The 237468-nt window shown below is 38.5% G+C and overlaps 1 protein-coding gene across 2 annotated transcripts; it reads right to left on the minus strand.

Annotated features, from left to right (window-relative positions):
• Positions 1–22938: 22938 nt before the first annotated feature.
• TAFA2 (TAFA chemokine like family member 2) lies at positions 22939–219475 on the minus strand. Of its 2 annotated transcripts, XR_010372416.1 has the most exons (6): positions 218502–219469; positions 80591–80697; positions 47822–47974; positions 46650–46774; positions 32398–32645; positions 22940–25122 (listed from the first exon to the last, which is right to left on the minus strand). XR_010372416.1 is itself a non-coding variant. In XM_064448518.1 (5 exons), exons 2-5 carry the CDS (start codon positions 80694–80696, stop codon positions 25111–25113), a joined length of 396 nt encoding a protein of 131 aa, XP_064304588.1. In that variant the 5' UTR covers position 80697; positions 218502–219475; the 3' UTR covers positions 22939–25110. The 2 variants fall into 2 exon arrangements, 1 of the variants encoding a protein (XP_064304588.1); XM_064448518.1 differs by lacking the exon at positions 32398–32645 and having other exon boundaries at positions 22939–25122; positions 218502–219475.
• Positions 219476–237468: the final 17993 nt, after the last annotated feature.

The following is a 237468-nucleotide window of genomic DNA, read 5'->3' on the forward strand; positions in this document are numbered from 1 at the left end:
GTTGAGTTCAGCAGGCAGCAGGATACCTTCCTCTGTGCTCTGGTTTAATCGAGGATTGTCAGTGATTTTAGTTTCAAAGGTAGTCTGGGGTATAACTGGTTGCTTTTGAGGAGTGAATGTACCACCTGTGGCCCTCTGCTTTAGGCTTCACAGCATTATGGATTAAGATGGTGGTAACATTGAGGTTTGCTAGATGCTTTTTAATCAGCCTTGTGCATGCAGATACCATGGAGCTTGCTAAGATAGTACATCCCCACGTGCATGTTGATCTGAAAGAATTATATCAGTTTAGCTTCTCTGACAATAACTTCTCTGCTTCTTTCAACTTCCTTGGGCAGTTGGTAACAGAAATCTTGAAATCACACAATAAATTGTTAGAACATAAACCAAAACTGGCACAGTCTCCGGTTGGGCTAATAGCCCTAAAGAATTGATCCATCACCCATACAGTGAAGAAACATCAGGAACCAATCTCCAAGAGAGACTTTGGTTAGCCAGATGCCCTTCTCAAGATTTATGGACTCTTATCTTGTCCCTTTCCAGCTGTGTAATGTTTTCCTGTTTTAGAATGTTCCTCCCAGTTTGTTGCCACTCACTATTACTGTGAGTCAGTGTTACTTATTAACTCTATGTTGATTGATATGAGCTTTGTATAACCCATCACAGGATACAATATATTTGTATAAAAATTATTGCAGAAATATATGAAGTAGTAAACAGAAGAGTAGCCATCTTATTCTTGAATGATTTTCATGGCCAAAGGCAAGATGAGAAGTGATAACAAACTCCTCAGTATATGAGGATTCACGGTTTTTCATCTTCTCTTTAGTGAATATTTTAGAAATGCATTTTGCTGCTGCCAAAAACTGCAGCATGTGCTAAAATTTCTAGCTCTATTGCTGTAGAAGGTAGAGAATAAAATAGAAAATATCCTTAAAAATTGCCCATGACATGACACAGTATTTCCATATCACCCTGAATCAGCATGTATAGGTCTGCTGCAAGCAGTCAGACTTTTTTTTGGGGGGGGGGTTCCATATCCACACATGGCTGCTAATAACATTCAAACCTCTGATTTCCTAATTATTACATTATTCACCAACTCACTGTTAAGACCCTGTTAACATATTACAAGATATTAATAGAACTTTTATTACCAATTATATTTCAGGATTGCTTTTCATATAAATGCCCTATTGCTAAGTGTATGTCATCTCATTGATTCTACTCCAATGTACAGAACCCAGTAGTTAAAAATCGCTAATAACTCACGTAACGTTACAGCTACATTTGGTACCTTTCTCTCCTCTGATTATAGACATATCAGCTCATTAAACACTAGTGTAAGAACACTAGCTGAGCCCTTCCTTTTAACAAACTACCAGTGTGAAACCAGAGGCTAAGCCCTTCTCTTTTAATGAATCAGCAGTACTGCCTTCATAATCGGAGGAGGCTGGGAAGAGATGGAAGGAGAGCACCCAGTGTTTCAAACAGCATTTATAGTTACAGAGGTGGTGTTCTTCCATGTCTGATTTCAAGCATTTTTTTTTTAATGTCCTCCTGTGCTCTTTTCTGGCTGCTTCTTTTATTAAAATATGTTGATGTTCATTATCAGAAAGGTTACTGTACTTGTGTAGATGCCACACTGAACAGGATCACTTCATAAAATCATTTAGAAATTGTATAGTACTACAGATATAATGGCAAACTAGTATAACTGGTAAACATGCATATACTAAATAATATAACATGTAAGTATGTACAGTGATATATCTTATAAGTCAGGCTCTAATTTGGAACCATTAGAGGTCAGGGAGACATTTGTTTCTACAGAGAATATGACAGCATTTCTTGTGGTTGCCTTAATGAATAAAATCAGTCATTTTTTGCTCCCTGTCCAACTGCATACTAACTGTAAATTGTTTCACAGCTCTAATGGGTTTCCTTTCCTGAAGCTTTTAAGGGATAAAAAGGCTTTATCTTCACCCAGAATTGAGCCTGCAGCATCTGGAAGGCCCTCTACACTTACGGTAGGAAACTTAGTCCTCCAGCTATTGACATGGAAGTCCTTCCTTTCAGGGTTTATCAGTGATCAGAAGGAAAAACAGAAGCAGAACTATATACAGAATGAAACACTTGTCCCTTAGATATTCCCTGGCGGAACTCCATGCCCAAAACACAGATCAGGTCACAGGGCCCTCCTCCCACTGCAAAAGCACACATAACCGTCACCGCAGAGACAGGTGTTTTACACACTCTTCCCTGGGCACAGAGGATTCTAAATGAGCCCGTGCCCTCGCCTGTTCCACTTGCTCATGGTTTCTCTTCTCCTTTTCCTTCCCTTAATTCTGATTTTCTTACTGGTATGTTGGGGTAGAACTGCTTGACCTCACCATACAGCTCATTAACCCTCTGTTTACCAGTAGCGTGTCTGCATAACTGTTCACATAGCACCATTGAAAGGTATAAGAAACAATTCAGCAGAAATAAATGTCATAGAAATATAATAGTGCCCATCTGACTCTTGGCTGATTTTCATGGCCAAAGGCAAGATGAGAAGTAATAACTAATTCTACAGTAGATGAGGATTTAAGGTTTCTCATCTTTTCTTTGCTGAATATTTAGATAAAATGCATTTTATAGCTGCCAAAAAAATTATAGCACATACCACAGTTTGCAGTACCATTACCCAAGATAAATTAATACAGTATGACAAAGCAATTCAAGAGACTTGCTCTGTTATTATTACCTGTTTCAGAACTCCCAAATAAAATCAGTGAGCTGCAATGTATGCTGTGTCTCCCAGAGTTCCATTCATTCTCTTGGTACCTTAAAAACAAATAACTGCTGGAAAGGGAAAGGTTATATTAATGTCTTTAAATATCATACGGAATAATTAAGTTGTCTAAAATGGAGGTAACACACTTATTTTAGGACCTTCCCTATACTAGCAATTTGGTTGTATTAGTCGCTAATAAGACACATATCCTCAAGGGCTATTAAATTACTTTAAAATGACAGTCCAGGAAATAGCATTATTTGCATTTTAAACTGAGGAAATTGAGGAATAGAAATGCTATTAGATCAAACATAAGTGGTGAATCACATATAAGACATAAAAGAACAGCAATGGTGGCACAGATTCATTTAACAGCACTTGACTGGGTCAAGGCAGGACTATAGGCACACCACACTCCCTTTGTCGAGACAGAGAGTAGCCCTGTAAATACATTTTTGCTGTTACTGACAAAAGGCCACAGGCTTTTTATTGCCCTTACAGTGCTGGGTCTGAGGACTTGCCAGGGCTTGTTTTGTCATGGCTTAGCCATATCAGTTGTCTAGGAGTGAGGAAACTATACAAGCAGTCACTATACCCATGCAGCCTCACGAGTAATGTGACACCAGTTGTAAAGAAAAAGGCAAACAGGAAAACTGAATAATCTGGAAACCATTAAAATAAGCAACTTATAAAAAAAAAAGTCTGTGTGAAGAAAACATGTAAAAGTAAATCCAAGCAGAGGCAAGACTGAGAAAGAAACCCATATCATGAACATTTCATCCATCTGACAAAGATCTCTTGAGTCTGATGACTTGTTATAGACCTCCCTTCTCCATTCTTCTTCAGAAGTACTGAAGGGTCAACCTTGGACCCAGGGGGACATTGAAAGGTGGAGCACAACACCAATGAACAATGGGGAGATACTTGGAAGGTTTAGTATAAAAATGTTAAGAATACTGTTGATGAAGATTCTCCGTGTCAGTTTGGACTATTCGACTGTTAAAACATTAACTGGGCTAGCAATAAATTCTTAGCTCTCTCTATATATGATGTTAATGCCTTTTGCTCATAAATGAATTTTGAGCATAGTGAGACAGAGAACCTGGTCAGATCCTAAGGCATGTGGACCGCCATAAGCTGCACGGTCCTTTCTTAACCCTTCAATTCCATTCCCATAGTAAGTTCTCCAGGAGCTCACACATTCCCTGCCAGCAATAATACCCCTATTTACAGACTCATTTATGAATTCTTACTCTACATTTAGGGGAAATTACACTGCTTTCAACATATAGTAATTATGGTACATTTGAATGCAAACCTCATTTTCTAATATGGATTATCAATAAATAATATCCATTATAAGAAGAAGGAGCTGAACTCATGGTCAGTTTCAAAGATAATCTGTGAATTGCAAATACCACTTTTCCACAAAAGGGATTTCATCCTTCCTCATAATGGCTGTACTGCTTTCAGTCTTAAAATATATGGTATTATTGCATTCTTCCAACTCTGGAACGGTTGCATTTCAATAAAAGTGAAATAACATCTTCCTAATACCTATGCCAAAAAAACTACCATGTAAATAGAATGTAATTTTTATTATTAGTCACTTTCCAGACCAGTCCCTTTCTCCATAATGCAGAGTTAGCACTTGTCAGCTGAGTATCACATTGTGGAATATCCTTTTTCTCTCTTATGCTTGGTATTGCAAAATAGCATGGCAGATTAATCCTGTTCGGTAGCATGATGCCTCTGCAGGAACACTGAAAAAAAACACCCCAGATTTTTCAAAACCATAGTTCCTGCAACAGTAGTTTTCATTTCCTTAGAATTCATGATTTCTCGGTAAGCAAGGGTAAGAGTAGGAAATTATTAACAATAAGCCTAAAACAAAAGTAGACCTAAATAAACTCAGTATTTGGTAAATAAAGTCCTGGGCAAGGGAATAATGGTGACAATTATTTTTGGGACTGCAACTCTTGCAAAATCAAATCATATTGAATTTAAACAATTCCAAAAAGGAAATGTGGTAAGATGAACTTAGGCTCACAGGAGTGAGCCTAACTTAGGCTCTGAGTATTATGGAATCAAAAAAGGATTGTCCAAAAAAGTATAAACAGGAAAAAATTGTTTAGGATGATCAAGAAAGTAATACACAAGCACAAACAGACAAAACCAGGAGTGGATAAGTGCAAACGTGTAAAATCCAGCAAAGGACAGTTTTTTAAAAAAGGACACTATATAAAAATATTAAAGGGCATGGCAAAGCAAAGTAAAATGTCTTGAGCTTTATGGAGCAGGTGAGCTATTAACAGATGACATAGTAAAGGCAGAAATGCTTCACAAGATAAACAACAAAGGAATGTGAACATAGGCAAGACTAGAATAAGAATATATCAGAGAATATTTAGGTATGTCACAAAGCTTAGGAAAATTTATCATAGAGCAAAGCAATCTTTGAATTGCTAGTGATTATATTCTAGACTTCATGGAGAATAGATGAAACCTGGAAGGGATGGGGAAGGATAAATATTGATCTTACCTTTAAGAAAAGGAAAAATAAACACCTGAGGAATTAAAGATTTTTTGTTATGCAGGATGATACTGAAGCAAACTAATAAATAATCAATATATAAACTCCTAAAAACCATGAAGTAGCATTAACCATCCACCATCCGTTTCTTGAGACAAAACCTTTTCAATGACAAACCTGTTTGCTTTTTCTGGCTGATTCTCCTTCAGTAAACAAAGAAGCAGCAAAGCCCAGCCATGTATGGAACTAGGGAATGTTTTTGGCACTGTCACTCTCAGAAGGAAAAGCAAGAGGAAATGGTCTGCCATGACAACACCCCAGCCACTAAAAGAGTTAATGAGAATGATCAGTGTCTAGCATTTCAGTTCTGCCTGAACACAGATGCACAACAAGTAAAAGAGCCATTTTTAAGGCAACAATCACTAGGTTGCATCACACTGGAATATCATATTAGGTGGGGATGACGTTAGGCTGCACTATGTATAATTCTAGTCAGTTTTTCATGAACAATATGAACAGTGGAAAAGCTCCTTATAAGATTTGTGGATAACTGAGCTGGGAGGAGCTGCAAGCACTTTGGAGATTAGGTTTAGAATTCAAAATAATCTTGATAAATTGGTGAAATGGGCTGAGATCAATATTGCAAAATTCAATAACAACACCTGTGAAGTACTACAGGAAACTCAAGTGCACATATATAACATGGGAAACAAGTGACCAGGTAGCTACACTGCAAAAAGACCTATAAGGACTGAAAAATGGACACAAGTCAACCATGTGCTGCTGTTGCAAAGAAGGTAAATATTTTTGGATGTATTAGTAGGAGTATGGCATATAAGAAACAGAAGGTACCCATCCTGCTGTACAAGGCGCTAGAGTAGCAACCACTGGAGTAATTTTCAGCAGCACACTTTCATAAAGATGCAAATAAGCCAAAGAAAATTTAGAAGGCAGCAATAACAATGAAATGGTTTAAGAAACACAAACTGTAAAAAGAGGTTGAAAGAACAGAGTATTTTTAGGCTGGAAAAGTCAAAAGGGAAGGCAAGGTCCAATTCATTGTCGCCATTCCATGGTCTGTCACAATCTTCTTGGTTCAGCTGACTCCTCCTGTGTATGTTTCTTTTCCTTGTTGGTTGAAAAAAAAATCTAAATTCTTCCATATTACCATCCAACCAATAGCTGGGTGAATTAAAAATGAAACAGCCAATTTATTTTGACAAGCCAATTGTCCCATCTTTAGACTTTACCACCTAAATCCTGATTTCTTTCAGCTTTTCTTAATAATCCCATGCCTGTAGTATGTAAATTAATCTGCCTTTGAAAAAACACAACTAGACATGACTGGCTAGATTTAGTTCAGTGCATACTTTATTAATTAGGACATTTACAAGCAAAAATTGATCTGTCATTTTTATGACCAAACACTTGATAATATGTATAATCCTTAAAATATGCAAGATAAAGATAAAAATACAGCCTGTTATCAGGAAACCATTCTAAGCAAGCTCCAAAATCATATCAATTGAAATTACACTTCTTAGCTGATTTCCACTTCTTTGATGCTACCTTGCTCCCATAGTACCATAAACAAATTATGCATTTTTGCAGAAGACATTTAGCTCATTTGTGGCACTTGAGCACAACAAATTTCCTTACAAGACTTGAGGTACATGATAATAACCCTTACTTCTTATCAACTGGCTAGGTAAGTAAAGAATTTCAGCCAGAAGATCATACTCCTTTGTTTACTCTGGAAGATGAAGCTGGAGTAATGGTACCACATTACATCATCCTTTATGCCATGGCCTAGATGTAGCATGAACCTTTATTTGAGTAGAGAAAATATCAAAAGGAACCGTCACTTTCTTGTTCAGGTAAAAATCAAACAAATGTTGGAAAATTTGCAGACCAAGTCCCACTAGACATGGATAACCTACAAAATAGACTGTTTAGTCAGTTAATGGTGTTTCTCTTCAGATACTTTAGGGTAAGCTTGTATTTCCTCTTCAATTTTGGTTTTCTATTGCTGGAGAGAGTGTCTCCAGATTTCATAGTATAATTTCCTTGCAGACAAGTCATCTTTCTACCTTCCTGACATCTGACTGGGACAAAGTGGTGACCCCTTAAAACACATTAATAAAAACTGTAAAGTTACTTGGGATTTTTATCAGTGAATTTTGTTTTTCTCATATTTTTTGTTTCCTCTTTGGGCTGCAATCTGACATGACAGCACAAGGTCTTAACTATTTGCTAAGCAATCACAGATAGATGGATAAACAGAAACAGAAAAGCAGTAAGATAGTTGCTGCTAAGGCAGGATGGGAGGCAGGAGTGGTGGTAAAGAAGGCAGACATTATAAATCTAAATACTATATCAGACTGTTTCTTATATTAGAGATTGTCCTATTTATAATTACCAATGCATCAAACTCCACGTTTTATGAGAATTTGAAACATATCATCACAATGAAGGACAGAGAAAGCTCTTGAAACAATGCAGTGTTATCAGCTCCCATGTTTAAAGCCCAGAGTACAAGGCAGAATGTTAGAAGAAATCAGGCCAGACCTGGCAGCCTGAGGGAGGTGAGGCTGCTGCAGCTCCACAGCCTGGGTGCAGCCAGTAGCAAGGCTGAGCATGGACTCCCAGTAGGCACACAGAGAGCACGTGTATGCACTGCATATATACAAATACATGCAGCAGGCTGCGCAGAAAACAGCACAGCAGTCACATGAACACAGGCAGTACCAGCAGCCTCATCCTGCTGCCCGCTCTGGCTGAGCTGAATGGAAGACCACTAGTGAGAAAGTAAATATTTCTCTATATGTATGTATATGTGAGGAGGGAGAGAGCAAGCGAGAGGCACGCATGTGCAATGCGGACCCCTCAGACATTTTGTCTCAGACACCCATTCTGACCAGTAACTCACCCCTGGATCCCTCAGTCTCCCCAGCTGCTGGCACCCGAGTACAGATGAGTCCCTGAGGCCACAGTCCCACTCCATCTGCTGGAACACACCCACTCACACAGACACACACATGTATGCACATGCACACACAGTCTGCCAACACTGCTGTGGTCTCACCCTCTTTGATCCATTTTGGGTATGCAGAGCAGCTTTTACACATAACCTCACAGAGAGAAGGCAGTCAGTGACCAAGAATCACATTCAGAGATGGGAAGGAGGTAGTCAGTTAAGCAGGAGAGAAGCCCATTCAGCACCATAAAAGAAGGAAGGAAAATCTATGGAAAATCGAAGCAAATTCTGAACTCATGGTTAAAGGGTTCTTCAGTAAAAGCAGAAGAGAACAGATGAGGAATTATGGACTTGATTTGGTTTTGAAAAAAGAAAAAATGTGTATCCCACTGAGAACAGTTATGGATTGAGTACATGCTTGTTCGCTACTGCTGTATCACAAAGCTGTCAAAACTGTAAATGCAACAATGTGCAATACCATGGACACTATCTTTTTAATAAAAGGTTACCAAAACACACAGTGGGGAGAAGCTCAAACTAGTGTTTGGGAATTTCACTTACTTATCCCAGTTACTAACCCAAATATTTGACTGGGACTGGCAAAACAACATAAGGAAAAATAAAATTCTCAGCTGTGACTTGAAAAGAAACTGTGGGACTGTGATATTTATACAACACAGGAGGTGCCCTACAACAAAGAAAGGCTGCCAGAGGTTTGCCGATTTATGCATGCCTCATGCCATGGCCCTTTGCAGCATTTTGTATGTGATGGGAGAGAAGCCTGCATGAGAGGAAGGCACACAAAAGGAAAGAGTAATAGAAATGCATGTTTTGAGCAATAGAACAGGGAAAAGATGTCAAGTCCATTTTGTCAGAAACTTTCTCTATACTAATCTTTCTTGCATAAAGATACAATAACAAACCTTTTTTCTAATTAGACTTCTTTTGAAAATACCTGTGAAAGGTTTATTTTAAAAGTTGTGCAGTCTCCATCCTTGAAGATTTTTAAGACTAGTCTGAATGAAGCCCTGAGTTACCTGGTCTGATATCAGAGATGACCCTCCTTTGTGTTGGAGGTTACACTAGAGACCTCCTGAGGCTCCTTCAGCCTGAAGTGTCCGGTAACTCTGTGATCCTAAAAAACTTTGTACCTCAGAAAGTTGATTTGCATACCTGAAAGCAGCCAAGGCAGCAGGTAGGTTCTGAAAAGTTTGTAAATATGTCATATCTATGGCTGTCTCTTCCACAGGCTATCAGTTACAACTGTGGATACATGCAGGGTGTAGAAGTTTGGGGTGGTTTGACCTCAAGAACTTTTGAGTTCAAACCAAACCATTGAGCCTGAACCCAAATTATCTCAATATGTCATTTTTGTGACATCTGTCAGTATAAATGTCATCAAACTATGACACAAGAAGAGGGTGAGTTTCAGGGAGGAGCCATCCACTCAGAGGAGCTGACAGCCACTTTAGCCTGCAGGGATGAGGCAATGGATCTTGGACCTGTACCAATAGCTCCTCTCTTGACAGTTATCTATGAGCAGACTCTTGAAGCCCTTGCTTTTCTAGGCTGCCATAACAGTGTTGCTGGAGGTTCATGTTTGCATTATTTTTTTCAATTCATTGTGACCTACTGGGACAGACTCTTCTGTCAGCTAAACCTACTTTCCGCTGTTCAAACAGTATGAAGGTTATCACTGATAACTGGCAAGAATTATGCCTATGCCAAGAAGCTTTCCCTTGGCAGAAGAATGGTGAAGGTGGAATTGCGACCTCCCATGGCATACTCTGTCATGTAATGGATAGGAAGGAAAAGTTCACAGGAACAGTGCTGAAACAGTGCATAAAGTAAGCTGAAAAATGTAAACTGGGGATGCTGCTCGGGAACTGTTTAACCAGCAATAGAAAGCAAAAATGAAATACTGTAAACCTCTTCTCATTGCACCCGAGTAAAGCTCAGATGTAGCTAAAGCTCTGCTCCTGCTGTGCGTGTTTAATTTGGTTAGCTCATACTGCTTGTGAATGGTTCATATTTTTATTTCAAGTTCCTTCAGTCCTACCTTAAAATTTTCTGCAAATGTGGAAGGGAATGTAAATGGTAGACAATAATGTAAGAATTGGGAGCAATCAGAACAATTACTGATAAAATGATGTCCCTTCCATAAATATAGCATTATGAGTATTGACAACAACAACAAGACTTAGTATGTACAAGATTCTGATTTCCATTCAGGCGAGAAATTGATGCCCTTTAAAAGCAGTCATTCACAACACTGGGGAAAATTCTCACTGTGCTGAACACACAGCAGCTGGTGGAATGCTCAAGTGTTATGCTTTCTCTCTGAGGACATGAAACTATTGAAGAGTAAATATGTTAAAAGTAAAATAGAGTTAAGAAGGGTTTGGTGGTGTGGGAGATTTACACTTCCTAAAGTGTTCCTGAGAACAAGGTTGTTCTTTCCATTTAAGTTATGTCCGTGACAATTAAGGGCTATGAAGCAGTTGACAAAGCATTTGTTACTGGTGGACATATATGAACCTTTCTTAGTAAATAAAAACTACCTTACTAGGAAAATCATATAAAAGTTAATATAGACTTTTTCTTGTCTTATCTGTTGCCATCTCAATAAGATGGTTATAACGATACAGAACTTTCTTATAAAGGTATGGAATGTCATTATGTTTGCCTGTCAATATGTGATTCTTAATTCCTTTCTTCCAAGTATATTATATCTTACTACATATAGAAGACTTCTGCAAAGTCAAATACAAAATACGGAGTTAAAAATATTAGAAGATGCACATAAGGAACATTAAATACAGCTGGATGTTGATCAAGAATATTTTCTGCACTGGTTTCTGGACTATGTAGATTAACTTCCAATCAGAATCTGCTGCATGTGTTTCAAATCCTGTCAAATTAAACAAATTCATACCTTTCTGGAGGCTAATCTTTAGCTTATCTAAAATTCATATTTAATACAAATGGATCAAATAATGGCACCTTTTTTTTTTGTTGCTCAGCTGTGACAATTGTTAATAACTTTAGCTGGTATTTCCCATTAACTTATAATAGATTGCATCAGTTCACTTCATCTTGTGGACTGAGGAGATTAAACATTGTTGGGGAAAATGAACCCTCTTTAAGCCTCATTTCTTATGCTTTCATGAAGGGTAAACTATAGTGGTGACGTAACCATAAAAAAAATCCCCATTTGTTTGCTGTTTGTTTTTAAGCAGAATCTGCCTTAATGCTTTTGGTTATACAGCTGGTTATTAATGGTCCTGGAATCTAAAAAGTTCCGCCAATCCACTAAAGAGCTAAATAACATTTAGTGCCAGAAAAATAGCATCCACAGATCATCCTGCATGCTTCTGTCCTACAATAAAGGGTCATCTTGCAAGTGAAGACTGAACACTTCATGATCATTCTACCCTTACCCTTTGTAACAAAGTTGCCAGCAAAAGATGTTAATGATGATGACTTTGAAATACGAACACTCACCTGATAGAAATGAGGGAAACAGTGAACAGATTTGCAAGACCCACTGGGAAAAAAATCCCCATGAAATGGAAACCACTTTCTTATTCAGAGGCAGACTTCAAGGAATTAGTCTAATTTTTAATGGTTATTAGCTTTATAATAGGTTTTTCTCTGGCCCAGGAAAGGCTTACTGGAACTACATCCAGCACACAGGCAGTGAGCAAAATACTTCTACCCCATCCTCATAAATTTGTCAAAAAAGCACTTAGCCTTGAGTACCCACATTCAAATATCCGTACAGATTCTCACCTCTACACAAGAATGCTTTGAGGGCCATCCAGGTTTACTACTAATGTATGGAACTGTACAAAGAATAGCTACATGAGGCACTGTGGGGAAGGACTCATCTTCATGTGACGGGGATTTTTGTTGGCTAAGCACTCAACAGTTCTGTGTCTCTGCTGTGACATTAAAAGCAGGATCCATTGGAAGAGCTTTCTGTAAGCACACTCCAATGCTAATCATACAGAACCACCTTTCTGAGGGGCTGCATCGGATCTCAGACGCCAAAGAGGCACCTGCATCACCAAGGACAGCAATTTTCCTTGTGAAGTGGGCTCCACATACTGCAGTGCACTCCGTGGCTCTATCACAGCACCTAGAAAGCATCCTAGAAGCAGTGCTATCCCTGGGTGAATGCAGGCAAAAAAACTCTGGCACCCACATGAATGCTTACATCTATGGTGCACATAGTGATTTAGATCAGTCTTTGATTGTAAATGCAAAATACCTTAAAACCAGCTGTACTGATATAAGGTTTTTAAAGGACTGTGTGTTTAATTTATTTTCATTTCTATGGTGAAGGTACTAATCTGCACTTAGTATATTGCATCTGATACAATATATGGGTTTGACTGTATAAGGGTTGATTTCTTTGTCAAATAAAGTATCAATTTAAGTGCAAGCCTCTATGCTTTCTACTTCAGGGACATAGAGTGTTATTTAATTGGCTTGTGTAGATTGCTTGCTGATTTTTGATACTTTAATAAAACCCTTTGGCATTGCTGTGGTTTCCCATTTCCTTACAATTAAGCAGAAAACAAGTCCTTAATACAAATGCAGAACTTTATTAAACTTAACAAATATATGCAATAAAAAAATTCCAGAGCCGTGCAGTCCAACCTGCTGATTGCTAACAAGGTACAAAAGTGCTTTTTTAAATTATCAAATAATGCTTAGTCTTAAAAAAAAAAAAAGTGTTAATTAAAACTAAAGCACAGTTGTAAATAACATTTTAAAACTTCCTACAGGTGAACTGAATGGCAGCAATCTCTGTTTTCTTCCCTGCACCTACCTTTTCTTTTATGCATGGTATGGAGCCATGCCAGAGCTGAAGAAGTGGGGAGCATTTGTCCTGTATCTCCTGCAGTTACTTGAGCTGTGTGTTTCCTAAAATATGTGAATGTAGCTAGTAAATCCCATGTTTGGGTACTTGCTTTTTCCTTACCTGATGGATTACCAATACTGAACGGCACCTTCCCTGATTCTCCCTGCTCATATTTTGAAACTTTGTGAGGAACCCAGAGCTGGGGAAAATCCAATACATCTGCAATAGCTGACATTTCATGATGTAGCACAGATAGAAAGACCATAGCAAAATAGCCTGGAGTGGAAATTAACTGCATTTTGTTGCACCTTTCAGACGCAGCAAGCTTTATAGGTGCATTTGGGCCATTTGGATCAGGCCATTTTTTTAAGCGAGATGGATTAAGCTGAGAGGCCGGATTTTGCACTGCCATGGTGAAGGACTCCCACTCCACTGCAAAGTCAGATGGGACAGTCACATGCTGTTTGATACCTTGTGAAGACTCAATGGACCTGCAGATGTGGGAACACCTGGGAACTGGGAGACTGGGGGTTTGAACAGGCCCCACTACCAAATTTAAACCCTGATCAGCCAGAGAGGATGAAGGAGTTGGGCGGTCTGTGTTGTATGTGGCTATGTGTATGTTTTGTGTGGTTTAAGTAGGTGCTGATAAAGGCACCAGTCTCTTGCCTGTGCTGATCTGTGTTGTATTGTGCATATATTTGTATCTTCGAAGTTCATGCCCAGCCTTGCTACAGCATGGGTCTGGAATTGGGACCAACAGTGGCCATGTCTGGTAGACTGGGATAAGAAACCCTCTGTGTCTTAAATTCCTCAGGATCTAGCTTCCCCTAACATTACTCGAAGTTCAGTTTCAAAATACATGCTCTTCTGGAGGCCACTTTTTCATGCATACACCAATGGGACATTGTGTTAAGGAGAAACCTGGCACTGTTGGGAATACTTAAGCATGAATGTGAGTCACCATAAGATGACTTCCTAGTCCATAGGTAAGTTATCTTGTACCAGCTAGTCTGTGTGTGGCCAGAAATGTTCTCCACTGATGGCGAGGCTGATCATCTGTCCCTGTAGTTGTTGATTCATAGTAAGGAACACATATGTGACCAGAAGTCCCTCCAGTTCTGCTGATAATATGAGGACTCCTTCCCTTCCTCACAGAAGAAAAAGAACAGTCTAGTTTTGTTACAACTGCAAAGCATACATAGTCAATGAAAGGTTTATTGCAAAGAAAATACGATTCCTCTATTCAAAAAAACCCAGAAAAACACCCAAACAAAACCAGAGGAGAGCACAGCACAGAGGCAGATCCCAGAGTAGATTTCAAAAAAGCAGAGTTACATATTACCATATTACTGATGGGAGTACATGATCACGTGGCGCTGTAACTCCCCCCTCACATGGTCTGGACCACAGATCCCACGATACCTATTTCTGCTCAGATCTCTGAAAAGTAAATCAGCTCATGCTGCTGGACAGATTACTGCTCCTGCTCAAACTAGCTCATTGCAAGCTGGCTCAGGCATCTCTGCAGTCTGCTGTGTGAATGCTCCAAAGTGCACACAGATCAGCAGACTCTGCAATACCGAACTCCTCAGCTCACACTCTTAGGCATTTACACAGCATTTTTTGTTAAAACTGTGAATGAAGCATGTTGAAATTCTAAGCCTACAAGTACCAATATTTCAACCAAACTCATTTGTGCACTTAGTGGTTGATCCACAGCCCACTAGAGACAATGGGAAGACTGCCATTAACTTCACATCAGGCTCATAAAAAATGAGGCAGATAACTCCCATTAATGTTAATGAGAGTCATGTATATAAATCACCTAACCGCTGATGGAAAAAGAAACCTTTTTCTGTTCTGCTTTTTACACAGCTTCCACAGTCTGTGATGTTCATCCTCCTCCAATAGCATTATGAAGACAAAAGGTTTTTCAACAACCATGCTCTTTCTAGTGATTTCGCTTTCTGTCAACACGAGTCAAGCTTCATATAGACAGAATATATTTAATCATACGCTCATGAAACAATAACATTTTAACATGGTAATGAACAGACTTAAAATTATAGCAGAATTATTTCCTAGAAGGCAAATTATTATTATTTCTGTTACTGATGAGAAAATACAGTATCAAATCTTGTTTTTCTTTTCAATTCTCTTTAAAAAGAATTATTTTCCTAAATTTGTATTATAAATAACAAAGATAACTATTTCCCTTTTTTACCCCTTCTGCCCTCACAAAAATGGGTTTTTCACTTCCTTCCATGATTGTTTCATGTTTCTTTTACATCATACAAAATCCCTTGTCCTACAATAAAGACATGCAAAGACACACATTTGAAGAATTATAGAGTAGTGTAGAACAGGTCCTATGTGTTTTAGCTTACCTTTCCTCTTTACAGAGCCGGTATATCCTGGGTAGGCAAGATAATATTAAACCACATGATGTATCACTAATTCTGGTCTAGTATATTAGTCCCTAGTAAGCTTTTGTGTAGTTTCTAGCTCATTATTTCTACACACACACACACACAAAAAAAAAAAAAAGCCAACTTTCAAATATTTAGTATTTTCTAACTCTTTTTATTTGTATAAATGCATTTGTAAAAATTTTGAAGTAAATAAAAATTAATTCTCTCTTTTTTAACTAGAGGTAAAAATGCAATATGGCAGTAGCCTTACTAATATTTAAATTTGAGAGGAATTTTAATAGCATTCCAGAGGCTGTATTTTCCTCTACATTTAAATAATGATGGATGGTCAAGACACAGTGCAGGAAAAATGAGCTACTGTTAATGACCTGTCACCAGCAGGAGATATTAGGATTCTAGAAAGCATTGCAAATGGATTTTTAGTTTTCAAGACTAGACTGTAGCTGCTTTGCTCCACCAGGTTTAGTCTTTCTTTGGCTGCTTATCCTTAACTCCTTAATGTGGCACATTAATTATAGCCCCTCATATGCTCCATTCTTTCAGGTCCCTGTGTCTAGAAATGTTGCCACTCAAATAGCAAAGTGCAAGCTTTCCATCATTCTAATAGTTAAATAATGGCAAGGCTATGCAATTGAAACAGCATGAAAGGTCACCTTGACAATACTCTGACTGGTAAAAAGTAGCTTAAGGCATCACAGTTCTCTATTGTGAATGAGTCAACTGCCTTTCTGACTATTCAGGACAATTTAATAATTTTCAAGTTTGACACAAAGTAAGAAATGACATTTTGGAATCGCTGCAGATGATCAAATATGTCAAATGTAAAGACAATATCTACAAAGCATGTTTTTGACTATATTAACCAACAACAAAGTGGGGACAGGTAGGAGTTTGAAGCAATGATATAGTTTTTGGAACAGCTGGCACAGGCAATCAGTATGAAATTAAAACCTGAGCAGAAGTCCATAAGAAGGTTAAGTCACCAGCAAGGTTCTCAGAAAGCTCTATTTTCAGGATTTAAGGAGCACAGGCATGGAGTAGAGACCTCGAACCAAGGCTTTGAATGGAAAATTTTTATGCTCAATGCCTTTCATAAATTGCCTTTGTTATGTGTTTTATAGTATGATTAAGAGCAGGACTGAATTTCACATATTTCTCTGTTGGAGGTGGGAGCAAGACCATATAATCCCCACAGTTATACAGCAATATGATACCTGGTGAAACTGTAAAGGTTATCCAAATTCTTTGTCATCTGCATTTTGTTCTGACCCAAGCCCTTGATGTTTCATGTGCCTTTTCATCTAGGTGTTTAAATTAACTGCAGCTTAATTTTCTAAATTATTTAGTTAGAATGCTTAAGACCAGATTTACATGGAGAAAAACCTCATTAAAGACAGTGGAGCTAATCAAGGCACAAACTGCTTTGGACCTCATTTTGTGCTTCCTTTCAGAACTGCTAACTGCAGAAATTGATTAGTTTAAGGTCCTTATGTTACACGCTTTAACAAAATGTGAGGTAAGATCCAAGCTATATGGACTTGGGCAATAAATACATCATTAACTGAAGTCCAGTCAGCATTTTAGCTCCCAGTCTTCTGGTATATCTGTATTTCCTTCCAAAGACATAAAAATGGGGAAAATACCCACTACTTTCCTTATCCATTAGGAACACTACATAAAGCCCTGAATTTGAGTTGTCCTGGATACTTCATTGCATATGTCAATACTTAAGGATCCATCTTTCAAGTAGCTATTAATCTTTTATATTAATATTACTACTGCACAAATTTCTGTATAATCAAATTTGAATCAAACAGAGGGCTGGATATTCTGAATAATGGAACACAATCTTACACATAGGAGCTATAACTTTCTTCACTGAGCAAGGTCTAGATGTTTGCCTGAGAATAATTAAATCAGTACATCTTCAAGGCTCTCTTGCTACTTTGTCATGTAGTTTCTAATGCTGGTACTTACAGAATGGAAAAATCACAACATGCTAATGAAAATCTTACAACCCAAAGCGCATTTTCCTGCAGTGACTAAAAAGTCACTAACCGATGACACTATTTTAAAAGGTGCCACCAGTAGCTGACAGAGATGCTAATACATATATAGCACACATGAATAAATTATAATAGGATGAACAGATAAAAAGCTGAAAAATACATCTTTTAAGTGCATTGTTCAGACTGGTGTGAAATACTAAATTTTAAACTTTCACCTAATAATAAACATTTATCCTGTAGCTGTCAGAAAAAAACTTATAGAAGAATGGGGGTTGTCAGTATAAGACAAAAGCATGTAAGGTAATGCTGAGGCTTGTCAGAGCAACTATTCTGCTCTGAAAGGTGCAGGGCAAGTGGTGCAGCTTGCCAGCAGCACTCTGTGCAACTCTGACTTAGAATAACTGTATAGTAACACAGTCAAATTTCAGTAGTAATGGAGGATGGTTGGATCTGAATTTCTGGAGGCCCTGTCCCAAGACATGTCACCACCAGATCTTGGCTTTAGACAGGGATATTTTCCAGGAAATAAAGAGTGCTCTACTGCAAATGCTACCTAAAGAGCCATTTTGTGTGTCCTTTTAGAAAGGCAGTGACCTAGGTGGAAACATCCTGTGGACATATTTGACATTTTTAAGCCCTGTAGAGCCACACTGTAAGAGACGTCTGTCCACACTGTTTCTCTGCATCCTTCCAATATTAATTTAGGTATGACATTTGATTCAGCTCAATGCAGTAAGAGATATCCTGTCATAATTGTTTCTTTAGGAGCTGGGCAACTATAATGTCTGGAGAAGTGTTCCTCTAGGTGACAGGCCATGTTTCACCAGCCACTGCAGTAAAGTCACACACGAGTCTATCCATCTCCTGCCTGTCCAGTGGGTAACTTCTGCTAGTGCCCACCTCCACCACTGGGACTCCTTATAGTACTCCAAACGTTCCCTGTTGAAAACAGCTTCATGGTCAGGATTGAGTTAAAAAAAAAAAAAAGAGAAAAAATTTACTGTAAAACAGGGAAGAGTCATAAGTGTAATTAAAATAGCATCACAAACATCAGCATATATTTAAAATTCATGTATGATTAGTTTATTTTTGCTTTTTTTAACTACAAGAAAGGATAAAGAATTAATTATTAATATTCAGTAGTCATTAAAAGAGCTCTGCGCTGGATATGATCCCCACCCATCAGTCAGCTGAGCTGGATGAAAGAAACTTTATCACTTTTTTTGTGAAACACAAACAAGGTATTCCTGAAAGTCATCATGTGGACACTGAAATCACAAACTCACAGCCAAAGGCCTGATCCTGCCAACAGATTTGTATGGGTAGAACTTTGACTACTGGTCATTCCTATTAACAAAAAGATCTTATGCAGCTATACTTTAACTAAATATTTTGAAAAATAATGCAGGAAATACAGACCTGAATTCAAATTAGCAGCAAAATTCCCACTAGCATCTCTAAAGCCAGAGTTTAACCCATCATCTCTAAGTGTCTTTGAATGCACTGAGATAACAGCTCCATAAATGTTGATTTCCTTATGAAGTGGGAAGAAAGAGTTTGAACTTTCTCCACTAAGTTTGCCTGTGCACAGAGGTCTTTTATAATATAAATTTAAATACACAATCTGCTTTACAATGTTTTCCATCATCTCTCCTCTCCATATGTTCTCCCACTAGGAATCTAATGAGTTCTACATATGAGGGATGACAAGGGAATATGCCTGAGAAATAATTCCAGCAATTACGGCATATGGAGGCTTTGTTTTTGAGTCGCTTTTGCCATGAACATTAGGCAGCGCATCTGCGACCAAATTCTGTCTACCTGCCCACGGACATTAGCAAAATCATCATCTTCCATTTGTAAATTCTGCTAAGGTAATCTGCCATACAGAGAGGACCATTTCATCAGCTTTATGATCAGAGAGCATATTGAAACACAGACCATTTATAGTTAGGAAGAAATGCTTCTATTCAGACAGAATAGTTCAAGCTGGAAACCACTTTAAGAGAAAATGATAGACACGTCATCTCTTCCTTTTCTCTCCAAGAGCTAGCAAAAGCCTGGTTTCAGTTCCAGGCCACTATTTATTAAAAAAAAATAATTTTTGTCACTACTGAAGTTTCGTAAGAACTGACTGGATCCCAGACAAAGAGAAAATGACCAAAGAAGAGTAAAAAGAAAAACAGCAAAAAAGAGACCCAAACTCTAAACCAGTAATAGGAAGGATTATATTCTTTACACCCAAATATTTGCGAGGCATCCAGAATTAATCATAAATAGAGAAACAGACTAGAAAACCACCTTTAAATGGAGATTTAGCAACTAAAACAACTAGCGTACATTTTGCGAGTTCTGGATATCAGATCTAAATATTAAGACATAAGGCTGGAGAGTTCAAGTTCAGTTTTTGCCATGTTTGTTATGACAATAAGGTGAAAACAGATCATGAGATTTAACCAATTTGCTCATATGGGGTAAACTTGCAACTCCACCTATTCATCATATTCAAGAAAAATGTCTCAGCAATGTGAATAACATCAGGATTTTTACATGTTCTTTTCCCAGCTGTGCAGCTGAAGCACTGAAAACAAAGCCATAAATACCAAACTTCACCATCTTTAGGTTACTTCTGTGTTATAGGGAAAAAAAGAATGGCCCTGCTGTTATAGAGGATCTAAACAAAATTTTACAGTTATGAATATAAACATAATTTTAAAAGCTAATATAGAACCTGGACATTTAGGGTTATGTATAGGCAATATTTCTATTACGCAAACTATTTCTTGAGCTTAATTGGGCAACAGACTGTTTTTCAGAATTGAAAACCAGATACATTTCAAGTCCTTCAATCATGGCTAATATTGATGTGATTAGTGAGAATTAATCTAGAAAATCTATTGTCAAGGAATAACTGGATTTCACTTACCATTGCCTTGCTACCTGTGCAGCAGCAAGGAGGGACTGAAAATAGAGGGAACATTCTTTAACCATTAACCTGAAAAGGGAGGCAGCATGCAAACTTTAATGAACTTGCTCATTCAGACCTTTCTGAGCAAAACGCTGAACCTCTCAACTGCAGCTGAAGGCCTTATCCAAACCCCACTGAAATCACCATGGCACCTTGCCATTTCTGCGGTCTGGCTTCGGAGCAAATCCCAGAAACACGAGGTAGACCTTTCCACCTTTCCGGAGAACAGGCCCAAGGACCTGCTGCCACCACCACAGCCCCAACTTTGGAATGCTGACTCTACCCCGCTGCTCCCATGCAGGATCCACATCATCAGAACCTACATCTCTGGTGATGAAACCATACTACAATGGTTTTGCCTAGCCTGGCATCCCACTAACAGCAGTCTGAGAAAGAAGAACAGTCATTCCCTTACACAACAGTTTCCAGCTGTCACCATCAGTGGTCCTCCTGCCAGATGGTCTTAAGTTAGTTTTGGATTAAAAGATGTTGGCAATGCTTGTCATCACCTATCAAAACAAAGTTGCGGGAAATTTAGTCTTTTCATATACTACCTCTTGTAATCGCTGCACTAGCAGTGCAGAAGAATAGAGTAGATGCAAAACAAACAGCCATTGAAGACATTTTTGCTGAAATATTTGCAAAGACTGACTGTAAAGTGGTATCAGAGAGTTACATAATCTCTTACAGAAACAAGATCAAAGATGTAATTTGGAAATGTTTCCTCATTCTATAAAATAATAAAAAGAAAAGTTTCTCAGGATACAAACTGCATTATAAAGACTAACAAAGTGATCAGGTAATTCTTATTATTAATACCACTGAAATAAAGATAAATCATTTAATACCATCAGATTGTTCAGGTGTGCCACATTTGATACAGAGCTATCTATTGGCAAAAAGAAACTAGAGATTAAGGCAACACTTCTATTACAAACCAAAACTGTTCTGCTTTTCCTTGCCAATATATTGGTTAACAACAGATGTGTAAAATTCAAGGCATGAAGGAGAAGGCAGTAAATCAACAGAAAAGGATGCCAATCACATCTTTCTGTTTCCTTGTTACAGACGTCCATGCATTACCTGGAAACTATAAAAGCCAGCTGTACAATCATAATGAGCAAAAAAACCCTGCATATATTTTTATGAAACCTAACAAAATAACATGCTTTATAGTAGATTTGTAGTTTCAAAACAAATCTATCTGACGCACTCTGTCTCCAGTTTTAAAGCATATAGATTCTACATGGAACAGAGCTGCATTGGCTTGGTGAAGTACTGAAACCCTACACCAATAATGTTCTTGAGTGGAGCTGGAGTAGCCAAGATTTAAAAGATATAGTATAGATAGGAAGATTTAAAGTATAGAGGATAATAGGTGGATTTAAAGGTAGTAACAGTGCTATCTGCAGCAGAGCTGTTTCAAAGGTTAGCACCTACTTATGACCAATAAGCCAGATACAACTGAGATATACTCTTGAATGATTTTTAAGCTCTATTTTAGATTTATTAGATCTGATTTGGAAATTTTTTTCATTAAGACTGATATCAGGATTTCCTTTTTATTTTGTTGAACTGATCCAATACATTTCATTTTGAAAGGTTTGAACAAAGCCCTGAGTTTTCTTACCCTGGCAGTGCACTGCCATATGGAACTGCACAATAGGAACCCATATGCTCCTGCAATTCAGAGTTCTTGATGATTACTGAATTCAAAGGGTAACACGGATTTCCCTTTTATCATAATGCCTGATCATCTTTGTAATTTAATGAAGCTGGGTATATAAAGTAATCTGGAAAGTAGCGTGTAAGGAATAAAGGAGTAATTGAAGCAGGATTTATCTTCACATGCCTACAACGTACATGCCCATAGCTGATCTAGTCACCTGTACTCCATTTTCAAAAGTAACACTAAAACAGGCACTATGGACAGCTGAACTATGGTCCCCAGCTTGCTTTGAGATGCACAAGCAGAGTTCACTGGCTTTTTTTTTTTTTTTCTTTTAAACACTTCAACAAATTAAACTGAAACGTTACCTTTTCAGGAGTGTCTCCCATGTTCTGTTGCTACTGAAAAGGTCGAAATGAGAATTTTTCAGGATTCCCATTTTGGGAAGAAAAAACCTTTTTTTTTCAGACCAGCCAGAAAACAAGAGTACCACCACCAGTATTTCCCATGACAGTGCTAGAACATTTGTGCTAGATATCAGTTTCCTTTGGAAAAGGATCTTTCAAAGTGGTAGGAGGTAGTCCCAGGTCTACTGAAGAAATACAAGATTAATATAACCCTTAAGATTCTTATTCACGGAAAAAAATTATTTTGTTCCATGAGTAAACGGATCTCCAAAGTGCACATCCATACAGGGAACTCTATTTTATATTACAATTTTATTCACTTGTTATGAATATTCACAACATTAATCTACTGCAGATAATCTATTCAGTATATTTGAAAATCCATTTATTTTCACTTATTGATATGCATGTGTTACACTTGTATATAATACAGTATTTTCAGTGTTGGTTTAAGAACAAAGAAACCGAGAAAACAAATATTGAGAAGCATGATGTAGATTTTTGACCAAAGAGAGGCCATATTCAGATTTTACAAAACAGCACATTTACACTTTGCACTGTCAGACAATCTCTTTAAGATGCTACCTTCTGTCCTGCACCTGTTAGCACAAGTCCATACAATATTAATCCATCCTAAAATACTGAGATACCTAGTTGCTCCTACAAACAGTTTATCCTAATTAAATTTTAATCAGAAAAGAATATCTTTCCCTGCCAACATTTTTATTATTTTTCAGCAGAATGATAGAATATACTTCTCAATTTTATTCCCAACAGTCATTTATTTTATTTAAGCTCTCCTGTGCAATAATACAGCAGAGGTAATGAAATGGTTTTGGAACAGCAGGGGCTACTGTGACAGGCAGAGCACTCCAGGGTGTTCATCCATCATGGAACTTAATATATAACTACCTAGCCATGTCAATGGCTTGTAATGATAAAATCATTTCCCTCTTTTTCTGGGAGTCTGGTAACCACGCAGGATTTTTAAATAGGCTTGTCCCTATATATTTTTGACTACCATTAAGCGTGTGTGTTTTTCATTTCAATGCACCAAAGCATACAGTCAGAACTCCCTCACGCTCTCCAGTCAGCATGCTTATGCAGTGTCACTAAAAGGATTTGCCAAATTTCTGTTGTATCAATATTACAGATGGTACACTATACATTAAATGGAGTATAAAATTATACATTCTGTAATAACTTAGAAAAAAAGCTCATAGATGCTTAAGGCCTTTAAATATTGAGGATTTTTTTCATGTAACAGCACATCACAAAGCTCAAAAATTGCTACTGAAACAGAAAATAAAAAGTAAATGTGATTTTGACAAGAATCAGATCTGAATTGGATGACTGTAAGCAAGCAAAATACCCATGAACTGTGAATCTGGGAGGGCACTAGGACTTTGTCTTTTATAGCAAACAGACTGAGCAGACATCTACATAAGCATCCAACAGTACTTAGGTTCAAGCAAGAGATTTTATTTTTTTTAATAAAAAGACAAAAATTCTGAATGATTACCATCCAATTTCATAATTGCAAAACTCATTTACATCCCTGCCTACCTTTATAAAAAGGGATGAAATACTGTCATTGACTGCTTACCACGAATTTCAATGAATTAAAGGTTGAGAAAGTAAAGTACATGTCAGGAACACCCATCTCCGTCAAGCTAAATGGAAATGTGTATCTTAAAGGTATAAAATGCCTTATAACAGAAGTGGCAATTGAGTTTTGACCACTACTTTTTAACTGCCAAAGAGCTGCAGTAGTTGGTTAGCCTTAGGGAAACATGTCAACCTGACTATACATTCTAATATGACTGATGTATTCAGATAACTATTACTTGTCAACAATAATTATTAACAATGGATATATATTTCCATTCCTTTAACAAAAGCAACTTCGAGATGTTGAAATATGTACCTTTGAGAGCTCCAAGATTAGAATACAAATAAAAATGTCTAAAACTGTGCCATGCCAGAGGACAATTTCTGCAACAGAAATTTAATTAAAGCAATGTGCAGTCCCACCAGCAATCTGAGTGGTGGACCAGGGATCATTTTAGAGAGAAGGAACCAATACATTTTGGAGGTTGACTTCATCAAGATGAAAAGCCGCTGGTCTGGAATGGAGAATCCAAAAGATTGCTGCTTTTCTGCACCTTTTGAATATCAGCTCTTGTGATTACAGCTGCAAATTCCTCAGCAAGTGCAATTTTACAAGTGTACACAATTCAATCAGTTGAAATCTTTGTGACACAGAAGTTCAAAATAGCTTTCCAGTAGTTTTGATCTCAAGGCTGTTGCTGATTACAAGCCAGGTTCTCATTGAAACAATTGATTCTGAAGGATACACCCCAGCAATATAAGATTTCACTTCAAGGATTGCCTGGAGGAATGAAATTCCTATATGTTGTATTTAATATTATGAGCCTTGAGACAGACTTGATTTGTCTTTAGCTATCGGGTTACCTGTAAAGAAAAAGAAAATCAGAAAATCAAAACTGTTCACAGTGAATCTACTTCCGAAGTACTGGAAACTGAAATGTAAGATCTCTGTCCAGCAAAGCTCTTTCAATTGTTTTTAAATAAGTGAATAATTCCCAATGGTAATAGATGGGGTTGCTCCCCACCTTAAATTGTGTGTTTAAGTGCTTTGTTGGAATTAGACCTGACACCGAGAAATTGAAAGGTGACCACGCTTAAAAAGAAAATAAAAAAATCTGAAGGTCACACATTACCAACCTAAAAATGTCAAAAGCAGTGGTTTCAAGGAAAATTTCTGTATTTTGTTCATCCTTTTCAATGTTAGAACTTCTGCATGGCAACAACTATGCTTTTAAAATGTTAGCCATTGAATATGACAGACTGATACTGGAGGTGTATTCTTCTGTTCTTTGCATGCTCCTTTATAATGCAATGTCCTGTTAAGGGCTAAATGCATCTTATCAAGCAATAATCACTTCATGGAGAAACAGGACAAAAAATCATGCATACGTAAACAAGAGAGATGTATCCTGTTATTCACAAGGTATAAAATAACTACTAAGGAGTTCACTTAGAGTGGTTTCACCCAGCCTAACATGAAACAAGAGCGGAACAGAAGGACCAGAGAGAAAGAGTGGGAGACAAAGTATTTCACAGTAATTGGACTTTCCCTGTGTCTGATTTGGATGTTAAACATTAAAAGAAAAAAATGCATCATACTAAAGAAACATAACTTTGAGGAATATTTCTGCTGTGTCAGTGGATACAATTAATGATCATGTAACATTTTAATATCAAATAGTGTCAGGGGACAGCATCCCAACTCTTGAGGAACAACCCATTGGAACGGTTACAATAACACTTTACAACATCAGGGGGCATATGATTTTCACTTTGATCACAGAGAGAAGGGTCATGCTTCTTAATGATGAACCATTATTTTGCCCTCAGCAAAACTGTTTGTATACAGCTCTCATGGCTCCACAGACCACAAACGTAGAGAAGAATATTAAAAGGACTATTCAAGGAGTTTATTACTTTGGTTTGCCTTCTCCACCAAGTTGTTTCTAGGAACTGCACTCAGGAAGACAATAATAAAATCGTGCTTTGTGATTTTTATGATACGTGGGTTTATTTATTACACTGCTTTTATTTGGTTTTGTTCTTGCTGTTGGAAACAGCCTCATGTGGCCCCTTCTATAGTGGAAGATTGTCTGAAAAAATAATGAAGAATTAATTTAAAAGTCAGGCAACATATTTCTATGCCATGCACCAAAGCTCAAAAGGATGACACAACATCTTATCGTTATGTATTTTTTGTTTTATTGTAACAAGCTGGAATTCTACTCATGGACCCAGGTGCCACTAAGCTACATAATGTAGAATACATATCTTCTGATCCTGTCTGCAGGTGGATTTTTATTAGCTTTACTTGATAGATATATATATAAACCTGTGGTAAACCAACTGATACAAAGCACACTGAAGACAGATCAAAGGATGTGAGACTCCCAGAGAGGCCATGTAGGTGCAGGGTCAAAGCCTCCTACTTTTCCAAACAGAGTAGAACAAAACCAAAGCAGAATCAGAGGATAGTTTCCTCAGAGGCACAACTGGACAGGCACAGTCACTGGAACTCAGCTGAATTCTGTATTCTCTATTCTGCCTATATACCCACAGAGTAGACATTTGCTATTAAAAAGAGAATATGTCAGCTGACTTTTGAGAGACCAAGTTGACCATGACCCAGCAAGTGCCCTTGCCACAAAGGCGGCTAATGGTATTCTGGTATATAATGGTATTCTGGGCTGCACTAGACAAAGTATTGTCAGCAGGTGGAGGGAGGTGATCCTCCACCTCTGCTTGGTACTGGTGAGGCCACACCTGCAGAAGTGTGCCCAGTTTGGGGCTCACCAGTACAAGACAGACACAGAGCTACTGGAGAGAGTCCAGTAAAGGGCCACCAAGGCAAATAAGGGACTGGAGCATCTTCATGTGAGGAAAGGCTGAGAGAGCTGGGACTGTTCAGCCTGCAGAAGAGCAGGCTTACGGGGATCTCATCAATGTGTACAAATACCTGAAGGGAGGGTGCAAAGAAGATGGAACCAGGCTCTTTTCAATTGGTGCCTAGGTACAGGACAAGAAGCAATGGGCACAAACTGAAATGCAGGAGGTTCCCTCCCAGGAAACACTTTTTTACTGTGAGGGTGACTGAGCACTGGTACAGGTTGCCCAGGGATGTTGTGGAGTCTCCACCCCTGAAGATATTCAAAAGCTATCTGGTTCTGGGCAACTGGGTCTAGGTGGCTCTGCTTGAGCAGGGGGGTTGGACTTGTAAAGGTCCCTTCCAACCTCAACCATTCTGTGATTTATTATTTCTATTATGTCCAGCTCTGCCAATGCATGGGCTAAGGTGATATAGTGCAGCTACCAAAAAGTATTTTCACATATACATGACTGCTCAGTTACATGGCTGTTTGGAAGTGCAAATGTGTTCACTTCAGTCAGAAAGAAACTCAGTAAAATCATAATCTGCAGACCTATACGCTCCCCTCATCTAGCTTTATGACTGTGTGGTAAAAATACTCCTATAAAAGCAACATATACTGCTACATAGAATAAATAGGTGACATAAAGAAGAAAAAGATCAGACAGCCATTCAAATCTCTGCTCTATAACAGGTGCCTTATTATATACAAAGGTCATTTTGTTTATACAGACTGCATAGGAAGTCAAGCTGCATATTCCTAGTTTTCACAATTACATGACTGGAGTTTTTAACTGTTTTCCTTTACCAGAAGTTTTTTTACTCTGCCTGCCCTCTTTTTTTTTTTTTTTTTCTTTTCTTTGTTTCTGTTAACTTCCAGGTCACATAATGCTAACATGTATAGTAACATGTATAGTGGTCCACATTTGCCTCTATGTAAGAGGGTAATACTTGTTATATGCAAGCACAGACCAGACATTAACGTTAATGGAAGTTATATATCCATACACATTAAGGAGAGAATAGACTTCTTGAATGTTAAAGGCAGTCTGATAAAGAAACAATGAAATTTTAGCTAATATCTGGTGATGTTATTCCCAGAAATGTTTAATTTTGGATATAGTAGAAGCTATTTGGTTTGAGTGGCTGAGAAGCAAGGTATTGCACCAAAGGTCTTTATAGGAAAAGCAGGACTGACAGCAGCATGTTTCTGGCCTTCAAAATCCTAAGAGAACAGTAACACAATGAATGGGTCCAAATCTAGTCTAATCACTTTTTCAGTTAATAATTAATATGTATGGAAAATTAACTTTGCTGCTGTTCAACAATACAAAGTTTTAAAAGGACATAAAACCTTCAGCATCCTAGGTGTTGATTTGAATTAATTTGTTCATTCTTGGAACATAAATACTCCCTTTATGCTAATATATTTTTTCACATGGTTGTTATATCATAAATACGATGCATTAGACTCTCTTCTCTTTCTTGTACCAAATGTGCAATTAAAGTATAATTACTCTGCAGTTGCAGACTTTTTAATTTATATTAGAGAGTGGCTGCTGTAAATTGGCTGTAATTGTTTGTGAACTCACTTGTTTTATTTAAAAAACCCAATATATAATGAAACGCAACTGAGGTTTTCCAATTCTGTTTACTAAATGTTCAAAACAGATTCAGTCATTGGGTAGAACATTTTTGCCAGGGTAACCCAGAATGGACCATAGGTGAAAAGACTTCAAAGGCCGTGCATTAGAAAAGCTACCAGCTCAAGAGATCTTCTGGACAGCCTCCATTCCAGTGCTGCTGACAACTGGTGAAAAATGTCCTCCTTTGTGAAATCCCCACAGCTGATAAATACAGCAGATAATACTGTCTATTCCATAAGAATAGATTACCAATAAAAACCCAGCCTGATACTTTTACCCAAGACTTCCTTCTGCCTTAAAAGAGGAAGGGAGAAATATCAAGACTATAGGATGCAAAGGATGGCTGAGTGAATATTCTCTGAATAGTCAAGCACTTTTTCTTACTTTCATGCACCTAAGCATCAAAGTTACAGGGTCAAAATTAGGTATAGTATAAATCTTCTGTTTTTCCAAGAAACAAATGTATCACTAATTATTTGCTAACTACAGAATAGTTTATACATGTAAATGAGGTACCTAATTAATTATTATTTAATAAGTTTAGAAGAAAATAGATAACAATATATGTTATATTGAAATAAGTGTGTGCTCAAACATTTCATAACACAATTTTGTACATTACTTTTTTTTGACCAGCAGCTCTTTCAATTTTTTTCTAGGTTTATTGCAAATCATACACAAAATCCATTTTAAAAACAGACTCTTGAGTTTGCAAAGTCAAGCACGTGAAAGTTAGCAGCTTGCCTTTCTATGGGTGCCCTTGCAACTCCATTTCTATCTTTTTTCCATCGTGCACAGTAAACAACAGAATTTAGTGGGGGAGGAGTGTTGGAGGGATGACTATTATAATGTCATCAGGGCTATGTATCAGTACAAATGCAGAAAGGGTCAAATTTTTAAGTCAGTGTTTGTTCCCTCCACAGATGATTCAGCAGTATGATGGACCTTTTATTCCAGGTTTTCACCAATGAATATAAATAAACACAGGAAACAGAAAGAACATAATACTGGGGGTTTCCTTTTTAATTAGAACTGTTCCATCAACTGTGTAGCACTGTGTGTGTGGTCATAGTCTGGGAGTCATCTGAGCATACTCAAGAATCATCAAGATATGGGGTTTTTTCCCCCTCAAGATACATAAGACAGAGAAAGGAAATTATTATTTTAAAAGCAATTAATAGTTCACCCTGAGCTAAGTGGAATTTCATGAGACAAAGAAAAGACATCTCAGCACCACTAGCATTCCTCTGTAAAATATTAAAATCCTGTAGGAAACAAAAAATGGTGTGGGGATTTCTTTAAAAAGTAAAAAGGGTCTCACAAATATATCTAATGAAAAACATGAGATAAGCTAAATACAGGGAAAGCCACAAGAATCCCTTAAATAAATGCTTGAAGAAAGAGGCCTAAGAAAAGGCTTGACAAAAGGCCTAGCTATGGATTGTCCTCCAAGACATGGAGATAAGACTAAAATCTCATACCAAGACAGGCCTTATTTGTATGCAGTACATTTCCATCTATTTTGTATCCTTGTTTTTATATTTTCTTATACTGTAAATAAACATACCATTAAAAAAATTAATGAAACATTGTCAACAAAGTGATTCTTTACAAACCTTTCCTAATAAGGAATAGACTTGAAGAGGGCTATATCAGTCACATTCTTCCATGACAAAAAGAACTTTGTTTTGGTAGTGAAAACCTAATACGAATATTACAATGCAGAAACAGAAGGACCCATACAACCAGAAACAAACATCTGTCAATGCATTTTTTCCACTTATGCACTCTGAGAACGAGGTTGTGGTTGGAAATGAATCTTTTGAACAGATGGACATGCACTATTTCCTGGAACTTCAGGATCCATACAGTGTGTTTGCCATGCGCTATCATTCATACGTGGCTTATGAAAGCAAATGACAGTTTGCATTGCCACTTGTGCATGTTTACTCACTGAAACAGTTCAACTTGTAAGCTTGGAAGGTGCTTTTGATCTAATGCTACTGCCTTGTACCAGTGATACTCAAAAGTACTTTGAAAATGTTAACAAAGGACAGGCTCACAATTTTGTCACAGCTTGAGAATCCTCTATTTTCTAAAGAAGTGGGGAAGCTGGACAAAAAGAGCTGTTAAGGGCATTTTTGCAATATGGCACCTATATGTGTATGCACTTAACGGTAAATAGGTGTGGATTTGGGTGTTTTTGCTAGATAACTAAGTTTCTGGGTAGACAAGGAACCATTACAAAAGTCTGAGAAATGTTAAGGTGATGTAACCATATTTCAAGGGTATGCTTGGTAAAGTAACTGCAGCAGAGAACTGTGAGCTAGGAAACAGGCTCTTGTTTCAATCTCACAGACTGCTATTCGACTTGGGCTAATGTCAAAAGGCAAAATCTGAGTGATTTGTGAGCAGTTTGAAAAAGAGATATTTAGTGATAACTATATGGATTCATTTACCTTCAGTGAAGATTACATATTGATACTTTTTTTCAAGTCCTCAAAAGTTTCACTCCTGCTCATAAAACTTTGGCCCTACCTAACTCTTGATATCAAGGCTCAAGAGCTTTAAATTTTTCCCTCAACTTTATTTTAGGCTCTGCAGTATGAAAAGTGCTAGCCTAAACATGTTCCCAAGCCTGTAATAGAGCAACTCAGAATTCTAGATCCTCAGGTCCATCCTTTGGCAAATATCTCTAACTCATTTTATTAATTAAACAGAACACTTCCCAGTACACTTAAATGGCTCAAAAGTTTCCAATGTCTTTGATAGCTACCAGACTCCAAAGCTTTTCATTCTTTCATACTTTTATTGCACTGTGTCTAATCAGAATTGAATTTGTGATATTTCTGGGGCTTAGGACCTTAGAAAGGAACAAACATGCTGAAAACTCTTTTCACACAATGCCATTTGAAGTATAATTCTGTATTTCATGTTTTCCCACTGGTCTTAATGATTTCAGCAGGAGATTTTTGGTGTTAAAATGAAGACCTAGACAATCAGTATTAAAAATTGTAATTAAAGGGTTTTGATATCTTTCACATGTACATTTAGCTTTCCACAAACAATCTTAAAGTTAGGACTAGAAAAATAGGTAAAGGAAAAATACTTTAGAGCACGACATCCGTTCCTGAAAATGGCAGAGGAGTTCATCATAAACATGGTTTTAAGACAAAACAGACAACATCTACCATGTCTTAGGAATATAGTGGAAGTACCCCTTTCCCAGCTTTTTCTGAATTTTAAATAATCTGGTATGGGATGCTGAGCTTTCAACTACACAGAAACACCTAACCGAATGTACCAAGATGTACTTCCCTTTTAAGCACTGTTCTCTTCTCCGGAGCACCTGTTGCTTACCCATGAGGGTGAGTAACTTAAGTTTATCAATTGAGTCTACCTTTGAAAGGAGAGTGAGTGAAGAAAGGTGTTTAAAATCTCCCAGAAGCATCTGACTGACACACTGAGGCTGCTTAGGAGTACAATGCAGTCTTTCCAACCACCCTCCTGACGCTCTGCCCAAATAAACCATGATTCCTGGGCATCTGCAGCAGACTAAGCCACTACAATGAGGAGTAAGCTACAACAGTTCCTGTTAATACTGTGTAAACCTGTATTTGTACACACCTGCTGCTCTGTGAGTAATAAACCAGGGCTGGAACACATTTTCTGGAGTGGTTTGACTCTTTATTCCTCAGCGAACGTTCTGGCCCTTCCTTAGAATCCGACCAAGACTAGGATTCATCACAACTAGTGCTCCTACGTGGAGCCAGAATATTTTGTGTGTGTGGAAAAATCAAAAATTGTCATCAGGCACAGCAGAAACCTCCTTTTTCTACTTCTCCATTCGGACTTGAGGAGTTTTACACGTTTGCCTAAGAAACAAACACATGTCAAGTACTACACTGTTATGGAATTAGTTACAGAAAACAAAACTGGGATAAATGGAATTTTCTTTAACTTACAAGGAAAAGTACAAAATGACAGGAAAAAACATATATCAGAATCAGAGCAACTCTTAGCGAAAGAGCATGGTCTCAAAAATATCCCCAAGCAATAACAGTAACCCCAAGGAAAAGGTTTAAACATACTCAAATTCAAACTCATAGATTTGTCACCAAAAACAATAGAAACTGATAGATAACACTCATTTTTGCAAGTATATCAGCAATCTTTAACTATGACAAAACAGTAACTGAGAAGTTCTTTGAGAATAAGTCCATGGATAGACCTGTGATACAGAAAAGAGCCATGAAGTCAGAATACAATTCCTTCTAAATGAAAGATTTGAGTGTGTTCTTCCTATATATGTTTAAAGTAAACAAACAAAAAACACCAAAAAGCTCTGAAAGTTTAAAGTTTGAAAAATGTGAGCATTCCAAGGAGAACTCTACTTACAGTCATTTCTATGGTTAGTAGGTTACAGGAAACACCGTAAAATAATAGATAGCACATTTCAAAAGACAGTATTCAGTTCAGACAGCCAGTTACTTATCTAGATATCTGAGGTAGTTTTTGGACCTGTTGATAATGATTGCTTCCAAAAAGGCTTGCACAGCACCTCAAATCACCTAAATTTCTTTAAACAATGCTTACAAAAAGATTAATTTTTATCTTTAAGCTTTTTAACTTAAATGTCACTTTGCAGATCGTTAGAAACATACAAGATTAAACTCATAACTTTGATAACTTGTTGCTTTAATAAAACCTCTACACACTTAAATACTATGAAACAAATTATTATGGCTCTGTATTCATATTTCCTTGAACTTGATAGTTTACAAAATAAACTTAATTGATACAACTCACTGGGACAATTATCGTAGCGTATATCTGATGAAGACATGAGTTATGTCAAGGCTAAATCTAATTCATTAGTCTTTCAAATGTACTTCATTATTATTCTTCATTATTATTCTCTCCCACTACAATGCACATACCTAAAATTTCTCACTATTTCTATGACTCAGCAAAGTTTATGGTAGATTTGCTTTAGCTTCACAAAATTCTTCATTTACAGACAACAGTTTTATATTACAAGAAGACTTAAACATAAACTTTATTTTACTTTCTGCAACAGATAATAACTGTAGAAATTCAGTCAAGGATATATCCTCTTGAGGTTTTTGTGGTGATCACAATTCCATAGTGGGACTGCAGCATGGCGACATAAAATGACTGCAAGACAATTAATTAAATAAATGTAATTTTCTTCTCTTTTACACCACTTAGTCCATCTAGTCTTCTCAAGTGGGAGATAAAACCAGTCTCCTTCCTTTTTACAGATGAGGAAACTGAAGCATAATAAACAGTCATGCTACCCTTCCAACTGAGAAAGTAAATGGAGAAGGAGGGATGGGAACAGAATCTCTCGGCCTTTGGTTTCATCTGACCTCACTTACCTAAAGAAAAGCCTACTGTTGTTCTTGATCAAAAAGGAAAACCTATAACAAGCAGACTCCTGTGTTTAATATTCTAAAAATATAGCAAAACAAAACAAACCCCAGCCTTGTTTTAAAACTAGGTTGAGGTTTTAAATTGCCTAATAGGTATAACACATTTTCATCTTTCAATATATTTTTCCAGAAATTGGGTAAGATTGAACTTCAAATTATCCCCATGAAAAAATGAGGTAGTCTAAATTCATCACATTTGATAACTTTTTCTTCTTCAGATGTTTATGGTGTGTTACTTTTTCTGGGATTTTGAATGGAGAGTAAAAAGCCATTTGGACAAGATCAAAATAGAAACATAAATTATTTCCTTACCTGTAATTTTATCTTCTCTATGAGAGTACCTGCTTCTCTGCTATTGCAGTACTGATGTGTTTTCTGCCTTTGTCCCAAGCTTCAGAGATTCCTCTGGTGATTTTTCCCCACTTGCTTACCAGCTTCCCCTGCTGGCACTTTGAGGTAGTGCACTCACATTTGGCTCCAGGAATACTGCCACAGCTGAGGGAATATAAGACAACTAAAAAACAAGTTAGAAAACAGCAGAGCAATATCCAGGCAGGAAAAAAAAATGTTTAAAAACAATGAATCAGTCATCAACTTGAAACACTTTGATCATTTTCCTCTCCATTTAGTATCTCCACATGAAGAAAAGTCTTTCCCATGCTTGGAGAAATTTTAGCCAAGGAGTGGGTGCTGACAGAGTAGTGGGTACCCATTCAGAGAACATAAAATTATTTTAAGGGAATCTAATTTTAACTTTCTCTAGTATGAGTACCCATCACGCCATCACTCTAACACAGATAAGAGAAGAAAGGTGGCAGATTTGGAGGATTTCAGAAAAATCCCCATCACCCTGTCTCAAGTCTGAATAAAACTGGGGAAAAGGAAGGCGCAAGGGCTTTTCACCTAAAAGCTGTCGTAGATGAACAATTAGAAGGATTTCCCATTGCCCAGGGAAAAATGCATAAATCCTCGTTCACCAAGAAGAAGTCAAGATTATGGTTGCTGATTCCCAGCTAATAGTTGTAGTCATCTTGGTCATCAGAGAAGAAGAAAGGAAAAGAGAAACTAGTACTGTCAATTTAATAAGTAAATAAATTAAACACCAGAGAGCAAGCATATCCACCATCCATGCTTGAGTTGCACATAGATGACAAAATTTCACTGTGATTCTCTTGGGTTTTTTACATGTAATGGTCACAAGTTCCTGTGGCATTCTTGGAAGAAGGTAGCATAACACACTGGTGTTAATTCCAGAAAATAATGGTTTTGATGTGTTTCCCTGGAATTTGCCCTGAACTCATGTCAAACTGATGCACGTTGCTAGCATCATTCCTGAACAGATTAGAAAAGTCTTGCTTGAATATTATGGAGATTTCCAGGTGACATTTACAACTTTCTAAAACTCCTTTGTACCGGGGATCACCTTGATGCTGTTTCTGAACTTCACAGTACACAGAAAAGATGTATCCCGTCAAAGGAAAAAAATGAACTCTAGAAACGTAACTAAGAACCTGCTTTGGTATTCAATTTAATTTGTCCTTTTAAAGAACCTGGCCAGTTGTCTTCATATCTGCATCTTCTCATCATCTTCTGATTAGTATGTGACGCAAGGCAAGGTAAGTATGAATGAATCGAAGTAGTTAATCACAGTTAGACACTGGTATTCTAAAATCTCAATTAATGAAGGAAAGACCCAAGTGCTCTGAAGAGGTTTTTGCCTTCAAATTTCAGGAATATAAGTACCAATGATGTACTTTTAGGTCACGAGAGAGAGAAAGGACCCTAGTAATTTCTTGAATGACCCTCCAAAAAGAAATTGGCTTTGCAAGTAATCAGCTTCAAATTTGCCAAGCTGCATTCTAGGAGAAAGTCTCCTGTTCCTTTTTCGTACTTTGAAAATGTTGAACAACAATTATTAACAACTGGAATTAGAATGATGCCTTTAAGACAATAAAGGTCACTCTGGAAAGATGATAAGGAGGCAGGACAGAGGGATCTCAGAATTCTAGAAGAACAACTTCCCTGAGTTTTCAGTTCATTTGCCTGAGTTGGTAACAGCACAAGCACAGGTAAAGTCCTTCGGTCTTCTTTTGGCAGGAACATGTTCCTGAGCTACAAAGCTTGATTTCAAGATGAAGGAACAAGCTGTTGTTCTTCTGGCTGGCATCAGCAAGATATTTTCTGGCATTCTTGAACCTGAACAGGCAAAGCTGTTTTGGACCTCCTATAATATGCAGCTCCACTAAAATTCTCAAATCTTCTATTACTACTGAGTTTGCAGATACATGTTGGTTAGATGCAATCCATTGTTTCCTTGAGATCATATCCATCTTCATAAAGTGGAGACACACTTGTGTTTGCTTCTGGTTTTAGAGGTCTTGCCAATATCATGCTACTGGTTACATCATGCAAATAAGTCATCGTGAACTGGACATTTTGTAGCTTCACCCAGAATCTCCTCTTCAAAGCTCTATCACATTTCTCACTGCAGATATGGAAGGGGATGAAGGATGGTCAGGACTGTAAAAGCTGAAAAGGAATCTTATGTGTATGCTAGTAATGCAGCAGAAGAAAGGTCAAAATCCATTTTTATAGAATGCATAGAGTCCTTTGGAGTCTCTTCTCCATACACAGCAGTAGTGTTTTTCCTAAGATGAACCTGCTGTTCACCAAGGTGGAAGAAGGAGTAAATGACAAGCTATTAAAAAAATTAACAACTTTGAAATTCTTATGGAAATTAATTTTACGTTGGCCCTCTTCTTTTTAATTTAGTCCTATACATTAATCTTCCATTTATTCTTGCCTGAAATACAGTTTTTCTTCATTTTGAACAGTTCTCGGATAGGACAGGACTATCTTCATTATTCTTATGGAGAAATAAGATTTACAACCATGCCCACTTCACTCTGCAAGGGAATAATATCTGAGTAACCTGATTTCAACTGGTTTGAGTGTTGTTCACTCCTCCAATGGTGACTGCACATATGCAGTCAGTATGACTGATTTTCTCTGCTTGACATTGATTATTATCCATTTCCTTCCTTCCTTCCTTATTAGAAGGTAGAAAAGCAGAGCTGTGACAGGGCAGTCTTCTGAGGTTTTCTGTGAGCAGTCCTAATTAATAAGGAAAACCATGGGATTTTGGAGAATTGAAAGTAATACCCTTTGGACAGTTGGGGGCCACTTTCCCATTCCCTCATACCAGTTCTGAAACTAAGCAGTGATGCACAGTTTTTGAATCCTGTACCAAACACCTATGGAAAGAGGCAAGAGCTCTGCCTACAGCTATTTACGTAGTAGGTGATGTGAGGTTTTAGAACACTCCAGTCCCTCTGAGCTGAAATGTATCATTTCTGACTTGCAGAAATGATCCAAAGAACCCCTTCCAGGCTATAAGGAAGGGTGAAACAAGGAAGAAGCACTAGTTTTAGAGCACGCCAGCATGAACTCGCATAATACTGGCACTTGAATATCATCTTCCTATATAGTAACTTGTGAGGTAGTAGAAATTGACAGTAGAAAACTAAAAAGGACTGCTAGATATTCAAAGAGCCCTCTTGCACAGCTGTGAAAGGGCAAAGAGACTGGCAGAAAATGGAGCTGCAAATGAGACTGAAAACATCTTTGATTTCGGTGTCAGGACATTTCCACTTTGTGGAGAAGTGGAGAAAACCAGTAATTTACATACAGCATTCAGAATTCATTCTTATTTTCCATCACAGAGGCAGAAAATTATTCTTCAGACATGAGGTCAATATCTCAAACATGCCAGCAAAGGACAAATTAGGGGAAAAAAAAGAAAAGAAAGAAAAATAAATCACAAGTTGAATCTTTTGGGACAAAGGCAGAAAACCTCTTGGCTGGACTGATGGAGTGGAGGATTCCCAGGTGGAAGAAAGTAATGCTTGCAAAAATCACTTATTAGTTAATTAGTGGCATGCAACTGAAATCCATTTGCATTTTTCTTTAAATATAACAGAAATATTTTCCTTTGATGTCAGAATAATTCTGTCAATTTTCAGTTTCTGCAGAAGCTAAAATGACAGTTTACAATGGATCACATTGAAAACAGTCTTACCTTAGGAAAAACTATTCCTTCATAAAAATGTATAAAACACATCGTATATTACTAACACTCTGTGAGTGTGCTAAGGGATTGCAAAAGATTTTATTTCTCATGATATGTACAGTTTTTACTCACAAAAAAAAGCTAGAGTAACAGTTCTGAATAGCTAGAGACAAGACCCAGTGTATTCACAAGCAGATAAAGCAGGGGATTGAATACAAATAAGGAAAAATTGCAAACCTTCTAGGCAAATGCTGCTAATTAAAAAAATAAAAATGCTATTCTGTTTTCAGAAATTATTTTCTTTCAAGTAATGCATTAACAGGCTCCTTCTTTCCACAAGAGCTGTACCTATGAATATTGCCTTTAACCCATTCTCCCTTTTGATGCTCCTCACTTTCAGTTCTTAATACCAGTATCCATAGGACTCAGAATCAGAACAAAAGTAAACAAAATCTGAGACTGAGAATGTCTTGGGAGACAAATGTTTGGATTATCTTCACCTGCCCAACAAGTTTTATTGACCTTTCAGTCTATGACTTTGCTTACACACCATAACACTTCTTGCTTTAATCCTTTCCATCATAACTCGTGTTTTGTGGGTATTTTTAAGGACATTTGCCTTTGGGGAAAGGACTATGACTTGTCTAGATTATTGTGACCTACAAATGAACATCATCGAGCTGTAGGCCTAAACTCATGTCAAATGTAGACTTGCAACAGGAACCTTTTCATAGGGTAGAACTAGGCATGCCAACTTCACATTAAAGAAGTAAATTTGGTATATAGCAGCTATTTTTAAGAAAATCAGTGAATTGCATAGCCCTGAATACTGAAGATTCCTTGTAACGTGTTCGCTGGAATGCTAACTATTTTCATCAAACTGTCCATGTGTCCTAAAATATGAAAGACGTGTTGCTAGATCAAAACAATAATTACTTACTAATACAAAAAACTAGCTTGACCCCAGAAAATGTCATCCTACTTCCATTACCAGCTCATTTGCCTCCTGAAACTTGTATGTATCTTTAGGTAAAGGTGTACATACCACTCATTGCTATTTTAATGACAGATTAGATGCAGTGGGTCTCTGAGTTAGCAATGAGAAACATGCTGAGGCAGCTGCAAACTTCTCGTAGTGACAGATTAGCCAAAGGCATGGAAAGAGATGCCATAGCAACAAAAAGACTGTCACAAGTGCAATCACTCTTTTCCATGGGTAATATTTTGATACAGTCTGTGCACTTACTTATATTGTAATCATATCCTTTTTATGAACCACAAGGTATTGCTAGTCACTGTATATATGTGTATTATTCTTATAAATCTTCATCTGAAATTAAGGTAGAAGGTTAGGAGCCTGCAGACAGAGGCTCTGAAGTGAGGCAGGGGGATAGAGAAGTTTTGCAGTTAGGTTGTTTCTTAATTTATTCATACAGCCCCTTAAGTAATATTAGGAAAAGCACTTGCTGTCATTATTTACTACTGACACATGGCAGATCATTGATTTATCCTGCAAGTATTCGCATTTTGGAGTGGTCAAAGCAAAAGGCAAATTGTTTCATGTGATGGAAGTTAGTAGCAGCTTTACACTGAAAAAATGTCATGTGAGAAATACATTGAATTATTAGCACTGACTGACCACAACTACCATACATCCGGCCTATCAGAAACATCCTAGAATGACCTATATACAATGTTTATATGAAGAATTCCTGTTTTTTCTAATTTTGTGTCATTGTTACTGCTGTTTTTGAGAAGCCTGGAGGAGAAAGAGGAATAAAGACGTGAGGGAAGAGGATACCACAATAGCAATATTTCTTTTCAGCTCTGGCAGAAAAAACAGTAATGCTTGTTCCATTTTCTCCTGCTCTGCTGCTGCTTAAAGAGCCTATGCATCTGTTGCTCATGCAGAGAAGCACAGATCAACAGCTAACGTAGCTGCATTGCTAACACTGATGTCAGGCTCAGTTACAAGAAAAATGCCATTTTCTCCTCATATCCAGGGACACATTTTAGCTCTCTTGTATTATGTTGTCTTACTCAAGCAGTGGTTATGACAGCACCGGTAGTAGTTGAGTCACCGCTAATGTTGACTCCTGATACTGGAAATCTCAGCAGCCCACTGCACAGCATTACTACGTAAAGGTACCTAACTGAGGTCCTTTCATCCCTTGTGCTGAAAGGGTTATGAACAGCATATTTTACACATTGAAACATAAATAAAATTACTGCCTCTCCTTTCAGCAGCTGTAATGAATTTAGAAACAATCCAGCATCTGCAAGTGAGAAAGAGGAGACAGGGTAAAAATGTAAGCAGTATTTATAGATAGCAACAGAACTGCATTGATTCAGAGTAGTGGAATGCACATACTGAACACCATTTGGCTTCATGTGCAGCCAGTTGGTGTGTTTGGATGGTACACTTTCTCCTCTTCCAAGAATGTTATTCAATTTTTAGTTTCTTTTAAACTCTGGATGCCATAATGTAAAATTAGATTAAATAGAATATTACAAATATCTGACTTCAGGCTCTTGCCAATATTGTTTTGGAACGTAGATAAACACTCTCAGTATGGATTTCTTTCCATTCCGGCAATATTTCTGTTCTTTTCACACTAGTCGTCTATCTCTGGTATTGATTTGGAAAGGAGATTTGGATTTGGAATGTAGATAAATATGCTCAATATAGATTTATTTTTGGCCCTGTAATATTTCTCTTTTATTTCTCTCTGTCCTTGTAATATTTATTTTATTTTTTTTACAGTACTCTACTTCTAATATTGGTTTGGCATATAGTTACATAGTAATATATTAGATATTGATTTCTTTCTGTTCTGCAGTGTGCTTTTCCCCACATATTAAAAATAATAGCCAGTTTTCAGAGTGACAATTGCAGTTCCTTCTGCCCCTCCTAAAAGGTTGGGTGCTAAGCTATTCCAGAAGTTGGATGCTTATTTCCAAAAGATGGCCCTTTATGACCTATCTGAAAATACTATTTTCACTTCTTTATAGGAAAACATTAACTTCCTCCTTCTAGAGATTTTCAGAGGTTAATAATCAATACCTGCTATGCATTACATCTGATATTTTTAGTTCATTTATATTATTAATATTAGTATTATTGGTAGTATTATACCAACAAGTCAATTCTAAAAGGATATGCACTTGTTGCCAGTTTTTGCTTAAGAGTAGATACTGGACATGTTGCTTATCATAGTATGATTCACCAATTTAGCTCATAGCTGTGTATCCTCAGAATATGAACATTTTCGAAACATCTCTTATATTATAATGCATTTGGTAGTGTCAAAGTCCAAAGTTTCCCAAACTGACAAAGAATGAAGTGGCTTTTTTGATCATCTTCCTACTGAAGACCACATCAAAGAGAGTAAAGTCTCAGAGCCAGCATCTTGCTATTCAACATTAAGTATCTAAATGTTAGGCACTAAGCCAGTCATCACAGCTTTCCTTTAGAGTTATTAGGGAGACATAAGCACCTCCAGAAGATAATTCATCTGACTTATTTTAGGACAAAATGAATTGTCCTCTGGAATTGAGCAATCCTCTCCAACACTAAAATGACAACCTAGAGCTTAGGCTAGTCATCTCACTCTAGAAAGTCCTAACCCAAGCAAAGTCCAGTAAATTCCACTCCACATATTTCAGCCAGAACTTAGTACTTAGCATTAAACAATGCCTTATTCCACAAGCAGATCTACCAAATCAAACTATTTTGAGGACCTGATGCACTTTCAAGTTCAAACTTCGGCTTTTGAAACTTACAGACAAGGTACTATTTCATTACTGTGCAATAGTTTGAAGCTGCACCAGGGGAGGCTTAGACTGGACATTAGGAAACATTTATTTACTGAGAGGGTGATCAAACATTTACTGAAACAGACTTCCTAGAGAGGTGGACTGTCAGCTTTTGAGAGGCATTTGGACAATGCCATTAACAACACGCTTTAACTTTTGGTCAGCCCTGAACTGGTCAGGTAGTTGGACTAGATGATCATTGTAGGTCCCTTCCAACTGAGGTAGTCTAGTCTAGTCTATTTTATTTCACATGAAAAATATCAATGATATTTCTCTACATCATCATAAAATATCAGCCCAGGGCTGATATTTTCCCTACACCCGGGCACAAGTGCATACTTTCAGTCATGTTGCAGGTCCAGGATCTCAGGATGAGACCCAGGATGCACCACTTTACCTGTGTTCCTGTGCTCTAGTTTCTGCAGAAAAGACACATGGGTTTATGGCCTCCCCAGCAGCCACGACATGCTCCATGCAAGTCCCAGGGTGGATGCCTGGGGAACCAGGACCCGAGGAGGCACTGCAGATGCACTTTCATGCAGGTTACATGCAGCTTCTGGTGCTCTTATTTAAAGTCAGTCTCTATTTTAAAGATAATGGACAATGTACTGTTCTTAAAAATACAAGGGAAGCCTGGCATCTGGAATGCGCTTGAAAAACCCCTATCGAGAGACCTCTGGTATGGAATACACCCCATAATGGAGAGAAACATGAAATTGTGTCTCCTTAGCTCTTACCTGACTGCAAACTGTTGTTTTCCAATAAAGTAAAAGTAAAGGGTTCCTTTGTTCAATAAAAACTTACAGCATTTTTTTAACGTCATTGTCAATTTTATACATCAGATTGCTATACTTTTGAGTTTTCAACTGATGGGAAAATTTCCCTGCTTTAAACAGATGTTTTTCTTATTTTGCAAAAACAGAAGAAAATGCAACCGAGAGAGCTTTTTGAATGAAAATAATTATATTAGAAAAAGCCTGTACAAACAAAAAATATTTCAAAGGTAAAAAAAAAATTATTTGGATTTTCCCTTTATCTTAATGCTACTGTCATCATTTAAAAGAGGGTAGCATGATAAAATTTTTGTGTTTATTTATCAAAACATCGAGGCTAGCCATATAGAAAAAAATTCAATGGCTCTATCTCACAACAATTTCTCAGTCTGGAGGAGAATGCCACAATGTGCCTAGTAAAACTCAGCTATGCACATAATCATTTCATAATTCTCCTAATGTATTCCTGAACATCCTTTTTTGTTGTGGTATAATGCTCAGGAATGCAAGCACTCATTTCTTTACATGAAGCAAAAAATATTACTGTTTTAGCTAAATTGTCGTTGCCTTTTCTCCCCTTCCCCTCCTGCAGGCTATGTAGACCCAAAATAGTCAATTCTAAACCCACACAAGTTAACTCAGTACTCAGCTTATTCATACACTCTTTACCACCCCGTATTCATTCTTTTTCCATGGTTAACTCCTAATGTCAGCCCTCTCCCACCAATATGCAGACAAATTAGGAAAAACAGTTTAATCTGTCCATAATATCTGGTTTTGCATTCTGAAGGTAAACAATTTCCACCTGACTTTCCTTAACATTTGAATTCTGACACCGTAACATTTCATGCTATTTCTAATTCATTAATGATGTATTACCTTATTAGATCCCCATATCTGAACAAAATGTGAAACCTCAAGTAGACCACATTTTTAAAAATCAATTAGTTTTCTCCCATTATTCACTTGGCCTTTTTGCTTAGTGATTGATACAATAAGTATTAAGAAGTTGGTATCATCAATTTTTACAAGAGTGTGAGTAAATATGCTAACGGAGGTGGACTAGCAAAATCCTTCCTTCACTAGTGTTATCTCTAACATAATGCTGACTATTAGAGGCTTGACATGTGGAAACGTAGGTGCTGCTTTTGAACTTGGTATCCTGTGAAGAGAATGTAGTAGCACTTCAGCGGTTAATTAGGTTACTTTTTTTTGCACATGAAGGAGGCAAACTTACAGAAAATGTTTGGAGGTGAATATAGACTTTCTTAGACCTTTCAGGAAAGCCTTCACAAGGCTTTTCTGCAATACACTTAAATTACCCAAGCTGTTCAGTTCTCTTTGTTTCTTTATGCTTTTACATTATACATGAAAATCACATATGGGTTATTTCATTCGACAATCAGATGCTTATTATTAATGACTTCTTAATACTGACTCTCTGTACAGTTCCTTTTATTTTTCTCAAAAAAAGGGGGTTTTGAAACGACAGAGCACTTTAGAATTTTTCCTTTTATTTATATAGACTTTGGGAAGCAGAAAGAGGAGTTACAAAAATATTGTAGTCACTACATATTAAGAAAAAGTCCTTGCTTTTTGATAATAACCTACTCTCTTAACACAAAGAATCTCTCACATTTCCAATAGCAATGTATATTTTTCTGGGCACCAGAATGACGTCTGTTAAAATCTCAGACTCCTGCCTCTGGAAAGACAGAGACCTTCATTCACCTGCCACCTGTTTTCAACAACTGAGACCAGATCTTTGTCAGAAATTTCAATTCAAGTTCGCTCATGTCTCAAGACTGCTTTGCAGCTGTGTGGGGAAATGAAGGAAGAAGGGGGCAAACACATAGTATCTGGACAAATTAGAGGCCAAAACAAATGTGGGGGGGGGGGGGGGGGTGTGTGTTTAAGGGGATTACCGTTTTCCTTTTAGTGGTGGTAGGTCTGCAAGCAGGTTATGATAGCCATTGTACTGAGTCAGTGCGTATGATGGCAAATAAAATAAATAAAAATGGCTTTTTCACAGCTTCACTTCTGAAGAGGTATGAAATGAGTCCTGCGGATTGTTACCTCCAGGAAGGACAAGGAAAGACCAATTCCTGCAAAAAGCCAGACCTATGAGTCTGCAACAGAGGCATAAACCCTTGAGCACAAGAGCCTTGGGCTTCTGTGGACTCCTAACAGTGGGCAGAACTTCATAACCTTGACCAATGTAGAAAAACCTATCTTCTGACAAAAACTTAGGAAGAAATCTCCTCAGGGCAACTCTAATTGATATCTACCCCTTCTGTGATCTCTTTTTTCCTACAGAAATGTAATCCAGATCCACATTTTTACTTACTGCTTGTTAAACTCTCACATTAAGTATAAAACAGCATGTGTTCTTTAACACTAATAGTGCCATGTAGTAGTAGCAAGGACAAATATCAAAACACACACACACACACGTAATTTTTTTTTTATTTCTATTACTATTATTAAATTATATCTAGTTCCTTTTGGTTATAATAAAAACACACACACATTTTACATGCATATAATCAGATTTGCATTGGCATGTACAAATTTAAGTGTGGGCAGCATTCAAGCAAGGTTAGCTTCAGAAGAAACACATTAGAAAGAGGTCTCAGGAGTATAATTGTATATCAAACATTTAGAAAGTATCTTTCCTTCAAAGAATGTCAAAATGTTTTAAAGACTTATACATACAGAAACTGAGACATGTAGAGTGCTCTGTGGAACAGAAGGAATATAATTCACTCAGTGCACATTTCACTACAACCAAGGTGTACTAGCAATTTAGTGCCTATGCAAGGAGGGTTTCAATCAAATGACGTAGACACTCAGACACCTGCATAGAGTAAACACCACAGTAGCAAATTATGGCCTGACACTGCAAACAGTAACTAAATCCTTACAAGGAAAACCAGTCATCAGTATGTGTGGTGGGATGTAGGGATGAAAGTGTTTATGCTTGTGTGTCTTTGGAGTGTGTTTTAATCTGTTCTATGTTGATGAAGAACTGTGATAACTCTGTAAAGGTACAACATTGTCTTTTTAGGAAGTTTGAGTGCCTGATGCTTAGCTGAAGAATTTGTTATTCTTCTGTTTCTAGTAGCCACTAAAATCTGAGATGACAGCAGGCTTACCTTCTTTTCAGGCATTGTATATGATGAATGCTAAACGTATTTCTGTTAATGTAAATTTTGAACTAATAATATAAAAAGTGTCAAATGGAGAAAAGGAACTCACTGAAAGTCTGTCAAATCTTTTTAGTAAGTCCCAGTCATACAAGACAGAAACAACCAGGAGACCATACTGTCATGACACATCAAATGCTTACCATACTCAGTAGTTTCTATGTAGAAACAAGGTAATTCCATGTTATTGATAAAATTGCACTTGTTTGCTATCCTGTGAATGAAGAGCTTTGCAGGGTGTATAGACTTTGTGCAACTGGTTTCAGAGAGAAATACATATCAGATTATAATATCATTACTGGTAGGTGAAAAAGGGGTCAACTCTACTATCTCCACTGCTTACCTGAGAAGGTCTGGCACACTGCTTACCATATTCAAGCAATTGCTAAGTGTGCAAACGTGCAGGAAAACGTGGAGGACCAGGACATCCAATCCCAGTATGACTATCTTCCCACACTTCTTTAGTCTTCTCAGCTGTCTTCTATGTACAACCAATTTCATGTGCACTTTTGGGTTTTTTTCACCTGTTGGTTACATGTAAGTTTGGTATCATACCTACCCTAGTTGTTTTCACTTTATTCCCAGAGGAACAGCTCCATCCCTTTCGATCTGGAAGAACTTTACATTCCTCCCCTTCGAGACATGGTTGCATGTGGCACCACCATTTCTGCTCCACTATTGAAGCTAAAAGAGAGGCACACAAACACATTCGCATGTTATTGAAACAGACACTATAATATGTCATTATCTTTCAACATTTCTTTTATTTTCCAGGAAAATGTTAGAAATATATTGACTGACAGCTAGTCTGTGATTTTCAGCCAGCTCAGAATCTTCATAAGAATTAGGTCTCAGTTTGCACAAGGCGCTCTGTGCTTCACAATCTCTTTACTGTGCGTTGTTTTTTTTTTTAATTTACTGCAGTTACAAACTAATTTCAAAGCATTTCTTTCCAACCCTCATTTTTTCTTGCTCAGCCAAATTTCAAAGTTTTAAGTAGAATATCTTCTTTTGAGTTACTGTGTTTTGCCTGATCTACTATATAGTCTAGCATAGCTTGATTAAATTTATTCCCCAATAATGACATATTTACAGCTTCTCTGACAGCCAACAACATATCAACAGTAAAGAGATCATGTAAAGGGTGAATCCATCCTGCTGCTCTTTCAGAGAAAGAGATGTGAAAAATCAACTAGTATTTTCCCCAAATAAAACATATGAGCCTATGCCAGATTTGTTAAGCAAAACATTAATATTGCACTGTGAATAGGAAAAATAGTGTTGGTCTAAAAAGACTAAAAACCAGCCAGAACTGTGTTCTGTTTGTTTGCTTGTTTGTTCCTGTATAATAATAAAAAAAAATACAAATAAAAGGTAAGACTGCAGCACATGAAAAGAATATACTTATGTAGATTTTGCATAAACATTTTTAATTAAGTGAATTTCATACAATTCCGAGGGCACTCTCTTAGTTAGATCAAATTTAGCTTCTCAAGAGGTCTCTTTCACTGGCCTCTAATAATTTTGCTTAGCATTCCCATATAGTAGTAGCAAAAAATTCATTTTTGCCATCTTCCTCCCATTCACCTTGGGCATGCCCTTCAAAATGCAAAAGGCTTCCTACTCTTATTTTAAATATCTAACTGTAATGGTGTGGTTCTCACTGATGACATTAAGCCAGCAAAACCCCCTAGGCACATGCAACAACAGGAAGCAGTAGAGTAGTCGCACCATCAACACAAGAAGGAGCTGCCCGGGTGGTACCTGCTACCTGCCCAGGGAAGCAGGAGCACTTCACTGTCTGTGATCTTTCTTCTATCTTGTTCTTATTGCAACATCGGTGGAGTGCCACCACTTCACAGGTCCCAGTTTTAACATGGTGAGCTGTGAAAATAAGAAGATGAGCAATTTGATAACATTGCGAGGTAACATCATACTGTTGGGGGGGGGGGGGTGTTAATTAGAAATGCATTAAACTTGGCTCTGTAAGGCACTCTGCCGTGCATGAAGCTAGAATTACAATGGTGCTAACACTAGAATGTAAAGTTGATTTCTTTTCCAAATGTAGTATAACTATCTTAGGCAGAAAACACTGGGTAAAGAAGAACAAGCAGAGAAGGCTGCATATGCGACTGTTCCAGGGAAGCAGGAAGTAGAAACATTATAAAACTAACCTAGAAACTATATTAATTTTTGGACTCACATAGACAGCTGTGTATCTCTACCAAGATATTTTTTTTTCTTTTCCCTGAGGGATAAACCTTGAAATGAAAGTGTATCAATGTTAAAATACCCATACATGCATAAGTTTTCAAAATCTATGTCTCCAGACTTTATGTTCCGGGCAAATGCAGTTCTTGATATGATATCCCAAAACCTCCATACAGACGGACAGGGAAGAGCTGGCAGGATACAGGGACAGCCCTCAAACAAAACCCAGAAATAAATTCTACCAAGGAACCCCATTTTTAATCTTTCTGCCTGGCACTCTAATGAAAGTCTGGGAATATGGGGAATGAAATTCTTCAACGTGGGCACAATTTTCATTATATCATGTCCAGTAGCCGTCACCCCCGCCCATGCTGCTCTAACTGTTCACCGGAACCATGCTACAGGAGTCCTATGATAGGACCAATTTGGTAAGAGAACTACCAAACCACACTTTCTGGTTCAGCATCCAGTTAGCAAAGGATGTGAAATTCAGAAAAAGTAATTTTAACTGAACTTTCAGTGGTGACCGATACAAGACCAGGTATTTCTGGGGATAGTTCATTTCCATCGGAAGCAAGAGAGAAAATAATCCAAACTTTTAGCTGGTATTGACCTACAACCTTGTACAGAGAGCAATATTAATTACGCAAAGCAATATGTATTTTAACAGTACCCCTACGTCCGGAGTTTTTTCTGTTGTGTAACTTTTTGTATGCTTTATGCAAAGCCTGTATACTGAACACTTCAGCTACCTTTTATATCCCTAATGGCAAAAAATAAATGAGAGCTTCCATGAGGACAAGACCCTACTAACAGGCTTTCAGGAGCCCAACATTGATTCCTGGATCCACTCAGTTGTTATTGCACAGTATCAGCTCCCAAAAAGGGCTGAGGAAGGAAAACAAACTTGATGTAGGTTATGGACCCTAAGAATGTTCCTAGAGGCAAAGCCAAAGGCAACAATTACAGTCTGGGTCTTCATCAACAAAATATAAACCACTAAACATTTCATGCAGACAATTACACATTTTTCAGTAGAACAAAGTCCACTGAACAGTCCGTGATCTTCCTTGTCACTGCATCGTGCTATGTCAGGTTAGATTACATCATGCTGTACTACTGCTGAAATGATGTAACACAATGCAAAGAGGTAACCCATGATCCATCATATTGTGATACACTGAAATGTTCCATATAAATCAGAAATCTAGGAGAAAAGGGTCTTTTTTGCATAAGAAAGCTTTTCTTTGTTTTTTAACTATTTATCACTTTTAAATCAATAGAGGATGAGGAAAGCAATAAATACGACCTGTGTAAACTTTGCAATCTCTGATATTTTACACCTTTGATGATGAGGAAATATTTTTACAGCTACCAGCACTGTCTGCTGTGAAATTTACTTTTAATAATTTTCCAAACAATTTCACTGGTATATATGCCAATAAAACAATTTAAATAAATACATTCATTTTTCTCAGTATAACAGTTATAAGATTTTTTGTTTGTTATATGCTAAAAAAATATTCTAGGATATATTTCTAATGTATAATATATAGTAGACAAACACATGCTGCTTTTGTAAGTTCACATTCATTTTTATTTTGATAGGTAATTACACATCTTATACCCACACATGTTAACACAAATTCATTTATTTGTATTTTATGAAAGACACATAAAAAACCCAGACACTGAATCTAAAAAAGAAAGTCAATCTAGTGGTAGGATGTGAACTTTGTCCCACTTAATTTTTCAGTATATTAGTATATATATTTGTATTCTAATGTGTATCATTGATCCTGAAATTTTGTCTCCTCACTCTCTTATTAAATAGCTTTACACAGCTCTACCAGGTGTAGAGAAATGCCATAATATACCAGCTAAGAGAAAATAAAGTACAATGTTCACCAATAGCCATCTGGAATGGAAGCCAGTCAAAAGAGCTGTTGTAAAATGCCATGAGGGAAATGTTCATACTGAAACAAAACTTTTGAAAGACTTGGTTTATAGCAATTAGGGAGAGAAAATCAGGCATTTTAAGACTTTTATAGCAAAAGAGTGTAATTAAATGAAATGCTCACTTACATTCATGTATGATACAGAAAAGCATTTCAAAGGGTGAAAAGATATGTGAAAATGTGAGAGAAAAAATAATCACATACTATTGATAGTATTTTGGGGAATCTTTAATAAAGCTGCTTTGAAATTTTCTAGGTATAAAACCAAAACAACCTATAAAACTACACAAAGATATTTCAAACATTGAAAATCTAGGCCAACCATCCTCTAGTTTCTATTTACCATCTACAGGATGCAATGAATATTCCTTGAGAGGAAATGTAGGGGTTTCAGCTCCTTATGCTATCAAATAATTAAGTTCCAGTGCAGTAAGTACAGTATCTGTCACATTCATGTGAAACAAAAGCCTCTATATTGTAGATAAAGGATTTCCCACAACGTAATACAAATTAACCTCATTAAGCCACTGAACCATTCCATGAAAGGAGGATAGCACTTTAGGAGATTCGCATTTTGGTTTCGTTTCTTCTTCTCCTAGCACAGACTTCAAAGTATGCTGCTTGCTTTACAGAAAACGTTTGAAGAACTGAATGTCATTTCTGGAATCCTACAGAAATTCATTATTCAAAACCGCTGCACACATTCAGTCCTGCATTCTCTGCTAATGCAAGTAATCCTTTCTGGAATCAATGTGAAGGACTGAAGAAAGAGACTCACAGATACCTATGTGTACAGACTGTGAAGTTTTTCTGATGATTATGCATAGCATAATATATGTATATATTATGTTCCAGAAGATGTAACACTGTATTACGAGAGCTTAACTTGGGAAACAGACATAACCATATCTCACCCATTAACAGTATATGCTGTAATTAACCTGCCACTTTTATAGCATTTTTTATGTAGTGAAATCATCAATAACTATCTCATAAATCAGTATGATATTGATACACCAAAAACTTAAGCATTCATAATCATGCCCCTGGAAAAAATACAGCGCAGTAATTATTATTTCTTATTTTACATAAAATTGAATGCACTTAAAGACTACATCTAAACATACACAGCAAAGACCTATAAATATATATAAATTCTACCTCTTCTTGTTCCTTCATGGCAACTTTAATTTTTTTTTCCTTCAGGTGAATGAAATTTCAGGCATATTTGCACAGTTCATCTGGCACTAAGTTATGGCCCTTACTCCTTTACTTCTATGGGAAGTTTGTTCCGGGCAAGAAGGCAAGTTACTGGTCAAGATTATTATTTCACAACTCACAAACAGGAATATAATGTATTTAGCATACATGCAGACTTATACACAAATTTAGCATTAAATCAAGGAAAGCCTTCTGAGTTCCATTGTTTGTTATGATTGCCAGTTCCTAACCTTGCAACTTAAATGTTCATGTTCAATTCTGACACCCATCTGCTTGGCTGTTTGAACCTTTCTTTCCTGGAAGTTGGACAGGTCATGCATTAACACATACACTGGCCATTAACAAAGAGGAAAAAATCATGTTTCCATGGCCTAGATGAAATAAAATCACAGGGTGTTTCTGTTCTCAGGTTCCCCATCATTGCAGTAGCCACTATAAACAGTGAAAAAAAAGCAAACCCGAAACATCAAAAAGGCTCTATTATATGCTCTCTGCAAAGAGACTGGCACAAATGGGTGATATAGCTAAACCAATCTAATGACTAACAGCTACTGAAAGAAAAAGATTCCCTGTCCCTTTTCCCCCACTCTTTCATCCCTTGCTTGCATGAACACCATCATTTGATGGTGACAGTGGTAAGGCAGGGATTTAAACTGGAAGAAGAATCTCCCCTTCTTTTGTAGGGTTGGTTCTCTACAGGTTTATCTCTACAACTGGGTGCAGAAACTAGTGAGAAGCCGTTTCAGCCACAGGGAAGCAGCAGGAGGAGGCAGCCATGGATATATGATTACCTCCTTCTGTGAAAACCAGTTCCTATATTGGCTTACAAGCACTGTAGCTCTGCATTCTTACATGGAATAAATGTGTCATCTTGGGTATAATCAGGAAGATGTCCCATATGAAATACTATAGTGACCTAGTCTTTCAAAGTAGGCACATAAGTAGTCTTTATTCATGTAAACCATATGCACATGAGTAATTGCATTAAGGACTATAATGGGACTACTTTTTAAAATAATCATCTGCAAGGAAAACCAAACAATATTTCAGCAGATTATCAACCTGCTTCATCTGTTTCCCTGAGTGATTAGTCACTATTCTATACCACAATATCCACACAAGTGTGTGAGGAGGGGTTACTGATGTCAGAAAAATTAATAAAATTAGTGGTTACAATGTACTATTTTCCAGATTAGGCTCTAAATCACTGCCCTACTCTTAAGTGACCAGGAAAAAAAGTGGGCTTTCTTGTTCACATAGTCTATTTGCTTTGTTCATACTGACTGACATGGAAAACAAATGTAGGTTATCTTTCTGCTACACTTCAGCAATTTCAATATGTCATATCAGCCTCAGTGTGTTGCTGCAGATAGGAAGAATACAAATAAGCTTGCAAAATCTCTCACAAACACAAACACACACACTCACAGACAGTGTTGTTGCATTTTTTCAATAGTTTAATAAGTGTTAGTAGCTGCCACGTCTAAGCAATCAAAATCTTATGCAGCTACAGCTAAGCCAGGATTTCCATCTAAGCTTTCTCAGTTTAAACATCAGACAAAGATATACGAACAGAAATACACTGTCCAGTTCCTTCATTCAATTAATTTCAATATTTTCTGTTATAGTCATCTAGCAGCTGGTAGGGAAAAACCTGAATTTGGTTTATTCATACTCTATCAGCAATGGTGGTGATATTGCTGCAGTTGTGTGATCTGAGAATATAAGCAATGTGAGGCTTTTTGTTAAAGTCTTTCATTTGACCACTCATTAGTGTAAATGGGAAAAAAGCACACAAGATTTTGGGAACAGAAGCTTCAGTTTGCTTGTGTGAACATGAAACAAAGCATACCTTCATTTCTGGTCCACAGGCTAGAGGGGTAACTGGCAGCACAGACATCAGCAAAAGCGGAGGCATCTCCCATACCAGTCATAATCTTATTACCTCTGGCATGCAGCAAGCCACTGACTCCCAAAGAAGCACTGGTAGATATGCATTGACAGGAACCTTACTGACCATGACCTTTAAAGATCAGAATCAAAAGCTTTTGAAATCAATAGGTTTGGTTTCGTCAGTGGTTTTGGATCAGAATTTCAATGATAGATTTAAAATTTTTTCTTTTCAAAAAAGGTGACATCTGGATTTACAACAGAGATATTTACTCTGATGATTGCATACATAGCACCTATTACAGTGATTGAGCAAATGATGACATATAGTCAAGATATGTGACTGAAAAGTATGATAAATTAAGATTATTAAATCATGTTTTAAACCACCATTAGCGTTGTCATTGAACAGTTCATTTACTAAAAGTACAATATCCAAGCAGTGCAATTATTTTTGAAATCTAGACAAATTTGGTTACCCATTGAACTTAAAAGCAGGCATCCTCAGCTGGGGGGGGGGGCAAAAAAACCCCATTTCCACAAGTTTTTGTTGTTTTTTTTTTCAATATTTTTAATTGCTATGACAAACTCAAGGGATTTTTTAAACTGTTAAAATTCTTAAAGCAAAATATTTTATTTTAGTCGGGTTTGTTTGGTTTTTTTTTTCCTGTTTGGCCAGTGAGCTGAAAAAATCAATTACAGACACAGCAGTAATTCCTGTGTCCTCAGTGGTGACAATGAGGCATGCCACAGTTGTGGTGCATCTCAGGAAAGGCGTTCATGCTGCTTTATTTTCCAGATGACACATGGTGTTGCGCTATAGAATCAGCAGGAAAAAATTATAATTTTGTGCTGTCTTATTCTACACTATTATTACATTTCACATGGTACTTAAAAACTTAGTTGATTATCTATACCATTGATGCCACGAGCATTTAAAACATTCACGTAATTCAAAAGCAGTGTACAACTGAAAACAAATACCAAATTTTAATTTAAAAGAGAAAATTTTCTGTAAGGAGAAGCTGCTTTTGAAGTCTCTTGAGGATTCCTTTTCCAAATACCTAGAGCTGAGGATATGTCAATTAGCCTTCACCCTGGCACATCAATTGGCTAAACACAGAGACCCTGGATGACCAGAGGAGCCCCAGGATGCTAATGAGCACTAACTGAGCACCCTGACCTGCTGCTCGCAGCACCACCCAGTGGGACCAATCAGCTCCTGGGCCTTGTAGGAAACTCGCCGAGACGAGACAACCCAAGAAAATGCCTCCCCAGAAAGCCTTTCAGACTGAAGGGAGTTGCTGCCTATAAGGGTATAGGACCTGTTACAGATGAAGGGGGAACAGAATTTTGGGATTGTGTAAAATTTGCCATCTGTCACTTTGTGGAAACATCTGAGACTCATCATGGGATGCTTAGTGGAAGGACCAGGGGCAGGGAATAGTAGGGGGTCAGAGTAGAATGGGCAGGGACAAGAGTGAGTCAATAAAGGGGAAAGGATAAGAGGGGCCAGTGAAGTAAAAACAGCAACTGATCAGTGCACTTGCCTGGATGAGCCTTGTGCTCAAACACTGCAAGCTATCCTATATACTCATTAAATCCCATTTCTATATTTTTTGTGAGTGAACTCTCTTCTCTGAGTGGGTATGTGTGAATGCTAGGGAAATTTAAGCCAGACTGGTTGGTGATAGATTAAAAAATCTGATTACCTGCATCTGGCATGAGATCACAAACCTCATGGGCTTGTGAATCCAAGTGAAAGCAACTGGCAATATGGGGGCACCTCAGAGCAGCTACCAGTCAGGCTGAGTATCTAAGACCAGCTACTGGAATGATCCATTTTGTGTATTTGTATATATATGTATCTCTCTCCATTAGCAGACTTCAGTCATCATCAGCCAGGGAAGAGGAAGAGGATTGGGCCCTCTGTTGCGTGATTGCTGTGTGCATTAACATGGGTGCCAGGAAAAGCATTTTGTTTTGTCTGCATTGATGTGCGTGGCTGGCTCTGTGTGTACTGTACATGTGTGAGTCTGTGTGGCTATATGTTCGTCCATACATGTCTAAGGAGCATACATGCTCAGCCTAGCCATTGGCAGAAACTGGGGATAAGGAGCCACAGCAGCTTCACATCTACTCAACTACTGTATTCACCAAGCTCTAACATATGTGAGCATTAGAAAACTTTTGGAAAGAAAAAATAATCAAGGAAGACAGAGGCAGCATTTCGCAAAATCACATTTAACCCTCAACCTTTGCTTCTAAGAAATGTACAGAGACTGTCAGAATAATTCTCTCATATTAGGCAGGTAACCTGCTAGATCAGCAGATCAATAGCTGTCAAGAGGCACACGCCAAAACACTGTGGTGAGTCAAGCAGAAGAGTTGCCCTGTTTGATCAGAACAGTCCATCCCACTCCAGAGGCCATGCAGACCTCTTTTTTGCTTGATTTGGGTAACGTGGACAACTACTTCCCACGCAAATATCTCCTAAACCCCTACATACACACTTTATTGACAGGGCTTTGAGGTCTTATTTACTGCATTCACATTTCCATGCCTTCCCCCTCAGTTATACATGTTAAAAGTCACTTGGTCACCTTGGGCACTGAAAAAGTCCAGCTAGACAGAGAACACATTATGCTCTGCTTACACCGGTAAAGAATCAGTTTAACTTGAAAGTTCAGCACAGCTTTCTATTTCTCTTTTGTTCTGATCTCTCTTGCGTCCTGTGACACGTTCTCAGGTGAATTGTTAAAAAACTGAGCTGATTGCTTGGACTGATTTTTTTTTGCATTGCCACCTGTAGGGAACAAATACAAAAATGATCCTGCTAACTGCAGCCCCTCCCAGGCTTCTTGGGCCGAATGTGTTTTCTTTCCTGAGAGAACCATTTTAAAATAACAAGACTAATTCTTGGTAAGTGTTTATTCCACAGATGTTAGCCCAGCTCCTCTCATCAGACTGCCTCTACTGTGCAATTAACCCTGTTAGTCCACTTGGGTGAAGGATGGTAAGCAGAGTTCATATGACAACACTATGTAGACAGCATCCCCAGTAGCCTTTAAAAACCAAGCTAATGAAAGGTTTGCCACAGTCACATTGCCAAGCATACTTTTCTGCACAGTGCCAAAGAAAAAATCTCATCCATCAGCCTGTCTGCCAGCCACCAGTTATAGCCATCTGTGTGGGAAGACTCTTTCACTTTTGGAAGCAAAATCAAGGAAAACTACCATGTAAGCATTCCCCTGAGAAGAGCCCACTAGTGACCCTGCGAGATCAAGCTTCAGATATTCCCATAGCAAAACCTATGCACTGAAGTAGACTGAAGGATTGAGTTATCTCCACTAAGTGAGAAAAAGACTTACTAGAATAACACAGCAAGCTGACACGGTCCCAGCTGGTCACACAACCTTTACAAGCATAAAACCACAGATGGAGCACTTCATGTAGGATCTCTTGGACCTGGAGAGCTCACAGCCATCTGACTTTATCCTCCTGGCCTTACTGAGGCTAATTTTATTCAATCAGTTCTTTGGCAGGAGTGAGCCAGTGTACTCAAATAAGCTCATCTTCTCTCTCACAGAAGTCAGAGTCTTTTTATGGCAATGTCTACAAATGACACCTTCACGCCAAACTTTTAGCCAAAGACACAGGAACTCAAAACACAACTAATTTTTAGGTAGCCTGAAGCATAATTTTTGCTTCTTCAAATGACAGCCTCTCAGCCTAGAGTGTCGCCCTCCCTAAGTCCTGCTTTCAATTTTGAAAACAGGCGATTTGGAGACAAGATCGCAAACTGTGATCATTTGGGATCTTGCAGCTCTTTGTATGTCCACCTACTGGAAGAGGAGGAGAAGAAGAGGCCTCTGCACATTCTCCCCATCCTCACAACAAGCTCAGCTCCCCTGCTGCAGCCAGCCCACTAGGTCTCTCGCTGCTTCCCACTGCAGGTGCCCAGGGTAGAACTGCTGCACCATAGCCACGCTGTTTGCTAAGCAGTGGAGCAGACAGGATGCTGACAGCAGCAAAGGCTGCGTGTTTCCCTATGGGCCAGAAATGGAGCCGCTTTGCTTTTTGCAGGCAAGACGCTTCCCGCGTTCCTTCTCTAGCGGCTGCGGGCTGACACCATCCACGAGATGAGCCTGTGTAGAGCTGGCAGAGAAACACCCAGGGCAAGGCACAGTTTATAAATACTACAAGAAGTCAAAAGCCCCAGTATCTCTGAGGTTGTTATCAAACATGTTAAGCAAACGATATATTAAAGTGTGCAGACATTTTGTAAATTAACAGGCTGAGGCTTGAGATTACTAATTATATGATTTCACAGAGAAAAAAGACCAATCCAGCTCTCAGGCACTCAAAAGAACATTTGGCACAAAGACTTTTTATTCTCTCCTACTCTGTCTGTGGGCCTTCTGCCAAATATCTCGACTCAGCAAGAAGCAGTAGCACATGTCTCAGAGCAGCCTTCAGCATCTGACAGAATACAAAAACCCCCACATTTTTTTCCTCAGTCTCAAGGCTTCAGAAGCCTGTAGTTTACACAGTTTATGGGGAATATGTTTCCCCTGTTTCCTTAGATGACTCTCGTTATTAAATGTCTTTTCCTTCCAGCTGACCCAAATGGTCTCAGGGCACATTGTACTAGGTGACAAATTAACATGTTCTCAGGGACGCATCAGAAAAAAAAGAAATGAAAGGTTTTTTCTAACCCCATGTATTTGAATGACCCTCTGGCACACAACCCTCACCTGAACGCGTCTTAAGAAAAGTGCTGTGTACGGGAGTCTCTGTAAAATGGGATTAGTGTAACAACAATTCAATAGTCCTTTTGAACAGCCTGCTTTTAGGCTTCTCACGCTTATTAGAAAATAGCTCAAGCACCTGAGTGGACTTTAGGTGCTTCTGTAGAGACAGCAGCTGAAGCCAAGGGAAGGACAACCATGGTTTCCCCAAAGAAAGATGCAGCTTCCACAGTTAAGGTATTTATTCATTTATTAAGGCGCAGAAACTTATTTAGGTAATAGAAGTCGGTTATAAGGAGGTCAATTCATATTTAAGGACCTGAAGTCACCATAAATTCCATTATCACGGTCTTTATGTTTTATTCTGCTTTTCTTTTTAAAAAATTATCCATACTGCCCCTTATTCAACCCATGCTAACATCCTTCATGGTTAGAAAAGCAACAGCCCCCAAATTTATTTGGAAAATCTATAATAAATTCCACAAAAAAAAAGGAGAGGAAAGAGAAAGCAATGACTTTCAAAGTAAAGAGCACAAAGTTTTTTTTCTAAGGATGAATATGAACATCAATTGTTTAATATTTGTACTGAAGAACTATTAATCCAGTCAAACCTAGAATACATGCTATAACAGAAGCACTCTGGGACTTTAGTGATGACCTGATAGAAACTACTCAGTCAGGTCAAGGTGGACTTCTAAAATTTCTGCCAACTTCAAGATTCCCATTGTACAGAATTTTTCCAAACATAATATTCATAATACTGAGTCACTCTATATCCCTTTTCTATACAGAAATGCAGTTACGTACAACTGTGCACCCATTCATCTAGAAAGGATATACAAATGAAAATATACCATAAGATTCTAAAAATACTCTTTTACATTCATATGCATATGTATATTCATCACATAAATATGTGATGGCATTTAACATAACTTATTTATAAAAATCATTTAATTTTTGAAAGTCCACATTTTAAAAACTCTCCAAGATTTTTGCTTGATTGGTTGGTTGTCTAGTCGTTTTTCTACAGATAGAGTTTTAGTTGGTCTGTCAATTTTTTTCTCGTAGGGATTGTTTTGGCTTTGTTTTGCTTTGCCTTATCTATTTTCATGACTGGATAGAATGGTATCTCTGTACTAATTTAAAGCGGGTTTAATTCTGTAACATATTTTTATAATACATAACATTCCATTTTGCAGCTCTGTAATGTGTTTTTACTTAATCTGTCAATTAAACCAAATTATCAAATATACCTTGAAATATTCCTCCCACAAACTGCAAGCACATGTATGCATACTTGCTTTTCTGAAAAAAAAAGTAACTGTTTTTTCCTTTCTCCTTTTCCACCCCTGCCTTCTAGGACTTCCCCACAGTGCTTCAGACTCCCCCACATGTGTTAAGAGAAACTCCGTAGGATGTCCCAGCACACAGTTCACCATCTGAAAGAAAGATCTTAATTTTATGTTTCAGCTTGCTTCTGTAGAGCCCCAGGCAAGCTCTTTGAAGTGCAGAGTCAGGGGAGGAACTTAACTCGGGCCTTTAGAAAAAAACTGCTAACAAGGCACATGTCTAGTCCTGTGAAATCCCCTCTTTTAGACTGATCTCCCCTGCTACAACCTTCCCACTACATTATTGATTCCATATAAATAGCAAGTCTCCAAGCCATGGGCATGATGAATCAATAAGTATCTAGACAGAGTCTATGAATTGAAACTGGATGGCCTGGGAAGAGGTTGGCTGTTCTTCAAAACAGAGGAAAAGAAAGCGCATTGCAACAAGCAAAATAAAAGCAGAGAAACTGCCAGGAGAACATTCAGAGCTGTGCAATCAAGAATATTTTTGCTCAAGGATTCCCAAAAGATGCTACTTTCAGATATCTCTTCTTGCTGAAAAGGTATCTTTTAAGAAGCTCCTAGCAGAATCCCTGGCATTTGTTTCTGAAGGAACTCTGGATAATAGAAGTTGTTGATAGAAAACGTATATGCCACTCTCATTACTATCCAAAGTCAGAAGCTGCAAAGATATCACAGTTCCTAGAATTCCAGAAGTCTGCTTTGTAAAAACTGACAGGTAATGAAAACATCTGAAGTAATTCACACCTTCAAAAGGAACCTATCAAAAACCAAGATATAGGAAAAATAAACTCATAACTATTTGTGGACTTTTTCAGAGAACGAGGACATGGCTTCATGGTTGGCATTTTACCCTGTATATATATGGAAGCCCATACAGTCCATCCAGGGCTGCGAGAGGCCACGCCAGGCCAAGCTCATGATCCCTTTTCATTACTGTTCATCCATGAAATAAGCCAGGTACCTTGTGTATCTAGACCACTGCTGAGATGCAAGTGCCGAGCACAGCAGAGCTTGCTGGGCAACTCTTGGCCATAAGCTTCCCAGGACCATAAAAAGAACACCTGGAGCAGAATGTAAGTAAATTATTAGTAAACTAATTTTACATTACCCCAGACTGGTCAAACCTCCTGCACTGAATATGAGACTCACAGACCAGCCAAGCAACCCTGCCTCCTACCATGGAAGGCTACAGTGCTGTGATGCTGCTGCTGACAGGAGTGGTGAAGGGGACACTGCTCAAGGCAAGCTTCCCACCCCTCACCAGGTCCAGCTCCCACAGCTCCTCCTCTACCCTGTGACCCAACACCCAGATCCATCCTTCCCCCACAAGAGCCAGAGCAATGCTCCCTCAGCCCCCAGGATGAGGCACCCTCCAAGGTGTCATGTCAGTGCCGGAGACTGCTCATGCCAAAGGGAGAGTCTGAAGTGGCATTCATAGTTTTCACATCTTCCTCACCACCGTGAAAGGGTGAGGGGAGAAAAGGAGAGGGGTACGTCCTCAGGGAGCAATGAAAATTTAAAAACCCCAAAAAACTTAATGGACAAATTTTAATTCAGATGTTGCTACTAGGAACTTGCAAGGAAGCACTTTATGTATAGGCAAATGACCATCTGCACATAAAAGTATAGCATCCATATACCGGCTGTATACATTTTTATGGCTGCGTGTTCTTGATCTTTTTGCTACTTTAACACCGTATTTTCCTTACCGAGGTCAACATTAGAACCTCAAAACTTCAACCCTCAGATTGCTTTGAAGCATGAATTTTAGTAACTGAAAGATCAGTAGATTGAGCAGCAGTTGTTGTCTGTGGGTTAGTTTGCATATACTTTTTCAAGAGTCCCAAGTGCAAAGCTGAACATCATGTACAATACTGAGTAGTACAGTGTATTTGCCTTCCAGTGCCTAACAACCTGTCAAAAATGACAACAGACGAGTGGCCATTTATAAATATCCATAGGGCCATGCCTTTTTTCAAGGTTAGATGAAATTGTTATGGGGAAATAACCAACTACCCACAGTTCCTTAGGAGTATCTACACTGACCCATGACAAATGTTTTTACTGCTTTAGTTCTAAAATGCACACCAGAAAAAACAGATGAGCTTTAAATAACTGTCCAGGTCTGCAGCACTGATCTGTTGTGAAGGGAGTCAAGTGCATGGGAGACTCTCACAAACCAAGAATTGCCTTCCCCTTTGATTCACCACCTTAAAAGCTGAACAGCAAGGGGATACACTGTAGGATCTGACAAAACACCGTTCATGAGATACCTTGTCTGATCACACTCACAAATCTAGGGGGAGTTTTATCTTCACAGGGCTCACAAGTCAGGGAAATCTTGAGAATAATCCTAGTGCACATCCCCCAGGTGCAGATGTAGTTAGCAGAACATTGTAAAAAAAAAATAAAAAGGTGGGGAAATCAGAAACTGAAGATGTGGCAGAGTGAGCCAGCCCTTCCTTACTTCAGTGGTTCAGCCTTGCTTTAACAGCTAATTCATAACATGAAAGTACTGCATTGCCTAGGAGTTATATTACAGCTGGGCACCTATAATTTCTAAAGAACAAGACCCACAATATAAAAGTAAACACAGACACTGTGAATTTCCTTTATTTCACACACAGCTACTCTGACATTTGTGGTTAGTGACTTCTCCTTGCTTGGATTTTTACTTTAGCAAATATGCTGCATAATACGGACGCTATCTGACTATTTCTGATCCTCTGTCTCACCTCTTCAAAGGAGTGACACGTTCATCCACATTTCCTTTCCCATGCAGTCACTTCTAGAACCTAGCAACACACATATTACATGAATGTGTTGTCAGCTGGATGAATAGAAACCTAATTTCAGCAGTGCATGCATGCTTCAGAGCCTCAAAAGCAATGCACAGCAGTGTCTGAACCTGCAAACCAGAGAGACTTGCTGGAGTTTTGTCCCTGCTTATTTTTTTCAAGTATTTTACATACACATACATACATACATGCATATACAGTCAAGGCAATAAGAAATTGTCTCTAGGTAGAAGGATCCAAAAGTTTAACATGCAATGCATCTTTACATTCTGAATCTTTATACCACCGTTTATTATAACAGTAAAGAAAGTGGGGTTTCCACTGTTCTCTACAAAAACAAAGACACATGTCACCATATGTTGGATATCTACAGCTTTGGTATCTAAGCTGAGCTGGACATCCCTGTATAATCAATGCAGAGCTAGAAGAAGAATAACCCCCAAGAGGTAATATCTGAATTTTAAGCGTGCAAGATTAGATCCCTCCCTAAGGGAAAGAGCTACATCAGCAGAGACATGTTTTGGTCCCTGGCTAGTAATTTCTTTGGGGAGATTACCCTCCTGAGAATCTGACATTACCACAATACTGAAACAGGCCTAACAGAAGGTCACTGCTCTACAACCATGTCTGCTCTGGGACTGATAATGTATGTGTATAACTGAAGCAAGCTAAAATATATCCACTGATTTATCCTCCACTGTACAGTTGACCTCTAAGCTCTCAGACATTTGCCAGGACGCAGCAGAGGAAATACTTTCAGGTCCAAATATAACACTAAACTCAGAGGAAGAAGCAAAAGGACGTTTGAGGAACATACTCCCTTAGCTATTATTTCAGGAGCTTTTAAAATGTTACTAGCTACAGTAGCAGCATATCTAGACTGATTTTCAAAGTTCTCTTTAAACAGTGAACATTCTCCTTCAAAGAAATAAAATGTGAAACTTAGAGGACTCAGACAGACTTCCGGGATTTAAAATACATCACTGATTTGTTTCCTCATTGTAGACAATTTACTTCAATAACGGGACACAGAAATAGTCTGAAGCTTATAAATCCCCCTCTATAGCTGTAAAATACCATTTCCACATTTTTCTGGAGGTTGTCTATAAGAAAGCAATCTCATGTGGCCCATCTTTTTCCTCCTTAATTATTCATTTTTGCTATGCATGAACTTAGGAGATTTTTCCATAAAATAAGTACAAAATAAATGCCAAGCAGGGAAACTGCATTAAAAACTATTGAAATTGTTACCACCCAGTGATCATTGTTATGAAAAATGGAGTGATATTTTATAGTTTAAGACTCCTTTCCTACAATGACTCTATTAGGATAAGCCATAATTTGGCATTTTCTCATATATTTAGTGTGGGTCATAATGCTGCTTAAGCGTAGACTGTTGAATTCCTAGCATCCAGCAGAAAAGCAAATTAGTTTATAATCCCTCCTACAGATCTGTTTGGACAATAGAACAGATTTTTAGGAGAGCTTTTCTGGTATCCAAGGTCAGTTTGATAAGTGGGGGGTTTTATATTATTTTCCTTACACCACTGTTTGGTATGATATTTCTAAATGTAAGCTCTTCACGGGATTTAATGTATATGTGTCCTGGTTTCAGCTGGGATAGATTTAATTTTCTTCATAGTAGCTAGTACAGGGCAGTGTTTTGGATTTGTGCTGGAAACAGTTGATAATGCAGAGGTGTTTTGGTTGTTGCTAAGTAGCACTTACACTAGTCAAGGACCTTTTTAGCTACCTGTGCTCTGCCGGGTGCACAAGAAGTTGGGAGGGGACACAGCTGGGACAGCTGACCCCAACTGACCAATGGGATATTCCATACCGTATGATGCCATGCTCAGTATATAAAGCTGGGGGAAGAAGGAGGAGGGGAGGATGTTCAGAGTGATGGCGTTTGTCTTCCCAAGTAACTGTTATGCGCGATGGAGCCCTGCTTTCCTGGAGATGGCTGAACACCTGCCTGCCCATGGGAAGGAGTGAATGAATTCCTTGCTTTGCTTTGCTTCCGCACGCAGCTTTTGCTTTCCCTATTAATCTGTCTTTATCTCAACCCATGAGTTTCCTCACTTTTACTCTTCTGATTCTCTCCCCCGTGCAACCAGGGGGGAGTGAGTGAGCAGCTGTGTGGTGCTTGGTCACCGACTGGGGCTAAACCACGACAATATGTTAAAAATTATCATTAGACTAAGTTATATTTGAAAATAGAAGCAAGAACTACACTTGAGAAAGGTATGTGCTTCAACAAGTTGATAATTTTAGAAGTACTTTCAGCACTTGCTGTCATAAGTACCCAACAGACTAGCAATGTTTATTTCAAAAAAATGAAAAAAGAATGAGGATAAAATATTGCCTGCGATGAAATAAATCACTAACTGCAAAAAATATGAGTAGGATTTCCATGTGCCATTCAGACTACTCTAACTCAGTTTTGCTCTGACTTTCAGCAAAAAACTCAAGTTTTAAATGATTATAACATAAACATAAAATATTGATAGTCTGTTAATGGAGGTCTTAGTCCAAAACAATTAAAAGACTTCTGTGTTTTGCTATTTCCAAAAATAGCTGGTTGCTTCTGAACATTTTTTGGGTACTTCAATAACTAAAGAACAGCTGTTGTAGAATACAGCATTTTTACAGGAAATAATATGCCGTGGTACTTCTGGTATTTTTTTTAAAGAAAATCTAAAATGACACCAGTTTAAAAAATGTTTCTTTTTCTCTAACATTTAGGTTTTACTTCAGATTTGTGAAGTACAATATAGCTAACCCCTCTTTGGTAGCTAAGCTCTTTTCTTCAGTCATTTTCCTCTATACAAGTTATTTTTCAGAGTAAACCAAGGAAAATTAATGCCAATAATGTTGTGACAGAGGGAAGGTGGAAATATGTACTGTCCTTAAACTGTTAGCAGAAAGCACATCTAATGACACAGGGCAAAAACTAAAAAGTCAAGAAAGGCATGAAATAAGACTGGTGAGCACTGTGCTTGCACTGGTGTAATGGGGATCCTCCTAATTCCCCACCTTTTAGCTGTTTTCATCCCATCCCATCTTCTTCTCTAAGATTAGGCAGGGGGCTGACAGTGCTTCATTCCATCAGTCCCCAGAGAGAAGCTTCCAGGGCTGGTGTGACAGCAGAGTAGGGAAGCTTTTGTGCTCATCTAAACAATACTATGAACCGGAGTGGCATACATAGGATGAAAGGTTAATTCTTTTCTCAGATGTTTCCAGGGCATAACCCCTGCAGGATGCCCTTTGTTTTCTATGAGTGACACTGTTGTGGGTGTTTACTACAGGCCACCTGATCAGGAAGTGGTAGTTGATGAAGCCTTCTACAGGCAGCTGGAAGTAGCCTCACAATTGCAAGCCCTGGCTTTCATGAGGGACTTCAACCAGCCTGATATTTGCTGGAAAAGCAATGTGGTGGGGCATGCATGATCCAGGAGGTTCCTCCAGAGCATCAAGGATAACTTTTTGATGCAGGTGGTGGAGAGGCCAACAAGGCAAGATCTGCTGCTCGACCTTGTACTAACAAACAAGAAAGGGCTGGTTGAAGACGTGAGAGTAGGGGGTAGCCTTGGCTGCAGTGACCACAAGATGGTGGAGTTCAGGATCCTGGGTGGTAGAAGCAGGGTGATAAGTAGGATTACAACCTTGGACTTCAAGAGGGCCAACTTTGGCCTCTTCAAAGACCTGCTTCGAGGCATCCCATGGGCCAGGGCTCTGGAAGGCAGGCGGCTCCAAGAAAGCTGGATAGTATTCAAGAACCACTTCTTCGGAGCTCAAGATTAGTGCATCCCTAGGAGGAAGAAGTCAAACAAAGAAGCCAGGAGACCTGCATGGATGACCAAAGAGCTTCCGGAGAAACTCAAATGGAAGAGGGAGGTTCACAGTATGTGGAAAAAGGGACTGGCCACTTGGGAGGAATATAGGAATGTTGTCAGGGTATGCAGAGATGCAACGAGGAAGGCCAAGGCCCAGTTGGAATTAAATCTGGCAAAGGACATCAAGGATAACAACAAGGGCTTCTTTAAATATATCAGTAGTAAAAAAAGACTGGGGAAACTGTGAGCCTACGGCTGAAGGAGGTAGGGTCCCTGGTGATGCAGGATGCAGAGAAGGCTGAGTTACTGAATGCCTCTTTGCTTCAGTCTTTACTGCTAAGGCTGGCCCTCAGGCATGTCAGCCCCCAGAGGAGAGAGAGAAAACCTGGAGAAAGGAAGAATTCCCCTTGGTTGAGGATGATTGGGTTAGAGATCACCTAGGCATACTGGATCCTTGCAAATCCAGGGGCCCCAATGGGATGCACCCGTGTGCGCTGAGGGAGCTGGCAGATGTTCTTGCCAAGCCACTCTCCATCATCTTTGAAAGGTCACAGAGGACAGGAGAGGTCCCCGAGGACTGGAGGGTAGGCAATGTCACTCCAGTCTTCAAAAAGGGCAAGAAGGAGGACCCGGGAAACTACAGGCCAGTCAGCCCCACCTCCACCCCTGGAAAGGTGATAGAGCAGTTCATCCTGGAGGTCATCTCCAGGCATGCAGAGGAAAATAAGGTTATCTGATGTAGTCAGCATGGATTCACCAAGGGGAGATCATGCTTGACCAACCTGATAGCCTTCTACGATGGCGTGACTGGCTGGGCCAATGAAGGAAGAGCAGATGTTGTTTATCTCGACTTCAGTAAGGCATTTGACACTGTCTCCCATAACATCCTCACAGACAAGCTAAGGAAGTGTGGGTTGGATGAGTGGACACTGTGGACAGTGAGGTGGACAGAGAACTGGCTTAACAACAGAACTCAGAGCATTGTGATCAATGGAGCAGTCTGGATGGAGGCCTGTCACTAGTGGTGTTCCCCAGGGGTCTGTGCTGGGTCCAGTCCTGTTCAACATACTCATCAATGACCTGGATGATGGGATAGAGTGTAACCTCAGCAAGTTTGCTGATGATACCAAGCTGGGATGGGTGGCTGATACACCAGAAGGCTGTGCTGCCATCCAGCCAGACCTGGACAGGCTGGAGAGCTGGGCCAAGGGGAACCTCATGAAAAAAACACAAGCAAGTGCAAGGTCCTGCACCTGGGGAGGAACAACCCCATGCACCAGTACAGGTTGAGGGCTGACCTGCTGGAAAGCAGCTCTATTGAGAAGGACCTTGGAGTGCTGGTGGACAACAAGGTGACCCTGAGCCAGCAATGTGCCCTTGTGGCCAAGAAGGCCAATGGTATCCTGGGATGAATAAAAGCAGTGTGGCCAGCAGATCGAGAGAGGTTATCCTCCCCCTCTACTCTGCGCTAGTGAGGCCACATCTGGAGTACTGCCTCCAGTTCTGGGCTCCCCAGTTTAAGAAGGATGGAACTGCTTGAGCAAGTCCAGCAGAGAGCTACCAAGATGATCAGGGGACTGGAGCATCTCCCATATGAGGAAAGGCTGAGAGACTTGGGCTTGTTTAGCCTGGAGAAGAGAAGACTGAGGTGGGGTCTTATCAATACTTATAAATATCTGAAGTGTGGGTCTCAAGAGGATGGGACTGGACTCTTTTCAGTAGTGCCCAGTGACAGGACAAGGGGCAATGGGCACAAGTTGGAACACAGGAAATTCCACTTAAACATGAGAAAAAACTTCCTCACTGTGGGGGTGCCAGAGCAGTGGAACAGGCTGGCCGGGGAGGTTGTGGAGTCTCCTTCCCTTGAGACATTCAAAACCCACCTGGACGCGTTCCTGTGCCCCCTGCTCTGAGTGTCTCTGCTCAAGCAGAGGGGTTGGACAAGATGATCTCCAGAGGTCCCTTCTAACCCCTACCATTCTGTGATCCTGCGATTCTGCAACACAGCTCCCTAGTATACCATGTATTATTATGGTGAGGGACAAAATATGCAAAAATATGAATTATTTACTTATCATCAATGATATTTTCTGGATTTTCCCATGTTCTGAAAAGGTAAATAAAGGCATAGAAACTGTATATTTATTCTCCAAGGTGTTTTTGAACCAAAACTGGAAGGAGAAAAGAGATTTACACAGCCTTCATATGCACAGTGTGCAGCAGAACAAGATGGCACAATATTATTCTTCTTTCCTTATTTAAACTTATATGTTCTCTCAGATACAGTTATATTTGCTCTTAATATCTCTGGCAGATGTTCTGGGGTGAATGATGCAATTAAGAATCCAAAATTCCCATTTCTTCCAGATGCTTATTTTCTCAATATTCACTCACTGGAAATATATTTACTTTCTACTCTGCGGTGTCTAGCAGTTAGCACACCTTCTGGGCTCCATTTCACAAAATTTCCACAGTTAATCTGACACATGCCAATGCATCTTAGATGAAAGTTTAGCACCAGTAATCTTTTTTTTTCTATTGGTAGTAAATTTACATAACGTAACAAAACTGAACAAAGTTTTAAATAAGTATTTTACTTTAAAAAATATTTTAATTTTGTTGTTCATAGGTACAATACTTTCTGCTCTCTGTCATCTTTTTAAGACAACTTTGGTTTCCTTAGTCTTGGAGCTTACAGATGATTTCAGTCTTTTGTATGATTCATTCTTTTCACTGAGATTGAATAACAGGTTTAACTGCTTCAGCCTTGCTCTCCTCCCATCAGACACATACATGGTCTTGGGTTCAAATTCTGGATCCAGGACAATTCTGACCTTCCCAGGAACTCAGCCAGCCTCCTATGAGCTCCAGCTCTCCTCCGTCCCGGAGCCCAGACTCAGCAGAAGCAATTCCAGTAACTTGCGCCCAAAACTACAATGGCACAATGCACCTAATGTTTGTGTTGGTCTTAACAGAACATTTTTCTAGGGCATATCCTTTCTGCAGCTCTGCATTCACCCAGAATAACCCACACATTCGGCTTTATACTTCAGTCATTCAAGGACACTTGATATTGAAGCCAGAAGTATTTTGCAAAAAGAATTCTAAGTCTACTGCCTTTACTTGAGAACAATTTGAGTACAAGAGTTATACAAATCTATGGGGAAAAAAAGAACAAGACAGACTTGGCAGCTCCTGCCTCAGCCTCCTCATCACTACAGACAGAATTCTTGCTCAGCCTGGTAAAAGAGAACTTCACAAAGCAGACTGCTCTCTTATGATTTTCCTGCTTTCTGTCACATAAACCCCCAAGCCAGCCTCCATTCTCCAGCAAGTATGCCACGGCTTTGTCCCCATCTATGTGGAGAAGTGGGTTTTTCTTCATCACAGCAACATCTTTATCAAATGGTATTTCCACACTTTAATGGGAAGGTCAAAATTTCAGTACTGTCCCTCTCAAATTTCAAGAATTCTTCCTGACTTTCTGTGCATTTTAGGCCAACAAGGAGAAATGGAGCAAATGCCAAATTGAGGTTTTACAACCAAACCTTTTTTAACATAACAGAATGACATTTGCAGAATGATATGCAGATATAAATGAATCTGTCACAGAACAAATTTCACTGGCTTCTGAACTGCAGCATGAGACTCCTTCGAACAGTAGAAATAAAATAAGACCTTTATAGTTTTATTCGGACATTATGACCCTGATACCGGAGAAGAATTATTAGGCAGATGAAAGAACAATACCCAAACTGAGTCCTCCTGCTCAAGAGACTTTCCAAAAGTTCCAGAAGGTTTCTAATAGGTTGCAAAGTCTGATATATGAATTCAAGGAAGTATTCACACCTACACTGAAAGCTTGAGTTCCCATTTTTCTGAAAGAAGTGAGCTCTGAAGTGTGTTTCAGAGTGCCTAGAGCTGGATGTTGTAGAAAATTCCCTGAGTTTTCAGTTATGTTTGAAAAGCACCTAGTATTTTGTGAGGCTCCCATAAATAAATAATAAGCATTTAAAAAAAACACTAAAATGGTCCACATAAGCTATTTCATCAGTGATGACCTTGCTGTTTTTGCTTTCACCCAAGTCTGTCATATCTCTGCATGCATATGCATGCACATATGCATGCATACAGGCAGAGGCTTTGCTGCTTTGGAGCTGTTGGTTTGGGTAGCTTGGGCTCAGACCAATTCCCTGATCTTCCAAAAAGATAAGACTCTTTTATAAATCTCTATTACAGTGGAAGACTGCCCCAGTGAGCCTTAAAATGGTAAATCCCTCTCAGCCTCCCAAAGAACAGAACTAAAAATTTTGGTTCCGGAAGAAACTTTATAAATTGCTACCCAAAACCACATAAAGTATTTTTCTCCAGCTATTCCCCAGAATAGCTGACTGTTTCTGATCATTTCCTTGGCCCTTGTGTGACTAAAGAACAGCTGTTCTAAAATATGACATTGTACAAGCAATTACTTAACACTGCTATGGAGTAAATTCAGTGAAGAGTGTCAAGAGAGAAGGGCATAGTCTTTAGACATCATCAGCAGAAAATTAATGCAGATGAAAATTAGATTAACATATCCCTTGATTGCTATAGAAATAATCTCCACATGGGATGCGATCTTCCAGGCACAAACCTCCCAACCTGAGTATGTGAAAACCCCCGAGTAGGATAACAAGGGTGTGCAGTAAATACCAGCAGACGCATGGAGCAGTCATCACTGCATGTTTGGAAAGTGTGTTGGATGTATGGAATGTTTATTGGAAAGCCTGAGGGGCACTGCAGAAAACCCTAAGATCAGCACTAGGATATATGGCCTCCGTACCTGAAAGCAGATCTAGACTTTGAAGATAGAATTGGCCCTAATCCTGCCATTACAGTAATTTTACATATCTGGATACTGTTAAGGTTTAGACTCTAATTATAGCTTGACATTGACCCATTATATTTGACCTTTAAAAATGACATGACCGTAAAATGTTGAATTTGGAGAAAACATAATGTGAGGAAAACTGTAAACTATTCAGATTTTCTTTTCAATTATATTCTTATTTGATAGTCCCTGGCATTAATAAAATTTGATGACTGATTTTCTGAGGAAAAAGACAGGAAAACACAAAGCTGTCATTCCAGTGGAGAAAAATCTACTTGGTTTCTCCACCAAAGAAAGTAGGTTCCAGGGTCTAGGACATAAACCTTGTACTAGTCATGACCTTCCAATATACCTCAAGGTCATCCTACCATCTGAGCTCCAAACCTGTCAAAAGATTCAGACACAGCTTTTCTATGAGGTATGGCAAATTCCAAGGCTGGAAACCTGCATATAAGGATTCACTCTTTTGGAGTAATTTAGTAGCCTCTTGTTATCAGCATTAAGTATTTATATAAGAATAGGGAATGACATTTCCTCAAAAGGTTTTATTTGTGTAAACTCACTCTGATATTTATGATTAAAACTTTGCAGTCTTTTACTTGTTTACAGCTCCTATACTATCTCTGTGTACTGGAAGGATCCTCTTTAAAGACAGTGTAGCCAATATAATCAATGAGTAAAAATGTTTCCAGAAAGGGAGAGGGTGCTGGGGAGTGGGTACAGGCAGCTGCAGCAACCCCATCAGCTGACTGTGGCATAGCACCCTGCTTCATGGTGTATGATGGGAGTCTCCAGGCCATGAAACAGTTTTCCTCCCTGATCACAACTGCATCTAACATCCATTGCTTTCCTTTTCTATTCTAAAGAAAAGTTTAATTAAGACATTTTCTATGAAATTATGTACATTTAAGCAAATGAAAAATCCAGAATAAAACTGTTAGCCCAGGAAATAATATTTTAAATTTGGAAATGATAACAATAATATATTACTGTATGCTACATTAATTGAGCACTTAACAAGTTAATGAAACAACATGGAAAATTCTGACCAACAGATCCAAGAGAGTGGTACTATTAAACCAAGACTAATTGAATAAAGATTACTATCTAGGGGGCTAACAATTTCTTTCATACTATTTTTATAAGTTTAATCAAAACTGTGGCAAGCAAATGTAAGCACTCCATTTTCCTAGGTATAAGGATAAAGGAATCTAACAGAATGCGTTACTTAGTATACATAGCAAATCAACAGGACTAATTTGAAAGAATATGAAACTGGAAAAGTAGATAAAATTCCAGTATTAGGGAAACGTCAACATTTACTCATTGTAGGAAAAAGTAACAGCAGGGTAAGCACACCATCAATGTGTTTTCAGTCCTAACTTCTTACAATTTTTTCCTAACAAAAAAGCAAGGGAAAGCTTAAACTTCCTAAACAGAAATGGGCTAAAAAACCAGCTGATTGGTGGGCCAGCTCTCCAAGGGAAGATAACATTACTAATTAATAAAAGGGCTGAAAATGTTAAAAAGTTTCTCATTTCTAACTGTAAAGTCAGTTAAGTATGCAACTTTTACAAGAATATAATATTTTGCACAATCATCTCCTTTCCACCACAACACAAAATCTGAATATATTTAAAGAAATATTCCTGGGTACTTACTCATGGAAAGTTAACAAAAACCTTGACATTGGGATTACAAGATCAGGCCCAAAATAAAGAACTGCTATGCACTTCCCTTTTACTTGTCTTAGAAAAACATCAAGAAACCATAACACTTGCCAAATATAAACAGAAATATTTTTAAGTGATCAATATAAAGGAAAATGCATGATATTTCATTGCAACTCTCCAGCTTCTCTCTCCGCAGCTGCTTCAAGGACAGCCAAGTTTCATTGTCAAGGTGGTGGTGGGAATGGGGGCAAAAATGAAGGTGGCCATTTGCTGTGATGGAGCTGGCAGCACAGAGAAGAAATAGGTGTAACTCTGATATTGCCATGATTTCTGTACCCATGTCCCAGTGAACCATCAGAACTATCGGCATCTTGTCAATCAGAGAAAATTATTTCCCTTTATACCCTGGCAGAAGGCCAAGGAATGTTATCTACTCAATTCCAACAAATATTGTATTAACATTTTAGATTGCAGTGACAGATACTGATATGAAAGCGTTTGACTGACTCTTCTATTTTATCTTTAAGCAATTTGGGGATCAGGTTCTGATCCTGATATAACGAAAACTTTCTATTAATGCCCAAGCTAGATAAGAACATCTAATATCTTTCTTCCCCGTGACTGTTAAAATGACTATCGTCTTCCTTTGTTTCTATATTTAAACATTAATTACACTCAGAATTAAGTTAGTGAAAGCTGCACACAAAGCATTCTCATTTAAGAGAATCTATCTCTGAGACAAACTTCCACAAGAGATAAGATTATCCATGTTTGAGACATTTAGCAAATACAAAACAAAAGCATTTGATGATGCAGGACTGACAGATTGACGATAGATCAGTGGATGCCTCCACCTAATATTTTGACACACTACACTGACATTTTGCAGCCTCACCTGGTAGATCCCAAGGCATCCATACACATCTCTCTGCATGCTTGCAACTTCCCTCATCTAAATATTAGGCCGTTTTCTCCTACCTAATTCCAGTAAAGAACCTAGAACATGCAGAACAACTCTTACATCCTTTGGCAGGCTCACACACCCAGAAGGTGCATGTTGAACACATGCAATTTATCCACAGGGTCAGACCCCTCACCATATGTTATGGTACAGGCACTTCAAAAATTGCAAACTGAGGAAAAGATGGTAGTGCTGCTGCTTACCCTTTATATTACAGCCTACATCATGGAACTGGGGGGGTCTGCGTTCCATGCCCTCTTCCGCTCACAGAGGTTCAAACCATATATTTTATGCCCCCAAAGAATGCCATTACCTCCAGTAGGACTCCTTCAGGAAGGAAGAGGAACAAGAGGGAGCATTTGGCTATCAAGTGTTTACTTAGCTGGAAGGAGGGGTGTCTTTGATCTAGCTTCTGTTCTCTGCACCAAGGGTACCTATTCCTTTTAAAATTTATCACAAACACCCTCTATTTCTGCATTATAATGCTGTCTTCTACACAGTATAAAATCCTCAACAGAAAGGACAAAGATACATTCATATTAAAATAGTATAACTTCATGATGAAAGCACTTCTACAAAAAGGCAGATGTCTCCCTTGTATCAGTTAGGGTTATTCTTATCTAGACACTGAGACTCTAAACACAAGGAATGTATACCTCAAACACCAAAATGAGAGGCAACCTCTTAATCTGCCTGAATAAAGTAAACTAGACAGCATTATTTGGCTGCAATGTGTTGTAGATATTTACCCAAGTTTCTGAGCATTGTTGTCAGTAACCTACACAGTCTTAATGCAATAACAAGACACCAGACTAAAGGACTGATACAGTCCTTCACCAGCCCTTCTGAATGATTGCAACCTCCAGTGTGATTCCCAGTAGTAGAACCGGTTACATATATTCTGCAATGTTCCAGTTGTTATAACATTCAAGAACTTTTAGTGTGATTTTTTCATACAAAATGCAATGAGATCAAAGTCAGTCAGAGGTCTGTGGGGACCTTTTCTTACAGGGTACCCTAAAACTTCAGCACGACTAATATTTCAAAGTCATTATAAATTAGACACAAACATATTTTAAAACAGAGAAAACTCAGTGGTGCTGAGTAAAACTGAACAGAAATAAAAGAGCCTATAACAAATCTGCCCTTGGTGGGATGGATTCTTCTTTCCAAGTCTGCCTTCAGACCAAACCCCTCCACACCGTCACATCTTGCTCCTTAAGTTTCCTTCTTTCCATCACCTCAGAAGGCTGGCTGTTTGCCTCTTCATCAACCTTCTCAGCTGCCCCCTAGTCTTTGCTCCTGCTATAGGCTTCCTGAAAACTAGTCTCACTCCTTTTTTACCTGACCACACATGTCCTCTGGAGGCTTTCTCCCAGCCCATTCAAGATGGTTTCATTTGGTCTGTAGCAAGCAGTCAGCACAAGAGAAACAATGTCTTCTGCTCTGCTGTGTCAAATTTAGACACACAGCAAATCAGCAAGACAAGTAGAACTAATCATCAGTGTTCAGAAGTGTTTCTACTTAGGCATCGTCTTCAGTAAACTTCAAGGTATATTTACCCATGTCCATAGTATATGATACTACTGATGACAAAGTTTTGTCCTGGGAGTCCACAGTGTGTAACCCAGTGCTCGAATTTAAATATTGACATCTGAACATGGAGTCATATATGTACAATAATAGAATTACACATAGGCAACTAGATGAAAATCAGTCAGTGGATAACTGTAAGGAGAAAGTCTGGCTAGCAGAAAATCTATTGCAAGAATCAGAGGATCAACGGTATCTTTAAGGCACAATTCACAACACTAAGTGTTTGTAAAGCATTGCACAAGGTTCACCAGCATGCCTCAAGTCCCTTGCACTGCCCGAGTGATTCAAAACCATAAATATAACATACATCACCCATTAAGCCATCTAAACAGCTGTCCTAACCCACCAGTGAATTTCATCCCTTGTGCATGAAACAGACATGAGGGCATTGAGGCAATGCACACAGGCCGTTACCATAGCTTTTAACAAAGTGCTATATTATCTCTCCTCAGAACAAATCAATTCCACAGCCCTGGGGTCAGGCAGAAACAGGAGCCTCTCACATGCTGATTCCGTGCAGCATTAGTATTACTGCACTTGCTAACAGAGCCCTGCTGAACGCTAGAAGCCAAAAGAACAAACTTGCACCACCCCATCTATCTGCAAGGGCTACGAGTCCTTCCACTCCCTCTCCAGAACCAGGCATAGCGCTGCCCATATTGGCCTACAGTATCACATTTGATTGAATTTGTTCATTACTATGAGATTTCATCCCCTAAAAAAAAGTTTACATTCTCAAAGGCATACATGTGTGGGACTTGTGTTAGACTATATAGAGGCCTGTTGATGGCTTGCCGCCTTTTGGTTCATTTTCCTAATAGAAAACATGACAAATCCAGACATAAGACTTAAAAGCTCTTGCAAAGCAAACAGAAATCATGAGTTACCAAAAGAAAATTATAACAATTAAGCTGCATTTCTAACTCAGTTTCGCAAAGACTTAAAATTTTCAGGCAGTTCCTTAGGCTTTCCACGACTGTCCTGCATATTTTATTTGTACTCTTTTCACAAAACAAAAGGAAAGAAACCTGGTGACCAAGGAAGAGGGTCAACACCAATGAAAGTCCATCCATGTCAAAAAAACACATCACCATCAGTTGAAAGCGTGCTACCACTACCACCAGATTTCTTGCTACACATAGTGATACCCATTCCCAAACTCCAGGCACATGTGTGGCACAGGCTATACCCTACATCACAACACTGGTGCCACCAGTGCTTCTGCTTCTGCCCTGGCAGCTCAGCTGAGAAAGGCAGACCCATCCAGGAAGGGTGATCTAACTAGCAGCTTTAGAGGCTCAGTGGCGCCTTCATTCAGCTGGGCTTCAGAACAGCTACTCCTCTGCAAGGACAAATCAAGATTCATTTTCTTCTTGTGAACAGCAAGACATTCCCACAGACTTCTAATTTAGTGCAAATTCACAGACAAGTAGGAGCAGCAATTCCACATCACAAACAATAAAGAGTTTAGTTTAACTGTATGATAGGCATCAGATTAATAAGTTCAGCCTCTGAGTGAAATTTTTCAAATGAAAATATATTATCATGCCTTGTCATCTAGTAAGTCCAAAAATACTCAATTACTCTATTTATCTACCTGGAGTGTTTTCTGGTTCCATAAAATATTCCTTCTGGCAAACAAGCATTCTTAATTAGATGACTTTTTAAATAGCTTTTTATTTTGACCAGGAATTTTAAAATCTATTATAAAGTTTATGGTTTTGTATTTTGAGGACTATAAAACTATGCTCCAATTCAAAAGCACCCTTAATTTATTTAGATGACCTTATTGCATTATCTATGTAAAAAAAAAACTTAGTAATCACAAAAAGCTCAGAGAAATCTGAATTTTGAAAGTGTTTTTAATTTTAGGGTAGAAACTGTGTCTCACGGTAGCCTTTTGTCTACAGAGGAGTGCTTGTAAGGGGCTACCAGTATATTTCTTTCTCAAAAGGACCAGTCCAACACCTGAAACCTTAAACACAGGCTGTAATACAATGGTCATCAAATCAATTCATGTTCCCTATGACAGAAAGAGCAAACAGGCAGTGATGTTGAACTGATGCCTGCCTCCCATATCTGTCAGTGAACACTATATGTTTGCACATGTTTATTTGTTTTCCAAGGGCTAGCAATGAGTAGGAGGATCAGGATCAATCTTATAATAAAATACCCTTATGGATTTCTTTCAGCCTCCCTCAAGGTATGTCAGTTTTTAGACTCATAACCTTGACAACATCCTTTTGGAGGCTGATATGCCACTCTTGTCTTCTCATACACAGCTACTGCAGCACAGATGGATCTGGTACTGCGGGCTGAGTCACAGGTGCATGTACTCAGGTAAGGCACACATCACTATCGTATCAGGGTCCCCAGCAAAATGAAAAAGAAAAAGCAGAGTTCCTGTGCCTTTCCAGAAGAGAGGATAAATAGAATATAAGTATGTGCACACCCAGGAAATACACAGAACCCATAACCCTGTGTACAGAAAAAAAGTGAGCTTTGTGTTTTGTTTTAAACACTGTGAGTGCTTGTCTCTTTTAGCTCTCACACTTCCTGTCCAGACTGATGAAATTTTAACAATCACCCAAGATAAAGGAAGCAGACATGTCTTCAGACCAGTCTTTCCAAGAGAAAGGAGGATGGGCTTGGCACCCACTCACCTGACACTGACAAGCTGAAACCTGAAATCCCAGTTTGTAACCGTAGCTGTTGCTCAGATGGACCTCAGAGCCTGGTTCCCCATGCCCTGCCTCAGCCTCTGTTTTTCTTGCTGCTGACTTGAGATTTCTTATTTGTGCCATATCCCTGAAATAAGTGCAACAAGCCTAAAGAGGGCCTGTCAGAGTCAGCTGTTTATATCCCTGCTGAAGTCTGTCTGGAGAGCAGAATGATCTTTAAACAAATTTTCACACATTGATGATCTTTCCTGCTTTTTCTTTTTTTCCTTTTACAATAGCCTTCAGAAAAAGAGATAGGTTTAAGAGTTGGTGCAACTGATGCATAATACAACTAAGTCAATAGGAAAGTAAAGATTTTTTAAAATGTAAATTATTGATCTTTGAAATTGAAAGCGCTTCTTCAAAGTCATTAGGGTTTGTCACGTCAATATGTTAGTAAGGACTTCTGTAATTAAAGATTAATGATTTTAGGGATAATTATCACTGAAGAAACTCACATATTACCCAGTATTTGTAAACTCCACACAAAGGTGAACAGTGTCAGGTTTTCCTTGACTGCACCTTAGCTCCATTTCTGCTATTAGAGTAGGGGGAAGATTTTCTTTGACACGATGGGAAGCTAAACTCCCAGATTCTTTGGAAATCAATGGTAGCTGAGCTGCATAACTCTGATTTGTGCTTTTTAAAATAATCCTCCATATACAGTGAGTGCAGCTGATTTGCAGATCTACTAAATCCACCAGCCAAAACCCTTCTGAATATTTTTTCTTTTCAAAAGAATCTGAACATGTACAATAGTTGCTTTTCTAAATTAAACACTCAAGTCATGCTTCTCCTCATTATTGTTCCCTGCAAGACTTCATATATTTTGCTAAAGGGATGAAAAGTTATAACTTAAAGAAAAAGAAGCAAAGCTTTTTGTTAACTTGCAGGAATGCAAAGAAGTCCCTACAGCTAATAACTTGATTTTGCAGGGGGCTCATGTGCCTTTTTTTTTAATCTAAAAACATAAAATTCAATATTCCTCAAGTTATTTCTGCTCTAAGGTTGGGACTCAAATGCCAAGTACTGTCCAGGTAATTAATGGTATAGCTCTGCTGGGGTTTCCCTTGCATGAATATACCTGGAAAGCTAAAATTGGTAGGGGATTATTTGATTCTCAATTATGAAACCCTAATTCCCCAAATAGTCCTTAGGATTATAACTTGTTCCCAAGCAATACTTGGTGACAGGTTTTACTCATCTTTTTTTCAAAAACAGTAGCAAGCATGCTTTGGCAACGTTTGAACTGTATCAAGGCAGACACAGCTTGACCAGCTTTTGTGGATGGAATCAAAATGATCTGGAGATGGGCCTTTTGATTTTAAAGGAAAGATAATCAAAGACAAAAGAATTCTGAATCCAGGCTGGGGTATCTTGGCTTTTTCCCAATAGATGGCTAAACTGGCAAGCCACAGCACAAATCCATATTCTGGTTTGGAGAGGGAACAAAGGCTGAGCAAAGGATGTCAGTACAGTTCCTGTCTGACATGATGGCCATCTTAGGAGGCCTGCAGGACCACATCAGAATCTGTTTTGTCTGCAGCCAAACTGCAAGTCGCAAAAGACTTTGCAGAAAGTGCCTCTGCATCCTGAAGTCCTTAATCAGTGAGGTATTTTGAAGAAATATCTTCACACAGCAGAAAAATATCTAGTGGTTAGATGTATAAAATACCTGCTCACGAAATGCTATCATCAGAGGGAACATTATAAAATGAACATGAACATAGAGAAATGAACTGACTGGTGTTATTGGGATCCTTCACCAGTATTTAGCTCCTTAGCTTTCTGTAACGTTCATGTCCCACCCCTACTTTACCCAAGTTGTTAGAGTTTATTCAGATCTTGAATAAGCAGATAAACAGCCAGCAGACATTATATGAAGATGAGAAGTGGACTTCAAAATCATATTATACTGCAGAACACATTTCAAATTATATTAGCCTATAAGAAGATATTAGTACCTGAATCTGGAGAGCTTGTTCCGTGCATTAAGGGTTTACAGAAACACACACACAAAAAAAGAGACCTTTTTACAAGCTTCAATAAACCATGAGAGCTTCTGCTGTTATGTACACATTTTAAGGGCTGGAATGACGAAGAGGAAACAAGCTACTAAAGTTTCTGGTCAGGTGTTATGTATGCAGCATAGAAGACAGACAACACTCAAAGCAACAGTCTGTTTTTTGGTGATGAAACAATCATATTCAGCACACATAACCATTAAATTACCCTTGACAGATAACTGCACATAGTAGCAGCATACATGTTACTAAAAACTGTTTCTTTCTAAGGTTCATTCCAGGAATTAATTTGTAGCACATATATGTGGTATGTGATATATCTACTTTTATGAGACAAGCAGTATTATTTGATTTTTTTACTTTACCATCTTTTTTTCACCGTCCTTTCAACTTTATCATCATTACAAAATGACCTAACATCAGATAATGCTGAAAATGGGACTGAAATACTTAAATTCTCAAGAAATTAATAAAAGTCTATCAATTGAACACACTCCTCCTTGGGTACTGATTGGTCAATGCCAGAAGACACACATAAATATAAGGGCAAAAAGGTCACATAGACTGGACACTTCTGAATTTGACAGAGGCCGCAGATATGACAGTATAATAGAACAGAACAGAAATTCTTACCTTTATGATGATTTGCCCCAGATGCTAATTTCCCCCACAGCGTTACAACAAATATTATTATTAGCAGTTTTCCTTTTGTTGCTTTCTGTAAGTATCTTTTATTCATCCTGAAAACAAAAATACACAAAAGTAAGTATTAAGACTTCTTTTAAAAAAAAATTTGTCTTAATTTAAGGAGAATTAAAGAAGTTTTTATAAGTGTCTGGCTGACAACCATTAAGTCTTAAATTGTGCTTAGGTTTAAATGAGGTACACCATATAGACCATCACTATAATCTCCCTCCCTGGCCTGCCTGCCAGCATTCTTCCACCCTGGTCAATACCAGAAGAATTCAACATCTCCACTCATCATGTTTCTCTCAAAGCACAAGCAGTGTTCATAACCACAGCTGACTCCAAAGCTGGCAAGAAGGATGAATCAATGCAGCTCTGCAGCAGGTTTTAATGCACAGAGCAGTTCTGCTAGTGTGTTTGGGGCCAGTCATGGTCAATGTGGTTCTCTCTGACTGTGCAGTGTTTTTAGCTTTTGGGACTGCAACTCTTTTTGGATTGTGCCCACGAGTCATAAGGTGATAACAGATTTGAATAGACATCCAGCACACATCCCAACCCTCCCACAGAGAAATCCTGTTAGAAAGACTTGAGTGGTTTGGAAACATGGACTCGAGCAGGGCGGATTCACTAGTCTCTCTCCTGTCTATCTTTGGGTAATGAAAAGATTTGATTTACTGCACCAAGGGAAATTGCACAGAGCTACCCTCATCTTGCTCAGTGATGTTTTCACTGTGACAGCAAGCCACGGTGGTGATTCAAGCACAAGGTAACACATGACTGATTTCTCAGTAACCTCCTCCAAAGGCAAAATACCCCTCCACCTGCCAAAAAGACAAGCTCAGGAACATAAGGGCTAGTGCTTAAGGATTACAGTTGAGCAGAGAGTGGCAGGGGGTAAAATAATGAAACCTTCTCTCACTTTTCATTCTCTATAGAGCCCTAGGGAGCTGGCTAAGAAACAGCTCTGCATGATGGTCATGTTTCTGCTGATAGGTCAATAGGACGATGATGCCTATTTCAAATCACTTGTACTAGAAAAGCTGCAAATTTGATCACTTGGACAAAATTATTTTTGTTTTGTAATGCCTGGAACTAAGGTGCCTTTCTGAGCAGAAATAAAATGCATTGCTTCAGTATGGTTGCACGTTTGCTTCCTATTATGTTCATAAGAATTTTGAGAGTATCTTGTTTGCTCTTTTCATGTACAATGCTATCTTGGGCAACCACAGCTCTGAAAGGCAGACTGCTCTAATAGATAATTAACCAACAGCCTGTTCTAAGTCCCAAATCTCTTTCCATTTCTGTCAAATCAATTCATTTCCTCTGAGCAAATCGCTTTCTAACAGAACACCACACCCTCACAAGGCAACACCCCCACACCCTGTAACTCCACTCATGATTTCCAGACTTGTAACCACACCACTTCCCCCAAAACTGCCAATCATGCTCTCCAGGAGATTGATGAAAACTTGTCAAGCACTGCTAAGTTTCCACACCAGGCTGTGTGTAACAAAACACCATGACTCAAATTAAGAACCCACTGAGGAGTGTACCAAACCCTTTTAAACTTGAATTCAGAGCAAACAGGACTCAGCATCCTTTGACAGAAATCACACATCTACAGTCTGTTTCCCAAAGGTTCAGAGATCACATTTATCAGGGAAAAAGAGAAAGGAGCAAGCAAGTGCTATATCTAGGATGGTGGATATGCCCCTGAAAGCCTGATTGATTAATAATCACAGCAGAGGTCACAGTGTGCTGTGAACCACACCAAGCTCTGCCTTCTTGCACTGATTCCAGTGCCTTTGGAGTGTAAACTGCATATTCATCATCAGCTCCAGGTTTATGAAACACTCAAAGCTAAAGGGAAATATATTATTTGTCACTGTAAACAAGAATAAAAAAAAGAAACTGGAATGCACATTCAGCATATGCTCTTTCACAGCTCTCTCCGTGAACAGAATAGGAATTAACTCTTTATCTCCTGGATTCTCATACTGCACCTGTTATGATGCTGGTGCAAAGCCGTCTCTCATTAAAATCAAATCTTTCTTCCTCACCTAAATAACACTGCTCAAAACCCAGTGGGACTTGCACCATTAAGCAAAGTTGACTCTAATACAGTTCCTTCCTGTACTCTGCTGATGCCAATTTACTTGCTGTGCTGCGAGGCTGGCAGCAAATGCACAGCAGAAAATGCAAATACAAAAGGAAAAACAGTAGCAGCAGGGATGAAGAGAGAAAATCAACCTATCTGCCTGTGAACAGCAGCCCCTCAGGGTAGGGGGCAGAGTGAAGTTACAAACCTCTGCCCACAGCCCAGCACACCAGAGAGTAAGCCATCACTGAATGTAAAAGATAGTGTTCTGCAAAGTAAAGGAGAGGTTTCAGCTTTGACGCAGAAAATCTGGGCTCAATGCCATTGCCAGGTTTTCCAGTCATGAGAAAAACAATACACCATTTCTGTACCACAAGCCTATTACACTGTTCTGCATTGCTTATTTGTGGTATTCACCTTTAGAAGGACAAAAGTAATAACTTTGTCTCATAGCAGTCCCATAATAGGTACAATGAACAGAAAAGCCAGTGCAAGTCACAGTTCTAGCTTGGGACTAATATTTCAGAGGCCATCAGCAGAAGTACAAAAAAAATCTCATCAGTTAGAGTATTCATAACTTATATGAGCTCAAACAATAAAAAGTTGGAGGATGATGTTAAGTTTCAAACTAATTATGCAGTATAACACTAGACCTGTGGTTGTATGTGTTGGCCACTCACAAGGGTCAGTCCAAGGACAGACAAATGGCTGCATAAGCACAAACAAGGTAGGAAGCACTCTGCTTCCAGCAGTCCTGCTACACACAGAAGCCACGCTGTAGTAATACAGCCCTAGAAATAAAAAAAGAAGGGTTTGTAGTCCAAGAAACTCAGGGAGTTAGGATGGATGCACCTCAACAACAAAGCAGGGAAACAGCTAGATAACAAGGAGAGGCCAAGAGATATGCTCAGTATGTGAGTGCATGCATTATCACTCAGGCTTAGAAACTCTGATGCTGGTTATTTTTTGTGGATTTGCAAAACAGGCCATGATATAGCACTGAGAAGACACTGGGACTAGATAGTATTTGACCTCAGCTCTGAAACATAACTATTAGCCTCTTGCAACCCTGATCCATGTCAAGTAATTGCATCCAGGAAATAAAATTCAGTCCATTACCGTACTGTTATTACACTAACATAACAGACGGTGTTAAATAGAACAAATGAGCTCTGAAATGAGGTCTACTTTTACTAGAGGTGATGCAGAGCTCCACAGACAAACTATAGCTATTAGCCTGAATGGTTTTCTCTGTGAGATGTTTTCCTCTTCTCTTTACCTTCCTTTCTGCAGAACCTCTCTCTTGCTGTGATCCTTACAGCCTTCAATAATGTCACATAAGCCAAAGGTGATCAAAACTGAGAATAGCCACACTACAGGAGATGCCTACATTTGAAAATGAATTTTACATAAAAATACAAACTTTACATGCAACAAAAATTCCCTTCAGTTTCTAACCCCAACTTACTGGAAATAAACCCAAGGAATTCTCAGCACTTTCACACAAAAGGGTATGTGAAAGCTGCCACGTTTGAGTTCATTTTTCAGTGTACTTAGAGGCAAGGAAAAAGAAAGATAATTCCTTTTGTGGTTCCAGGGACACATTCAAATTAATCCAAAAAGATGTCACCCACATAACTCAAGCAGGCAGTGCCTGAGTGTGAGATGACTGCCATGACCAGCTCTTCACTAACACTGTAACACAATGAATAAATTCATAGGATTTGTTACTTTTGCTCCATAAGATTCCTTTTCCCTGAAGCGCACTCCATGAGACCATCTGGTCTCATGGGCCGTCTGTCATCATGGACTGAGGAATAGATAGTTTTGGTGATTAGTGACAAAAATAGGCTAAAAATTGCTGGAGTTTTTTTTTTCTCAGGGTGAAACCACATCTGATGCTGCTTCACAGACTGCTCTGTCAGCAGAAATCCTTCTCCCTGGCGCCTGTGGCTCATCAGAAGCAAACCGTGAATACAGTAACAGGTTGCACAGGCTCTCCTCATTGATGCTCCACCTCAGTGTCAGCCCCCTCCCAACAGCAGATACGGCCCAACTATTAGGTTGTACTGAAACTGCCATGTGCAGATGTGTATTTTCAATTTCAATGCAGCAATGTAGCATCCATAAGCTTCTGAGGTTCTACTTTCTTCCTTCTTTGCTTCTGGGCTGGAGATGAACCACCTTTCAAAGAGTTCAGAAATAGAGGAAAGTCAGACGGAAATTACCTTACATTGTATGGCCAGTGCTAAATTGCCTTGCTTTCCTATTTTAAGTGTAACCTCATGTAATCTTCATTGTTGAGGAGAAAAAAATGTAAGGAAATAATAGCTTTCATTCTTCCCTTAAGAGCTTATACACAAATAAAATTCTCATCTGTTTCCTAGGGGTAACAGCATTTTTCTCTGTTGCTCCTTTTCTTTCTTTTCTTTACCAACAGCAGCTTCTGTGATGCTGTTCAAAATCCATTCGTTCCTGCTTTACATATGTAGAAACTTTCAGTGTTGGTAAGACCCATTTGTCTTTTGCAAACACATACACCCTGTGAATGCAAGTGTTCATAAAGCGAAGCATAAGCCTATTTCTCTACTGAATCCTGATGAAATGTTGAAGAGATGAAAACCTGACAGAAAATTAGTCCTACAGTCTCTTACTTTTCTTTTTACAACAAATATTTTATTTGCTACTCCAGAAAAACCCCAAATGTGTAGCAGAAATCACTTCTGACCCCAAGTCTCTTTTACAGAAATAATGTAGCCATTTAAATTATGTTCTGTACTGTGTTGAATCTTACATTATTTATTAGTTGTGTTAGTTTTTACATCCCACACAATGCAGGTATTTGCAGTTGTATTTAGCCTTTCCTGTGTAAGCTAATGCAGATTTAAAAATGCCCCTCTGGTGGATAAGGTCACTTTGTAAAAGTAACACCGATGTGACCCCCGTGTGTTTGCATATATATAAATTCCCTCTATGACATTCCTGTCATGTTTGCTCAATGAACAAGTAATTTGCCACTCTCGTTACTCCAGGTACAAGGTAGCTTGTGAAAATCAATCTTCTTTCTGCTTCATACATCGTAGCCTGTAACAGACACAAAGTGCATTCTGATTCTGAAATGAAGCTGGGGGAAAACCAGACCTCTTCTCAGAAGCTACTTTCTTTGATCTAGGTGGGCAAGGAAAGAAAGAGTATAGGCATTTAGCCTAGCAAAGCATGCAGGTCTTCCATAGGAGTCACATGGGAAATCTCTGTGCGCAAAGCAAAAGGGGTGGATTTTGTCCTTTTTTTAAAAAAAAAAAAAATTGTCATTTACTGGTGTGGATCTTTTAATAGCAGAATAAGTATCCCTAGAGAGCTTATCCCACTATTGAGAGATATTTGGAAAGTTAAAGAATTGTTGGCAGACCAGTACAGTAAGGTTGTCACTGTTACTTTCAGCTGAAGGGTACCAGTGGAATCAGATTGAAGAATTTAAGGCTTAATGCCATAAGGAGGGCTTTTGAAAGGCTAGTGTGCTAAGACTTAAGACAGTGAGGCAAATGAATTCTTCTTTCAACAGTACTTAAGCATATGATTGACATGCATGCCCATATTTGTCTTTTATTTATATCAGTGTGACTTAAGCACATACTTAAATTTAAGGACATACTTTCCCAAACAGAGATATATGTACACAACATGAGTTCTTGAAAAAATGATTAATGAGTGAGCTTTTATAAGAGACAGTTTCAAGAAAAGGAAATATCTCAAATATCTGAAAAATAAAAAGTTATGGAATATATGTAAGTATGCAATAAACCAAAAAACATTTTTCTTTACATACTGCAATTAGTTTCACAGTTTAGTGAAAAACTGGAGGCAGATGCACACACAGGTAATTACATCTGCTGACAGTATCTTATAGCACTTGGATGTGAAATTTACATATATATTATTGTTTTCAAAATCTGATGAGCACAGATGCTTAAATTGCCAGAAGTATAAAATCCTTTAGCCACCTAGCTGCATGACACCTCACAGCTAGAAACCCTGAGAGATTATGGGGAAAACGTTTTTCTTCCAAAAGTGTATGTATGGTTGTGATGATATTGCCTTGAAAACTCAGAAGATACTGATGAATGGCCTTCCCTCTAAACTGCTATCAATGTTAATCTCCCCAGCTTCCAGATTAACACCAGTTCTTTGTAGACACAATTGATTGTAATTTTCACCTTCATTAATTTTCAGGTGCAACACCTAACTGAAAGCAATAAAGAAAGCAAAGAAAGAGTAAACAAGAAATGCACTGTCCTCCTAGCCAGCTTTAACTAAAAAAAAAAAAAAAAAAAAAAAAAAGAAGTATTTAAGTGTGTTACATTAAATTTCTTTCTTGGTCATTTCATCACAACCAGCAAAGGAGTGTTCACCTGATGAACACTGATGTGACTCATTACTAAGTACACAGAAAGAAAATGCCATGATTTTTTGTGGGGTTAGATTCTGTACTTCCATGTGGTTTTGAAACTGTAAAACTACTAGTAATAATCTAGCATTAGACCTGTTCATGCCATTTATTGTGTTTTTAGGTGTTAACATAAAACAGTACAGAATATTTAAACGTCCAAGATATTCTAACATCTTTAATCTGCCCAATGATGTCCTACACCCTTGTGAAATAAGCTCTCACAGTTAAGTGTTCAGTTTTAGAAGGTACTTAGGCTCCAATTCACATCATTTTCTCTGATATTATTATGCCACTTTAAACTATTTCTCTCCTAGTTTCTGTGCTTAAGGGAGCTTTAAGTTGTAGGGGTACTATCTATTCACTTAATCATCATGGCAGTAGTATTTGCTTATATCTTACATGTGATCCTCTTGCAGATGGTTATTTAAATTTTCTTTATTCATATCTGACTAACCAATCAAAAGTTTAACAGAAAAAAAAAAGATAGCAGTTCAATGGGCTTTGAACAATATGTCTCGCTGAGACCTGAATCACTAGGTATACTGTGATTCCATAAAGGCCATTGCAGTGGCAGAGATAAGCCTCCAAATCTATCAAGGCAGAGAAAGCATCAAACATTACTGGAGAATGGCAACTGAAGTGCCCATATTTAAAAGCAAGGACGAAAATGATCTGGGCAAGTGTAAGCCTATTAGCCTGACCTCTTCAGTTTGCAAGAGCTTAGAACAGGCTTTAAAGAAAAAGATAAATTTAAGACAGAGAAGTAAATAGAACATAGAATAAAATGTAGCAGTGTTACCAAGGGTAGATTGTGCCAGACTAACTTGACAGCTTTTTTGATAAGATAACTGATTTTCCAGACAAAGAAATGAAGTAGGTATCATTTGTCTGGATTTAGATAAGGTATTTTCTACAGTGCCACTCTGGAACGTACACATTAAGCCAAAGACTCTGTAGATTACTACAAGAATTGAAGGGTGGATCCAGGTGTGATAACAGCAAGTAGTACTGAAAGGGAGTAGCAGGGATTAATAGCATTTCTGCTACAAGTTGGGAATTCATCATCTGAAGCAGCACAAGTGAAAAATAACTAGTTTATTTTAGTTGATCACCAAGAGCACATCAGTATCAATATGACATGAGATGGCTGTGAGGAAGGCAAATCCTATAATTACTAAATGATATATTTCTAATAATGACACAGAAGGACAAGTATGAATTTTCTTAAACTATCATTCAGAATAATCTATACAATTCTGGCCACGAAAATAAAAATGAACCCACAAAAAATACAGGGACAGTCTTCTCTGATGGTCACAGGCATGAAGATTCTACCACAGGAGGAGTTTGAAAGAACTTGGCTTGCAGAGCAAAGCAAAGGCTGAACGGAAACAGAGAAATCAAGGAAAGGAAATAAACACAGTGAGGGCAAGAAACTTATCCGTACGAAATTAATTAGATGATATCTTGCCAGCAGGCAGGATCAGGATGCTCAGCTCAGTGATTCAGGAAGTCTCTTCCAGTCTTGTCTCTACATCAATATCATGATTCCGGTTTTTGTACATTAGTACAGGAAATCAAGTGCCAGTTTTTTCACTAAGAAAACTAAAAGCAAGTTCTCTCCAAGTACATTAGTGTAGTGGGTTTTTTCCAAGTCATTTCATTCTCCTCAAAAAACCAAAAGGCACAGTATTTCTTTCTGTGAAATCCTATCTGAAAAAAACTGTGATGCTCCCCACTAATGTCCTGAACCCACACTGGGTTCCATCCAAAAATTGGCCATGCTGACAAACATCTGATTATGATTAATATTCCTCCTTATTTTTCAAAATCTTCAAGCCTTAACTGGCATCTCTGTGTGACCCAAACAGTCACAGTACTGTCTTGGTGGACAATTCAGTACTAAAATTGCTTTTTGACTAACTTCAGGGAATGAAAGTCATACCGTTGAGCATGGCTGACTATTCCATGATTAAGACTCCCTCACTTTTCTTAGAACTAACTCTGTTTTTTATCACTCTTGCTTTAAATTGAAAGTCTTCCTATTGTCAACCTGGTTTTAACATTGACATCATGGAAACATAAAACTGGCAAGCATCACAATTGTCAAGATATGAAGGAGTCTTGTTTTCCACAATAGTCCAAATATAGAAAACAAAAACTATGTACTTTCAAAAATTAATTAAGCATTTTAAGATAAAAACAGAAGAAACAATACCATTACAAGTATTTTAAGAGTGTGAATACATGAATTTAAAGATTTTGGTTATTATTAAATCCATTTAAAGTGACTATAATCTTAAACATAATGTCTTTCAAGAAATACTGGAGGACTAATTCTGGGTTCTTACATTGATGTGAAAATATGGATGAAGTGCTATGGTTATATTAGATAATCTTGCCAGACCTGGTATTTTGTATGTTTACAGGAACCATTCAGATTCAACAGCATGACTTCCTTACTGAAGGTTAAATTTTGTTTTTCCAAAGAATTCTTCTGGCAAATAACACTGTGACAGACCTCTGTAGATGAACTGGGAAGCAAGATTCAGACTAAGTTCCCCCTGCTATTTTCATGACAATTATATCTGTCAATAGGCATAGTAGCACTTCTGACAAATAATAGGTAGCTCTGAGCCCAATCTATGTTTTATACCTGCCTCCTACACATTTTGGGCCACACTTGAAGGCAAGGGTTCAAGTGTAAATAAAAAATGACAGGTTGCTCAAATTACAGAAAAATATGAAGCTTGCTTGTGCAATGACCAAAATAGCTCTAAGAGCTGACATAACACACTAGGAAGACAGGAAAGTTGTCGACTGGGAGTAAACCTAGTTGAAACACAGTTGGAACACATTCCTCTGCACTCTGCAGAGGTATGCCCACATAGGCACACAAGGAAAATCTGAATTTTTAACTTACTTGTAGAACAGCACAGTGACATTTCTGTCTATGAACAGGGTTTTCTCAAATATTGGTGGTTTTTTGCCCTGGCAAGCTCTCTAATATCTCACATAGACTATAATAACTAATGCTATCTTGAGAATCATGGTATATGCCACACAATTTTGAAGTCTCCTCTCAGTCTCTAATTCCTCATCAGTGTTCTGAAACAGTAAGAAATTATTAATAACCAGCTCATATTGAAAAATAAAAGTCTGATTATTCCTGTGATGACTTGCTAAGAATGGATTCAAGTTAGGTCAGGATTTGCTTAATGGTGGCTGAAGTATCTAAATGGCACCCAGTCTTCCTTGAAAAATCAAATCCATTTCCCAGCCCTATTTCATACACCCTCTTTTGAAGGGTACCAGCAGCTATATGAGAGCCATATTGACCATAAAATCCTGAGTTTTACCCAAGTGAGTGTACTCCAGAAACAATGCACTCACTGTGGCATGTACTATGCCAGTCTTGCAATGGCATTTTAGTATGGCCAGGAGCTCATTAAATAGCCAGTCACAACCTCCACTTCCTAAAAGTCTATATGCAGCTTCCTGATGAATTAAATGTAGCTTGGGATTTGCAGGCAGAGCACAAAAGGAGGGTGAATGACAAAACAAACCAATAAATACTGTTCTGTTCCTCTAGTGCCCTGGATCAGATACTCTTACAAGGTGCATTTATGTTAGCATTTCAGTTTGGAGCTGGAATTCACTTTCAAACAAACTTTCTAGTTGCCTCCATTTACGATGATCTAGATCACATCATGTAATGATTCTAGAGGACATGAAATTAATCCATGCAGAAAAGGAGCTTGAGAGTGTACCTGATACACTCCAACAGTTTAGGGTTGTTCAGTTCAGGGGACTAGAGCTAGTTGAAAGCAACCTCCTTCTCCACTAAATGAATATAATGTGGACATCGTCCCCTCAGCAACAACAGTTGGTCTACAAAATCACTTCTGTAGGGATAAACTATTTGTTAATGTAGACACAGCACTATAATCTCATGAGGAAAGAGATAATTATGATCATTATTTTATACTTGGATAAGATGCTTTTTTGGTTGTAATTAATCAGAAAAGAATTTTCAGATCCTCAGCAAACCTCAACAGCATGTTGAAAAGGACCTGTCACTCAGAAGGCCCTCAAACAAGCTCTGATATGCATTTTAGGGCCATTATTCCTACCGTGACACCACAGCAAAGGGAAAGACAGCTTGTGTGCCAAAATCAGGGAACAGCTACCTGCCGTACATCCCCTAATTTAGAGCACAGAATACAGAAAAAATTACTTCAAATTATTCAGTGACTTGTTCCTTTTTGTGAAACAGCAAAACTCTTGTCTTTCAATGCAGAAAATTAAAGACAAGAGCTTTGCTGTCTTTTTTTCATGCTGAGTCCTACCTAGTCTACAAGGAATTCTATGGTCAAAGGAGAGTACAACTCATTGTAAAACTGTCAAACTGGATACTTTTCTGGCTCCATACCTGCCATTCTCAGCCACTGGATTATTGACAGCTTTTCCCTGAGTGGTAGCTGAGCTACCAATAACCACACTTTTAAGACGCATCAGTTGACCCTTTTAGGTGAAAAACAGAAAACGATGGGCCAAAAGAGAAAGCTTAAGGGATTACTCACTGGAGGTGGGACAGGCCCTGGTCAGCAAGGACCTGTCCTGCCCACTCCGCTACATTCTCTGGCCCAGAGGAAAGGCACTGGCTTTGTGTTCCCCTGGCAAACAAGACCCGAGTTAAGGACCAAGGCCAACATTTCAGTTGACTTTATCAAAAAAAGTAAAGGTCATATTCACAATTAGATTAAAATTCTTTTATTCCAGCTTAGCAATGTAAAGTGTCCTTAAATTAGAAGTTTATTAGGGTAAATTAAATCTGCCTCAAGAGGTTTTTTTGTTCCCTAATACAGATTTGGCCGAGAAAAACCTCGGATGTTACTATATTTACAACAGGATTAACTGTTTCTAACAAACTCTGCATTTACATTCTTATGATTGCTCAGTGGAACAAAAAAAATATTTTAATTTGTATTTCATTATTAAAGAAGGTTATGTCATTATACTTTTATAACAATTGCATTAACAGCACCAGTATTAGACTACAAGGATATTCAGGGTTCCATGCGTCTTGTTTCAAAAGAAGGGGTTACAGCCAGTGTTTGTAGTATTTACGATTAAAGAGAGCTTGGGGTTTTTTTTTCTTTTCATTCATTTTATAATAATTAACTAGAACTGTCTAAGAACTAAGCCAAGTAACGCCTATTCTGCTGTCAGTAACAATCTAAATTTGGTAACACAAAAGACCAGTATAGTCCACTACGATTCTTTTAGTGCTGTCCTATAAAGGCTTTCCATGTGTCTCCTATACTAAAAGCATTATCCTCTAAATGTGAAAGATTTTAAAAGGCTGTTTAGATAAGAACAAGAATTAGCTAGTACAACATAGGAAGAGCCATAAATGAAAGCCAGCAGAAAATTACCCAAACTTTTAATGATAAATGGTGAGATAAAAAGGTTTAGAATGTTATTTCTGTGAAATCATGATTTATTTTTAATCAGGGAGAATTATAATTTACTAAAGCACACATAAAATACTGTACATACATTACTTAGTAAGAAAAAATTGATATAATAATGTTTCCATACCATTTCAATCACAATTATAGATATTGCACTGCCATCACCATCAAAGGAAATTATTATGTGTTCACCAGACTTGTCGGAAACTGTATGTATGATACTGAGATCAGCAGTTTATTATATGTTGTTTTAATTCTGGAAAATCACGGCAGCTTTCATAACTTGAAGAGAAACAAAGCGCAGTCGAAGCCAGAATGTGTATTTCCTTAGGCATCAGTTAATTCTATTTTATTTTAACAGCTATCTGCCTTGTATTTTCCACAATAATTGCCAGTAAAAGGTGAAAACTTCTCTTATGACACTGATGCAAGAAAGCATGCTTGCTGTTTTTATATTCCTCCTTGTATAATTTGCAGTTGTAATTGCTAACAATGGGCCTCCATTTCAGTACTCTATTGCACAGTGGAGCAAGCACAGCTCCCCCAGTGTTTTCTTGAGACCTTTGATATTTGGTGTTTTTCTGAAAGCTCCCAGAGTCAAATAATTAGATAAGAACTACAATTTTAATTATCCTTTGTAGTTGCACAGAAAATGTGATTTCTAAAGGCAACAAAACAAAATGATCCATTTTCATGTATTAAAGCATTGAGAACTTGAGAAAGGTGAAACTAAATTTCTGGACTATCAGATTTGGCAAGTATTGCTAAATTTTTGGTTTGGAAATAATCAGTGGAGGTTACATATTTATTTTAGGCTTTTTTTTCAAATTATCTACAGATGCTGTATGGAAATTTATTCTGAACAGCTGCATTAACTATGATAAATTAACTTACACAACTGTTGTTCATGTCCAATTAATGTAAATGCCCAACTGAGATATAAGGAATTTGCATAAAACAGGTCACAAATTCTGGAAAGGGGAATTTTCCCCTCATTTCCTTATGTAAATTTTGAAATTTCACAGAGAAAAATTAAATTGAAATTTCAGTCAAGATGGGTTAGCACCCAAGTGAATTAAAAAATGCTGCCTACATGATGCAAATTACTTACCACAGAAACACATATCTCTAACAAAAAGCCATTAAGATAAATGAAAATAGAGGTGCATTAAATAAGACTGTTTCTTTGTTTTCTTCTCTTTATTAATACGTAACATAGGTGCCCCTTACGGTTTTGCTGGTATCACAGCAATGCATATTTTGTTTTCGCTGTCACACGCAAATGCTGCTAAGACTCAGTCTCCTGTGAATGCCAGGAATGAGGATGAATTCTCATTGACATATTTCTGGAAAAAAAGAAGAGTCATGAATTTCTAACATTATTGTCCTTAGGTATTTTCAGTGGTAGCTGGTTTGCTCTTGTATACCCAGTCTAATATATTGTATTTGACGGTGGCAATTCAAACTTTTTCCGTAGAACAAGGAGGACCAAAATCTAATTGAAAGAAAATAAGTGTCTAAAGGACTCTTCTTTGCACACTAAATGAGACCAGAGTCATTTCCAGTCCTATGTTTTCATTGTGCTTCACCTAAGATAAAATAGAGCTGATGAACCTAAGTTGTATGCCACGACCTGAAAGTTTAGCAGTCATCTCAAACTACTCATCATCTCATTAACTGCAAGATGTGCAAAGCATTTACATGAACAAACAATGGAATGTAGTGGGAAAGCAACTCACCCAAAATGTATTGCTCCCATAAATATAAAACACTATAAACTTGCAGTGTACTGTCAGCGAGATTAAGCTCATCAAATATCAATTCTTTTTTCAGCTATAATGAAAATCTTTTACGTGAGGCCAAAGATAAATGGGACATTTCTCATGATTGCTGTAATTCATAACTACTCATCTACAGGCAGTATGAGAAGGAGCCTCCACACCAAAAAAGTTCTTCTCTGAGCCTCAGTATAACCTTTTTTTTCTATTTTGGCCTGTTATTCTAAATACGATTGTTGCCAAATACTATTTAAAAATGAAAATGCTCTATTTTATTATTGTTGTCTTCTAGCTTGACTGATGCCAATACCTATATATGCATTAATGATCTGAAAATTAGGGGATAAAAATAAAGATGAGCTAACATTAAAACTTCAGATCAGAGAACCACAGTGCTTTAGCAAAGTTCAAATCCAGAAGAGAATTTTAGTTCAAACTAACTATAAAAACACCCTAACTCTTCTTTTCAGCTTGTGAAATGCATTAAAAGAGGGATGGAATTTATTTCTTTCTAGCAGGAGGAAAGTTCTATGGCTTAATTGATGACAAAATACAGTTTCATTAATTAAAAATTATGCAGAAATTTGCACTGAGGTCACCTAGACAGCTGTGAGAAGGAAAAAAATTAATCAGACTAAATACACAAAATGAAGGACAGGGCAACAGGACTTTTAATTTAATAATGCTGCATAAATCATTCATCCAGAACATGGAAAATCCACATTCAGGTCCTTGAAGGTAGCTGAAGGAATATGAACTTTTGCCTTCCAGAAAAATATCCCAATGAGTATGCAGTAGTAGATGTACTCTCAGATTCTTTAGCTAATGCTGCCCCTAGAAATCTTTATTATTCATTGCAACATCAAAAATATATATTTCACCTCCTGCGTGAATGTTCCACCCGCCAGACTGCAGTCACTTTTCCTCTGAATAATTATGGGTGAATCAAAACAGAAAAAGCATCAAGAGATAATCTCTGGAGCAAGCCATTCACACCTTCACCGCATGATCAAATTTCTCAAGGTAAAAAGAGAGCTCTAAACACAGGTGACCTATGTCTTAAAGGAATTTTGTACAGAAGCAGCTGTTTCTTCTCATTTTTGAGTACTAAGACTAGGCCGTTCTTTCGCTATTTTATACTGCCTGTAAAAGAAACACAATGTTTTCTTTTGGTCAAATATTTTGTTCAATGCCAACACAAAATGCATCAAAACCCAAACAAAGTATTTCAGCAACAACAAAACAGAAAAACACTTTCATTTAGCTTCTATAACATGAAAATTTGATTAAAATAAAATGATACCTTGAGATCTTGAGCTTCCACAGAACCTCACCTTTTCTGCCCCTTCCCTTGTATATATCTACATCTACATTGCCCTGGGTGTGTAGTGGTCACTGCCTCCACCAGCACATTATCCTTTGGACTCTGGCAATTGGAGATAGAATGCAGATGGGGAGAAAAAGTACAAATCAGAGGGTAGAATGGAAGCAGAGAGAACAGTCTCAATGGGGCAATATAACTGGTGAAGCAAGTAGGTAGACTCCCAACAACCTGAAACTGTTTCTGTATTTCCACATTCAATTTTAATCTTATTGCATCTAAATCCCTGATCCTGAAAAGTAGTATTACTCAATACATGTGAAATTAATCTTTAAGGCCATTTATGAAAACTACATTATTCGAAATCTACACAGACGAAGTGATAATAAAATATTGTCATAGAAGCTGTGCCTTAGTTTCACTTAGCTTGGAGTCACGTGAATGTCCTGACATACTGCAGGATATGGTTTCTACATATTGGAAGAGTCAGTTTTAGAAATAAAACACAGTTTTACTTCATGTTTAGCTTTTGGTCACAATCTGCTCTTGAATTATAGCAGTTTTGTAAGTTCTCTGGTTGACGGTGTTCTAATTTGAGGAGATGATTAAAGACCTGTATTCCACTGCAAGCTGAGTGAGGCATCCATCACACTAAAAAGTCACTCCCTAATTCAAAGACTTTTCAATATATATATAGTATACTAGCACCGTGAGGACATACTGCAGGAGACTTATCTCAGAAAACCCTCTGCTCTGGTGGTTACAACACAGACCTCAGGTAAAAGACTCGGTTCAACTCTGCCTTGTGCAAGACAGAAGTAAAAACTATATGCTGCAGTCATTAAGATAATGATGTAATCATGCAAAAGTGAACTCAAATCTCTTCAAGTAGAAGAGGAAAATGGTCCTGCATAGTTGGAGAAAATCCTTAGTCTGTATGGTGCAACCAGGGAGCTTTATGATGAAACTGTCTTGCAGGACTCCTTAGCTGTCCTACTTTTATCCATCCTACTTCCTTTTCTCAGCACTTCTGGGGATCAATCTACTGTCTACAAATAACCGCAGCTACGGCCATTGTATATGAGCATGTGTGAAGGAGGAAGGTGGGACATACCCATGCCATGAAAGCACTAGATAGTGCCGAAAGAAGCCACTGCAATCTCTCAGAACAAGACCTAAAGACTAAGTTCCAGCTGCTAATTTTTGACCAATCTACCCCACACAGTGGACGATACTATACACAAGTTAATCTAGTCGCTGTAAAATCCCATATGCAGTTCCCCTATTTTTGCAGAATTCTAGAGTACCTCTAGAATTATGAACTAGTTGGCTACAGCTAAAGCAAATTTTGGAGATACAATTTAAAAGTCAGTGCAAGCATACTTCAAGCATTAAGAAAAGGTGTTACAGCTACACAGTAAAAAAAAAAAAAGTGTGAAAAATATCCCTTAACTACATGTTCTAAAATACATGCCAAGAAATCAAAGTATCAGAATGATTAGAAATTATTCAAATTGACATTCCCAGAAGTACTATTTTTCTATCAATAGAAGAATCAGTAGAAAGCAACTGCCTACCTCACAGTTCATCAGAAAAAGAATCTCCTAGCTACATTTCATCAAAAAAAAGACACCACAACAAAATGCCATTATAATCCAAGAATCAAGGAAATAATTAATCTCTCTATTTATGAGCCTATGGTGTCACTGGTGTGCTGTGCAATGCTGATTTAAAATCTACTCAATGTCTCTTCAATCTCTGATTCTTGAAAAATATTCACTGTGATTACAAAAAGTATTTAAGTTTATAATGGCCATTATATTAAAAAAGTGAGAGAAACCATATTTCTTATCCCTCTAGCATTTTTTTCAGTTGCACGAGAGGAAAGATATATGCTTTTTTTTTTTTTTTAAATAAAGGCTTTCCAGAAGCAATCAAAGTAAGGTCAGCCAAGTGTTTAGACTTACTAAAAAGAAAACTGATCCATGCATATCTGCCTACCCTCTTAAATGTACCCAACACTTCAGTACAATGCAGAACGTCTCAAAATTTATGAACATCATAACCAGGAAAGAGTAGAACATTGATCCTGCTACCACCATAATAACTACCAGGGTGTACAGGGCACGGAGCAAATGAGACTTTTCTTCGTGTATTTAAAGAGTCCTCATTAACCAGATATTCTGTCCATATTCTTTGGCATCTCGTAATGTAAATGTCTGATGACCGTGCTATGCAGAATTCCAGTACCTCTCATATCAAAGTTTTAACTGCATTTATAGCTTTCGTCTGGCAGGCAAAATTTAATTTTGAGACAAAATGCTGGATTTTCACAATTTGAAGAATATAACATTCAATTCTATGATCCTTTATTTCTCCAGGATAACACATGAGTACTGTCATTATGCTTTAAATAAATCTGGAAATAACTTGACTTGATTTTACTCTTATATTTTGTTCTGTACATCCATTGAGCAACTGGAGGGTATTAACAACAAATCTTTGAATGTGCCATAATGGTTGATGCGTACATTTATAATTTCTCTGCAAGTCCATCTAGATTTTCTGTAAATAGTAGTTTGGACGAAAGTAGTTTGGGCTTGGGAAATGGAATCACTGCTGTTGAATGTGCCATTGAGTGTCAGAGAAGCATTAACATAAATCGAAAACATACCCAGTGACTGCAAGCTTGTCACCTTTTTATGAAAATGGCAGTAATTTTCAACACTTTATGAGATGACAGAAAAATTACTGTCCAGAAGGCTGCGTAGAACCTACACAGCAGACACACACTGAAGGTTCAAGATAAGCACTCAGACATTACTTGCAAGTTTATTCCCTGGAAAGCAGTTCTTTTATTAAAGATTATTAAAGATCTAGTTGAGCTTCATGGCTGTGACCTCCTATGCATAGTATATCGAACAACATGGATGCAGTCACTTTTAAAATATCTACACTTTCAGTATGTCTTCACTAAAGTAGGCTGATGCCATGTTTGTAAAACCACAATTAGATGTATTTATAAGACATTTGGCTCAGCTAAACTGAAGAACTAACCATGGAGTAATCCCAAAAATACTGAAGAAATCATCTCTTAGTAAAGATACAAGATCTGTTGCTGGTTGTGACCAACAAAATCATTTCTGAATCCAATGAGAAAATGCAGATAATCTCTAAAACACAAGAGATATTATCAGGGGACATTTTTAGTTCAGTAGCTGACACACTTGACTATATATGCAACCACATTTTGACTGCAAAGGTTGCCACTCTCTCTCAGCCAAGTCAAGGTCAGGGCTTTGACTTCAGTGTCACATCAGAATTTAAGTCAAAGGGAAGGCAGGCCTGTAACTGTGGACACATCTGGCACTCCAGAGACTGTAGAAGCATATTTCAAGGGCTGAACTTCCTGAAGAAAAGCTGAGTTTAACAACAGATTCCTCCACCTCCTTCCCCAAGGGACATAAGACTATGAGTGTCACACCACCAAAAAGGATCAGTAGCTTAGAATTGGCAAGAACACCTTCAGACAAACTGGCTCAGAACACTTAAGGATATGTCACCAAGTTGAGCTATGAACAAGTAACCTTTGCCCTATTAGTCACAGCAATTAAACATGATCCAGGAAAGAAAAGTTTGGAAAGCGCATTTGGAATCAGTCTGCAAGCACAGTGCTAGAAAGGTAGCTGCAGCCTCAACCGCTCCCTGGTCTGCTTTTAGTTGAGAGCTAGTATAGTTTTAGCCACATAAGCTGGGATTCACCTGTTCTAGCTAAAATATTTTAAAGATTAAGTGTCTAAATGTCTCTTATAGTTGATGGAGGGGAAAAGACAGATTCAGGAGCTGGTTCAGAGCAGCTTAACACAGGTATCTAAGGGCTGCTGACTCATCCCTGCAATGCAAGTTTCCCTCCAGTCATTATAAAAGTGGTTAGAGAAACTAGTGTAAACAAACAGATCTGCCTTTTAGAAGTCTAAGGCTAGATGAGATGAAGCCCACTCATGGACTCCCTTAATTACTCAGCAAAAGTATATTAAATAGCTGCAATCTCCTCCTTCCACACGGTTATGACAACTACCTCCTACTGGTAGGAGCAGCAGCAATGAACTGCACACGTATGCCAGCTAGTGAGATCTATTTGTTTGAGAGCATTATGTTCACTGTATTCTTCCTCTGCCATCATACACATAGTTCTCCACTGAAACTAGTCTTGATGGAATACTCCAAGGCATTGACTCTGGGAACTGAACGCCCCACTGAGATTTAGAGGCGAGTCTATTTCTCAACAACATTTTCCAGAATATCTGAAGTCCTGACATATCCTTAAAAGGTATTCTATGTTTTCTAGCTTTCCTTTGTTACTGTAAGGAGAAGAAATGACATTTTACTCTGTGAAAGCTGTGATTTCATTATTCCAAGAGCTGGAGCACTAAGTCTACTGTGTCTCTGTGCAGCTCTCAATCTGTGTGAGATCAGAGAACTGCTGAAATTTCTTCAGTTTTTGCTGTCCTCTTTAGAGCAAGAAAAATACAGTGCAAATAAAGCAGCACATAATATATAGCCTTACATATTTTGCAGATTTTAAAGTCTTTAAATAGGAAATTTGGTGTTCTAACCAGAATTTAATTCCTGTTGCTTTAAAATTCTTTACTAAAAACCTATCCCAAGGAAGGTGTTTTACAAATATCAAGAGTTTTGTTTTCACCTGGTAACCAGATGGCAGCTCTTTGTCTGAGGTTTTGGTGTTATTTAGCTGGATTTTAGTTTTTGTTCTTAATAGGTATGGCAAACATTTTATCCTGCTACTACTATATTTTAGCATATTTAATCGCTGAGTTAACAAGGAACAAACCCACTACTTTTCCCAAGCAGATGGTGGAAGTTGTTTTTAAAACTGTAGCGAGACTTCTTTTCCAAAATGCTTGCACAGCTTTATGAAGTCCCATCGCTGTTCAGTATACACACAGACGATCAGCTTTTGAGCATGTATGCAGTTAGGGGCCAAATACGCACAGTTGGGACCGATTTTTGTATCTAAAACTCAATGTACGGTCTGGAACTGGCACTACACCTTCAGTTCCTGGGAGACCCAAGGTCTTAATGAACACTTGTGCCATTTTGGACTTTATTATTTACCTTTTCATTATTCATATCTTCTCGTACTTGTTCTAAATATGGGTAATTTACAGCAATACAAGTCAGAAAGGTATACAATAAAAACTGATTTTCAAATGAATTCTACTTTAACTAACATAAATCTATGGGTGCTGCAAAACGAAGAGTGACCTAAAACAATGGTGTAAAAAATAAAGAATTAAGGTAAATTTATTTTTTGTAGCTTGGCAAATAAGAAATATGAAAAAGTACACTAGGTGACATAAATCAGAAATGTAGGTCCACATATCTCCCAGCACTCTCTGAAGTTCAAATCTGGATCTGAACCCAAACACCATGCCTTGCCAATCAGTAATATTTTAGAATAAGTTGTGTGCAAGTAAAAAAAAATTAAAAAGGAGTAGAACCACCTCTTGCCAACCCACACACAGCACAGGAATACAGCTAGGGACAGAGTTGGAGCAGCCTGTCTGCCCTGACCTGATCTCAGAGCTCTGTCCCCCCGCAAAGAGAGCTCCTGCCACCCCACCAGGCATGGGCAGCCCTCAGCCAAGGCTACATCAGCAGCTACAGCCCCACGAGGTGCGCGCTGCTGGAAAAGAACTGCTAGAAGCAAAGTGCCCTGGCAACAGCCTCCTAAACCTTCCCTTACCTCGAAGGACCTGGCCCATATATTTTATAAGAGAAAGTACTAAATACAATTGTTTCACATAAATATAACCCTATTCACTCAGAGGCCTTACATAAACATCCATTGGTTGTTAACAAATCACTCTTATTTTCAGTGAGTCTGCAATATTTTTGAGACTGTCAAACCACAGCTTTTACAACATGCTTAGCACAGTAATAACGGCTGATGCCCAGAGAAATAAACAAGAGCTACAACAAATAGTGTCCAAGTAACATAAAATCCTACCGACAACTGAACCATCAAATTAACAGGCCACTGATATTAATTGGGATCTTTGACTATTGTTAAATGTTATTCATTTGTACAGTGAAAGTCTGATGCCTTGCATAGTTACACAAAGACTAGGAGAGAATAAATACAATGGATTAATGAATAATATGAAAGAATGAATAGTATACATTATGCTATGGGAAGATAATGATGAGCCATTAAATAGATTGGCTATTATGCTTCCTCAATTTCAATAATGTAGTTTAGAAAGAGCAAATAGGGCTAAAAGGAGTGAAAGAAATGTAATGTTATTTAAAATGTGTGCATAAGAACCTTATGTGTATACTCCTTCACAATTTAATCTGATTAACAAAAAGTAATAATTTTCTGCTCAGTGCCACTTCTGAAAAAAAAAGTCTTCATCTTATATAAGATTTTGTATAAAATGCTTTTCAGCCTCAAGATAGCTAACAAGTTAGTTATTAGAAAGCCTGCATAATTTTATGGCACAAAGTAGGGCTTATCACACATTTCACATCTAGACTGCATTGTAAAAAAATTGTATCCAGTCATTGCTGGTTTTGACTGACTGGAACCAAACATGGTGGGAATAAAATGCACATACTTTTCCAAATGCAAGAAGAAAGGATGTTCTCATTAAAATGATTTGCTGATATGACTTAAAACAATTTATTTAATCTTCACCTTTTTTATGTAAATATCCTTCAACTGAGAATTTAAAAAGTATAATTTAAAATAGATTTTATAAAGTATAATGAGATGTTCTGTCAGATGGGAAGACAAATTAAAAGTGCAATTCACACTGTTATAGCAGCGCTGCCACCATGGAGCTACTAATCTTTTGCACAGTGCTCACAGTAGAATGTACTCCAGTCTCTGTAGGGCACGTGATTATAGACTTGCAGGGAGACTGGGATTTAAATTATTCATCAATGCAGATTTCCTTTTGCAGAAAAATTAGTGTGCCACATAAATAGCAAAACTGTTAATTCTTGGCCTTTTGCAAATTAACTGCTTGGTAATAGCATCAGTTATTACCAGTTAGTTTCCTAGCAGTTACAATAGCAATATTCTGTCAAACAGAAAGCTGTATACAAAAATAATGCTAAAGACAGAACATCTGCCCAGACAATTAAATGTTCAGAATGCATTAGGTCCTGTAAACGTAAGCAGCTGTGCATAAGCCTGTCAGGAGATCTGACAAATGCCAGATTATGGCCACAACCTATATGTCCAGAGAATTATGCCATCTTAGCTACGGCACGTCTTTACATACGAACATCCAGAGGGAACAGGAGATCAAAATAATTTGCCTGAAAAAGACTTGCAACCTTCAAAACTGTCAGGTATGGATTTCAAGTGAAGTGATATGTGCTTTCATCTGCCTGTTACCCGCAGAACACTACAAGCCCATTATTTTCAAAGTCAAACTCCATTGTCATCTAAACAGTATAATCAAACTTTCGCACAAGTGGTACCTGCCCCAGCTGGGCAGTAGAGGATGGCAGCGGTTGTGACATGCCAGCTCTGTCAGCCTTTCAGCACAGCAATACCAGAGGTTGGTTTCTTCTATATTTGAGGGAACTGCCACAGAATTTCCAACCTGTGGGATGGATTTTAATAACCAGTTCCTAGCAGGTTTACTGAAGGTATTCATTGGGCACAAAGTTAAGCAGATGCCTAAAATGTGGCCATTACTACAAAACAAGGAGAGCAAATCAATGAAGGGACTGTACTGGTTCCTTCCTAAGCGCCTAGAATGGTTCTTTGGACTTGTGGCTGTCTCAGAAATTGTAACCTACAAAAAAATATTAAAAAATGAAAGGCTTCACAAAAAAATAATTTTGACAGTTAAATAAAAAAAGCAAATATCTGTTATTTTAATACATAATTGATTTCAATGCTTCTGCTTTAGGAATGAAACATTCAAAAGTAAGAATTAGTATCAAAGAGGAAAATATCAACCTCAGTGAAATCTAGGTGAAAAGACAACATTAAAATTAGAGGGCAAAAGAATCAAAGACTGTATTTAATTAAGTGCAGAGAAATGTATGCAGGTTGATACTGGGCCAAAACACACCATCTCCGGTTCAAAATGTGAAATGTCTACCTCTGCAGCCTGAAGGGTAAAGAAAAACATATCTTCTGCCTAGACTCAGGTCTCTTCTAGTCACACCAAAATTGAAGCTGTTCATGGTGTGACACAACATGGAAAATCAGTCTGTTACGTCAGATTTCAGTTCAAACCTCGGTTCACAGTTTTGAGAATTCATATGCCAATACTTTGATTGCACAGAGCAAACTGCATGTTCATTTTCAGCATTATTCTTTCAGTACCAGTGAACAATGCAATGGAACTATAATGGATGTGGACCAGTCCTATGTCTGACCAATAAATCTCAACATTTCTGTTAGTCTTAATCATTCGCTTCTGGAAGGCCAAAACTACTACCTCCAAAAAGCTTACGGAACACAATCCATTCTCTCCAGAAACACAATAAGACCTAGTCAGCCTCCTCTCCTGCCCTCTGAAGGACACACAGAGAAAACCAAGACCAGTCCCGACTCTTCTCCATTCCTCATGGCTATCAATGGAGGCAGACTGGCAAGTAACTCTATTTCCCACAATAATGATCACAGTAAAAATGCTTACAACTCAAGCAGATCTGTCTACAGGGTCTGAAAATAACATCTGGGACACAAACCAGACGCTCCAGAGAGAGGACTCCCTCATATATTGCTTTTCTTAAATGTTGACTTTTTTTTTTTTTTTCAAAGATATTCAGTGTACTAAAGGACGATGTATTTTACTCCACAAGAATAAGGTTGATCTTATTGACTAAACTAGTAAACATCACTGATTCTACCTTGAAAAAATCCATGCAGGCTGGGTTGCCACTGCCAGCACGACTGAGACACTGAGACACAGACTGAGACACGCCTTCCAGGAATAAAGACCTGAGCCTAATCCAAGAAGAAAAATGCACTACAATATTCTTCCCAGTTTTTAGGCAAGATAACATTATGATTTAAAAATACAGCAGGTTTCATTATCTAGAAGGGGCTCATCTGCTACTATAAACAATTCTGTTTTTTCAAGAACAGTATTCAATTAATTCCCCCTTCCTCTTACTCAGAGACAGAAGCAAGGCAAAATAACACCCACATGGAAATCACTCCTGGTTCCTAGATATTTCATCACAATTTGTAACACTGACAGATGCAGATGCAGGTTTTATTTCACTTAGGTTTCAGATGTGAAGTTAAGCATCTTCTTTCACCAGTGTGTATCAACTGGAAATTTTGATTCTGAAATTATTATTAGGAAAAAACAATTGTAAATAAGATTAATGCAAATCTCTTTCACATAATCTACCTTATAAAGCTATTTTTCATATTAATCTAACTACCTGCACATGGATACAGCAGGCGTATTTGACTTCTATCGGAGAAACTCCACATAGTGGTGGTGACCTAAAGCATTCTTCCTGCATGTTCCCCTCCTTCCAGCCTCTTATCCCTTCTTTGCTTTGACAGTGTAATTTAGATATCCTTCCAGGAGCTCCAGAATGCCAAAGCCTTGGACACATGTGAGGATAAGAGAATGAAATACTTTTATTTAAACACAATTGTTCTAAACATAATCTTTCCCTTTTAAATGTCACGTATTTCCAAATACGTATCTTGGTGATGATTCCTATAATTTAAAAGCAACATAGTGAAAACCTTGCTGTGCTGAAGCAGCCAAAAAAAAAAAAAGATAATTACCTTGCCTATAGTCTCACTTGTCTCTCTGGAACTAGCAATCCCAGTGCTGGGACAGACCTGTACATCCTATGTAATGGAGCAGACAGCCTAAATATAGCTCCATGCCACTGCAGCTAGACCGCTTCTGTTACTCCAGTTAGTTCATTTAGCAGGAGATTAAGTATCTCTACATTGCACAAAGGAGGCTGAAGGCCAAGTCCCCTGGTAACTTTAAAGAGAGTTGAAGCACAGAGGATATTCCTTGCAGATAAAATACAGCTGTCAGGCTATAAACTTCCCAGTTTTTCTATTCCCTTCCTTTCCTCAAAGGGAGGAGAGGGCTGAGCCTGGATAATTACATTGTCCTTTCAGCATAATTACCCAGCTTTGTCACTGTTTCACACATAATTAAGTATTAATAGAACTCTATAAGTAAACAATATGTACATGATATCTCTGCAATGTGCAAGAAAGTATTGTCTTATATACATTTTGTTAGGTGGAGTAAAATTGTAAAACGCATGCTGAACCTGAACCTATACTATGCTGTCAGGTATTTTTGGTTAAAATGAATTTGTTTGCTCTTCAGTACAATGAGCCATTAAAAAATAATTTGCACATGCTAAAAGGATTAAGTATTGAAGGGATTCCTATGCAATGAACAATGTGTCTAAATATCTGATCCATCACAGAAAACAAGATACTGGGCTCAAGATTGATTTTTGGAAATGTCATTACATGTCTGTCAGTACTGTAAAACTGCCTGCAGTGGCTTAAGCCCAGCCAGCCCCAGCCAGCCGCTCATTCACTTCCCCCCAGTAGGATGGGAAAGAATCAGAAGGGTAAAAGAGAGAAAACTTATGGTTATGTAAAGACAGTTTAATAGGTAAAGAAAAAGCTGCATGCACAAGCAAAGCAAAACAAGGAATTCATTCACTCCTTCCCATCGGCAGGCAGGTGTTCAGCCACCTCCAGGAAAGCAGGGCTCCATCACATGTAATGGTTACTTGGGAAGACAAAATGCCGCAACCCCGAAGGACCCCCCTTGCTCATTCTTTCCCCCAGCTTTTATTGCAGAGCACAATGTCATATGGTATGGAATATCCCTTTGGTCAGCTGGGGTCAGCTGTCCCAGCCATGGCCCCTACCAGCTTCCCGTGCACCCCCAACCTACTTGCTCGTGGGGCCGCATGAGAAGCCCAAAAGCCTTGGTACTCTGTAAGCACTGTTCAGCAACAACTAAAACATCCCTGTGTTATCAACACTGTTTTCAGCACAAATCCAAAACACGGCAACTTACAAGCTACTATGAAGAAAATTAACACTATTCCAGCTAAAGAAAGTACACTTCCAAAGAACACTATATATATATATGGCACTATATTATATGTTCTTTGCATAAGTGCTGAAGACTGCACGCAGAAGGCTTCACAAAGCTGTTGAGAATGAGGTCCTCCATGTTAATTCATGAATTTTGAGACGAGTCAACTTTAGAACTGCTCAGTCTGGCCACTGTCCTGTATTGAAAAATCACCAATAGAAGACAGAGTTCACACAGAACGTTTCCCTCATACAGCAGCCAGCAGTGTAGGGACTCACTGGGTCTGATGTTGTAACAAGGCCATTAAAAATAATAACTATAAATGCCCTATTTTCCATGATTTAGTTTCATTGCTTTCAGAACCATCTCTGTGTTTGCCTTTCAAAATATCCTGTAGCAGTGCATTTCAGAATTTATTTGTCAGTTGTAGGAGAAAACACTTCCATTTCTTTGTCTTAAACTGCTAAATTAAGTTGGTGCTTCTTAGTTGTAGTGTAACAAGAAAAAGTGATCATTTATGATTTTGTACATATTTTCACATTTCTTCACAGCTATCTATTTTCCAAAGGAAAGAGTCCTAATTTACATTGTCTTTTCTAATAGCGCAGCTGCTCCATGCTTCTGGTCCATATTTGGTTAAGTTCCCTGTAACCTTTCTAGTTCTGCTACACCTTTCTGTGATAGAATGAATAAATCTTGCATGTAGTATTCAAACAAGCTTGCGCAACATCTAATTGTAGTAGTTTAACAAAGTTCTGGTGTTTGTTCTCAAAACCTTACCTCTAAATTTTCAACACCCTACTTCTCCTTTTCAGTGTTTAGCACTGAGGTGACATTCTGTATGAAATATCTGCTGTGATTCTAATATTGTTAAATGATAATAGTAATGGCAATTTTGAGGTCATTATTCTGTATGTGTAGTTAAGACCATTTCCTCTGCATGCATCACTTGGTATTTATTGACATTGAATTTCATTTGCCATTTTACTACCCAGTAACTCAGTATTGTACCATCAGAATCTCATCACAGACTATTTTAAATACTAGTCATTACTTTGTTTTGTCTGCAAACTTTGTCGCTACAATACTCATCTCATTTTCTGAATTATTTATGGGTTGTGAAATTCAAATTTATGAATATGCTGAGCAGCACAGACTCCACACAGACTTGTACAGGACTTTATTTTTAACTACCTCCATTATAAGAACAAACCACTGATTTATAACCAGCAATCTTGTAATAAGGTGGCAATATGGGTCTTTGTTGAAGGAATTTGTCATAATCTCTTTCAGTTTTAACTACATTATATCATCTGGATCATCTTTATCCCATGTTTACTGTCCTGCTCAAAGAACTCTATTGGTTTTTGACTCATGACATCCCTCTAGTTTCCAAGCCATTTTGGTGCTTATTGCATATATTTATCTATGTGTCCACTAATTCTGCTCTTCATAATAACATCTATAAAATTGACCATTGCAAATGTCATATTTCTTAGTACGTAATTCACAAGATCATCCTGACACCCCATTTTAAACACTGGCATCACATTTTCTACCTTCTACTCATTCAAAAATGTTGGTTGCATATTACTGTTAGTAGCTCGGCAACTTTATATTTAAGCTCCTTAGAACACTTGGATGAAAGCCATTAGATCATGGTGATTTGTTGCTATTCATTTTATTGACTTGCTCCTAAAGGTCTTTTATTGACACTTTAATTTGAGACAGTTCCTCAGATTTATCATCCATAAACAATGACTCTGGATAGGTATTTTCCTGACCTTCTCTACAGTGAACATAAATGCGTACAATTAATTCAGATTTTCTGCACAATGGCCTTATTACACTCAATGACTTAGATTACCTACCTAGATATCACTGACATTCTCTGGCAGAGTCCCAGTTCCAATGTGTGCGTGGGAGACAGGGATTATTTATAGGTTTCCATTGGCAACATGTCCCTCAAAATGTTTTTGGCTTGTTTCATTGCAATTTTACATTTAAACTGCCAGGTTTACATTTATTTCCACTTTCCTCATTTGGGCATGACATGCAAGTCTCTGAGTTCTAACAGGTCCTCTCTGGTTGCTATTTAACATGTTTTCAATATTTGGAAAGTATTCTCCAATTAGTACTTAAGTTTATAGTTTATTTAAATGTATCAAGGTTACCTGCAAGCATTGTTGTCCCTATTGTTACTCCCTTCAGTTAGCTCCTTTACGCTTTCTCTTTCCCACAATCCATCTTTTTAATGTTAAAAGGTACAGTGGAACTTTTAGATTTTTTTTTACATCATATTTGGAGACAACTAAAATCCCTAAATATTTGTTTTCTGCTTTTATAAATTCTCTACTCCCTGATTTTTCATCTAGGGGATGCTCATTTACTATCTCTTTCAGTACAAGAACTACAGGCATCCATGTGAAATTGTCGAGTAGAAACTTGAGAACAGGCAATGGAAGGACCCTTTTCATCCAGTATTTCTTCAGACTATTGAATTCACTGTCACCTAGTGACATTCACCTAGTGAATAGGCTAGGTGATCAGTGATTCAGTGTAATAAACCTTTCCCTACTTAGGCATGCCATGTCAGCCTCTAGCAAATCTGTCATTTATTTTAACAAAGATACCTTATATGACTTAATGCTCCCACCCATCCACATCATGACTTAGTGTGTCGTTTCTATTTACTTTCTACTCCAGCAATACATGTCTCTCTGATTATCTTCTCTCCATTTTACTTCAGAGATGCCTTTTAAAACTAGCCACTTTAATTTCTCTATTTCAGGTTCAGACTTGAAATGCAGAGGTGGAACTGACTCTGTAAGACATACACAGGGAGGTATACGGAATATCACTGTATTGTTGATTACTCAAGATAAGTGCATTATTAAACAGTTATTCCAAAAACTAGGAACAAACATTAACTGCAAAAAGGTGTTTATTTACAAGATAGTAACTATATCAGATTAATTCCATGTGTGGCTCTTCTATTCTAAAACAAGAACTTATTCCAAAACAGTTTATTTCCAAGAGAGAATGTGTATATATATGGCATTAATCGGAAAGACTGCACTGCAAACAACTTTTCAGAAATACCTCTCATCAGCCAAATTCTTAATTTTCTTAGGTCATAAATATTCAGTGACAGCTGTTTTTACTTTTCACTTAAGAATTTATAAAAATTAAACAGTGTTACTCATTTCGTGTAACTAAACACTTTACTAACACTAAAATAGGCTTTGTATAGACTGCTGTGTACTTGCAAAAAAAAAAAGACTGTGTGAGTATTGTGTGACTTCGTCCTCTTCCTAATTCAAGTTGTGCAATATTAATTTATGTTGAATCTTCTAACTGAATGGAAATCTCAAATGCAAACCTCAGTTACAACAGTGAGCTGGTCAAACTGCAACTAATCATATACAACAATGAAGTGGTAGGCAAATAAAATGGAAGTGTAGGTTTATATTATGAACACCACATTTAAAACTGTCTTCCAGAATTTGAGTAAAACATAAAATTATATGCGCACTTCACTGACTTTCAGTCCCTAGTATGTGCTATTATCATGTCATACTTGGAGGAGAAAAGTCTCCCTTTCAAGAATACAACAGATGATACTGATTATACAGATTGTACTGTCAAGGTCAAGATAACTATTGTGCAGATATATAGACAGATAGACAGTCAGAAAGACATATAACTTTTTTTCAGTCCAGAAATTCTGGTCCAGTCTTAGTTGACAAGTGAACACAGAATCACAGGAAAATGTTTCATCTTGTTTCTCTTCATAGTAACAAGACATAACAAAAGGAGAAGAGGCATATATGTCAGATCAAACGTTCATATAACTCAATATCCTGTCTCTGGCAATGGTGAATAATGATACCTAAGGAACAGTATAAGATAAAGCACATAAAGGTAATTCCATGATAAACTTTCCCTACCTATAGAAAACTTCAACACAGGGTTCATCAAATGTCTTTTCAGGTAGTAAGACACTGGTACAGAAAGTCACTCTTCGTGTATTTAAAGAAGACATTACACACCTTTCATAAGTCTCATCTTCTTTATCTTTTCTAATTCTTCTATATGGTTTTCAGGACTAGAACCCTAGAAGTGTACAAATTATTAAGGATGAAGACAGACCAGAGATTTGTACAATGCCATAATGATGTTGCCTGCTTTGTTCTCTATTCCTTTCCTAGCAATTCTTTTCATTTTACGTGCTGCTTTTATGCGCTATTGAATCATTAGCTATTTCTAAGCACTGAGATATTTCATAGAACAATCTATTATAATTCCAAGATTTCTTCCCTGAGTGGAAATAACTCATTCAGAGCCCATCATTATGTATGTAAAGTTAGCTTTTTCTCCCAATGTGCATCACTATCAACACTGAATTTCATCTGGCACTTTATCACTCAGTCCCTCTGTATTGTGAAATCTTTTGCAACTCTCCTCAGTTAATTTCCATTTTCACTTCACTGAATAGATTAGTATCAGCACACTTTGTCACCTTGCTATTCACGTCTTTTTTCCAGATCATTTATGAACATCTCGGACAGACTTAGCATAGATTCTTCTGGACTCCATCAATGACCTTTTCCTACTGAAAAAAGAAAATTATAGTTTCTTTTTTTTTTTTCCTACCAATTAACTACTTATCAGACTAAGAGAAGACCTCCCCTCTTAACTCATCGTGGCTTAATTTTTCACTAGCTTTGACAAAAAATCTTCTTAGAAACCTCTCTTCAGAATGAAACTGAGAAATAATTTTCAAGTATTTTCTGTGATTTTGGTGAAAGCATACTTGTTTATGAATTCGAATTTCATTTTCTGATTTTTTGACCAAATGAATTTTCCACAAAATTACATAAATTGATTAAATATTTTTATGATCATTTTCATTTCTGTTTTACTCTTGCTTACTTTGCTGCCTCAGAATGATATTCTGGTACAGCTTTGTGCATCGTGGCATTAGGACATTTAAACAATTCAAAACACCAGATCAAATAATCCTGTCTGATTTCATTATGTGCTAATAAGAATAATCATTTTCAGTTAATCTTTTCTGATTCCTAGATAGAAATCTTATGTCAGGTAGACATTTTCTGTTTCCTTCTTATGGTGGCCAAATAATAGAACTACTTAGAAGTAAATGTCTGATTCACACTGGACAACAGCTGAGCTGGCCAAATATGGTAAAAATTACTTATGGGTCTTTTTGTACCCTAGCGATTCATTTCAACAATTACACTTTTTTTTTTCTCTGTGAAAATTTGGCAAGTAAAGGTTTTTCATAATACTGAAGGAATCAATCCAAGGATAAAGTATTATTCATAACAGTATTTGCCCTAGAAGTGATCCAGAGACCTCTTTGAAAGCTGTCTGGTCTTCATTTGGCAAGGAGCTTAACTTTAAGTTTATAAGTGGTTCTATTCGATTAAGATTTTCAAAAAAGTACTTCACAAGAATGAACTTTTTATTAATTGGGCCAAGCAATGAGGTAACAAAAACCAAAACATGGGGTTTCCTTACATGACAGTGAATGCAAGTTCTCAGTGCTTGTCATTTCTACACATTGAAATGTCCACAGCTCATGCAATATCATTATTTATAAGTCATTTACTAGTGAGATGATAGATCATAGCTGAGAAGACTTTTTAAATGTTACCAAAGACAAAGGCATGGAATGGTCAAATCCCATGACATCTGGAAGTACCACATCGGGACCAAAGAATGCAGAACAGCTTATAAGCTTTAGCTTTAGCTAAGTTCTAAAAACAGCAACGCTCATGGCACTGGCCTTTATGTAACAGGAAGCATATCATGCCTTTTTTCCCAGGATATCGCTGTGAGCTACAGTTTATTGGAGAAAATGCCAAGTCAGTAGAGGATGGCAAGGATTTCAATACTAACAGGAATCCAAATAGTCAAAAAGGTGTCACTAGGAAAGCAAGACACCTGCATTACGTCCAAGAGGATGCTGGAAATGTAAAAGGATGGCATATGCATACAGCACAGCAGCACAAGGAAAGTCACAGACAGCAATTACTCCCCTCTGGACTCATACCATTATAACCCTGGTTCTTCATGCATGGTGGATGCTGCTACATTAAGAGTTAGTGGTCTGTCCAAGTTTTAACATTCCTGTTATCTGCTAAAAACAGCAGTTTGTGTATAGCAGAAATCTGTCATGAACTATTGGTTCAGTGGTTACTTAGCTATTTGCTAATCTTGGAAGACAAATTGATAGGTCGCTCTCTTCCCTGTCCCACAATATCATGTTTACTTCTTGTGTTACATATTCATAACGTTGCCTTACCAAGGGGCTACTCATCAGTTTCCAAACTAACTCTCCATAACAAGAATGTCACTCCTTCTTCAACACCCACCCAGAAGACCATTGACTACCTAACATTTCAGTTTCTCAAAGCAGTGACACGCTTCTTTCTTCTTGCTTGAAATGAGGTGGAATAAACCTTAGTAACAAATAAATTGTTTCTTAAATGCAAGAAAACGTACCATTAGTGATCTGCTAAAAAAAATCAGAAGCACAGGTCAATGTTAGCTCCTATGACTTAAACGCTCAGTAGTCCTATACCTTGAGGCTGGTTTATGCTAACCTTATTTTAATTCAGTACAATTCAAATATTAATAAGACTACGCTCACACATTACGAACATGAACCCCACAACACTAAAGGATTTAAATCAAGACATTTAGCTGAACTTTCTATGACCATTATTCTTCCAGAGTTTTTAAAACTTGTTTAGTTTTCCCATTTTGTACTAGCCAGATGACTTGTACATCTTGTGCTTTCATGTTTACCCTTTCAAGATTGCCAAACAGATACCAAACATGGATGATCTGTGAATGTAATCTTCTTTGTGCTTTTGCTTTTCAGATAAGCAGCTGAAGAAGGCTGGAAACTGTAGTGCTATGTTTTATAAACAAGATGTAAATATGATTTATAAAACTGGATGCAGAGATTTCTCTGTTTCAGTCACTGAAGCATCACAAAGGAAAGATGAATTGGTAGTACAACTTTATGTCTCTGCTTGGTCACAGCCTTTATAGTCCTAATCAATAAACAAATTGAGCTTAGTCAGCTTGTTCTCTTGCACTCTTTGTAACGTGGAAAATATCTAACTTCAGCAGTTGCTGCAAGACAGTTCCTTCACAGTAAATTCAGGACTTTTAGCGATAGAAATTATTCGATAGTGCTTGAATCACTATAGGGCAAACTAACCTTGTCACTCAGTCCAGAACAGATAGTCTTTCCAACTACAGAGGGAAGCTGGAAAAGTGTTTTCATTAATGGCATCAATGTCCAAGCTTCTCTTTGCTTTCCTAGAGAGGTGCCTTCTTTGCTTTCAGACCACAGGGATTAGCTACACACTGTCCAAAATATAAAACACTGGAAGACGTTCAAGTGCAATTATTCACCTCTTCCCCCCAAACCACCAGTGATCTCAATTGCTCAGTTTTCTCAATATAAAAAGGAATGCTGCATCTCAGGGTACTTCAGTTCAGAAAAAAAAAAAGCAGTAATTCACATGAACAAGGTTCTAAAGGGCATAGACATTGGAAACTGAGGATGTATACTAAAAAACATGGGGGGGGGAATTTTAGTGGCATGGAACAGAACAGGGAGCAAACTTGCTTCATTTCTGTTTCTCATGCTTTCCAGAGGAACTGCAGCGAAGTAAGCCAGAACTCAAAGACATGGCACCTAAATTCCCAGTATCTGGCCAGTTTTAGAGGAAGAAAGGGAAAGACAGAAAAGGAATTAAAAGGGTGAACTCCTAAAATTCTTAATGAAGCAAGGCTAGACTATGCTGAAGCATGGAGAGGTGAGGATGGGGGTCAGGGTCTCAGGGATGAGGAAGCAAAAGGAGGTAATGTTTGTCATGAACTGGAGGAAACTATGTCATTAATTCCATCATTAAATACATCTGCTTTGTGCCAGCACTGCATTCAGGTCCTGTACTGCTGAATGCAGGGAAGTTCCCCAAATGTAACGAGTAACCTGTGCAGACCCCTCCAAGCAACACTGCTCAGCATCAGCAGCCATCCAACCTAAATGCATTTTGGACCTTCAGTTTCTCTAGGGGCAGTGAAGCACAAAGCATATGGCAACTCCTTGCTGTGTGTGAGCTGAAAGCCTTCAGCCCTGCAAGTCCTGTTCTGTCTCTGAGTGTCCGACTGCTATTTTCAAACTTTTTTAGTAGACATTTGTTGTTTAAGTTGTAGCCCTCATGTCACAGTTTTTTCTTCCTAATCTAATTCAGTATATTTGCATAGGTTCCTAAGGCAATAAAAGTATTTTCATTTTTACTTCTAGTTTAAATTTTATTTTAAAGAATAATAATCTAATAAAACTTCCATAAAATCTGTAAAAAATGCCATAAAAATCCCCAAGTAGGAAAATACAATCCCATACTAAAGAATTTTCATTTTAAAATCCTTTAAAGGTACATTAAATGTCCCTTGATTTTTTTCAGTAAATATTCATGAGTAAAGCAAGAGAAATTATACAAAACATTCTAAAAATAAACAAAGTTTTAAGTGGAAGATGAGCTCCTATCCCAAACTGTGCAACGTTTCATGATCATCTTTGGATCATTTTCAAGCCCTGTGAAGGGTAAAAAGAATAGTATGAATATAGCCATTAAGTGAGCTATGCCAATTCCCATTCTATCATCATGCTCTCACTTAAATATTCCAGTGACAACTGAACAATTTATGATATAGTCCATGAAGCACTCATGAACTAATCCCTAAAACTTTCAATAATCTGAACTATAAATGAAAGTTTTACTTATTTTTTTTAAATCACTTTATTTTCTCAAAATACGAACACAAAATATCTCTGATGAGATGTCTCAATAGATTGCAATTTTGCACCAATATGCTGGCCACTTGTAAATCTTGGAAAGTGTCCAAATTTTATTTCTTAAATTGCAGTAAGTATTTCTCTGCACTGCCATATATTTTGCAGCACATATTAGACAGCCATAATTGCAGGAACTGTTGTTCAGCAAACCCTATCTTTGTCAGGAGACAGCACAGTTTCCCTTACAGTGTCCCAAACACACAGTTGGTTAGGATACAGGTAGCAGTTAAACAATCCTTCTTCTCAATCCAATTGTGTAGCAAGAGAGTGAAAGGTCAACAGAGCTTCCAGGACAGCAGCAAGAATTGAACCACTTTAATGTCCACCAAGCAAAGAATGGAGTTCCTTTGAAACAAACAACCAACCAACCCCCAAAACCCAACAACAGTCAGACAACAATCACTGTCTTCTACTGTGATCAGATGGACCTTGCAGCTCAATGGAAAATTATTTCTTGCTGTTAAAAAACTCGATGTCTGGGGCACAGGCAAAGAGAATTATGGATTTTATCAGCAGCTACTGTCATTTTGCAATCCCACATTCTCAGATCTACAAATGCTTGAGCTACTGCCTGAGTACTGGGTTCTCTATCAGTGAGTATATATATCCTTCCCAGGATTTTAAACAGCCTATCTACCTATACTTTAACTGCTACCTACAGACTAATATGAATGGTAGCAATTCTGGACAGTGTTACCACATACTAGTAAACAGTTTAAGAGCTCTCATAGTGGTATATGGCTTCAATAGATATCAAAGAAGTTGTCTTTGTTACTCTCAAGTTTGGAATCCATCGCTAAACATTCCTGATCTGTACCATTATTGTCACCTACCAGTCCACGCTTGCCTCCAGGCCTGTATTTTGCCTTGAATAAAACTGATCTAAGACACAGACTTTCAGCTACAGTTTTTCTGTGTGCTTCTCTTTTTCATGCCATCTTTGCTCTCCATCACTCTATTGCTGCTTCAGCCACTACAAGCAGCTGCCAAAACTACTGGAAAAGCTGTTCAGTGTCAGCAGTAAACATTGTACTTAAACCATCTGCAGATAAACAGCAAATATATCACACAGATAACTCCATAGTTGCAATAAACATTTGTCCATGCTGACCAGATACAAGTTGAAAGTAATGTTTGCTAGCAAAAATACATACTTGGAATAGCAAGAAGTCAATGGAAATTGTGTCATTTGGCCTCAAATTGCAGAATTCCTATTGATTCTTGCAGATTGCCAGTTTCGATAAACCTCTGCCATAGCACCGCATCCAGTAGCAGGATAAAGAGGCTGAGATAACTTGATCTGTTATCTTGCTTTCAGTATACAAATTTATGTAATTATGGAAATTGTATAACCAATTATGAATAATCTATAGAATGAAAATTGTTCACCTAAAAGCCCTCTACAACATACAATGAATTCATTTAGGAAAATAAATTATTCTAAGTCATAAGTTATTTGCCAAATAAATTATTCACTGTGAATTGTTCACCCCCTAGTAATCAAGGGCTAATCTGCTGTTCCTCCAAAGACCAAGTCAGTAGAAGAATGCAAATTAATCTGGAAATTGTAATAACCATTGATTCATCTCTCTGCCATATATAACAATGCAACTTGATACTGTTTCCTGTTTCTTTATAAAGACTATATTAATTCGTTCAATGAAGATCAAATCTAAAAAGCAGTAATATCCAAAATAAAGACCAGAAAGAAGGAAAAGTTCTTCTCTTGCAACAAACAGTAAATATTCTGCCTAAGCAGAATCCATTCTAAACAGTATATGCCCTCACACTTCTGTTGTGGTTTTATAATCCTCTTTGCTCTCTCAGTTATCCACTCAGATCACTTATGCAGCTTAAATTCTCTAGGTATTATATTGAACAAATATGCTTTCTCCAGATTTTTAGTGAAGGAATTTGATACCTGTTTTAATTTCACTTTCACTTGGAGAGATAATTTTGGAGGCTGCTGCAAGACAAGCAAAACCCGATGTCTGAAGGTAGTTATCCTGTGCCTCTCCAAGGAGAAAGACCCCTGAGGCAATACAGCACTTGTTAAAATGATGTTGAATGTTTCTTATGAAATCATACCAGAAATACAGTAGTGTAAATTATTTAAGTATGCATGGTTAGGTAACAACCTTACACTGAAGCAGGGGTTTGGATTAGTAGACTTCTTTTTGTTCTTATTTTCTATTATTCTGTACTTAACTGAGTAGGTCTAGAGAGTTCTACCCTAGCTGTAATACCTGTATTTCTCATTTCTCATCTCTCTTCCCTGCTACAGTGTCCCCACCTTCTTTATGTTCCTTACTTTTCCTATTTTGCAATACATCTGCTCCTGGCATATCCTCTAGCTTCTCCCACTGGGAGATTTCTTTCTACATACCTATTTATCCCTTCCTGTCTCCCAGGCTACGCTGATTTATCATCATAAGTTCCTACTTTGTTTTCCCCTCTACTGGCAGAGTATTTGCAATTCCCTAAGAGGGTCATCCTCTGCTCGGACCTCCTCCCGTGGCTGGCAAATCCTCTGAAGGCAGTGGGCACAGATATGCTGTTTGTGGAGCGGCTCATATATTACTGATTCATGTGCCTTCACTGGCGAAAGGAAGACCCTGGCACACATGTACCCCAAGAGCTCCCAATCACTGTCCCCTTTCCAGCTCCTCCAATCCTCTTGCTGATACTTTGGATGCACAAGTCTCCTCACTTCTTCTTCTTACATTCTCTCTGAGGCCCCACAAATTTGTTGCACCTCCTCGTGAACCTTCTCCTGGCTTTGACATGCTGTCCATCAACACCACCACGAGGAAGAAAATAATAGAAATGATCCTTCATTGGCTTACCTCTCTGAGCAAACCACCACCAGATCTCTTTTGGGAAGCAACAGGCCCTCTCAGACATGTTCTGCTCCATGCCTTCTTAATGACCCCCCTCAATCCATTTTGGAGCCCTTGACCCTCAAACCCTGGGGATTTTTTTTTCCCATTGGTTGTTGCCCATCATCAGTTGCCTATTCTCCTTACATTTACTCAAGAGAGATTTAAGCACATTAAAACAGGAAGCGTCAAGCACTTTGGAAAGGCCACCTCCTTTCTTGACCACATATGCCTCAAGCTCCGCTCATTTTTATGCACCCAGTGGATTCCTTAGGGTAGCTGCGTGCTGTCTCTTTTCAGGTACTGTAACAGTTCTCAGTGGGAAACTAATTTCCTACCAGACAAAACCATTCATGATTTCAACAACTTTCTTTTCCCATACACAGGAAAATACAGGCCAAAATTTCAAACCTTCTGCAACTTGAAAATGCCAACAGAAGACATACTTTGGCAAGTCAGAATATTTCCTTTTTAAAATTCTTATTCCATTGCTATTACTATATTACAAATACACTTTTCAAAACAATCATTTCTATTACAAAAGACTAAAGCCTTCACTTGGAAAATGGCAAAATGGGATGTCTCCACAATTTTGAAACTTCTTCAAAAGAGTTTTTAACAAGGAAACTAATTTAAAAAGTTATTTCCCACAAGCAGTTTAAGTTCAGTCCCATCAATGTTTTCTAACTAAAAACGATTTCATCAAAAATTACTTTGACCTACTCTATCTTGTACATTATTGATGATGTTTTGATATGTCTTATGTGATTTTTTCCAGTTTGCTTGTTCTAAAAATTTTATATTAATTCAAGCGAAGTATTTATTTTACTGATTGAAATGCAAATACTTTTTTCATCACTTGCACAGTCCATAGGCCAGAGTACAGTCATAACTGAGTTTAATATGCAATATCATTGTCTTTCAGATAATTAATTCTCATTTTGATGTGTGTAGCACTTAAGCAACTGTTGGTATTTCTTGCCAGGTATTAGAACACAATGAGAATCTTATATTAGGCTTCTAATTGCATCACTTCTCCAAGATAAGGTGATGTTCAAAGAGTTCAACACTTACAAACCTTACTTCTAACACTAAAGGCAGTGAGCTCTATACTTAACAAGATACTGAGAAGCAGTAAAAGATTTATTCTTTATTACTCTTCACATCCCGTGTTTGGTGAAAGCTTAGGAGGTAACACTAGTGCTTTGGAGAATTGAGCCATAAATTAAAGCTTAAAACTCTAACAGTGTTCTCCTGAAAATCAGATCCTCCAAAGGGATCAACTCCAAATACAGACAATTCAGGAAGTTAGCACCATCCAATATCAGCTCTTTAGACTGTAAACTCTTGCTAATAGAGTCTAGACAGAATATATGAAGTGTATGTGTGAGTGTGTTTGTGTGAACATGTGTCTACAGAAGCACAATAAATAACAGCAGAAAATCTTTCCACCTAAGCAAGTGACGATTCCAATAAACTTTCATTGTTGAAATTTAACTTTGATAAAAGCAGAATTTTTGTTGAGAAAAGCGTATCTCATTTCTATTTTATATAATGAATCATAGGTTTTCTCAAAATAAACGAACAGACTGGTTTGTCTTTAACTGATGGGAGAGGTTAAAAATTCGCATACATAGATACCTACAAAATTATGCAACCTTTCATATAAATAAAATTAAATTAAAGACAAAAATGTTAAGTGTGCAGTGCCACTTGTATTTAACATGATGTGTATTGACAAAACCTTTTTCAAATGAAGTTGATTACAAAAGCAGCATGAAAGCAATCTGAAGAAACACTGCTACGGTTCATAGCTAGATATTGCTGGTTGTTTATGAGTTAATCTGCTCAACTAATCACTGAAAAATTGCATCAGAGTCTATACTCTGTTCAGTGAACACTGAGACGCAAGCTTACGATTATAACTTTTTGTGCTTTTTTCCTCTGCTCTGTATGTAGATTTTCAAAGTTACAGAAAGTTATTCCCAAGCTAGACATTTGGAACATGAGCAAAAAAACTCTGTATCCTCTAGTGCAAATCTACGTGATGGCATAACCTGTTTCCTAGGATTGTTGAAAAACATTACTAGATTAAAAGCCCACAAAATAAATCTAACCCATTACATTGTTTTCTGAATTTCAGGACAGCAATCTATAAGTGATGAGCTCTTCTTTTATCAAAGCCAAACGGCTTCTGAGCAGAGAGATTTTATGTAATAAAAAAATAAAGCCACCTCCTTTCCTAGCCTGTATGTTTTTTCATCCTGGCCTTTAGCAATAGCAGCTGAGGCTTCACAAGGTTACAGGTGCCAAAGCCTCATATTCATGTTTCCCTACAAAATGAGCTGCAGTTCTTCATATAGTCCGTAACACCTGTGACACAGCTGCAAGGCTCTCTCCCACACCCTAATGCTTGCTCCAAGTGCCTTGCTGATTTCTTTGAGCAGCAAAAACCAGTGCCCACTGTGCTACATTGTTTTGCTTCTTTTATGACAGTGATAAGTGAGGCCTTGCAGCAGGAGGACCATTCATTCTGCACTATTAGAGACAGCCCTTATTTGGTGCCTAATGTTCCGTGACCCATAAGCATTAAAGGAACTGCTAAGAAGTATTCGATCAGGTAAAAGGTATATTTTTGAGCCACAGGCATGCAAAAGAACATATTGGAGAACAAAAATATAATGAATAGAATACAGCACAGTCAGGTAATAAAACAACAGAACAAAAGCATAGCCTGACTTAGAGGCAAATTCTTGCACATAAAAACCATCACCCTCTTTGTGGCAAAGCCACAGAGAGTCAGTCCCAGGCATGAGAACAGCCCGCCTCTTCTGGAAACGCTGCCTGACCTGAAGGTTGCAATACTGATGCAGGATAAAAGTAAAAAAATCATGTTATGCTTTATATTAGTCCATTAGTGCCTGGTTTCCTCTGGATTGTCAATAATCCTCTGAGAAATAGCCTTTCACAGAACCAGCTGCAGGGTTAATTACTTGTGAATGCATTGGTCTGGCACACTAGAACAGTCCAAGCCATAGGCAATGGCAATACTGTGTCAAAGCTATATCTGGTGGCCCAGGAAAAAAATGGGATGTACAGGCACAGTTTCTCTCTTCATCCCCCTTCATCCACTTCCTTTTCCCACTAGCAAAGGAAAGGTTATTTTAGTCAGGCAAGGCTGGAAGGGACGTCAGGCGACAGGGTGTCTCTACTGCAGCCCCATGCTCAAAGCAGCGTCACCTCTGAGCTCAGACCAGGTTTCTCAGGACTTTACCCAGTCAGGTCTTGAAAACCCCCAAGGACAGAGAGCAAAACCTCCCTGTGCAGCCTAATGGTGAAAAAAAAAAGGTTTTCCTTATGTCCAGTGTGTACCTCTCCTCTTTCAGCTTATGTCCATTATCTCTCAGTCTTCCAAAATGCCTGGCCCCATCTTCTCATTAACCTCCATGTAGGTACCAGTAAACTGTTGTTAAGTTCCCCCAAAGCCACCTTTTCACCAGGCTCTCCTTGCGGGGCAAATGCTCAAGCCTTGCCCATCACGGGGGCCACCTGCTGATTGTGCTCCAGTTTGTGTTTTTCTTTGGGGGGCTCAAAACCAGACATAGTGACACAAGGTCTGATGAGTGCTGAATCAGGGAGGATGATCCCTTCCCTCAGTCTACTGATTGTGACCAGGGCCCCAGAAAGTGGCTCCCCAGCCAGTCCCCCCCAGCCTGGGCTGCTGCAGGGGCACTTCCTTCCCAGGGACAGCACTGGGCATTTCTCCTCATTGAATTAATATGGATAGAAACACCTTGCTAAAGTGGACAACCGAGACCACTGCCAAGAGAACGAACTTAATCTCTTGCAATAGCTATCTACCCAATAAAATCACTCATTTTCAGCAGGGTCAGAGCAGCAGGAGCAGCTGCTGTGCCTGTCGGACAGGCACTGGCCCTACTGTAACTGCAGCAGCAGCACCCACACAACCAGCTCCAATCATTGTCCCTGTGCCTGCTGGCCCACACAAACCAGCTGGATACAGACAACAACTCAAAGACTTGCTTAAGGCTATCAAATGAAATAGCAATGGCAGTCTCAATAAGCAGAGTCCAATGAGTAGCTCAGGGAGAGAGCAGTCATGTTGTTAGCCCTTAATCTGACAAGAGCAGCACAGAGCCCATCCTGAAAGCTGAACATGATTAACAGTTATTCTAAGGTACCTCTGTGTAATCAGGAAATGCTCTGACAACAACTCCAGGAGGAGATTAAGGTCTTTTCTCTGTCTGCAAAATAGGTACATCCTGCTTCAGTAAGCTAAGTAAGGGAAAACCCCATTTTGCAAGCAGACAAAGGCTGGCCCTGCTCATGCTCTATGGGTTCCTAGTGACAAATCCTAACCAGCCACATGGGGAAATGGGACATGTTGGTTCAGACCTAGCGTTACACCCTTCACATCCACACACATTGCAGCTTGTGTCTGCTCAGCAAGCAGCAGGTAGGCAGTGGTTTCCTCCTGCTTTAATCGAGACAAAGGACCACAGCCCACCACCTTCCCTTTCTCCACTGCTTCCTCCCAGCACATCCCAGAGCAGCCCAGAACATGGGTGGCAGTGTCAGCCTGTACACAGCACCACAAGGAGGCAATTGCATGTGGACAGCAGCAGCACTGAGCCCAAGAAGCTGCCCATCACCTGTGCAAACCAGTGCCCTGGGGAACTCACCCAACCCAGCTGTCTCTGAAATACAATTTACAGGAGGCCCAGCTGCCTGGCCATGTTTATTTTGTTGCTGCAGCAACCATTTTCTCTAGCTTCACTTGGCCCTGCCACCTCCTGCATTGCCTCTAAAGAGAGGTTTCTTGGTGGGGAGTGGGAGGGGGAAAGCTCCTGTGGAAGAAGAAATCTGCAGGGGAAAATCCATTTAGATCTATACAAACTGTTCAGCCAAAAAGATCCTCAAAGCATTTTTAAATAAACAACCACTTGAGCATTCAACACTGAACCTGGAAGAAACCAGAAGGGAAAAGAGAACCAAGGGCAACGCAAGCCACAGCATATTTCCCTTTGAGCTTTGTTTTCTCCAAAAGGCAGTGCCATATACCTTATCACTGCACTACTCCAAGTGAATTAGTTTCTTTTTATTTCTAGTATATTTCTGTGCCAGCTGATGAGCTAATAAGAGATTTCATTAGCAAAATTTTGCAAATGTAGTAAGTTTTACTCACTAAAGGTTGAAACTACACTGTGTAACTCCCTACAACTGCAGTAATCATTTAATGTCTTTTATTTAATGATACCAACAAACCAGCCTAAGTTAAAAGCTGGCTTTCATAAAAATGAGGCAATTTGTTGACTTGGCAAATAAGAAAGATGAAGAAAAAATACCCAAATGAGGTAATAAACAATTAATTTCAAAGAACTAATCATCAATTCAGTAGCTTACACAATAAAAAGAGATGGTGGTGTAAATATAGTGTAGCTGCATCTACAAGATGTGTTTTAATTGGTAAAATGAATCAACTAGAGAAATTACTGTAAAAAATCCAGCGTTTTTCAAGTTTAGGGAGAAGGTCTCCTTTCTGGTTTCTAATGTGCAACTGTATTGCTATTCTGTTCCCATTCTGCTGAAAAAATGTCACTGATGTCTGTCAAATCCCAAATATGTAACTAATTCCCTTTGCAGAGTACTAATGAGTTTTTTGCCCAGACCTGTACTCAGTAAATGCTCACTATTCTTGTTCACAGTGTAAAAATCACTTTTTGTGCATCACAGGCACATATAAAATTTAAAGCTAGACTTCTCAAAACTCTGCATTTTGCTATTGTTTCCTCTATTTTACCTTCTTGCCCAACTAAATTGATGTTTCCTGAACTGAAATACTATATTGAATGCAAATATTAAGTGAAATGCAAACATACATGAGAAAGCACCGGAGGAAAGAGCAGAACAGGGTTAAAAGAAGAACAGCCTGCACTGACAACCAAGGACACAGACAATAGCAATGAAACACTCAGGGACGTGATGTTTCCATCAAGACTGGGGCCTGTGCTCTGTTAAGTCCAGAGCACACATGACTCAAGAGTGGAAGACCCTATACTTTGATAAAAGGAGGAGGACAGCAAGGTTATAGTACATCAGATGAGCTGCTCCTCTTCTTGCAAGCCCAACAGGAAGATAGGTGACAACTCTGAGATACTTAAAATCAGGAAACGTAAACAATGTCCAGCAAACTTGCCTAAAATTTATGATGGCTGAAGTAAGCAAAATTCTGAGGCGAAAGAATCATGCCATCATAACAGCTGAATCTTGAAGGACATAAAAGGTCTGTTCAAAACCCTGTTTGTGTCATCACCAAACAAGCAAACCCAAATGCTGTGATGAGGATTCAGCAGCCAGTATCCCATGTCCTTTGTGTCATACCAACTCCTCTTGGCCAAACCGCTTTGACAGACCTATCTCAGTGCTGTTCAGTATATGAGCGTGAGAGTGGGAATGAGTGAGATCTGTGACAGAGTGAATGTGAATTAAAACAGTGTTGTTTAAAATAAACCCACCTTCCTCTTCCACAAGATCTCACACTGAGTCTTACTAATTTCCTACAGTGAAGGGGACTGTGCAGCTATATGGACACAAGTACATAGGCTGGCATGTACTTTACCAGCAAGGATTAAGGAAGGCCTAGAGCTGCCATGATCTTTAAAAAAAAAAAAAAAAAAAAAAAAAAAAGAGGATTAGCCTTTAATTATCTAGAGTCTTCTGGTTTTGTTAGATGATGCTTTAGGAATACAAAGTCAAGGAATCTCCTCCCTTACCTGATGTATGTCAGAGAACCTTCCTGATTAATGCTTGTACCTGGAAGACGCTTTTGTCATTCCTGAGCCCTCAGATATAAGATCTGACCTATGTGGCTCCCATGGAGACATAGCCTATTCCCTTTTGGATTTCCTCAAGCTGCACGTTCTGGGGACCTGGGTGCTTCCAACTCTTGCAGCAGGTGGGCTTTAGGAATCACTGTCCTTTGGTTTGAGAACATCCTGACGTTTGAAACCACCCATTGCTCAAGTACCTATTGCACTGTTTGACCATCCTTCTGGAGAAATAAAATAAAATAAAATAAAATTCCTTCTATCTAAGCTCAATTTCCCATGTTGTAGGTTGCACCCATTGCCTCTCATCCTACAACTGTGCATCTCCAGGAGCTATGCAGTTAATTACCCTTGCTCACAGAGTGGTCCAGTCAGATTCAATTTCTCTCTCTCCCCAAGCTAATTCATCTTCAGCACATCCAGAGCAAAGCTTTAATATTCCTCTCACTAAGTTATGAACTAGCTGGTACAAGATGCAAAGCCTTCTTCAGTGGGCCAGGTACTATTCTTGTATTTAATACCCTGCTAGGCCAACTTGGAGTAGAAATTTCCCCATATTTCAGGAATTCAGATTAATTGCTTCTATCCAGTGAACCTTCTATTTTGCATCAGTCTGTAGTGCAGCTCATACAAAAATATAAATGTGATTAATGCGTGCAACTTTTTACTGTTTCTTCACTGAAATCAGACACGTGATAATCAACCCCAAGTCTTTGAGGAATAACAGTTTTCTATACAGTAGAAATTCTTACCCCGAACCTTTTCCATGGCTTTTTTTAAGTTAGTATTGTGGTTGTTCAAGTCTTGAAGGTCTTTTCATTACTGATTAAACAGGTATTTGGCATGGTGACAGCAGCATCTGACTGTCAAGTATAACCTGACAAAGTACCTTAACAAAGAAGATTGCTCACCAGGGATGTGAGGGAAGTTTTAATGACTAGTTAATCCCTGTCTCTTTATTGAAACTTGAAAGACCATAATTAGTGCAAAACATGATGGTATTTTTGCCATTTGGACAGCTGTCCACTACAAATTTAAGGCTTTCATTTCACATAGGCCAAACAAAAGCCCTCAGGTGATAACTCCGTTCAGCCTAGCTTGGGACATAAATCAATGCCCTAGAGGTGAAAGTCTTCAAATCCTGTTACTATTTCACTAAACAATCCATTCTCCCATCCTAAGGATCCTTGGGAGTTGTAAATACCAAGGCGATAACATAATCTAGCTTGAAGAACAAATTTTCACACATCCTTTAGTATCCTGTACTGGTCAGCTTATTAAGATTGTATGCACGTATCAATACAGAAAGAAATATTTGGCCATCCAACTACAAAAAGAGTTCACAAAAATTAATGGCAGCTATAAAAATCTCATCACTTTATTTAGACTGAGTCTATTCTTACCATGAGCTTTGGAATGTGACAGCTATATGTGCTGTACACAGGATGAAAAATGCGCTGTAGCATAACTACAGCTCCATGAAACTTTCCAGGAAAACTTTTTTTTTGCAGAGCATTCTCTAAGCAGAAAAACAACCATTTAGTGAATTCATGTTGAATCAATCAAATGTTTTAAACACCTGCTTCAATTTATAACTTTTTAAAGACTATTTCACAAATGCATCTACAAAAATTTTTGTTTGAAGTTTAAAACATTCAAAAATCAAAGTATTTCCTTTTGATTCCAAACATAATAATTTTAAATTTTTAGTTCAGAACTACAATATTTTGGTTTTTGATTCTTCCAACACATTTTATATTTTCAGTTGCCCTGGTCAGCTGAGAACACACTTCTTGCCAAGCATACCCCATTCCTCTGCATAGTCCAAATTATCTGCCACCCCATTTCTTCTTTTGTTGAAGACTTTCAGCTTTGATAAGTTTAAAGAACAACAGTCATCCAATCAAATAAAATAAAGGAGTATCCACTAATTTGTGTGCCTTGTTAAAAAAAAAAAAAAGTGACTGTTTATATTCATAATATTTGTATAGCATTTTAAAATATTTTTAATACTTAATAAAAAAATAAGAAAAAAACTGAAAGAAAAATTGAAATATTGCAAAATAATTCCAGAACTAGAATGTCAAATCAAATTGAGTCTGTGACAAAAATTAGCCTTATTCTAGTATACAGTAGGCATTTTTATTTAGCAATATAATTAATGATTACAGTTTGCATTTAAGACTTTGCATTTTCAGTCCTTAGTTATAGCAACAGTCACCTGTGTGCTGCTGGCAGGGCTGGTCATGTAAGAGCTCAGAATTAGCTAACAGGCTTTCCAGCTTCCAGCTTGCTCCTTTCTGGTTCTTCAGGTCATGCTAAGAGCAAAAGGCCCTGCAGGAGCACGGAAAGAGCAGCGAGGGCACCTTATGCATTGCCTTGCAGCAGGGTAGCTTTCCTGCCTCTCACACTGGGACCCCCAGCAAGCACAGCTGTTTTGCACGTGCAGTGGGGCAACTGTGCATGCAGAAGCTGCATGTTTCAATTTTGTTCCACAACTTTTAATACCGCTTGGAGACACATCAGCATTCCCAAAACGGTTAATCAAGATTTATATGTAAATAACTGCCTTTCATATATAAATAACTGCCTTGAATATTTACGTGATCCTTATTAGGATAATGTCCTAGAAGACATTAAGATAGATAGGATAGGATAAGTATTATGGTAAATTACTAAAAGGATAATACTTTTCGAAAGGAAGGGAGGAAACAGAAGCCCTAGAGAAAATAACTGGATTTCAGTTGTATCAATATGTGCTAGCGAATGTAAGACTACTGTTACCACATTACCTATAAGCTATGAATATAGAAATATGGTTTTAACAGCCACTGGCATTTCCTTGATTAAGTTCAACAGTGCTGTAAACATTCTTAAAGATAGAGTGTAGGCACAACAAAAGAAAATAAGAAACCTGCCCAACTTTTCAGGCATGAAACTCAGATTTCTGATTTTCATGTGTTCTTCTGAAAATATCTTACTTCACTTAGAATTTTATCATAAACCAGGCAATTTCCACCCTTTTTCTTTTTCACTTTAATACCACTCAAATGTTTTCAAACTTCAAAAAAAAAGTTCCAGTATCTTTGAAATTTTTCAAAATGCCATTTTGGCAGCCATGCATTTAAGCCCCGTATTAAGCAGTACAGAAGACATGGATTTGGGAGAATTTACAGGAAAATAATACGATTAGGTAACTATGCTTCTGAAATAAACCCATCACTGATGTTATCTTTTCGACCTCATACATACTAGTTTTAGTAACCGTTTCCAGCATAATCTTATGTCAAAAATTTAACTAAGTATATTAGCCAAATTCTAATAATGATGTATATCACAGTCCTGATCATTTGTTACTATAGCTTAGTATATTGTTGTCAGTTGATTTATCCAAGCTGAGGAGCTGACTTTATGTTGTCACCCTTTGAGTCAAACAAAAATATTGAAGGACTGAAAGAACATGAGACTTTTGGAGGATATATTTTAAATGAATTCATAGTACTAAGTTCCTCTTCATCAGAGCATTTGCATGTTCCATTAGCGTGAATCATAACACATGCAGATGGATAAAGCAGCAATCACCACTCTATCACATTCTTATGCACAGCATGATGAAGCTGACTATTAGAAGTTGTCTTTTATTTGCTAAATGTAGAAGTGCTCCATCAGCATTAACATTTCTTCTTTTGCATAAAGGAAAAGAGAGAGCAACTAAGCTGAGCCCTCATTATTTTGGTATCACATTTTGGGGCCAATCTCCTCTGGCACTGAGTAGCTGAACTCTGCTGCTGAATGAATGAATGTAAAAGTACTTTTTGTTAGATATATATGAAAAAATTTTAGGCTACAGCAAAATATCTTCATAGAAAAAGGTGCGGTCTATATGCTTAAATATTAGGAACTGAGGTGCTAACATTACTCCATGTTCACAAATTCTCAAACATCTTCAAAAATAAGCCTTTTATCTGAACTAAAGATTTTATATGTATCTATATGTATACATGCCTATATATCATAGAATCATTGAATGGTTTGGATCGTAAGGGACCCTGAAGATCAACTAGTTCCAACTCCCCCGACATGTTCAGGGACACCTTCCACTAGACCAGGTTGCTCAAAGCCCCATCCAACCTGGCCTTGAACACTTCCACGGATGGGGCATCCACAACTTCTCTGGACAACCTGTCCCAGTGCCTCACCACCCTCACAGGGAAGAATTTCTTCCTTATATCTAATATAAATCTACCCTCTTTCAGTTTAAAGCCATTAACCCTTGCCCTTGTAAGAAGTCCCTCTCCAGTTTTCTTGTAGGCCCCCTTCAGGTACTGGAAGGCCACAATAAAGGTCTCCCTGGGGCCTTCTCTTCTCCAGGTTGAACAACCCCAGCTCTCTCAGCCTGTCTTCATAGGAAAGGTGCTCCAGCCCTCTGATCATCTTCATGGTCCTCCTCTGGACTCGCTCCAAGAGGTCCATGTCCTTCTTATATTGGGTGCCCCAGAGCTGAATGCAGTACTCCAGGTGGGGTCTTACAAGACTGGAGGGGGAAAATCACCTCCCTTGACCTGCTGGTCCTGCTTCTTTTGATGCAGCCCAGGATACAGTTGGCTTTCTGGGCTGCAAGCGCACATTGACAGGTTATGCTGAACTCATCAACCAACATCCCCAAGTCCTTGTCCTCAGGTCTGCTCTCCGCCCAGCCTATATTTGTGCTTGGGATTGCCCTGACCCATGTCCAGGACCTTGCACTTGTTGGGCTTGTTGGACTTCATGAGGTTCACACAGGCCCACCTCTCAAGCCTCTACAAGGTCCCTCTGGATGGCATCCCTTTCCTCCAGCATGTTGACTGCACCACACAGCTTGGTGTTGTCAGCAGACTTGCTGAGGATGCACTCGATCCCACTATCCATGTCACCAGCAAGATGTTAAACAGCGCCAGTCCCAATACCAACCCCTGAGGAACACCACTCATCGCTGGTCTCTACTTGGACATCAAGCCATTGACCACAAGTCTTTGAGTGTGACCATCCAGCCAATTCCTATCCACCGAGTGGTCCATCCGACAGATCCATGTCTTTCCAATTTAGGGACAAGGATGGCATGTGGGACAGTGTCAAGAGCTTTGTACAAGTCCATGTAGATGATGTCAGTTGCTCTTGCTTTACCCACCAATGCTGTAACCCGGTCATAGAAGTTTGTCAGGCACTATTTGCCCTTAGTGAAGCCACGTTGGCTGTCACCAGTCACCTCCTTATCTTCCATGTGCCTTAGCACAGTTTCCAGGAGGATCTGCTCCATGATCTTGCCAGGCACAGGGGTGAGACTGGCTGGCCAGTAGTTCCCCAGGTCTTCCTTTTTTCCCTTTTTCCCTTTTCCAGTCAGTGGGAACTTCACCAGACTGCCACAACTCTTCAAATATGATGGACAGTGGCTTCGCAACTTCATCCACCAGTTCCCTCAGGACTTGTGAACGCCTTTCATCATGTCCCATGGACTTGTGCACCTTCAGGTTCCTTAGATGGTCTTGAACCTGATCTTCTCCTACAGTGGGCGGTTCTTCATTCTCCCAGTCCTGCCTTCACCTTCTGCGACTTAGGCAGTGTGGCTTGAGCACTTGCTGGTGATGACTGAGGCAAAAAAAACCACTGAGTACCTCAGCCTTCTCCATATCCCAGGTAACCAGGTCTCCTGCCTCCCTCCAGAGAGGGCCCACGTTTTCCCTAGTCTTCCTTTTATCACCAACATACCTATATAAGCTTTTCTTGTTGCTGGACAGATTTAATTCTATCAGGGCTTTAGCTTTCCTAACCTGCTCCCTGGCTGCTCAGACAATTTCTCTGTATTCCTCCCAGGCTACCTGCCTTTGCTTCCACCCTCTGCAGGCTTCCTTTTTGTGTTTGAGTTTGTCCAGGGGCATCTTGTTCTTCCATGGAGGCTTCCTGGCATTTTTGTCTGACTTCCTCTTAGTTGGGATGCATTGCTCCTGAGTTCGGAAGAGGTGATCCTTGAATATTAACCAGCTTTCTTGGTCCACTCTTCCCTCAGGGGCTTTATCCCATGGTACTCTACCAAGCAGATCCCTGAAGAGGCCCAAGTCTGCTCTCCCAAAGTCCAAGGTAGTGAGCTTGCTCTGTGCCCTCCTTGGTGCCCTAAGGATCTTGAACTCCACCATTTCATGGTCACTGCAGCCAAGGCTGCCCTTGAGCTTCACATTTCCCACCAGTCCCTCCTTGTTGGTGAGAACAAGGTCCAGCTTAGCACCTCTCTTCATTGGCTCGGAGAAAGAAGTTATGATCAATGCATTCCAGGAACCTCCTGGATTGCTTATGCCCTGCTGTGTTGTCCTGCATATGTCTATATGTAGATATTCTCTCTATTTCATGCATACAGGCACTTAAAAATCACTTAAAATTAGGTCAGTTCACATGCTGTTTCCAGCTTACAGATATGGATAAAAACTGAATGCAAAGGTATTTCTTTTAATTTATTCTTTACCCTTTAAATTGCTTTCCTGTGTAGATTCAGCTGGATGCCTCTCAAACCAATGACTATAGCTTTCACTATATGAAAACCAATGACAGCCTTGTCTGTATTTTTCCTTTCCAAAACACTACTGAAATAATCTTGTCTAAATACTGAAGTGGCCAAAACCTCAAATCATTACAAACACGAATCCTGACTCAGATCCCACTGGGAAATGTTTCATTTTTCACAGAAAAGACAAGACTAGAAAGTCACTAGAAGTTCTTCTTGCCCAAAGAGCAAACCAGCTGTATTTATGTTATTCTTCAGTGGCTCTACAGCAGTCTCTTCTTCTTCAGCCTCCCTTAAAGTGCTTTACTGAAGACTATGAGCGGTTCCCCAACTAGTGAAAAATAAACAATGACCAAGCTCTCTTTTAGAAAGATATTTTTTTAATTCCTCTTCATCACATCTTTGAGAGTCTGAAAAAAATCCTTCAAATCTGTACTCTGAGAGGACTGTACCTTCACTGCAGAACAGATTTGCAAGTATACTGCTGCAGACAGACACTGCAGTAAAATTTTCCCAGTTAAAAAAGCTGCATACCCTTGATACACACACACACTGCTTTTTTATTACAATGTTGAAAATTAATTCTTTGCCCAGGAGGCTTTCATGGCCCTAACTGTTAAAGTTATGCATGTTCTGAAAGGAAATGTTTAGATTATCTAAAGATGCTGTCAAGTAAATTAAGCCTATTGTTGAATGTTTGCATTTCACTGTCAGACACCTACTGGCTTCACTGGGACTATCTGCTACAAATAGCAGTGAAAATACAGGACAGTAAATTAACCAAGAATAAAATTTATGAGAAAATACTTAATTAATTCAAACTTTTGAAATCTTGAGGAAGATACATTGATCTATGAATGCACTAAGGAAATCAAGATTCATACTCCCACATACCTTTTACTATATCTTCACTGTTCGACAGTGGAACAAGAATTTTTCATGGTAAACATTTATTAAGATATAAATTAGTTCAATAAATGTAAAGAATACAAAAAAATAAAGAGGTGTCCTCATTGTTAAAAACATACCATTCCACTCTAATGTACATGAATAGTAAAGTTAATGGAGAAAAACTCAGGTCTCTTAATTTCCCAGGCAAGGAACTACAGTTCGACATTTATTTGACAGAGGTCTCATCCCGAGAAGATCACACAGTCTGTTACACCTTACAGTTTTAAACAAAGTTATGAGCTCCAGTTTTATCTCAGCTCTGATATGACCATCTCATTCACACCATCAATTTTTAAATAGAACAGTGCAAAGAAATCAATGGGGAACTCTACTTAATAATTAATACGGCCAACAAAAATTCAAGCACTGCACATTGTACAGCTGCCCTAAGATGTGCAATAAACGGCTTCTGTTATCAATCACAGTAATTAGACTTCCACAGAATATCTGTATATTGAGTTGTGTAAAAGACACAATTTGGTGTATTTATCATTATTTGTTTTAGGTAATTTTCATGATGTATCCATTCCAAGCACACAAAGAGACATAGTTCTGCTGTTTGTTTTCATCAGTACTAAAACATAACAAGTGACTTATTTCATTTCTTAGTGCAAAATAACCACATGCATTATTGAAAGTATGAAGACGATAGATATTTTATTTCTTGAGTAGCTAAAAGTTAAGAACTCTGCTAGTTCAACATGGAGTATTTTTTAAGAATGAAATTGAGAGTTTATTCATATGTTCATCACAGAAAAGTTGTTCATGAGAAGATAGGTGGCACAGAGGGTTAAGTGCAAAAGCTCTTCAGTACTGAGTTTAAGTCAGGGCTGAAAATGAGCTTTACTGTTCTCATGCAGCTAATCCAAAGGAAGTCTGTGAGCTTCAGAATAAAACATCAATTTGTCACAACTGATAGCCTGCTCTATAGATATATCTACTGAAATAAAAGGAGGTTATTCCAGGGCAAAACTGTCAATTACATGGGAAACGTACACAAAAGAAACACCTCACAATTGTCAATAGGCTACATCTAATGAGGTACAAAACGAAGTAAAATGTTGTAAGGCATCTAAGATCAAGTGAATAGGTCTAACACTTTTTACACATATTTGTTTAAATTTGACAAATATTAAAATATTTTTATCCTTTTTATATTTAGATTCTTTCATTATTAAAAAGTAAAGCTTATTAACGTGGATATTGAAAATTTTTAATTTGAGGTCTAAGTCTTGATTATTCTACAAAAGCAATTTACTTTATAAGGAAGAGCAAGAATTTCAAAAAGCATTCTTTTACTTTTGCCTACATTTTGAAATTGGCACAACTGGTTCCTAATCAAATTAAAAGAATAATTTGATCAAGCAATAGAAAAAAATGTAGTTTAACAATGAAAATGCATACTGTAGGTAGAGAGGGAAGAGGGCATATACTTTTCTGCAACTTATTATCATACCGTAAAATTGTGAATTAAACATGAAACTATTATAAAGCTTTGAAAATTTTGAATATTTATTGAAGCTAGTTTACCTTCAGGTTTGTATTTGGGCCTTTTGAAATCTGCCATCAGCTTCACCAAGTAGAACACAATGCTTATTATCTGCCAGTGTCAACACAGGACATTACCCACAAACCTGAGGATCACTGTTCATTTCTTCCTCTTCCAGAACCATTCTTGAGATCTCATTTTTCAAATTTTTTGGCTTATTTACATTTCATTCCATAAGCTAAAAAACAGAGTTTAATACTTTACAGAAACTAAGGACTGATCTGCTATGCAAGTGTCTCTCTTCTCAATAACTCCATTGAGCTGGCTGACATTTTACATATACCTCCATGCATAAATACCAACATCAGGCTGAAATAAAATCCCAAGACAGTAAACATTTATCAAAGCTATAAGAAACTGAAAATGGGGTCCTATGACAGGACTTATTAGGGAATCTGAAAATAGGCAGGGCTAGCAATCCCATTAATAATATATACACATACACAGTGTATGACACATTCATTGTTTATGATGACTAAAACTAGTTCATAGCAGCAAAGAATCAAGCTTTGTAACTTTAAAAGTCCTTTTCTGTATTCTTTCCTTAGCCTTCATAGAAACATTTAACTCTGCATGAGATGTGACGTGAAATTTCACAGGGAATGACTTGTTTTGGGGACAAGCGGTTGATGGGAGTTGTAGATCAGGCTTGTAATGGAAGCTAGCTTCAACGTTAACTGTGCAATAGCTATAACCATTTCATAATAAGAAAAAAAGATTAAGTCTCGGTATATTGTTTTGTCACTCTGGCACCCTGGAGTCGGCAAGAACCATTTGCACAATCCAGTCAGGATAAGGCATGCTAAGAAAATTGAATGAATATAGGTTTCTAACCTTTCTAGGGCAATGATTTGTCAGATGTTTCTTTCTCCTAGTTTTATTTTGGGAAAGGTATTTTAAACACTTGGGGTACCAAAGCAATATACAGTGATGCAGAGGTGGCTAGTACGAAGCAATCTCCATAGACACAGGAGAGCCATTTACAGGTTTACATAGAGGTCACAGTGCACAGTTCAACAGAAGAAATAATGAAGATTGAATTACACTGCACATTCAGCAAATGGATTATGACGTATTTGTCTCTTAGTTGTATTTCAGCAATGATTAAAGACTATTTTCTTAGATATTTGACATTTTGAAATAATTCTGACTTGAGTTTGCTTCTGTGTAAATGAAAATAAATGGTCAACAGAAATAAACAACTCAAGAAAGACCAGAGACATGCACTGTATAATCCTCTGCATGATTGTGGCTTCTAAGAAATTATTTTTCCAGCAGACCAGAGCATTAATTCCACTCTACTACCAAGCACATTTTTGAAAGGTTTGCTTTAGTGGAATGACAAGATACTGAGCTGCCAATTGCCACTACTACACCTCCAAGAGAATGAGAGAAACAGAGGCTCTGAGAACTGCTCTCAGCTGTGTAGGAAGTCATATTAACATGCAAGAATTACCCCTTTACTGATAAAAAACTGTTATTACTAACAGTCCCTTAAGTATTTTGGTCATACAGATTTTACGCGTGCACAGCACTAATTATCATGATTTAGATCTCCTTTTAAGTCATACCTGATGTCCTTTCCAAAGCAAATTCAGGATGGTCAAACAAGTAGTATGTGGTCTTAGAACAACAGTAAAAATATTTTTAGGAATAGTTTCTTCCATTATTATTTTCAGGTGGCATGGAACAAACAAACACATCAGAAATGTGAGAGACTATTTATATGTATTAGTAAAAACTAAGCAGCTATCAGTTCACAGAGTTTATGAAACACCTGGATTTTGTGCCATATCAAACAATGTTTGAGAAATGTGGTGATTTTCTTTTGGTTTCAGAGAGAAACAAGAATACAAATGATTGGGTTTTTGATGTCTCCAACTGGTAAATTACTCTCTTTTTTTTTTAAATAGTTTTCTTGTGCCATAAGATTATGAGACAAGATATATTGTTATCTCCTTTAATATATTTTGTGTGTCATAAACACATTTAAAAACTGCAGTAAGAATTAAAGCTGCTCCTTGATTAGGGGAAACTGGTTTTGACTATAAATAAATTAGTATATATAAAAGCTATTATTTTCTTCATTCTTATAAAATAATGTTTACAGAAATTGTTTCAAAACTTTTTCACAGAGGTTGTGATTTAGAATATGACTCTTATTTACATTACTTTATAAAGAATCACCCCAGAAAAGTTAATGAGGATCTTATTTTTATAATTAAAATTGGGTCAATAAAAATGATCAATTTAAAGATAGAGTAGCAGAATTAGATTGTGTGACAATAAATACATGTTGCTTTGCTGTTAGGAGTTACTATACTGAACGCAACATGTATACAGGTGCCTGGGGTACTTGGAAGGACAACTGGACTCCTTCTGTGAGCACCATATACTTTATTTCCAGAAATGCAGACTGGCTGACCTTGAGATGTTATGCCTGGATGTGCAATCCTGTTGTTGTAAGAGCAAGTCAATGATTAGAGCGTGGAGTTATAAATTTATTGCATCAGTCAGAAGATATTTGCAGGAAAATACGTATTTGTAGCTAAATATTTTTCTAGAAATTGTCTTTTGAATATACATCCACAACTGGATCAGAAAAACCTGTATCATGTACTAATTTCCTTATGAGTTGTAATGTAGGCACATAAGATTTTAAGAAGATTAATTACCTAAAAATGCAGACAGCCTGCTAGGAAATGCCTACCTGAATCTCCCAAAGAGGCTGGTGGCCATATCAACAACAGTACAGAGGCCCCATTTATTCAACTTCGTCAAAATGGGCCACCTATAAAATCCCTGCATCCAAACTCCTGCCATCCCTTAGTGAGCAAATATTCAGCAAGTACAAATTCTGGATTCCAGTCTCAGCTTCCAGTGCATATTATTCAGCAATAGTTTTATATGTAAACTTCTTGTAGAAGCAGAAACAGGATTCTATGGTACCTCTCCTCCACTTAAGTGGGCTTCATTGCTGGGCTACTGACTTGGTCCTGGTCCTATAATACATCCCTTCCCACAGAGTAGCACATTCACTGGAGAAGTAGATTTAGATAATGTAAAATACCCAAAAGACTGGCGGGAGAAACGGGTCAGTAATGGACAGTGATGTAATCAAGATATAACCAACAAATCCAGCTAATGGAGAAAAATAGCCAGATCAGAGGGAAATAAACTTTTGAATAGGCCAGGTGATGAATCATTCTCTAGAGTTGCTTGTTTTTCACCATTGACTAAAAGTAGGCTGGGATTACTATCTTAGACTACTTCAGAAGCATGAGCTGGACTCTCCCAAGACCAGGTCTTCAGAGCAGTGAGATGCTTGCTTGGTAAGGCAGCAGCCACCCCCACCAAAGAGGATGACAGGGCAGAATTATTGCATATTCCTTGGTGGAGTATTCACTTTATCTTTTGGAGGTTTCTAAGGCAGTGTGATTTTATGTTTCCTTTTTCTCTTTAGCCAATAAAATACTGGCTGTACAAGACTTTTTAATTTGGCAAGCGGGGAAGTATGTCTCACCAAACACTTGCGGAGCATTACTCAGTTTCCCAGGTCTCAGCACTGCATAGCTTTGTAGAGCACGAGGCAGTGCAGTGTTTTAACAACCCCTTGAATCTGGTCTTTGCTATACCAACTCAGTGCCTGGCAGAAGAGTCACATAAATAATTGTAATAATGGTGTTAAGTTTATTAATTATGTTGTAAATTTCACTTTGTAAACTTCCTTACAGCTTCTGGGATTATCAAAGAACAGCAAACCACACCATAATGGTGGCATAAATTGCTCAACACTATTTAGCCCATATTTTTTTTCAGTGAGGCTGGACAGTGCAATACTTCTAGCTATGACATACCTACCATATCAGTAGGGAGATTTGTTTCAAAGGGACCAAAATTTTCTGCCATAAACAGTGAAAAGCTGAGCTCTCTCACACTAATCTCCCAGTAATCTCTAGTATTATAGAAGGTTGCAATTTACAAAGGATTTGCCATTAAACTACTCTGTTTAATCAAACTCCCTGTAGATAAGGGAACTTAAATGATATGATATCAATGATATAATATATGATTATATATATTATATATGATTATTATATATTATATATTGTTAATATATATTATATATTATTATATATGATATAATGATTTGAAGTTTCAGAAACATCATAAAGATAAGTAAAATAACAAAGAATATTTAAAAGCTTTTGTAGTTTTGGTGACAAAAACATTTATGTGGTAAAATTTTTAAAAAGCAGAAAAGTTCAAATGCACTAGAGCCATCTACCTATTGCTCCTTTCCAAAATCCGGCAGAAATAAACTTATTTTGTAAAAGTTCTTTATGTAATCTGTTGAACAGAATATGATGAAAACTCCATGGATTTCAGTGACAAAACAGCAGAAAACTAAGAACACTGTAAATACAGACAGAAAAAAATAATTTCTATTGCTAAAGGTCAGCGTTGATTTGTGTTTAGTCTTAAAATAAAAAGTTACCTCTTTTTTAACATATTTTACTTTATTTTACATATAATTACCTATAATTTTACATTATAATTATTAAAATACTTTATTCTTTGCTATGATTTTCTCATTTCATCATTTTATCTCTGATATATTTTTAAAAATCTTATTTTCAGGGACATCCAGCATATAAAGTTATCCTTGTAAAACCCCTTTCAAATTATCATCTGCTGTTTGCGCTTCACTAAAACTACCCTTGGTAAAATCCCTAATGACCTCCTCAAAGCCTGTGCTTAAAACCCATTGAATCCCCATCCTCCTTGATTTATCAAATTACTTCAAAGCATATATACCCTCTTCTTTCTCTTAAAACAATAAATTACAAAAACTTGACTGAGGAAAAGGTTGGAACTTTTATCAGAGAAGATGAGGAACAAAAGTTATCCCTTTTCATTTTAATCTTTCTCTGTGCCTTGGTATAAGCTTGCCACCACATATCTCAAGTGGGATGCACGTATTTCTTCTGTAGAAAGGGAAATAAAGAATGATTTCAAAAGTGTAAGTTCTGACCTATTCAGGCCAAATAATAGAAATAGATCTGATAGAATAAGATACGCAGTATTTCCCTGACACCCCTTTGAAAAACACAGGACGAAAGGGCAAAAATGTAATGGCCTACGGAGAAGTCCTCTCCCAAAGGACTCAGTGCTCAAGGGAGACATTAGCAAAGACAAGACCATTGAAGTGAGAGTATTTTGACACTGCTTGTGAAGGCCCTCAGAAACAGGAGCCCTGCTGTGCCCTCCATTGGAGGCCTCTCCTCTCCACAGCCCTTGAATCTGAACCGAATGTGACACAAACTGCTTGTTAGGTTGAAAGGACAAGGGCAAGCCAACATCCAGGCTTCTCATATGCCCTGTTAACTGTTAGTTCACTCAAGCTGGGAAGTCAGGGCCTTTTTTCTATATGCTTATAGAAATTAATAAGAATTATGACTCTTAAATTGAATTCATCAGCACTAGTAGGCCGTAAGGGCGCATCAAACCTGTGCTGAAAGTACAGACTTTTATTTTCTGTGTATGGGTTTTATTTTACTTCAGAAATTAAACTAGGAGATACTGAACCACTGAGGGGAAAAGGTCCAAGAATGTACCTCTACATTTCATGCATATCCATTTTTCCTTTTGTCAGTCTTCCACTATGACTAAAGACTGTGAAAAAATAAGAGGATATTTAAAATCTGAAAAGAAAGGCCAGAAATAGAAGAGAAACTGCTCATGTTATTCTCTTCTTCATAAAAAAGAAATAAAATTCATAAATAACCACAGAAGTCAGGAAGGCTATGTGGTTCACGGAAAGAGCCACTGATCATCATTGGTGACCAATATTCCTACAGAGCAAGTGAACTGCACTCACAAGTGCTGTGCTCGTGACAGGCAAGACAGGAAAAACTCTGTCCATCCATGCCATCTAATATCGGGCTTCCATGGTCCCTAACAGAGCTGCATGACCAAAAGCGAAGGTTGGCTCTTGTAGCCCCCGGCACCAAGGTGGAAGCCTGATGGCTAACCAGTATCAGTGCTTTCCAGTCTCCCCATAAAATGCTTAATTCTGCCTACCAGCTATACAGGGAACCTGGCATGCCAAAAGCCCAGCAACATAAATGCATTGCTAGAGTTTTTAACCTCATTCAACCTGATCCCCTTCTTACAGTCAGATACATATAAGCAGAGCTCTGTGGAGACCAGTTTCTCTATTTATAAGGCTGCTGCTTCAGTCATTATCAAAGTGTGAACAGTCAGTTTCAGTCACCTTCTCATAGGTATTTCCTTATGAGCCGATGACTAGAATTGATAAATGATGGTGTTATCTAATAATACTAATGCTGTCCATGTGCAGCTCACAGTTCTGCTGTCTCTAAGTATTCAAGAAAGCTGTCTCTACTAACCAAAGGCATGTCTGCACAGCTCTAAGCTGTCCCACACAGATGTGCTCAAGTTAGCATGGACAAAACTAGCCTAGGTACTAGAAGGCATAACTGCCTTAGCATGGCAATCCATGAGTTATTATACCCACTTTCTGAGTAAAGATTACTATCTTGGCAGTGAAACACACTTACTGTACAGCTGCTGGCACCTCTTGGGCACATCTGCATGGTGATTCACTGCTTCATAGACATGTTTTTACAAGACACGACTTGCTAACCTTAGAGAATTAGTAGTCTTTCTCTGAGTGGCACTAGCACTTCTTTTCCATTTTCAGACTCCTGCTAGAGGCTCAGAGGACTCTTTGTATGTGAGGGTTGAAAACACCACTATTATCTTATGTCCAGAAAATGAATCAACAGATCCTTGATATAAATGCTTGGATCTTCCCTTAATAAATCCTTTAAGATGACCTTGCAAGGTCCTCTCCAGTTGTTTTCAATCATAAACTCTTAGCCGGAAGGTACAATCACATGCTGCGATTCCTTCAAAAAGAAGCTCTTCTCTGATCCTGTCAGCAAAAAGAAGACAAACATCCTTCACTTTCTTTATTGTCTGATAGAAAGTATAAACTCCATGAAAAAAATCCTCAACAAACTGGAAAAAGAAAGAAAGGCTCCTTTCAAAAGTGTTAAAAATTGATATCTAGAAATATTTCTTCTTTTTTCCATCAAAGGACAATTAGGGCACTGATGCTACCAGTAGACCAAACCCACAAAAATAGTATTACTTCAAAATTGAAAAAAACCAACCAACACTCTTGATAAAATTAAAGAAATGAAAGAATGATAAGCCAGCACAATAAATCTCAATGTGCTTCTAGAAGAAATAGCCCATCTCATGGAAAGAGAGAAACCAGAAATGTTTTTGCTTCCTGAGCACTGGATCCAATAAACATACACAAAAATCATTAGCAACTTACTACTTATTTCCTCTTATTTATGAAGACTCTTAACTCCTACAGCAGCGCTCCACAGAAACATTGTCATGAAGAAGGTTTATTTTAAATAGAACATTACCACACTACAATGCAGCACCATTTGTTTAGGAATTTTACAATTATTATGTATCTTTTTTATGAAAATTCCAAACAACATTAGTTATACTCAGGAAATAAGCTTGAAAGCTCTGAGTTATATTGGGGTTTTTTTATAAACTAGAATTTAAATGTATAGAAATATACAACTTAAAAAAAAAAATTCAGACTTAAAAAAATTTGAATTTAAATGCTCAGCCATACTGGCTTCACTTATGAGACACTCTCTAGCAGCAGGAGATAAATCAGAGCACAGCAATAAATTATAGTCTTAATTCATCTGATTATATAATTTTAGTCTTCTCTTTCTCTCTTTTAAATCAGTGCCTGAAGGAATGAATTTATTGCTGAGGCTTCTCTTCCTGTTCTGAATGATGGCTCTCACATTATTTTTGGAATTTCATATATACAGAATTTAGTACTTCAAAAATAATTGTCTTTGTTTTATAACTTAGCTAAAAATATCTGCCACATTTATTACTGAAATACTAGAAGATCAGTGAACTGAAAGAATAATATAAAATACGTGTATGTTCTACAAAAATGTGTTTTCATCTAATTTTACATCTTTTTGCTTATCAGATGTTATTTATTGAATGAAACTTTTCTAAAAAACTGTGATGTGAAAATCAGAAAGTAAAAAGTAGCTCGGTTACTTGATTATGATGAGAGACTACTGTTCCACAAAGACTAGAAGGTTTAGAGTAAACAGATCTCCAGCTAACAAAATGAGGCAAGAGCTAAAGCCTGCAATGCACTGGCATGAGAATAAATCGCTGCAGACACAACTGAATTTTGACATTAGTGGAAAGCAGGTAAATGCAAAGACTGACAAGTGGACACAGCTTGGGGAAAGAAGCAGGTGGCTGAAACCTAGCTGGGAGTATCCTTCCTTTTACTCCTTTTGCGAAAGAGTAGCAGGACTTTCTTCTGTGCACTGCCTCTCCCAGGAGGATGCGCAAGGAAAATGCTGTTGAAGGACTTCGACAGAAACAAGTCCTGCCAAGAGGCAGGCACTCAACAGAAGCAGGACATACAGACTGGTGAGCTCAGCAGTCTTTCCCACTGGCCCTTCTCATCAGGCTGGCTTTTTAAACCTTCTCTTGGGATTAAAAAATCCTGGGGTTAAAATCTCCAGCCACTTAATTTTGCTCCACTCATGTCCTTTAGCTCTGCCTTACTTTTTAGATAGATCCTTGTCTCTCTCTTCCACTAACTCCCAATAAAACATCCCTCAGTCAAAAAAAAAAAGTATTTTAGTTAGGTTTGAGAGGCACTTCTTCTATAAGAGAATAGTGAGGAAGCAGCCAACTCCTGTAAAACATTTGCCATTTGTCCTCACAGTTTATATGCTAGGAGAAGCTGAAATAATTTGTGTAATAACCAGCTGGATCTCAATATTTTTCTCTCAAGCTGTTGGTTCGTTCAGTTCTCTCCCTCACTTCAGTACAGTAGTTTTCCCACTGAACTTGCTGTTCCTTAAATTCCATCTGCACTTTAAAACTATTACCCATCTGTGCAGCATGAACTTCAAATAAACCTTCGACCAAGTGCTGAGCGAGTGTACTCTGGTTATGTTATACTCTGTAGCCTCTTTCATGAGCTGGTGAATAACCATTAAACAAGACCAATGTTAGTTCAGATCATATAACATTGCTCTATTTCTCTGTTGTAAGAAAAGAGAAAATTTAATCTTTTTTCTAGTTAATAAATACTCCTAATTTTTAATGCTAAATTAAGATTTCTGCCTAAATACACTAAAGCATTTAAGCTGGTAACTGTGTCCTCTGTGTAAGTAGGCTGTCATTTTTAGAAGTAGATAGTTATCACCTTTTACTGTACGGTATCAGTGCCCAGGAGTACCAGCTGAAGAGACTCTCAGAGCCCACTTTGCTTTGCACTGAACACAGGGGTCAGCTCTGCCTGCCTGCAAGTGCTCTGCAGTACCACTGGCCTCACTGATCCAGCACAGTTCACATCATGAAGCCATGGCCAATGTTTGCCCACCAGATGTATGACCTGGCGTGTCACAACCTCTAGATTCTCATTACCATGCAAAATCAACATCTGCATTAGTCAGCAATGTAATGCAAAGCATTTTAAGAAAGTTTTTAAACAGTAAAAAATGCAGCGATCTCTCCACTCTATAAGTGTTTTCATTGTGATAACATACTGTTTTTCTTTTTTAGCAGAAATGAAAAAACTAGCAGAGAATATATATGTGGCCTACATGTAGCAAGAACTTTTGCATTTAATATGTTTTAGCTAAAGCCACAATGAATGATAGCACCACCTTTAAAGATACAGTCTAGTAGTCACATCATATGTCAGCCCAGGTTTCACAGAACGATGGACAAGAAAACTACAACAAAAAACATTCACTTGGATCATAGAACATGACAAACATGTTTTGCAAGATTATACAGCATTTCATTTCTGTTGGTTCCTTAACAGGTCTATTCTTGAATATCTGGAGTGATGATTCCTCAGCAAAATGGGATATGATATTTGCAAATGCAAAGCTATTAACAAAGCAAATGGGTTATAATACTAATTAAGAAGCCACTAAGCAACCATGCGTGACCTATTCCTGATTTGTGCCATGACACTCTGCAAACTGAAAGCAAATGAGAAAATTCAGCAAGGAGGATGACCATGCTGAGTTAAATGAATCCATCGTTATTAAATTAGCATTTATATTCTAAAGTGTTGTTAATAATGTTTGGTTCAGTTAATACTGGATCTGAATTAAAGTTAATTATTTCAGCAAAATAGAGCTCTGCAAATCCATAGTACAAATTCTGTGAAATTCTACATTAAAATATGTAATTTTATATTACTTTAATCTCTACTATTACAGTATTCAGAATGGTATTTTTAAACTATTTATCATTGTTTGAAGGTAAAATCCATCTTGGCACAAATATAGGCCCATTCCTTTTGAATTTTTAATGATTTTTAAAAAAGGCATGTTTATGTTCTAAAATCACATGCCCTGTAATAAATTTTTTTCCTGTATTTATCCTTTTTTTAGATTTGTAGAGCAAATAAGATCTTGTAGTATTTATAACATTTCAAAATAAGGCAAGAAACTGCTAAGGCTTAAGAGTGAATACTGTGGGAGCAGACTAGAGACGTTTGCTCAGTCATGGTATAAGAAAAAGAATTTATTTAATGCTAAGAAAAACTATTTTACTATACTTTGAATGCACAAGTTTCACACCTACTGTGTGCATCAGATCTTGAAATAACAGCTTAGGTTCTGAAGTTATACTGACTGTTGTCACACTTGTTTTCTTCATTGCTGCTCTTATCTCTAGATGCCTCACAAAAAACCAGATTTAATATAACTTTCCCTGGCAAAATTGTAGTCATATAAAGAAAATGCTGCCCAATATGCTGGTGTATGGCTTCTTCCTATTTTTTCCTTTTTAGTACGATTGCTGAAAGTACAATTGAAAATGCAAATTCCACATAGTACCGTCAACATAGCACAATAGTCTAGCCCTGTGCAGCAAGAAGGCCTACTTGTGAAACATAATGTATCCTCCTTTCACTACCACTATATTACAAGCCTGCTTGATTTAAGGTAAAACACAATGCATATCAAGTTTGTTTTGTACCTAGGCATACAACAAGACTACTTGATTTACATTAGAAGATGAATAATTTTGTAACATCTGCCTGCTTGCATAGATGTATAAATACAGTAAAACTAAGATAACAGCACCTGGTCTACAGCTACTGGAAAGTACCAGATCACCTGTACCAGTCTGCAGACATGCATACCTATCTGAAAAGACCAGGACAGACAAGCGTTGGAGGGGCTAACACCTGCCTGGACAAGCTGGAACAGATTCATTCCCACCTGCAGAAAGATTAAGTAATCCTTCAGATGCGACTTGTCCTAATCCACAGAAAATGTTTATCTAGATGCCAGTGATGCAAGTGGAGCTTGGGGAAAAAAAGAAGGCATTTATTTCAGCTCCAGTTTCCCTCACTGAAGAGCTCTTGAGTGAGGACATCTTGACCTCAGACACCTGAGAACGACCAAACCCTTTGGCCATCAAGGTCAACAACTCGTAATATTCTGTACCCAAGGCTTGACTAGTTTCACAAATACTTAATTTCCAGTTGTTGACCATAAATAAAGGCTTGTTTGAAGTTTTGAGATTTGCTTGGTGTCTTAGTCTCTCAGCCCCCAGTTCCCTAGCACTAAGAGCTGCAACACCTGGAAATCGAATTTGATATTTGGAAGGGCCAAACAGTGTATTTGGTGAGGAACATTCTTCATTCACCTCATGTATATATCAGAAATGTATAGCATCCAGAGTACCTTCTTTACAGACTTTTAAAGAGATAAAATATACTTGCTCTGACCTAATTTTCAAACATGGGCTATATCTATATGTATATTAAAGTGCCCAAGATAAGTTTTCCATTAAAAATCCCACAATTTTAGAATTAAGACTGAAATTCAATCTTTAATTTCTATGACTTCAGTATATTAGTCCCTAATTATGCTAAAGCTTCTGAGATGAACCTTCAGTCAAAGAACAGGCAGTTTTATAGAGATATGTAACATAGCTTTATTGGGGACCTAAAATCAAGATTAAACCCATGTAGGAAACATTTTACCATTCAATATTCTTGCAAGTTTTGTTTAGCCAGTGGCTATTTGAGTTCATATAATACATGTATAGTTCATATATTTCAAATATAGGTCATATATTTCATTTCATACATATACATTGGGATTAGATCTACTTGTTCTCCCCCCAGAATTTTATTAATGTCAGTAATAGTTATAGAAAGTGTGAAACCAACAGGTGAGAGGTTGGTGAGCTCCCAATTAATTGGGAGCAGTTAAGAATAAGGGCAGCAGAAGTATATGTATGGCCTACTAGAAATGCCTTCATGGCATCAAAAATAGCTGGCTACACTGCAAAATATCTATTACCAACTAGTGAAAGCAACTTTTACATAACAAATCTCTTTCAAGAACTCAAAGAAGCATGCAGAGACATGCTTGAGAAGTCTTTTGGGATATGTGAAAAATTATTTATTTAAACAAGGATGAAAAATTTGGTTAAAAAAGTAAGTGTTTGAAAAATAATTGTACATCTTCCACTGAAAGGAAAAAAGCTCTTTGGGAACTCTCATGATGTCAAAGCCTGGCTTTGAGGAAGGTTTATTAACAACAAAACAGCTTTGGTGTCACTGGAACTCTAGGAGACGGCTCTACTGAGAATTGTAATAGCTCTTTTGGAATCTACAAATAAATAGAGAAAAAAAGTCTACTGACATTATAACAGCACTTACATTAACTTAAACCCCGCCGTGTAAATGCAAATGTATGTAACCTTTCAACTAAAAAGAAACAAATACTTCAAAGGTGATACCTTCAGCATATACGTTCTTTGAACTTGATGCCGTGACCTGGCACAACCAGGAATTTTACTACAGACCAATGGAATTCAGATTTCCTGTACATTATAGTCTTTTGAAGTTAGGAAGAAAGACACTCTGACAGTGATAGTTCTTCCTCGTACTGAAGTTGAGGAAATTTGTGGCTATTCTGGACTTCTGTGCAGTACCTATCCATAACATATCTCTGTAAAAATCTAGATGCATGGTGTCAAAGCAAAGTACTACACATTGAGTTTTTACCCTATCGCTACTTAGCTCAATGTAAAAGCTGTTCTTGTGTTTGATGTTTCAAGACAAAGCTTTTAGGGATATGGTGACTCTGTTATATTTAGGTTTGAACCCATTCTCAAGAACAGCTACTTCAACCGTCACGCAAAATCAAAACCCTGCTCAGATCAATAGGGAGAGAGAAAGAACTTAAATACAGTTACAACAGGTCCAGATTCTTACTGATTAGGTCTGGGCAGGGTCATGACCAAGTGCACTAAGGATCAACCCATGAGCACCAAGCCCTGACTCAGCTCTCCCAAAGCACCGGGTCAGTGTTCAGAGACCTGCAGCGTGCCCACAGCTTGTGAGGCCAGAAAAGTTAAAAACCCTCAAGTTTAGTCTTTGTTTCTAAGCATAGATCTATCCCAAGAGATTATTTCACAGAAAGTGAAAGCTAAATAATAAACTCCAATAACAATCAACTTGTGGATGAAGAGTGCACCGGAAATGCAACAGCTGACAGGGAAACGCTTAAAACCAACGAGTCTTCTTCCTGGCCAGAAACAACCTACCTTATTTGACAGCTATTGTGTCCATCTTTTGCCTCTGCTCTAAGTCCTACACACTTTGAATCACTGTAGGTGCACACAGGATACACTTTTTATCTTGGAAACCTTCCCTGATAGCTGTGCCAGCTATCAATCAAGTCAGAAGATTTCATAACATTTTTAATATATCTGCACTGCAATATTTTTCAGATACTTTTAACTAATGATATCAAATAAATAGCTTGTATGTCTAGTTTTGGGTTTTCAACTATTGCATTTTAGCTCTGTGTTGTCAATGCTAAATACGCTAAATATTTTAAGAGTTGTAGTCAAAGTACTCAGCTTTGACCACAAAGTAAACCTGCTATGAGAAGTTTAAATATAGTGGAATAAATAAGAATAAGAGAGATTAGCAGGGAACTGTTAATATTGATGTGGTTCATCTGGGATTTGCTACTAATCCTAATAAAAAATAATATTAAAATGCTAAAAGATCATGATAAATTATTTTGTACAATAGCAGGAAAAAAAGAGAAACTTAGAAGGTGATCCCTTTCTCTGGAGCAATGCTACTACAATAATTTTGTTAATCCACCATTCTAGCAGTATAAAATCTAGTGAGCAATGTGTGACTGATATGCAAAATATTATACAAATTACATGCAAATCACAATGATTGATAGCAGGTCAAAGCAGCATACCATTAATATTCTACTAGTGGTACTAGAATTACTGTAAAGTACTGTCTGCACACCACCAAGACAATTAATTACATTCTCCACACATACACTAACTCACATTACATTTTTTTCTTAATCTTTATTTCAGTCACAGTAAAAAAAAAACCTACTCGCTACTAGAGTATTTTAGCTTTCATCAGGACATTCAGAACATTTCCAGCTGATAAGCACTAACTCTTCTAGCATACAAGAATTTCCAAATACCACCCTCACACATTACCCAGGGGATGTACATTTTAATCTCAGTCTTAACATGTCTCTGTCCCAGTGAGCCAGAATTTTACAGCAGGCTGATTAAGTAGAAGTATAACTTTTTGTTTCATTTTCCCTTTCAAAACACATCACCTGTACTAAAATTAAGACATCATTACACATAGCAATGCACAGTCAGCTGTGAAGAATAATACAAGAGCCAGGTATTTAGCACGGGAGTGTGGCAAATTCCACATTCTCCAAGCTGAGCCACCACGCTGCTCTTTAACAACCACCTCACACCACCTTGGGACCATATTTATACAGAACAAACTGACATTTTGAATGGAACACTCAAGCCATCAAATTAGCATCACATGACAAAAACAGCACAGAGAACAATCGTGGGTAATAATAGAAGGCTACACACAAGTTTGGGGGAATCTCAGATATTTTCCCTAGAACACACACAGTGACTGTAGACTGACACCAAGCTAACACTGCTGTTCACTGGGCAGAGATCTGCAGGTCCCAGTGCGATAAACCAGAGCCCTTTCAACAAGCCACTTCTCACTTCTTATCCCATCCCAGTTCTTTTAAGGATCACCCATTTTTGCCCCTCAGATAGGAGTGTAAAGGAGACATCATCCCTTGACTGAAAGAATTCAGTCACAACCTAGGCCATCATATGAATAAGCAGGCACAATCCCTTCCTTCTGATGAATCCCTTGTACGAAGGACCTAAGAGTTATTTCTAAGAGTCTGTGTAGGTTAAATGTCATAGCATTTGGTGTCAGATACATGTATTTTAAATTGATCCTATTTGGGGGTGATTTAATATTTCAGGTAATGTTCAGGTGTTCACATTTTCTGAGAAGAAAATTCTTGGTACAGAACAGAAGCCATCTTTGAAATCCCAATATATTTTGGCACAGAGAACTCTTTATACAATGACTACTTTTTTGTTCAAGAGAAATCCATGTTCTAGTTAAAACTTCTGTGTTTTTTCCTGGTAATGCAATAGTACAGGAAAATTATTAATTTTCCTTGGTTTTAATTTCTTTTTAATCTAATGGTTACTATTGTGTGCTGCTTTTGACTCGGATAGAGTTAATTTTCTTCATAGTAGCAGGTATGGGGCTATGTTATGGATTTGTACTGGAAACAGTGTTGATAATACAGGATGTTTTAGTTACTGCTAAGCAGCGCTTACACAGAGTCAAGGCCTTTTCTGCTTCTCACCCCACCAGCGAGCAGGCTGGGGGTGCACAAGAAGCTGGGAGGGGACACGGCTGGGACAGCTGACCTCAACTAACCAAAGGGATATTCCATACTATATGGTGTCATGCTCAGTATATAAAGCTGGGAGAAGATGAAGGAAGGGTGGGACGTTTGGAGTGATGGTGTTTTGTCTTCCAAGTAACCATTACACGTGATGGAGCCCTGCTTTCCTGGAGATGGCTGAACACCTGCCTGCAGATGGGAAGTAGTGAATGAATTCCTTGTTTTACCTTGATTGTGTGTGTGGCTTTTGCTTTACTTATTAACCTGTCTTTATCTCAACCCATGAGTCTTCTCACTTTTACTCTTCCGATTCTCTCCCCCATCCCACCAGGGGGGAGTGAGCAAGCAGCTGTGTGGTGCTTGGTTGCTGGCTGGGGTTAAACCATGACATGTTGCAAGTTATCTCCTCAAGCATATGCCAAGAGAATTGATGTGATATCAGTTGTTTACTCAAAGATCACAACAGCTATAAAAAAACTAATCACTCCCCAAGTGCAGGTTATCTCTATTTTACGGCAACTCCTTTAGTGCTGCAGCTAATCAGTTCTCTGAATGTGGGTTATCTCTACTCTACCACAACTCCAGTAGTGGTGGAGACTGATTCACAACTTAACAAAGCTGTATATCTGCTGCTGGGTCTTCTGCACACACACACTAAACAACATATTCTGTTGCCATTGTCTAACATCAATATTGTCTTCAGGAAACCAACAAGATTGAGTAGAAGGATGAGTTAATATTTGCATAAACCTTAAGCTTATATGTTTAATGTCTGCACAAGTGTTAAGCATAGCTATAAGTGCTAAGTGGTGTTACCCTCATGTGGTTTCTCCAGCCGAACTGAAGCAGCCAGGCAACAGAACTCACTGGTCTGTTGGCAAAAGGAGCTACCATCACTATGTCCTTGCTGCTTCTGTCCTCTGTCTGTCCAGATGTGCATACTAGCTCTATCACAGTTTTGTTTTATGATTAGTTTAATAAAGAATGAAGATGAAAATGCCTGCATACGTGCACTGGGAGAGCATTGGATGTCATTTACCTCAACTTTAGGAAGGCTTTCAACACTGTCTCCCCATTGTAAAGACATTACACTTGAGCAGGGTGGACAACCAGATGGGTAAAAAACTGCTGAGATAGAGCTCCAAGGGTACTGGTTAATGGGTCATACCCTGCCTGAAGGCCCATAAGAACTGGAGTCGCAGGGTCTATCCTGGGACCTGTCCTGCTTAACATCTTTATTAGTGACTTGGAGGAGGTAATAGAGTGCACTGTCTTCAAGTTTGCAGATGACACCAAGCTGCAGGTGTCAACTAATATGCTGGAGGGTAGGCCTGCCATTCAGAGAGACCCAGGCAGGCTGGAGAAATGGACTGACAGGAGTTTCAAGGACCTTCATGAAATTCAATGAGGAGAAATGTAAAGCGCTGCCTCTGGGAAGGAAGAACCCTTGCAGCAGCCCAGGCTGAGGAGGGACTGGCTGACCTCCTAAGGTCCCTTCCAACCTGAATTATCTGTCACCCTATAATCCTAAGAGCCATAAGCTTCCTTTAAATAGGTATTATATAATACAGTCATATCTGAAGGTGAAATAATAATGGAACAGCTGCCATGTTTTAATTAAGTGTACTGCTGCACCTAACAATCTCTCTTTCTCTCTCTGTCACACACACTTTTCCCAGCCTCTCCATCTTTGCAGTGAAAGTATCATACCAAGGACACTACCCCCTTATCATCACTAATTTTGACAGAAATCCAGATCTTTCAAAGAATTTCCATTTCCTCTATCTAAAGATTGTTCAGTACCTCTTCAGCATCTCAGTACCTCTTCAGCAAGAGGTTTTGCCAGTTCCAGCAACCAGGATTCTCACTATGTGAAATGTTCTTTTCCTTCAGATAATGAGGTGTTCACTATTGAGGTATTTTCAGAGGTACTTGACGCCTGATGTTTATTTGCATGCTTAAAAGTGTAAGGGAACAAGCAACCCCCCTTGGAAAGAAGAGGTATTGTCTGTGTTTAATTAGTGTGAATCTAAACTCCTTTTTGATCAAGTATTCCTTATGTAGCGTTTGATGTTTTAATATTTAACCTAAGCTTAAAGACAGGGTATCTCAGCCACCAGCATTATCGATCTAAAGAAAGACAAACACTCCTTTTGGAAAAAAATTAAGGAGAGTTGGCAAGAGAAAATAGCCTTGAGTTGTCCTCAGGTGACATGCGACCATATATATATATGTATGGATAAAAACGGTTAGGGTACTTCATCCATGAAGACCACCAGAGACCACCAAGGACACCCAAATAGACGAAAGCATGCACAGAGCGATCTGAAGCGGAGGCAAGAGGAGTGACTTAATGCCATTACACAACCAATGTAGATTAGAATGAATATGTATTAGATAGGGAGAATATGTATTAATTTATTGTATAAATATAACGAAGGAGACAGCTTTGGTGTGCTTGATTTGTGGAAAGCCACTGAGCACCCAGGCTTGCACAACCCAGAAATAGATAAGCAATGTCTCTCCTGAGTGTGTGATTATTGACTCATTGCACACTAGGTGGTGAATCTGCTTTTTGGACAACAAAAGGAAACAGTTCTGTATTTGTATATCACTAGTCTTTTATCAAAAGCAAGAATATTTGCATCTTTGTGTACAAGGGATACAGACACAGAAATAATCTGAGTCACATGTTATGAATCCTTCCCTGTAAGTTAATTTCAGTACAGCACAGTGGTCTGCAACAGCTATATCATTTCAATTTCCTTTGTCTTGAGCAACAAACATTTCAGACAGAAGGAAAAGACAGTCCAGTGGTTAGGCCAATGGCTGCAACTTTAGGCGAACCTGCCTCAGTGCTCTATACTACTATAAGTTTCCTACAGGACCTTACGCAACCCAGTCAGTCTTCTTAAATGGTGACTGCGTCCATAAAACTGGAAGGCATAGTAAGATAAATAATAGTTTTGCAGTACAAAGTAAGATTTTGAAACACTCAGATACAAATACCATTAATATATAATCTTCCAATTAAGTTAATATATGAATGTGATGATTGTGAAGTAGATATGTAGTACTGAGAAATCAGGAAAAGAAAATCAAACTCATTTCTGGTGGCAAACTGAGTCTGCTGCAAAGCAAATCTCCAAGAGGTAAAAATGCTTTATGTGCTTGTTTTTAACATTAGAAATACAAGGACCCGAGTTCCCTGTAGTATTTTTGTTTGTTCTGAGATGTTTGCTGAAGGGCTAGTATTTTTTAAAGAACTCAGGTGAACAAGGATATCATATTGAGCAAGACACCTCATTTAGAGCTTGTCTATGCATGACACACTAGAAAAATTTCTCACCATTTTCATTAACCAGATCCTAATAATGTTGAGCAATATTTAGGGGTGGAAAAACAGGCAGGTGCTAACAAAACAATGAATGTGTAAAATAAACGGCATCTCCATACACTGAATTCTGGAGAATTGCAGTGAATTTTGCAGGACCAAGTGCTGCTACTACTTTAAAGATATTATCGTTCAAATATCTCACTTATGTGGTATTGCAGTACCATTCCTACATACTCCTTACATATGCCTACTTGTAAGCACAACAAAACCAGTGCTATTCATCCAAGAGCACTGTCTTAACACTCATAATTATTTCCAGGGCAGTTTTTTCCAGTTTGCAGCTGTAGGTGCTGGGGGATGACTGTGTTGGCTGCTACACTGTGAGGTCTTGTGTGTGATCATATTTCAAAGAGGTTTCTCACAAATTCCATACAGAATAACAGATTTTCCTTGGAGATCAGTCCATACCCACATCTTACCTTTATTTTCCACAGGTGTTCCAAGAAGATTAGAGTCATTCAGCTTAGTTCTCCATCTAGCGAACTCAGCCATAAATATAAACACAAGTCAAAGAGTGCAACCAACTCCCAGTTATTTTAATAACAAGTATTTGTCTTTCGTAAAAGCATTTTCAAGTATCTGGCCTACTTATTTTAGTAACGAAGAGCTCATTGTTTGAGCACTTCATTGTGTCTATGAAAGGAAAACAAACATCCACCTACTGTTAAGTGCCAGAAGCAATCTGATTGGGATGGGGGGGTCCCTCTTTACCATGACCCACAGCCAAGTGATGGGAGGCCCACTGAGAAAACAATTGCTCACTATGTTAAAAGACATTGTTGCTGCCTTTCTGAGCAGCTGGGAAGGCAGGAAGCAACGTAACTGTCCCTCCAAAGCCTATTAGGAAAGTTTCTCACAGGCTTCTCTGCAGTGCTAGCAGACCTCATCCAGGGCCTCAGTGAGCAGCAGACAGATGTCAGTGCCTCCATTCTTCTCTCATGAATTGCATAAGACCTAGCCTCGACTTCTCCAAGGCAGAGTGCTTTCTTGTGTTCCTACAGCACACAGTAGAACACAACCTGTGCAGAACTGTGTCTGTAAGATGGAATCAAACTGCACTCTTTCATTCCTTATTTGTGCCTCAGGTATGCATAATATATAAGGTGTCCATAATACATAAGATGTCCCCATTGCTTCCACTGGGCTCTCTACAGATAACAATTCATTCTTTAGTGGGGCATAGAAAAAGTTTATTATACTCTATTCTTCTGTGACAAATATTACACAACCATGTAAATAAAGTATCAATTTTGTCAGTCTGTTTCCTGAATCATATTCCTTTCTTCTAAAAATCCCCCCTTCTATTAATTTATTTTCATTTCTTAGAAAAAGAGTGAATAAAGAATCAGGAAAAAATCAGAACAGATTACCAGCATCAAGATAGTCTCTGTTATGGTCCTCTACACTACAAGACATTTATCAAAAATCATCCATCACTCATTCAGCAATGCTAAAACCAAAGGGATGATTTTTTTTTTTTCTCCTGAGGGCTTATAACTGGAGGTTTTAACAGTCACCTTTACATCCCTGAAAAATCATTTTCTTTTATAAAGCAATCCACAAAAGAAATTTCATGCATTGTCAACACATTCTCATCACTGTTTGCCTACACTCTTTGAACTGTCTCCTTTCAGCTACTGAAATATTAAAACTGCATTTTCCTCTGTTGTGTCAAAAAGCTATGCAGCTTAACAGGACAGTCTTCTATAGTTCCTGAATGCTCCATTTTCTCCAGTGAAATTGAAAGTGGGACTATAAATACACTATTTTATGGAAAATATACGTTAAAATATAAGAATGATGGGCTTGCAGTGGCATGGAGAGTCAATAGGGAATTACCATCCATTGTTTTTTCGTAATAAATAATAAATGCTAATTTATATGATGAATATGATGAAATAAGACAAATTTAAAAACAAATAAAAACAGCAATGTTTGGACAGAGCATACAGTTATGGAAATCACTGCCACAGGATATATAGATATCTAAAGTTTACATGGGTTGTTAGATGAATTCATGAAAGAAAACTATTACAGTCTATTAAACACAAAGATGCAACCTCTGATTCAGAAAGTCCCTAAATGCAGACTGCTGCAAGGGTATAACCAGCAGGCAGGACCTCTGAAAGCTTGTGGTGTTCTCTGCTCTTCCACAGGTCTCCATCCACCAAAGAAGCCCAGGCTGGATTGACCCACTAGAGCTGTTCTCATATTCTCAATACACAGCAAGACTCGTGAACTGTGACAGTCAGACATGGCATTATATGCGGTTGAATTGTTTGAACTTAGCTTTTATTAATAGGTCTTACTAATTTGTTTATTGGTCTTTCATCATTCTTCTGTTGAGCCTAATGCTGTAATTAATAACAGTATCCTCCCACAGCCCTTCCTCTTATAAGGAAGGAAAATGTTAATCCTGTTTTACAGCTGAGGAGTCAAAGAACAGGGAAATTAGGCATTCCCCTTGAGATGAATCAATTTACGGAAAGGATGTTGTACTGCGGAACTTGCCTGATGATCCAGTCGCCCCCATCATGTCTTGTTTTCCTACATTAAGGACCGTACAATAAATTCATTGTCCTGGGGGACTTAGGCCTGATTCCCGAGTCCCAGTCAAATGCTTTAGCCAAAGAATATATTATGCTCTCAAATCCAGAAGAGACTACTTCACAAAAATCAACTTACTGTCATTTCATTCAGCATTTCTTCCCCTCATCCTTATGACACTCTGCAGTTACCTGATGGTATAATTTTAGCTTATTTTGCCAAAGCAAGGACCTTGTTGTATAAAATGTCTATCATCACAGTTTTGACTGCTGTGAAGTAAATAACAACAACTTAAAAATCATAACAAGAACTTACTGCAATCTCTTCAACATTCACCGAGATGTGCTGTGGCAGATGATTACCTGGGCTACAGAAATGGATTATTTCTCCTTCTGCCTCTCACACAGACTCAGACCCATCATCTTAATATGAGTTATATTCAGCCAAAGATTTGAGTGTGCTGAAAGAAGTGTTAAGGACCTGTAAATTATTAAAGATCGGTCAGAACTGTATTTGGAACATGATCATTTTTCTATACAAGGAAACTAAGTATAAACTGACTCCTGAGCATGGGAAATTGCACCTTTAAAAAAATGTAACTGTCCTTATATCCCCTGCTCAGATGTCAACTCTACTAACAAGTCAAAAGTTTCTCATGTGAGATCCACACTCAGACAGAGAGAGGATGCTAACGAACGTTTTCATGGAATACAAGCAAAGTTAAACTCCAACCATACAGTTCAGATTTGCAAATGAGTGGTACATGAGCTCTTTGGAAAATTATAGTCACAAATAAATAAAGCAATCCTGACATTTTCTCTTACTATGCATGTTCCTTATTTGTTTATATTTTCAGCATACTTTGAAATCATATCTTATCCATTGGATTATAGTTACTTCACAGAGTCAAACTGGAGTAAGCATTTAGAAGATAATAATTTTAATGGACTCCTCCCACCAAGTATTTTGAACAGCTTTTATTTTTGATAGCAGAGCTTCTCTAATCATTAGATCTTTAGCCTTTTATGAGGCAGCAGATGTTTAATGACATAAGAATTATACACTAGTTTTATTTGTGATCCCAAAAATATTTCAAAACAAAATAAAGTCTATGGATGCTGCTGATCCCAGGGAAGTGAATGAAATCCTTCAGAGCAATTTCTACAGGAACAGCTTCAGGGCCACCAGTGGGTTTGATCCAAAGTCATATGAATTTAGTGGCAAGAATTATCTTCTTTGTCTGGGATTTGTTCTCCATTCAAAGAACAATGTTATATTGATCTGTTTAAAACTTGTTTCTCTTGATTGCCTTCATTCATTTTTAAGGTATTTATAGAAATATCATCATATATTACTGTACACTTGCTAATAATGGGCCAACTAACTCAGAAGCTTGATGTCTCTTTGACCTCCCAATCTTTTCCATGTCACAGATTTGACAGCTGTCATATGACTAATCAATGGATAACTGAACAGCCAGAAGTCTTGATATACTAGTCACTTTTTATTAGTATTTATTTTACAAAAGAGACTGCTAGGGTATCCAAGATCACTGATAAAAGAATTAACCTCATGTTTTCCAGAACTGCTTTATTCAAGATAAATGAACTGAGACACAAATATTCAGGAAGAGGTTAGACATCTCCTAAATGGCTTTTCAAGAAAGAAAACTGAACAGTACGTTCTGAAGTTGTGTCTGATGTACACCCCAAAATACTAGCTTCTTTTTTCTCTAAGAACACTCCCAGGGATACCCAATCCTGCAACTTCTAAAATAAACTTTAAAAATGGATAAATAAAGACAGGTCTGACAGTACCGGGATCATCTCAGAAAAGGAATGTGAGAAATTTCTGAAGTACTGGTCCTAGGGAAGAGCCACGTTACCCAGGGCTTACCCTATAGCACTGGAACTTTATTAACATTTTATATTCATTTTCATTTAATAGCTCATAATCACAACCCTACTCACATATGTCACTGCCTTTCTTTTTACTACTAAGAAATTAAAACTCCATTAAAAATGCCAAGTTTCCTAACCCCATTGCCTCATCTGTAGTGCCCAATGACATTCACAGCCCTCAGGCTGCCATGGTTCAACTAACAAATGGCAAAAATGATGGATGCAAAAAAGTATTATTTCAAGGACACTGAAATCCAAATGTTTGTTTAGCATATTAGAAAACACTACAAAGTTTTTAAACACTTCAGTAGTTCTCACTTCACACTTCTGTAGCAATTAAGTGACAATTTTGTTATGTATAAGTAACTTTGAAGATATTTCAAATTCCTATTTACTTGTTACAGGAATATTTGGAGAGCATTAGAGAAACATGGTAACTTTATATTTACTATAAAATAAGGTGCCTTTATATAAATTAAAATAAAATATTGTAAAAACAGAATAGTAGGAGAACAGCCCTGTTATCCCAAATCTGAGACTAAATAAATAATAAAACCATCCAGCCATAGAAACAGGGACTGCTGCTGTCCTGTTGTACCCTTAATATACCTGCACAAGCACCTAGACTACCCTGCATACCCTGAAATTCAACAGCTTCAAGTGAACTGGAAAGCATGAGATCCCTTTGCTGAAGAATGCCATTCCAACCCCACTGTAAAGGAACAAGGTGGGATCCAGTTTGTCTGCTTTTGCCAGTCCCTAAGAGGTGGCTTACTTTTTCACAAGGATTCACAAGTATGATTTTAGAATAAAATGTGGTTTCACATATTAGAACTAATAGCTGAATATCGTCAGTCTCATATAATATCTGCTGAAAGAGCTGATGTTTAAGAAGCCCGCTGCTGCACACTCTACCTTTCTGAATTTCTGAACATATTTTAAATTAATGTCAACATTCAGTGAAACACAACACACTCCTATCAGATCTACAAGGCACTAATGACTACACAAAAATTATTCTACATTCAGATGAGGGAAGAACAACCTCACAGTGAAGAGAGAGAACTGTGAAAAGGTAAAATTCAGGCTCACTTGTTCCCTCAGCTTAGGGAGCGAGCCCTCCCAAAGTGGGACGTCCATAAAAAGGGGCAGGTGGACATTACCTGCTACGCTAACTCTTTTCCCCTTCATGAAACACCACCTTTATCAGTACAAAACTGATTTCTCAGCACTACTGATGCTGTGTAAACTGAAGAGGAATTTTATTTCAGTTATGCAGCTGCAAGCATACCTCTTTTGTCATTATAATTCCCTACCTACTTTTTCCAATATTCAGAGTGGTGAGATTCAGAGCAAAGTCCTATCTCCTTAATTCAGTGCTATAAACTGCAATACAGAAGAAGTTCTACCAAGACTAAACAGTAAAAAGTTGGACACGCTAAAGAAAAGTTAATGGCCGCAACCCTCTGCTCTCCTTCACTTACGTAAGGAGCTACAATGGCATGTAGCGGTACACTGCTACTGTCAGCAGGAGTCGAGCCTACAGCTTTTGTCACTGGAAGCACATTGCTGTCTAATGAACTGAAGCAGAGATTAAGAAGCTTAGCAAGTCAGCCAGTAGCGAGAAGTATGATCTCAAAGAAGAGTTTATTTGAACAGACCTTCAAATTGTCTGTTTAAGGAGACGAGTTTCAACTAGTTCTACAATTATTATCCTGTATATAGCTATACAGCAATTTATTATAACTTTGAATGGATCATACTCTTTTAGTATCTACACTTTTCATGTGGTAAAAAACCCCAAAACTTTCTCACATAGCATTACCACAGTACTTGAGCTAAAATGCGACCTTTTCTTAGATTACGTTCATAGAATAAAGGAAGAACATCAAGAAATATTTTTTAATAAATAGAATTATGTCAGATATTTGGTAAAACATAAACTTCTTCCAGAATTTTGATAGAACATTAGCATATTTCACCAACATAACTGTTTTGAAATATGACTGGCTTACCGCAGACTTGAGGATGTTGCTTTCCAAGTTTATAATGTAAAGTAAAATAACTTTATAATGCAGAAACTCTCTCCATTTTCAATCCTGCCCTTCTAGACAGTGGTTAAAATGAAAAAAGTCCATTTTTCCAAGATGTTAGGACATGTAAACTTTTTTATTTCAACTCCAATGGTTTCAGGAATACTGTTAAATTAGAAAACAATGAAACAAATACATCAAAAAGCAATAACTTCCCAAAATAGGTAATGACCAAGGTGGATCTGAGATCAGTAATTCATATTATAAATCTACAATAATAAATCTTGACATTCACCAAAACATGATGTCCGCAGCTCAAATCCCACAGCTGTTATATAGGCCAAGCTCCACGTTAACTTGGCTGAAAAACAGTAGGTTTCCCTAGGGAAAAGATGACTTCTTGTAAATATCATAATTAAACTCCAGGAAAAGCACACAGCACTCAACTAACTGTAAATTAATATCATCTCTGCCCTAAAGAATTTACAGCCCCAAAATATAAATGCCGGCAAGCATCGAAGCACCAACCACCCAGTCAAAAGGCCCCCCAAGGAGCCTTTTTACTTTCTGCAGCAAGTTTTAAATAAGTCTGAAAAAAAGAGAAGAAAATCCTTCTATTGTGTTTGGAGGATTATCTGGTTTGAAGTAAGTTATTTTGTCTTCCTCACTGCAGTGGATCAGGGTTTGTCTCTCTGCTGCCAGTTTCTCACAGGACAAGCAGCAGCAGGGGCTGGCTCAGCTAACCCAGCCTCCCATCCCCATGGTGCTCAGCAAGGGGACACATCCAGGCTCCAAGCTCCCTGCAGCTCACAAGGTGCTTATATACAACTATGTAGATGAAAATGCCCATATATTCTGCTTTACTTATATTAGTTACCCCTGGAGAGAGAAATATATCCCATCTATCAGCCTAACCAAGACTCTTACAGTGCTTAACAAAATACATGTTTATTTTAACAGCACATTTCAACCTCTTAATTACAAGGCTGGAAATGAGGTTACAAAAGGGAAATATGCTAGAGTCCTTCTTGGCTACTTTAACATCACATGTGGAAAATCCTTTAACTTGTCTCAGAGCTTAAAGTTGAAGGAGAAATCTGTACAGCAACACCTCATCTTCCGAGTACAGATCTGAGCCTGTGCCTCTTAAAGACATACTCAGCTCCTACACTTCATTTCCTTCTCCATTTCAGTGCAAATAACATATTCTCTTCAACAGGCAACAGACTTGATAAACAGCCACCATTTTCTATTGGTTCCTCACCTCACGCTACCTGGGGCAGAAGGAAAAAGAATCTAGATAAAAGTTATTGAGTATAAACCAGGTCTCAGCTCCCAAGTTTTGGAGCCTGTCTTCCTATATATTCTCTTTATTCAAGAATATGACATAGTATGTTTCAAGTGGCAAGAGAATACTTTGCAAGATGCTTTCTTTAGGCACAGTAGATTGAAGGGAAATGCTATATGTCTAAATTGTCAGAATTATGTTTGGTCCAGTAGATCCACTGGAGTGGATTTTTTGAGCTTTTCCAAAGTCTGTCTGCTGCTGTAGACCTTTATTTTTTTACAAAACCAAAAAATAGGCATGCAAGAATCTGTTAGAATGGAACGCTTTCATGTAGTCATTATAATATAAAGCATAAGCTGCTCTTCCTTTGAAACTGACCTTTTGAAATGACTTTTTAGAGGTTCAGGCTTCCTCTTAGAGGGAAAAAGACTTCACTAACATAAGGTTGCTAATTAGACGGTGCTGACTGGCATACATAAACAGGTTAGCACTATTACCCATGTTGCTAAAACCACTCTGATTATTCTGTTCAGGACAGGTAAAAACCCCAGGATTTTCTCACCTATGTAGCAGTGAAAAAGAGGTTTGCTCAAAAGAAGAAAAAGAATGAGAATTATTTCTCCTTTTTCTGTCAAAATTTAAAGTAGCTGGAGAAAAACTGTAAAAATAACACTTTTTATGTCTTCTATGAAATTTTAATATTCAAAACTATCATCGAATCTGGACAGTCATTTGGTGAATTTCAATACCTATGATTAATTAGCTTTCAAGAAGACTCATCCAAGCCTATAATTATATGCTCAGAAATTAAAAACAGCAATAGGAAAACCTGCAATTCAGATGTTCAAGTAAATACAAAGCATTTCCATGTTCATTGAAAAACAACCCAAATTCAGCTTAGAGAATATCAATAGATAATTTACTGTCTTGATGATGTACAAATCTTAATGGACTTCATCAGGACAGCTCAGTAAATTGGATGATCTACAGGAAAGGTAAGAACAGCAAAATGATTGATCACATGATAGGCTCATACTAGGTTCTAAGATCCCCCAAACACAGGTAATAATTAATATGAAATTTTTCTACTTAACAAATCATGATTTTTTCTTAAATAATCAGTGTAATACATTCAAATAATCTCATTTTGAAGAGAATCCTCATGGCAGCATAATGTGTCAGTAGCAATTTCCTAACAGCATGGGCTGAAAGTCCCTGAAAGAGTGAATTACAGTAATCAGCCCTTGAGATGACAAAAGCATTAATCAGCATCTTTGTATCTTTACTGCTGATCAAGGTCTCAGCTTGGCAATGATACAGAGACTGTCAAAGGAACCCTTTGTAACAGATGCAAATACTTACCAAATGGTAAATCTAAGAGCAATATGTCACTTTGTGACCAGATGTATCAAATGATGCTAAAAGCATTACAGAAGGTAATAGTAAAAGGGAGGGACTAAAAAATAAAGAATTATTGTAAATATTCTGCAACATAATTCATGCTCTGTGAAGCATACCATTAGGACTGGTATTTTTCCAAATAGATTAAACTTCAGTAAATGAGAACATAATTAAGAATAAATGGAATAACTTCTAAATGACTTGAACACTTGGTCACCAAAAATGGATTATTGTTGTTGGCAGACTTCTGCATTCTTCTAATTAAAGTCAACCATTGAAAACACTTTCTTCCTATTAATCTGACATATTTGATGAAGGAACTTTAAAATTTAACACCCTCTGATGAAACTATTTCCACCTTGTACTTCTCAGTAAACAGTGACATTCTGTTCCCCATGCAAAACAAACAGTCCCATGGATTTCTTGGGGGCTGAAGCCATCAGCAGTGTTTGACAACTGAAAATGCAGATAAACCACTAGCTGCCTTTCAGAGTGGAGATCACCTTCGCTGAAGACACTGAGAACATTTAATATTTTCTAGGAGAGAGTGCTTTCTGATCAAAATCAGCAATCTTTATGAAAAACGTAACCTGCCCATTAGTCAATATTGATCACCATAAATAATTCTGGATATAAAATTCATAATTGGAATGAAAGTTGCAAGACAGGACCAGGGCTTCCATAAAGACAGCGTACACGCTTCTATCAGAAGCGTGATCTGGGAAGTGTCTATAGCAAGTCTAATACACAGTAATGGGAGAAAACTTGCCAAAGCAAAAGAACCATAACCATTTTTATCCAAAAACTCCAGTTTGAGTGGGAAAAGACTCATATTGCCTCATAGCTGGAGGTATCAGTAGGAAGTGGATGGGTTCAGAGGCTTCTGCAGCCTGAGAAAATACAAATGTATTCCAGTCTTTCAGGGACAAGGCTCTTGCCCTCAGAGTATGGATTCTTTACGGATATTTTGGTTTAACCCAGCAGGCACCTAAACACCACACAGCCATTTTCTCACTCCCCTGCCGTGGGATGGGGGAGAGAATCGGGGGAAAAAAAAGTAAAATTCATGCATTGAGATAAAGGCAGTTTAATAGGACAGAAAAGGAAGGGAAAATAATAACGATAAAAGAATATAAAAAATAGGTAATGCACAATGCAATTGCTCACCACCCGCTGACTGATCCCCAGCCAGTTCCCAAGCAGTGGTCCCCACCCCCCAGCCAACTCCTCCCAGTTTATATACTGGGCATGATGTCATATGGTATGGAATATCCCTTTGGCCAGTTTGGGTCAACTGTCCTGGCTGTGTCCCCTCCCAGCTTCTCACTGGAGGTTATGGGTAGTCTCTTGGGAAGATGGAGATGTGACTTTGAACCTCCTCAGCCTGAGGAGTCCACTGACGTGAGATAAGGTTTTCCACCCTTAGGCAAGTGACTTAACAACAAAAGGTGACATAAAATGGCACCAACAACTGTGACTGTGTTTTAAATAAGCAACTGATACAATTTTTAGTCCTGGAAAGGATGAAAAAGGTGCTTAGGTCCAGGTAAAGACTCTCTGGTCCATCTCATAGGACAAAGGCTGGAAGGAACCTCAGGAAATCTCTAGTTCAGCTTCTTGCACAAAGCATCGTCAGGCCTGAAGTCCTGCCACATTGGTCAAGGCTTTATTTGGTCAGGTCTTGAAGACCTCCAAGGATGGAGATTGAACAGTCTCTCCACATGCTCTACTGCTTGACTGTTCTCACAGGAACAGTCTTTCCTTATAACCGTTCTGAACACCTCATGTTGCAACTCATATCAAATATTTCCTGTCCTCCCACCATGCATCACTGTGAAGCATGTGAGTCTGTCTTCTGGTTAGCATCCCCCTAGGCATGGGGTACTGCTATGAGGTGCCCTTGAAGCCATCTCTTCTCCAGGCTGAACATACCTAACTGCCCCATCTTCTCACAGAACAAATGCCCCAGCCCTGACCAGCTTCACAGACCTCAGCTGAACTCACTCCAGTTCATCCATGTCTTCTTGCACTGGGTGGCCCAAAACTGGATGCAGTGTCTAGATGCAGTCTAAGAAATGCTGAATAGAGGATAATCCCTTCCCTTAATCTGATGGCTGCGCCCTTGCTTATACAGCCCAGGAGGCTCATGGCCATCCCTGCTGCCAGGGCACGTGGCTGGCCCGTGTTCAGCTGCCCACCAGGGCCCCAGGTTACATTGGGTTGTATGACCTGTCACAAAGACAGGAAACCAGGAGCATTTCTCTCTCATGTTGATAGATACAACAATGGCACCTGGGGCCCTCTTTCCTGCAAAAGCATTGACAACATGACTAATGGGTTAGTTGTAGATCATGCTTTAAGAGGGAAAGACAGAGAAAATCCTAAAACTCTGGTACAAAACATTATCCTAAATAATTTTTTAACATTATATCTTTGGGGACCATAAAATCACTGAGGTTGTGACTTATCCACCTCAAACTAGACAATGGTAAGACCCTTCTTAATTTGTTATTAACTGTCTTTTCATTTAAAGCTTCTGTGCACTGCCTCATACACCTTACATCAGACTCTGAAAGACACCAAAATAATTCTTTATTGACACTTTTAATATAGCATCAACTGAGATGAGAGTAAAAATATACCACATAAAGATGCACTACTGAGAAATCCCACAAACAGTTCTAGGTAAAATCCTCTGTTAAAATTTATTAACTACCCAAGCCTCTGCTTTTCCTGCTGCAAATTGTGCACTAATTAATGTTTGCTTCCTACTATAGAGTGACATTAATATGACAAGAAACACGATCACAAACACTATAAAAAACACACAAAACACCTGATTAGCCTCCATTACTGAGGAAGGAACCCAACATATAATTAATTAGTTTTATTAATTTTAGCTATTCCTAGATCTTATAAGAGGTCTTACATCAGCATAACTCCTATTCTTATACCAGAATATCATCTGAGGACCTGCACAAATCATTGCCTTATATTTTTAATCATCACAGCTGTCATTTCTAAATCCAGAACAGGAAGAAGTTGACGCTTCACTACAACAATCTCATTTGCTGTGCCATCAACAGGGGAACTTTCTTTTGCTGACCTGACAAACAGAAATAAATCCTAGATTTTGAAAATGTCTTTAGGATTTATTAATTTTTACTAAGGGAACAGAATTAAAATAAAAGGCCTGCATCTGGCCATAGAACTGCCTATATTTTTTAAAATATCTTCCCCAGTGTATACTTTACAAGATGTCTTCCTCAATGTATATAAACTTTCAGAACCTTAATGACCAAAACTGGACAGACTTCTTTTAATATACTGTTTTGTTTCCATGCAAAAAAAAAAAAAAAAAAAAAGATACTGAACAAAGTAGTATGTTAAATGACATGCAATATATGGAATTTTATGTATGCAGTAGTGTCCCAGGTCATGAGGCAAAGAAATGCGATTAGATGGGACTCTTACCTTCAAAATATTCTTCTAGATAATTTTCTGAAAATATGTGTCTACAAGCAGAATTTTGTGCACAGAGCTTCACAAATTTCAGGAAAAAATGCAAACAAGTAATAAACTAAAGTGCTGACATTACCAAGTTTTTCTCATTTCATTAACAAGGACCTAGACTTGGAACAACAGTATAAAATAGCTGATATTAGTGATTTCTCAAATGAAATTGAGCTGCTAGGTAATTCTGACAGCTTTCAACCACAGATAGCTCACACTAATGAAGATGGATGCTGTATTAAGAAAGAGATGGTAGGAACTTAAAACACTGCAGATCAAGGAGCTGGGTTCTACTCTTGTATGACTTTGGACCCCTTTGAGGGACCGCTTACTTTTTTTCTTTGTTTTTCCTGAAGCATTGGAGTTTACTCCCCAGCTAAAAGCAAGACAGAGAGGATCCAGGAGCATGGGTGCTACTGCCTCACTGCAACTTCAAATGACTCTCAAGATTTCACATCAGAAGGAATTTGAACTTTTACTCCAGAGGGATCATCTAGGGTCACTGGACTTCTGACAATGTGATTGCCTCTTGGGATCATCCAGGAGTTGTAGCTGGATAAATCCTTGCCATCCCAGAGACATAGGACATGGGCAACTCCCTCAATCTCTCTTATTTTCTTTACTGTACCATTGTGGTTGTCTCTTTTTGGCCTTTCACTACTTTGGTCTTGACTTAGCATTTGTCACAGAGCAGTAAGAAACACTTTGTGGTTGATGATATGTGACTATCCGTGCGGCAGATGTTCTGCAAACATCAGTTCCTGTGAGGCAGCTGTTCTGTGAAACTCTGAACAAGACATCTGTTGTAATAATTGTAATAACCCTCAGTAATTGCAGGGAATTACACTCAATGACAGCGTTGGTCTATACCTGCCCTGTCTCCCCTCTGTATCACAAATTCCTTCTTTGTAATAGATAATTTTTTTTTCCCACTCTTAAGAATGATTTCTAACCAATCCATTAGTTGGAAAGTATTCTGAAGCCCTCAGGTCCCAGAAAACAACAATCAGAACAGTGAGTTAAACTAAACTCTAGAAAGGGCACACAAAGCTTTTGAAAAACAAGTAATCACACTACAAGCTTCCCCTTGCTCCCCATATGCAGAGCACAGCTCCCGTCAGCTAGTGATGGGGGATCAGATGACTTCTTTAAAGCAAAGAGCAACATCCAGAAGCTCCTATTTCCCTCAAGCCCCAGCACATCTGTCTAGACAGAGGATCTACAGCTTCCCTTACCACACAGCAACGGCAGATTCCAGAAATACCTTAGAAGAGGCAAACATAGGAATTTCAAAGCCTCAGAATTGTTTCCCCAAAGCAGCCAGCACTAGCTATAGCTGACTACCTACAAAGTACATTAGTGTTTTCTGTCAGGACGCAGTTTTGTTGAGTTGGGTGCCTGACATTCTTTCGTTTGGTTTTTTTTTCCCCCCCTTTACCTGACATTCTTGACTGTTACAGATGAGCTGGATGAGGAACATTTGGAAACAAATATCCCACAATGTTAATCCTAATCTCTTTGCCATAATATTTTGTTCAAACTTCTTTTACGGGGTTCAGTACCAGGAAATGGGTCTCAAGCAAACATAGTATTCTCTTTCCAACGTTTTAAGAGGAAGGATGAAGAGGCTAAATCGCCTTTACCAATACTATGGGAAAAAAGAACCAATGTTACTTAATTGTCAGAAAAATAACAGTATCTACAAATTCTACAATGACCTAATTCTAGCTGTTACTATAGAATGACTTCAACTCAGAGGACTCAGACAGTGTTACCAATCAAAAGAGAAAAGACATCAAAGAGAGCTGAAATCTCGGAATATTGATGTTGACGTTTTAGTACTTAAAAGGCAATGTGATTGATGTACGGCTCAGAACTGTCAAAATCTAAATTCTGCAAAGACAAGAAGACAAAGGGGAGATTAGTTTTGTTAAAAAATGAATTAGCTTGGGAGCACCAGCCACAGTAAGAAACAAATGAGAATGCAGCCTTGCCCTGCCCACTACTAATTTATCCATCTTCACCAGTTTGTTGTCAAAATTATTTTTAGACTGAATTGTCTGAGAACTTTCTTCACTGCTTCCAATGTGTGGCCAGGACAGAGACAGGACACCCCCATGATGATGGAATGGCTGCATGCAGAAAGGCTCTGGTCACCAGCAATACTTCGGAGAGTAAATATAGTTCTCCAAGAGGATAGTTGCTCTCATCATTGCACCAGAAACTTTTCCTCAAGAATTACTTCGCTGTATTTTGAAGTCTGAAAAATATATGCTGATTTCAATTCTCTGGGACTGTTCCTGTCAAAACCTTTTGAAACTGATCAGTTCTCTAAAAAGAACATAACCTCACTGGGTGAAACACTGGAACAGGCTGCCCAGAGAGGTGGAAGATGCCCCATCCTTAGAAACATTCAAGGTCAGGTTGGACGGGGCTCTGAACAAACTGATCTAGTTGAAGATGTCCCTGCTCACTGCAGGGGGCTGGATTAGATGACCTCTAAAGGTCCCTTTCAACCTAAACGTTTCTATGATTCTATGATTCACTGGACTACTACGTTCATTATTTGACCACAAGCCAATGCCACTACTTCTGCCTAGACATTTACAGGCAACATATTCTCTTCCTCTGCTCTTAGTGCTTTTATTAAAAATTATTCCTGGAGAAGCATATTGACACTTTAAGTCTCAGATATTCAGCGTTTGATTGATGATGTGGTATTCCACTTCACGTGCTTCCACCATGAAAGGAACTCAAACTTATGCATTTACATTGTGCAGTATGATGATCCCCCCTTCAGCAGTCTGCAGATGCACTTTTAGCTTCTTGGTAGATATTACTGACCAGTTACATTTTGCAAGTCATATAAAAAAGCCAGAGGTCATGATATTGAGCTGCAATTCCCAGTAGTTCTGTTTCTTAGTAGAACATCTTGCTTAAAGAAATTTAGCACCATTACCTCTGTCCTTTCCATGACCCAACAAGAGTATGCTGCATGCTTCTCATGCAGCAAAGAAGAAGGGACTTTGGAAGTCAGAGAATGCAGAAGCCAATAAGACCAGGTCTTATTCTTCAAGGTGTTATGCAAACCTGCAGCAAATGACAGACACTGTCCCATGTAAGAAATAAGCCATACAATCATGAGACACACAGAAAACAGAAAACCATCTTCTTTTTCTTACTAGTTTAATTAATCTGCAACTTCAGAACTGTAGACCAGCCATGAGAAAACTCATATACAATAGAGAGATTCAGGCTTATTTCATTTATAGAGGTTATGGGGCCATGAATTCTTTGGACATGGAACATTTTTATAGGAATGTAATTAGCAAAACTGTCTAACCAGTATTCAAAAGGTTAAAAAGCAGCAAACCAATAAATACTAAAAAGCCATAGTACTTTAGTGAACATGATACTGCCATGAACATATTGATAAAAACAGCTGACCACAAATTCAGTTTGTCTTACTTTGATATACAATTGCTATTTATCATTTTTGCTACTCTGTGTTCCCTAGGGCAAAAAAAAACTTAGAAGTTCCTCATCTTAGGACCACGATGTGTGTCACAGACAATTTTTTTTATTTATTTCTTTATTCTTAAACCGGGTAATACTTTGTGCTTGATATGTGATTATCATGTTCTGTAAGGCTCCATTCCTTCACGGGTCGCATGCAGAAGTCCAGGTTCCCCATGAAGCCCACTGAAATTAATAGGCATATTGCCTTCACAGAATGATTTGAAAAAGGAATGCTTAAGGTTTACCATAATTCCCTTTTGGGTATCTTTATGTTTTCCTAAGGTATCATCCTTCTCCTGTGTACTGACAAGCAATGAGAAAAAGTACGCATTTGAAAAAACAAGCTGAGTGGAATTAGGAGGCGTAAATAGAGTGCTCACTGGGAAGTAATTAAAAGCCATGAAGCAGGAAGAAGGCTGGAGGTGCCTAAAAGGCATTATAATTAAAACCTAATGCATGTTAACTGTGAGCAAAGCACTGAAGTCATTGACATGAATGACAAAACTCCCACTGAATTCAATAGGGACAGGATTTTGCTCTGTAAGTGCCCAACAAGAAGGCCAGTTCAGCTTCAGAGAGATTGATTGGAAGTTTGAGGATAAAAAGAAACCTTGCTGAAAATGGGAACTGGTGATTTATATAGACAATGATATGCACTGTTGTGAAATACCCACAAGAGAAATTAAATGAGAGAATGAAAACCAAATTAGTTAATCCTTGAGAAAGGGGAGACGAAATTATTTTTAAAATATGATTAGGGAAAAAAAGACCATTACAAAGGAGACAGAATCAATACAAATCCTGAACATGGAACAACTTTATCCCTACTAGTAACTAGAAAGAAAGTGAAGAAGCAGTTAAAAAGCAGTGATAACTTTGTAGAGCATAGCTATTGATAAAAAGTATATTGGGAATACTTGGAAAATCTGAATTGGTTCAGATAGCACATAGTCTATTAAACCAAGGAATAGAAATGAATTAAGAAATAAAAAGAAAAAGAATTTGCTATTCAGCATATCTGATCTCCAGAGCCCAGTTAAGTAATGGAACCATTCTTCAGAAACAGTCAACCCAGTTCCAGTGGTTTTAACACCATGTTGTCAAAAACTGACAATGTAAAGTAAGTTTGCCTAGATGTATTTAATGGATTTACATAAAACCCCAGGAATTTAAGATCATATTTGATATCACCACTATCCTATAACAAATATACCACCAAATGTCCCACTTGTACAGGGAGTCTAGCAGGCTAACAAATTCTGAATGGGAAACTTGGTGTTTAATTTGACAAAATGAATGAAATTTCATACTGGATACACTGCATGCAAATAGCAAAAAATCATGCAGAGGAGTAAGTACAGAAGATGACATAAGTACTTGGAGTTCAACTGTTGCAAGAAGGGAATTCTGTTAATTTGGCTGCTATATCCAAAAATCTGACATCAACAGTCAGCAATCAATGGACAGAAAGGAAATATTAGCAGCATATCAGCCCATTGAGTAATGATACTCTCCATGTCTGGAGAACACTTACGAAGTCACTCCTTACAGCCCAACAAAACTTCCCAGTAGAATATTCTTAATATTGAGTACTAATTTGTGAAAAATTACAAGATGAAATTGTGAGCATGTAACTGGTATAGGGGATATGACAAGCCCTGAAAAAAACTGTGGAAACCAAGTATTTTTAAAAATACCAGCAAGGATATCATCTCCTAAAACACCTTGCAACCTTCCATCATCTGGTCCTGCAAGTCAGCAATGAAAAATACGCACTTCATTACTTATTTCATTTGTCCGTGTGACATAAAAAAGGACACGGAGCCAACTGAGTGTTTGGGGGCCCTGGGTTCTTAAACAGTGACTCCGGAGAGTCCAGAGTCCTAACTGGAGCTTTCAGCTCTGACGAGACTTCAATGTAACCAGAGAAAGGATGGAGGATGGAGCTTCTGAAGCATCATGAGGCCTGTCTCCTCATCTTTTACTCAGTCAGGCTACCTAAGAGGTAGTGGGTCTTAAGCAGACTATCCCAGACATTATTATACCTCAAATACAACTATACCTTCTCTTAAAGGGCTGGTTACCCTAGTGCTGTGAGCAAAGACGCTTCCAACTGCTCTCATCTGTAGATTTTGTGATGAAATATCCTCATGAGACACTCCTGGTATTTCTGCACTGCAATGCAAAGGCTTAGTGAGAAAATATTCCCCTGAGACATGAGTCCTAGTCTCTCCCCAGACTACGCAGTTTGCTCCTACACAAACACTCCCTGGAGACCTGACGCATATTCTCACGCACATTCTGCATGGAGATATATTTTTCTCTCTTCTCCACATCCATGCACAGTACACAAAATGCAAATAGAGCAGTCTTAAACTTCCAGAAAGCACATATTACTTATTTATTCTTGACTGCAGTTCTACAAAGATGTAAGAAAAAGACAACCCCCCAACCAGCAATTGTCCTATTTACTTCATCCTACATCTTGTATTCACTAATTCATATTTAAATTTCCAGTCATTTTTAGCACAGTACAGTTATTTTTATGTACCAGGTCAAGTAATTCCAGACGTACAATTGACACCCTTATCTGCAAATTTTGGATGGAAAAGGTCTCTTCAATCACTATGAAGAGTTGAGAAAATGTTGACAAGACTTAAGTTATTAACAAGAAAAACACCTTAATAATTTTGCACTTCCATTACTAGTGAAGAAATAATGAGTTTCTTTTTAAGAAGTCACTTCTTCCTCTAGGTGATATTCAAAGTTAAGACTAGAATCCCACTTAACTCACTCTTGTCTTGCTCGTGAGTTGCATCACATACAGTAACATTGTGCACTATTTTTAGAGCTGTGAAAATCAGACATAAATCATTCCTGTTTCACAAGTCACCTTTAAGGAAGTATTTAAGGTTTTTTTACTCTACTGTGACTACATAATTGAAAAGTAAGTACTAAAAATATTTAAACATGAGATTCAATGGCTTAAAATGAATACTGCCACAGTAAAAATAGATTCCTTGAGAGAATTAACTAATCATTAATAACTTGAATTGACAAAGGCAGCGCTAATCAAGTTCTGGCTTCGTAATAATTCTTATAAAAATGGGTGGAAGGGGAGACCAAGCTAATGAACTGAGAATAATTTCTGCAAAAATAGTAATGAGTCTACAGCACATTAACTCATTACAGAATTATACTTTTATTTCCATATTTCCTTTCCAGGACAAGAAAAACGCAGGCCACTTAGGACAGGCTAGGCAGGTAAAAGATAGTGCTTTTTATTACTGGCAGCACCTATGTCATGTGAGGAAATACCAGAGAAAGAGATCAGCTTTATGTGAGAAAAGGGAATAAATCCTCTGAAAGGTGCTGACCAGAAAGAATTATCCAGTTATAGAAATAAATGTACAAGCTATGTTGAATACAATTTCTTTGAAAAACTATATTGTTACCTTGAGTGCTCAGCTCATGGGACTGTCATGCCACACTAAATTAAAGACTAACCTGAAAAAAACAGCTTTCTATCCAGGAAAAGTATGGCACTTGATTCCGACCCTCAGAGTTGGCAACAATGTCTGAGGATTCCAGTGGGGACTGAACCAACCTCTGTGTACAGGATTTCCCAGTTTGAAACTGTGCACTGTAAAGCACATGCACATTAAGCCTTTGGTTTCAGAGAGGGATCCAAACCATTGTACGTGCATAAACCACATGAATGGTACAGGCCCAGAAGACCTTCCAGAAGTGTCAAATTTATAATGCATGGCTCTACAACACAGCACACATGTTCGAAGGCTCCAAATAAGACCATTTCTATGTCCAGAGTCCCAGATGAGGCTACTATGAAATGCTGATGTGCAGCAGCTGGAGCAGGGGCATCTGGGCTAGAGTTATCAGGTGTCCCTAAATCCCAGACACATTTATAAAGTATTCAAAATGTGCCAAGATTTCTAGAGAATACAGCTGAGAAAATCCAGGCATATGTATGCCCTAACCCTCCACAAGAACATGTCTGAACAAACTTCCCAAACATCCACAATTTCCAGTGGTTTGGTTTTTTTTCTGAGATGATACTGGCAAAATACAGTTACCTATGTACTACACATACACACACTGAGAGTTCAAATTACTTCATGAACCTCCTAGCCAGCTTCAATTTAAAATGTTCAGCTAAAAACTTCATTAGCCTCCGCAGCTGCTTCAATCAGTGGGAGTCTTTGGCTGGCTCTGAGCTCTGGTCAGGCGAGAAACAGAGCAAAAGGAGTTTGTAAAATCTTCTTTTCTTTTTTTTTTTTTTAAAAAGTCTTTATTTCTGTGTGAGTAAAGGTAGCTGCATTTGTATTCCTTGAAATAAATCTTATTTGACACAGTTATTCTGTCTGACTCTCTGCAAGGCAGACTTTTTTTGCCAGGAATAAAACTGTGAGAAAAATCAATGTCATATAAAAGGAAAGGTTATACATGCACACAAACACTGCACACACACGTAGTATGAGACCAGATCCTCTGATCATGCAAATGAATAAACAAATTGGTTACACTTGCTGAGGATGCCTTCTAACACTACTGCAAGAAATTTTCTGGAGGTGGGGCTGAGAGAAAGCACCAACAGAAGTTAATCAGAACTCACTATTTTTTCTTCTCAGCATCATGTCTCATAACTCAGTTTATGTGACCCTACAGCTAATTTAAAAGATCACTGTAATGCCAGTGTTGCTAATGGTTTTCCTTTTAGAATTCAACAGATCAGGATGTCTCTTTTCAGTTTTCTATTTGTAATTCTGTCTTGCACAATGCTAATTTTAATTTGAAGGTTTTTTTTCTTTTGTATTTTAAAAAAAAAGATATATTTTCCTCTTCTAAGCAAATCATACTTCCTCCAATGGTGTCATATATTCAGATTGTCTTACTAAAATACCAGGTCATTCTACTTCCAATGTTTTTTTATCTTTCTCACTAAATTTCTCTTTAATTTGACTATGTATTACCTTCTGTTACAGCATTTCTCTGCAGAGAATCTGCAATAAACGTTAAAAAATGCCATAATTTCCAAGTGTCTTGAGAAACAAAGTATGTCTACACTATGCAGACCTACTTTAGACTGAAAATATTTCAAAATCTCAGATTTCTACTTAGCACGTTACAACAAGTATCAAAATCTCTGGTTGCATTTGACATTGCAGATTTGACTTAATTATGTATAAACATCACTCCTTGTTTGAAGATTCTCCAGTCAGACAGTTCTGGCTGCTTTATGCATTTCCTCTGTATTATTTCAAGTACTATGTAAGCTTTCACAAGGAAAGCTGTCTGTTCCAGTACAGTTTGCCTTAATTCTTAGGCATCTTCCTGTTACCCAGCCTGTGTTTGTACTCCAGCAGAAGGGCTGCACTCTGGAAGAAATCATTTTTGCAATTACCAGCTCTCAGAAACTCCACGGTGCTGTGGCTGCACGGCCTCCTGCGATCGCTGAGAAGGAACTGCACACCACTGCTTGATGGCCACAGGATGCCACATTAGACATTTTGCTCTGCTTCCCTCCCCAGTGGTTCCTCATGCTCCCTCTGGGCCAGGCTGTCGAGGGCAGGTACGCCGCAGCTCATGGCTGAGCAACAAACCAAGCACCCTAATCACTGGGTGGGTTTTAATCTAGCTGCCTTTGGGAAAAAATATAAATCAGCTAGCAAAGACCATGCCTAAAAAAAAAAAATGAGCAAGAGACTGGTGGTTGTAATGTTTTTCCCTCTTAAGTGACACGTTGGTTCTGTACATTGCCAAACAAAGGGAGTTCTGACTAAATATTTGTCTCCCACTCTCTCTCTCCAGGAAAAATTAACATGCACAGGATCACTCAGATGAAGAACAGCATGAAAGGGGCTAACAATGAAAGAGTAGTATGAAGAGACTAAACATTCATTAAGGATTTAGAAAAGAAGGGTGGCTTTACACACTGCCAAACAGCTTTTATTTAAACAGGCTATTGCGTCCTGCCCCCACTATATACAGCCACATGAGGTTGACACTAGAATAAATCTCAACTCTATAAAAATTTACTGACAACACAGACTGCCAGAGAAGAGCTTGTTTACCCTCATCCTCCAGCTCTTCCCTTCCTGCAAAATTCAGCAGCTTAGTGCTGCATAAATCTGTTTAACATTTCCTGAGACTTCTCCATCCAGCTAACTTCTTTGGCTATCCAGAGACCACTGGCACTTCGAGGAAAGCTGGGCAATCCCTACCTAGCTGGGGTAGAGGACCCCCACAAGTCACCTAGAAAAGCAAAGGAGATAGAGGGGCAGGAGGAAAGTGATATGACGCAGCTATACCATTTTGATTTTCCAAAATGGGGGCCAGTGGGAACAGGGGGCAGGTCAACGGAGAAAGGGCGCGCTCCACACTGCCACCTGAAGGGGCTGGACCGGCAGTGGTGCCATGCTGCGTGGTAGGGACCGCAATGGGGGAATAGCACTTCATCCCCGCTCAACCCCCAGTGCACCCTGCAGGGCCAGGGCACACAGGCGCCAGAAGAACCCCACCGGTTTTCCAGCTCCCACAACCCAGAAGCTCTCATGATGATTCAACCACGGCCACAGCCAGCACTCCTCTGGACTTCTGTTCACACTAAGAGGATAATTTTTCAGTCAAGCAAGTAACTCAATATTCATCTCATGCCTGAAATTTTCAGATTCCCGTCTAAACAACCCAAAGCCATCCTGCTGTTTGCCTTCCTCTTTTTGTTGACATGAGGAACATTTTCTGCAATAAAGGCTAATGAAGGCCTAGGAATGATGGCCACACCAAATTCTGCTAGTTTTTATGAATTAATAGGCTACACAAATGCGATCCATGATGCTTTAGGCTCAGTTAATCCTGTCTTGGGCCAGGACAGAATATGTGACTCAGAGTCCTTGAAAAAACCTTCCTCTCTGACTCTGTTGTTTGTTAAAATGCTACCAACCACCTTTTCCCCTTTGCTCTCCACCATGTAACACAATATCCTCAAATCTAGTTTAAAAATAAAGGTTAAGCCCTGTGAGTGCAAGAAAGAGTTGGAGTAGGCGTCTTTTTATGACAAAGGAAAGTCAGAAATGGAACATGTTATGTTAACCAAGCTGAACAGATCCAGTGGAAAACGCCACATGCTGAACTAATGTTGACATGAGCCAAAACAATTAATTCATCACAGACTTGGTGGTATGTCCAACCCCACAATCCCTGGAGTCCTGTCCATGCAGACCTGTGACATCAGAGAGTGGCAAACAGGAGATTAAACTGGGCAGTGGAGCAATAAGCAGGATGGACAATGTCTATTCAATACCCAGCACAAAGTGGCAACATCACAAAAACAATAACGTGGCCTTGGGCACTGTCCACACTCTGCTCAACCCTCCCACTGAGGACTGATGAAAACAACTCTCCCCAAGCAGTGATCTGGCGGATGATCTAAAGTGAACAATGAGGTGCATGGTGGAGGAACGTAAACATGGGGAAGGGGCCCAAACTATGACAGGCCTTCCACGTGATGGTCGTGCTGGAGTCATGAGACCCCTATTTGTGGGTAGCCCCACTCAATGTCCTTCCCATCCCCCCAGGAAGGGATGGGAAGGAATCTCTATCCCTAGATGTCCCTTCCACTTGTCTCCCTAGAAAAGGATGTTCTAGGCCACGCCAAAAATACCAGCATGGTGTGTTTCCACGCCACTGGCTTGATGGTTTGATCACTGCTCTGACTGCTCTGACAGGGTGAAAAAGAGGCCGTGAAAAAAACGTCAGTTACATTTTATCTGGAGAATCATTTGACAAAAGTTTGATGGAACAGTGTGAAGCTTTCCCTGGTGTGGGAGTAGGACATCCACCGAACTGGAAGGAGGCTAAAGGGCAGAAATCAGAAGGGCTGTAAAAGATTCAAGTGGAAATATCTTTAAGCAAGAGAACTGTCACAGTTTATACTCATTCTTGTTCCCAGGTGTTTAAAATACCTTCCCAGAAACGAAGGATAATTATTGTCTCACCCTCGATATTGGACATTTCATTCAGCAAACTTTTTAAAAAACTCATGTTAAGAAACATAACATTTCCAAATAGTGAGAAATTAACCTTGTTTTTTGTACTTCTGCTTAGCATGGCTCTGGCAATAAGTGCCACACCCACAAAACAAGAAAGCACTGATTTCTCCTCAAAATCAGAGGGGTTTAGCTCCCTAATCTATTAGCTTCTGCCTCCCACCCTGCTATGATACCCTGAAAATCCCACTGTTTGGCAGAAGATATTTTGTCTGACAAGGAATAGTGCCAAGGCTGATGGAGCCAAAGACCTCTTTCCTGGGACACCAGCAGTGCCCTCATGAGGATTTTGTGAGGACAGGAGCAGTCCAATGCCCCACATCTGGAGCAGCCACAGCACATCTCTGCCAGGAAACAAAACAGGCTTCAGATACAGCACCAGAAGGACCTTCAGGCAAATGTTCAGCTTTTTAACCAAGTCCATTCACTCCACAGAATTCAAGAAATGTTAAACACATTTCAGCATTTAATCTGTTAGGAAGGGACTTACGTGGTATGTTGAATTAGGACCAAAAATAATAATACCTTACTGAGACATGCTTTTTACAACAAAGGACATGGTCCAAGTGAAGGAAGAGTAGCATAAAAATAAATGGTGGATAATCTAGTGAACAAAGTGTATGTTTCAATCTGAAAATTTGTATCAATTTTAAGATTTTCGTCAAATTTTGGACATAAACAAGTTAATAAAAGTATAACAAGAAAATGCTAGAAAAGTCAGAGATGTGTCCCTGAATGCCTTATTTTCTCCTTTCTCTTTTTTTTGTCTTTTTCTCCTGTAAAAAGACCCAAACAACACTGTTTAAGGGGAAGATTTCAAAGCCTGTGTTATTAGATGAGGAGCCACAACGTATCATATGGAAACCAGAATTGAAGAGGAAAAGATTTCTATCATTTAAGACCCTGGTCTTGCCAAAAGCAAATGTAGATGAATGCAGACTGACAAGCCCTGGAACAAAGAACCAAACTGACAGACTATCAGCTAAAAGAAAGCTTCTGCAGCATAAAAACAGATTGGAAGTTATTACAGAAAAATCCTTTAAAGCCTTTAGCCGAATATCCAGTTGTAGTAAAGAAAGCAAACAAGAAGTTAGGTAGTATTGCTAAAGGAATATAAATCAAAGCTGTTGATATTATCACTATAATAACAGAGTAGCTAAACTTGCAGAGGGAATACATGGTATACTTTAAGTGCACACGCACTAGAGGAAAACGAAACTTCGTTTTTGGCAGGTTGAGCAGAAGAGCTATGAAATACTAACAGTAAAGGCAAGGTTTGAATCAAACTAGTCAGAGGCAATACCTGAGGTCCTTCTGCCAGTCAATCTCATTATTTAGATTATTTAGACTATTTATATAGATGAAGCATTATTTGAATCGCTACTAATAATCTAAATTTTGGACATGCACGGCTTAGCACTGTCATCAGAGTGTGGTAAAACAGAAATCTGATATTGAGCATCCCCTAGGACTCTGTGTGAGAGGGTTGTAACTGCGTCTTGTAGGACAGACTGGCTACAAGTGAGACTTCCTTTCCACAAAATAGTATCTTTTGTAAAAACTGCTGTCCTTGATAATTTTCTCCAGCATCTGCTAGCAAATCTTGGAAAATAAGGAAAATATGCTTTCCTTTTCTTCAGTTACAATGTGCTCCCCAGCCTTAATTAATAAGGGTAGCCAGCAAGTCACTGAAATTGCTGGATTTTCTCTTAACGCCTTTGTTAAACTCCCTACAGGTCGCTGAAGATCTAATTTCTAATTACCAGCACTGCATATGCCTGAGATATATCTCTTAGAAATTATATTGATGACATACAAGTTACACTATCATCTAGTTCAGTGTTGTTTAACATAAAAGTGCTGCACATGCCTGCAGGTCAAAAAGGCCTGTGCTGAATGTTCTTAGACCATGTTTTCATAGGTTTCGTGCTTTCCATGTACAACTATGTTTGTCTAACTTTGTTTAGAATGGGAAAAGAATTTAAGAAAATCTTTCTGGGTGGGTTTTGTGTTGTCTGGGCTTTTTTGGAATACACTTAAAACAACTGTGTTCCTGAAAGTCTTTTGGTAGAACTGAATAGTACCATTGAATTAATCACATGTGCAATCACTCATTGTGTTAGTTGTTAATTTGGTTAAAATGGACCTATTACTGTTTCTTGTCAGAGACACAAAGATAAAAGAGAGGTCAATCCAAAAATCACTCTTTTAAAGAACAAATAGATATTAATAAATAGCTATTGACTTTGTTCAGGCATCCTTCCCCAACTGTGATCTACCTCTGATATCAACAGTAGGAGAAATTCTCAAATAGTGGATTCCCTCACTGAAAATGAAAGTGATTCACCGGTTTCCAAGGGTTCATGCCAGGAAACTGTTAAAGAAAACACAGACCAAGTAATCACAGAAGCTGGTAAAACACAGAAAAAAAAGGTAAATTTTATTTTTGCTCTCAAATGTTTATAAATAGCATCGTTAAGTTAATTGAAACAAGAAGAAAAATGAAATTCTGGGAAAAAGAAGCAGCATTATCCAATCAATAGAAAACTGCACAAGGAGGAAAATGCAGGAAGAAACTGATGTAGAAAACAAGTATGATGACATTTTATAATCCCAGTAGCTTTCATGTTCTTTTAAAATATTCTTGATGACTCTTTATGTGAAATATATTTCTCTGTTACAGGTTGGTTGGCCACATTGCATGATGCAGCGTTTCTGTTTAGGACTTCACTATCTTCAAGTCATCTTAGCCTAGTAATTATTCTGAGCTTGATATCAAATTTCCTCCACCAGTTCTTCTACTGGGATAAGAACTGGAGTGATTTATACCTGCTGGGAACCCAGTCCTTTAAATCATGTTTTCCCTTGCATATGATACATGAGGTGATTATGTCTACACTGTCTCTCAGAGCGTCTGGGAGGCCCTTCTCAAGATCAGGCCTGGATGCCATGCAGAGAGGAAGCCTGCAGTGCCCCAGCAGCATAGCCAGCGCAACATGGACCAGCGCCAGGAGCTCACCTGCCCAACACACCAGCAGATGCTCGCTGCAGACAGGAGGGAGCCTTCAAGGCAGCACCACATGCCAGAAGGGGAAGAAGACCAACTGTATGCTGCTAGCAGCTGCCCCCAAACCTGCTGCTGTCCACCCAGGGAGGCACTCTGAAAGCCAGGCTTTAGTTTTGCATAGTCTGTAAACATGCTACACCTTCGAGTGTAATTAAAACAGAGTGTCACCGAGAAACAAACATCAAGAGCTCCACCTTCTCCTTACAACACTGTGAGTTCTGTACTCATATCTTCCCTAAGATTAGTGTAAACTGCTGGTGGCTGGGGAGGACTCTGGGAGGGCTCAATATGAAAAATATTCAGTTGACTGCCACTTTTCTGTACTGAAAGCTGTTTCTAAATACATGACCTATATGAACTCTGCGGCAGGTACCTTATTTTGTTGTGGATTCATACAATTCCCAGGAAAATAGGGGTTGGTCTATGACTGCAGCAGCATAGCACTGCCACAGCAACAACATGGGAACAACGCATACATCAGTCACAACGCTAAGATCCCACAATACATCTGCCTGTGAGTCAGGCAGGAAATCAGCAGATTTTCAAAGAAAGCCTGGTATGAAAAAGCAATTTAAACTCCAAATCAACTGAAGTAAAATGCTTTCTCTCAATATTTTTAAGAAAACAAAGCGGTAAGGCAGTGTCAAAGTTGTTATTAAAAATACAAAGTGTTTCCCTATTTTTTATATAGAGTTCTTCAAATGCAGGCAGCAGTCTGTTTTGCTGTGCACAGAACTGCTTCCCTATCCCGAGCTAAGTGGTTAATGCTTTTCACACAGTAGCGAGATAAAACAGTTCATGCAGACTTTCTTAGTATTTCACAGAACACAGCATCCTAAGAACTCAGACAATTAACAACTGGTAATTCTTGTTATCTTTTTCTGTAAGAACTGGGATGCATAATAACTTGGCCAAATGGTAGAATACATCACACGTTCCTCCCAGCCCTGGATTTTTAAGAAGTTATAATGCACTAGCAGATGAGCAGCACATGAGTGTCACTGCCTCACACAGATTAGAAGTTGTACTGCTCACGTTCCTGGTCATACGTGTACCTTCCCTTCTCATACATTTCCTGAAAAAATGTTCTGTGTAAAGCAGATGTGCATTTAATGAAAATCAAATCCTTAGCGGATGGCAATATGTAAAATATCGTGCAAAACAATGATAGCAATTGAAGACATTCCCTACTTTCCAGTGTTTTGTCATCATACACACTGAGGTTACTCACTTGCAAAGACTTGCATTATTCAAACAAGCCTACAAGTTAGAGAAAAAAGAAAGAGTCGTAACTTATGGCTTAATTAACTGCTAAGCCTTATTCCTGGGGCTATCTGCACTTTGCTCAGAAGCAGCCATTGGCACCTTCCCACATGACTAACAGCCATTAAAGGTCCTCTTCCCTGCAGCATCCCCTTGCACAAAGCAGATACTTAATCTCATATAACAATACCATCTAGTGGTAAAATATATTCATTACACTTAGAATCTCATGTATTTTCCTACAGGATCAGGATACACACAGTGAGAACAGGTCTGGCAGAAAACATCTTCTCAAGCTGCTTGAACACATACACCTCAGCCCAGCACCTGAACAAATTCATAATTCTTAATTACATCTAAACACATCCTTAGCATTAAGCATATGAATGCCTCCATGTAGATCAGATGAGCTTGAGCCCTTTCCAATAATATATTGATACCATAAACCATCACCTAAGGAGCAAAAGACACAGTATCAGACTGGAAGTCATTGCAAAGCAAAACATTAGCTGTTACGAATGTGCTGGCCACACGTCTGGACTGACAGTGTGCCCACAGCTCCTGTATGCCATGTATTAATATAAGAAACACATTTTATTCCTGTTCTGAGCAAAGTAAACAGGAAAAAAGTACTTACTCCTCTCTACATAAAGACAGAAGTTGTATTCAGGTGGTATCCTGAACCAACCTTCCTTGTGTGACTCCACTTATTCATAATACCTAAAAAGAGTGAAAACTGAACAAAAAGACAACTCATTACATTTAGCCACAATCCTTTTAGGAGAGTGTGAATGGTTTGAGACCGCAGAATAAAGGCTAGAGTGAGTCAGCAAGGCAGAAAGACAACAAATGGGAAACAGCAACAACTTGTTCTACAAAACAATAAATACTGGTTACATTGATGATGCAGAGCTAAAAAGCTATTTGACGTGAAATAAAATTATTCAAAGATAGAATCCTGTACTAATGAAATGGGACAATTTGCTCTACTTCAGTGGGTTTTGTGGGAACATTAGTACATTGTAAACAGCGTATTAACAGAATACATACTTGTGAAGGGCAAATTAAGTCAATACTCAAGCTGTAGGAACAGTTGTAGAAACAACACTGCACATAAAGCAGTGCCATGTATAAGACAGGCTTGTCATCAGCTTGGCCTCTTGAATTTTTCTCTCTCAAAAAGAATTAGCTTTGCCCAAAAGCTGAAACACCCCTAATAGGGAAAAGAAAACATTGAACATGCACCCTACCAAGTTACATAGAAATCCGTTCGTGGCAAGCTACAAAGCTCTGCTTATAGTAAAGCAGAAGATTCTACAAAAACTCGGTTGTTTTAAATATGTTGTTATAAAATTGAGCAAATTGCTTGCACAAGACATGGTGGTCTAGAAGCCTTCTTCAAACTTCCATTGGAGCTGTTGCTTTTCTGCAATATACATCTTCATCCAAGAATCTTGAAAACTATTTAAATGCTTGCCTTTCTCACACTCAAACCCCCTTAATTATCTAGCTCAACAAGACTAATAATGTAACTATCACCCTGTGAAAAACTGATGTTCTTCAGAACCTCCTTTAAGGAGCCACTTCACTTAATGAAAAGATTGGCAAAAGAACCAAATTTCCAAACATGAAACATTTATTAGCCAGCAGTAACAACCTCCTATTTAAAAAATGGCAAATTAGCAACAGCAATGAATCCAACAATTATTTAGAATGCTATTAAGATGTTAACAGGGGAATATGGTGACAACCTCTTATGAATAAAAAATGATGGATAATATTATGTTTTAAGAGATTCTGAACAGAAATGCCATTGGCATCATGCAGTTTCTCTCCAATGTACATTTCTGCCACCCTCAAATATACAATTACATGATCATGAGCTTCAATTTATTATTGTAGGTGTTAGTTACCAGCTCTAATACATTTTGGTTTTTAAATCTATTCATAAAGCTCTTTACTTGGACAAGTAAAATTAATCTGAAACTCTGCCTTAACAGAATCAATATTTGGTTGGTATCTGTAATTTATACAAGTCTGTTTACATAGGGAAAACATTAGTTTCACTGCTGAATTTGAGGCAGGAATTGACGTGTTCTATTCCCCAAGGTTTTGAAAATTGGGAGAATTAGGATCTGAAAACAGAATACTTGCTGGCACAAGATTCCTGAATCTTGCTTGCTTGCTTGCTGAATACCTGCTCTGCTCAGCCCACCTGCACTCTGCTCCTCATACAAACAATACATCCCCAGGTCTCTACAAAGTTTCAACCTGTCAGTAACAATTATTGGCTAATATAATTTCATTCAACGAAATCAAAATCTAAGGCCAGGCCTCAGAGCTAATCTATACCACTGAATGAAATTCCTTTTCGTTTTTCATTTTCAGAGAAAAGTTACATTTACAGACAAATGATTTGTCATTGATTCTTTGCTGTTACTTGCACTTAAATGAATACCTTATGACATAAACTTCAGTGCACACAACATCAGACTGTCATAATTGTTATAATCATATCATAAAAAAACTTCTTGCTTGTCATAGAAGCACTAGAAGTAATGTTCAATCACGGAAAGTAGCTTTCCATCATTCCCACCTTCATAATTCTTAAGAAAAAAATTGCAAGGGGCCAATCACTGCCTAGCATACAAAAGCAAATATTGAACAGGAAAACATTAATATCTCCATATCTGCAGAGATTTATTACTGAATTATGGAGAAAATTTCCCTGAAGGGGCGTGCCTCAATATAGGAGGGACAGCCAGCAGCCTCCTGGGCTGTATTAGCAGGGGCATAGCACGCAGATCAAGGGAAGGGATCATCCTCCCTTAATCCTCCACTCAGCACTCACTAGTCCTCATGTAACTGTGTCCAATATATGAAAGACACACAAAAACCAGAGGGAGCTCAGCAGAGGGCCCCCACAATGGTCAGGGCTGGAGCTCTTGCCCTACAAGGAGAAGCTGAGGGACCAGGGCTTGTTTAGCCTGGAAAAGAGACAGCTTTGGGGGTACCTAACAGCAGCCTGCCAGTGCCTACAGGGAGGTTAATGAGAAGACGGAGCCAAGCTCTTCATTGGTACGAGGACAAGAGACAATGGGCATAACCTGAAACAAGAGGTTCAGTATGGATCTAAGGAAAAGAATTTCACCCTGAAGGCAGTCAGTGGAGGCAGTTGCCCAGAGGGGTTGTGCAGTCTCCCCTCTCAGAGGTTTTCAAGATAAGGCTAGGTAAAGCTCTGCACAACTCAGACTGACTTCAAACCTGACCCTGCTCTGAGCAGGAGTGGACTGCTGGGGCCCCCTCCCCCTAATTATGCTGTGATCCTATGGTCCTAAAACTAAGTGATAACCTATCTCATATCTTCCTATAGGATACAGCATATAAACTCGTTAAATTGACTAGGAGCAAATAAGTTCCATTAGTTTGAAAGCAGTGATGTCTATCCATGTTAAAATTAGCATTAATAAATAGAAATAAGGATACCCTGTGTTCAAATACTTCCATTTTGGCATTTTATGTATCACCAAATATTCCTAATGAAGTTTTGTTGCTATTTTGAAAACAGTCATGCAGATAATGGATTACTCCCATTTCAGTTGCACAGTAATGATAACCCTCAAAAGCATCTGGATATTCCAGTTTGAGGGTTCACTGACCACAAAGAAACTGATGCCCTTTTCAACAGACTTTTAGTTATTTTTCTCAACTGAAAGAAGAGGACGGATGCACATGAACATTCGCACTACCAAGGTGCACCTCTGTTCTGTTCCAAGATTGGACAAAAACTACTCTTTGATTTTTTTGTCGTATTCATAAGGATTAGTCAATACAGATTTTACTTCATTAGTCGTCTTGTTTTTTTCCTTATTTTGACATTTATTAGCAACCAAAAATTTTCAAGATTGGAACATGTGTTAGAATTATATGCCCTGCTACACATCTTATATACGAGCAATTAGGAAACTACTTCTACATAAACTACAGTAAGCTTTATGGCAATCTTCACTAATTCCTGGAAAATAACTTTCCACTCATTCTGGAAACTGCAAATCTTCTTCCCACTATCTGGAGCATTCTAACTTTTTAACAGATATTAGGCCACAATCACCATCCTAATCATAACCTAGGAATAAATTCAACCAGGTAAAAATTATAACATTCAATTCAACATTACAGCATATTTGCTCTGCAACTTTTACATCCATGTGTAAAAGCCAATAGACCTCAGACATTTTTCTCTATGTAATATTTATCCCCATGACAAATACATGGAATAAAATGATGTTTGGACACAAAATATTTAAGTACATACATAATCCCATTTCAGTATTTTATGCGGACTATATGTATTCTCAAAATACAGTTCAAAACTCATCTTTTTGCTTTTTCCTCATGGCTGTACACTGCTTAAATGTGAGATCCTCTCATGTTCCTGGGCAGGTGATAGGTAGATGTGAGCTGTTGATGCTTCAGATCAAGTATACAGGACTGTTCTCATGCTCCCATTGAGAGGTCCCCTATGATAGGGTGATTATTCAAAATATTTTGCTAAGTACTTCTTAGTTTGCTGGTGAGGTCCACTAACCTCTTCATAGGATCTGAGGGATCTTCTGCCTCAGTCCTCTCTTCTCTGAAGCTCTCACCTAATCCCTGTCCTTAGTGAAAAAGGATCTGATTTTTCTCTGCAGTTCTACCAAGTGCCCTTGAAGCATCCCTGTAACGGTCATTTCAGCAATTCAAAGCACAAGAGAGACGCTGCCGTGAAGATGAACAGGGGATGAGGTCAGCTTCTTTTTATGGGCTGCAGAAATCAAACGGAAATACCAGTGGCTCTGTTAAGGCCACTAAATATGAATTTCCACGTCCCATCAGAAGAAGATGGCCTGTTACCGTATTCCATCCTGCACAAAACATTCACTGAATAGAAGTAAAACTCACAGATGCCTATATGGGGCAAACTTTTGCTTTTTACATAATTAAAAAAAAATCCAGGATTTTTATCCTTGCATTTCCTATGTAGGTAGCAAGTGCATAAAAAACAGGGGCCTGTTGTAATGACAAGTTCTAACAGGAAAGATCTGAAATACGAAGCTGCCACCATAACTTCTATTTCCTGTGTGCACCTCAGTGCATCCAACAACAATGCAAAAGTTTTAATTGGATATATTTTTTAAAAACTTAACCACAAAGCTCAAAAAAAGACAAGGTTTGTTTTGGTTGATTCTTAAACAGAATTACAGAAAAAGAATCAATCCAGTTACACAGTTATATTGCTTGGTGTTGCTTTGCAGAAGTTTGATTGTTTGGTTCAGGTTTCCTCTTACACACAGGTAAGACAAATGAAATGAGGAGCATTCCCTTATAGAGAGAGATGTGATCACTATTTTAGAGTGGCACAAAGCTGACACAGAAAATTCTCTTCAAAACTGAAGGCATTCTCAGCAGCCCCCTTTAACAAAAAGATTTATTCCTGAAGACTGATGAGGATAAAGTACATAACGTCTGCAGGATGGCTCAAAGCACCTAATATGAATGCTCTGAACTACCCTCCGGATGTGCCCTATTGTCCTTATTGACTGTAGGAAAAACCAAGGGAGGACTAAGATAGCCATCTGGAGCAATGAAATAGTAATAAATTTTTAAAATATAGTAATGATTTTTGGATTTCTGAAGTACTCAGTGACAATTTGTCCTCTGCTGCGCTGACATACTGTCTCACAGAGGTTCTGTGTAACTGTTACAGAGGAGTACTTTGCTGAATTTTTGTTCCTCTCAAAGAGCGCTTTAGGAACACAGCATATGTAAAGGTGTCCCAGTATACAGGAGACAAGATCTGCCATACCCTCCCCTGTGGAAAGCTTTGGTGTACACCGCTCAGATCTAGCTTCACCATTACATAGCACCTAAGAAAAACAAGCATATTTGCTAGGAAAAAGGCATGGAACAAAATTGCAAAATGCCAACAATAACAACATTTTATTAAGATTATATCTAAGAATAAAGATCTGGCTACTCCAGCATCTTAGCTAGCTTCTACCTCTCCTAGTTTAGCTGGAAATTCTCTCTAACTTAAAATGGAGTTTCTTTGCCATAGATGAGTGCTGCTCATGGAGGAGGAAAAGAACCAAGGAAGAGCCAAGACTCTCTCCTACACCTTCACAGCTTTGCAGGCCCCAGGGTTGTTTAATTCTTTTGCATATTTGGACATAATGTGTGATGTGTGAGGATTTAACATTGTTAAACAGTGAGAATTATTCAGTGAGAATTTAGCATTAGGAGAAATACTAACAAATATCATATAAAGACCGATCACAGTACTATTAGAAGCCATAAAATTCAGAATGGGATAGTTCAATAGAGCAGTACATCCTCCTCTGTCTGTTTTCAGTGCTGCAGGGTACATTGAAGGACATCGTCACCCAGGTTCCTGTTCCTCTGGTCATATAATAAACAGCCGAATGCCACCAGAACTATGTACACCATGTCAGCTTGGGCTTCCTGAGTCTGCACCCAGCCTGAAACCACTACTCAGTGACAGGGACTATCTCATTGCTTACTGCTCCCTCTGAAGTGTCACACAGACCCAGTCTGTAATACTTTCACACAAGCTAATCCAGCAAAAAAGTGCAAAAACAGTGCCAGAGTGGTGAAAAGTGGGAGTCTCAACACAGAAGAAAGGCGAGAAAGGTGGACAAAAGGAAGCAAAACACAGGAAGAAGACTGGCCTGGTAAGAAGCAGAGAGTCCAACTGACAACACATACAAATAAGTTTAGGGACAAATGCTTTATTCTCCCATGATCTCCATACAAGTCCCCCTGACGTTACAGGGAACTGTGGAGTTTGGCCTTAGACTGTACTCCATCTGACAGACTATAAAATAAATGCAGAATCTTGCCTTTTCCTCTTCATGAATTTGCCATGCCAGATCAAATAAGTGGGAATTTGGGACAGTGCAGTACTGATGCAGCTGGCAGAGTTGTTTATTTGAGAGGCTAAATTCAACCTTCGCTTGGTCGAATAACTTAATTGTGCTTACTGGGAGCCCACTTTTTAAAAGGTTCAATTCTTTCTGCTGCCAAGAATCAGAGTTTGTTTTCAGCATGTTGAAATTATCTCAGGGGAAGGCTTTTGTGAGCCAAACCGTTCCAAAAGTATTTTTAATTGCTTTCCACACTCTTGTGAAACAGGAGATTATGCAGCAAATCCACATTCTAAACCAGAAAAATTAAGGAGAGAGAGAAAAGTTAAAAAACAACCTGACAGAGAAAAATAATAATCTTAGCCACATACCTTAAATAACAAAATGCAACTTGAAACTTTATAAGTTTTTAACAATCATTGTGCTCCCCACAGAAAACTATAATCGGGTTACATTAGTGACAACGTACACGATGCAGATCTAGTCAAACAAATTTTACAGGCCACTATTTGAAAACTATTTGACTGGTCTGTATAAATGCATATTACCTTTATTTGAAAATTGTCCCATAAATTAAACACAGTGAGTAAGATAGAGAGCCTTCTGAAGAGTAAATAATTTTTCCTTTCTCTTGGTTTCCTTTTATTAATATGTCAGAAGTCTCAGGAAGGATGAGATTATCTTTCATGCTAGGATAGCAATGCTGACACAACAATATCGAAGCTATCATTGAAAAACATTAGTCTGCAGATAGTTTTCATCTATTGTACTGAACTACAAACACATTTCTTCAGGTTCTGGTGGCAATGCCTCAGTATGAAGGTAGACAAAAGGAACAGTTGAACACAGCCTCTGTAATCAACAGCTTTATACTCTTCAAAATGTCTAGGATTATGTCAGGAAAATTCAGAGAATTTCTCAAGTTTAGAGAACAAGGAACCAGAAAGCTTTGAAGATGGATTAGTTAAAAACAGAATGTCTATAAGTATTATGAATCATTTAATACAGATATGGGTACAGATGGGTCAGATAGATATCAGTCTAAATTCATATAAGATGTGACAGGTTTTGTCTCTTCAGTGATTCTTCTGTCAGCTCGAATAATTTGCAGAGGAATATATCTGCTTTTTTCCCCCTCTACAGAGGCATCTCATTCTGTCATTCAGTAAATATAAGTATCCAAGCGGAAGCCTTTTCTAAATGTGTTCACAAACACACTCATGTGCATGTTTGAAAATAATCATACAGGAAGCTCTGAGTGTTTAGGTGACTTGTATGCTTACAAAATAAGCATAATTCGTAAGTGTTCCCTAACTGTATTCTGTTTACAGAGAAAACAAAACAGTAATCCATAATTAGTGGTAGCTCAGGTTAAAGCCAGAGAATGTCAATATACTAGAAAATTTATGAGTCTGACATGAAGTCTTCCAGGCTTAAAGCAATCTTAGGTGAGACACTTGCTAAAGCAGGCAGATTACAGGAACATGCAATACAGGTTAGCCAAGGCGCACCATATGAAATACTCCTGCCTACAGCCATGTTTAAAATTAGCATGCCACGCAACAAAAATAATAACAGTTTTTCAGTACGTGATGCTATTTCATATTAAGGTGGAGTGAGTTAGGCTGAAGCAATGCATGCAAAAAAGTAAAAGGTCTGTAGTCTCTCTACTACTTCTGTATAAAAGATAAGATATCCACAGGACTCCTAAATTGCCATGGTAAGGTGTGTCTCCTTGGAAGACATTTAGAGATATTTGATCAAGTCTTCAATCAGAAAGTAGATTTTATTAGATTTAATCTCATTTAATACCTCCAAATTAAATTTATTATAGATTAGAAATATATCCTCAGAAGCTAGATATTTTCAAATTCATTTGATATAACATAGTTAGGCATCTATGAGGCCTTTGACACAGCACTGCCTGACATACTGATGAAAATACATTACACAAAATCAATTCAGCACGTCTTAACTGGATTAAAAAACTTATTAAATGAGAGATCTCAAAAAATATTTTTCTTCAGTGAATCCCCCAGGATCTGTTCTTGTTCACAGATGAAAATATTACTGTGTAAAATTATTGTTCATAAGATTTGGAGAACTCATCTTAATCTGAAATAATGTTACGAAAAATCCAGATTCTACAAAGTGACTTGATGGTTTGGTAGCTTGGGCTTATTTGAATTACTAGTACTTTCAACAGAAAAGTGTATAGCAGGGTTGAACTATTCAGTTCATAGTTACTGTACGAGAAACTTTACTTTGAAGAACGTGGGAGGTAAGACGAATAACAAACTAATGAGAGGTGTGCAACGTGGTACAGTGCCATGACTTATACATCGATGGAAGTGCTGTACTGTGCACGGCAAGGTATTACATATTACAAGCCCATCTGCAGCATGAATGAGGAGGAACAGGGAGAGAAGTTCCCCCAAACCTCTCTGCTTCACCCTGCAGCACAGTTCTTTGGGAAGGAAGGGACACTTCTGACCTCTCCTTCTCCAGAAATAAAGTAGCAGATGTCAAAAGAGATTGTTGGTAATCAGAACTAGAGAACTCATTTAGAAAGTAACACCAGGGTATAAAAGCTAGTTCCCAAGCAACTGCATCACTACCTACAAGTACAAAAAAAGAACAACATGTGATTTTCACATATATGGAAAAAGAATCTCATTATATTTGCATAAAACAAGATAAAACAGCCAGGCTCCACATAATGTATCAAATAGCATCCTTCAGTAGATCTGAACAAATGCTGGAGTTTGCAGCTTAGGTGATAAAATAGAGAGGAAAAAAAAAAAATTAAAATTAAAAGTTTTCTGTTCAGCAAAGACCTAAAAAAAATCTTTTTAAACTCATAAATTTCATCTGACTCAAAAGGGGATTTTTTTATTGTTTTGGTGTCACGTTTTTCTATCATTTTAGAATTCAGGTCACTTCAAAATAAAAAATGACATTTCAAATTAAAATATCAAATAATTTAATTCCTATAACATAAGAACATTCTGTGTATTCCTGAAAATAAATGCATGGATGTTTGTCTTAAAAACTAAGAATATTTTTATGTTTTATGTTTATGAAAATGTATGTCAGGATATGTAAAATTAAAAGGTTACACTGTGTAAATTGCAATCTCCAAATGTTGGTGCTACATTATTTCATACTGTTGTTCACTGATCTTTCCTATCATTCCCTTTATGAAGGAGTGCATGTAAAGCCTGTAGAAGAGGTGAGGCAAACATTATACTCAATGGTATTTTTCTCTTCTGCAATGATTACACGGAGAGAAAGTCAAAACAAGTGTAATGACTCATAAAAGATTAGCAAAATGTCACATGTAAGTAGTGCTCTTGTGGTGACATCTATAGAGGAACCTCACTGGTAATCTTGTGTTTGACTAACCAAAACCATGACAGAAAACAGTAAAAGACTGGCAAAAAAATCCCAGCCTAATGTAGCTCTGAAAGGAAATCACAGTCAGCAGGTTGAGATGGGAAAAAATCGTTCCTCTCCAGTAATATTGTCAGGGTATGAATAAATAAGGTATGCACATAGGTACACCTGCATGCTCTGGTCACTGTTGTGGTATTGATTTCCAAAGTTCATTGGAAGATTTCCATAAGAGCTGCGTGGCTAAATCCCAGAGACACCAATGAAAATCTTAAGCATATATCTGAAGTATTTAAAGACTGCTTACTTTTGAGTCTCATTAGATATACGGAAATCTTACACCTGTATTTAGACAAGCTATATGCAACACATAAAAAGTAAAAGCTTCTCAAGAAAAAAATAAAAACAGAGGAAAAATTAATCCAAAATTTAGAACCCCACTCACCAAGAGCAAATATTTTGAAAACTTTGTGCCATCCACTTTTGATTGAGCACAACAGAAACTTAAGCATAAGGTTGTGAGACCTTTTTTGAGACTGATAACGTTCCATTAGCCTAAACATTCTGTTATAAAATCAGTTTCTGCCTTCTATTTCTCAAGTGGGACCTCTGTCTAGAAAGAGTTTTTTTTCCACCATTGTCTCTGATACTTTCTGATTTGAGTTTGTTTTGATCTCAGTTATGGAACCTTGAAAAATAGATCAGTGTGAAATCTTGAAGAAACTGTAAATAATGTGAATCACATTTACAGTGAAGAAACAGCAAGGGTTTGTTAGTTTAAACGGGCATCTGGAATTGTGTTTAAAATCTGTTGTTAAATGCCTGGCATGATTCTTTTAAAATAATTCAAAATTAGCTTCTATTAATAGAGAAAATTAACAAGTGAAACATCAATAAAGAGGTATAACACTCTTTATTCTGATTGGTGGCAGGGTCATGTGTGGCCTCCATATCATTCCTCACATTTATACTTAATCAGAGAAACAAAAGAAATTTTTAAAAAAAATACATCTCCCAAATAGCTCACAGGTCCTCCAATAAGACAGTTCCTACACAGTCAAATCTTGGACTGAGATGTTACAGGAAGTTAATTTGGTCCAAGTGACCTGTAATTACATCACAAGTATCCTTACCAGGTAAAAAGCTAAAGGCATTTTGCCACCCCCTCATGCCAAGAAAATGCATCATTCACAAATTACATCTTTTCTGGTGACTTTTACTTTACTTCATAATCTACAAAAAGCTGACACAAGAGGGTCCTTCCCCTTACTAGAGGGCAATATACTCTTCACAGGTTTCTCACTCTTGAAACCCAGTCTGCCAGCTCATGAAAGCAATTCTATGGGGTCAGACTGAAAGCACGTCTCCTCCAGTAAATAGTTACTAGCAGACATCCACAGCAGAAGCCTTGTAAGTAGTTTATACAGAGCTTTTAGCTGGGTAAACATGCAGTGATTACTTCCCCAGAACATACTCCCAACCTCTAGCAATTTGCATCTCAATTAATTCTTCAGGTAAAGAGTACATTATTGTTTTTAATAAGAACTTGGTGGAGTTTTCTTCAGTGAAGTGTCCATTTTTGAAGCCATGTAAACTTTCCGAGTCCACAACATCCTGCAGTGAGTTCTGCAGCTCAACGACAAATCATGCAAGGAATGCCCTCCACCTTCCTGCAAGACCCTGCCTGATTCTCCTGTCCTTTCTCCTCTTTCATGCATGGACTCTAGGGTTTCTTTCATTCTCTTTCAGCACTCTGTCCAACCTAGGGCACTTCAAAATCTCCTGATCCCTAGCTGATCAGTCCTGCATGGAAGACAGCTGAACTACTAAAAAGCTTGTTCCCTCCAAAGACTCTGAACTACATATGCAACTTGCCCGACATATTCATCTTGATATCAAGAACATTTCAGGGCTTTTCCTGACAGAAAACTAATGCTCCCATCTTTGTAATGAATATTCTTGTTCTCTAGCTTTGTTACGTGACGAAACAGTAGGTCACAGTATCACCTTATTTGGGTTAAATGTTTGCAGTCTATTGCACCTGTTGTGTTACTGGTTTCTCACGTAGTCAAGAGGCAAGTTCAGGCAGACAGAGATCCATAGCACCACCTTGAAGCATAACATCAAAGCTGTTTATGACAAACACAAAAAAACCCCGCTGAATCAGTCTTGGAAGCATGTTGTAGTATATACCCTACAACTCACATTTCTAAGCATATGAGACAAATACCTAGGAGTGATGACATAATTTTCAGTTACTGGAGTTTGAGTGAGATCCCCAGCTAAGAGAACATGCTCTGATGAGTGCCTGAAGAAAACCATGACCTCCACAGGGCATCACCTTGGAAAGTGCAGGATCTGTTGTGAGCCTGAAGGAATAATTAAGTAGAGATAGTCACAACACTGCAGACAGATGGCAAGGAACTAAACAGCAATTTTATGCAAACAGTCTCGCATTCCAGAGCAATCACATAAAGTGAACCTGAACCTTCTACAACCTAAAGCCCACTTTAGACACCACACCTGTTCTCTCAAAAACCTCATGCTGAAGTCCAAAATAGATTTCTGATTTTGAAGGAAAACTTAAAGGAAATTGTTTTTATTCAGTTCCCTACTAGAATAATGACAAATTCCAAAAGCATGAAAATGAAGTGGAGTTGATACTCTCTGGTAGTACCCAAAATTTTTTTCACTTTTAACTTTCATTGGGAATCTCAGTCAGCCCATACCACAAGAGGAACCTGGCTCCTACCTAGGATGGGCAATTTTCACCCATTGTCTTTTCCTATTTGACAAATACTCTCAAGAATGTGTCCCTACACAGGGGAAAAAAGATCTCATAAGGAGCCCTGAATACAGATCATTCTTCACCCAGATACCTTCTAGTGAACGCTGGATAAGACACTCAAAATGCCCATCAAAATCATATGCTCCTCAAAAAAATCATAGCCACTAATACACCATGCCGTTGGATTTATTGTCCATTTACAACAATATTTTTTTCTCAGAGAAGTGCAAGTACTCAGACTGCCACATGAAGCTTTGTCAAGGTTCTCGCTAACTTTAAGGAATCTTAAACAGAATTTTGATTTGAAATGAAACACGGGTCTAAACAATGTTAGCCCAGCTTTGTATTTGTACAAAGATGTCAAAGTCTTGTCACTTCTGCAAGCAGAACGTTTAGAAAGCCCTTGATGGAGGTTTTGCACCCTGAGGATTCAATCGTAGGTCTGAGGTCGTCTAGAATGGCACAAGTTGCCGGAAAGCATAGTTTTAAAACCTGAGCTGTAAAAGGTAAAAAGCTTTGCCGAAACCACTGCTTTCCCTGTAACATTACAGGGTAAGTTTTCCAGCCTTTCTTGGAGGCAGAGCAGCCATGCGAAATTCTGCTCTCCCTGGCATAGACAAGGTGTTCTAAAAGAGATCTCAGCACCTGGTTTGGCGCAAATTGAGCCTGCCTTTTGCTAAAGCAGCAAGAATTCTCTTGCAATAAGGAAGTGTAGCAAGTACATACTGTCAAATGTTTTTACCAAAGCTGGCAGAGATAGACACATCCTCTGCTGCACCCCCTTGACAATGCCATTATTTGACTTCTCAGCATGTCTTGCAGGTGATATCATCTCCCAGGCCTGACTTCAGTTTCCCTTACACATTGAACAAACAGTACCCTTCTCACAGTTATAATCTTGTTATGAACTGTGTGAAAACTTCTGTGAAGTTATGCTGCTGGAAAGCAGCCTAACTTATCTGCAGAGTTTCCAGGAGAAAACCGTCTTGTATAATCGCAATATGCACCAGGACAGATCCTAGTTCAAAAATAAAAGGCTACAATGTCTTACGTAAATCTGGGGGTTGAGTGAAGAAAGGGCAGTGATCTGGAGGTCATAAATATTCTGGCTATGCTCACTCCATATGCTCTAAAGTCCAACTATAAATAGCCTTCAAATTGCTACACGTTTCAAGAAAGTTGAGTAACCCAGCTTTCACTTTGTGATGTGAGGGTAAAAGTCTAATGATGCCACAGAAGGGCAGAGGAAAAGAGCTGCTGAAGCCATGTAGACATCTGCTGAAAGGGTCCTAGCTGTGAATTTCCATAGAGAAAACCAGCTGGCTTTAACACAGACAAAGAAATGAGAAAGTACAAGGCCAGCCAGAACAAGGTCAGCTCTGTGTGGGGAGCGAGCAAAGCAGCTAAACACTGACGTGAGTGGTTTATGGGAGAGAGAAGGGAATGGCCACACACACCTCTGCTTCCACACGTTGAATTCCCAGCAAATTCTGCAGCCAGCTATGACTTCAGACTAATTTTCTTTTACATGTCAATCACGTGTCTTACATATTTATATGTTCAGAAGTAAAAGCACTGCAAACAGAAAATGGGTCATCTGCAACCCCATTCCAGCTTATTTTCTAATCAGTTTCATTGACTTTGAAACACACTTCCAAGCAAGAACTACTGACATGCTAGACCCTGTAGCCTTCTTGCTCACTGCATTCCCCCATGACTCTTTTTAACCTTTCTGTGTTCCTTCCTGCTGCTGGTGCTGCCTATTCAAACCATTACCCTAGTTCTGGGCATCCCATATCCCAGGTAGCAGCTAGCTGAATTTGGACACAACCACCAGCACTAATGGTGCCAGAGTTGCTTCTGTCATACTGTCCTTGCAACAGCTCTCAGTGAGTTCTCAATGTGACAATGAAAAGCATGCTGTCATCTGTTTGGCTTCACAAACAAATGTCATCCATCGCTTCGGAAATCACTTCTCCCACGCCCCAAATTACAATTTTGGAAAGATGTTAAATTGTAAATAAATATCCCAGGAGCACTGAAAAGAGAAACTGACTCCTTTCCCCTTCTGTAACAATCAAAGCAGGTGAACCACAGGATTTCAATAGGCAAGAAAAAATTCTAATCAACATTAGCTTATTATTGGTAATGCATATTAGCATGCTACTTTTCTTTTGACAGTTACATCTAAAAGTCCTCAAAATATCCAAACAAAGAAAAAAAGCTATATATAACTTCTTTTTCAAGGACATTACCAAAAAAAAAAATCTCAATTTATATAATCACCCTAGAATCACAGCAAATTGATTTTGAAAACAGAAATTAAACAATTTTTTTATGAACAGTCTTCTATTCCAGGCAATCAAAGAAAGAAGATCATGAAATCTAGTATTTGATCCATTTTTCACAGTCACAGTTCAGAAAACATCTATGCTTAGGACACAGATCCGTACATAGAACACTTTTTTTGAGAAACCTCTAGATGAGCTAAGCTCATTGATCTACGATTTTGTGGATTTGAAGTTTTTGAAAGGCAGCCAAAAGTTTCACTTCATTTTTCAGCTCTTTCCAGAACTTGAGATCTTGTTTCTTGTCCTAAAATACTTAAACATATTTACATTGTAAACAACATTATGCTGAGATGTATGAAGTGGGGAAGGTCAAAAAAAGAAAGGCATCCTTAATGTTTTATTATCTATTTCAAGTTAATGATGAAGGGCAGATTTTATTCTAAAAACAGTTCTTGAGCTCTGAATTGAAAAATGATGGGGAGTTTGTTTATTTTTTTAAACGTTGTCACACTCCTCTATCTAGCACTCCTTTCAAGATGCACAGGTTGAATTGCTTGGCCCCTATGTTTACTATAAAACACTTTCTGATAATATAAGGGTGACCTTTCTCCACAGAACTCCCATCTCATGCACACTGTGTCTCCGGAAGCCCTTTGAAGGACGCACCATAACTGAAGCGGGAGATATTAAATGACTACGTAAAGATTCTGAAAGCACTTGCTCGGCTTCAGACAGAGCATGAACTGCATACTGCACTGGAGTACTCACTGGTGTTACGTGTTTATTCAGAGTGTCAGGTCCTTTTTCCAAGAACCTGCTATCCCCAAGCAGCTCCCAAATGGAAGACACTGTCTCCCATGGAGTATGTCTTACTTCAACCTTAACTGGTCCCATGTCAACAAACAAGCTGCATATCCAACTTCTCTGTACTGTTTCTGGAGAAATTGCAGTCCTTCAAACTGAAGGGCTGAAAACCAGTATCCCAACCCAGCCCCCCAAAAAGGAAGCCTAATTTACCAATCTTCCTACAAGATGAGGTGCTCCAATTTGAATAAGTGATCACTAGGGCTCAATAATGCTCTACTGTACCTGGTATGAGACACACAGTATATATCCCTGACAAAATATGGTAATTTTCCTATATACAGGATCATCAACAATACAGTGATATCATGAAATCAAACAGAATGTGTAAGGTAAGATTTGTAAAAGGAGATACTTTTTCCTTTACAATTAAAACACATCAATACAAATTGTCCACGTCATCATAGATAACTGCATAGCTCTTCAAGCTTTCATTTTCCATAATTTTGAAAATTGCTCTCCAAACTATAATGTGGAAATACAGCATTTTCAATAATTACAGGCAAGGTCATAAAAGCATTCATCTGTAGAACTTCAAAAAATTCAACACATATCAAGGGCCAAAACCTGTTAGTCCTGAACTACAGGAAAATACACAAGTTTGATCAGCTGGAATTTTTTCTGCTTGCAGCCCAAGCTTAAGCATATTTATGGACCAATCAAAAGCACCTGCAGAAAACTCAGATTTGGTCCTCAGAATAGCGTGCAGCCGTCCTGATAGCTTTGTCTAGATCAGAAAAAGTGATTCAAATTCTGTTTTCATTAACTAATGTGATTATTGCTTCAAGGTTGTTTCACTAGGGATTGAAACAGTGAATGCCACAACTAAAAATGCATTGAATATCAGTTTGTGCATTAAAGAGGCACATCTTTTTATCTTAAGGCTGTAACAGCTCTCCCAAGCATCCTAAATCCACAGCAATTCTAACCTTGTAGCTGACATGACAGCATCTCCTGGCTAAGTAAGCTTTCTAACTAAAGTGCAAATGCAAAGGTCCTTCTTGTCACCTGTACTGTATAATAGCTTCTACCACTGAACTAATAATCTGAACCAGAAATGCCAACTCATCCTCTGTGTGATAAGGATGTAGTTCCTACAAGAGCTTGTTCAGTGATTGAGACCTAAAAATTTTCTAAACCACATTTGGCTTGAAGCCAAAAGTTTCAGTTGAACGTTAGAGAAAGAAAGGGGAAGAAAGAAATTCAACACACAACACACTACTTGCAATCACCAAACTACTTTCTCTTGGGAATGTTTTGCAGAAGTCCTTGGAAATAAAACCCACTGCAGATATCATTACAGTAAAGGTATGCAAAAACTTTATTTAGGTGAGATGGGGATTAGTTTCTTTGAGTAGACTCCTTGTATACAAACCTTATTAAGGTTCGTCTCCTTTTTCCAGGACTCCCTGACTGCCTTTGGTGTAAGCTGTATCTCCAGTAATTTTTCAAAGTTTTGACCTGGCAATGGCTGCTTCTTTAGCGTAGAGGTTTTCATACAGATCTGAGTCAGGACTCTTCAGGTCAGTTAGAGTAACAAGTAGCTTAAATTTGATTTAATTAGGGAATTTGATTAAAACACAGTGGTTTTTGAGCATATGGGCTGAATTGTATGCACATAATCTTTTTACATGCACAAATGACAGTAAGTTATGCAGGCTGTCTCACAATTTGCACATGTGATCTTAATTTGTGCTTATAGAAAGTTTCCACTCAGAGCTGCAGAACTGCAAATTATAAAAGAGGTCAATGGAAGCTATAAGGACTTCATACCCCTAACATAAAGTACTGTGGGCATGCATCAGCTGAAAATGCAGACCTCATGTCCAAAAGATGCTTTGCCTGGAGGGGATGGGAAGATTGGGTTTAGTGGCTCTGAGAAAGACATCTGCATGACCCAAGGTAAAATCTGCTGTCTCCTCATGTTGAAGTTTCACTCCAGTATTAGCACTAAGCAGTACCGCTGACGCAGCCCAGAAAGTCAGCTGGACACTACAAAAAATCAAGTGGGTTCCCCGGAAAGCTGACTTCCTGGTCTACGAGCAGGAAGTAGGATGAAAGTCAAGATTCTAGTGAGAGTTTTTCTGACACTCTCTACTATGCTGCTAAGGAAAATAAGTGAAACTACGAAGAACTAAGTAACAGTAGCAAAATTTCTTCTAGGAAATGATGCTAGTATACTCATTTGGGAAAGCTTATGAGGAAACAAAAAGTGAAACAATTCAGAAGGGCTTCTGAAGTCTTGTTATCTCCCTCATTTTTTATTACACAAATGGGGGCTGATTATAAACACATCTATACAGCAATCGAAATAAGACCTGCCAAAAGCTACAAAGGTAATGCTTCAAATTTAATGCAAATAGTGAACCCAAGTTAATAATGCAATCTGCTTAACATCGAGAAAGAACTTAATGACTCTTGACAGATACTCACTACAAACACAATATATATGTATCCTGATGATTACAAGTCCTACAAAAGTCACCATGTAAATTATCAAAAAGTAGATAAATCAGTTTTGTTTTCTGTTCTTTTCAAAGTCTGCATTTGTTTACAGCAGGTACATGTGCATGTGTACAGCATGTGAGCTCCTTCCTAGAGATCATGCTCTGTTACGACCTTCAAGTACTTCTATCCTATCTAATGGATATAGAGAGTGGAATGAAATGGGTTCAGCAGAAATGTTCCACTTTGCACAAGTACTGCTGGGCAGCTGTTTGTACTGTTTTTGTGAAATGTATTTGTATGAAATCAGAAGAAAAAAAAAAAGGCCTAAAGCAGATGTACTATTGCCTTGTTGCTAACCATTAGATGTCTTGCTTTAAAGATGTTATTGCAATGCTCATGGGCATTCTAGCCATATGGAGGCACATGGCTTGGTCAAAACCTGGTCCAATATGTAATGGTTACTTTGAACCAGGGCTGAACAAAGTTCATCCTTCATTCATTTTTATCTAAACAGTATTCACCATCAGTTCAGCTGTACAAATAGCTGATGCTAATTCTTCCTATTATAGACAGGCCCCAGGGTTTTAAACTGTATCCATCAATCTAAGTAGATCTATCCACTCTAACATTTAAAGACAGATTAGGTCATTAGTTATGAAACCTGTGACAACAGTTATCACAAGTTATCGCAAATAATGTACTAGGAATTTTTAATTGTTTTTTCATTGTATAAGCATTTTAAAAGCAAATTTTAAAACTTCTTTTTTTGTTTTAAAAGGAGGCAGCTAAGTACATAAGAAGGATAATGTTTATTCACTGAAAGAAGTATAATCCTCATATTTCTGTAAGAGCTTACAATTTTACCTGCCAGAAAATATTTTATGCCTGTATTTTAAGTGGCATGAGAAACCTTTTCTTCAAGTATTGTATCTTTGGTTATTTGCATCATTTCTTCCAATTAAAATTATAAGAACTCTTCACAAAGTGGTACTTAGGATCTTTCCAACCATAATTAACATTTTCATGTGTTTTGCAACTAATTAGAAAGTTAGAAAACTGCATTACTCAATACTTATTTGGCATTTCATCTCTAATTAGTCAGATATTGATGTTCTGCTAATAAGTGTGTCATGCAACAAGAGCTTCTCAGATACAGGTATTAGGGGAGTCAAGACAGGTTCTTTATAGTCTCGAAATAGTAAGGAGCCTTGAAGACCCTCAGCAAACTAAAATACAGTCAAAAATTATTTTGCTGATAGTGAGGAGTGAAGAGAGGAATTCTGGGGAAGATAAAAAGAGGGGCATGTGGGATGAGGAAAGAAGGTACATTGCCTAATCATGTCAGGGTTCGGGCTCAACATTTTGTTTACCTCTTTCTGCCTACAGTAAGAATCACTTCACAACACAAAAGATAAGCAAACCTACATCTTATGTTTAAGATTTCCTGTAATTCTGGGGTGAAGAGTTTAATAATCTAAGTAGTAAAGAGAATGTACTTGTTATATTACTTACTCCCATTAGACAAAGGAGAGTTGCTTTGTTTTGTTTTCTGTTGGTGGTTTTTTTTTTCCTGTAGATTGATTCTATCCAGTTCCAGTGAGCACAAATGGGAGTTTGGGGACTGATGCCAGTAGACCTATATTCTATGAAGAGCCAAAACTAAAGAGACTTAATGAATCACACTCAAGTCACTCATGGGAAAATCAAAACCACAAAGGAAATCTTTATAGCATTCTCATTGTTTGTTTTGATAAAACAGTAGTAGACATTAGAAATTATATACTTCCCACTCCTCATAGGTTGAGGCACATAGACCACTGCCACAGCTAGGACAGCATTCTGACGTACAGTTGTAGACCTAATGGCAGGCAGCTGCAGTGACGACTAAGGACTGAAAGATTCTCTTTGCAGGGGTCAGTCTTGCAAGTGAACCAAAGTAAAGGACAGAAAAATCTTTTGCTTTATCTTTGTTCAGCACCTCACTTGTGACTGGCTATGCTAAATGCCGCTGTCACAAAAAATAATTAATACAGAATATGCCTCTTTCAGGATTGTGCATTTGGTTTATTGTTCTGAAACTCCATAAGTAGATTTTTACACGCATTTATTATATGCTTATTCATTCATGTGGAAACTCTTCCTCTCACTTCCCCCTACTACACCATAGTCCAATAAATGCTTGTTCTGGAGTTAACTATCCTTCTAGGTGATGCTCTCAGCAATGAAACTTGCCCTGAGAAATAGAATTTAATTAATGTCATGCTTTTTATGATTTAGAAGGGAAGCAAAAATCACCCTTTCCAGGCCTAATCTTAAAAAGCTATTCTCTGATTATTTATTTCTCTTAGAATTGACAGAAACATTAAATCTAGCTTACACAGTTTGGCTAACAGGCTCATAACTTGTGAGATTTTTCAGTCCTCAGTTGAAGATCCAGCCTTTGAACTGGGAGCAAAGTTATTTTTTCACAAGTTAGGATTTTGCATTAGACTACATCACTAAATGACAAAGAAAGAGATGAAAATAAAATTTAGCAGAAATAGCCTCCAAGGTTAATTAATTTCATAATTGTTGTGTATGATGTTATTACTCTTCCTGTTACCTACCAGTAACATAAATACCGAGATGTTTGAGATTAAGACACCTAAATTTAGGCATTGAAATGTAAGTACTCAGTTCAGTTGACTAAACATGGTATCTGACATGCCCATGGCTCACATGTCATAGATCTGACACAGTACTATAAAACCCATCCAAGTATGTTAGATGCTTTCATGCATTTAAAATGCTCACTACAGATAGTTAAAATACACATTTAGGGCAAGTTATCCAACTTGACCAACTTGCCGTGACTTGGAAGTACAATTCAGCTGATCCAAAGTAAGTATCTGTTTTAGGGCAAGCAGCATCACTCTGGAGGTCTGTTGATAAGGAACAGGATGCAGGTGCCTGAACATAACCATCTAGAACCATCTGAGATGCCCAAGGGAAGGGATTGGTAGATATGAATGCAAGGCATTTTGCATCTGATTCCGACTAGATTCTGCACCCATCTGAAGCAGCAGTTGCAGGCCAGACAAGTTACTCTAGAGTCCTCTAAATTACATTATGCACCTGAACCTTACCCTGGATTTCCCTTGACTATGAAGCTAAAGCAACTACCTCACATGTACATAGTTACAACTGGACACCTATTTTAGGTGTCAGTCTCAAGCTGAATCCTGCCTCTACTGTCCTTTTTAGTAGGCTATGACCAAATTTCCAACACCAAAAAGCAAGGAGCACTGGACTCCTTTGAACTTCACAAAGCAGCAACAAGGTGACACACAAAGTGTTTTACCCTTTGCACATCACTTAAGTCTCTGAAGAAGGAGTTTCTGTTATCATTATAATAGGATATTGTAACTCTGTAGCTTTGCAAAGGTTCATTATCTAACAAAATGAATCACAACTAAAGGTGTATTTCCTTCTAATCTTAAGTAGCTTGTGTTTTGTGGTGGGTTTGTTGCTGTGTTGCTTTGTTTTTCTTTAAGAAAGAGAGGGAGATGTCCAAAAAGGTGTTCTTTTCGGATTCCTTATGCTGGTTCAGAATTTCATTTGATGATGCACCATTATTACTGTTCCCCAAATAACAGGGGATTTAATAAATTTTTGAGAAGAGAATTCAAGATTAAAAAGAATAACTTCAAAAAATAAATGACTGCCATACTTTTGAACAGGCAAAGAAACATAATACTCTAAGACCTATGAGACTACTGCTACACCTAGCTGTATCATTCCAAATCATAAATTTTAATCACTAGGAAAAAGATATTCAGGCCAATCAAGCAACACAAGATGGTGATAAAACACAATTGTAGCTGTTCTCCAGCTTCCGGACTTGCTAATCTCAGTAAAAAGGTAAATTCCAACTACAAGTTTTATTAGTGTTGCAAATGCTGAAAGATGGCTCTACCTTCACCTTTTCAATCAAAATCAGCCACCCAAAGAGCTTTTATTATATGAAATTCATAGAGTGAATTTCAGAGTAACTGCAATGGTTATGTGAAGGGCTTGACTGTCTTTCCTCTGACAGATCTAGGCCATCTGAGCAGGTTTTAAACTTCCTTCATCACCTTCGAGACTGAAATTAAAGAGGAGGTATGCCGTACTCAGCCTGAAAGTTCTATAGTATTGAAGGTTAGCAGAGAAACTGAACACATGGAGTTAACCATGAAGGATATGATGCTATTTTAATAACCAACATTAATGACAGGACTGCTGGCAGTTGCAAAATTAGCTGCATCTCTGTCCTGTTTGTGGTTTCTGCTGCTCAAGTCTTTAACTTTTTCCTCACAAAAGCTACTGTGTTACACAGATCTTTGAGCAACTGCAGAAGCCAAACCATGCTGGGCTACCAACTGGAAGAGATAACCTAAAGAGTAAGATAGAAAGGAGAGCCCTTGTTTTAAAATCTATTTTATATTTTGCTATAATTAATTCTTAGTATTAAAAATAACTTTGGATTTAAACATCTTCTGGCTGTTTTATTCAACTCTGGTCACAAATAAGTTAGATCTGTCAAGGAAGCCTGGTGTTGAAGGTCGGTGTGTACTATGGGATGGCAAAATGATGGCTATGTTTAAAAAGACATAAAGGGATAGGGGCTTGAAAGCATTCAGAGGCAGGAGGAAGTGTCCTCAAGCAGCAGACATTATTTCATTCCATCAACACTAAAAAAAGAAAACAAAACTGGAAAAAAAACTAATGGAACAGTAGATTTGGGTTCATTTTTCAAAGACAGAAGATTGGACAGAAGCCTAAGTTAAAGATTGTTTAAATTAAAAAAGGAAGGACATGCACAATCTCTTCATCATTCTCCTCTTCACTGATTATAGTCTTGTCTTCTTTAATGGTAGAAAGCATTTACAACAGTTAAGAATAAAAAGGCCTTACAAAGCAGGGCTCCATAGAAAGTCACAGGCAGACATGCCTTTCTCCAATGTATGGTTAGACATTTCTGGGAAACACTAATGAAATGTCTTCCACAAATGTGAAAAGAGCACAAAATAAAAATAGAACAAAAAGTAGAGGCTAGGTACAGCTTCTTTCCTCTGAAACGGGAACGACTGTTCAATACCTGCACAAATTAGTGCAGGTATGAGTCCTGCACTATATATAAGTCCTCCTGTAACAATGTTACGTGAAACATTGGCTACCACTAACCAACAGAAAGCATTCGTCAAAGTACGAAGCAGTATTTTTCTCACATTCTCATTTCCTTCTTTCGTTAGAGTCTAGTCCCACTGGTTGCCTGGCTCCAGCCATTACCGAAGTTCCTTAACAGAGCAACTTCAGTTCTCCATCATAAAAGAAAACTACTGGATAAAAACTAAATGTCTTTATCAAGGCCATAGTGACTGGAGAACCTCAGCAACAGCTGATAAAAACAAAACAGATAAATTGTTTGGCCATTATGCTATTTCCTTTTCCAGTGGGCTCCAATCACAGACTTCTTTCATGGACATCAACAAAGTTCAAAAGTTATCCTGACATGAAGGGAAAGGAGAGACTAAAGAGAACAAGGATTTTCAAATAAAAAATTCTACTAGAAAGAATCACATTGTGAGAGTCAACATATCATTATGTACAGAGTTCCAATGTCCTCTCTACCTCCAAAACTACCTGTCATCTAATACCTAAAACCATTGTGGTAGGCCTGGCTCATCCTTTGGCAAAGACCAACTGAGGAAATAATAATTAGCCAACAAACAATAACCCCAAAAGTGGTAAAGCAGAGAAAGATGTATCTTTAAATCTTTACAATCTGTCATTACTATGATCTGAACTCCACAGACCACTGCTGAACCAGGAATGTATTGCATATACAGCAAAATTATGCACGTTTATCTCATGGATTCTGATTATAATGTAGACTGATATACACTAATTTTCCAACTGTCATATTCATAAAGAATCAGTTCATAACTTTTTTAGGATTGTCATACTTATTGGAACATAAATGTATTTTATATGCAAGTGGAAGTACCAGCTGTAAATAAAAAGAAGAATAAATATATCCGTGGAGAGACAATAACTTCAACGTCGCAATTGATTGGCCAGTAATTGGAAAGACATTCTTTCCAAGCGCTAGATAAAAGTCATACAGATCATCTGGTCAAGACCAGAATACATACAGAAATTAAAAGAACCAGACAGCTACAAATTGTCTCTCCAGGAAGGAGGCCATGAATTACCAACAAGTGCTTGATTTAAGATACTGAAAGAAAGACACAGAGAGACTGAAATGTGCAACTCAGAACAGCTGTGGGCATAAGCATTAAATCATAGCTTCTTACTTTTTCCAATAAAATAAAAAAGTTTAGGTAGGATTGGGTATACACAGACTTTTATCTTGTTGTTTAATGGGTAGGAAGCTTGGGTGGAATAAAAAATATTTTGCTTTAAAAATCTGGCTTTGAATCACCTTAATCATTCACTATAAAGAAATATTTTATTTCAGCTGACAGAATTAGGCCGGTCATGTTACTATGCCAAGAAACCAGAAAAGATTGCAACTGAATTGAAGCAGTGCTGAACCAAAAAGTTCCACCTTCAAGAGAAATGGGGGAAGAAGTGAAGCTATCTGCTTAACTACTTACTCATCTGTAAACATAGCTATTAGCTACTTACTCAAAACAGGGTGCAAAGGTGCGTAAGGCACAAGTTGTGAACTTACAGTGTCCAACAGAGCAGAGGATACACATCACACCCCTCAGCCACGAAGGTGATGAGAATTTTAGGTAGCTCAAAAACCTCTCAGCATGTTTTTAACTCATATGTATATTGCACTCATTTTAAATCAGCATTTAACATCTACTGATTCCAAGAGAGGAAATTTTCCCACAGGAACATTTTCAATATTGTTCCCACAAAGTAACTGTGAAAACTAGGCACGAGCTCCGATACACAACAAATGAAGTCTATTAGAGACTTACTTTTACTACAGCTTGAACATAAGGTTCAAATCTGAAAGATGAAGACTTTTTAAAATGTACATTTCTACCTTCTGCAATGGCAGGGTCATGGACAAAGTTTCCTTCTGTCAATCATTTCCATATTTTGCTAAAGTGGAACTCTGGGTAGCGGAGAAAAAAACAAATTAGAATTCATGGAAAGGTTATTGAGATTTACCACAAGCTAAGCTATTGGCAGAATGCAAGCACATTTACGGCATTTAGTTTGTATCCATTAACTAGACATAATTAACCACAATGGCAGAACCAGGATTATATAGGCTGAACTAGTAGATATTATTGGATTTAATAAATACACAGATATAATGGAACTTCACTCATCGTTACTGAGTCACCTGCAATTTTTGAAAACTTTTTATTTAACAACTACTAATGTGAAGAATTATTCTAACAAATTGCATATTACTATTACCAAAAGAATATATGAGAACAATACACTAATTCCAAAAGGTCCACATTTATGCAATACATATGGAATATTATTTCTGTTTCTACTGAAGTTTACTCAAAACATTCTCCTGGGCTGGAGGAGGAGGATAAACTGATTTTTTTTTTTTATTTAGTCACAGCAAAAATTAACTATTCATCCATCCATGTATCTATTTTCATTTTGTGGTTTTTTTTAGAATAGCCTATGCAGTAGTCTTGTCTATATTATTGATGGCAACATGGTGGCTATTGGACTGATACAATGGTCTCAAGGAGTTCTCAAATATATAATATATTCTAATGAGATAATCCCTAGAGCATGGATATGGAGGAATGCTATCTAAATAATGTCACTTCTGTTGCAGAAATGGTTTCAAATTAATTGTTTCTTTCTAAAGCTATAATTATCAGGAGGAATGCAGTTAGTCAGAAAAGATGAAGTTAAAAAGTGCATAATGTTTAATAGCTCATTAAATAGAAAATATATTGTAAATTTGGGAATCAGAATGACTTGCAGCTAACTGTGAGCTGATGGGTCATGGCATATGAAAAGAGACTTTTTTGGCAGGAAAGCAATTTGGTAATGCTGACTGCAGTCTGCATTTTCTTGACATTCGGAAAGATCATATGACACCAATGCAGATGAGGTGAACAGTGAAGAGAAAAGGAAGGGCAAGGAGAGCTAGAGGAGAAAAAGTTAGGTTATGAGCAGCTGGAAGGATGATGAGGAAGGGGAGAATATTAGTGTCATTACTGGGAGTTCAGTTTTTAAAGTGGGAATGGGAACAAGGTGTTATATTAAAGACACTCGGTGTATTCATGCAGCTATAGTGCTAGCTGTGTCAGCAATTTTCTCACAGGGGGCTTATGTAGAGCCCATATAGGTGAAAAATTAGCTATTTTGGAATTTCTCTTCCAATAAGAAAACATAGTAACTGTTATCTACCCACTTCTCCAAGTACAATTTTAAAAACATACTTTATTTTTTTGAAGCATGAAGTGTGTATTTACCAGATGTCAAATACGCATTTATAATAATGCATCAAATCAAAGCAACTCCAAAAAAATTTTGAGACATTTAAGAATTATTTTACTGTTAAAAATAAACCTAAAACATTACACCACCGCCTCAAAGCGAAAGAAGCTCAAAACACCTGAGCTAAGCTTAAAATTTCTCCTAGTATATTTTCACATAAGCAGTGAGCCCAACAGTTACAAGAGAGGACACAAACATGATCAGAATGTGGGAAGGCAGCTGTGCATTTGCATGGTCACAGCTAAATGCATGACACAGCAGCCTGCACAAATGTGGGGGCTAAAGCCCCTTTAAATCTCGTACAATCATTTAAAAGCATGAACTGAGGTATGAAGTACTGCAGCATGTGGGCTCAGATTCCCAGATAAAGCACAAGCAGCTGAAAAGGGGAAGAAAGTTACCCAGAGTTACATTCTTTTCTCCTGTTAGGTTTTGACCACAAGCTGATCTATGTGGTAAAACAAAATCTGGGATACAATCACCAGAAGCACTTCTATCAATGTACTGGTTTGGGCTGCGATACTGTTAATTTTCCTAATAGTAGCTCGTAAGGTGCTGTGTTTTGGATTTGTGGCCTTGAAGTGTCAGTGGGCAAGGATAAGGCCACAGAACAGCAGGTATGCCCCTGAAGGGACTATGGCCCATGGATAAAGCCACGCTCAGGCACATACAACCCCAAGAGATTGTGGCCTACTGATAAGGCCACACCAGAGCAGGTACATCCCTAAAGGGATTGTGGCCCATGGATTAGGCCACACTGGAGCAGGTACACCTCAAAGTGACAGTGGCTGTGGATAAGTCCATGATGGAGCAGGGGCAAGGGGAGGAGTTCAATGCAACATTAAATGTTATGGTCTAGTTTAAAGGGACCAGGGGTGGAGATTGTAATGGATATACATTTAAATTGCTGTAACCCTTGATTTCAGCTACATCTTATAGGAAGTACTACAGCAGGAACCACCCAAACCAGTGGAGGAAAAGCCTCACAAGAAGCAGTGCAAGTGCAGCAGTGACTCAAACTGATCTGGCTTTGGTGCCCAATAACTCCACACAATACACCACCTCCCCTGTCCTGAGTGACCATGACTTTGGAGCCCAAAGTCATGGACTAAAAGAACTCAATGGACATTTGATGGACTTTATACAGGGGTGGCCCATAGACTAAGGGAACAACATCTGTATGTATATCAGAGGGTGGGAGGGGGAGGGAGGTGGTTAATGAGGATGTATTGGATAGTGTGGGACCTGAGCATGACGTAAATGGTAAAGAATAAGAAGTGGAGATTGTACTGGTTTGGGTTGGGATAGAGTTAATTTTCTTCATAGTAGTTTGTAAGTTGCTGTTTTGGATTTGTGACCAAAACAGTGTTGATTACAGAGGGATGTTTTAGTTACTGCTGACCAGTGCTTACACAGCAACAAGGCCTTTTCTTTTGTTTCTCACATTGCCCCACCAGTGAGAAGACTGAAGGTGCAGGACAGGTGACCCCAGCTGACCAAAAGGATACTGCATACCATATGACATCATGCTCAGCAGTAAAAGCTGCAGAGAAGAAGGAGGAAAGGGGGATGTTCAGAGTGATGGTGCTTGCCTTCCCAAGTAGCCGTTACATGTGATGGAGCCCTGACTTCCTGGAAATGGCTAGACACCTGCCTGCCGATGGGAAGTAGTAAATGTATTCCTTATTTTGTTTTGTGCATGCAGCTTTTACTTTACCTATTAAACTGCCTTTACCTCAACCCATGAGTTTTCTCCCTTTTGCCCTTCTGATTCTCTTCCCCACCCCACTGGTGGGGAGCGATTGAGCGGCTGGGTGGAGTTGAGCTGCCTACTAGGGTTAAACCAGAACAATCAAATTATAATGTTTATAAACAGGAAATAATACAATCTCATTTCCTAAGTCAGAAGCTCAACCAGCCCCTGGATTCATGGCCACTTCTTTCTTTGAACAGCTGTTGCACAAATACCAATGTAATGCCTTGATTATGAAGGTTTGGACACTTTGGCAGTAATGTGTTTTAAGTATTACCTTAATGCCAATGCAAGGGATATCCCTCATGATTCTAGACTGAACAGAAAAAAGCAGGATCATATAATAAGAAGTGTCAGGCAACATTAAGCATATTGGCTGATAATATCGTATCTGAATCTATAGCATGTTATGTTAGCATACAAATACAATATTTCTTCTGTCTTGATTCCAGTAAGCTTATAAACCAGAACTTATCTCACTTTACTTGCTGCTGTTACCAGACCTCGAGATAAAAATTCTTATCTTATTTAAGTATAGCTTCTTTGTTACAATACATAGATAAAAAAATTTTGAAACTAAACAAACACAGGTAACACAGTCCAGAGAGGGTATTCTCCTGTCATGGTGAAACAGAACTTTTTTCCACAATTAAGCTTTAAACATGACCTCATTTCTTGCAGGAACACCATAGCCTGATATGTTTTGTCAGAAAGTGATATTTTACTTCAGTGCCACACCACTAACATCACATTTGAAAATTTACATGATTGTAATTGTAGTTTCTAATACTATAATACAGGGTAGCTACTTGTAGCATCTTTCTGAAAATTACCTGCTGCTATATAGTCTCTGTTCTGAATTTAAGGGGACTGAATGTTTATAAAAGGTGTAGGACTGACAAGCCATTGAAAAAAAGCTCATGTCTTGAATTTAAACCCCGAATACAGACACAAACACAGTTGTCTCAACAGCATGCCACCTACATGCCTTCATCATGGATCACTCCAAGCAGTTAGCAACGTTTATTCAGGCTGCTTCAGAAAAGTCTTCAAGCACATAATTAATTTGATTAGTCCTATTGAAGCCACACGCTTACAGCTGAAATGCCTTGCGTGATCAGACCTTGGGTTTTGCCTCTCTGTGCACACAGCAGGCGCGTGTCCTAATTTTTGCTAGTGGTGACTTTTGCAACTTGGACACTTCTACAGTAAGAACCGAAATAAGATACTAACTCATTTTAGATAAACCATGAGACAAGCATACAAATACATCTGCACACATTACAAGCACTGGAAAGGGCTCCCCAGGGAGGTAGTCAGGGTGTCAAGCCTGACAATATTCAAGAAGCACTTGGACAACACCCTCAGACACATGGTGTGAATTTTGGGGTTGTCCTGTGCAGGGACAGGGATTGGGCTTGATGATCCTTGTGGGTCCCTTCCAACTCAGGACATTCTATGATTCCGGGAAGCTTCAAATAGTACTGATTCCCATCCCTTACCGGAAAAGACCAAAATTTCAAACAGCTTCCTCCATAAAGATGGCACAGAAAGCAATTACCTTTCCTCAAGCTATTCTGCATTACTTTGCAGTGCCATTAAGTGCGATGACACAACAGCCAACGATGAATTATGGTCAAGCCTAGAAATCAAAAGGCCAAACAGATACTTTAAACGGGGAAAACACCAAAAAAGTCTCAACTGAAAGGGGTCTAGAGCACATAGTTTTATTGCAGTGCTAACAGATCTCCTATTTGCACTGTCATGAGGCAGAAGGTGGCACCTAGCCTGAGACTGCACATCAGAGGCTTTGGGACAGGTTCTCTCATATGTGTAGTTTCACACGGTGAGAGGGAAGCAACAGGGAATACCTGTAACCAGGAAGAGCATCCTGCATAAAGACGCTCAGATGAGCATGAAAAGCCATTTTGTGACCCGAGGGCTGCACCATAGCCTCTCCCCCATTCCATGACATGACATGTCAGGCAGGGACAAGCAGAGAGCCACACACTGCTTAGCTAACTGGCATGTGGCAAGATGGACCAGAGGCCATAGCTCTGCCTTATCAATACATGATGCAGAAACTGCAGTGGGGGAGTGGAAGAAATCCAATACAAGAGTATCACTGCAAATTTGAGAGACTTGTCAGGTCTGTGCTCCTGTCTCTAAAAGAGCTGGTGTGAGACTGCATGTTACTGAGAGATTTATTTTAGAAATATATTATATCCTGCTTTCAAAAGGGAAAAATAAAGCAAAACCAGCACACTAAGCAATTGCAGTTTCATACTAGTAAGGGAGTTAAAATATACAGTACTGCAATACCGCCTCCTTGCATTTCAAGAAGGAAATTGCTTTATTGGATCAAGCCAGTGGTCCGTCTAGTCCAGTGCCTCATCTTCAAATACTGGATCTTAATATTGCAACAGAGGCAACAAATCTTCCACACAGAAAGAGGCTGGCATACAACCATGACTAAAAACTTGGTTATCTATTTCAAAAATGTTTCATACTTACCAACCCACTTCTTAATATTTTGCTATTTATACAACCAAATAGGTTTGCTGAACTGTGCTGGTACATTTATTTACTTGTGAAGTTTGTCAGTCTAAAGCACCTTATGCGGCCTTAGCTCCAACTTATTATTTAATCATAGAAGATTACCAAACAAAAAAGCTCTGTGCGCTTTTACCTGTGAGCTCCCTGTACTATGGCTCTCCCCTTGGTGTTGTTAAAGGGATGCTCACAGTAGAGGCGGCTGTGTACAATGCTGTCCTGGTGCCGAGAGACCTGTGTTCAAGTTTCATGTTACAAGATCAGCAAGATGTGAAGCGAGGCTACTGGAAAACGTAAGGTATTAAGACAGTATGGATTATGAGGTTTGATAAGCTTTAAACAAGGGGGGAAAAAAGACTTATTTCCCACTTTTAATATATGCAATTACATAAGTGATTCTTCCATACTGCAAAAGATACAGGAGCAACTCCTATAAGTGCTTACTCATACAAGGACTAAGGATCAAACCTATACAAATCATTTTCTAGTGCTACTTCAAGCAATAGCTACAGCTACAATGCATTCTACAAATCAGTGTCCTGATGTATCTGAACAGAAGAAAAAGCTAAGAAAGCTTTTTTTTAGCAACTTCATCCCATTTTATGTAAGTATGTAGTGTCCTGCCATAACCAGTACTGTAAAGCACGACGTCTTTATTTTCTCTATTCTATCGCCAAAGCGCTTTTCAAAACACACCACATGAAAGAAGCTCTAGAAAAAATGCCTTGTTTTCCTTAAAAATGTGACTGTTTTGCACTAGCAGTATGAAAAAGTACATTAGGTGGCCATTATTTTATTTTGTCATCTCTTTTAATAAATGACTGGCTACATATGGTAAGCAAGAGTGGCTGGCAAGGGTGTATAAAGAATCAAAGCACAAAAATCACTATCTTTCCAAGTTCTACCAAGAGCAAAAGGAGATAACTCTATAGCTGTCACTGGGAAAAATTAACAACGTTACTGTTGATGTTTCCACACTCCTTCCTATGTCTGATGAATTCTATAAATCTGAACTGAGTTATGAGGAGTGTTTTAAAGTATACATTAATGGCTAACAAAACCAAATCACTGGGCCAAATTTCCTGTTGAAATAGCTCCAAGAGTGGGCCTCTGTTTTTAAAAAGTATTTCAAATGCAAAGGTGTGCATTTATAATGGATACTGAGAAGCTCAGTATACTATGTAAATGTTTTCTGATCCTGGGGGTGGAAAAAAAAAGCAAGCAAAATCTTTGTAAAGTGCACAATTAAATTCAGTGATCTAAGGATAATAGAGCAAATCTCCAGCTGGTTTAAAATGTCAGAGCTTCAACTACTCCAATGGAGCAATGAAAGTTTACATCAGCTGGGGATGCCCCTCTCAACACATAAAAATGGTCGTGAACAGGGGCAGGTCAGTACTCAGCTCTTCTGGCATAGGACCCTTCTGTTATACTCACCCAAACACAACTTTTGTCTCAGTGCCTGTAAAATTCACCATTTCAAAAGGTGAATGGAAAACGCATTTTCAAATGAAAACCTATTGCTACCTGAATTATCTGGAGCTATAGTAGAAAAACAATGAAAGACTTTTAAATGAGATGTTTAAATATAGACTGTAAATATGAGACTGAACATTAATTAATCAGATTTGTAGGGCCTTCCCTTGCTTTACCCTCTGTATCATCATGCAGTCTTTGTTTATTTTTTTTGTTTGATGATGTTTGACTAATAAATACATTGATGAATTGCATCAGTAAATGCCATCCATACCTCACAAAACCAGGATGTACTCAGTGTTTCTGGCACATTGATGCTAAAGGATTTTTTTTTTGTTTAAACTTTCAGCACTTAACAAAGGAAATAATACTGCTTTGCTGGATAAACTTCCTGATTTTTATTTTAATTTTCAGTGAACAAACAGCTGCAGAATAATGTGACTTAATGAAGCATTTCTAATAAAATCCTGCAGAAGTTAAAACGGGGACATAGAACTGCTTGCTCACTGATAGTTGTATCATTCAGAATAATTTTTCAAGATGGTGATCACATTTTTGTGTAGATGAGTATTAGGTAATGTGATTTTCTGTCTTCCAAAGTCAGTGATTTCCTTTAGTGTAATAACTAGTTAGTATTGTTCTATTACTTATTTATAGTAAGTAAAAGATAGAACATAATTAACGCAACATATTTCTAATACACTATTTAGCCTTTACACAGGTTGGTAAGTAGCAATACAGCCAGCAATAAATTTAAGTGTGAAGATGCTCAGATCTGAAAAAGTCCATGGTATGTTTTGCTCACCAAGAACGTATAGCCTGTATTTGTAAAGATGTCCTTTACCAAGTCTGTCGTCACCTGTGATGAAATTATGAAACTTCTTGGTTGCTACCTGTTTCTTAGCCACAACAATTCAATGTAAAGTATTATTTGGTTTATGTAAATCTAGATAGGGTTCAATGAGTCATCACTTTGCAACCTGCCACTAAAACAATCTCCAATATCCGTCTGTACACATATCTATTTACTTCCATTCAGAACAAGTTTTTCACGTATTCTCCACCAGAATTATCAAGTGCATTACAAGCATCTACATGTAAAGCTGAGAACCCTCAGATCATAAGAAGAGACAGGTAAAAAGGTTACCCCATATGTCCAGTATGATGAAAGATACCGCCAGATTAGTCGTCATTCTCTAATTAGAACAGCATGACAGGAATCAAGATTTTATCTCAAAGTCACCCACTACCAGCAGCATATCTAAAATTAATCCCACATTTTTGAAAGCCCCCTTATGTTCAAACAACATGTGGAACCAGTGAGTAGTAATCCTGATTTGCCATCAACTAAAAGAGCAAATCTTTCCACTGAAATTATGACACTTAGGTAGTTCACATTTATAACAGTACTGTAGTTTTGGAAATTGGGACTTTATGGAACCAAAAAACACACAGCTCTCAGTATTGCCTCAGCAGCATCAGCTCTCTGAAATAAAATGTTAATAATTAAATTTATATGAATTACTTTACTACTGTTAATTTTACACTTACCAAACAATTTAGGCATCAGTATGAAATGACCGCACTATTTCTGTGAAAAAGTACAAAAGCTGTAACCTTTGCCACCCCTGATAAAAATGCCTCAGTATGCTCTTTCCCAACTTCAGCTAAAATATATTCCTAGTACCACTGAACTACTATTTTTCTAGTGTTTACCCTATGCTACAGAAAAGAAGCTCAATTTACCAATTTGACTTCACTTAGATCAGCCCATAAAGTAGCTTTAAAGTGTTAAACACATAGCAGGCTGAATGCTAATGTCTGAAACTAGTTGGTAAGACAGAGAAACCAGATAACAATTATCATTTAGTCAATAGCAATTTAAATGTATCCACTGCTGTGCAAAGACCCTAAGACCCTGAATGCTTTACGGGGCTTCCAGGGATAGGGGTTGCGTATGTTTATTATTTAAATTGACAGTTCTGCAGGAGTCAAAGCATAGTTCTTTAAATACTGAGCCGGTGTCTACTGGGGGGTGGTAGGTGGTAGAAGTGAGGTACTCAGTACTCTGAAAAAAAGACCGATAATCTCCAAACAAAAGCTGGAAAGAAACAACTGTAACTACACATGTAATTTAAAAATGCTTTAAGCAATGACTTTCACTCCTGGTACGAATGAAACATACAGAAGAGCCATGCATGGCAACTCCTAAAAGGGCAGTGCAAGCTATTGCTCTTTATTCTTTGCATAGAAACCTGGTGTCCGATCCTACAGCTCCACAGGAACAAAGCAGGCTATTTTAAAACTTTCTCTTGCAAAGCCATAAACGGGGTGGAATAAGGGAAAAGCCCTCTCACTGTGCCATACAGAGCCTGCAACGTATTCAGTAGGTAAATGAGTTCGCTGAAATGCAAAGAAAGCACCGTGGATGGACAAGATATGGTTCATCCTATATACACCGCGACTTGGGGAGCGTTACACGCAGAAAGAAATGAAGCCATGGACCGTCTCTTTATAGCTCTTTCTTTTTTTTTTTTCTTTTTTTTTTTTTTCCTACGGATTCACAAAGCGACTCCTCTCTCTTTCAGCCGCTCCCTGAAGGCGGCCGATAAAGCGTCCGGGCTCCAGAAAAGAGTAAACCCCCGAGCGCCCGCGGGGTGCTGCGAGTTAGCGGCCACCCTTCCTATACCACTAGTTGGGCTGAAAAACGGGTGGGTTCCCCTGCCCCCCACCCCCCGGCTCTGTTTAAAGGCTGACGTGTTCCTTTCAATAAAATAAAATAAAATTTAAAAGGAAAAAAAAAAAAAGGCTTGCGGATCCCCCGGCGCAGGGCTGGAGCAGGCTGCCCCAGGCACCCGGCCGGAGCCGCGGATGGGCGGCGGAGGCAGCTCCCCCTCACACCCGGCTTTCTGCAACTTTTGGGCAGCGGGAGGGCGGCCGCTGCCGCCCCGCACACCCCGCGCCGCGCCCCGCCGCGGCCGCTCCCCGCCCGCCGCCCCACGGGGGTCCCCGCCAGCCGCGGAGGGCATCTCCCGTCCGTCCCCCACCATCACCACCACCAGCAGCGCCCAGACACACAGACACACGCCCCTGGAGCGCTCCGCTCACCTACCTGCAGCCCCGCTTTCCGCTGGAAACACCTAGGGATCGGCCGCCTCCCGTCGCGGGGGGAGCTCCAGCCTTACCGCCCGGGCATCGCCGGCACACGCCCCGCGCCCCGCCAGCGCCCGGGGGCGCGGAGCGGCGCCGCGCTCGGCTGGGCTCGGCTCGGCTCGGCTGGGCTGGGCTCGGCTCGGCTGGGCTCCCCTCCGCTCGGCCGGGCTGGGGCAGGCAGCCGTCCGCCGGGCCCGGGTCTCCCCCCGCTTCTCTGGGAATACACCAGGAATCCGCCTAAGAGATGCTAGAGGAAGGGTGAAGTAAGTGGGAAGGGAGGGAAGACTTGAAGTGTTTCTCGTGCACGATTTCAGAGTATTAAAAAAAAAAAAATTAAAAAGAGGACGAAGTATGTATTAGCTATCGGAAAAGCGGAGGGTGAGGAAGTCCTGCAGCCCGGTGCGGCTCCGGCCCCTCCGCCAGCTGCGCGCGGTCCCGATTCAGCCCCGGCGGCAGAGGAAGGGAGGAAAAGCCGGCGCGTCCTGCAGCAATCCCTCCGTTAGAGCATCTCTGATTGGTTTGCCTTTCACACACAGCACGACTTCCCCCTCCTGCTGCCTCCTTCTCCCTCTTGGGAAAAGTAATTGGAGAGCGACAGCTTCACCTTCAGCAGCAGCAGCAGCAGCCGCCCCGCGCCCCACCTGCGCGCACCGCTCCGCACCGCTCCGCACCGCTCCGCACCGCGGAGGGGCGCGGGGCCGCCCCGGGCGGCCGGACAAGCAGAGGCAGCTCCGAGCTCGCCCTGCCGGGGTGGCGGGAGGGAGGCCCTTCTCCTCCCCGGTGTTTATCCGGCTCCTCGCTGCTCTCCTCCCCAGCCCCTTTAGGAGGCAGCAGGTCCCCGCGGCCGCCGCTCTGTCTGATCGAGGAGAGGGGGGCTCCGCCGGCAGCGCCCGCCGCCCCCCCCGTGGCTGGGCCGCCTCCCGCCCGCCCCCACGGCGGGGCACGGCGCGGCGCGGCGCTGCTCGACCCTCCCCTCCGCTCTCCACTCCCCGCTCCCCTCTCGAGTGGCGGGGCGGGGGGGGGGGGGGGGTGAAGTTTCCTCACAGGAGATCCCCGCGGGTCCCCGGCGGCCCCGCCGCGGGGGCGGGAGGCACGGCCGCCGCTCCCCCGGGACCCTTCTTCCCCCCCGGGGCGCCGAGCGCGGAGGGAGCCGCCGGGCCGGGCAGGGCTGGCCAGCTCCCCCGTGGGAAGCGGGGCTGGAGCGGGGGCAGGGGCAGGAGGGACGCCGCGGCGCCGGCAGCCAAAAGCTGGACTGTGTCTCCCTCCAGAGGGAGAAGGGAGTCACGCACGGCAGCTCCGGCGGCGGGAAAGCCGCGGCCGAGCCCCTCTTCCCCCGGTGCTGCCCGAGTGGTGGGGTCCCGGGCTTGGTCCCTGCCGCCGGCGCTTGGGAGGCGGCAGGGGAAGGTATAGGGGTCAGGTCCTGAAGGTCTCTCCTCCCTCTGCTTGAAGACGGGTGGTGGGCCGCAGTCGTCTGCCATGACTACCGATTCATAGAGGGAAATGTTGGTGGGTGAGGATAAGCAAAAGCATAGCTTGCTTACTTATTTCAGCATGGTTTGTGCTGTTTGAAAGGGGACACGGGGAAGCAGAGGGGAGAGAGCCAAAGAAGGTGAGAAGGGGTCCTCATTCATCACAGTAACATCAGTCAAATTTTTCTCTGTTTTCTGTTTTCTCCTAGAATTCTTGTCCACTCCCAGGTTAAATGAGGATGAAAGCGTACAGCATTAAGAAGTACTGGTATACTTAACCATCTGTTCTCTATTTTTAATTTGCACCAGCTAGTATAATAGCAAGTTTTCTGAAAAGAAGCTTTCATTGAGTCCTTAACTGTCATCACATCTTACATGATGTTGATAGTCAACTCTGTGAGAAACAGAAGAGGGAAGTGAAACGTTCCTCCAGTTGTTACTGTTCATGCTAAGGATTTTTCCATGTAAGTAAGGATCTGTAGAATGTTTGAACTATTTTTTTCAAAGCAGATAGAGACCTAAAGGTCCATGCAGTCAAAAAAAGAGAAGAGGCAAAATGAAGGCTTCATGTTGACTACCCTGCACACGGTGATGCAGCTATAGGATGAAATGCAAAGAGGCTGGTATGGAAAGGGCAAGTTAAAAGTAGCCTGGGATGTGGTTGTCACCATCACTGTTGCAGCAAGCACTGCAGTACACGTACATGCCTGGACGTGGACTGTGGCCAAATTAAAAAAGGCTGCTGGTTGTAAAGACAAAGGTGGTCTTATTCATTGGAAGCTGATACAATAACATCACGAGTTCCCTAATCGGTAACTGTGTCTCTACATTTGCAGACAACTGAAAATAATGCAGAGGGAACTGAAACAACCAGGACAGTGCTGCTATCAGGAGCGTAATTTCAGTGCATTGAGGTAGACCCAAACTAATGTGCATCCACAGGGGCTGGGTGCTCCTGCCCCACCAATGCAACATGACCAGGGATCCTGAACACACGCTGGAATGGGTAACCTTTCCTGTTGTGTGGGTCAGTATAAGACCACAGGTACTGTTACCAGATTAAAAGCAGTCAAAGCACACCAGAAATGCAACTACAGCAGCTAAAATGCAACTACAGCAGCTGTTGCACTTTAGACGTAGCAAACACCTTGTAATTGTAGGAGAATATAACCTATATTAGCTGCATGTATCATTACACTCAAGTTGACTGTGTATTGTGAGACCAGAGAATACTCAGTAGCTTCATATTGGTGTCCTGCTGTTACATAAATCAAGCAAGCACATCTGAAGACACAGAACTGTTATCACCCAGTTAAAACAATACAAACAAGTCGCATGCGAACAACAAGAAAAAGCAGTAGACAAAGCAATAGCTAAGCTGACCTGTTTTGAAACCCAGGAATTTTGTCTGTGCAAATCTTGGAAAATGTGATCATTGTTTATGGTGTGATGCTGCTGCACATGAGCAGTTGTTCCAAATCACTTTGTACAACATCTGAAAATCTGAACAAATCTGCAAGTCACACTCACACACTGGCTGGGTGAGACCATGCAGAAAGACATGCTTTCAGGAAGCTTCTCTACGTGATTCACTGTACGGCCAACACTCCTGGGAAGTACTGAAATGATCCATTGCACCTATATAGTACAGCTGGTTCTACAGATGCTTACTTAGTAAGCCTGACTCATCTCCAAAGGTGCATTTGTACATGCTGCACATGCACGATATGATAAATTTACCATTTTCTGGAAATACCAGAATGGCAGTCTTTGTCCTACACAGCCTGTATTTATATCTTTCTGACTGGAAAATCCCCAGCTGAATACTGTGGCCTTAGAACATAATAGAGTTACAAAACACAATTATATGAACGTTCTCTTTCTCCCTTCAGCTCATTTCATTTTTGAGTTAGTGTTACTATTTCTTACTTTTGATCAATTTGTGGGGCTCTTCCACATGCTAAAAGAAAAGCATGAACTACAAAAATGGGCATTGGCACTCACAACAGGTACAGTGTTTGGAACAACTTCAGCATTTCCATTTCAAGGTGAACAGCACAGCATAGAAATCAGGAAGATAAAAACTTGTTTCTGAATAGTTGCACAGTGTGGATCTGGTATGTATCTTTTTTAAACACTGATATTACTCAGTGCATGCATGTTCTGGGCTGCTAAATAGAGAAAAAGAAAATTTATATTTTGGTAGCCACGTGTAGGTTTTTCTCTAAGAACTGATGAGTTCACTGATGCCTACCAACAATTTGCTCCTTCATCTTTCCCAAGAGATCCCTCCCCTTCCGTCACCCACCATGCTACTAACCGAAATGAACTAAAAGTGGCAGTTGCTGCACTGTTCTTCAGTTTAGCAGTTAGGTTCTTGGTCTCTCATTTTGTTAACAAAGATTAGATTTTTCCTTGGGTCTTCCATCTCTCTTACTGTTGAATTTCAGGTACTAAAATAAGCGGACACAGACCACAGCTCTCACCAGGAATACCTCAACGTAAGGAGACCTATAGTGGCTTAGAGCCTGATGTGCAGCAGCATCCTACAATGTTCCTCTATTGCCATCCCCTAAAGCTATGGAAAGAGAAAGCATGGATTCCAAAAGCCAGCTGCTCTAAGTTATTTGTGGTTATAATCCTGATGGTCTGTGAGTTGGGACAGTCCAACAGTGCCTAAAAGTGCCCTTTACAATGTGTATACAGATACACAGTTACACCCTCATGTTCGTATCACAGGTGAGAATCTGGTCCACCAAATCTGAAGCTCTTTAAAAGCTCTGGTATATTCCAAATTTTCACATACAAAATAAAGGTAATTGACTCCTGAAAAACTGATGGAAAATGAAAAGGCAATGGAGCAAAGTTATTCTAGGGTTCTTTAATAAGTCTCCCACAGGCTTTTATTAAAATCATGCTGGTTATTGGATTTTGAAGGAAATAGGGTTTTTAACTAGCATACTGGAATCGTCACTGATCTTTCAAAGCTTCCACATAAAATGGAAAAACTGACTGCAAAAATTAACAGAAGTAACAATTCTTTCTTTTATACAACACTTAAGTGATACAGATAAACACCATGATGATTTTTTTTTTTACCATTTAAAACCATTCTTATAAGATATGAAATTACATGGATCGCTTATCATGCGTGCTAACAAAAATGCTGCTCGTAGAGTAATGACACCTTCCAGGATGAAAAAAAAAACCAGATACATGTACATATTTGGCATCATTTGGGGAGCAAAACTTTGTTGCTTTCATTTAAGAGGGAAAGCCAGAAATCAGAGAAAAAAATTGGGTTGAAAGGGATCTCTGGAGGTCTGGTTGGGCTGAGGACCCATACCCCCATCATGGGTGGGCTGACTTCAAAGCTAGATCAGGATGCTCAGGGCTGTGTCCTGTGGTTTCAGATATCTCCAAGGACAAAGATTCCACCTACCAGCCTCTGTGACCCTTTTCCAGCATTTGACCTCCCTCACCATGGAGAATTTTCTTCCTTACAACCAAACAAATTTCTCAGAATTTCTCTCTCTGCTTCTTGTGTCCATTGACTCTCATCCCTTTGCTGTGCACTTCCAAGAAGCCTCTGGCTCCATCTTCCCTGTAACCATCCATGAGTAGTTGAATACAGCAGTTAGATCTCCCCTTTCCCTTCGTTAAAGGGGCTGAACAAACACAGCTTTCAGTTTTCTGGTATGTCATGCCTTCACCACTGCTAGGATGCGCTGCTGACTCATGTTCAGCTAGTCCACCAGCACCTACAGGCATTTTTCTGCAAAGTCATTTTCTAGATAGTCAGTGCCAAGGCGGTTCTGTTGCATGGCATTATTCTGCCCCAGGTTCTGGACTTGGATTTCTCTTTGTTGCGCTTCATGATGTTTCTGTGACCTCACTTCTACAGCCTGTTTTGATCCTTCTGAGAGGCAGTATTGCCCTCCAGTGTATTGACTGCTCCCCACGTTTTGGTGTCACCTGCTGGGAGTGTTTGCCACCATCATCCAGATTGTTGGTCCTGACTGTAGGCAGTATGGGCTCCAGTACTGAACACTGAGGAACGCCACTAGTGACCAGCCACTGCTCTTTAAGCCTCGCAGTTCAACAAGTTTGCACCCTTTTTATAAACTTCCCATCCAGCCCTTATCTGCCCAGTTTGACTACAAAGATGTTATGGTAGACCGTGTCAAAAGCCTAACTAGAGTCAAGATAAACAACACCTACTGCTCTCCTCTTTCATGGTAGAAGGCAATCAGTTTGCTCAGGCAGAATTTGCCTTTAGGAAATCCATACTGACTATTTCAAATCCCCTTCTTGTCCTTCATGTGTGTGGAAATTACTTCCAGGAGAATTTTCTCCATAATCTTCCTACAGACTGGCCTGTAGTTCCCCACATCCTCCTTCTTGCCTTCTTGAAAATGGGCATATTTACCATTTTCCAGTTATTTGGGACCTTTTCCTGTCACCATGACCACCTGCAGATGATAGAGAGGGGTCTCAAAGTGACATCAGCCCAGTCCCTCAGGGCACTTGCGTGCACCTGGTCCCATAGACTACTGTATGTCCACTTTCCTTAAGTGGTCCCTAGTATTGATACTCCCCCAAACTCACCAGCAAAGCAGAGTTAAACAAAGATGAAGAAACCCTGGGATGAATGGTGTTTGTCTGACCTACCCCACAGAATATCATACAAGCAGATCTTTCTTCTTATGCTATTTCATCAAAAAGAGCAAAATCCCCCAGGCTGTGAGAACTGTAGCTGTTTTGAAATATAAAGATGCTTCTTTCTAATACTTCATAAAGCACCTAAGCTCCCTAAAGGGGAAAGATTTTAAAACCTGCACTCCTCATTTCTCATTTGCTACCTCTTGACAAGTCACTACTGAGCTTCTTAGATCTTTTATATATCATCATAAGGCACCTTACTTTCTCTATGTGTTAGAGACCCTACGCTGCCAGGCATAGCTTCGGAGTCTTGCTCTGGGTGAAGCACGTACCGAAAAGTTACGTGTTGCAATATTTCATGCTGTGGCCGCTAAATTTCTTTTCAAATCTAGGCTGTAATCCATGTGAAAAGCAGAAAAAAAACACCAGAAGACTTCAGATCAAAAGTAGAACAATACTTGGCCTCCCCGCCTTTTGGAAATGGTCTTAAATTTTATTTTTAACAAGTAATTTGCTTGGTTATATTATATATTAAATAAGCAACAGGTCTGTGCTTTATTACACCAAAAGGAAGTGTCCATGGGCCAAATATTTGGGGGTGACTACAGGGCTCTATCACACAACAAAGGGTAAATTACAAGAATATTAAGTGTAGCACTGGTTTCTTATTGGAGGTACAGTAAGTATTACTCGTGAGCTTGGGAAAAGCATCAAACTATATCCAGGAAAAAAATATTAGCCATTTTCCCTTTTTTTATAAAAACCCCAACTATTCCTCCACCTACATCTGTGGGACTCAGAACAGGAAATAGAAACAATCACTAAATAGACATCCAGAGAAAGAAATCAAGAGAAAAAAAAAAAAAAAACCAGGAGAAAAAATGTTCACACACATCTGGCCTAAATTTGGGTTACTGTACTAGAGAACTCATTCATACATGTGTTTGTTTTAATCTGATACAACATGGTAGTTCCTATTTTCCCATGTATCAAATACTATCAGCTCTTGCAGTCATGCTACAAAGAACTTCAAATTGAATAAATGTTTTATCCTTGGTTATATGTCTGTTAATTTTATTTCAATTTTACATTAAAGGTTGCATTATAGACAAAATGGGGAAATAAGCAGACCATACCTAATGAGATTTTAATAAAATTTTAAAATAAATATAATTATTTCCAAAATTATACTCTAAATTATTTTAATAAATTAATTATATTTATATAATTAAATTGTATTAAAGAAAAAGAGACCTTGTGAAAACAGGAGGTTAGGCAGACCAAGTGTAGCAGAGGTAAGTAAAGATCAAGCTGATTTCACAAAACAAATCATACTTTTTTCTGAAACCTCTTTACCGAGGGCAACATGTGTTGGCAGACTTGAGAACTCATCTACAAGAAGGATTAGACTTCACTGTAGAGATTCATGGTGCCATTTATTATCCCATGATATAGCATTTTCTAATCTGTGTAGTGTCATTTTCAAAACAGGCATCACAAATTCTGGTTAAAAAAAAGTGTCAAAGCTTATTAGCCCAGTAACTCAGTTCCCTCACAGTGGGAGATAAATTAGGGGGTTGTCAGATGCTTTGTTTGCTGCAAAAAAAAAAAAAAAAAGTCACTCTGAACTTACCTGCGTTATTTTTTCTAGAGAAATAATACTACACCTGTTTTATAGTTACAACACCCTCTTTCAAATAATAGCATCCAAAGTTCACTAAGTAAGTTTAGCGAAGGATACCATGCATTAAATAGGAATAAGTTGTTATGTCCCTCAGTATTTCTTTCTGATTATAAGTCTCTCTTCCTCTGAATTTTAACCACCTATATTTTAGTACAGGCAGGAAAAATAAGAGAGAATTGCACTCGAGAATGTACTAGGCTTGTGTATGTGCATTAAAAAACATTAAAAGATACCTTAAAGGTTGTTACAGTCTTTGCATTTTATGGTGTTTTAATAGTAAGGCAAAAAGGTGTATTTTGATATCATCTTTCTGCATATTGAATACAGGCAAAAGTAGAGCTTTTCAAGAGTCAAGAGCAGAAGAAGTACTATTATTTAGAATATTATCTACCATATTTATTCCAAAACAGCCTGAAACTGGGGGGGGGGGGGGGGGGGGGGACGGGGACGGACAGGGGAAGGGACAGGACATGGACACAATGCCAAATGAGAATAGAATATCATCATATTTAAATGTTCTGAATTGCAGATTTCAAGATATTTTCAAAAACAAGACCAAAATGAAACACTTTTTTTTTCTTTGAGAAAAGAGAACCAAAGAGCATTTTGGCTTGGCTAAGGACAAGCCACTATTAATTCAGCTTCAGCATGAAAAAATGCCTCTGATGAACGCAGAATCAAAAAAAAAAAATCCACTCCATATATGTAAAAAGTTACATTTTCTATTTAAAGTAGCTATACCTTTCAATGAGATTACAAATGTGGAGCTAATGGATTACATAGTCTAAATATAAGTAATTTATCTTTGTATAAATATGAAAGAAAACTGTATGTACCTAGAGAAGATTACTGCCACTTAGATCACAGGATCTGCAGGGCTAGGAAGCAAGACTGAGTGAACTCTGCCTTCCTTCTCAAGCCTTTCCTCCTTCATCAAATACATGGTACGAAAAGCTAAAGGATGTGTGCCTTTGAGTTTTTCTGCTTTTGCGGCTGTTATTGTCTGATTCCTTTGAAGGGAGTAAATTTGTAGTCAGCAGTCCTTTAGATTAACCTTGTCTTATTCAAAGCTTGGACTGCATGATGGCAGAGTACTGGGATGCCCTGACCCTGCTCAGAAGAGTTCATTCCTGCCTCTCTCTAGTGTTACAACTAAGTCCACCCTCACCTGACTGAGGTGCAATTAGAATCTGTTTACCCATGCTAAGCAGCCACACATGGAAGGACAGAAATTTCACCACCCTATTCCCTGCACCCTACGTGCCCCGCCTGGCATCCATCATCCTGCCAAAACATTTGCCCCGAGGGACCACATGCCTCAATTGTGGCCAGCCTGAAGAACTTCACCACCTGCCAGATTGCCTCACATAGCAAGTCAGTTCAAATTTCCATTTCTTTCTCACCCACAGGGCATGGTAAACATAACATAAACATCTTGGCTTGATCTTAGATGTGAGTAATGCTTATTTTCTGGAACCCAGCCCAAATATATTGTAAGGACAGTAAGCAATGACTGAGAACTGAAGGAGCCCTAGGTCCTTGGGGCTGTATCTTGTATGGTCATGAGAATCATTTTGACATTTTCATTCTGACCAACGCTTAATCACTTAGAGTTTTCTTCTTAAAATATATTTTAGGACCAATTGTTTCTGTAGGCACTGCAGCCTCAAAACTCAGTATTCACAATGAGCAAAATGAGCATTTTTACTTGTGGTCGGGGGGCACGCATCCGTAGCGGATGCATGTCAAGCAGGTGTGCTGGGATTTGGCAACTGGAAGCAGGCTCACTACTCAGAGCTTAGCGTGGAAAAATTTGCTTTTCTGTGCAGTTCAGAGGTATCTCAGACATCTTCGCTCTGCACAAAAGGCACAGCCTGGGAGGCAGAGATGCTGCTGCTGCTGCTAGAGCAGTAACCCCGCTACATAAATCTTTGTTTTCCTCCCACTTTAAGTTTCATGGCATATCTGCTGCTCCCTGCCAGACACCAAAATTACCTCCTTATCCACAAGTGCCCTGGTTTTCACTGGCATTAAGCACCCACAAATGTCAGAGAAGCCCACAGAGTTGGGGGGTGGGGGCGGGATTTCTGAAAAATTCTGAGCAAGCACTGTAATGGAGAGATTTTGCCACCAGATGTCAGAAGGCAGAACGCAGACCGGATAATACACTGCCTTACCAAATCTTGAAAAATGGCATTTCAGGTTTTTTATGCTTCCCCTTCCTTCTACCCTCCTCCTCTCCTGTCACATACATCCATATACACACAGAAAGAAAATCACCTAGGGAACACTAGGCTGGTTTTTTTTTTGTTGTTTAATTGTAGTCTTACACAGATTACAAAGCAGGAGACCTGTTAAGGTTCAGGTGACATATCAAAGAAAAAGAGTTGTCTAAAATTTGAAGTTGCTAAATAAGCTGAATAATAAGTTCTGTGAGCTCTGGAACTAATGAAGTCTCATTTCCTATGGAAATTTCCTGTGCTGGGGAACTTCAAATTTTCTTTTTTTTGTGTGAGGGTGATCCCATGGGACAGCTTTTCAGAGAGATGCACTTGTGGTTTTTCTCTCTTCTTCCCAGGCATCTTTTCTTATTGTAATTGCATAGCTTTAAGACTACTACCCATGTCTCAAATTTTGTTGAAATCAGATGGGGCTCCAAAATGCACAAGGCTTTATTCTATGGGAAACGTAGCAAAAGAAAATGCAAGGACAGCTTAATCTATTACAGATTCAGATTAATGAGGCCATTTATTTTATAGTATAATTCTGCTAGAACTACTTAAATACCTGAACTTGCACTGGCAATTTAAATGTTCCGTTAAATACTCTGATGATTCCTCATTTTTCTACCAGATTATGAATTTATGGAATGTGCAGAAATGTGCCTGATTGACCATCAGTCTTCATTGATGAAACACTGGTTGCTATGACTGCAGGTTAGTGGGTTACCTCTTCTCGCTTTTTTCTCCGTTCTCTTCAAAACAGAGAGTAGGTAGCATGAAATGCCATCCTTCGCATCAAGTTTCCACATCCCTCCAGCACAGCCAAACAGGCATCGTTGATAACAGTGAGAGAAGAACAGATTGGCCTTCTATCAGTGTGCTGTGACTCCAGCTGAAGTTGTTCTGAGTTTCTACAATGATGTCAGCGAGAATAAGATTAAATGCTCAGCACTTTTCTCGTGTTGTAAGCTTGTGCTTATTCCAGCTTTTTGACTGTATGTATTCTTACTATGCCAAATGAATGAGCTTTCCTTTATTACCCTATCACATTTTAAGCTTTGATTAGTCTACCTCTTAAAGTGTACATAAAATTAGTTTGCTTTTATTAGCTATTATTTAAATGATCACCCTTAAATTAATCCCTTTGTATTGTGAAGCCGTTTTCGTTGCATTACAATGGTTACTTATCCTTCCTAACCCAAGATTATATTGCATCATAAAAATTTAGCAACATATTTTAAAAATTAAATTGAATTTTTATGAAGCACAAGTGATAGCCATGTGGATTCATCTATATTAATCTATAATAATGACCCATTTTGAGCTATTTTTACAGAAATGGGTCAATTCTATGAAAACTTAGAATGTATTTAAACAGACTTTGACATGACTGACATATTAAAAAAACTTTAGCAGCTTCACATTTAAAATATCATCCTCAGCAGATAGATTCAGAGCCATTTCAATGTCTGGTTACACAACTATACAATTACTAAATCAGTTGTGGGGTCATAGCCAGCAAAACTTCTTAATGGTATTCCTGCAAATTGCATGCATGGATAAGCATAAGCCAATTTACTCCTTATGTAAACAAGTTTGAGAAATTATGATGACACTTGTTCAAAACCGAAGTCCACACACCTTATTAATATCCTGGAGTTAGATTTGGGTGTGTTAGTGTTGGTTTGTTTGGGGTTTTTTTTAAACAATGTAATATCAATATAATACAACCGCATACAAGCCTTCCCTTCACCCTCTCCACACTGGCACAAGATATGCTTACTCAGCTCACCTCCGCTCTGACATCGCTGTCCCCAGTGCAAGTTCTCTCTGTCATGGTCAGCTTGTTCTTTTTTACTCCCCTCCTGTACCACCAGTACTGCAGGTAACTGTGGGGCAAGGACAGCTTTCATCCTGGTGCCCACTAATATTCACCTTTCTTCCAGGGTAACACATACTCTCATTACATGGTACACATCTTTTGAGGTCAATGGGTCCACTTACTAAACAGAGATATCTGAAATCTATCATAACTACTGACAGAATACATGAAAATTTTATGTCATAGTTTAACACAAGATGATACTTTAAAGTACTTACACTAGTCTCCAAATGCACATCCTGCTTATTCTAAAGAAAACTCAAACCAGCTCATCTAAACTGTCTCAGGACATTGAAAGCAGCTTTCCTGCTTGCTGTTACCACCCCTCAAACAGGCAAATATGTGGACAAGAACTGGTGGAAACAGCTTTTCCCACACAAACTGAAATTAAAGACTCCTGGGCTGTCACAGATTGTGAAGGAAGAATAAATGGTCAAGTAAAATGTTATTGCTCCTGTGAGTGCAATAAGCTAAATTATCTCATCCGGTCCAAGCTGATGAAAAGCACACAAGTGGTTTTCTAACATATGGAAACACAGACCTTAAGATGTTTTCTGGAACAAAGGCAACACTGAATTATACCAAGCAAATGACTGTAATTCAGTAGGCTGTTGGATCCTGCTAAGTCTAACTGAAGTTTTTGTGTTTGTCCTGGGCAGGCCATGGTGGATCATATGGCAGTATTTCTGTCTGAAACAATAAAAGGTAGAGGTACCTGGGGAGATGGAAGCTCACCATCTTCTCAGAAAAAGTAATACCACACAGGATCCTACCAAATGGGCCAGGATGCAGAAGGCAGGATGACAAAAGGTTGAACACACATTTAATGCAAAGAAACCATGGCCCCATCCTCAATTTAGTTGCTTCTAGCTTCAAGAACCTGTTCACACTGTATATTCTCCTATATATTTGCACAGATGACCCCAAACGGAAGGGTCGTGAGAGTTTCTGTGAGGTCTGCAAACTTAATACACTGAAAATGTCATCTTAAGAGAGAAAGAAAATGTCCAGCGTAACTTCATCTTAGCGGTCTTTTTTTCATACCACACTTGTGGGTCCTGTGCTCTGTGAGAATGGCCCACCTTCCTTTCGCAAGGAGTCCGCGCAGCCACTCCCGTCAGCAAAAGTACTAATTTCTCTTGCATGGTGGTACAAGGAAGGGAAGTTCTCTAAAATGTGGAAACCTGTGTTCCTTTATATGCAACTATTGTAAAATTTTTAAAAAATTATTTAAATATGAACACAAAAGCTGCAGGACAATGATAACTGTCCTGCAGGAGGTCCTGGGTGGCTGGTCACTGCTGCCAGCCCCTCACCGCAGGGCTGGTTCTCAGCCAGCTCTGACCAAAAGCTCTTTCAAACCACCTCTCCTCCTTCAACATCACCTCATATTTCTGCAGTCAGTATCAGAATACACTTTGTCTCAAGCACAAGGTTAAGATGTAGATGGGGTTAAAGCACCAAAGTCAACATGGCATCTAAAGAGATAAAACAGGTGCCTAAACACTTCTGTTGATATATACCAAGGAGTCTAGCTACATGGGTAAGCACATTCTCAAAATCAAACTTTCCCATTCCCACCCTCTCTTTCCCCCCATAAATCCTCAATCTGGTGCCTTGGTCCTACTCTCAGTCTGGATCAGCCACGTGCATTGCAGGAGATACCTGAGATTCAGTTCTTCCTAAGCACATTGTGGCCATTGGGGTTTTCTGGTGTTTGGTTGTTTGTTTATTTGTTTGTTTTTAAAAAAAATCTAAGGCTATGATCTGGTTTAAGTGTGTTACTCCAGGAGAATGTTCACGCTCAGGATTCTCAGGAAAAGAAATTTGAAATGGTTGTATGTCAAAGCATCTCATATTTTCCATATTTCATTCCTACTTAGATAATTTTTCATGTTTAATTCCAAGCTATTTTTGGTGCTTCCAGTGCCATAGGGTTCTGAGGCCCCTTTTCCTGAGTGCCAATTCTCCACAGATATTTTTAAGAGGCTCAGGGCCTAACCTTGATGCTAAGCCTATGCAATATACCTTGGGATTCTCATACTTCCCCAAAATCTAACCTTCAATACCTTTACATTTTAAATCTTTCAAAACTTGCACATTTGTAAATGCATGTTATGAATAAGACCTAGGAAATAAAATGGCACGTTGAGCGATTTCAAATTTTTAGTACTTTGTGGCAAGTACTAGTTGTTTAGTTTAGTTTAGTTTAGTACTTGTTGGCAAGCTATAATGCTGGAAAAAAATCCCTAAGAAATGGAGTGGAATTATTTTTCAAAATATTTCATTAATTCAGCATTTGACTGGATTTTTCTACATGGGCAGTGGATACATGTCCTTTTCCAGACACAGATGACCCTGCAGAAAAGGCTACACCCTCCCTGTTGGAGGTAGCCTCTGTCTTTGATTTGCCACTAGATGTGTTCTTGCGAACTCTCTCCAGCCCTTTTCATAATTTTGAGGGTTGAAAATACTACGTGAGAGAGAACAGAGGTCAAAAAATGTTATTATGAAAGTTATTAGTTTCCCAGTGGGTAACTATACAAACAAATGTTGCCTATATAATATTTGCAGTTCAGCTGGTAGCTACTAAAAGTATCTAAATTATGAAAGTGTGCAAGTTAATTTGTTTTCCAGACTGCACAGGTTATTCCCTAACTTAAGCTTAACTTTTCAGGTTTTCCAAATGTTTATGTGAGGTAGCTTTGGCTGTTCTTCTCTACAATTTTTATTTCTAGCCAGAGAGATACCTAATGCTTTTTTAGTTATGAATTTTGACCTGAATTTATCAGGCAGCTGCTTAATGTCACTGTTTCCTTTATCCTTCAGAAATAACTTATTTGTAAATGTAAATCACCTTCACCCAGAAAATACACCAAATACATTCATTCCTATTTAAATTCTGCTGAACCAATCTATTATATTCAGTAGACATGGAATCATGTCTAAAGTCATTTGTCTGAAAACAGAATCTACATGTGTGCCAGGAGAATGATGTACAGACCAATTTATAATAAAACATGACATTACCCATCAAACAAATAATTTAAGACCGATACATATCATAAGAAACCTTTACTCACAATGCAAAGAACAATTCCAAATTCTAACATCTTAGTTATTATTTACGTAAATGAAACATGTGGATAGCCCCCTGAGATTAAAGTCCAATTCCAGCCAAGACTATTCACAAACCAAGACAGAGCCCTTGTCCCCAGTAGCTAGGTAATGTCCTAAATATCAGGTAAGACAGAGAGAGAAAGAGTTAGGGAGAAAGCCATAGAATAAATCAGCGGTCCAGCTAAGAACAGAAGCCAATCTCCTGCCTCCCTTCTCAGTCCTCTGTTATTCTGATCATCAAATCTGACCATAGTTCAACCACCATGCAGTTCACAAATGTGTTTTACAACTGTTTGAAGTAAATAGCACTCTATGTACAAGAAATTCAAACAGCAGCTATCTATCTACATCTACACCTACACCTATCTATAGGTATTATCATGTAGTTAAGTTTCACAGCATTCCTGCCGAGTACTGAACCGATCATCAGAAAAGTCATCCAACCTTGTCCAAGGTCACACAGAATCAACATAATAATTTAAATTAAAGCTCAATGAGTGCCCCAGGAGTGGTTCAGTCATATATGAATTCACATCATGTATAGGTTACAAAAGTATGCCAGATCAAACCTCTAGCATAGAGACACTTAAATAGGTATAAACTTTGTAATTGCCAGTAATTTACACTAAAGAAGTCAAGGAAATGTTAAAAACTCCTAAGCTGTAACAGTGTACATCCTGTTTGTGTCAGTCCGGTACTTTCTTTCCTTAGCACAACATAGCTTTGGCAATATCCGCAACTTTTTTCTTTAAAGTGTAATCCAAATTATTTTATCTATCCAAACTCCTATCTATTTTATTTGCAATGTAAAACGTTTAATTAAAGCATACATGCTGTTCAAGAAAAGACTGAAAAAGGAATTGACAACAGTTTTAAAAGTCTCAAGAATATTTTGCATCTAGAATGGCTAACATTAAATATTTTCATTGTGCTTTTTGCCTCAACTCAAATACTAAAAAGATACTATGCCTGTTCCCAGGCACAAACACAAAGAATAAGACCTGCTCCACATTCAAATGTGTTCCCTCAGGTGTTACTTGTACCACCCATTGAAAATGCCTCTCGTAACTCATGCAGTCTCCTCCAGGTAAGGTGATGGAAACATCCTTTCTCTCTTCACCGCGCAGGATGACTCTAATCCTTCCCCTTGGCAGAGGAAGGCCCTTGGCTTCCTCTGGATACAAATTAGCTGGTGAGGAATCCCACTGGGACTGCTAGAAGAAGATTTACACCCAGGTCTAGACATAGACATCACACAAGTCATTGATTAAAGGCTTTCTTTATTCCTCATTTTCCTTCTTTTTAATATATTGCCTATTACTTAAATCTATTTAAAATGTAGTATAATACTTATCAAGACTTAAACTATTATATACCTTCAATTTGTCATACTTTAAAATCATGTTGAAGTATATCATATACTCTTGTGAGGGCTAGATATTATAATTTTTAAGGGAAATGCTTTTCAGGTGTTGAATTCCTGATACTAAGTAAAGTGACCTTATTGCCTGTAGGGGAGAATGGACTAGGAAAAAGCTGTCTAGCTCTCACAGGAAGGAGAGATAGTTTTAAAAGCTTTCTTTGTCATTTTCCCTAGAGCACTGATGAGGCCAACCTCAGTTTACTCATTAGCTGATGAAACCCCTGTTCACCATCATCACTCACTGTTCCACTTCACACCAGGCTGGAAGTGGAAAGCACCTTCCCTCATACTATTACAAGAGGCAGCTTGATCCCATTGCAGAAAGTAAAAAAGGCTTTCTGTGCAACAGGTTCCAGGATAGCTGGATCTCGTGTTCCACACCTTGATGTGAATTGTTTCTTCTCACTAACGCCTGTATGCACCCAGCAAGGGACAACACTGCCATCTACAAAAATGACTGTACTTTTTAACTTATTCTGCTAAAAAAAAATCTCTAATCACCAAAAGCTCCTGCGGCTTTTTCTGGAATGTCAGAGCAGCAACTCAAGAATTTTCCAGTTTATAAAACTTTTATATGTCTGAGACATCTCAGTCAAAATATTTTTCAGTCAAAATATTTTATTTTTCTTTTATAGATCAACTGACACTAACCTCCAAAACTGTTTTGCTTGGTCAAGACCGTGTTCATGTATTTTTCAGGTTAGAAGAAGTTTTACTAGATTCCATAGTAAAGTTAATGTTTTATTCTAAAGGAAAGCAGAAACCACATATCTAAAATGTACAGTATTAAAATATGCCTTTATGTAATTTTACATGCCATGTATAAAAAATACACATTAAATGAGATAACGGTTGTCATCTATACACAGACATGTCTGCGCATGTAAAATCTGGAGTCGTTCCAAAACATCCAACTATTTTTATTGAACAGTAACCTATTTTTAGCACACAAACTGCAAACCTTACCAAGCTAACTTCTACATTATGTTTAGATTTCATACATCTTCAGCAGCTAGTGCTTAAACCCTGTGTTACAAATCACCCTTTTAAAATCCGTATCTCTTGAATTATATTAGCTGACATGTTTTGTGCTAAATGTTAGTGTGTTAGCCGATACATTTAATTTTACCTCTTGCCTTCAAAACTGAACAGTTCATTTAGCAAGCATACAGGAGAAAATATGGATCCATTCTGATGTATAAATATAGAAATTGATAACGGTTTTGACATAGCTGCCAACAACGGCCAAAACCTGTTGCCGTCATACCTTTTAAATCGGTTTACGTGTTTAAAATTCTTGATAGAAAAACATTTTTGAAAGAGATATACAAAGCTTAACTCATTTGTAATAATCTGAAATAGATTTTTTTTATATAGATAAAAGCACTGAGTTAAGGACATGGAAAGTAAATTTTATCTTGTTGAAAATGGGTAATTATTGCTTAAATTAATATCTGATTGAAATTAGATCACAGAAAAAGCCAACTTTTCAAATGTTTGTTTTCAAGTCCTAGGCTATTAGAATTGAAGTTTTCAGTGTATGTTAAACAAATACTTAAGCAAAGTACAATTTATTAACTACATTGGTTAATTTTAAACATTATTTTAATATTTCTACAGAGCATATTTAGCTTATTATTTCTCTTAATTGTGTTGCGTATTAAGAAACCGATCTTCAGAAAATAAAAAAAAAATATTTCACAATATTTTAAAATTCTGAATTGAAGTAAAGGGAAACCACTGGCTTTTCTTCTATTGTCATTAAATTAGGAAGACTTCCAGGACACCCTTTGTTGATCCCACTGAACCTACCTCTATCATCATTCCCCTATATTTGGATCTATGAACTTTCTAACTTAACTTGTCCAAGGGTGGCTGGTACTAGAGTTAGTACTTGAAGGTAAGAAGGTACAAGAAGACTGAACATGTCATGTTACATGCATTTAAAAACAATGGTCCCTTCTCCAAGAGTGTGTATCCTTTTTGTCTCATTTGAAAGATCCTTTTGGTAATACTAATTACTAAAAATGTAGAAAAAATGTAAGTCTGTTTAAATCAACTAAATTTAAAAACTATGAAATTTTTAGGGTTATTTTACCAACATTTTTGTTGGTTTCTTTCTTATCTCAGTAGAAGTATGTTTTTGGAATAATACCTACTAATTGCAATTCCGTCTAGCTGAAACAAGAATTTAACATGGTTACGTTCAGCCTATGTGAAAGAGGCAAAGCATGCACAGACTGGATTAGGAGGAATATGATTCAAAAACTACAGCGCAGTTGTGGTTTTACATCCACGACAGAAATGGGTATCTTAAGTACATGTTATTTCCCCACCTGTCTGTCTTTCAAATTTATCCTGTATTTCTTTCTTTCTTTGAAAAAACCTGTATTCTTATCTGCTTCTGTCCATCATTCATTCCATGCTTCCTTGGGTTACCCCGTCTTCATTTAGTATTGAATTT

The sequence above is a fragment of the Phalacrocorax carbo genome, chromosome 1 (assembly GCF_963921805.1).
Source record: "Phalacrocorax carbo chromosome 1, bPhaCar2.1, whole genome shotgun sequence".
NCBI lineage: Eukaryota > Metazoa > Chordata > Aves > Suliformes > Phalacrocoracidae > Phalacrocorax > Phalacrocorax carbo.

Coding starts and splice junctions, on each gene's coding strand:
- TAFA2 (XM_064448518.1), bottom strand. CDS start 80,696: ATGAATAAAAGATACTTACAGAAAGCAACAAAAGGAAAACTGCTAATA. Junction 47,975..80,590: donor TGGGGCAAATCATCATAAAG/GTAAGAATTTCT, acceptor TTATTTTCACAG/CTCACCATGTTAAAACTGGG. Junction 46,775..47,821: donor AGCTCCTTCTTGTGTTGATG/GTGCGACTACTC, acceptor CCTCTCTTTTAG/CTTCAATAGTGGAGCAGAAA.